Raw genomic sequence first — 288,358 nt, forward strand, 5'->3', positions numbered from 1 at the left:
AGATAAATATAGATATATAAAAAAGGTTTCCACCAAAATATTAAGTATTAATTAATATTGTATTAATTAATATTAATACAAAAAAAACATTAAAGTTGAAAAATCACTATAAAATATTACTATTTTTACTGTATTTTTGATTAAATAAATGCAGCTTTAGAGACTTCTTTTAAAAACATTATAAATCTTAAACACATTTATCTGGAAGCCATCTAGCACACTTCTGCTGAGCGTCCCAGATCCCAGTTTAAAACCCCCAGGACATGCTGACATGATCAAACATTTCAAGTATTCTCTACAGAAGATTTCATTCAAACAGCGTCAAATGTCTAAATTAATCTTCGAAAGCTAAAATCTGAAAGCTAAAATCCATTAGTAGAGGTTATAAACAAGTTAAACCTATATCCATTTCCTTGTATTTTCAAAACAAAGTTAATGAGATTTTCAGTAGAAAAAAATTCAAGGTCTGTGGTTTGTTTTGCTGAATGTATGTGTATGTGAAGCAAACAGGAAGAGAAATGAAAAATGACACCTGGGACACACACTGCAGCTGAGTTGCAGCTCTCATCAATAATTATATGTGATCTCCAGAGGAAAAGAGTGTGTTGCAGGTGTCTTACAGTAAAGTGAAGAAACTATTTCATATTTCTCAGATGACTCTTCCTTGTCAAAGACAGACCAGGACTGACAGGTGTTTAATATGTGAAAGGTGTCATCCTGATGCCAACTCTCCATGTGAGCAGTCATGTCACCTGATTCTTTGAGATTAACGTCTCAGGTTACGAATGTAACCATGGTTCCCTGAGAGGGAACGAGACACTGCATCCTCTGAGGGGACACTATAGGGAACACCTCGTTGTGACCCGTGTCTGAAGCATACTTTGAAAAACGGCAACTTGTTGGCCGGCGACAGCCTCTGACGTCACTACCAGCGCTACTATAAATACACGCCCGTAGGACCCGTCACTTATCTTCATCGTGAAGCTTGCGTCCGAAGCATGGCAGGGAGCTAGAGGACGCAGTGTCTTGTTCCCTCACAGGGAACCATGGTTACATTCGTAACCTGAGACGTTCCCTGTCAAGGGAACTTCGAACTGCGTCCTCTGAGGGGACACTATGGGGAACAGTATTCCCACGCCGCCATGCTGAGGGGAGTGCAGGCCAGAATCATGGCAAACACTAAGTACCAACTCTACCATTTCACCGGGAGTCACCCCTGGGACGGTTCGACGGCTGTCTATGACATTAAAAGCGCTATACAAATAAACTTGAATTGAAAAAAACTTGAATTATCCCTAATAGCCAAAGGCCTAAGCTACATACCCAACTTACCTGTAGGGCCTTGGCCCGGGGTAGAGCTGAAGGCTTGGAATCATAAAAGATTCCTTTAAAGGGATACGGCTAAGAACCTAGCACTTTCTTTTACCAAGTCTTGCCTGTCAAACAGGGGCTACTGCTAGCTTTCGCAAAAAACTTGCCGAAAGAGCTGTCCCAACAGTACTCTAGTAGCAACGCCCTGTTCTAGATAGGTATCAGAGGATACCTGGGTGGAGTGGCGCCCAAGATGAACGGGGCTTTAACTGACTTAAGAAAGGGAAAGAAGCAGCAGCGCGAAGCCCTCGCCATATAGGATTTTAGAAAGAACGCAGAGTACTAGTGTGCAAACTTACCACAGTGTGGATTTCAGAAAGTGTGCAAAGACTTCACGTGCACACTTACCATAACATGGATTTACAAATACTGTTCTAAGGAGGGGCTCTCGGGGCACTCTGATAGAGCAGCTCGTAGATGGAATGACCCGGGAGCAGAGCAATTGGAGGAAGGAATGTACAGATGAAGCCTCGGCCACATCTGTACCATGGCGTCCAGCCCCAATGGAGCTGGATGAGTCAGAGGAAGCCAGAGGGGATAGTGCGATGCTCTCTCGAGCCGCAAAACTGATCCACCCAAGTCTGACCAACCTCTCCAACTCAACTTCAACACCTTGGTGCGAAGGCGCCATTCCCCGAGCCTCAGCCCCTGACTCAGCAGAATGTCTGCTCTCACAGTGCGTCTCAAAAACAGTATGTAGTACTGGAGCGCTCTGTTGAAAAAAACGAGAATTCAGTCTCCTATGAGAGGAGGGTTCTGAACTCAGAGTTTGGAAAAAGCTTTGGAAAAGGGGAGCGCTGCTAAACTACCACTATATGTGGGAGTTCACCTACAGAGAGGCCTAGAGAGGCCTACTACCTGTTACCAGATAACCGGCCTTAAGTGGAAACTGAAAGTAATCTGGAACTCAACTTCAGGGAGGCCTGGTGAGGCCTACTACCTGACAACCACAAAACATGGGAGCTCGCTTACAGAGAGGCCTGGAGGGGCCTACTACCTGAAAAACCATGCTATTTAGTGGAAACGCACATTATGTCTGAGCTAAACCTCCAGGGAGGCCTGGTGAGGCCTACTACCTGACAACCACAGTATGTGGGAGCTCACCTTCAGAGAGGCCTGGTGAAGCCTACTACCTGATAACCACAATATGTGGGAGTTCACCTACAGAGAGGCCTGGAGAGGCCTACTAACTGTTACCAGATAACCACCTTAAGTGGAAACTGAAAGTAATTTGGAACTCAACTCCAGGGAGGCCTGGTGAGGCCTACTAGCTGAAAACCACAGTACGTCCACACAACCCCTCATGTTGAGGGAAGAGATGCTTGAGGTGTATAACAAATACACACTGGTTGAATGAAGCCCATGGAACCCAGGGCTAATCATCTTAAGAAAGGGAACAAAGCGGAGCACGTAACCCCTACCGTACAGGATTTCAGAAAGTTTGCAAAATCTTGCGTGCACACCTACCACTTACGTGGATTTCAGAAAGTGCGCAGAGTCTTGCATGCACACTTACCACTTACGTGGATTTCAGACAGTGCGCAAAGTGTTCACGTGCACACTGACCACCATGTGGTTATGAGAAAGTACACAGGCTTAGCGTGTGTACAGAAAGGTTCCTAAGCATCACAGAGCCGCTGGATCGCACGGGAGAGGCAGGCTCCAACCTTCAAGCGAGGGGAGCATCACCTGAGGCAGTACATACAGAAGACTTCCGTAACTACCACCTCCCCGGATGCACCAAGCGGCCAGAAGGCCCCTCAGGGTGACCTGGCCGGACATCCATGAAATTCACTGCAGTGCTGTGCCAGTTCTGACGATCAGCCAGGCTCCTCGGGAGGGGGTGTGGGATGGACAACCGCAGAGCGCTTGCTTCCCATGCGCGGGTCTCACTCCACGGTGGGTGTCGCGCCCCGGGGGGGCGGAACCCACGCGGCGCAGCCGCCTGCCGAAAGCCTGTGACCTTGGCCACCTAATACCAGAGCACTGTAAAGGAAACTCACAGAGTTTGTTAGTAGACATATAACCACCAGCAACATAACACCCATAAGCAGATAAAGAAGGCCTACATACTCACCCACCCTCCTGTACTGGAGTCCCGCTTACGGGGCGCCCCCTTTTGGTCCGGACCGTCAGTAAGATGATTACTATGAATATAGAACCACCAAAAATACCATAGGTCCAGGATAGGAGACTGGAGACTAATACAGATGTCTCTCCGTTACCACCATGGCCGCCATAGACCTACCCATGGCGGAGGCGGCCTGCTTGGTAGCCCGGAGAGAGAGGTCTGTGGTGCGGCGCAGCTCGGCTACCTGGTCAGCTGAAAGGCCCTCGCCTGTATCCAGGTCCTTCAGCAGGTCAGCCTGGTAAGCCTGAAGCACTGCCATTGTATGCAACGAGGCCACAGCCTGACCTGCTGCTGCGTATGAATTACCATTTAAGCTGGCAAAGAGGGAGATTTAAGAGAGGATGTTTCCCCCACAGAGAGATAGCCAGCCAGCGTATCTTCTACAGGGGGCATCCTCTCTTAGCCGTTTTCGTGCATGCCCTCGATATTAGCATAATTTGTATGCTGAAACCGTTGAATGCGAGAGGAAAACGGCCTCTTCCATTCCTTTTCGACTTCAGCATGTAAGTCAGGCAAGAATGGAAGGCTCACCTGGGCTGGAGGGCTATGGTCAGACAAATAACGCTCATCGAGGCGACCTCGCGACGTTACCTTTCTGGCACGCTTCCATGGCAAGTCTAATTTTGCCATGGCGCAATCCATAACCTCTAACAGCTCCTCATACGCAGGGCAGGAGGATTGAGAAGGCTCAGCCTCAGCTTCTTCGCCACTCTCAGACATCTCCTGCTCTTTCTGGGTAGAACCCAGCAGAGCACTAACTTCAGTATCAGAATGGGTTAATGACAACGCATCTTCCTCCTGAAGTTCACTCTCGTTTGCCGCCGGAGAGTGTGAAAGGAAAAGTCCCTCTCTACACTCCTCCTCCGTGCCTCGGCAACGGCGGGTCCTGAGCCGCGGGAACCAGATGGCTGTCCCTCTTTCCTCGAAAAGAGAGACAAACGAGAGCGGAGCTTTTTCACAGAAAAAACGCTCGCAGTGCACGCAGATTGCCCCCTCAAGGACATCGCCCGCTTGCTCTTCACCCAAACAAGAGACGCAAAGAGTGTGTGTGTCCTCAGGTGTCAAATAACGCTGACATGGATGCACACACTGTTTAAATGCCTTGCTAGTGGATGCCATGATAACAATAATAAATCGCTCTTACCATTTCGGTCGTTTCTCAGTTGCATGCTTCAAACAAAACGGTCAATGAAGACGAAGAAGATAAGTGACGGGTCCTACGGGCGCGTATTTATAGTCACACTGGTAGTGACGTCTGAGGCTGTCGCCGGCCAATACGTTGGCGTTTTTCAAAGTATGCTTCAGACACGGGTCACGACGAGGTGTTCCCCATAGTGTCCCCTCAGAGGATGCAGTTTGAAGTTCCCTTGACAGGGAACTGGTTTAATGAGAGTTGGCTACACATTTAATTCATGACTGATTGAAACACAGGTGTTTATTTGCACCACCAATGGAGTAAGACCTCTTAAACTCAAAAAGTTTTCCCTAAAACTTTCCTCAGCTTCATATAGTGCCACCGACTTCAAACCTGTTCCACCATTTCAGATGTTACTTCTCAGCAGGGTCTCTTTAACATATTGCTTTTTTTTTCGTAAGGATTTCAGATAAACATGGGATTTGACAAAACTGTGTTAGACCAGAGCCTCAGATCTCTAATGCAGAATGTATTCTCAGAATATAACTGCTGACAAGTCCGTCAGGAATCAAAAGCCAGATACAGCTTAGCTGCCATGGTTCAAATGTATAGGCAGGGGATTCACCAAGGTTAAGAATAGACAGTGTTTATTTATTTATTTATTTATTTTTTGTAGCAGCACACATCTTGGTGTTCCTCTCTTTACATCTGCAGAATCTGTTCAGAATCTGTTCACGGGAATGAGAAACTATGCTGGATTTGCAGGATATCATGATAGATAGATGTAGCTATTGCGCCTCTATGTATTTTAGGACTATGTATTTTGCGTCTAACTTACAAGGATGAAAATTCCCATGAGAGTTATGAATTCAACACGAGAATCCAACAGGACCATTACACCTTCTGCATGAATAAATAAATAAATATATTTAATATCCTAATGTACAGGAAATGGAAGTCTGTTTTATTATCTGGAATTTTGAATGACATTTCAAGATAAAGATAAAAATATAAAGATAAAGATATCTTTTTAAAATATTATTTATTATTTATTTAGATTATTCTAAAGATAGCTTATTTTTATGAACAGCAAAAACCACTAAAACTGAAAACTATCTAATAGTATCAAGAACAATGCCACATTTCAGAATAGGATCTAATTTGTTCAGAATATCTCTATGCTCTTCCAGCATTTTCTGTTAATTATATTTCAGCATGTGAAGACTGCACCTCTGGGGCTGATTTCTGTTGATGCACAACTCCAACACTTCAGGGCATTAACGGGAAATTATCATTTGTGTTAAGAGTTTACTGAATGCTCCATTTGATCTGAGGCTGTAAAAAGCTGTTATATTATCATAAGAGCAATAATAATCTACAAACCCGATTCCAAAAAAGTTGGGACACTGTGCAAATTGTGATTAAAAAAGGAATGGAATAATTTACAAATCTCATAAACTTATATTTTATTCACAATAGAATATAGATTACATTTCAAATGTTGAAAGTGAGACATTTTGAAATGTCATGCCAATTATCGGCTCATTTTGGATTTCATGAGAGCTACACATTCCAAAATAGTTGGGACAGGTAGTAATAAGAGGCTGGAAAAGTTAAATGGTCAATTTACAACATGATTGGGTATAAAAAGAGCCTCTCAGAGTGGCAGTGTCTCTCAGAAGTCAAGATGGGCAGAGGATCACCAATTCCCCCAATGCTGTGGTGAAAAATAATGGAGCAATATCAGAAAGGAGTTTCTCAGAGAAAAATTGCAAAGAGTTTGAAGTTATCATCATCTACAGTGCATTATATCATCCAAAGATTCAGAGAATCTGGAACAATCTCTGTTCGTAAGGGTCAAGGCCAGAAAACCATACTGGATGCCCATACTGGATTTTCGGGCCCTTAGACGGCACTGCATCACATACAGGAATGCTACTGTAATGGAAATCACAACATGGGCTCAGGAATAATTCCAGAAAACATTGTCGGTGAACACAATCCACCGTGCCATTTGCTGTTTTAAAAAAAGAAGCCATATCTTAACATGATCCAGAAGCGCAGGCATTTTCTCTGGGCCAAGGCTCATTTAAAATGGACTGTGGCAAAGTGGAAAACTGTTCTGTGGTCAGATGAATCAAAACGTTAAGTTCTTTTTGAAAAACTGGGACGCCATGTCATCTGGACTAAAGAGGACAAGGACAACCCAAGTTGTTATCAGCACTCAGTTCAGAAGCCTGCATCTCTGATGCTATGCGGTTGCATGAGTGCATGTGGCATGGGCAACTTACACATCTGGAAAGGCACCATCAATGCTGAAAGGTATATCCAAGCTCTAGAACAACATAGGCTCCCATCCAGATGTCGTCTCTTTCAGGGAAGACCTTGCATTTTCAAACATGACAATGCCAGACCACATACTGTAACAATTACAACATCATGGCTACATAGAAGAAGTGTCCGGGTACTGAAATGGCTAGCCTGCAGTTCAGATCTTTTACCCATAAAAAACATTTGGCACATCATAAAGAGGAAGATGTGACAAAGAAAACCTAAGACAGTTGAGCAACTAGAAGCCTGTATTAGACAAGAATGGGACAACATTCCTATTCCTAAACTTGAGCAACTTGTCTCCTCAGTCCCCAGACGTTTGCAGACTATTATAAAAAGAAGAGGGGATGCCACACAGTGGTAAATATGGCCTTGTCCCAACTTTTTTTTTGAGATGTGTTGATGCCATGAAATTTAAAATCAACTTATTTTTTCCCTTAAAATGATACATTTTCTCAGTTTAAACATTTGATATGTCATCTATGTTGTATTCTGAATAAAACATTGAAATGTGAAACTTCCACATCATTCCATTCCGTTTTTATTCACAATTTGTACAGTGTCTCAACTTTTTTGGAATCGTGTTGTACTGTTGTATTAGTATTACTGTTTTAATCCAAGGGTCCCCAAAGTTCAGAACTGTGGTGTCTTTATTTATGATAACATGTTTTTACAAGCTGAAAATATGAAAAATGTATCCCTAATTTACAACAACAACAAAAAGAATTACATTAATTATATGATATGCAACTATTTACTGTAGATGACCATTTAAATTTTTTTATAAAGAATTTTGAGTTTTTTGAGATTTACTAAAGCTGCATTTATGTAATCAAAATACTGTAACAACTGCAATATATTTCAGAATTATTATGGTGTAATTGTTTTGTATTTTAATTTATTACTTCAGTCTTCAGTGTCACATAATCCTTCAGAAATCATTCTAATATCCTAATTTGGTGTTTACGAAAACATTTCTTATTATTATCATTGTTAAAAACAGTTTTGCTTAATCTTTCGCTTAATATGTTTCACGTAAACATTGAAAGTTGAATTGTTGCTTAAGATTGATTGAAATCAATCACATTTTAAAGTGCCTGACAAGGTAGGCCTAAACATCTGCAAAATTACAGCTTGCTATTTACTGTTCAGTTTCATCTGAGAGAAAACATTTTACAAAAATAAAATGCTTTTTATGCTTGAAGCACAAAATGTACGAGATGGTAATGAAAATAATTTGTATTTTATCAAGTCGGGCTAAACAAAACTGTTACAGCAAAAGCAAAATAAATAAATGAATAAATAAAAAATGTGTCCGCTTTGAACTAAAAATATTTAATTGCAGACAGAGATGTGGGATCTTTGGTGCTAAAAAAGAATAGGCCTAATTATTTTTCAGTGGACATTGCCTAAGGGCAACCATATCACATCTGGATGTTACTCAGACAGCCATAATTACATACGACATCATCAAAGAACGTTTTTCACAATATGAAAATGTACAGCGGCTTTGTCACAATTATTTTATCCATACTACTGACTTGTGTGACGTAACGTTACACAAGCTCACGTCACACAGATCGTTCCACGTTGCGTAAAGTGCGTTACACATTACTCAAAATGTGGAGACGGACATAGACATCATATGGAGACGGAAATAAGAACGTAACAAGTAAGTACGTAAGTGGCTTTGAGAATGGCGTTTCCGCAGTGGGCCCGGACTTTTGTGCGGTGCGCAGCGTGATGAGTGTTTTAGTACCGAGCGGAGAGGGGATGCACACGGCACTCGAGTGAGGTAAACTATATAAAACCCGTTTTGTTTTCACACACTCCCACAACATGGACCCGAGCAGCTTCAGATGGTTCAATGAAAGCAGGGATTTACGATATAATCGTGCGATGTTGTGAATTGTTATTGTTTTTATAGCTCTCAGCGCTAGCAGCGTTAGCTGCTGCTGTTTAGATTTATCATCTTTCCGCCGTTTGCGCCTTATTAAAGCTGCTGCTTGACTAGCGGCGTTTCTCTGTTGTAGATGAACGTGTTTATTGCGAATCGTGTTAATAAAATCTAACGTTAGACATTTGTTCACGTAGGCATTGATCAAGATTTAATGCGTCGTGGAAGGGGAAGTTTGGGGTTTAATCGCTTGTTTGGGCTTCAGGATCAGTCATGTGGTGAAGTTAAGGTTGTTGTTAAGTTAGTCTTGAAGATTGTCTCTAGCTCGTTTTTTTAAAACCAATTTGCTGGTGTTCTTTAGACTGCAAGATTAATCTGTTTTATGTCTTTCCTTTTAGGTTTCTCCTATTCACAATTCGCACAATGCATATCTTAATTCCGCAGTTTATCATGTATAATTAAAGTGGCAATTAAACGTGGGTTGTGTTGTTTGAATTTTGTGATAATGCAGTTTATGCTTCATGTCGGTTTTTGTTCCACGGTTTCCGGGCCCAGTTAACATTTGGCAGATCCACATTTTAACTGGTTTAATGGTCTTGCTACCTGGCCAGCTAAAAGGTATCCAAATCTCTTTTAAAACCAGCCTGGCTAAAATGAAAGACAATTTAAAAAAACAGCCTTTCTTCCAAAAAAAAAATCTTTATATTTAAATCAAGTCGAACACTGCTTGTTTTGCAATAAGACATCATACGGTCATTGCTTTAATAAACGCATCTGGTAATTTGACTCTAGTTTGATGTAGTATAAGCATGGGTAAGATACTAGTCTTTACTATTTAATTCCGAAAGTGTGCCAATAACTGGACAAATAATGGTTCTTCTGTAGTGTGATGCTGTTTTCCTGTTAAGCCGTTGCACACCTGCAGAAGCCTTCCTCTGTTAACCGTGTGTCTAACCACAGCTACTGGTGTTCATGGACCTGCAGAGCCTCTACCTATGAGGGTGTTTATGTGAAAAAGGGAAATCTAAGACCTTTAAATCCAAGCTACTTTATTAAATGTGTTCATTTGTCAGGGACACTCTGTATTCACCTCCATTGCAATCTCCAAACATGTCGTGTCATGCAGTATGTTGAAATGGATGCATCAGAACCCTGGTGCAAGGCCACTATAGCAACGAAAATAGAGGCAGATTGTGGAGAATTTTTTTTTTCTCAAATATATTATAGCTTTTTGATCACGCAAAAAACAAATACCATTCATAAATTGTAGTTATTTTCTGTTATTTTTTTCTTACATAAAACTAGTGTCTATTCTAAGTGGAGATTCTGATGATAAAATGTATCCTACAAGGTAGTTACAGTATCTTTCTCGATTAATGGTCATTCAAAAAGTTACAAGTAAAATATAAAAAAAAAATATATATCCGTAAAAGTATTTTTAAATTTGAAATTTAATAATAGATGTTGTGGATTACTTATAACATCTTAAACATCAGTATTTCAGTATTTCAAATCCACTCAGTCCACTTTACCATGGCTTACAATGGCACAGTGTGAGAAGTAGGTGTTGTCTGATTTGACTGCTCCTTTTTTCACTCCACCCTTGACTGCTAGTACTGACTTTGGTCTACTTTCGAGGTGAGGTGTTTGGCATTTCAGATGAGCTTAAAGGCTTGGGACTGTGAGCATTCTTGAGGTGTCAATTAATGTTGCCATGATGGCTGTAGAGTCATTAATAATATTAAGGTGCGCAAACCAATCTTGCAGCAGAAATAAGCACTCATTAGCCAAAATGGCAGATTGCGTCCTCTCACTGTGTCAGCTGAGTAACTGCCATTGAGGTGAGTAGGCATTTGCTACAACAATATTATTATTGATGATAATTAAAGAACATTTACTGTACAATAGAGGATAAACTGGTGACCATGTAAGTGGGGATGCTGGTCAGAATGTGTCTGTTGCTGTCAGGCTTAACCAGAAAAGGCTGCATTTCTAGTTTTGTCCTCATATGATAGACTGATAGCAACTGAGAGACATTCCTAAACACTGATACTTTGTGGTACAAGTCAACCCAGATGTCCCATAAGATAATAGTGATTCATGCTAACACAGTTTTCTTTCATCTTCAAAGGAATAGTTCTCAAACATTATTTCATTTTCTCACCCTCGTGGTTCCACACCTGTATGGGTTTATTTATTTTGTTTAACATAAAAGATTATATATTTTAACTGATGGTAAGCTATATCCTTTTAAGTTGTGAAATTGTCAACTTGATTTATGAAAGTTGAATATTTCCTTTTCTATGAAAGGTCTTTGCCCAGCATTAAACAAGAATTTGTCAAATATGGGTTGGCGTTTCATCATGTGACTTGCCTAGTCTTAATCATACAAGAGTTGAGACTTCACATTTGGTAATAACAGCCCAAAAGATTTTTCACATGATCTTCTATAGGTGCCTGCTCATACTGGGCTGAGTCTTGAACAGAGAGATTAAATGAACATGAGCTCTGTGGGTGAGGTCTCGTTAAGCATAAGACATTTATTTACAGTCTTTTCTTGTGAGTTTAGGGGCCTTAGCAGGTACCTTAAATCTGTGTTTTATAATTTCTCATTAAACACTCTGAGTTGATTGGTTTTACGGCACAATCTGTGGTGGTTTATGCAGAAAAACTGCCTGAGGTCTATTCCAGATGACTCTTAAGTGACTATTCCCATGGTCAAGACCAAAAAAATCAGGTCAGGTATGTAGGGTTTATATAACCAGCTTTGAGCATTCAGAGGACATGTGTATTCAATATAGAGTCTCTATAGCATAGTCAGGAATAAGATTGTTTTACAACACTCACACACACACAGCACAAAGCCTCGAGTCTCAAATGAACTTCCTTAATTTTGGAGAGAATTGTTAAAGCTTCTTTTTAGTCATACTAGACTTTCAGGGATTAGACTAACAATCAAAAAAAAAAAACCGTATGCGGAGTTTGCTTATATATTGTCTTCTAAGTCTTGAACATCTGCATTATTGGTATGCATATTCATCTTGAACCAGGCACTTGCACTTAACAGTACATGGCCTCCTAATTCCCCAATTAATGTAATGTCCTGTTCTTAAGGAATATGCTATTCTTAAGCCATGGCCGTAGGAATTTGGTGTGATGATTTGCAACAGGAAAGTCTCTGAATGTTTCTGGGATTCTCAGTGCAATCAAGAGATGAACTATATATTGGCAGCTATATTAGTTTTGCCAGATATATTTAAGATGTTAAATCACATCTATATGACTAACATAATTTGGAGGTTTTAAAGACAAAGTGAAATGTTTACTAAATGCTTGTAATATTTTTTTTCCCCATTCTTGACACACAGGCATTTATTCATTTATTTTTTGTTATAACTGAAAGTAGGGCTGGCCTAAAGTCAAAACCTCGATCAATTTAACATTTTGCATAGATTACGATTAATGAACGATTATTTTGTTTCTGTTTCTGTTTTGTTTTTTTGCCCTCATAGTTCACTTACAAGGTTTGTAAGGTAAACAGGGCCATAGTTGGGGTTTGCGGGGCCCCGGTTCAGGTTGTACCAGTGGGCCCTGTTTGAAAGTGTTTAATTTGTATGTTCGTTCTGTTTATTTGTTCATCAACATGCCCACCACGTCCCAGAATGCAACGCGGCGCCCAAGCCCTATAAGGCGCGGTCACTTTAAGAGGCAATGAATGCATCCAATATAATACACATACGATTTTTTTCTCAACTGTTTACTTTAACTTAAGAAATAACAGACAGTTTTTTCGAACATACTATCAAAGACGGGTATTTTCACATATTTTTTATGTATTTATTGGTACAAGAGCAAAAACAGACAAATTCGGTGTTCAAGTGTTTTGAGATGCCTCTCTCTACGTGAGCCCTGAACACCTGAACACCGTGGTGCTGAAGTGGGCTCTTACACATCCTTTTCTGTTTGTTTAAATTGCGAGTTGTTTTTGTTCGTTGAGGTGCAGGAGGAACTTAAAGGAGAACTTTGCAAATGAGAGCTCTGTTCAGTGTTGCTGTCTATGAGACTGCGTGCGCACAGAGCACAGTGCGCGAGTAACCAGCTAACGTTACTCAGTTCATCTTTTCCGCGTCTTGTGTTTGAATGCTTTAAAGTCTTTTGAATGGTTACATTTGCAAGTGGCAAGGCTTAATAACACGTGAAAATGATAGACTTTGGTGTCGACACGCAGCAGCGTTCTGTCAACTGTCCTGAGCATCTTTTTAGACTGGCCTCAGCCAGACGGGTGAGATCGACTATTAAAGGTGGGATATTTTTTCCTATTGAAAGAACGTTATTTTAGTTATTTTATCTATGTTCGTAACATTTCTTACATATTATTGCTTGGTGTAAGAAATAAATAAAGGTTAAAGGTAAACAGTACGTAAACAGTGTGAAGCTGGGGGTTGTAAATAGCCTAGTCCTTCAAACGTAGAAAAATATGCTATAATAAGTTTTGAGATTCTAAGATACTTTAGTGATAAATCACAGGACAGCATTGTCAACTGCGTTCCTGTACGCGCGATCTTCACAGCTATGAGTTTTCATGCCACAATGAAGCTGCGCGAACATGGTAGCTTGATATAATAATACACATCAGATCGTCCAAACCATAAAACAAATACAACTGACAGTTTAGTGAAGACTCAAGGCTCACCGGTCACGCGCCATTACTAGGTGTTGAACTGGCGTTCACCTCCGTTTTTTGCTTTTATGCCACTGATTGGCAGAATCATGTGGCTACACATGCTTTTAAGGGGGAAGTATTAACAGGAAATAACCGACATGGGAAAATTATGTCGGTTAGAGGTTCTAAATTTTGATTTCGATTACTTTTCGATTAATCGTCCAGCCCTAACTGAAAGTTATATTTTCTATTTTACAAAAGAGTTGGCAATTGGCACATAGGATTTCTTCATTCCAATGGTTCATATTAGGCCCGAATTTGTTAAAATGTGTGAAATTAATTAATGTATTTATTATTATTATTATTTACATGTACATGAATTTTTTTTTTTTTTTTTGGTGCAACTTGAAGCATATAAAGAATCATCATAGCAGTCAAAGTTTCTGACTCGCTACATTCCTATAAAGTATCCTACTATCAGTAGTTCCTTGCCAACGAGTCTGCCCTATAGCCCCTCACACCATTGTTAAAATTGACCTGACAAGCGTTAAAAACCCCTTCTGATTAGTATCTGGCCTTCTCTTTGATAATCACCTCTCTCCTTTTCAAATGGTCTGGATAATACCCCTCTGGTGTCTGATGGACTTTACAGACTGAAGTCTCACAGGCAAAAACTACAGCCATCAAAGTATTCTCTCCTACATTGTCCATTAAAACGCTGGACTTATGGTTACTTATGGTGCTGGCTTCTTCCTTTTGATATTTAAGCTCTGCTGCTGACCTTTGAAGCCAATTTACAGAAGCTGTTGTGCTGAATCACACAAAGTTGGCTGTAATTTGTCTCTGTGTCAACCGAAGGCCTTGAGAACATATTGCATGTATTTAGTGCATCTTGTGAAATATGGAGTTCCGATAGACTTGTTGTCTTGATGTTTGTTGGTTGATTCTTTGTTGGAATATTTGATTAACGTAACCAGAAATACCTCATAAGTGGTGCGTTTTCCTGGACATATGGACTTCAGGATGCTCATTCTGTAAAATTATTTATTTATTGGATTTGATGGCTACTTAAGGCCTGATTAGCTCAAATCTCTCCCTCCACCCACTCCTACACACCCACCTACCAACACTTACAAACACACATGTCCAGTACACCCTCCCCTCTTCATTAAATCACCACACTTGAAGAGTTCAAAACATCAGATCTTGTTCCATATTGCTGTAGACGAGAGTTCCCTGCAAAGTTGAGAGTGTATGACCTGTTCCTCCACCTCCTGTTGAGACCGAAAGAGGTAAGCTGTCGGATGCACCTGCTGGCAGATCTGAAGATCCTACGCTGGTCTGTTTGGCACATTTTCACTCGGTTGTGTAAAGTTGTGTGAGGATCAGCAGTTGAACAAGGCGACAGCAACACTTGAAGGTGACTAGCTTGGTGGTTTTGAAAGTTGCCACCTGTTTTGCTTACAGTATTTTGGATTGATTGCTCAGCAAGTATATGACTTGATAACATTGTTAAAATTAGCCTAACCCCCACTCTACATATTTTTAGGTTTATCTAGGTTACTTGGCTGATAGTGTGCTGTTTTGTTTGCTCTCTTCATGTGATCAGACCAGTTCTGAATGTTTTTATGAGGTGTTAACCAGTTTATGATCAAAATAAGCAGGTTTATTGCCTAGTTGCAGTTTAAGTTCTTGCAATTAGGCTGAAAATATTTCTGTTTGTTCCTAGTATAATTAGGTAATGTTACATTTGGTCTCAACAAACATTTACCATGTTGCTACTGTGCATTGGAGTGCAGGTCCTCCACCCCCTCTGATCCTTCTGAGTGTGTTTATTTTAGAGGTGTGTGTGTGTGTTTGGAGTCAAGAGGTCTTGCTTTTCGAAGTCTTTGATTCTTGACTCCACCCAGACACATACTCAGGCCCGTTTATCCAGTGCTGGACTGTCTTATTTGGACTAGATTCTTCTTGAAATACCTTTTTACATGTCTTTAAGTAATTTACCTCCACTGAACTGAGATTGGTGCTTGTGCAGCTATACATTTCTGTCATTTCCCAGAATTCCTTGTGCTGGCAAACATGTAGTTCCCATCTGTTATGTGGCATCTGCTCATCTCTCAAGCCTTGAGGCTTCTTCTGACATACAAATGTTCCTTTTTTCTGTGTTGCATGTAAAATATGACTGATTTAATGCGTAGATGCACCAAGGACAGATCATATATCTAGAGTTATTGGTTGAAGAGATGTGCTTCCATCTTGCTTGGCTAAACTGCATATAGAATTATTCTGTAGCCTGCTAAAATTACATTGACCACAATATGAGTTGGCTCAGCCGTGAATCGGAGAGGATTATTAGCTGAGTCGCCACAAATTTGTTTGCTGTGTTGTAATAGCTGGTTTATTTGATCCAAACAAGTCCCACTATAACCCTGTTTAGCTCAGCATCTGATTGGAATAATCTAGATTGTAAACTGGAATTCACCGGAGGTGGGCTCACACGTGACTTGTGAGAGATGCTCAGTCTAGGCAGAAGCCTTGTGAGAGTCATATGAGGCATCTTAAGGGCTCTCTCTCTCCCTCTCTCTCTAATAACAGTTCTTTGGCTAAACCGTCAGCTCGTTCCAGGAATGGATTCTGTGGGGGATGATACTAGGGATGCACAATCATGATTTTTCATGGCCAATTCCGATACTGATATTTTTTTTTTTTTTTTTTTTTACAAGCAAACTGGCCGATTCCGATACCGATTTCCTTTTTTTTTTTTTTTTTTTAAGCAGCAAACAAGAAAGAAGGAAAGTATGCATAAACAAGATGTTTATTTGGTATTTAATAGGCAAAACTGGCTTTTGGCTATTGAAAACAATAACCGTAACAATCTGAAATTAACGGCAGTAACTGCACATTAAGTAGCCTACATTTATACAAACATAGTTGGTACATACAACAGCCTTTAGCTTCTGTTTTTGAATTGGGTTGAAACTACATAGAACTGGCCTTAAATGAAAAGATTAACTGTAACAAGGGCTGTGCGATATGGGGAAAATATCTAATTGCGATTTCTTTTTTTTTTTTTTTCTTTTTTTATTTGCAAAGTCAAGCTTCAGCTTAATATTGTCAATAATGTGCAGCACAGTATGATTACACAGTATGATTATTATTACCCTGCTGAAAAAAAAAAAAAAAAAAAAATTCTTAGTTTCCATGAAACCATTACAAAATTAGGAATCCAATAGGAATTTCTGTTGTTCTATCCAATACAATATATTATGTATTAGGGATGCACGATCATGATTTTTCATGGCCGATTCCGATACCAATTTTTTTACAAGCAAACTGGTCGATTCCGATACTGATTTCCGATTTTTGTTATTTATCTTTAAGCAACTAACAAGAAAGAAGGGCATCGTTTCTCATCCAACATGCGAGAAGTTGAGCTGAACATCACTTCACTGTCTACACGTGTGCAGGGCGCGGACAGGTACAGTACGCTCGCGCAGCTTCAGTGAGCACCGGAAAGGGACTCTTATTTTGTGCAGTCGGCTGTTCGCTTCCTGCTATCTGTGCCTCAGACGTGTAGCTCTGCACTTCCAGTAATGAACGGATGCCCGTGTCCTGCGGACAGATTTCGAAATACTTCCACAAAAATGGCATAGCGAATGATTACAATGTAGTCTGTGCACGTGGGCACACTTCGGGAAAAATCGGCTGAAAAAAAAAGACCAAAAACCTCAGTATTTTAAGCAAAAACCGTCCGGTTCTGATTTATGGCTGGTCAACCGATGCATCCCTATTAATGTGTATTATGCAATTTTTTTTTATATATAAATGGATGGATTATGAAAACTTAAATACAGTGAGATCTAAAAGATGTTTGCTTTTGCTGTAGACCATCTACAAATGTTAAATCTTAAAATAAAATGTTTGTGAAAAAGGCACTAATTGATTTTATAGTTATTTTCAAAGCTTTCTATGTACTCTCATTGTAAAAGAACATACTTGTTGTTTATTTAATTCTAACAAGTAAGTTTTTGTTGAAAACTAGCGAAAATTAAAAATTATTTGTTTATCTCTGCACAGGAGAGACTTGGTGTTGTTTTCAAACAAAAGGAAATATGTCGGCATTGGCTATCGGCCAAAATGAGTTGAAAAACATTGGATATTGCAAAAATCCAATATTGTGTATCCTTAAAAAATAAAAATAAAATACTAGTAAATATTATTTGGTAGAATAACCCCTAATTTGCCATCTTTGGAAGGTTTTTAGTTAAGGTCATTACAGACACACAGTTATAACAGGAATCTCAGAGACGCACTCTCCGAGGCTGTGCTGATCATAGCCTCTGTGTGTGAGGACACTATATAAACACACCTCAGTAAATCGCACACTGCTCTTCTCATTCATAGCTGAGTGGAACAGGAGACCATGGAAATATGAGCATTCAGTTTATCCTTCCCTGTTACTGTTCAAACAGAACACCGTATGCAGAAAGCGTGGCTCTCCGTCCAGACAGCTCTGCAGACAAGAACAGATGACGTCTAGAGTATCATCTGTTGTGACGCACCATGCATTTGTTCTGAACTGCATTTAAATTTGCTGCAAAGATTGGTGGTTCAACACTAAACGGTTCTTAAATTTCCTATATTTTCTATCTCAATGCAGATTTACTAGTACATTTTAAAGACATCATATAAGGGTTAGGGTTAACTCCTTTTTTAACTCATTTCATTAACTCGTTTGATTATTTCAAACAATCTGGAAATTTGGATTCATCACTTGACCACTTCAACAAAAATATGAGAACATTTCTTTACCACTCCTTATTATGATGTATGAGGATACTACAGAATGTAATAGGCATATTTCAAACAAAAATTAATTTGTCAGCAGTGGAGTCAATTAAATGATCAATTGAAGAGCCCCTCTGCCTTTTATTCGCTGGAACACAAATGTTTTCCAGCTCTAGTATTTGTCTCATGATATCTCTGCAGCACATGACTGCTGGTGTTTAGGTTTGTTTGTTTTTTTTGTTGTTGTTGTTTTGTTTTTTAATACAAACTGTTCAGCCATTTTTGGGATGACATATAACCAACAAAGAGCATATTGAGCCAGCACAGCGAGGCAGGATCATCAGCACTCTTGCCCCATCCTATCTCCTGAAGGGTTCAGAGGTCACTCCACTCATGTTTATAAACACTGTGCTGTCGAGAGGAACGATCATAGTTATACTATATTTTAACCATCTTCATGCTTCTGGTTCACACTTTAACAGGTTGGAGTGCAGGCTATTGTAAGTACTGCTTTCATGATGTTTTGACTTAAAGAGCCATTTAATAAATTAGATTATTTTGTATGATATGCATGGCTCATTTTTGTCTATAGGTTGTGGTTGATTTACACTTGTTCAAATGCAGTTGGTTTTTTATTTGTATTTATTTATTTATTTTCCTGTAAATTAAGTGCAAGCTTTAAAAGATAACAAATCTGTGAGAGCTAATTGTTTTTGCAAATATAAAATTTTTTGATCCAATGTAACCCACCACCAGTGCTGCGATCTTCATGTACTTTCAACCTTGCATTGAATTTGGCTGACTCACGAGTCCTTCCAATAGGGAAGTTATGTTTGATAAATGATTATCTGACTGCAATATATTCATTATGTTTTACACTCTGTGGCATATAAATGTATTTTATTGTGAGTGTAGGTATTTTTTTCCATAAACATAATTTGTAGATGTCGTATTTCCTTAACATGATAAACCCAGGAAAAAAGGTTATAAGTGAAAGAAACTAGACCGCTGCAAAAGCTGAAGCATGTTGTTGTGTTTGCATATTTTTAATATACCAGATTTTTAGAAAATGGAATCTTAGCTTAATCTGCTATAACTTGAATATAGTACACAGTACAGGTTACAGAGAAAATGGCAATGCTTTTGGAATAAAACTTTTGGTAACACTCACACCCAGATCCATTTCACATACATGTTTCTTATTTGTGGCTCTAGTGTGCAGATTGAAGAAAAAGTCTCCTTCTCATGCTGAGATCTCTGATTGGTTTAGTAGCAGATTGACACACTTTCCCCTCCAGGCTCACTGTAGTTGCTGTAGGTGGACCATTAATGCTCTTTAGTACTTTTCCAGCTAGGAATATATCAGCCCCCTGAAATAAGGAATAGATCTAAATTTTTCCCCCTATAATAGCATTGCTCTTAAGATAAAAACCCATACATTTGTTTTATTAATCAAATAAGGGATTAATGCAGGTTTTGTGAAACCAACTGCTGTATTCCGTAAAACAGGTTATGGTTCAGTTCTGTTGTACATGCTACATAAAATATTGGACTGTTTTACTCTAGATGCATTCAGAGGAGTTACTAAAGATGAGCATATTTGAAGTCACCAATGAAATCTGACAATAATTGTCATAAATGCTGTTTCTTTTGCTCAAATAGCATTAAAAAAAGCCTATTTTTCAGACTAGACCAGCAAGTGCGTATGCACAGTCCTGAGTGCACGTCTCAGAATGCTGACTGTTTTGTATAGCAACTAGGACTTCTAACAAGAGCTGCAGTGACACGCTGACTTTACCGATTAGTGATTGGCTATTTTACTCAGAAGGCGGGGCTTCGCTCTATACAGCTGCCATATTGAGCGTTGCACCCCCCCCCCCCCCATTCAAAACTATACGATGTTTTGGGTATTCTATAGTCTTTGGCATAATTGATGTTCATCTCATTTGCAGGTTTTTTTTTTTTTTTACCATTATTTGGGTATAAAAATCAAATAAAATCCCAACAATAAAACCGCTACGTTAGCTGATTACCCTAAAAGTCCATAGCTATCACTATTAGTTCATACTGCTGTTGAAACTTTTCTCACTAGCGGATAAGATGAGACCAATTCGTCTGTTCATTGTGAATTTCTGTTTCTTCACAGAGGTTTCTGAGTGAGGAGATAATGAGAGTTCACACACATACCAGATTCTGCTTCCTCTGCGTGCTGACCCTCCTGTACCATCAGTGCAGTCACTGCCACGAAGGAGGGTCTGACCATCACCATGGGCACAGCCATGGTGACCATGACCATGTCCACAGTGACCTGCAGATTTCAGAATTGTCCTGCGATGGTTTATCTGACCAGTTTGTGCACAGCAGCCATGGTGAACCTGCAGAGAGCGAGCAAAGTTTCTACATCCAACAATTGTTCTGTCGGTACGGCCAAAAGGATCTTCTGGATTTTAAAGGCTTCCAGAGTCTGCTGTTGAATTTAGGGCTGGGCGAGGTGCGTGTGGTTGGGCTGGAGCATGAAGATCTGGGCCATGATCATGTGGCACACTTAGATATTCTCGAGGTTCAGGAAGGTCGGCACTCGCATTCAGCTGGCCATCCAAATCTTCATCAGAATCCCCACATCTCACACGAGACCAATAAACATTCCCACAACGAGAATGAACAACACAATCCTGCCGAGGAGCTACCGTGCAGCAGAACACTAGGCACAGGAGCTGAGAGCACCACTCACAGTGGGTCTGAAGGACACGATCATGACCATGACCATGAACATGAACATGAGAAAGACACTGATCATAAACACATCCATAGACATGTCACAGACAGTCCTCACACTCAAGATGACCACGATCACCAAAGGAGTAGTGAACGTGCACAAGAAAATAATGATCTCAGTGACCAAAACCACCATCATCATGACCACCATCACCACAAGCATCCCCACCCTCATCTCCATGTTTCAGACAGTGTGGAGCACAACACAGCATCCCCTCATCTCACACCCAGAATACAGCCTTCTGCCACAACTGAGCTACCCACCACACAACCCAGAAGAAACAGAAGACCACCTAAAGCCAGAACTCATCGAGGCCAAAACAAGACCAGCATCACTGTTACTCAGGCTGTTGAGCTGGAGACAAGCGGAGATGACCATGAGCATAACAGCCAGGTTCAGAGCCCTATTCCACCACAGAGGAGCAGGAGAGAGGTGCCAGGAGAAGATCTGTCTTTGAAATTGCATGAACATGTTCCTCACCAACATGAGGAGGTACATCTCACTGTCTGTACTATGTGGTTGATTATAAATGGTAGTGCTCTTCAGATGTGACTCAAGAGTTATTTGAAATGGTTTATCTTATTTGGTCTATTTAGGGATGAGTAAAAAATACTAAAGTGGTGTCAAAGCACTTCCTTCGTAACAAACAAAATAGTTGTTAGACTTCAGGTGACTTGCTTCAAGCAAGGTGTCTACAGTGGGTATAGTCAAGAATCACCCCCTTTAAAATAATCTTTTTTTTTTTTTTTTGCTTTGCTTTGCATCCTGAAATTGTTTTATCCAGCTGGATTTTCAGTGCAACTCATAACATCCAAGTGAAAGATATAAAACCAACCAACATGTCAAAAAATATATATAAATAAATAAAATAAACAATCACGGAGTTGGAAAAAGGTTCACCCCCTTGTCAGCCTTTTAGTCTTTTGGGATATATCTCTACTAACTTTGCACATCTAGATTTTGTAATATTTGCCTACTATTCTTTGCAGAACTACTCAAGTTCAGTTCAATTTGGTTAAATGGTGAGCATTTGTGGAATGCATTCTTCAAGTCATTGCACAGATTGTCTGGCCTCTGACTAGGCCATGCAAGGACATTCACCTTTTTCTCCTTCAAACACAGTGTGCTCAGTTTTGCTGTGTGCTTTTGGTCATTGTCCTGTTAGAAGGTAAACCTTCTTCCCATGGACAACTTTCTGGCAGATGGCGGCATATTTTCTTAAATTTGACGCTATTTTGCCCCATCCATTTTTCCTTCTATCATGACATGTGCTCCAGTCCCTGCTGCAGAGAAACGCCCCATAACAGGACATTACAACCTCCATGCTTTACTGGAGGAATGCTGTTATTTGGATGGTGAGCTGTACTGGGTTTCTGCCAGAGATATCATTTGATGTTGAAGCCAAATAATTAATTCTCATCTGCCTCAGAATCTTGACTTCGTGAACTGAATGTGGCCTTTCTTGAGCAGTGGCTTTTTTCTTACAACCCTCCCATACAAGCCACATCTGTGGAGAATTTGTGATAGTTGTCACATGCACACAATGACTGCTCCTTGTCATAAATTCCTGCATCTGCTTCAGAGTTGCTGAAGATCTCTTGGTTGCCTCTCTGACCAGTTTTCTTCTGGCTCTTTCATCCAGTTTGAAGCAAGGTCAGGGGTGGTCTGTGTTGTAACAAATACCTTCCACTTGTTACTAATAGACTTCACTGTGCTTTTAAGCATTGTTAAAGCCTTTGACATTTTTTTTGTATCCATCTCCTGACGTGTACCTGTCCACAGCTTTTTCCTGGAGCTCTTTTGACTGTGCCTTGCCTCCCATAGTTGACTGTATGCTTCAGTTACTCTACCAAGGACTGGAATGCTCCAGTAAAGCTCTTATCATGCTGAGATGATCAAAATGACCACAGCAGATCACAGTTGAAAGTCAAATGGCTTGGTGTGTCAGAGAAGGTGATTAGCTACAACTGATTGAGTTTACAAGTCATCTTTAGGAGGGGGTGATCCTTTTTCCAACTCTGTGATTCTTTTTTTTTTTTTTCATCATCATCATTATTATTATTATTATTATTATTTTGACATGTTGGACATGTTATATATTTCAGTAAATAGAATTGGATTAAATGAAAACTGTGTCGGTCTTCATTTCAGGCTGCAAAGCAACAAAATATTAGTAGCTTAAACTGAAATTTTAGTACATTGAAGTTTAATATTTTGATATGCAGGATTTCTGTATGTATAATTATTGAAATGCATGTTTTGGTTATTATTTTTTTATTTTTGTTTGCAGATCAATGCATTTAATTTTTCCATTCATCTTATTGTAGGATGAAGTATATTTAAATAAAATATACTTAAGAATTGTTCATCGAACAGTACATTTTAATATTTAAATACTTTTAATACTTCAGTTCATTAATCCAATATTTTTGTACCTTCCCTTAAGTAAAATTGAAAATGAGTACTTATGTTTAATATTTGATTAAGATGTCTGTACATTTACTCAAATGCTTGCTTTGTGTACTTCCATCCACCACTGGGAATTAAAGGTTATTTGGTTAATTAGCATAATTAGGAGTTGACCTTAAACCAGCCACCACACTTCCTTTATACAGATTAGACTTTCAGACAGCCATTAACTAGTGGATTTCACACATCCCTGGTACTAACATTATATATATTTAATAAGTGATTATATTCCTTGTATTGTTCAGAAATGAATAAAGGAGAATCAAGGAGGGAATCCAAGTAAAACTGCCCATCTTTCTCTCCCTCAGTGTCTGAATTTAACGCAGCTGCTACACCAATACGGACTGAGCTCGGATTCTCTCATATCTCCAGAGCAGTTCACCTATTTATGTCCTGCACTGCTCTACCAGATAGATAGACGCTTCTGCATCCTTCATTATCACCACGTTGATACTGAAGTACAAGATGCAGCATCATCAGGTACAAGTGAACCTGTAGTATAATTTTGTTTGGACAAAGTATATTCACTACAATTCTCTCTGCCTGTGTCATTTGCTAGCTAATAAAGAGGCTAAACAGACATAGTAAATTGTTTAGTTGTAACAGCCAGTTAATAATCATGTTTAAACCATTTTGAAATGAGAGCCCCGGTCTAATCCACTGCTGCTGGTTGTGTTGCAGCAGTGTGGGTCTGGATGTGGGGCTTTGTGTCGATCACCATCATCAGCCTGCTGTCTCTGCTGGGCGTTGTTCTGGTGCCCATCCTCAACCAGTCCTGCTTCAAGTTTCTCTTGACCTTCCTGGTGGCGCTGGCAGTGGGAACCCTCAGCGGCGATGCCTTACTGCATCTACTCCCTCATGTGAGTTCACTTTTTGTGGGCAAATAAAATTTACCAATTGCAAAAGTCCAAACTACATAGCGCAATAAATCAAACCTTTCTTATACCTTACAGTCTCAGAGTGACCATGATCACAGCCATGAAGGACATGCTGAGGAAAAACCTGAAGAGGCTTTTCTGACCAAGTTTGATGGAGTTTGGAAAGGACTGACTGCATTAGCAGGAATCTACCTCCTCTTCATCATTGAACATTGCATTGGCATGTTCAAACACTACAGCAACCAAAGGGTAAGAGGCACCACAATACCTTTATCACAGGAAAGAGGTGTTAAAAAAAATATTGCAAAGTGGCAAGTAAGCTGCTTCTTACTTCGCACATGCATTTTCAGGACCGACAGAGCTGAGAGCTATGGAAGACTAAAATATCCATAATTGCTGCAGATTTTAGTGCACAGCAAAGCAACCTTGAATTTTATTCTCAGAACCTAGTGCTTAACACTTGTCTGTTCATGCTTTCCACAGGGAAACATCTGCCAGAAGAAGAAGAAAGGAGAGCAGGCAAAGATTGGGAGGAAATTGTCAGACCACAAACTCAACAGGCGTTCCGATGCAGAGTGGCTCCATCTGAAGCCTCTAACAGAGGGTGGGTCCTTCATTCTGTCTTAAAATCCCAGCACAGTTTATTTGGCTTTTAAATGGGACATCGGATGCAAAATTAATTTTTTACATGGTGTTTGCATATAAATGTGTCTCAGCAATGTGTGGACACAACCACCCTGCAATGATAAAAATCCATTCATCCCATTCAATGGGAATTAATTTAAAGAGGAGCGGGGTGAGCAGTAGCTCATTACAATTTCAAGAGACATTCACTGAAACAGGTCGCTGTGAACAGAGTTGATTTTGACAAGGTCAAAAGGGTGTTGTTTTACACAACCATTGAGCAATTTTTACCAAAGTTTGTCGCAGACATTTCAAGAAGACCCTAAAGAATCATTCCAACTTGTGTCCCCTTTAAGTAAAGTTGTGAGTGTTGATATTGTGGAGATGCTTCAGTCTCTTCCAATATACTGAACCCTTGTAAGGATATTATAAGAAAAAACTCAAGCCGGTTGCAGTAATGTTTAGAAGTAACTTGTGTTGTAGTCAAGACCAGCTCATTTGAGTCCAAGTCCATGGATAGGTTTAGTCCGTTAAGACGGAGACCAAAAGGTGCAGAGTCAGAATCTGAACAATTCAGACCGTATTCTACAACACTGAAGTAACGCCTTCCCTTCTCCTTTTTCATGCAGGAGAAGGTAAAACGTGTGAAGCCGGACACAATGACACTCAGATGACGGAGTTGCAGCCTCTGGATTCACCCAGCAAGATGCCACTGGCCATCTCCGATTCGGATCACCCTCTCAAGGGTGCTGAAAAAACAGAGGAGGACAGCGGGCCAAAAGAAAAGTCAAAAAAGCATCGACATGGGCACGGACACGGCCATGGTCACTCCCATCATGGGCACTGTCACTCTGACCAGGAAATGAAGGATGCCGGGATTGCCAGTATAGCATGGATGGTCATCATGGGAGATGGCATGCATAACTTTAGTGATGGACTTGCTATAGGTCAGTTTGTGTACACTGAAACCATTAGCAGATTAGTTTGTCTTCAAAAGGGTTTCTATATCTGAGGAACTTCGTTTGTCACCTACAGGTGCTGCTTTCAGTGCTAATATTCCAGGTGGCATTAGTACTTCAGTCGCTGTGTTCTGTCACGAACTGCCCCATGAACTAGGTAAGTGGCTAACTATTTGCGGTTTGTCAAAAAAATGTGGGAATAGCAGATCCACTTTCTTACAGTTGCTTATCCAGTAAAAGTTAAAAACAGGGTTCCTACAAATTTTCTATTTAATAATTCCATACTTTTCCAGACTCATCTGTAGATTTTTCAGACCATATTTAATAGTGTAAAAAAAAAACTGATTTTTGGGTGTAATAATTAAAGGTTCAAATTCACAATTTGATGCTCTCACAATACTACAGATATTGTTGTAACAATACAAAATTTCAGTTGTCTGTACCAATAACAGTAAAATTTCATGGTTCTTGATATCATAGCAAAAACTAGATTAACCCAAGCCCGATAGGGGCCCGACTTATTTATGGGCCTATGGCCGGTCATCGGGCCTGTTTTAGACTTCTCCTTATTTTAATATTTTAGACTTTCATCAGTTAAGGAGATTGAAAAGTACTGCGCTGATGTAAATAACACAATACCACCAGGGAGCTACACTGCAACCAAAATTTTTATGGGGTCGCAAATGTATCACTGATTATTTTTGTACCTATTTATGTGTTATGCTATGATTTAATATGATCGTTTATTACAACAGAAATGTGTATTTTAAGAATACGTTTTATAACGTGCTCCGAGCATTCAACACATCAAGTTGGCTTCAGCCCCGCGATGCGGGAAAGCTCCACTGAGCAGCTGGTTACTCGCGCGCTGTGTTCGGTGCGCACGAGAGAGACGCTTCTCACAGACAGCAACTCTGAACCGAGCTCTCCTTCAGGACGTTCGCATCATCCTGCACCTGAACGAACAAATACAAATAGCAGTTTAAATAAACAGAAAATAAAGAGCGAAAAGCGAAAGGGCTCAATTCAGCACCGCGGTGTTCTGGTGTTCAAGGCGCAAGCAGAGACGCGTCTCAAAGTCTTCTTGCTTTTGTACCGACAACAAATTCATACAAAATATGTCAAAATACCCGTCTTGGAAAGTGTGTTTGAAAAAGTCTGTGGCTATGTCTTAAGTGAAAGTAAAGAGTTGAGAAAGAAATCGGATGTGTATCATTATAATGGATGCGTTTGTCTCTTAAAGTGATCGCGCCTAATTTACTAGCTCTGCTGTCGGTGTCTTTAATGTATGAAAATGAAAGTAAATCACTCACTGCTCTTGATTGAATTACATTGTAGTTTTAACAAGAATTTCAATCCAAAGTCAATCCAAAAAACTGATAGAATTGATTATATTGTTTTACTGGTGGGTGCAGGACACTAGAGCTGCAATTAACGATTATTTTTTCGATTAGTCGACTACTCTAACGATTATTTTTATTACCATAAATAATTAATCTAATGTTCTTTTTTGATTAGCTAATGAATCCTTTGGATAACTTTACAAAAAAATATAAGTATAACTTCTAATATAATATTTCAACCTTTATTCATTTTCAACCAATGTGATTGAAGTTTTTCAGTATACAAAAATAAAGAGGCAAAGAAAATTATTTTACTATGGTAAATATGAGTTTACGATAGCGTTTATAATTAAACCACTGTAGCAACAAATTTACAGTTGTCTGAGACGTCATGAAATGTTCTTTAGCATCACAAACCATAAAATGTAGTCAGGGTTCTGCTATGGTTTAGCATGGTTTCCAGAGATCTGGAGCTGATTCGGGGTAGCTCAGTGGTCTGTGACTGTTGTCTCGCGGCGCGCTGTCTTTTAAGGGGCCGTTCACATATTCACAAGTTCGTTATTTCCAATGTTGGCACGTGGTATGCGTGCTCATAATGGAAGCGATGCGGTCACGACGCGCACACGAAAACAGCCGCGTCCGCACTGCATCGAGTTAAAAACATTTCTTTTCTTTTCAGAATGCCGCAAGTGCACCGCGTGTCATGTGTAAGAACTAACTAATCAGTTTCATCCTTTCCCGTAACAACGTTGAAAGCTCAGCTAAGATGAGGGAACAGCTGATCATAGCTGTATATGGATTGCCATTTTGAGATAAATTTAGTAGCAGAGCTACTACAAGCGATTTTCAGTGCTGCAAATCCATTTATACTTTGCTGGAATTTCCGCATCTTCATTGAGAGAGCACGTCATGGTAGCTTAGCAACGACAGACGCCCCAGGCGCGCAACTGCCCGAGCGCTTTGGAAAGGAGAAAGCGGTGCGACTAGCGTTTTCCACGCATTTTTAGGCGCAATATGTGAACGGCCCCTAACGCGTGTTCGAAACCCGCGCCAACACAGACTTACTTTATTTTTTATTTTATCCTTACTTCAGCCGCTAAGGGTGATCATACCAATAACTTTTAATCTTTACAAGAATATCATAATCATGCAATGAGCAAGTCTGCGTTTATTAGACACTCAATAATATCACTTCAGTTTGTGCTTTTAGAATCGCCGAATCTGCTGCGGTCGTTCCATCACATCTGCAGCAGAGATCTGAACCAGGAAGTTGGTCACCAGATCACACGGTAACCAGTTAAACCCTAACACTGGAGAGCGCCAGGATGTTTTCCTCTGAGGTGCTCGTGCATCGCAGTTGTGCTGCCGTGGTACACCGTATCGGTTTTGCAAAGGGAACAAAGGGCCATTTTATTTGGCCTCTGTTTAAAGTATTCCCATACTTTTGATAACAGTGGTCTCTGTTTTTGTGATAGAATGCAACTTTCTCCATTCCCAGTATGCCATTACACGAGATGTAAACAGTATGACGCGTCAACGCATTTCACGCACGTCAACGTATTTTTGTAGTCGACGTAATCGATGACGTCGATGCGTCGTTGCAGCACTACAGGACACTAGTTCATTTATGTAAGGGAGTATGGCAAAATAGTGATCTGTGAAATATTATACCCAAAAATTATTCATACTGTAGGCTACCAGTGAAATTGATTTAAACAATAATAAAAAATAGGGACCTGGCCATGTTTTGCTTAAGTGTTTCTTTCTTTAATTGCTAATGCAACCTTTTCACACCACAGACTGAACCAAATTAAGCATTGCTTACTTGGTAACTGTTCAACAAAGTATTGATAGTTGTGTAAATATTGTCATACTGACAGTTGTCTGAAATTTTGGTTGATTCCATTACATATCTTTTTATCAAAATTATCCGACATTATCAAGATGAATTTGTTCTGAGTTATTGTCATATTTTATTACCAATTTCTAAACTACAGCAAATAAACTGTGATAATGTGAGAAATGTTGAAAGTGTCTGAATACATTTTGGTTTGATTGTGTATTTTATTTTACAGTGAAGACTATGCAGTGCTATTTTAAATTAACAAAAACAAACTTAAAAAAAATTTAAACATTATGTAAATATCACAAATAAATAAATAGAATGAAAATACAAATTAAACAATTTTAAACAGGGCCCACTGTACAACCACTGGCCCCTCTAACCCCAGCTACAAGACGGAGCAATGCACTGTGTGTACTGTAAGAAATAGAACAAGGCATGTGGTTTAAAAGATGGCAAGTAAAATAAAAAGCACATCTGTATGCAATACAGTTTCATTATTGTTCATTATTATCCAGTAATTACTATACTATAAATAATTTGTGCGACCAAATCATGTTTTGCGCCAGTAACTGAAAAAGTTAGTAGCGCAAGTGCCACCAGTGGAAAAAGTTAGTGTAGTTCCCTGACCATGCTACCATCTGTGACTGTCAAGACCGGATCGCACAGTGTTTTGTGACCTGCCAGCAGCAGCGAGAGAAAAAAAGGAGGACTGGATTAAAACCAAAGATGTTTCTAGTCAACTAGTGGTAGTAATTACTAAACCATAATGTGCTTTTTTTAATAATAATATGCCTTTGATATTTATGTGATATTTAACATATGATATTTTTTATATGATATTTAAACAAATTAAGATATTTTTTATGAAATTCGAGAGCTTTCTGACCCTGCATAGACTGCAACAGAACTACCACGTTCAGGGACATCGTTAAAACAGTCCATGTGACATCAGAGGTTCAACCGTAATTTTATGAAGCTATGAAAATACTATTTGTGCGCCAAGAAAACAAAAATCATGACTTTATTCTGACATAGAACCTGGATCCGCTGTGCCTTGTTTTCAAGCAATGCATGCGTCTGTGGTACTGTCGTGAACGTATGTCGAAGACTGACATAGAAGAGTAGAAGTTGTTGTGTTTTCTTTGCACACAAACCGTATTCTCATAGCTTTATAAAATAAAGGTTAAACCAATGATGTCACATGGAATATTTTAATGATTGACATCAACATCAAGGTGAAGAATTCCAGCTGTTTTTCTCTGCTCTTCTTTTCATGTTTGAATGAGTAAAAAACAAATACAACTCCGCTGAACATACAGCTTTTAAAAGACAGCAAAGCTTTTATGAAGTTTTGAGTTTGCTGTCTAGAGGGCCGCTAGTTTTTGAATTCCCCTTTTTGTTTAAACAAAAAAAAACAGACAAAACAATACCAGAGAAGAAGGAACAAACAGAGTATGCCTTTGATGTAACAACAATATTTTGCATTTGATGTTGTTTACCTTTACTGTCTGCCATCCAGTGGAGGTGATGGGACTTGAGACACTAATAATGTTTGATAGAGCAGCTCTCTTGTTTTGTCTAATGATCTATATGCCCATGTTGTGGCTGGGGAAAGACAGCTACAATAAAGAGTTTTACTACCCTGCAGTGCTGTTAATTGCCTTTGACAAGTGATTTGATTGGGCCAGGTGACAAAGAGCAAAGGTCCAGAGTGCGGTTTAGAGAGGACCAATGGCCGTGAAGGCTCCTCACATATATATTCAGTAATTAGGAACAAAGGAGCAGCAGCAAAGAATTGTTAAAACACACACACACACACACACAAACAGTTTTATTGAGAAGGACAACCTGATCTCACTGCAGTTAATGTCAGGTTTAGCATAGCCAAAACTAACCCTTCTCACATTTGTATTTGCCTCCAGGTGACTTTGCTGTTTTATTGAAGGCTGGGATGTCAGTGAAGCAAGCCATTGCATATAACGTCCTCTCTGCCCTTATGGCTTATGCTGGCATGGTGATCGGCACGGCTGTGGGACAGTACACGCACAACTTCACCAGCTGGATCTTTGCCGTTACTGCTGGCATGTTTCTCTACGTGGCATTAGTGGATATGGTAAGAGAACCGGAGTGTGGATTTATTTGCTTGCCAGTTGGGCTGCATAAATATGTTATAATTATTGATTACTTGAAGTGATTTATTACATGCCATCTTAAGGACCATTCACACAGAACATTCCACTGTGCTGCTCGTCCATTGTTCTTCTATGTTAACATGTTCTCAATGGATGTTTGAGCATTATGCTCACATCTCATGTCTTTTGTAGTGTCTCATACATGCCACAGTGTTTAAATTAAAGTAGTAGAACTTTAAACTTCTAAAAACATCTCTAGACATTGCTTTTTATTTTTCTTTCTTTTTGTTTTTCTTGTGAATAAATAGTTAAGTAAATGGCCTCTCATACATTCAAAATAAGGTGACTACTATTGGTAAAAGCACAACTTTTCTAATTTCAAATAAATGACACACAATATTATTGACAATATTAGACTGCTCCCATCATAATCACCAAAGCGGTCTGCGTATTCACGATGTCTGAACCCTGCAATTCAGCACAAGCTCACTGAGTTCTGCACTCCTGTGAACAATTAAATGATTGCAATCAACAAAGCGGTCTACACTGCACAATAAATTTCTTATTTACACTGTTGTCGACTTGCTGGTTATAATAGGAGCGTTTTATTTTTGTCCCACTCCCAACACTTGCATGTGTGTATTGGGATGAGAACATTGTGAACCAGCGGGATTCCAGAAGATGCACAAATGTTTATGCTTTTGGTTCTAACCTTTTTTTTTAATGATGTTATACACTGCAATACACATTTTAATGTCCCATTGCTAACAGGTGTAAAAAATGAAACCAAATCCGTAAGTTGAATTCTCCAATCGAGATATGTTTAAGCAAACCTTGTTTTTTGTGTTTGCTTATTGTTTGTTGTGAGCTTTTGATGTTTAACAATATGAAACTCCTCTTCCTGTTTATTCAGTTGCCAGAGATGCTTCATGGAGACAGCGAGGAGCACAAGCGCTGTGACATGGGTCACTTTGTCCTGCAGAACTTGGGTATGCTCACGGGGTTTGGAATCATGTTGCTGATCGCCATCTTCGAGGAACACATTGTGCTTGACTTTGGCTTCTAGCCGGAGCCCGAGACCAGGGGTGGCATCATTCATCAGCTACATTCACACGCGTGCTTTGCCTTAAAGTGGCTTTGTTTTGTGTTGGTACAGTCGTGCAGGCATGTCTCAAAAGACCGCATCAGTAGTTTACAGTGGACATGGACATGAAAACAAATATGTTTACATTTCATCATCTCTTCCTCTCTAGGCTACTCAGACCGGTTGCTTGTTGTCTTCAAGGTATTTTGTAGATCTAGCTCCCTAGACATTTCTCCCCTGTTTTATTCATTTCTTTTTTAATTTTTTTTTTCTTTTTTTATTTGAGTATGTGTGTCCAATCAGACATATCCACAGCACGAGATGCGCTACCCAGCTATTTGGGTTATCCCTTTAATATTGTAGTATTTTTGTGTTCTAAAAAGAGAAGCAGCTATTCATTAGTCACTCATTCAGTGTCTTGTTTAGCTCTTTCATTCATCTGTATGGTAACTCACAGTCCATTCATTCGTAACTGGTGTGTTGTGCTGTGTATGTGTAATGTGTCACAACATCTCATTTTCAGGTACAGAACTGTGCTAGAATGTTGCAACAAAGTCCAACTGGCATCAAGGTTTTTTGTTTTTTTTGTAGAAGTTCTGGTCAGTATTGTTTTGCCAGGATCGTGGAAAACAACACACTTTTATTGACTGGTTTGCGCTTTGCTGTCAGCATTGACTACTTGTTTGTTTCTTACACTATATTGAATGTTCATAGTGATGGGAGCCTGTCCTCTGCCTTAGAATTTAATGTGTTTTTTTTTTCTGTTATTATTGGCTAAGATTGTACTAGTGGTATGACCAACTCTGAGTATTGAAGAAATAGGTATGCAACTGTGTTTTGAATAACCGCTGACACGGTGATGCCAAAAGACCGATTGCATTCATGAGGTCAGCTGAAAAGTGACTGAACAAGTCCAGGATCAAAGCTAATGAAAAAACACTGTGATGTTAAATGAAGAACACCTGGCTACGCATATCTGTCCATCAAGGAATACAACAGTTTTCTTTGGGAAGTCTATTTGTTCATTGATAAAATAGTAATTATCATGAACTAGACTACTTTTTGAATATAATTACAAGTTGATTTTTGATATCCAAGGAGTTGTTGTAAATAATGATCTTGTCACAGATGAAGAAGTTCATGAAATAATTATGTTCCCCAAAGGAGATTTGCTAATGAAGACTATTTTTATTGAACAAGTTGGCATTTTGAAACGCATTACTTTATTTTAATTATTTGATGTTCGGTATTACTGGATAATTTTTGAAAAATTCATAATGTTATTTTGTGAGACATCAGCACCTTTTATACACTGATCATCTAAAAACCTTTCCAGACAAAAGTTTGGGAGAAACATTCCTTTTCTTTTCTTTGTTTTACCTAAAAATTGAGTTCGCCATTATGAAATGTTCTTTTGACAATCTTAAATGCTCTCATTGTTGACACCCTCCCATTATTAAAGTTAATGCACACATTTCAATTATTGGCCTTTTGTGCACTTGTATGAAAGTCTGACTACAATCAAATCTGTAGAACATCTGTTAATCTGTCCCTGTTGATGTGATTCTTGTTAATGAGTGTGAAACATTTTGATTGTGCCAAATACGGTGCACTGATCGTGCGTGCAGTCGTCTCAACACATTCCACTGGCTGTTTGCTGCTTGAATCCTCTACCGTCATGAGTTGGTGAGGCATGTTATGTGATTCATGCTTATCCTGTCACCATGTGACATCCATTTATTCATTCTTGTGGATGTGAATCATTATTAATTGCATTCATCAAATGTACTTGATTGGATGGAAACATGCATGAGACAAGTCAAAGTAAATAGTTTTTATTTCTGTTATGAAATGGCTAGATGAGAACACTTACTGTTGATTTCCCCTTTCCCTCAAGGAAGGACTTAATTTTCACAACTTGAATGTAAAGTCAATGAGTTCGGGGGTCATGTGAGAGCAAACCTAATCAGGGTCTTCAGAGATTAGGTCTAAATCCTGTGTATGTGAAATGAAGTTGTCCATTTTGTTAAAACAAAAATTTGAGTAAAAGAGCTCTAGAGCATTGGTTAAGTGGTGCAAAGAAATAAACTTGATATTAAATAAAAATGACGCACACCAATATCTTTTTTTTTTTTTTTTTTTTTTTTCCTCCATGCTTTACTGTGTATTCCAATAATAGACCATCCAGATATTTACTTATATTTTAGTATTGCCAGTTTTGGGGAACACATTTATTTTTTAGTCCTCTTGTTTACTCAGCTTTTGAATGTTAAAGTGTCTTCAGTACATTCGGCATTCTTGCTGATTGTGCATTTCTTTGTCAGAAGTGAAAAATAAAGTTTGCAAAGTCTACTTGGAGAGTTTCAGCTTAATAATTCTATACATCTATTAATTTTATATATTAATTATGGCTATTAATATATATATATATACATTTCAGAAGATAGGAAGCCTTTTATTAATGTGTTTATTAAATGGTATCATTTTTAGACAGATGCTATTGTGATGGTATTTCTAAATCAAAAAATGTAGTCACTGATACTTTACTAAAAATCAAGTGAAGGATACTACAGGCAGAGAAGCGCATCTATAAGGTGACACAGTAAGGCCATGCCACAGCGGATTCAGTTCTCCAGAGGCACGTCTGAATTCAGGTTAATTGCATTGATGCAGTTGGTGGAGTTTCCAGTGGTCTCTCGCTGGTTTCGTAGTCAGGAGAAAAGTAGCACTGACGCTCAGAATGTCCTGCTTCTTCATGGGCTTCAGCCAGATCTGCAGACAGTATGATTTGTAGATGAGAATATTATTACACAAATATGAATAGGATGCAGTTAGTTGTTTCAACATTTCTAACAGAATGAGAGAAGCAGAAGTTTTGTTAAGATCTAAAAAACAAAGTTGCAGAGTCACCAAGAATATGTTGCTTAATCAACATTCAGTTTGCCCTCGTTGATAAACTAACCCATTTTCCTTGACTTGGTATTCAAGATAACTTTAAAACAAAGAAGACCGACCAAAAAAGCCCCCGAACACCTTTATCAGAAGCACTTAATATACCTCCTCCAAAACAAACAGGTACATTAAAAGTTGGTGGTTTTAATAAGACTTATGCATGCTTTTATTTTCAGTGTTTTAGATGAAATACTTTAAGATGAAATTATAAATGGCCTTCGAAAGAAATTTGCATTTCAAAGTTTTACCGTAAGTACTGAATGCATGTTTAATTAAGTTCAGCTCTTGTCAAAAAGTTATTGTGGTAATGCGTTGTCCTGAAATGTCTGAATATTAAACTGCAGTGAATGCATTATTTATTGTGGCAATGTGCCCTGTGAGGGCAGAGTTGATATAAATCGTCTCAGGTTACGAATGTAACCATGGTTCCCTGAGAGGGAACGAGACACTGCGTCCTCTGAGGGGACACTATGGGGAACACCTCGTCGTGACCCGTGTCTGAAGCATACTTTGAAAAACGCCAACGTGTTGGCCGGCGACAGCCTCTGACGTCACTACCAGCGCGACTATAAATACGCGCCCGTAGGACCCGTCAATATCTTCTTCGTGAAGCTTGCGTCCCGAAGCATGGCAGGGAGCTAGAGGACACAGTGTCTCGTTCCCTCTCAGGGAACCATGGTTACATTCGTAACCTGAGACGTTCCCTTTCAAGGGAACTTCTAACTGCGTCCTCTGAGGGGACACTATGGGGAACAGTATACCCACGCCGCCATGCTGAGGGGAGTGCAGACCAGAATCATGGCAAACACTAAGTACCAACTCTACCGCTTTTCTCTTCACCGGGAGTCGCCCCTGGGACGGTCTGACGGCTGCCTTATGACATTATCCCTTACGGCCAAAGGCCTAAGCTACATACCCAACTTATCCTGTAGGGCCCTGGCCCGGGGTAGAGCTAAAGGCTTGGAATCACAGAGATTCCTTTAAAGGGATACGGCTAAAAGCCTGGCACTTTCCTCTACCAAGTCTTTGCCTGTCACACAGGGGCTACTGCTAGCTTTCACAAAACCTGCCGAAAGGGCTGTCCCCACAGCACTCTAGTAGCGGCGCCCTGTTCTAGATAGGTATCTGAGGATACCTAGGTGGAGTGGTGCCCAAGATGAACGGGGCTTAAACCAACTCAAGAAAGGGCACGAAGCAGCAGCGCGAAGCCCTTACCATCTAGGGATTTTAGAAAGAACGCAGAGTACTAGCGTGCGAACTTACCACAATGTGGATTTCAGAAAGTGCGCAAAGACTCCCGTGCACACTTACCATAACATGGATTTACAAATACTGTTCTAAGAAGGGGCTCTCGTGGAACTCTGTCAGAGCAGCTCGCAGAAGAGTGGCCCGGGAGCAGAGCAATTGGAGGCCTCAGCCCCTGCCTCAGCAGGATGCCTGCTCTCACAGAGCGTCTCAAACAGTATGTGGTACTGGAGCGCTCTGAAGAACCGGGAATCAGTCTCCCAAGAGAGGAAGACTCCGAGCTCCGAGCAGCATGCTCATAGGTGACCCTTTCAGAAAAGGGGAGCGCTGCTGAACTACCCGAGAATTGCCCACACAGCCCCCCCCCTTTCAAGTTGAGGGGGCTTGGGGTGTACAATAAGTACACTCCGGTTGGATGAAGCCCAAGGAACACCGGGGCGAATCATCCCAAGAAAGGGAACGAAGCGGAGCGCGTAACCCTTACCATACAGGATTTTAGAAAGTGCGCAGAGTCTTGCGTGCACACTTACCACTTTACGTGGATTTCAGAAAGTGCGCAAAGACTTGCGTGCACACTTACCACTTTACGTGGATTTCAGACAGTGCGCAAAGCGTTAACGTGCACACTGACCACCATGTGGATTTGAGAAAGTACACAGGCAAGCGTGTTTACTGAAAGGTTACCTGACAACCACAGTATGTGGGAGCTCACATTCAGAAAGGCCTGTGAAGCCTGCTACCTGATAACCACAATATGTGGGAGTTCACCTACAGAGAGGCCTACTATCTGTTACCAGATAACCACCTCAGTGGAAACTGAAAGCAATATGGAACTCGACTCCAGGGAGGCCTGGTGAGGCCTACTACCTGACAACCACAAATCGTGGGAGCTCGTTTTTTTTTTGAAGCGCACAGTATGTGGGAGCTAAATCTCCAGGGAGGCCTGGTGAGGCCTACTACCTGGCAACCACAGTATGTGGGAGCTCTTCTTCAGAGAGACCTGATGAAGCCTACTATCTGAAAACCACAATGTGCTATTTAGTGGAACGCACAATATGTGGGAGCTAAATCTCCAGGGAGGTCTGGTGAGGCCTACTACCTGGCAACCACAGTATGTGGGAGCTCGTCTTCAGAGAGACCTGATGAAGCCTACTATCTGAAAACCACAATGTGCTATTCCGTAGAAACGCATAGTATGTGGGAGCTAAATCTCCAGGGAGGCCTGGTGAGGCCTACTACCTGGCAACCACAGTATGTGGGCGCTAGTCTTCAGAGAGACCTGGTGAAGCCTACTATCTGAAAAAGCCACAATATGCTATCCCGTGGAAACGCATAGCCTGTGGGAGCTAAATCTCCAGGGAGGCCTGGTGAGGCCTACTACCTGGCAACCACAGTATGTGGGAGCTCGTCTTCAGAGAGACCTGGTGAAGCCTACTATCTGAAAAAGCCACAACATGCTATTCCGTGGAAACGCATAGTATGTGGGAGCTAAATCTCCAGGGAGGCCTGGTGAGGCCTACTACCTGGCGACCACCGAACGTGGGAGCTCACCTTCAGAGAGACCTGGTGAAGCCTACTATCTGAAAACCACAATATGCTATATAGAGGAGACGCACAGTATGTGGGAGCTAAATCTCCAGGGAGGCCTGGTGAGGCCTACTACCTGGCAACCACAGTAAGTGGGAGCTCGTCTTCAGAGAGACCTGATGAAGCCTACTATCCGAAAAAAACCACAATATGCTACCCCGTGGAAACGCATAGTATGTGGGAGCTAAATCTCCAGGGAGGCCTGGTGAGGCCTACTACCTGGCGACCACAGAACGTGGGAGCTCACCTTCAGAGAGACCTGGTGAAGCCTACTATCTGAAAGGACCACAATATGCTATTTAGTGGAGACGCACAGTATGTGGGATGGGAGTCCACCCAGCCCCTCATGTTGAGGGAAGCGATGCTTGAGGTGCATAACAAATACACACTGGTTGGATGAAGCCCAAGGAACACCGGGGCGAATCATCCCAAGAAAGGGAACGAAGCGGAGCGCGTAACCCTTACCATACAGGATTTTAGAAAGTGCGCAGAGTCTTGCGTGCACACTTACCACTTTACGTGGATTTCAGAAAGTGCGCAGAGTCTTGTGTGCACACTTACCACTTTACGTGGATTTCAGACAGTGCGCAAAGCATTAACATGCACACTGACCACTATGTGGCTTTGAAAAAGTACACAGGCAAGCGTGTGTACAGAGAGGTTCCCAAGCATCGCAGAGGCGCTGGATCGCACGGGAGCGGTGAGCTCCAACCCTCTTTCCTAGGCGAGGGGAGCATCACCTGAGGCAGTAAATACAGAGCTTCTTGCCGTAACCACCACCTCCCCGGATGCGCCAGGCGGCCCCTCAGGGTGACCTGGCCGGACATCTATGGAATTCCCTGCAGTGCTGTGCCAATTCGTTGGCCACCTAGCTACTGTAAAGGAAACTCACAGAGATTGTTAGTAGACATATAACCACCAGCAACATAACGTCCATAAACAGGTAGAGCAAGGGTTACGTACTCACCCACCCTCCTGTACTGGAGTCCCGCTGCGGGGCGCCCCCTTCTGGCCCGGACCGTCAGTAAGGCGGTTGCTATGAGCATAGAACCAACCAAAACATCATAGGTCCAGAAGGAGACTGTTATGTGAGAGACTGTCCACCTAACCTCGATCAGGTGGAAAGCTGGTGGCTACAGGGGAATTAGGCAGGGGAGGACAAAAAACAGAGGTTAAAAACATCCGGAGCTACTAGGTCATCCTACCGCTCTGACCCGGGCGAGGACGCTGCCTCGTCCGAATCACGTCCCTCAGACCCTGCTTACCGCTCCGTGACCCGCGGTTCCTCTTGCCCCTGCCCTTAGGCGGGGGAGGAGCGCGAGCCACAACACTAGCCTTCTGCGCCCCTCTACGACCCTCAGATCGAGATGGGCCAGGACCCCTGAGTTGCTCGGGCTCGGACCTGGACCTTCGTGGAATGAAGGATTTAAAGGCCGCTGAGCGCGCCCTTGCCTCCCTGAACTTCCCGACCACCATCTCGACGGAGGTACCAAAAAGCTCAGAAGGCGAGACCGGAGCATCGAGAAGAAACCCCCTTTCTTCCTTCCCGATGTCAGCCAGGTTCACCCACAGATGTCTCTCCGTCACCACCATGGCCGCCATAGACCTGCCCATGGCGGAGGCGGCCTGCTTGGTAGCTCGGAGAGAGAGGTCTGTGGTGCGGCGCAGCTTGGCTACCTGGTCAGGTGAAAGGCCCTCACCTGTATCCAGGTCCTTCAGCAGGTCAGCCTGGTAGGCCTGGAGCACCGCCATCGTGTGCAGTGAAGCCACAGCCTGACCAGCTGCCGCGTATGAACTGCCATTTAAGCGGGATGTATCTTGGAGGGGCTTAGATGGCAAAGCGGGAGATTTAAGAGAGGACGTTTGCCCCACAGAGAGATAGCAAGCCAGCGTCTCTTCTACAGGGGGCATCCTCTCATAGCCGTTTTCATGCAAGCCCTCGATATTAGCATAGCTCGTATGCTGAAACCGGTGGATGCGAGAGGAAAACGGCCTCTTCCATTCCTTTTCGACTTCTGCATGTAAGTCAGGCAAGAATGGAAGGCTCACCTGGGCTGGAGGGCTATGGTCAGACAAGTACCGCTCAGCGAGGCGACCTCGTGGCGCCACCTTGCTGGCACGCTTCCATGGCAAATCTAATTTTGCCATGGCGCGATCCATAACCTCTAACAGCTCCTCATACGCGGGACAGGAGGATCGAGAAGGCTCAGCCTCAGCTTCTTCACCACTCTCAGACATCTCCTGCTCTTCCTGGGTAGAACCCAGCAGAGCACTAACTTCAGTGTCAGAATGGGTTAATGATACCACATCTGCCTCCCGAAGTTCGCTCTCGTTCGCCGCCGGAGAGTGTGAAAAGGAAGGTCCCTCTCTACACTCCTCAGCGAGATCCATTTGTGATCCCCACGAGCTCATTCTCCAGTTCGAAGTTCCCTTGAAAGGGAACTTTATTTTCTCTTTCTGTTCTTTTAAGAATATTTAACAATCTATTTGAATATCTCACCTGTTATGATATTCATGTTGTACATAGACATAACTAGAATTCCATCCCAATACTGTTTTAAATATATATATATATATATATATATATATATATATATATATATATATATATATATATATATATTTACTTTTATTTAGAGGGGGTTTTTTTTGTTTGTTTTTTTTTCTCTCCAACTTTCTTCAAGTGCCCCCAATACTTGATTGGAGTACGTGGTGATGAAAATAAAATAAAAAGGAAATCTGAAAAATGGGGTGTCAGCACAGACCCCTGAAGTTCAGATTTCCCTTCAAATGTATTATGTATGTATTATTATTTGTTACTGAAGAGAGAATAAAACAACAAAGCTGCACTGGAATCAAAATCAAATCAACATAATCAGTTTCTTAATACATGATCATTACAAAGGTTTTTTTTTTTTTTGACATCCGGTTTCACACCGAAATGTTACATTTTGAGTTGGAAATACTGTTCATGTTGACTTTAAATGCTTCCAGTTGATCCATCAGAATTTTATTCTGAGATGTCTTTTAGCACCTGATGACAAACAAGCATCTCATGCTTTAATAGCTTGACTAATCTGAAGACTTAAGAGAGGAACCAGAAAGTTTTCTCATTTGAATTAATACTTTTTTTATTTTCTTTTTTTAGCATTATCATCCCTTTTTGCACGCTGCTGTAAAATGAGAAAAAAATACTTCTTGTATAAAAAATACTTTAGGCCAAACACTGTGTTGTGGTGTCTGGTGTGATGTCTGTTCGCAAGGACACAGGTTTAAATGAATGTCGCTGGTTAAAGTTTAGCTGGGAGTTTAAAAATTTAAGACATGATGATCTGCAAAACAAATTTACTTCAAGTATAACTATAAAAATGAAGTAGACACAACAAAGTGTCTGTTAATGTCAAAGACACACATAAACAGCCTCTTGGAGTGTGTGATGGCCTCAGAGAGATGGGTTTCCTCTGGAGAGATGCTCATACTGATGGAAGAACAGCAGGGGTCTGATGTCAGAGCACTGTAATGTTGACTCTGATTGATGGCACTCAGCCGCGGCGAGGGGTTAATGAAACTGTGAGTGTTACCCATTTCCTTCCCATATATTCTACAATCCATGCTTGTCAAGACTCCCTCTTTGTCTTTCTCAACATCCTTTTTTGTATTCCTTGTCCTCCATGACTTCAGTCAAAGCTGAGCAGGTCATTGGGCATGGTGTATTTTGGGGCTTCCAGAGAGGAAGACCTGAGTGAAAAAGAAACCGGACATCCAAAACACTGCAGGCATGCCATCCACGTGCCAACCCTGTGTGGCTGGCACAGATGATACTGATATTAAAGACCAAAAACAAAAAACATAACATCAGTGGTCACAACTAATTCTAAAGGCATAACTTGAAGGCCAAATAGAAGCTAAAAGTTTCTTTTTTTTATTATTGAAAAGAAGAGTACAGAAGCAGTGTTGTAATCTTAGCTCACTCAATGAGACAGTAAGTCAGTTGCATTTCATGTGATTTTCCCATGGCCCACAGTGCACTATAGAATGCTTTCTACTTCAACTGCTTTATGTATGAATGTGCATTTGAGTATCCCAACAACTCACTGGAAAACGATTGATTTGAAGACTTTGAATTAATCAGTATAAATTATCATGTATTGTGGTTACATAATTATTATTACAGACCTGTGTTTGTGGAATCCAAATATTTATTTACATTATCACTCAAAATCAACTTGATTTAAAAAAAAATGCTTTTGTGCATTACTCATAGTGGCCACATTTACAGTACATTGAAATTTTCTCTTCTAGAGAAAAGCTACGTCATCCCTTTCTTTATGTTTTTCTAAGGGCTGGTTTCAAAGGTTTGTATTTGTTGTGGTACAGAGATCTATGATCATAAATGACAATGAAAGGGTAAAGGAGAGAGGTTCATCAGAACAGAAATCAAGCTGTAGTCAGAAAAGATAAAGGGATTTTTTTAGGGTTCGATAGGATAATGGTTCACAATGTGTAAATGAAAGCCAGGGTTGTGATCAGATCTATATGCATCCACCTCACCCTGCAGGACAGTAATGCTAACTGGGATTAGGGCTGTCAATCAAACTAAAAGACAAGGAGCCTCAGCTGGAGTGCACCGCATAAGAACATGTTCTGGGGCACAATGAATTTTCCTCGTATCTTTCAGCAGGGAGTGAATGTCCAAAAACTTGTTTTTTTTTCTACTTAAAGGTTTGTGAGGAAAGAGTATGATAAAAAAAATTGTGCAAACTGATCAGTGCAAATTTAAACGTTAGACCTTTTAGAATAACCATTTTAAAATGCAGCTTTCCGAAAGAAAAACAGATATATATTATAAAAATTATATATTATTATAACACCACAATTTTGTAATTTTTTTAAATTAGAAATACGTTAATATACGGATGTCTACATTTTGTCAAATCGCTTGCCTTAAATCAAAATTATGTTATTGTTCAACCTCATTCAATTACCTTTTTTGAGCCATTTGTATTTGTGAAAAAATTAATTATTTAGAAAATAATTAATACTCTGTGCATTAGCGTCACATGAAATTACATTTACATTTATACATTTAGCTAATGCTTTTATCCAAAGCAACTTACAATTGCCACATGTGTCAGAGGTCACACACCTCTGGAGCAACTAGGGGTTAAGTGTCTTGCTCAGGGACACATTGGTGTCTCACAGTGGATTCGAACCCGGGTCTCTCACACCAAAGACATGTGTCTTATCCACTGCGCTAGCACCACCCCATACATTTTAAGACACACTGCCACAGAGAAAGTTGTGACATACCCCAAAGCTCCTCCTTGCCAAGCACAGCCAGACAGACTCTTGAAGGTTCCACCGAGATGCAACCATATACTCCTGAAAGCTAAATGAATGTGGCTATCTGACCATACTAATGCAAATGCAAATGGAGAGGGAAAATCCTCTAGCTAACAGCTGAGCAACAATGCTTCCAATAGCCTGCAAATTCCCATTGGAGGTCAATGTTTATGCACATGAGTGAGAAGAATGCTGTCAAACAGCAGTTGCATTTCCACTTGGTCCTTAGTAATATCAGTATTGGCATTCATTGCCAAAGACTTCAGGTGAGGGAATTTAGAGGAAGTGCCTTGGTGAACTCAGTGGAGCTGTTATACTGAAAAGGAAACAATCAGCATCTTAATGCAACACTGAATTCCAGGAAGGCGATGCTAAATAATGGCATGCACTTAAAACAGGCTACCTTTGAGATCGCTGACATTTATAATAATGGCTATGCAAACATTCATGAATAAAAGATTTTGAGAGAAAATGCCAAATAAAATTGGGTATAGATTATACATGTGCTCGCGAATAAATAACCACTGGCAGCAACCTGCTGTGTTTAGTTATTGAACTTATAGCTCATAATTCCTTTTCAGAACTTTCATAAAGAGGTGAACCGATGTCTCTCCAAAAGATGCGTGTTTTTTGTTTACCAAAGTCAATTATATCTGTAGGCATTTTAAACACAGCTGTATAATGTGGGAGGAATTCTGAGCCAGGAGCTGACAAACACCTCGACTGAGCTAGCACAAAGACCAGAATTGTTGTTTTCTCTTATAATTGCTTTCTCTTAGGCTTTTGAATGAGAAAACTTGGCTTGCAGAGTTGCATACGGTTTTCCTTTAAAGGAAATATGATGAAGGAAGGGAAATAAAGACTTAGTTTGGTTTCCAGCCCTATCTCTGTAGAGTTTAAATATAACATTCTCTTTGAATTTTATATGACAGAAACATTGAACTAGCTTTAATGTCATTGTCACAGTGTCTGGGTTGTGTTCCCTGGGTTTCCACTAGGTGTCCTCCTTTCTCATGGTGTCTGTCTCCTTATCACTCGAGTCAGGTGCCAGTGGACCCTCCAGAGTCGAGTTAGGTGCCAGTGGACCCTCCAGAGTCGAGTCAGGTGCCAGTGGACCCTCCAGAGTTGAGTCAGGTGCCAGTGGACCCTCCAGAGTCAATCAGGTGCCAGTGAACTCTCCAGAGTCGAGTCAGGTGCCAGTGAACTCTCCAGAGTCGAGTCAGGTGCCAGTGAACTCTCCAGAGTCAGGGCTAGTCACCGCTGATCCTCCAAAGTCAGGGCTAGTCACCGCTGATCCTCCAGAGTCAGGGCTAGTCACCGCTGATCCTCCAGAGTCAGGGCTAGTCACCGCGGATCCTCCAGAGACTAGGCTGGTCACCGTTGACCTTTCAGAGTCAAGTCAAGTCACCGGTGATCTTCAAGTACTGAGTCAAGTCACCGGTGATCTTCAAGGACTGAGTCAAGTCACCGGTGATTTTCAAGGACTGAGTCAAGTCACCGGTGATCTTCAAGGACTGAGTCAAGTCACCGGTGATCTTCATGAACAAAGGCAAGTCACCTCTGATCTTCATGAACAAAGGCAAGTCACCATTGATCTTCATGAGCAAATACAAGTCACCAATGATCTTCATGAGCAGTGTCAGGCCAGCACCAATCTTCTGAGAGTTTCGTCGTCCCGTTGATCCAGCCGCACGGAGGTCTGCTCCGCCTTGGTGGGCTCTGGTCCTGACCACATGGCTGTGGTGGTCTTCTGCTCCGCCCTGGGGGCCTTCCGCCCTGACCACACGGTTGTGGGGTTCTTCCGCTCCGCCCTGGAGGACTCTGGCTTCGTCCACAAGGACGTGGTGGTCTTCTGCTCCGCCCTGGGGGGCTTCCGTCCTGACCACACGGTTGTGGTGGTCTTCTGCTCCGCCCTGGGGGGCTTCCGTCCTGACCACACGGTTGTGGTGGTCTTCTGCTCTGCCCTGGGGGGCTTCCGCCTTGACCACACGGCTGTGGTGGTCTTCTGCTCCACCCTGGGGGGCACCACATGATGTCCTTCATGGATTTCTGTTTTGTGTTTCTTGGTTTCTGTTATGTTTCTGTCTGTTCCCCTCAGTGAGTCTGGCCCTCCGTCCCTCCCCCTGAGCCTCCACCTGTCCGCCTCCCTCCTGGTCTGTGTCGTGTCTTGTCGTGGAGCGTCTGGGAGCTGCTCCGTAGAGGGGGGGGGGTCCTGTCACAGTGTCTGGGTTGTGTTCCCTGGGTTTCCACTAGGTGTCCTCCTTTCTCACGGTGTCTGTCTTCTTATCACTTCCTGTTCCCTTATTTGGTCACCTTCCTCCTGTTGAGTAATTGATTGTTCCCCACCTGTCTCCTGTTCCCTCATTATCCTTCTGTGTATTTATACCCGGTCTGTCTGAGTCTGTGTTACGGAGTCCTTGTTTAATGTTGATCGTTATTCATGTCCGTCGCTTCTTGCCTTGCCTTGCCTTGCCTTACCTTGTCTTCGTGTCTTGTTTATGTTATGTTTGGATATTCTGGTTTTGACCCTGCCTGGACTGTTTACCCCTTTGGATTACCCTTTAAATAAATGACTTACCTGCAATTGGTTCCCTCTCCCTTGTTTCTTGTATCAGCATACGTGACAGTCATGCTGTGGAAAATTTGTCTTACATAACCCCTGTAGAACTAGGCAAGCTTTTTGGACTAATGTGTTTTTAAAACATATTAAGTGTACAGATATTTTATAAACGTTTACTGAGACATGAGTGGCAGTTTATGTTGATTTAACTGTTTGTACACTGGATTTTGTGGAGACTACTTATCATGTACAGGAATGTAGGCTACGTGGATTTACCGGTGACTGAGTAAACATTTCCATCAATGTCTAGGAGTTTATCACGTTAGTTAGCGGACTGAAAAACTGCCGCACACAGTCCGGAAATGCACCTTTTCATTCAGTGGTTTCTTAAGAGCACGGCCACTCAACAAAGGCTCTTTTTTTAATTAAATGAAGGTGCATGTCAGGCTGGTGGGTTCCATATAAGGATCTTCAGGTGGGATATGAAAAGATGGACAGAGGGGTGAATTGATTGTGACATTTCCTGTTGGAATTTCCCTGGCTAATGTGGTGGGTGGCACTCGGTAGCACTGGAGAAATGTCAGAGCATTCACATAGGCGCTTGATCAGTTTGTGAAATCTGCTTGTTTTGAAAAGAGGAAGGGAATTATGAGGAGTGCTTCTCTGAATTTGGGAAAATGTCAAGAACACTCTTTTTTTGGAGTGGATTAAGGGGCGCGCTGGCAAGCATGAAAAGAAAGAGGGTGACGTGAAGACTGTGTGTGTTTCATGAACAGTAAAAGAACATTTGGTTTTGTGTGTATACAAAGACGAGACAGGTACACATGCGATCACACCTCGTACTGTCCCAAGATCATGTGTACCCTTACGAAAAATAATTTTATTCAAGTGTGCTATTAGTATACTTATTTTAAACTAAAAAATAGGAAAGTATGCTTTTAGTTTACTTTTTATGTACTTCTCAGAAATGGGCTTTGTGTACTCAGAAATATACTTAAAATGACATTTAAGTATACTTGACTTATACTTACAAAAATTCTAAATGTATTTGAGCTATACTCAAGAATCTGTGTTTTCATTATTATATGGTAGAGGATTCTGCACAGAATGACATGAAACAGCATCAAAACTGTAACGTTATGGAATAAAATGCAGACCAATGAAGAGGTAATAATTACAGTCAAGTTTTGGGATGTTGATCGACTCCATCTACGTTTTGATTATCATTCTGAATCCAATTCCGAATTTTTTTCAGATTTTTTTTCATACACAGACCATACAATTAAAAGTCTGGTGTTCCTTTCATACTTCACCTGTCCATTTCACACCGCTGAGCAGGAAAGAAATAGTGTGTGCTTAATATCAATGGCACCTTGCAATCGTAAACCTCTTTCCAGACCTCTCGGTATCAAGCCAGGTCTTTCCGCAGGCCTTAAATCGCTCCATCTCATCCAATCGACAGATCTCATCCTAAAATGTCTTAGGCAATCAGGTGCAGGGGTTCGAATGAGGGTTATCCAGATCCACACTGCCTGTCAGGAGAAAACTTTATTCAGTTATATCTGCAATGAAAATTTTCCTTCACTGAGTTTTGTCACAGTTTGTTCTTCAGCAGCTGTGCTTGATTAAATATCCAACTCAAAAGAACAGAGCAATGGTGAATGAGTCTTAAAGTTGCCACCAGAAAAGTCCCAGTCTATGAAAATAAATTTACTGGTGCATCGCCCCCCACACCACTGGATTCAGTAGCTGACAAACTACTGACAGCACAATAAATGGATGATAGACACTTGCAGCTTGAGTAACAGCTCAGGCATGGAGAATCAGCATAAAGAACAGATTATAAATCAATTAAACTTTGATTATATTGGTTAAACTTGTGTTTATGCGGACAAATGTTGCAGGATCATTTGAAACAGGGATGATATAAACATTGTCAGACTGATGCATGCAAGTAATTAGCCTTAAGAAACCTTGTGTAAGAGTAACCTCTTAATTTTTACTATTATTTATCAGATGAATTACTGTCTTGCCATAGCTTATTAATTCAATAAATCACAGCAGTGTGCAAGTGAAGGCAGTTACTCACAAGCTTGTTGAGTTTGAGCAGGTTGACACTGAGGCAGAAGGAGTTTGTCCTTCTCAAACAAAGAGCGACATACATTGACGTAAACAGTGTTGTATGCGTTTGGATGTCCGTGTTTTCCCCGGAACCTCATCCACTCTCCGCACTTTCACTCAGTAACAAAGACTTACCTTCGCCTCTATTCCCCGCAGTTCCTGTGTCATCCTCTCCTGCTGCCTTCTCACCGTCATCACCCGGATTCCTCATCACCTCACCGCCATCTTGGATTGTCGTCTTCTCAGCATCGTCTTTGTACTCCTGTTTGTTTATTTACTTTCATTAAATTGTTAAACTCGCTATTGTTTCCAGTCCTTCATTCACCCAGTCGTCACGGAACGTTCTCACCCACCATGGAAGCAGCGAGCACCAACACCCTCACGGACTTTATGCACCACAGTGTGAAACGCATGGTCTAGCAGCAGGAGAGTATCTCGAACACCGGACGCACTGTCCAAGCGCTGGTTGCACAGGTGTCCGAGGATGCCGCTCACCAGCTCTCTGACCTTCGTCAAGGTAGATCTTCAGTCACGGACTACTCCATCGAATTCCGTACCCTGGCGGCCGCGTGCCAGTAGAACAAGGCAGCGCAGTGGGATCAATTCCTGCATGGGTTATCCGACCGTGTTCAAAAGGAGATCTACCTCCTCGAGCTGCCCCCCCACACTTAATGGATTAATAGACTTGGCCTTATGAGTTGATGCACGGATTAATTGCCCGGGTCGCCAGCCCAGTCCTATGCGCCATACCATCTCTCCAGTTAGGGGGCGCTCGAGTCGAGAGAACGCGGTTGGTCCCGTCGACGACCACGAGCCCATGCAGGTGGGTAGAGCTCAGCTGTCCCGGAGGGAGAGGGAACGGCGGAGGTCCCAAGCACTATGTTTATACTGTGGAGGCTCGGAACACAACATCTCCTCATGCCCGGTAAAAGAGTCAGCCCGGTAGTAAACTTGAGGCTACTATCGGGTGGGATCTCCGCTGGGAAGTCCTCATCAACATCATCGACCCTCCTTCCGGTGAAACTGCGGTGGAAGAATCACTCTCACGACTGTCACGCCCTTCTGGACTCCGGAGCCGAAGGTAACTTCATCGATTCATTCCTCGCACATCACCTGAACATTCCTGTCCTGTCTGTGTCTCTCCCCATCCAGGTCACCGCACTCAACGGCCAGGAACTGCCTCACATCACACACCACACAGAACCCATCACACTACTCACTTCTGGCAATCATCGTGAAACTATACTTTTTTCTCATGGACTCTCCTGTTGCTCCCATTGTGTTAGGTCACCCTTGGTTAACTAAACATAATCCACAAGTGGAGTGGGGTTCCAACACAGTCACATTGTGGAGTGAAAGTTGTCAGGAGTCTTGTCTGGTTTCTGCTTGTCCTGTTGTCCCTGTTTCTGTCTTTCAGAAGGAGAACATGGTATTGCCAAACGTGCCCGCAGAGTATCTGGACCTGAAGGAAGTGTTCAGTAAGTCCCATGCTGCTTCTCTTCCTCCGCATCATCCCTACGACTGTGCCATAGATTTAGTGCCAGGTAAGTCTCCGCCTAAGGGCAAGTTATACTCTCTTTCTATTCCTGAGAGGGAGGCCATGGAGAAATACATTTCTGATTCCTTAGCATCTGGGTTCATCCGTCCTTCCTCTTCTCCAGCGGGGGCGGGATTCTTTTTTGTGGGTAAGAAGGATGGTTCTCTGTGACCTTGCATTTATTACCGAGAGCTGAATAACATCACGATAAAGAACACCTATCCATTACCACTCACGTCTTCATCTTCCGAGAGGTTGCAGGGAGCATCTGTATCCACAAAATTGGATTTACGTAATGTTTATCATTTGGTCCGCATCAGGAAGGGGGATGAATGAAAAACCGCCTTTAATACCCCCAGGGGGCACTTTGAATACTTGGTGATGCCGTTCGGGCTCTCCAACTCGCCCGGGGTTTTCCAAGCACTCGTTAATGACGTGTTGAGAGATATGGTAGATCGGTTTATATATGTTTACCTGGATGACATACAGATTTTTTCTTCATCTCTCCAGGAACACGTTCAACACGTCAGACGAGTGCTCCAGAGGTTACTTGAGAATGGGCTTTTTGTCAAGGCGGAGAAATGTGTATTCCATGCAGTCTGTAACCTTCCTAGGGTATATCGTCTCGTCCGAGGGAATACGTATGGACCCTGACAAGATTCCCGTAAGGTCCTACAGCGGTTTCTGGGGTTCGCCAATTTCTTTTGGCATTTCATTCGCAATTTCAGCCAACTAGCCTTGACCTCTCCCAGTACTCCGTTCAGGTGGTCGGACGCAGCTGAGGCTTCGTTCACTAACCTCAAGAGTCGCTTCGTTTCGGCTCCCATCCTTGTGGCCCCTGATCCCACACGGCAGTTCGTGGTGGAGGTCGACGCGTCAGAGGTGGGGGTAGGAGCAGTGTTGTCCCAACGTGCAGTTTCGGATGATAAAGTACATCCTTGCGCGTTTTTTTCTCATCGATTATCTCCTGCTGAACGTAATTATGACATTGGTATCAGAGAGTTGTTGGCGGTCAAATTAGCGTTAGAGGAGTGGCGTCACTGGCTGGAGGCCTCAGGGGTACCTTTCATTGTTTGGACCGATCATAAGTATTTAGAGTACATTAGAACTGCCAAAAGACTCAATTCCAGGCAGGCTCGGTGGGCACTTTTTTTCGGTGATTTTGAGTTTACTTTATCGTACCGCCCGGTTACCAAAAATGTCAAACCCGATTCTTTATCACGTCTTTTTGATACCTCCGCCCGCCCGGTGACTCCCGAGTGTATTTTACCTGAGAAATTAGTGGTCTCAGCACACGTATGGGAGGTTGAGTCGAAGGTCAAGATGGCCTTACAAGGGGTAACGCCTCCGTCCGGTTGTCCACCGAACCGTTTATTTGTGCCGGAGGAGTTAAGGTCCGAGGTTGTCCAGTGGGGTCATTGTTCTAATGTGGCTTGTCACCCAGGGATAAGTCGAACTAATGGGTTGGTTAAACAACGATTCTGGTGGCCACATATGGCTCGTGACGTCCGCGATTTTGTTTTGGCCTGCTCAGTTTGCGCCAGTGGTAAGTCATCTAACCGACCTCCTGATGAGCTTCTTCAACCGCTGTCTGTCCCTTCGAGACCCTGGTCCCACATCGCTCTAGATTTTGTTACCGCCCTCCCGCCCTCTAATGGCATGACAGTCGTTTTGCCTGTAGTGGACCGATTCTTGAAGGCAGCACATTTCATTCCCTTGCCCAAATCACCGACAGCCAAGGAGACAGCGGTCACTGTCCTAGATCACGTCTTTTGACTTCGTGGCATCCCGGTAGACGTGGTTTCTGACAGGGGATCTCAATTTATATCCAAATTTTGGAAAGAGTTTTGTAAATTGCTAGGAGCATCAGTTAGCTTGTCTTCGGGTTATCATCCCCAAAGTAACGGACAATCTGAGCGTGCCAACCAAGATTTAGAGAGGACGTTGCGATGTTTGGTCTCCAAGAATCCTTCTTCCTGGAGTCAACAACTCTCTATGGTGGAGTACGCCCACAATTCGTTGCCAGTATCAGCTACGGGCCTTTCTCCGTTTCAGTGTAGTTTAGGTTACCAGCCACCAGTCTTTCCCAGTCTGGAATCTGAAGTCGCGGTTCCCTTCCGCTCACGCGTTTGTCCAGAGGTGCCACCGCACCTGGACCAGAGCCCGCGAGACTCTGCTCCGGATGAGGGAGCGCACTAAGGCTAAGGCTGATCGCCACCGGTCAAAGCCTTCCGTTTATGTCGTGGGTCAAAAGGTGTGGCTTTCCACTAGTAACATTCCTCTATGTTCCGTTTCTAATAAATTAGCTCCCAAATTTATTGGCCCGTTTACTATCACCAAAATCATTAGTCCTGTGACAGTCCGCCTCTAACTCCAGCGTACAGGAGAATACACCCCGCCTTTCATGTGTCCAAAATTAAACCCGTGTTTTATGCACATATTAATCCACCTACTCCGGTTCCCCCGCCGCCGTGTCTCGTAGATGGGGAACCGACTTATTCGGTAAATCGTATTCTGGACTCCAGACGGAGGGGACGAGGATTCCAGTACCTGGTGGACTGGGAAGGTTACGGTCCGGAGGAGAGGAGTTGGGTACCTGCTAGGGACATATTGGATCACTCCCTTATTGATGACTACAATCAGCAGGTAGGCCCTTAGTTCTTAGGGGGGGGGGGGTACTGTCACGGTTGGTAAACCGTGATCTCTGGGTTTTTGCACTTTGTGGTTAAGTCTGTGTGTTTCGCGTCGGCACTGATTAGTTTGTGGGCATCTCCGTTAATTGTCTTGGATTGTCGTCTTCTCAGTATCGTCTTTGTACTCCTGTTTGTTTATTTACTTTTATTAAATTGTTTAACTCGCTATTGTTTCCAGTCCTTCATTCACCCAGTCGTCACATCTACATACACAGAGAAAACATTGTGGCAGAAATCAGTTCATTGAGAAGCATTTAAAGCATCTAAAGAAAACTTTAAAGAAAAAATAGTTTGAGTAATCTGATGTACACTGAACCTGTAATACACATATGTCTAAAAAGTTACTTTAGCCTTGTTTTTAAGACAACCTCAAGTGGTATGTTCATGCCTGCTATAAAAGTTTTCCTATTGCTTTATATGGGTCCTTTGAATATTACTGTGGACAGTGGGGTGTCCTGGAGTCAAAAAGGAACCACTTCCCCAGTGGGTCCCAGCCACCAAGTGAAAGTCGTGACATTTGCCAAGTATGGTTACCCATAATCAGAATTGGTGCTCTGCATTTAACCCATCCAAGTGCACACACACACACACACAACAGTGAGAAGTGAACACACACCCGGAGCAGTGGGCAGCTATAGATCCAGCACCCAGGGAGCAACTGGTGGTTCAGTGCCTTGCTCAAGGGCACTTCAGCCATGGTTATTGAGGGTGGAAGAGAGCGCTGTTCATTCACTCCTTCCCACTTACAACTCCTGCCAGCACCAAGACTCAAACCGGCAACCTTCTGGTAACTAGTCCAGCTCTCTAACCATTAGGCCACAGCTGCCCCTGTGACAATCACTAAACTAGACATGTTTTGTAAATATCACTTTAAATACACACATTTATTTAATACTTTAACACAGTAAAGTATTAAATAAACACTTGCTGCTACTGTAGAAGCATTTTAAAAGGCACTCTATTAAAGTTTTGAGATCTGGTTTTGTGTCTCTGTCCTCTAGAGAATTGGCACTATTCTTTTAACCAGCAGATTCTGCCCTGGGCTGATGTGTCGCAGTATTCCCACAGCTCTCAGCTATCAAAATAACATCATATCTATCAAAAGAACACCATACTGCCCTAGTAAGACAGTGCTGATGGTAAATAGTCATTCAGGGAAACAATGTCTTCACATTCTTTTGAAAAAAAAAAAAAGCTTCCCCAAACTAGATATCCTGAATACCATAGAACCCATGTCTCTGTAGAAAATGTGGTGCCTTTAAATGGATATTTCACTTAAATTAATGGTCTGTCATCATTTGCTTAGGTTCATATCATTCCAAAACCTGTATGACCTTGTTTTTTTCACAAGAGAAGATAGTTTGAAGAATGTTTCAACTGTTTTTTGTTCATTCAATGAAAGTCAGTGGCATCCAAAACAACATTAGACCCCCTCTGAATGTTACGGACAAAAAACAAAACAAAAATGCATTCTGTGTACCACAAAAGAGAAAAAATGTCACAGAAGTTTGGAATGGCATAAGAGTGTGTAAATTATGATAGACATTTAATTTAAGTGAACTATCCTTTTTTAAGCCTAACGGTTAGCGACTTGGACTCGCAATCGAAAGGTTGTGAGTTTGAGTCTCGGGCCGGCAGGAATTGTAGGTGGGGGGAGTGCATGTACAGTTCTCTCTCCACCTTCAATACCATGACTTAGGTGCACTTGAGCAAGGCATCAAACCCTCAACTGCTCCCCGGGTGTCGCAGCATAAATGGCTGCCCACTGCTCCGGGTGTGTGTTATCAGTGTGTGTGTGTGTTCACTGCTCTGTGTGTGTGCACTTCGGATGGGTTAAATGCAGAGCACGAATTCTGAGTATGGGTCACCATACTTGGCTGATTGTCATGTCACTTTTTTCACTTTATATTTAAAGTGCCTTATAGCTGCAACTTTGACTTTTTAAAGCATAACATAATTGCAGTGAAATGACCAATTATATTACAGACACAATTTAAATATAATATCTGTAGTGTCCTGTAGTACCTTTGTTTGAGAATCACTTTTTTGGTGGGGAACTAAAAATGGAAAGGATGAAGAGGTTGATGAACCAGGTTAGCAAGAACTGATACATGGGCTCGATGTTGGCCAGGTCAGAGTGGACAGCAGTGGGGGTGTAGCCCAAGCGTGTCTGATCAATCTTCAGCTCAGTAACCTCGGCAATGGCCTGTTTCTCTGAGATCTCATTGGGCAGAACCTTAGAAGATGAGAGGATCTGAACAGCAGTCTCATCTTCTAAAATGTTCCCCTCTGAGGCACAGAGCACTTCTAAGATTTTATCCTCTATTTCTTTCAGTTGTCTACACAGAAAAGAGAGTGTGAAAGTACATGGTTAAACACACACAGATGCATGATACCTTTTCAGTTTTTTTTTTTTACATGACTGAACCAGGAGAGTGTGCTGCTCTTTGCCCTCACTTTATAAGGGGATAATTCTTTACTGAATGATTCAACTTGTCTTGCTTTCAGAGACAATATTTTAAGTGAGCAACCCGTAGAACTAAACTGTCAGGTTAATTGTGTTTCTGGGTGGCACCTCTTGTTCTCAGCCCCCTGTACGATGAGGGCTTGTTTCTCCTCCTCGAGGTCAGGTCTCTCTCTGGCCACCATGATGCCCAGCAGCTGGTCTTGCATCCCTTCTGGGGTGATCGTGAAGTTCAGCAGGGTCACATGAACAGAACAGGAGCAAAACTATGACAGTGCTGGCGGCAGCTGTTCTTAGAATCCTATTTTTAATAAGAAAGGACCCTTCTGTTTATTATTTGCAGGAGCATCAAAGGGCTCTTTGTGGATATGGCATAACCAACCACAGAACTAACTTAAATGATATCCTCCAAGATTTTGTGACTGCTTGCTAATATTAGACCTAATATTTATTTGATTACTGACTGAGACATGTGAGTCTTTGGCAACATATTTTGTGGTATGAAGAATGCTAAAACTGATCTTTCACAACAGTATAATTTTTTATTGTTTTGTGGAAACCGCATGCTCATCCTAAGAGGGAAATTATATTTCAGGCTCATTAAGGAGGTATCAAGGTAGTTGTGAAGGAACATTGACTAATGTGTGCAGGACAGAACTTTGTGTTGGTCCTACCAATGTCAGATTACAGGCGCATTCAGGAAACCTCTTTGAAATCCTTTGCAATTCCTTTTGGTGGCCCTAGTAGGAAATAAATAACACACCTCCCCTTTAATTTTAACCACTGGTCATGTAGACTGCCTGTAACACTTTAATACAAAGTTCAACTTGTTTTCTATTCTTTTTTTAAGTGTAATGAAAAAACTACATAAAGCACATTTTATGTAAAAGATTGCTTTACTCTTAGCTTTTTTGAAATAGACTATCAGCCCTGTTATTTAAATACTTTTAAAGGGTGAAAGATTCACAAAATACTTTTTTAATTTCAGCAGCAGGGGCTCAAAAATGGGGTCCAGTTCTTCCACAACATTCTCCAGCCACATAATACACAAGGGATGAATGATTACAGTTAAACCAAACCAATGAAATAAAATAAAATACATGCAGCTGCAGAAGCTTTTATTTGAACTATTCACTAAAAAAGTCAGGTAGTTGAAGTGAGGATTTGAAGGAGTACTTCAGAAAAACATCAACAAATAAATTAATAAATAAACAGAATGCAACCCCTAGAGGAGAATGCTAACAAAACAATCCACATAAAACAGCTAAGCACTGGCCTGACTACACAAGCTGCCTTTCATCCCAGAGCAACACTGATGAGGAGGAGCCGAGGATGGAAGACACAGGCACCTAAGGCCAGATTACTCGGCTCATTTTGGGTCCATCCCTGGGCCTTCTTTTGAATGTGTAAAATTAGACGGAAGTTGTGCTTTCAGGCTTAATGTGTAATTTACAAGAGGCAACTATGCTGCTCCAGGGGAAGAGAGACAATGTGTGCATTTATCAACAGGTAACATTTACTAGTTTGGATCTGTGCGGTGTTCTTGTTTTTCATGGTGGAGGGGGACCCCTGGGGAGAAATACTGGTATTGCACTTTGAAGAAATTTTTGTTGTTGTTGGTTCTTCCTTCTTGTATATCCAAATACTTCTGTCGTCACAAGTTTAAAATTCAAATTCAAAATCGATTATTAGGGGCCACCTCCTCGCATTACTGCAGACAACAAGAATCCTTCACAAACAAGATATTCCTGGCCATGGCAAATCATCTACATCATTCAAAATTTCTAATAATTCAGGTCATGTTTTCAAGAATATCACAATACGTTTCAGTTTCGGCTTTTATAGTATTCTTATACCTTGTAAATAATCCAAAAATGAACACTTCTGTTAAATAGTATTATTTGAATAACAGTGTGTCTTAAACTTGTATTTTCTGTATTAATTTGTTACAGCAATATAGCTGTGCTAATTGTTAATTCTAATACACAATACAAAAGAAAAAAAAAAAAACAAGAAGAAGAACCTTGCATTGAACATTGCTACGGAGTGCAAATCTATGTCTTCAGCTAATCTAGCATGTACTCTCTTTCAGATTTAATTAAATAAATGCAATCCAGTGTAAAAGAGAGTAAACGTTTACTTTACAGTGTCTGACTAGTGAAAATAGAGAGAAGTTTGCTGCTGTGTCTCATCAAAACTGCATTTAGATACTGCTGGACGAAATCTCATAAAATATTAACATGGTTTTGGAATTTTATGGTTTCTAAATTCCTAAAATTAAAGCAACAAAAAAAAGTATTTCAAAATCTGCTTTATAATATTATATCTAATACAAACCAAAGTCTAAAATGGTCAGACTTGAAGTAAAAAATATTGGCAAAAAACTCTCACAAGATGATGCTTGCGTTGTCAATGGAGAAACTGTCTGAAGGGAGGCCAGCAATGATCCAGCTGCAGATTATCACCGGCTCACCCAGGGAGTCCATCAGTGATATGTTTTTGGAGCTGGGAATTCCTCTTGTCTCACACATGTCAATCCATTCCTGTGTAGCTCGCTGTAGAGGTCAGACACAGAAACCCACACGGCTCAAAAAAGACAGTATGATCACAGCTGCTTTAGATAGTTTGATCTAGAAACAACCACTGATGGGCCTACAGAGAAATGTAAGAAATTTTAATCCTATTCATCCTCATCTGTTAGTTTCAATTTAGTACTGGTATCTTTGTTTTCAGTTTAAATCTAATAAAGACTTACAGCACACAAAGGTAATAATCTGTGTTTCATGTACCTTAAATAAAAAGAATCTCTTCTGGGAGAAAAGATATTGCTTTCACAGAGGGGAGAAATATTAAAGTTAAACTACTCCCTGTTCCCTGAGTGCTATTTCAAACTAACCATAGCAATACCTGGTATTGTACAAAGTGTTTTCACTGAGTTCACTCAATTTTATTTTTTTATTTTTTTTATGGACCCTGCTCTGTTGTTAAGAGTAACCAGCTGACAGGGGCAAATGTGTACAAATAATGGCTATAGAAGAATATCAAAAACAATGTAATATTGATCCATCTGAGACTCATAAACTGTACTGCATATAAATATGAATTTCACTCATGTTACAGTGCTTAGACTCAAATGTAATGTAGCCAGACAAATCCTCTCACAGATATATTTCAATGTTAAGTATAGACTTTCTTCTATGTACACTGTAAAATACTGCCAGGATTTTGCAACATTTGCTATATCTTTGGACATTATTTTTGTACACTGTATTTAAAATTTTACTATGAAATCAATGAGAAATCATTTTTATCGCTTACAATGCACCATGTTTTGCATTGTGCAATCTCACAAATGGAAAATCCCTAAGTCTTTGAAAAATATAATAAAAATAAATAAATAAATAATTGGGTACTTAGGGATATGTAGATACTGTTAATAGTGTCACCATTATGGTGAATAGTAATTAGTTTGCTCACTTGAACTGTTTCTTGAGCAGTAAATCAGCATATTAAACATATTCCCTGATGTGTGCAGTATTGGCTAATGACCAGTTCTAATTATATGACCATTTACTGAGATAAAACAGCATCAGCACATTTAACATAATTTAAAAACATACTGAAACAGATACTGGCATCAAAGATACAGCAGGTTAAGTGTGGCTGTCATCTTCATTCAGAGATAATCAGCTATTCACACGGTTTAGAAAAGGATGATCAGATATGACTGCATTTATATAAAACATTTGTGGCCATAAATGAATGTTTACCACGCAAACATCCTTCTATATAAAGAATCTAACTGAATGTCTGATCCACTACTGCAGGCCCTCTTTCATCATCACTGAAAGATATATCCTTTAAACCCCAGTTTGGCACCAGAGGAACGTAGTTTTTGTTTGAAATGACAGAGTGAGCCTGCAGAGCTACTGCAGAGAGTGATGGGAGCTCAGCGCTTGGACTCGAAGCTGACAGCACAATCACTGAACAATCCAAACATCTTACTCACTCCCTGTGATGGTACTTCAGTAATTCTTTGTGACACTGGTGCATCTGGCATCATGACACTTTATGCCCTCTGAGATGAATTCCTCCATAATTTCTGTGCTTTTTAACTCACATCCCAAAGTGAGAAAACAATTTAAAAGAGACCATTCCAGTGAAGCTTCAGGGACCGCATAACAGATTTGCCTTAGTGAATTCAAGTGCCTTGATTCTGGCCATGCTTGAGAGAGCATGGCATAAACAATTTCTGCCCTCCAATAGGGAAAACAGACAACCTGAATTACAAACACGGGGTGGGGGGGGGGGGGGTGTTGGGTGGAGAGTAGAAGGAACATGAAAGCAAGTGAAATAGGGCAGAAAATGGCAGAAGGGCCTTGGTGATGCTTGGTTTACCCAAACACTAACACAAACACACGCTAAACTGACAGGCAGTATCTACAGACAAATGAGAACATTGTGTGGGTGTGTGTGTGTTTGTGTGTGTGTGTGTGCCGCTGTGAGTTTTCTGTGTGGGTTTAGAAACAAATCACTCTTACAACTTCAAAGTTCGAACATAAGAAATGATCTGAAGGAAAGGAAACAAAGAAGAAAAGGAAAACATTCCCTCAACTCCTCTTGATGTAAAAACACAAACTAAATTCCTACAAAAACTAACTTCCAGCAAAGAACGGACATTTTAACAGAGTTGGGCTGCACTGGATGAGGTTACAAAGAATGTCAACAAAAAATAGTTGAGCATAGTGTAATATGCAAGCTTTCAGGAAAAGTAGTGAAGCGTTTGTTGAATGTCAGAATCTTACATAGCCTCTTTTTGACTACTGTCTCTGCTTACCTGACTTTCAAGGTCAGCCTTTTTGTTCTTGTTGGCTTCCAGGGTCTCCTGTAGTTTGGCCAATTTTGTCCTGGACCTCCTTCAACGCAGCCTGTTTCTTCTGGAGTCTCTCCATGGCTACCTTCAGCTTCTCTTCTGCATGTGCCAACTTTTCCTTTTTAAGGGCCACTACCTTTGCTACACCTTTAGTTTGTTCAGCTATAACTCACTTATTGTAGGAGTCCATGGCACAAACCCATTTACGGAGCCCTTCAGCCACAGTGGAAGCTGTGCGGATCTTCTCCAGCACAAAGTCTGGGTTGGTGATGTATTTGTTGCGGATGACGCTCATACAGTAGGCTGGAATATTGTCTGTGTTGTACTCATGAAGAGAAATTTCATATCTCCTAGCAGTTTTTTGCCGGGCCCCAGAAGTCTTCCACCATCTTGCCAGAGCCTGAGAGGTCTGGGATACGGTTTGGTTTTATGCCTTTCAGGATGCAGATGGCTTCCATCACCAGCTTGACACCAGCTGGAGGATTTTTTGTGGATTTTTGTGGAGTTATATCCTACAGATGGTGACAGATTAATTTATTGGATATTGGTGGTATGCAATAGCTTAAAAAGTACATATTTAGAATTTTCATCAAGTCACCAAGAGACACATTTCTTTTGTGAAACACAAATGAAGATATTCTGAATTATTATTATTTTTTACATATTTTTATTTATTTATTTTTTGTACATCCAGTGGTCAGTGGTCACAAAACATATTATTTTGTCTTCCACAGCAAGAATAAAGTCATACAAGTTTTTGAATTACATGAGACTGAGTAAATGATGGCAGAATTTAAATCTTTAACTCATGCTAGAATGTGTTTCTTTGGCCAAAAACAATCTGAGAGCTCTTTGTTGCTATAAATATTTTGTATGCAACATAAATAATAATTAGTCAATTATAGTTTCCTTCGACCTGTGGGGTGAGCATGTCCAAAGCAGCCAATGCAATGGCCAGATCGGTATCACATTCATCTTTAATGGCTTTGGCAGCCATTGCCTGCTCATAGCCTCCGCTTCACCTTCTCTGTCTTGGACACCTCCACAGACTCTGGCTGGATGACCACCATCATCTCTGCTACCTCTTTACTGGCAACACACAGCCTCCAGCTCTTCCTGCAATGTGGACACCTGAGTGGCAGCCGATTTCAACTTCTGACTCTTTAGCTTCATGACCTCACACTGCTACCACTAACAACATCACTGGCAAAAATAAGGCTTATTATACAAAGACTTCACATCCCAAAATGTGAACACAACCTAATTATTCAAACCTAATCAGTCAGTGATTCTAATGCAAAGCCTCTAAGAGCAGGATGACTTCTGTTCTTTATCCCTGGAGTAGATGCTTAAACTTAGAGATGAACTGAGATGAGACATAGTTACAACATTGCAGCTCCAAAGGAAACATGCAGAGAGATTGATGGTGGATATGTGTAAGCTCTTGCATGCTAATGCAGCCTTCACGAGCAATGTCTGTCATTTCAAAGAAACAAGACACCACGGCATGCAGCGCATCTCCTGGCCAGCTCTTTTGGAACATAATGATTTATTATGCTTTTAATCTTTGACTGTAACAATGCAAAATTAAACATTAAATCATTCTTGAATCCTTCAAAACAATTATTAGTTCATTTATTTAACATTTATATTATGCTCTTAAGAGGTAAAATAAACAAAAAAACAGCTGTTAACTGAAACTAAAACCATAAAAAAAATGTTTACTCAAAATAAATGTTATCTGATATAATATAATATAATATAATATAATATAATATAATATAATATAATATAATATAATATAATATAATATAATATAATATAAAAACATGAATTTAACTTATTTCTTATTTTATTTCACATTTCTCATTAAAGAAAAAAGTGAAGTCAGTCAGTCAGTCAGTTTTTATTTATCCCCTTGGGGAAATTAATTTGCAGCATACTCCCACAGATATCACAATCATACATATAAAGCATATACAAGTTAACAATCACTGATTTTAAAATTCAATCTAATTTAAGCTGGTCAGACCAGCTGACCATCAATCAAGGCTAAAAGAAGAATTTAAACATCTAATTGCTTGGGGGATGAAGGATTGTTCGGACCTGTTTTTAGTGCATCGAGGAACACAATATCTTCTGCCAGATGGTAATAATTCAAATGCGTCCGAAAGGGGATTGCCTCTTATCATTCACAATGATGTTAGCTTTACTCAGCACACTCTTTTTATATATACTCTCTATACTTGGTAACTTAGTTCCCAACATTTTACTTATCATTGTTATTACATTCCTCAATGATTTCTTCTGAGCCTCTGAAGCATTTCCATACCAGCAGCTCACACAGAAAGTCATAGTGTTTTCTATAAAAGCCCCATAAAACATCAAAAGCAATCTGCTATGGAGTTAAAAGAGATCAATTTCTTAAAGAAATACAACCTTTGTTGTATCTTCTTACTTAAAAAGTCAGTCCATACATCCCATTTAAGCTTATGATCTAAGACTATACCGAGATATTTATAATGTGTTACTACTTGAATTTGTTCCCCATTAATAAGTGTAGAGTGGGTTGTATCCTTTTCTTTCATTCTAAAATCAATAACCATCTCCTTAGTATTTGGAGGCATTTAAGAGGAGATTCGATTTCTCACACCAGTTCAAAAAGAAATTCAGAACAGGGCCACGCTCTTCCTCTCCATCATGTAAAAGGCTCACAATGGCAGTATCATCTGCATACTTAATAATGAATCTGTTTTTAAAAGCACTAGCACAAGAGTTTGTGTATAAAATAAATAATAATGGAGATAAGACACTTCCCTGAGGTGATCCGATCGAAGTAATCATTTTGTCCGAGATAGACCCTCCTAGCTTAACCTGCTGGCTTCTACAACTAAGTAAATCAGTCACCCAAATAAGCATCCTATTATCTAATGAGAATTCTTTTGCCAGTGTGTCTATTAATGTTCTTGGAGAGATACAGTTAAAAGCTGATGACAAATCCACAAATAGAATTTTAGCATGATTTTTTGGTTGCAACAGATGTAGTACAGTTAAGATTGCATCCTCTACTCCCCTAGAGGCTTGATATGCAAATTGCAGAGGATCTATAAGATGCTTTGTTTCAGATACAATGTGCTTTTTTACTAAACGCTCAAAAGATTTCATCACTAGAGATGTGAGTGCTGAAAATCATTTAATATTAAGGGTCTAGAAACTTTTGGCACTGGTACTATTGTAGATGTTTTCCATATAACAGGGACAATTCCAGTATTATATGAAGCTCTAAAGATATCAGTGAAAACTGGTGCTAACTGGGCCGCACAATGTTTTAAAACATTACCACATATCTTATCTGGACCTGGGCTTTTCCGAGGATTACATTTCTTAAAAATTTGACTAACCTCTATTTCATTGATATAAAAACCAGAAAGAGATTTAGTCAAAGATGGTGGTAGAAACACTGGAATAGCATTACTTTCTCCCTTATCAAAACGACAGAAATGTAAGTTAAGCTGATTAGCCATCTCTAGCTCCTCACATTTTCCTAACAGAGGCTGTTTGCCTCTTCCCTTATGAGGGACGTTTGTCATATTCTTAATCCCCTGCCAGGCATGTCGTGAGTTACCACATGTCAGGGACGCTTCTATTTTTTGTCCATAGGTATTCTTATCTATTTGTATTTGTCTTTTAATCTGCTTCTGTATTTGTCTCTGAGTTAACACATCCTGATTTTTATATGCCTTCCTTTTCTTATTAATAAGGATCTTTAATTCTTTAGACACCCAAGGTTTATCATTGGGGTAGACCATAAAAGTCTTAGTGGGTATAATAGTATCTACACAGTAGTTTATGTACCCATTAACTGTTTCAACATACTCATTGATGTCACCACTTTCAAACACCTCCCACTGGGTACATTCAAAGCACCCCTGTAATGCCATTGTACTATCATTATCCCACACATCCCACATATTTTTTCTGGGGTTTCTCCTTTCCAAGTAACCTCTGATAAACAGGTTGAAGATATACAATACTATGGTCAGAGGCCCCAAGTGGTGGGAGGACAGATGATGTATAAGCATCTTTAACAGTTCCATAACACATATCTAAAGTCTTGTTTTTCCTTGTCGGACAATCAACATATTGATAGTATGTGCGCAGAATCTTCTTAATGTTGCAATTATTAAAATCACCCAAAATAAACTTAGGAGCATCAGGAGAAATTGAATCAAGTCTGTGAGATAGGTTGTAAACAATCTCTTGAGCTTTGTTAAAGTTTGCTTTGGGGTGAATATATGCTACAGTAATAAAAATTTGGGGAAACTCCTGGGTAAATAGTACGGACGAAGAGAAACGCACAACAATTTGATGTCCGCAGTGCACATGCTTTCTCTGACCTTTATTGCACGACACCATTCCTCTCGAACAAGAAGACATACGCCTCCTCCACGAATCTTTCCGGTGATGTTAGAATCTCGGTCGGTCCTGAACGAAGCGAAGCCTTCGGGTTCAACCTCGCTGGGCGAGACGTTGCTGTCCAGCCACGTCTCGGTAATAGCCAGGACACAGGAGTTCCGGAACTCATGAAGGTAGCGGATATTAGCTGTTAATTCATCCATTTTTGCTCGCAAGGATTGCGCGTTAATGAGAAGGGTAGTAGGCAGGCAAATTTAGTTTTTTTCTTTAATCCGTCTCAATCGGCGACGAAGGCCTCCTCTACATCTCCGTTTCCGCTTAGTATGAACTTTGATGCTTTTCATATTGGTTTTAAGGTGATTTGGAATTGTATCCACTACTGTAGAATGTTCTGATGCGACTGAGTTGCGAAGCAATAGTAGGAACTCTCGTTCATATCGAATTTCATTAAGAGCAACGCGGCCAGCAGGGTGGCCCAAGTTTAGTCCATAGGAGAGATAAATATTTAAGAACGCCACCAACAGTCCAAACATGCTCCACACTACAGTATCCATGATTAATATCCCCCAAAAAATATAAAAAAAAAAAATCAAATATTAAAATATCATCCACAAACTTAAGGAGGCTCCTTGCACTAAAAGAGTCTTAGATTAAGAAATTATCTATCAGCGTAATGTCATGGGAAACACAGACACAGAGCAGTGCCACACACAAAAGTTTGTAGCCTACTAAAATATCTACATTACTAAAAATGTAAACTAAAATGTAAAAATGTAAACTAAAATTAACTGAAAAAAGGGTAACACTTTACAATAAGGTTCAATAGTTAATATTACTTAACTACTTTAGTTAGCATGAACCAAGCATTAACAATACTTCTACAGCATTTATTAATCTTTGTTCATGTTAATTTCAACATTTACTTATGCATTATTAAAATCAAAAGTTGTGCTCGGTAACAGTAGTTAATGTGATGTAAATTTAACGACTGTTTTTTCATTAATTACATTTACAAAAATGTATAAATATTGTAATAAATGTATTGTTCATTGTTTGTTCATGTTGGTTAATACATTAACTAACATTTACTAATGGAACCTTATTGTAAAGTGTTACCGAAAATCTTTAATACAAACCAAAATAGTATATCAATGATACTAAAACCGTTCACATTGACACAAACCTGAAACCAGTCAATAGTGCAGCAGTTAATGAGAGCAGAGAAATGTCTCAGGTGGCTTCTGAATGTGAGGCCAATATGAATCATGGCCAGTACCACATACTCTAAAAACATGTTAACCCATAAATGCATACCTCGGGTCTTTAGCGACCCGGGGCATCATTCTCTACCCTCTCCCCCCTTCATTTTTGTAAAAATTAGACATAAACTTTCTTAGTATTCCTCAATCTGTTCATTATAAACAATACAAGAATAAGAAAAATATAAAAGAATGCCTGATTTCTGATTATTTAAAAAAAATTGTAAAAAGTGTACAGGGTTGGCTAGAGACCCGAGGTATGTAAATGTGTAAGTATTTTTTTCTGTACTCTTCAAGATGGGTCTTCACCACCCTTGGGGTCATGGAAATCACAGAACATGAGGCTTACATCTTCAGTTACATGGCCATCTGCGTCACTGTCCAGATGCTTGAAAAACTGATAGAAGTCTTCTTTCAGGTGAGATTTGGAAACTTCCTGCAGGAAGTCCGATGCATAATCAGACGGGTGCACTAAGCACTCATAATAAACCCTCAGGACCTGCATGAGAGGTGTGTTCTACATTAGTTTTTCGTTCTTACTTATGATATGACCTATAAAACTATGCTTGCAGTTACCTCATGCACCCATAGGTGTTTTATGGCTGTAGGGTCGTCTGCAATCTCTAGTTGTGATAAGCAGATTCCCTGGATGACACTGGAAAAATCCTGATGTTTGAAGAGGTAGTGGGACTTGGTTGGGGTTGGTAGGAGGTTCTTGCCTGGTACACAGACGTGGCAATAATGATCTGAGAGGTGATGCTGGGGAACGGTTTGGGAAATGGAAATCTGCAAGCAGTTAAAAATGTGACATATATTTAAAAATGAGTTTATTTATTAACCACACTGGTATGGAGCGCTCTTACCTTATGGTCAAGTGCCAGTCCAGAATTCTTGAGAAGATGTTGAACATGGTTTTGTCATCAAATTCATTAATGGTCACTGTTTTGAAATTATGTAAAAATTGAGGAGTCATGGGGTTCCTACCTCCAAAACAATTTTGGCTTGCAATATGGAAATAAACTCTGCTCTCAAAACAATTTCCTCTGAATAAAACTGTATTAGCATTAAAGCATTTAGGTATATAAATGACATGAATTTTTTTTTTTTTTTTTACACTAATGTTCATGTAATTTGATGTTGTAATTTTGAATGTTGGAAAATAATGTGCTGCTGAATGGTGATTAAATACAGGTGAACTTATGAATCAGGAACACATTTTGGTCTCGTTAAGGCAATTAAAAACACCTTTTCACTTTGCATTTAGACTTTTAGGCACAAGTTATGGTCAAAAATGGATTTTGAAATTCTCTGAAGAATTGTTTACTAAAGATTTACTCCAATAACAAAAAGGTTAATAAAAAGATGCTTAAAGTATACAATTTCTTTAACAGAGGAGGACCATATACCCCTTTCCTTTTCTTAACAAGTTTAGACATAATAATGTTTTGGGTCTGTGCTGCTGTTGTTTGACTGTACACATCCTTCTCCAGATGATTCTGAAAAAAAAAAAAAAGTTCTGTGGGGGATTTAGAGACACTTAATTAGCTCTGGTCAGCACAGATGTTGCATCAAAATTCTTTTTTTTTTTTTTTATCAACACTTCCAACTGTGTTGAGTGTTGACAAAACTGTTTCTACTCTGAGCCTGGCACTGCCATTATAAAGGATGCTATAAATAGTACATAGTCTATAAAACGGTTTATTTAACCCTTTGCACCTGACATAATCCCAGCCAACATTTCCATGTAGGCCCCATGTGGGTTTTTGGTGGGCTGTCAGTTGGGCCCTGGATGGGCAACCCAAATGGGACCCGTACATTTTTGTCCATCGGCTCCACTTGGGCCCCGTGTGTGTTCACCCATAGGGGCCCATGATGGTTCCATAGTGGGCTCCAAGTGGGGCCCATGTGGGTGTTCATTAGAGGGTTCCACATGGGTTCTAATAACTGGGGCCAAGGTGGGCCACATACAAAACCCTTATGGAGCCCAGATGGGTGATTACACTAGACCCACAAATGGCCCTTAAATGGGGTTTTAGTGGGACCACAGTGGGTCAGAACTGGGCCCCATTTATATTTCTTTATTAATTCCTCTGAATAAATTTAATGTGCTAATATGCAATAAAACTCTAAATTAAAATGTTTTATTTACCTAAAAAATTGGTGCTTAATACATGTTAAATTACATGTTAAAATATTTCAAATGTGAAGAAAATGACTTCAACTTAGAATCTCTAAATCACATTTTTATTGGGTAAAACAAAATAAAACAAACCAGGATAAAAACTGGATAAAAATACGGTAACACTTTCTATGAAGCCCATATTTATAATACATTATAAGGGTACTCTTAAGGCATTATAATGAATGCATAATGCATTATAAAAAAACGTATTAGGGTATTAATATGCTCAAGAATGGTAGAATCTAGTATGGTAGAATAAATTGACGTACTTGCAAAGACACCTATGTCAGTTTATCTGTTGGTTGACCATCAAAATAAAGTGTTAGCATATATTTACAGTAGCAGACGTAGTAATACTCTAATGACCGCTAGTTGATATAGTTGCAGAGTCACTCAACAGCTGTCTAAGGGGTACCATTACAATAATCAAACTGACTTTATTACAATAAAAATTGTTCAAAAGCAAATGTGTCATATTACAAATTCATCTGATCTGATATCTAATCTTATGGCTGTTTGAGTGATTTTTTTTTTATTTTTATTATAATTATTATTATTACTACTACTACTTATAAGTGGTCTTTGACCGCTTTAAGTAAAGTAGCATCAGAAAAATGGCAAGATATGAGACTTATAATACATTATAACTATGAGAAATATAATCCATTGTAAAAGTGGATGCAACGTGTTCATTGTGTTATAAATAATCATACTCTTAAAAGCTATAACCACAAATAAATAAATATATTAAACCTGTTCTTATGAATATTCATGAGATGATCCAACATATTATAAGTTGTATTATAATGCATTCCTTATAATGCTTTAAGAATACCCTTATTATGTATAATATGGGCTTCATAGAAAGTTTTAATACAAAAATACTTGAACAGTGGTATTATTCCTGGGCCTGTGCAGACTTCTCAGCTTCATACCTAAAAAAACAGTAAAGAAAGAAAAACAGAAAAGGCAATTATTTTAAAATACTACTAAAACATTTACAAAGGCATTAAAAAGCATGCATGGTTATAATTAAGTTGTGCCAGTACTTCATATTTTTGCCCAAGTTATACTACTAAAGGTAATGTGAACAAGTCAAAAGTGGCACAGTTCAGTTTAGAAATGTAATTTTAAAAGTACTATTATTTTATTATTTTGTTATATATTCAGTAACACAAGTTATTGCATCACACCAACAGATTTATTCATTATTCATCTTTTATTTTTCAGAGCTGAACTTTAACAACACCGAATTACCAGAATATTAACCATATTTCAACAATGAACATACATATAGCCTACAAGTAAAATCATAGATAACACATTTTGCCAGTGGAAAATAAATGGTGTAAATATAAAAGTAAAAGTTTGAAGAGTTAATGTACTTAATTAGTAAGACTATACAACAATATTCAGAGAACACATATCATCACAAAACATATAAAATGGTCTTCTTTATGGAGACGACTCTTCCCGTCTGCCTCTCGATGGTCCAGCTGGTCAGTCAGCACCACTGCGGGAGGGAAATGATAGTTAGGACGGCTTAATTGATAAAACAAACAAGACGACTTAAAGTGTTTTAAAGTTCACCTACCTGTACCTATTTAATGTACTTGTACGACTTTTAGGTCTTCACGGGTCTCCCTATTGGTCTGCTGGTGTCACTGTGGGAGGAAAATACTAGTTTACTGGGAAAGTAAACAAGTAAAAGGACTATACGACGAGTCTCGCCTCTGGTCTGACAGCCGCACTGCGGGAGGAAAAAAAGACCAGTTAGCACAGCTTGACAGAGTTCACTCACACTATATTTTTATAAAAAATGTAGCTTTATATCTAGCAAACATCATCAGAATAAGAGGTATAAAGTTAACTTACCACACTCTTGTGGGCTTTCATCTTCACAATAAATCTGTCATGGTGTCATGCCATCGCACGAGGAGATGTTTGTGAAGACCTAAAAATTACTAACACCTAAAATGTAACTCATTACACTCTCTGTGCTGTCTGTTTTGGGGGGATGGACGTTAATAAATCAGACATTATTTAAGTTTATCCCAATTTGATACTTTACTACATGTTAGGTGTGGATAAATTTATTATTCATGCAACAATGCTTATTACTGTAATAACGTTCATTAAAAAGCATTGCTATATGGATGATAAGAACTTGCTCTCATGAATGTTTTTATCAGGATTTTTGTAAAAGGTTAACTACCAAACAGAATGAAATAGCATAGCATTCTTCGTGAATATCTGGATCTGGCAACACGGCGGAGATGCAGCTCTCTATCAAGGCCCGTTCGGTGACCAAATAAAGTAACTGTCGTTAAAACAACTGGAGTCATCTCGTTTGTTTTATCAATTAAGCCGTGCTAACCAGCATTTCCCTCCCGCAGTGGAGCTGACTGACCGGCTGGACCATCGTGAGGCAGACGGGAAATGTTTTGTGATGATCTCCGGAGGACGCATCCTTGTAAATGAGACACAGCTGATAATGTGTTCTCTAATTAAGCACATCAACTCTTCAAACTTTTATATTTACACCATTTATTTTCCACTGGCACATCCGACACGTTTGCCCACAAAGATATCATTTTTAATCTATTATGAAGCAGACGTGCCTGTATGCGCTCACATTAAAAGCGTTTTTATGGAAGTAAAAACGTTATATGGGCGTTTGCGTTACACGCAGAAACATTCAGAAGCATTGAAACTTGTTTTAAGCCTCTGCCCAATGAATGTATAAATAAAACATTCTACGTTTGCTAAGTAAACTGCCAACATTTTATTTTTTTTTATACAACGTTAACGTTAACCCTTCAGCTACGACAGTTCAATCCCGACTGGCTTCGTCAAATTTCATTAGTGACTCTGCCATTACTGTATTTTCAAATATTTTTAAAAAATATTTACATCCAATTATATAAAAGCAGCAGTAATTCGGCTAATATAAAGTTAAATATAATTATCTTGCCTTGATAGTTTAGAGAGTTTGTCCATTGACACCCAGGCGCAGACCGTGTTGAAGTGGAGAGTAGCAACCGTTTTTTTTTTAATGAGAAGGGGCGGGAAGACAGCCACGCCAATCATCGCATGACTCAATGACCGCATAACACAAGTGCTTTTAGATTATAAGAAGAAAAACCCTTTGAGATACTTATAATTATAAATAATAAAATAGGATTATTCATAAAATAAATAATCTTGCTTTGTTATATTATGATATAACCCTAAATTATATAAAACATGAAATGCATACAATTAAATCTATTTAATTGTTATGATTATGTATACATCATGTATATTGCTATAGCTACCCATAACTGCATAGAAATAAATAATCTGCAAAAAAAACATTTTTTTAAAAAACAATATTTATGTATATAACTATAAATATATCCTAATATAGCCCAAATGTGGCCCATCTGGGACCCACAAATAAACAATAATGGGCAGCCTAACTGGGGCCCATAACTGTATCCAAGCTGGGGCCCACATTCAGCCCATCAAAGTGCCCACTCTGAGCCCATGCCCAGTTGACACCCACATAGCCCAGATAAATCCCATGTGGGGCCCACATGGACATGTTGGCTGGGATTATGCTTGCATTTCAAATAACTGCTGGGCAGCAAGCAAACTGAATATGTGGTAAAAAAAAAAAAAATAATAATAATAATAAAACCTCTGCAATATGGATGAATTATCTCTCTTTATAGTTTAACAGTTTACCTTAAGGATGAAAATCACCAACATGGATAACCAACATAAAAGCTCTTATTAGGAAGCAGCCATGTGTCAACTAATTAATGTAAATATATGCACATTTCAGAGAGGCCTCGTTTATTATAGTTTGAGTGAGTTGCTCCACTTAAGCCTGACACATACAATACAATCTCTTTCATTCATTAAAACTCTCTAAAAGAGCCATGTGTCAGAATGTGAAAAACGATGATTTAATATTCATGTTCTAAATGAGAGTGATGAAGTCATCAGCACCTGCAGACATTTCACACTCGCTACATGTAGACTCCTTTAAAGATGTAGAGCCCTTTAAAAATTTTGCCAAAGAATCAAAAGTGGGAAATTGTGAAGAAATGAAATGGAAAGAGGATGCAGAGGGACCTACGGAGTGAGTAGAAAGATTTTTGAACATTCCTCTCTTCAGTCTTTTCAAATCACAAGAGCTGATGTCTAAACTCCAAACTATATGGTCTGGCACACATCACCATTGTGACACATAAGATTTTGAGATTTTTGTGTCGCACGTGTATTTAAAACCAAAGCGTAATGATTCCAGTGATAGGTGAAGCTGTTTGACTGATGGATCTCCAGTCGAGTGACATTCTAACCATTTCATTAACCCAAACAAGAGCACTGTGTTCATCTTTTGTGGAAAGTGTGCAGGGATGTGCAGTGGGCCACAGTTGGTCTCGAACCATTGACTAATTTATCATGATCTGATGACATGTCATCCTTCAATGCATACACGTATACGATCATGTAAGAGGATTCATGCTCAGCTGGACAATGTGGTGTGGAAGTAGACACAGTTGCATCATGCACCAATTTAATTTTGAACAGGGGCACCTGTGGCAGTCCTGTTTCATTTGGTGCCATAGGTGAGTTTATACAAGATTGTAACATTTATTCTGAGTCCCTAAGTGGCCTTACAAGTAGTAATTCCCTACTTGTGGTAGCTGTGTGACATCATAGGGGATTCCTGATAAATAGGTGTCATTCCCATTGTTTCTCATAGTCACCCCTCTCTTTTCTTCCCTGGTGCGATTCAGTTTATTTTATTATAGTTTGATTTGTGTTTTCGTGCATTTGTTGATTTTTTTGTGTAATCTGGTATTTAGTGTTCTTTGCTGTTAGTTAGTTTTTTTTCCCTAATCAATAGCAGGTAGAGGGTTTATTTATTAGCTCAAGCTTTGGTTATTTAGTATGCATAGTGAGGGAAGCAGAGGCCCAGAGGAGTTTACTGTTATTGTAGATATTTATTTGCATTTATTCGTTAAAGGGTTCATATGATGCTTTTTTTAAAGATCATTATTTTGTGTATTTGGTGTAACAGAATATGTTGACATGCTTTAATGTTCAAAAAACACATTATTTTTCAAATACTGTACATTATTATAGATCCTCTATGCCCCACCTCTCTCAAATGCATAATTTTCTAAAAAGTTCCTCCTTCCAACAAGTGCAGTCTGCTCTGATTGGCCAACTGACCTAGTGCATTGTGATTGGCCGATCACTGCAACCACTTGTAGGAAATGTAACACCCCTTTCCATAATTGTGAGCTCTGATCTGGATACAGACTGGATCTGGTGGCTACAGTGACCTCAGAATAAGAGAGAAACAGACTAATATTAGTGTAGATGCCATTCTTCTAATGATGTAGCAAGTACATCGGGTGGTATGGGAAGTGTTCCCGGTTCCGGTTTAGCTAATTAATGCAGCCTAAAAAATCCTTTAACGGATTTGGATATTAAAAGCATATTAGAATGTTATGTGTAAGCCAGGTTAAAGAGATGGGTCTTTAATCTAGATTTAAACTGCAAGAGTGTGTCTGCCTCCCGAACAATGTTAGGTAGGTTATTCCAGAGCTTAGGCGCCAAATAGGAAAAGGATCTGCAGCCCGCAGTTGATTTTGATATTCTAGGTATTATCAAATTGAGAACGTAGCAGACGTAGAGGATTATAATGTAAAAGGAGCTCATTCAAATACTGAGGTGCTAAACCCTTCAGGGCTTTATAAGTAATAAGCAATATTTTAAAATCTATACAATGTTTCATAGGGAGCCAGTGCAGTGTTGACAGGACCGGGCTAATATGGTCATACTTCCTGGTTATAGTAAGAACTCTTGCTGCTGCATTTTGGACTAGCTGTAGTTTGTTTACTAAGCGTGCAGAACAACCACCCAATAAAGCATTACAATAATCTAACCTTGAGGTCATAAATGCATGGATTAACATTCCTGCATTTGACATTGAGAGCATAGGCCGTTATTTAGATGGAAAAATGCAGTTTTACAAATGCTAGAAACATGGCTTTCTAAGGAAAGATTGCGATCAAATAGCACACCTAGGTTCCTAACTGATGACAAAGAATTGACAGAGCAGCCATCAAGTCTTAGACAGTGTTCTAGGTTATTACATGCAGAGTTTTTAGGTCCTATAATTAACACCTCTGTTTTTTCAGAATTTAGCAGTAAGAAATTATCCAGTCATCCAGTTTTTTTATATCGACTATGCATTCCATTAGTTTTTCAAATTGGTGTGTTTCACCGGGCCGCGAAGAAATATAGAGCTGAGTATCATCAGCATAACAGTGAAAGCTAACATGATGATATCTCCCAAGGGTAACATATAAAGCATGAAGAGTAGCGGCCCTAGTACTGAGCCTTGAGGTACTCCATACTGCACTTGTGATCGATATGATACATCTTCATTCACTGCTACGAACTGATGGCGGTCATATAAGTACAATTTAAACCATGCTAATGCACTTCCATTAATGCCAACAAAGTGTTCAAGTCTATGCAAAAGAATGTTGTGGTCAATTGTGTCAAACGCAGCACTAAGATCCAATAAAACTAATAGAGAGATACAACCACAGTCAGATGATAAGAGCAGGTCATTTGTAACTCTAAGGAGAGCAGTCTCAGTACTATGATACGGTCTAAATCCTGACTGGAAATCCTCACATATACCATTTTTCTCTAAGAAGAAATATAATTGTGAGGATACCACCTTTTCTAGTATCTTGGACAGAAAAGGTAGATTCAAGATTGCTCTATAATTAACTAGTTCTTTGGGGTCAAGTTGTGATTTTTTGATGAGGCTTAATAACAGCCAGTTTGAAGGTTTTGGGGACATATCCTAATGACAACGAGGAATTAATAATAGTCAGAAGAGGATCTATGACTTCTGGAAACACCTCTTTTAGGAGCTTAGATGGTATATGGTCTAACATACATGTTGTTGGTTTAGATGATTTAACAAGTTTATACAATTCTTCCTCTCCTATAGTAGAGAATGAGTGGAACTGTTCCTCAGGGGGTCTATAGTGCACTGTCTGACGCGATACTGTAGCTGACGGCTGAATGGTTAAAATTTTATCTCTAATAGTATTGATTTTAGAAGTAAAGTAGTTTATAAAGTCATTACTGATGTGATGTTGGGAAATGTCAACACTTGTTGAGGCTTTATTTTTCGTTAATTTAGCCACTGTATTGAATAAATACCTGGGGTTATGTTTGTTTTCTTCTAAAAGAAAAGAAAAGTAATCGGATCTAGCAGTTTTTAATGCTTTTCTGTAGGATAGGTTACTGTATTGCCAAGCAATACGAAATACCTCTAGTTTTGTTTTCCTCCAGCTGCACTCCATTTTTCGGGCTGCTCTCTTTAGGGTGCGAGTATGCTCACTATACCATGGTGTCATACTGGTTTCCTTAACCTTCCTTAAGCGTAAAGGAGCAACTGTATTTAAAGTGCTAGAAAAGAGAGAGTCCATAGTTTCTGTTACATCATCAAGTTGTTCTGAGGTTTTGGATATGCTAAGGAATTTGGATACATCAGGAAGATAACTTAAAAAGCAGTCTTTTGTGGTAGAAGTGATGATTCTTCCATACTTGTAATAAGAAGTAGAATTTACAATTTTGGCTATATGAAGTTTGCACAAAACTAAATAATGATCTGAGATATCATCACTTGGCTGTGTAATTTCAACACTATCAACATCAATTCCATGTGACAGTATTAAATATAGAGTATGATTTCAACAATGAGTAGGTCCTGAAACATGTTGTCTAAACCAAATAGAGTTCAGAATGTCTATAAATGCTGATCGCAATGCATCTTTTTCATTATCAACATGGATATTAAAATCCCCAACTATTAAAACTTTATCTGCAGCCAGAACTATCTCGGATGTAAAATCACCAAACTCTTTAATAAAGTCTGTATGGTGCCCTGGTGGCCTGTATACAGTAGCCAGTACAAACATAACAGGGGATTTATCATTAACATTTGTTTCTCTGGATAATGTTATATGAAGCACCATTACTTCAAACGAGTTATACTTGAAACCTACCCTCTGAGAAATTCTGAAAACATTGTTATGAATTGAAGCAACACCTCCCCCTTTGCCTTTTAGACGCGGCTCATGTTTATAACAGTAATCTTGGGGGGTGGACTCATTTAAAATAATGTAATCATGATGTTTTAGCCAGGTTTCTGTCAAACAGAGCACATCTAGATTATGATCAGTGATCATATTATTTACAAAAAGTGTTTTCGTAGAAAGGTATCTGATATTAAATAAGCCAAGCTTTATCATTTGTTTATCCGTATTGCATCTGTTTTTTATTTGTTGAACCTCAATTAAATTGTTAATCTTAACTTGGTTTGGACGTTTTTTGTATTTTCTAGTTCGGGGAACAGACACAGTCTCTAGTGTGATATCTAGGTGAAAGACTCTCTATGTGCTGAGAATTAACTGACCTCTGTGACGTGAGGCAGCTGGATAACTTAACCAGCCCACCAATCTCATCTCACACCATCTTAGATGCTATTTTATTAATTGTGAAATGTCTTAGTCAAAGTCCATCATCAAAATAATTTGGTATAATCACCTTACATAATTTTAACACATGACTGCATTCCCAAACCTCAGGCATCCGAAAGCAAGGTGACATGATTCCATTTGCTATTGTGTTTTGCCTGGCAAAATTATTTATGAAAAAGAGACATAGAGTAATTTTGTGGATATGTTGATGATTAATACTAAACTGAGTTTTAATAATTACATTGCTCTGAATTGCAGTAAACTCTCCTCATGCTACAATCAGAATTATGCAGGAACTACAAAATATATCACAGAATGCACAAAATATTCTAAACTAGGAGAGTCAAGTTAATGTGTTAATTTTTATACAACAATTTATTATAAAGCTCATGCCCCTTACTCAAACACTACTACATTCACACCTCGTCTATTCAGTGTCATTCTTGCCTATAACAATAATGTGGCATCTTTTTTAGCAAAATTGCTGTATTTTATTCCCATTATTTTGATTAACTAATGAGCATATCACGTAATTATTTCCCTTAAAATGTTAATTGATTGACATCCGTATTCTAAATATATTCCTGACTGGAGAGTCATTGAGACTGATATTCATTCTAAAAATAAAAATAAAATAAAAACTCTTGCCACTCCATGTGTGGCCGACAAAGACAATGCGTTTCTGATAAGTGATGAGCAGCTTCATGAGAGCAGTGTAGCGCACAGTGTTCTCTGTAGGTAAAATTATTATGTTGAACGTCTCAAGGTTACGTATGTAACCCTAGTTCCTTGAAGGAACGAGACGCTGCGTCGAAACGCTTTTGGGGAACGTCCCTGACGAGACCGACTCTGAATATCGTGTGCAATCAGTCCATCGGAAAGGCGTGACGTCAGGGGCGGGGTGACGTAGCGACCAGGAAGCTATAAAAGCACGTGCCGTGCAGCTGGCTTCAGCTTCGAGTAGGGAAGCAAGCGCCGGCAGGGGTGCCGGGAGTATGGCTCTGCGACGCAGCGTCTCGTTCCTTCAAGGAACTAGGGTTACATACGTAACCTTGAGACGTTCCTTTTCAGGAACTCGAGCTGCGTCGAAACGCTTTTGGGGAACGATGTGCCCACGCTGCCAGACTTCCAAATCCCTGCCTAGTGTGTAGTCAAAAGAGCACAGCTAAGACGAGAGAACAGAAGAGCCCAGCGTGGCTCGCATGTCAAGATCGTAAAATCGGACAAATGTGGAGGGCGTGGACCACCCCGCAGCGTTGCAGATGTCCAAGAGGGACACACCTGCTGTGAAGCCCTTGGAGGCCGCCATACTCCGAGTAGAGTGAGCCTTGGCCCCCAAAGGAGGAGGAAGACCAGAGGACTCATAGGAGACGTTGATAGCCTCGACTATCCAACAACTAAGGGTCTGCTTGGTGGCAGGAGAACCCTTGTTAGAAGGACCGTAGCAAACAAGCAATTGGTCTGATTTTCTCCACAGGGCAGCTCTGTGGACGTATGCGTTCAGTGCTCGCACTGGACACATACAGTTTAGCTTCTCTTGGTCTGGCTCCCGAAAGGGAGGAGGACAGAAGGCCTGCAGTACGATAGGTTGTGGTGTAACAGAGGGAACCTTCGGAACGTAACCCGCTCGAGAGTATAAGAATGCTTTGGCCATACCAGGGGCAAAGTCTAAGTAGGTAGGGGCCACCGAAAGGGCCTGAAGATCTCCAACTCTCTTTAGTGAGGTGATTGCCAGTAACAGGGCAGTTTTAAGTGTCAGATGTCTATCTGAGATATCTTGTATTGGCTCGAATGGAGCTTTACAAAGAGCCTCTAGAACCACAACCAAATCCCAGGGGGGAACACGGGATCGTACTGGAGGTCTCAGCCTCAGCGCACCGCGGAGGAAACGTGTAACTAGGGGGTGTCTACCCACTGACTGACCATTGAAAGGGACATGGAAAGCAGCTATGGCCGCCACGTAAACCTTTAAGGTGGAGTGGGATAACCCCGCAGAGAGCCTGGCTTGTAAAAACTCCAGAACTGTACCAACTGGGCAGTCTGCTGGGTCAAGCTGGCGGTCTCTGCACCATGAAGTGAAGAGCTTCCACTTCAGGGCGTACAGTTTCCTCGTAGAGGGAGCTCTGGATTGGAGTAGGGTCTCAACAACCTCGGTTGAGAGACCAGCTGCTAACAGCTGTGCCCCCTCAGGGGCCACACCCACAGCTTCCACAACTCCGGGCGAGGGTGAATTATCGTGCCCTGCGCCTGTGAGAGTAGGTCTGTCCTGATCGGTATCTCCCACGGAGAGCCGTCGAGGAGCGAGACTAGATCTGAGAACCATACTCGGCCCGGCCAGAACTGGGCTACTAGTAGTAGACGGGCCCCGTCCCGGCGTACTCTCGCCAGAACTCCCGGGAGCAGAGCGATAGGGGGAAAAGCGTACAGACGAAGCCTCGGCCAGGTCTGTACCATAGCGTCCAGTCCCAGAGGAGCTGGATGAACTAGAGAGAACCAGAGGGGACATTGCGATGTCTCCTGAGTTGCAAAGAGGTCCACCTGGGCTGTACCAAATACTCTCCATATCTGCTTCACCACCTCGGGGTGAAGCATCCATTCCCCGGGCCTCGGCCCCTGTCTCGACAGTATGTCTGCTCCCACATTCAATCTCCCAGGAATATACGCTGCTCTGATCGAGAGGAGTTTGCCCTGGGACCACAGAAGGATCTGGTGTGCCAGCTTGTACAAGGGGCGCGAACGCAGACCCCCCTGGTGATTGATATAAGACCACTGATGTGTTGTCGGTGCGCACCAACACATGGTGACCTCTCAGGTCTGGGAGGAAATATTTCAATGCTCGATAGACCGCTAGTATCTCTAGGCAATTGATGTGCCATGTTAGATGGCGACCACTCCACAGACCGCGGGCAGGGTGGCCGCTCATGACCGCACCCCAACCGGTGAGGGACGCATCTGTCGCTAGCGTTACACGGCGACAAGGAACTCCCAGCACCGGGCCCTGATTCAAGAACCAAGGTTTCCTCCACATGTCTAAGGCACGAAGGCACCGCCGCGTGACCTTGATAACTCGACGTGGATTTCCCCTCGGGGAAAAGCCCTTGGACTTGAGCCACCACTGTAGGGGTCTCATGTACAGCAGGCCAAAAGGTATCACGTTGGACGCAGCTGCCATCAGCCCTAACAATCTCTGGAATTGTTTGACAGTGAGTGACTGGCCTTCTTTGACTCTCTTGACTGATGTGAGGATCGACTCGATCCGAGCAGGAGACAAGCGTGCCTGCATCGTGGTCGAATTCCACACTACGCCTAGATAGGTGGTTCTCTGAACTGGAGAAAGTACACTCTTCTTGGCGTTTAGTCTCAAACCCAGCTCCCCCATGTGTGCGAGAACGACATCTCGATGTCGAGCCGCCATCTGCTCTGATTGAGCTAGGATCAACCAATCGTCGATATAATTTAAAATGCGGATGCCCTGCATACGGAGGGATACCAGAGCCGCATCCATACATTTTGTGAACGTGCGGGGTGAGAGTGCGAGGCCAAAGGGAAGTACTCGATATTGATAAGCTTTGCCCCCGAAAGCGAACCTCAGAAACTTCCTGTAATGTGGAAGGATGGATATGTGGAAGTATGCGTCTTTGAGATCTATTGTGACAAACCAGTCCTCGGATCTGATTTGAGCTACAACCTGGTTGACAGTGAGCATCTTGAACTTCAGTGACATAACTGAGCGGTTCAGGAGACGCAAGTCTAAGATCGGACGCAACCCCCCATCCTTCTTTGGAACTATGAAATACCGGCTGTAAAATCCGGATTCCCTGTCTAGAGGAGGGACCACCTCGATGGCCTCCTTCCTTAATAGGGTATTCACTTCTTGTTTCATAACCAGAGCCTCCTGGGGGCCGACCACAGTCGGTGTAACCCCGTTGAACTTCGGTGGTGGATGACCGAACTGAATGCAATAGCCTCTTTCTATTGTACGCAGGACCCATTGAGATACATTTGGCAGTAGCTTCCACGCTGCTAAATAATCTACTAAGGGAATCAGTCTCTCGAGACTGACCTCTGGTGTAAGAGGCCCCCGAAGGGGCGACGAGCATCCCAGCTCCGCTACGCTCACGGGCGGAAGTAACTGGGGGTGGCGCTCGCTGGAGGCCGCTGCGCCCTGAAGCTCTGGCAGGGTTGGCAGACCGATCTCCTGAGGGTACTGAGGTGAGACGGGCACCGTGTAATGAGGTGAACCGCGCTCTACCCCAGCAGGGGCTACCCTCTGGATCCTGGCGTCAGGATCTTTTCGTCGAGGACTTCCGGGCTTCGATGACAGATCTTAAATCGGTTTTCGCCCTAGAAGCCCCCGACTCAGAGCGTCGTTGCCCTCGGTCCCGACGTGGGGGAGCACGAGTGGCGACGCTCTGCTTTTGCGCTTCCCGGTGTGAGGAGCCGGTATGTGGCGTGGTCATCTCCCGCCCAGATGCACCACGAGAGCGACGAGGGAGGAAACTCTGGAACGCCGCCGCCTGCTTGTGCGCCTCCTGGAACCTGTCGACGACAGTATTAACTGTGTCGCCGAACAGGCCCGAGGCTTGAAGCGGGGCGTCCAGGAGGCAGACCCTGTCTCGTTCTTTAATTTCTGACAGGGTCAGCCACAAATGCCTCTCCGCGGCCACTAAGGCTGCCATAGACCGCCCAATTGCGCGAGCGGTCTCCTTAGTGGCGCGGAGGGAGAGATCAGCGGTCTTTCTGAGTTCTTCAATATCTTCAGACTTAATCCCCTCCCCCTCATCGACATCTCTCAGCAGGTCAGCCTGATAAGCTTGCAGGACTGCCATAGTATGAAGGCACGCCCCAGCCTGACCTGCTGCCACATAACCTTTGCCCACTAGCGATGATGTAACTCTAAGCGGCTTAGTGGGCAATGTCGGAGCCTTTAGAGACGAGGCCGAACCGGGTGACAGATAGCCCGCGAGCGTCTGTTCAACCCGTGGCATCGCTCTATAACCACGCTCTCCCAGCCCCATCACGTTGCCATAATATAGTGAATCAGGGCCAAAGAGGCGGGTCGAATACGGGGGATTCCACGATCTCGATAACTCTTCATGGAGATCGGGAAAATACGGAAGGCTCCGACGTGGAGGTGGTTGCAGAAAGCGTTCGTCTAATTTGCTTCTCTGCGGCTCAGTCTGTTTTTCAGCAGGCCAGTCGATTTTTAATTTATCTACTGCACGCGTGACCACCTCCAAAAGCTCCTCATACTGGGGCGACAGGGGTGGCGAATCCCCAGCAACAGTCTCCACATCGACCTCCTCGGAGGACGAGAGGTGAAGAGCTGATCCCTCACCCTGGGGGGAAGAAACCGACGAGCGTGCTTCCGAACCCAGGGCTTGGGCGCCGGATCTGGCAGATGAGGAAGGAGATAAGGACTGGCCCGTCTCCATTCCTTCTGACAGATCCACCTGCGAACCCCACGAGTGCAGCAGCCGCTCTGCCTCGGCAGAAGCGGGGCCAGCACCGCGAGGAACGCTGGTGAAGGCTCCCTCCTCGAAGAGAGCCCTCCGGGATCGAAGCGTCCGCATTGGCAAACGTTCGTGACGTCACGCCTTTCCGATGGACTGATTGCACACGATATTCAGAGTCGGTCTCGTCAGGGACGTTCCCCAAAAGCGTTTCGACGCAGCTCGAGTTCCTGAAAATGAACCTCATATTTTTGGGGATTGGGGGCAAAGCCTTCAGCTCCTCAGTCCACAACTCCCATCTGCCTGGACCCTGTTAATGTCATCATCATTTGTTCATTCTAAACCATTTTATTTTTTTATTTTTTTTTACAGTGTTTTGTTTCGCTGTCCTTCTGTGTGTCTTAAACTGCAGAGTATATTAACTCTGCATTGTTTTCAACTCCACCATCATGACACCCTGTGATATTTCTTCAACGGTGCTCTCTTTGTAGAAGCTCTATATACACCACAAAATAATTATGGGCTTGTTCATGGTCCTGTCTATTCAGAAAAAGGCTTTTATCTAAAGCAGAAAAATGTAAGCAAGGGGTAATCCATTTATTCTCTATTAAATTACATTTTCAGCATTTAATGAGGCATGAAATTGGCAAATTAGACCAGGTTAAACCAGGCTGGATATCAGAATTGCACATTAGCTTTCTAGAACGCTAGACTGGGAAGCATTTGTTTGAGAAGAAATGAGAAGTTGCAGGAAAGTGGAGATACACTGGGCATAGAAAGGATCACCCCCTTTAAAATAATTGTGTTGCTTTGCAGACACAGTTTTTGTTTTATCCAGCTGTATTTACTTATTACACAGATTTACACTGTGTACAGCTGGATAAAACAAAAACTGTCAGTCTTCCTTTAAGGCTGCAAAGCAACAAAATGTGATTCTTTAAAGGGGGGTAATTCTTTACTATACACACTGCAATTGTACTCAATATGGATAATATAGATACAATATTTAATAATGATTTAAATTGTGTTAATTTTGGAATCTATTATTAGATGGTTTATTATGAATTCTTTCAAATGATTTCAATTTGCCCATTTTTCATTACACAGAACAAATATGTAAATCTGCACCTTTACTCTTCATCAAATGGATATGTGATATTAAATGTAAATTAGTAAATTAGACTTTAGTTTAAAATGTATGTGAACTAGGGGAAGTGTATATATTAGGTCCTGTAACCGGTAACTATATTCTGACTATTTATATATAGCAATTAACCATGCTTTATTTTAAATGGTAAAATGACTAATAATACATATACTGAAATCATATAAGGACTTAGAAGATGAATGTATGGTAATTATTAAAGAACTATCAGAATGATGTGTAGACGCATGCATAAATAGATTTAGATGGAGTACATCATTTCACATCACAGGACATCAACTTTCAACTTTTTACCTAATTTCCCCCCCAAAAAAATTAGGACAAGAAAAAAAAATTCCCACCCTGACTGACCACACGAGGCAAAAAACAAAGATGTCCTATATGAAGTAGGAGAGGTCAAAGCTAGCAGTACTTTTTTGACTAACAAACAGCTCAGTAAGATCTTGTTGACCTCTGAAAAGCACATTTCTAGGTATTATATAATGGGGTTTTAATACATTTTCAAAACCATTACTTCCTCCATTGCTGTTTAATCAATACAACACATTCCCAGAACTACTAATCCAATCAATTATTCATAATTATTCCTTTATAAACTTAATTGCACCTTTAGATCAATCTGCTGCAGCAATGACAATCTATACAAACACTGCTGCCATTGATTTGAGACAAAATGGTGTGTGCTCTTTCGGCATAAAATATATATATATATATATATATATATATATATATATATATATATATATATATATATATATATATATATATATATATATATATATATATATATATAAACCTTTAAGTGCAATACCCTGATGACAAACTAGGAGGAAGCAAATAAAATCATTCCTATCTGGGAGGAGGGAGATTTAAGCATTGATCCTGCACCAGCAACAGTAATCAATGAATCAATGAGACTCGCCATCTGTTGACACTTTTTGATCTTCTTATATGATCTCTGTCTCAAAGGAGCAGGTGGAAAAAGATTATAACCTTTAAAGGAGAAATGTAGACAGTATTGATAGGCTTTAGACAGCACAACAATTGCAAATGTTGCCTTAAGTTTGGCCTTTCAGGGCACTAAAGCAAGTAACAATTTAAAAGACAAATTTGCAGTGGACATCACAAACTAAACTGCTTGTGAGGACTAAGTAAAGCTAAACAAGATACATTTTAATTCATTAGATCAAAATGAAAGCTTATGTGTTGTGGGTGGTTGCTAGGACATTGCTATGTGTTTGCTAAGACATTTTGTTTGGTTGTTAGTGAACTGCCTCTGTGTGTTCTCAGCAGAAGTGTGGATCAATTTCTGCTACATAGTGAAAGCTGAAAACCTTAAGTATGCAACATTTCACAATTCAACATTTTTACTTTTTATCTGCTCACCTCAAGCCAGGAGAAGACAGCTCTCTTGTTCCCCTTCATCTGGCTCTCCTCTCTAAACTCTTCCATCATGCAGTCCATCCGATTCATCAGAGACCTCACCAGGCTCGTGTTGGATGTAGGAGATAATTCCTGAATGCCCACACAAAACACACTCCATTAATCCAGACCAAAAACCCAAGGCTAGATGATTAGTGATATGCCATTATACTGGGCAAAGCTATCTTAAAGGTACGCAATACATGCTTTGATATTGGTTTTCAATGTGAAATAATAAATAACAGCATAACAATGGCTAGACAGAAAATGACAAACAAGGTTGTGAAGAAATGTGTCAGTAAATGAGCGAAAGAAAATGCTAGTCTGTCTGACAAAAACTGTATTAACCAAAGTGCACTAAGAGACAAAACAAGACTGCCAGGAAAAGTAATATTTAAAAAAAGAAAGCACATAATTAGTGCTTTATCCCATTCTGAGCATAATGCATGCATGCAAGCACAAAAGAACCTCTAATTGCAGAAGCCTGTGGTTATTGGGAAAGAAAATGATGTCTGTAATGTCTGTAGTTAATTGAGACTATGCAACATTTTCCTATTCCTTCCAGACTCTTAGAGTGAAATGTATGTCATATAAAAACTAATGGGTCTTTTCTGGTATCAGTGCATTTTAAGTCTCAAGTTAGTTTTTAGAAATATGTTTCACATTTCAGTAAGACCAGGAAAAATACAGAGAAACAAGAAATACTCAATTTGAAGAAAATATAACATTAGTGAAGGGATGATCTACAGTCAGTCGGTTAATCATCATAAAATAAACCTCCGGTAATTAGGACCTGACACAAATTTGAAGGGTATTGTATCATCCTACATGGGTTTATTTTGAGCTTTAAAGAATACGGAACTTGTTTGAAATTATTTGTTCAGTGCGCTTTACATGAGACTAAAATCATCTAAAATAAGTGAATGCTCTTTTAATCCATATTGCTGTGTATGTTGCCTGGTGGTTAACATCGTATTGCATCGGTTGCAGGAACAAATATTAAGCATATTTGCAGCAGCATTTATACATCTGTGTTCATACACCTGGAGCAATACGCAGCTACAGCATGCAATCTCTCGAAGGACACGCCAATAAGGCCGTGAGAACAGGGTTAAACGAGACCAGCATTCTCGTGTAAGCGTTTCAACGAGGGTTCGCTGTATTTAGCGGCAAATATCAATGTCACTGGTGTTTATTTCTAAGGTTGATGTCACATTAACTGTGTGTTTCAGATGCACGCAGCTTCAAAAGCAGCCATTTATCGCTCTATGGCTTCTATACATCGTGACAAGAACGTGACAAAAATAGCCATGTTTACATGTATTTTATTTCTACATCCAGATTTAAAGATTCGGTGGACCACATGAGACGTTATCTAATCTGATGTGGTGTTTTCATGTGCTCGTGCTTCGATTTTGGGGCATAAGTGGCTACGATGACATGCAAATTGCCAATAGCTGCTCGCACTTGCTTGGAATTAACAGACAAATATTGAACATCTAGTGTTCATTAGTGTGCTCAGTCATGTGGCCTGAACACGATCACATACACACTTAGGCCGTCTTCTATCGTACCACTGGTGTGGTCGGGACCATTAAAGAGTAACTAAACCCTAAACCAACTTTTTTTAGTTAATGATCTATAAGAATGGGGCTTTATTAGTGCTGTTCATTGATTCGAGTAACTTTTTTGACATTTGAGTATAAAGTGTTTTAATTCTACAATATATGGTGTAAAAACATGTGAGTGCTGCCCTCTTCAGGTTGAACGGTGGCTACTGCAGTTGATTTTTCCTATTGGATGTTGCGGTGGCAAATGACGTAAGCGATGGCAGGTGACGTAAGCAGTTTCCAGCTCACCACGCCCCATGGTACGAGCTACCACGCCCTTGGCAGTATAAAACCATCAAAATCACTGTAGTGAGTCAGGACCTGGAATTGCGAGTATTGGTAACGACCAGGATATACTATTATAGCATCTCTTTAGCATAGCAATTATATAGCTATTTAGATCTTCAAGTTAGCGTAGATTTATCTGTATTTAGTACAGTGGTCAGGATGGTACGGAGGTGTGTTGCTAGTTGCGACAGCACTGCTGGACTGCATAGTTTACCAGCAGACTTTAAAATTAGGCGCCAGTGGTTGCATGCACTTGGCCTGGAAGACTGCAAGTTCCCGCCTAGAGCTCGAGTGTGCAAACTGCATTTTACACGGGATTGCTTCTCCAACGCAATGGAGGTGGAAATGGGCTTCTCCACACAGCTCGCGCTGAAAAGCGACGCGGTGCAGGAGTTAATACCGCAGTTTGAGCCAGCGGCTCGAATTGATATGAACAGACACCTCGACACCCTCCACTTCAGGTGAATGTGGGGGAGAAAAGTCCTCTACTTCAAATGATCGCTCTGTTGCAAAGCTACTTGCGTCACTACAGTCACTCTCCATTTTAGCGTCTCTGACAGCAGCTGTCAATCAATCTGTCACTGCGGGTCTCAGGATCACGCCGTACTCACTCAGCCCCGCCCTAGGTTCGTCCCCCATCTCCGCTGTGATCTGCCCACTTTTCAGCATTTTTCAAATATTGTCAGTGGGTGGAGTCAGGCTCTGAGCAAGGGTTTAGTTACACTTTAAGTATACCCAGGGTTCGAAATGAGGGGGGTCTGGGGGGGTCCCGGACCCTCCATAAGTCATTAGGAACCCCCCACAAGAATTCATATTTTAACATTAAAAATTATAACATAAAAATTATAAAATTTTAACATTATAAATTATATTTTAACATTAAAAATGATTGCGAAAATTATAGGTTTTAGTGACGTTTTGTATTTATAACGGTAATTAATTGATTTCCTAGCGCGAGGCAGCAATCAGTGCAGCTATTAGCCGAGTGAGTTTCTATACAGCGTCACAGATTGTTGTGGTGCTCCCGCAGACACGTACTAGATGAACGCGGCAAAAAGAGACATCATAAAGAGTGAAATCCTGAATGAAAATCCTGTAAGTACTTCGATTGTGTTTATATCTCCATAATTGCTTATAGTAAAATATTATGAGTTCGAGTTCCTAAATCAAAAGTTGCATTAACTAGAGATACCCAGTGTAATGTAGAAGAGTACGTTTGTCAACATTTCTTGCTAGCTGTAACTTATGTGTATGAAGCTAAATGATCTGCCAGCTAACAGCAGACCTAGCAGCTAGACTAGTTATTCAAAGCTAGCTTAACAACCTAACGTTACTTGTCCAGTCAGTGATTACGAAATATAACCAGGACTTAATTCAAGTCTGTGAGTTGATTAAAGTGAATGTGATTTGAGCATGACTGCACATGAGAGCTTGGTAAGCAATCTAGGAAGCTAATATTATTTTTCTTAATTTAGCATCCTGCACATGGAGCGAAAAAGAGTAAAAGGAAAGATCACCGACTTTTTTCAAGTGTAAATTGTGCTTATGTGATAACATGGCTGTTGTTGGGGGAAATTGTAGATATCAGGGACGCAAAAATGGCGGGCTTTTTGGCGCCTCCCGCCTAGTTTTTCTTTTACTCTCTATGGTATCTGTAACTGCATCAAATTCTCATCAAATTCTGCTTTAAAAAGCCTGCTGTAGCCTATTTTGCCGTCAATACTGCCGACGTTGTCTTTGGTGTATCTGTAGGCTATATATTTATGTTAAACATCCAAATGTAGACTGGTCTGTCGGTGTACAGAGCCACACAGTCGCAGACAGAAGTTTGTGAACACCAAATTCCCTTGTCTTTCTTATCGGTGTTTGAATAAAAAAAATAAAAAAAAGAACGATATGTGTTCGAAAAAAGAAGTCAAAGTGCCCGTCTCAACGAATTTCCCCGTAAACGCAGTTAGAGAAAGAAAACGGATGCGTGTAATTACCGGTATTAGATGCACGCATTCATCTTAAAGGGACAGCAACCCAATATACCTGCAGCTGTTTGTGTCACCAAAGTTAATCAAACAACAAAAGAGAAAATACACTTTTGTAGCTAAAGATGAACTGTATTAATTATATGAATCATATTTAATGTTTCATACATTAAATACATTGAATGCAGTGTTATTTTACATTTGATTATTCGATTTCTGTAACTTAATACAGTTAATTTACCTGAAAAACCAAAAGCCCTGCTATATTTCACATGTATTTTTGTTCTATTGCATTTATATATGCTTGTACTTTGTTTATTATTTTCTATGCAGAGGCACTAGGCCTACCCTACAAAATTACCCCAATCATCCTAGAACTTTACAAAAAGAGCTACTCAAATCATCAGGTGAAATTGTTTTCGGGAAGTATTGGTAAAATAAAGTAGTAGAGTAGTAAACCAAGAAGAAGTGATATATATTTTTTCAGAATTTCATTTTACTCTGTGTCTATATGGGTGGGCCGGGGATGTAAGTATCTAGATATTTGCAGCGGGGCGAGGGCTTCGATTACCTCTCTCTTTTTTGATCATACATTTGTTTGCTAATTATTACAAATTTTAGGGGACCCCCCAAGAGTCCCAAGTCATTTCGAACCCTGAGTATACCCACTTGTTTTGTTGCTTCGCAAAATCTGTAATTTACTATCATGAATCGTTCCCTTTAATGGTGTACCATACAGTTGTGAAACTAGTGATTCTTTGTTGTAATTGGTGCATTATCAGTTCTGTCATCTCATATTTCCCCGCCCATCATCTACTGAGTGCGCGTGTCCGCTGCAGCGAGAGAACTCCACTCAAATGCCATCGGGAGCACCGGGACATTTCTGGTCCGGTTGAGTGAGAGCTGATCGCCGAAGCGAGGGAATTCTCCCCCACTTTAGGCACCGTTTCTAAATTACACCAAACTGCAAAAAAGTGTGAGGCGGCGCTACGCACTGCATCCGCCAGCTGCATTCAAGAGCAGAGTCTCCTGCACAGCGCTGCGTTTGCGCTATGTAAAGTGATAAACCGCTTCATCCATTCAGATGTTACACAGAATTATTGATACTGTCGTTTCGTGTGACACATGAGAACATTAAAGGTTCTGTAATGTTGCTGGCTGAAAACACCCAGAATAATGTTAATGGCATGAAGAGGAAAACGTACTCGGTTACTAACGTAACCTCAGTTCTCTCTAGAAGAGGGAACGAGTACTGCGTCTTAGCTAAGACGCTACGGAAAAGTCTCTTTTCACGAAATACTGAAGCAAAAAATTATCCTTAATTTTGAATTTTTGTAAAGCGCATTTGCAGCAGTACACAGCCATAGGCGAGACGGCTCGCTCGCTCATTGGCTGTTCTGCAGCAAGTGCACAGCCTATCGAGCGCAGGCTGATGCAATATAAGACCAATTAGGACGCTTCGCGCCCATCATGCCACTTCCCGCCGAAACGGGTGTGGCCCAACCCTATAAAAGGAGCTCGAAAAGGCTGACTCACCTGATTTATTTTATCGCCGAAGCGAACCAGAGTGAATCGTACGCATGGCAGAGAACGCAGTACTCGTTCCCTCTTCTAGAGAGAACCGAGGTTACGTTAGTAACCGAGTACGTTCTCTTACGAGAGTTCTCTCGTACTGCGTCTTAGCTAAGACGCTACGGGAACCCTTCAGAAGGGGGACCCTTCATGGCCTCCAAAACCGCCGCGAGGTCCCATATAGGGACTGACAGAGGTCTGGGAGGATTCAGCCTCCTAGCTCCTCTAAGGAAGCGGATGACCAAATCGTTCCTTCCTATTGACTGACCGAGCGCTGTTCAGAAAACGCTGCGATGGCCGCCACATAAACTTTGAGCGTGGATGGGGCTCTGCCTTTATCCAACAGCTCCTGTAGGAAGGAGAGAACCTCCGGTTGAGGGTGCCAAATCAAGCCCCTGGCCTGCGAGAGGAGGTCCCTCCTCAACGGCACTGGCCATGGGGCGATGTCTGCTAACTGCATCAAATCTGGGAACCATGGTTGGTCCTTCCAAAAAGGTGCTACAAGCAGTATTGAACATCTCGTTTCTCTCACCCGTTCTATCACCTGCGGAAGGAGGGAGACGGGAGGGAAAGCATAAAGCGGGCAGCACGGCCATCTCCGCGACAGCACGCTTTCGTCCTTGGAAAAGAACGCGGGGCAGTGAGCGTTTTCGTGGGACGCGAAGAGGTCCACCTCCGCCCTGCCAAATCTCTCCCACAACAGCTGGACTGTTTTCGAGTGTAGAGACCATTTGCCCGTGGGAATGTTGCTTCTGGACAGCCTGTCTGGACCCAGATTCTGTAGCCCAGGCACATGAACTGCCCTCAGCGAGCGCAAGTTGCGCTGAACCCTAACCAGGAGGCGTTCTGCCAACCTGTACAGGTTTCGGGACCCGAGACTGCCCTGGCGATTTCTGTAGGACACCACAGACATGTCGTCCGAACGGACCAAGACGTGGTGTCCCTTGATTTGGGGACAAAAGCGCGTCAGCGTGTTCTCCACTGCCAGCATTTCTTGACAGTTGATATGTTGGAGCCTTTCCCGTTCTGACCACAGGCCAAAGGACGGTCTGCCCTCGAGCAGCGCTCCCCATCCCGAAGTGGAGGCGTCCGTCGACACCATCTCCACTTTCGAGGAAGTCCCCAGGCTTACACCTGATTGGTACCAGTCACTAGCTGTCCAGGGTTTCAGGGCTGTAACACAGCCCTGATTGACCTTGAGACGCAGTCGACCAGATACCCACGCTCCGCGCGGTACCCGCGCTTTCAGCCAGAACTGCAGGGGGCGCATGCGGAGCAGGCACAACTGCAGAACCGGAGATGCTGAGGCCATGAGACCCAGCATCCTCTGACATTCTCTGAGCGAAACGGTCACGCCACAGCGGAGAGAACTCACCGCGCGCTGTGGTGACAGCCGCGCCGTCATGGAACGTGAGTCCAGAACTAAACCCAAAACAGTATCGTCTGACTGGGGTTCAGCGACTCTTCGTCCAGTTCACACTGAGACCGAGTTTCTCGAGGTGATCGAGTAAAACGGCCCTGTGCTCCACGAGCTCCGCTCGTGATTGAGCCAGAATCAGCCAGTCGTCCAAGTAGTTCAGCACTCGCATGCCTCTGAGTCTGAGAGGAGCGAGCGCTGCGTCCATGCACCTCGTAAATGCACGAGGAGCTACAGACAAGCCGAACGGCAGGACTGCAAACTGGTATGCCTGGCCCTCGAAGGCGAATCTCAAATATCGCCTGTGACTTGACACCATCTATATTTGAAAATACGCGTCCTTCAGATCTATTGACATGAACCAGTCTCCTCTGCGAATATGCGCGAGGAGCTTCCTGGTCGTAAGCATTCTGAAACTGCGTTTCACCAATGCCTTGTTCAGCTGTCTTAGATCCAGTATGGGCCTGAGACCCCCGTCTCTCTTGGGCACTAGAAAGTATCTGCTGTACAGCCCCCCCTCGCTTTGAGCTTGAGACACAGGCTCTACAGCCCCTCTGCTCAACAGTTTTGACATTTCGGCCCGAAGTATGTGTGTTTTGACCGTGGTTTCGACGCGCGCTAAAAGCGCGGAGGGCGTCGAAAAAACTGTAGCGAGTAGCCTCTCCTTATAATGCCTAGCACCCAATCCGAAACCCCTGGAAGCGCTGAACATGCATCTGCATGAATGGCTAAGGGCTGGATGCGAAGCGCGCTCTGCTGACTGAGCAACAGCGGCGCTTCGGTGTGCTGTAACATGGGCTTTACGCCTGTGGCATTTGAGGCGGGGAGCGCGCTGATCACAGCGGGCAGATCGCTCCTCCTCGACCCCGTCCCGGCGCTTAACCGATTGAGGGAGGGCTGAGCGGGTCCCGTGGGACTCGTGATGTCTGCGAGTAACTGTGGGCTGCAAGTGTGCACATTTACTGCTTTCGACTCACTGTCTGCCTGGGCAGAGCGTACGTGCAAGGGTTTCGTTTTTACAGAAACCACGCGCCGTGTGTGACATAGTGTTTGTGGGCACTGAGGAGTGGGCACGTTTACTATGTGGAGTGCGTGACCGATCTGAGTCGATCTTATAGGCGCGAGCCCTGTGTGCAGGGCTGTGCTTATATGTGGAGATGGGCACTGAGCAGTGGGCATCGTCACTACATTTATAGCACCATCGGCCGTGGCCGGACGAACGTGCACGGGTTTCGTTTTTACAGAAACCACATGACGCGTGTGACATAGTAATTGTGGGCACTGAGGAGTGGGCACGCTTACTATGCAGTGCGCGCGATCGACTTGAGTCGCTTTCATGGGCGCGAGCCCTGTGTGAAGGGCTGTGCTTATATGTGGAGATGGGCACTGAGCAGTGGGCATCGTCCCTACATTTATAGCACCATCGGCCGTGGCCGGGACACCAGAAATTACACCTTTTTCGGGAAATATCTGTTTTTTTTTTTGTTTTTTTTCGTTTTGGCACAAGCGGGCCACCATACAGGCTTGCGCATTGCAAAAGACGCTGAAACAGTCACAAACCCTGGAACTGAAACAGCGGCGCGCTTAGGCGACTCGTACACCGGCGCTTTCCTAGGATGGCTTCGGGGCTCCCGGCCTCACCTTAATCCTCTGCCACGGTCCCCGCGGCACGGGCGACGGCCGGTAGAGCGAGAACGGGGCTCTCGAGCTGCGTTGCTGAAGCTGTTGTGATAACGGCTTTTGTGTGCAGGCAAGCGGGCAACTGTGCAGGCTTGCGCGTTGCAGAAAATGCTGAGACAGTCACAATTTCTGGAACTGAAACAGCGGCGCGCTTGGGTGAGAGCTCGTCCACAGCGGAACTTGTACACCGGCGCTTCGATGAAGTAGCCATCGTGTGCAGTGCAGACGCAGCCTGCTCAGCAGCAGAAGATTTGTGCGAGCAGAGGTGACGTCATGCAGCAGGCTTTAGATGGCAACACCGCTTTCGTCCGCCGTCCAGCAGAGGGCGGACAAAGGTGCGTCGCTATCGCCTGTTCCACCGGCGGAAGTGACTGGTAGTTCCTGTTTTTAGCATCATCCAGTGTGGAGAATTCTAGTGAGACAGACGAACGAGTTCGCGCTGAATATGGAGCGTTCCAAGCCTTTGCCACCTCTTCGTGAAGCTCAGGAAGAAATGAGGCGGGCTTTGAGAAGTACGCTCATCCGAGAGGAAACTACCATCCAGCCGGGAACGAGAGGGGGGGCGCTGGTGCAGACCACTCGAGGCCGAGACTCGACGCGGCGAGCGTGAGCACTCGCCTCGGCTCCTTCTCGATATCAGCTCGTTTGCTGGGCTTCTGAGCAGAAGGTGCGAGATCCTCGGAGCTCGCCCAGCCCTCACTGCCCGAAGCTAGCAGAGTGCGGTGCCTCAGCGCAGCGGAGAATGCAGGCTCAGAGAAAAGGCCAAGCGAGTCCTCAGAGTCACCATGGCAACAGCTCACAGTGAGGGCATCCGCCGTCAGCGAGCGCGAGAGCTGCATGATCTTCACCCAGGCAGGAGACACAGATGACGTACCGGTCTCCCTCGCTGAGTGGGGCTCTGACGAGCCTCAGGAAGGCATCTTAAAAAAGACGCAGGCTCTTTTATGAGTGTGTTTCGCAGGGCGAACACACACACACGCATAAAGAACAGCTGGATATAACAGAATTGAAAGGATATGTGCGCCGGACCGCACAGCAGGAACGGCAGTAGAAGGCGGCGAAGGCCAGCAGCTTCAGAATGGCTCGTCCCGCTGAGATGCTTCTCAGACGGCGCTTGCTTCCTCCATGATCCAGCGATGCGTGAGCTTCGCTGAAGAGATAAATCAGGTGAGTCAGCCTTTTCGAGCTCCTTTTATAGGGTTGGGCCACACCCGTTTCGGCGGGAAGTGGCGTGATGGGCGCGAAGCGTCCTAATTGGTCTGATATTGCATCAGCCTGCGCTTGATAGGCTGTGCACTTGCTGCAGAACAGCCAATGAGCGAGCGAGCCGTCTCGCCTATGGCTGTGTACTGCTGCAAATGCGCTTTACAAAAATTCAAAATTAAGGATAATTTTTTGCTTCAGTATTTCGTGAAAAGAGACTTTTCCATAGCGTCTTAGCTAAGATGCAGTACGAGAGAACTCTCGTAAAAGAACTGGAAAACATCAAGGCATGTCAATTCAGCAAGGGGAAATAACTGTAGCCTAAGACCTTCTTTAATGCAGCTCTGAAATTAATTGTATTATGATATATATATATAAAAAAGGTAAATTTAAATGGTAAAATACATGATTCTCACCAAACATGAATCAGGAGGGGGCAGCTTATGAATGCAGATAGTGCTTGTAACATTTACAAATGGGTTTATGAATCTGTAATAATTCATACAATAGATGGACATAGATGTATCCTTCGCTGCCTTTGATATCCCACAATCCCGTGTGTTACATCCTGTGACATTTAAGCCAAAAAATAAAGATGGCATCTAAAAAGTTGCGCTCTGTGGTCAGTTTGTGTGTAAATGTATGTTTCTGAACAACGTTTTCCACTTATGTAATTTCTAGCGAGAAATGAATATTGCAGTAATGAAATATCCACTTAGTTATAACCAAAGCTCTCTATATTTTGCTGTAGATCATTAAACCATTACTCCGCCTCAGAAGCCTGTCCGAAATCCGTTTCATGAGGTGCCTTTGGGAAAAAATGCTGCTAGGGGTGTATGCTTCCCCAATACAGTTCTCTCAAATATTTTGCATAAGCAGCTAAGCAACATGCTTGTTGTATGCTTCTCTCCGAGTTTGGGTGATGCTTCCCCCATAAATATAGTATCAAGCAACATTTCTCATAGCTGGCCATTCAAATTGTATCAGTTGTGTTGGGGAGTTTTGGCATATGGTTGTTTTGGGGGTTTGTCTTGCTGCTCTCCCCGCTCTGTCCAAGCATGGCTGCATGGACAGGCGTGTGGAGTGTTGCCCAGAACATAACCATACCGCCAACACTAACTGTATGCAATTATAATTGTCATAAATATACTTGACGGAAGTGGTCCTGATTGAAATCGAGCATCGTGTTAGTTCAGTCAGGCCATGTTAGTCACACTTGCATCAGCTGACAGTCAGCTGTTCCTGACGTGTACCAATCCAGTCTTGACACCTATCACCTGCGGTCTATTTAAATTCCCATTATTCAGTGTCTCTTCCATCGCATTGCTGCTTGCAATTAACTCCCTCCTCCAACCCCAGCTCCACCAACTGAACCTGTAATCCGATCTAACTTGTTCTTTCTTTACAGTGTCTTCATTGGAAGCAGTCTCTATGACATTTTGTTTACAACTCATGTAATTGTGAATTGTAATTATATATGCTTATAATGGTTCTGTTCTGTACCCCAGGGGAGTTTGTCTTGCTGCTCTCCCCGCTCTGTCCAAGCATGGCTGCATGGACAGGCGTGTGGAGTGTTGCCCAGAACATAACCATACCGCCAACACTAACTGTATGCAATTATAATTATAATGCAATTATAATTGTCATAAATATACTTGATAAGAAGTGGTCATGATTGAAGTGCAATTTAATATCAGTTCAATGAATGTGCAGCTCTTAATATTAAAGATGCCTTTTAATTCTGTGGGAAATAACTCCCTTATTATCTGCAGCACGGTTACAGTTGTACCTTAGTGCCTTCGCAGATGAGCTGAAGACACAATGGCAGCATGTGGTCGAAGTGGCCAGTGATAAGGTCTTTGTGCATGGAGCTCAGAGTAGAGGGCAAAGTGTTGAGCCAAGACAGCATCAAAGGCCGCCCTCCCAACATGTGAGGCTCAATGTAGATCAAACCACAGTGAGATACCTGCACAGAAAGCAGTAATATCCCAGCTTGATAAAAGAACTGATACACTATTGGGTCAGCAAAAGAAGTCTCTTATGACTACCAAGACTGAATTCATTTGATTAGAAATTAATGGTCTTCAGTGTCACATGATCCTTCAGAAATGCTTTGGTGCCCAGGAAACATTTCTTATTATGATAAATGTTGAAAAAAGTTGCGCTGCTTAATATTTTTGTGAAAAACGTTATACATTTTTGTTTTCCAGGCTTATTTGATGAATAGAAAGTTAAAAAGAAAGTTATTTTTGGAAACAGACATTTTTGTAATAATGTAAAAGCCTATAAAAAAACAGCTGACTAGATAATGTGACTTTCGTGAATATATATATATATATATATAAAGCTCTATCAAAAAGATGCAAACAAACAGCACTCATTGCCACAGTCCTTTCTAAAGGATGTGGACATTCAAACTTTTTATATATTACTTAGCCATCTGGAATGGTGCAAAGTTCAAACAAATTGCATTTTATTCATCTGTATGGCAGCTGCACTGGGTTACTAAAAAGATAAAGGTCTTCTGTGCTTAATGGTTTGATGAATTGCGCATCATCAAGGTTACGTGACGGAAACAGCTGTCGGCTCCAACAGTAGGCCCATGTGAATGGTAGAGGTGTAAGTGAATTGCAAACTTGGTGCTTATGCACAGGTGTTAAGCCGGAGGACAGATCTGGAACAAGCATGACCTCAAGAGCATGTTAGCTTGTTCAACTGGATTCTCATTGAACTTTGGTCTAGTTTGCAGCAGGCCACGAGTCAAGCATTAATATAGAAAATGGAGGAGAACAAGGCAGAAATTGCGAGAGACATATATAAGCCAAAGGAAAATTTATGCTAGAGCCAGACCTTTTTTGTTTTGTGTCAAAGCAAGACAAGATATTCACACAAATGTGATCTCTGCCTCCCTCTGTCCCTCTGGCTCTGTTGTCTACTTTGATCTGATCTGGTGATGGTCGACAACAACACAAAAACACACAACATTTTCACACTCTTTCGTTCTCCATAAGATGCTTGTTTAATCTCTGTCATCATCACCCATTCCTTTGAAACTGAGCCTTCTGCCCACACTGGGCCAGAAAAAGCTGGGATCCACAACTATAAGAGGTTTTCCTCAGGCTGGGATGTGTGAAGCAGAAGCTATGTCAGATACAAAGCCATCTTAGGAGAAGACGCTGAGATAAATAAGGGGAGGAAATCGTGTTGGTGTTTCTGAAAATGGTGTTATGCCATTCTTGAGTAGGCTGAGAGGGGGGAAGCGTGGTGTGGTTGTGTTATTGCCAGTGAATTGGAAAGTCCCTTTTGACAAGTTTGTTAAATGACAACAACAATCCCATTTGATGGTCTAATTTTTTTTTTTTTTGCAACCCAAAACATCAAAGGCAGCCTCAGAGATGTCTAGTCTGATAAACATACAACAAAATGTGCTGGGAAATGTGAGGATATATTTTCATGATATATACATGTCATGGAGCGACCTCTTAGCTAAATTAAAAGAACACAAACTTTTTAAGCCACAAGTTTGCTCCATTGTGAGGAAATGCAGCAGACTGTATATTTTTATATTTTGTATTTATTATTATTTGTCATATTTTTCTTTGTTTTTTAAAAAAGATGCCCGCAGATTATGATGTATCATATCTCGACTGCTGCAGTATCTGAAATTCTGCACACTCAGTGGTCATCTTACCGTGGCTGGCGAAGACACCTGCAGGTCCATGGGTTTAAAGATAAGGCTCATCTTTGAAGACATCTGGATAATCTTGGATGTTTGAAGAGAAAAATTAGGTTAACTAACATTTCCCTAGTCAGAGAAAAAACTATTATACAAAAATGTCAACACTGTGACATTAGTTTACACTTAAAATGCTTGCAATGTTTTAAACTAGTTCTTTCCGCTGAAAGTTTTTTCCCTCTATAACAACCCCAATTTTGTAACATGCCTTCATAGCCTCGAGCAAAAACAGCAGCTATCAAATATGAAACTAAGTGTGAAGCAAACATTTGACACCCATCTGCAATTATTATTTTCCTTTTTATTCCTCAATTACACCTTTTAGAAGATCTAGGTTTGTTCCCCAATTTCTTGCTGTGTCAAAGACTATTCTCTACGGTGTCTTCTGCCAACAATTGTTTTAACATAAACATTTCTATTATAAGCCAGTGAAACAAAGCTTCAAACTGTAATCCTTTGGGAAAGCGGGTATGACTGCATTTTGAACAACATCAAAGTAAAAGATGGCAAAGATTTAGGCTTAGTGTTACTATGGTGAAAGAAATATAAGAGCTGCATATTTCAAGCAGATAGCACAGTTGATGTTATTTTTTTTTTAGATGGCTTTAAATTGATGGCAGTGAATTTGATGTTCATTGTTATTTATCTAGTAGTGACTGGAATAATTTTTTCTGTACATGGAGAGACATTATAACTTTTTTACTAACTCAGAATGTGCACATGCTGAGAAGCAATAAATGTTATGGAGCGAGGGATGTTGGATGGATAGATAAACAGATGGTTATAGAGAATTAAACAATATAACTGATGCATAGAAGGAGGGAGGGATGAATGGAGGGATAAATGTATGGGTGGCTAAAAATGAAAGGAAGGGAGAGATTAAAGTAATGTAGAAACAGATTTAAAGAGAAATGGATGAATGTAGGGATGGATGTATGAAGGGACAGAGGTATAGATGGATGAAGGGAGGGAGGGAGAGATGAATCAATGAATGGATGGATGGATGGATGGATAGAGGTATAGATGCATAGATAAATGGATGAATGGATGGACAAATATATGCCTGGAATGGTAAATGCACCTGGGAAGTGGCAAAGTGCAGTGATTTATAGCAATACCATCACTAAATGTGTTGACTGTTCTCTGAAAACACAATAAATCACATTTCCTTTAAAGCGTTGAAGTGAAGCTATTATGCAAAAATAACAGTTTGTATTGTGGTATTGTGATACAAATTCACACCCAGTTGGAACTGCTTGAGAAATGTGGGGGTCTTTGAGACTTTGGGAGTTCACATCCTGGGTACAAGAAAAAAGCACTCAAAAACTGTCAATAAGTAGGATAAAAGAAGAAAAGTTTGAATCTTATGTAACAGACATGCTTAAAGTTCTTCTCCCATTGTGAATATTTGAGCAGCACTAGTTTTTAGTTGTCCATTTACAGCACCTTCTCACAGATGTCATGCAGAGCTGCGGTCAGCATGCAGCAGGCAGATGTCTTCCCACCAACATGAAGCTGGGACGCACAATCATCATTTCACAGATTTGCATGATCTTCTTAGCAAAGAAGTCACTGACCTGCAGGTTCATCTTAGAGTTGTTTTCCCTAATAGCCTCAAGCAACACACTGTAGTCTGGTTTTTGGAAGCTTGAATCCAGGGAATAGATCAGAAGTGATGCCCTGGACAGATTCACAATGACTGACAAGTTACAGAATATTAATTGGAGAACTACACATAAATTTTATGACTGAACTATTTGTGGTATATGTAGAAAATACTGATACAGATGTTTTCCTCAAATAATGGAAGGTCATGAGCCAGAAATTCTGTGAGGTTAACATCAATAATAGATCCCAGCAACAGAATATCTTCATTCTACTCTGGAAACTTTAACTGTGACATTTTAAACACAGGGAGAGAAACAGCCTTGACACTCAATAAAAGATTTGCTTGTGCTGTCACTTTTCCAGGGTCTCCAGGGGGAGAGTGGCATTCAGCCCATTGTCTTTGCTCATTCTTTACCATCACAGTCATTTGCAACTCAGACCTCAGGGGTTTAGAGCATGGCTTTGTCTCCAAAAGTAATTTCAAGATGGCAAAAGAGTGCACTCTCGGGTGTGATGGTGCAAAGATTGCTGTGAAAATGACACAGGCGTATTAATTTCTGAGAACAGTAGAGATGACACAAGCATGCACTATTCAAATTTGACACACCGAGAAAAGCGAGTGAGAGCTGCAAGGTCAGGTTTCTCCTCTGTCTATTTCAGATCTGTGAGATTTGTTTTTGTGGCTTTAATATTTCAGCTTCCTTATTGTCACACTATAAACACATTCAGAAGAGTAAAAGTCATCATGCATTCGAGTAAAATACAAGTTGTCACTCCTTTCTTGCTTGTCCTATTCTATACACACAATATTTAGTTATTTAGGCCAGTGAGTAATCCCTGTTATTTATTAGCCTCTTTTCATTAGTGTTCATATAGATTTTAATATATATGTTGAAGTGTACATTTTTGCACATTTGGACATATGCTGTTGTTCCAATCGCCTACTGTGCAGGAGCGAGGAACGATAAGACGAGGAGTTAACACCAAAAAACAGTCTTTAATATTCCAAGAAGGGGAACACAGGGTAGTCAGGAGACACACACGTAGCATGGAGTTGAAGTTTAATACTGGACAATGGAGAATGGAACAGGCTAGAACTCAAATAGGGCAGATAATGAGGTGCAGACAGGTGAGGAGGATAAACTAATTAGTCACACCTGGAAACAATGAACACACAATGGTTACAGGAACCGGTAAAAACAAATATGGACATGTTACAAACAAGGGAAAACATGCACAGACAGTCCATATTCGTGACATATCACCCCCGTCCCAAAACAACATGGGGAGGGACAGGTGGGGACTTGGGAGGAGGCTCAGGAGGAAGATGGACACCCGGAAGGGGACAGGCAGACAGAGTCGAGGGAGGCGACAACAGAGGGTGGAGCAAAGAAGGAAACAGGAAGAGCCATGGCGGATCAGAGGGAGGGAGGAGCCATGGAGGAGGACAGGCTGACGACTCCAGAGGGCCAACCAAATGCGGCAGAGCAGATGGCGGAGGAGCCCAAGACAGAGAGGGACAAGGAGGCCCAGTGGAGCCAGTGGACTGATGGATCACGGCGGAAAGGAAGGAGCTAGGAGCCATGTTGGAGCCTCTGGGTCAACGGGCCGAGGCAAAGTCCGGGGCTTAGAGGCTGGAGCCATGGTGACGATGGAAGATGGCAGACCTGCAGAGCTCTCACCATAACGATGGTGGGCTAAAAGTGAGCAGAGGGGCTGCCAGATGACAGCAGAAGAGGAGGCAGCAGGGGGTGGGAGGGCGGGTTGATATTTGTGAGCCTCCAGGCTTTCATGGTTTAACTCATAAACGGGAGTCCTCTCTCCTTCGGAGTTACATAATCCCAGATCCGTAAATAGCTTGCCCTCAGCCTTGGTGTAGGTGGAGGAGCTCCTCTCCATGCTTTAACTGTTTATGCTTTCTCCCTCGCAGCAGGCATAGTAGCGGCTCTCACACCTGGTCTGATGATCCGAGAGGCTCTGGCTCTGTGGCGATCCTCAGCTCTGTCGCACTCCTTGGTGATGGCTCGTCTGTCAAGACAGGCTCTGGCTCTCCATCATTGGTGGGCTTGGGCTTGCACTCCATGCAGCGAGGAGATGGTGGGCTTGACTCTGGGTCTGGCTGTGCTCTGGTTCAGGGATAGATGCTCTCCAGACTCCAGATAATAGCTTCCCTCCAGCTCAGTCCAGAGGTGTCTGGGAGGTCGACGGGATGATAGTAATTTTTCCCTCGATCCAGAACAGTGAGTTCAGCACAGCATCGTTAAATGCCGTGAAAACGGCGAGCTGGCTGAACTCAACCGCATACTCCAATAGGGAAAGGTCTTTGTGGGTGAGAGGGCTAGACAGGCTAGAACTCAAATAGGGCAGATAACAAGGGGCAAATAGGTGAGGAGGATGAACTAATAAGACACACCTGGAAACAAAAAACAGGTTTTTTACAGTCAATATTTGTGACATCTGTCAAGTAAAATATGGAATTATTGACACATCCAAAATCTAAAACTATGAACATAGACATAGCTTTAGAAATATTAAGTCAACAAGAATCCTATATGTCATGATTCTGTCACCACTTCCTGTTAGTCTTTTATTTTGTCAACTAGCATTCCAGCTTCCTGTTCCTGGCCTCGTAACTCAAACTCAAAGACTCCTCTTTAATTTCCCACATTGGTTTCACCTGTCTCCCTAACTATATAAGCCAGTCTTACTCTTACCTCCTTGCCAGATTGTCTCATCAGCTCATTGGTGAACATTCCAGCCAGTTCCTGAATCAGATCCTTGAAGCCTGTGTGAACTCTACCCTCTGAACTCCATTTTCTCTCTCTGCCTGAACCTTTATCAAGAGGTAACAAGTTTGACTGACTAGTAAATTTGCTGTTCTGGATTTGGATTGTGGAATTGTTTTGGACATGGGATTGGAAGAGGATAAAGGAAACTGGATTGTGTTGTCTCTGTTTGTTCTCTACTCTATTACTTCTCAGAATGCCTTCTAGAACACACTGGTAGACTCTCCTGTGTGGTACAGTGGACTATGTCTCTGCCTGTCACTTGGTAGACTAGGGTTTGATTCCCAAGCAGATCACCCCATCGATCTCCGAAGACCAACTAAATCCTGTCAGCTATACTGATCCAGGCTATATCTTTAAGCCGATTCACTCAGTTCCTGCTTGGAATCATTCAAATAGCTTGCTAACCTCCAGACCTTCCTCTGATTTTATACTCCCATTGCTTACTTCACTGTAGCCACCTCCTGGCCTGGAGAGGACCTGCCAGCATCCTGAGAACTTTGATATTAAAGAAACTAAAAATAAACTTTCAAGGCTTGCGTATGTCTGTAATTTTGGGTCCAGTATTAATTCTCTCACACTATATGTATTATATTTTTTATTATAAATATATTTGTATAGTTCAGTTTTACTAATGCATAGATATGTTTGAGAAGGCAACACTGGAAAAATTAATTATAATAAAAAAAATATTTAATAAGATATGTTTTTGTGTAAATGTTGACATTTTGAATAGAAAGTTCTAAAGAACAGCTTTTATTTGAAAAATAAATCTGTTGTACCATTATAAATGTCTTTATAGTCAGTTTTGATAAATATGTCCTTTCTGAATAAAAGTACAAATTTCTTTCAAAATGGAATTAATTCAGCGACGTGCCTAGAAATACCAGACAGTGCATTTACGGTTCACTGTTTACAAAAAATTTTTGGACATTAAAATGTTTTTTGTTTGGTCACTAGCTGCTAGCATCATTCTTATTTGCAGCCACAAGAAGCCAAACTGCAGCTTCGGTCACTATGTCAACCATTGTGAGCTCAGCAGAAGTGATTATTTTATTCTGCACAAATACAGAACAATGGGATTCACTCCTCCAAATAAATGCAGTTGCCACTCTTAAAACTTTGTAGGGAGTGAGTGGCCTGTGTGACTCTGACAGGTGACATGGCTTTTATTCAGATGTTGAGGTTTATCAAGCATATCTTCTTGCTTGAGGCACATTGTGTATGCACTGCAGATGTTCCTTTGACCTGTCTTCTCTGATGGCCTATGGGATCCTTCAACTCTGTTCTCAATGTCTGAGTTTCAGTAAATAAGATCTGTATGAGGATATTCTCTCTCCATACTAAATGTGGTTTTAGGTAAAATCAGTGCAACATTTATAAATCAGAGATCAAGAAATTAGCTAAGGTAGGGCCACCTATGAAGATGAAATTCACCGCTTCAGGGGATCTGCTCAGTGCTCATGCTGAAATGAGCATTCTCTATGGTGTCTATGGCAAACCTTGACTTTCTGTCTAGCAGTTAAATGAAATTATAGTATAACACATGACAACTGCAGTTTTCTAATGACATTTCAATCTGAAAAGCGTGGTGTTTGAAATCATGCTTTATCGTGTTCTGTTCCTTAGGCAGTAGAGATGAATAGAGAGAGAGAGAGAGAGCTGTACTGATTGGAGCCCAGAATTCTTTAGGGTCACACAGGTTTTAGCAAACTTCTCAGTTTCAATAGTTCAGGATTTTCACAGATCTGCAATTCACCAGGCTGCTGAATTGAGTGTGAACACTATTTATATTCAGTGTCAGATTAATTTGGCTTTGATCCACAGATGAAAAGTGGTGAGAGGGGGAGAGGAGAAGGAACATGCAGGGCCGGCTCTAGGTTATTTGGTGCCCCCCCTGGAAAAGCAGTTATAGTGTTTTCATTTTATTACGTGTTTTCATTTACCCCATCATTTAAAGCGCTAAAACCAGCTGCCAGATGTTTTCGCGCCACTCCCGGTTGCTGAGCAGCTGAGTTTGACAGCTGCCTGTCAGAGTGACTCAGTCGTTTTTTAGGATTGCAAATCTAGTAAAAGAAATGGACAAATACAAGCAGTGTGTGGACAGTGCACAGTAAAAGTGTGTAGCGTGTGCGCAGCTTTCATAATACGATACATACATTTAATTAACTTTTTTTTTTAATTCTGCAATTTTGCGCCCCGTCCAGCAGATGGCGCCCCAGGTCGGCCGCCTGTGTCGCCTGTCTGCAAAGCCGGCCCTGGGAACATGCAATGGGAATTGAGATGGAGTGGAAATGTTTCACTCCTCTGACCCTTGGTAACTCTGTGCTGATAACAATGGCAGGCAAAAAGGAACCGAGATAACTGCAGTTGATAGTCATTCAGAATTGCTTTAACAAAGTTCATGAAGCGCTCAGAAACAGTGGCTCAGCAGAAGCAGCAGGAACCAAAACATCTAGCTAAATGTAATGAGATTTTAAATCAAAACAACAAATGTCTTCACATTCACACAATCAAAGACCAACTGAAATCTGAATCTTCAAATCATGTCACTAAAGATTCAGGCCATGAATGTTGCAAATAAAGGGCACTGATTTAACACCACAGAATAGTTCTCTTGTGACCTTAATAAGTTAGGCTGAATCAAAAATGTTTGCATGCATGTGTGTCACTGCAAAGTTAAAGCATATTATTTTTATCAAAATATTTAAATCATATTGTGATTTTTTTTTTTTTTTTGCAGATACAGGTCCTACCTTCAGGTTCCCTGTGGCAGTCAGAACATATTTGACAGCCCTGTTGCCATAATCATAGTGGTTCTGGGAAGAGAGCTGCTACAATCTTCACAGAGAGCGGTAGTGCTCTGACAAATCCACAGGCATACAGCACAATCTCAGCTATCAGAGCATAGTCTGGCACCATAATAGCTACCGTCCGGAAGAGAGCCTGCAGGAGACAATCACAAAACATTCATAATCACAGAACAAGCACTATATGCTCCAATAAAACAGGGCAGAAACACAGCAAGAAGTGAACAGTGACAGCAAGAAATATATGGAATTACATTTGGTTCAATAAAAATGAAGATAACTTAAAAACTGAACGTAACTTTTTCAGAAACTATCAAAAATATGCCTTTACAAAAGAATAAAAACACAATGAAAATGAAAAAAAAAATTAACTCAGTCGCACAAATTTAACAGGCTCTTCAAATATGCTTCATTCTTTGTTAATGTTTTTCAAAGATTCGTTTTCGCTAATCGTGGATTCTGAATGCATTGCCACAGATTTCACTTGTTTTTCAAAAACTCTTTGAAAAACATGAAAGGTACAGTACAGGTTGTAGGACCTGCCACGAGAGGGCGCACTACCAAAACAATAATGACGACGCTAAGAAGTAGCATGGAATGATGGGATTTGTTGTCTTCTACCCAACCGTTGACGGCCATCAATCAGACGGAAAGATAAATCATGATTTAACGGATGCAAAGACGCGATCAGACTATGGATCAGACGCATCCTCGCGCGGGTCTAGAGACGTGATGCCCCGCATTTGCCGTGTATGCCCCATAATACTAATCTTGTTGATCGTTATAATAGCATACGTTTTCTGTAAAGATACGGATCAAAAAACTCACCTCTAGAGTAAAACACATGCGAGATCGGCATCTCTTTCTAGTTGAAGTTTGTCGCGAAGCTCTCTCCATCTATAAAATGTAAAACCGATATTGATCGTCGCTCTCCTCTTGTCCCAAACTCTTCTCGGGTCTTTGGTTGACCTGTACGTTTACGTTTATGGGAGCTGTCCTTGTTGACAGAACCAGCAGCAGACGGTAAACAGTAATTATGTTGCATAATTAAGTAACACAATCCACCATAAAACGTGCAAGAATAAGTAAATATGGAACTTCTTGAAGCAAGCTAGTGGTTTGCTGGACACTAGGCACTACTTCCGCATTTGTCCAGGACACTGTTGTCATGTGGTTTCCACTGTTGGAAATGTTACTTTTAAAAAAGTAATTAGTTATAGTTTCTCACTACTTGTTCCAAAAAGTAACTGAGTTGGTAACTGAATTACTCTATAATAAAAGGAACTCGTTACCAGGGAAAGTAACTATTTGTGTTACTGTAAAAAAAAAAAAAAGTTGCTATATGTCAAAGAATTTGTATTTTTTTTAGCAGATTTCACAAGTCAGTTGAAATGAGTAGAACAGACAGGTGTTCGTACATAACTTTCGATATTTATTGCACGTCAACAGATGGCAAGAGTATTATCCTGCACTTCAAGTATTATCTTTGTAAGAAAAGTGTTTTTGGCCACTAGCTTTGTATATATGCGTGTGTCACACATTACACGTAGGCTGCACATTACATGCACGTTCTTGCCTTTGACCACAATGAATTTGAAGTAGTGCTTACATCTCCACCCTGAAAATGCCAACTTTTCATCGGATTGCTCCTGACTCGCCATCTCTGCTGCTGCTGATAATCTCTGTTTAGCTGTTGCGTGTGTGTGTGTGTGTGTGTGTGTGTGTGTGTGTGTGTGTTTGGCGCCACTGGCACGTGTGCCGGCATGTGTGTAAAAACACTGACTCTGATTGGCTACCATGAAACACATGACTCTACCTTAGCCAATCATAATCACTTCTCTCGTTATCAAGTAACTCACCTCCTCACTCGCTGTGTGAGCCAGGGGTGCGTTCGGATTATACAGTTTATTAAATTAATGCATAGTAACACACCGCATTTAACGTCCAGTAATGTTAACAGCGTTTTAACGAAGGGAAAAGTAATTAGTTAGATTCCCCCGTTACTGAAAAAATAACGTCGTTATTCCAAACACTGGTGGTTTCTACGTCAGTAAAGGCGGTAACAAAGGGGAACTAACGTCATTGACAGGCGACTGCACTGCCCCGTGTCACTGTTTAGAATGGGAATTTTCTCATAATTTACAAGTAGTTGAAAACATTAGAGATATTGTTAGTAATCAGCTGGACAAAATATATTAACACTAGCCTAGTGGTTTTGGGATATATTACTGCAAATATCTTACAAATTGTACCTTTAACAAAAAATGAAGCATATTTGAAGAGCCTGTTAAATTTTTGCGACTGAGTTAATTTTTTTTATTTTCATTGTGTTTTTCTTCTTTTGTAATGGCATATTTTTGATAGTTTCTGAAAAAGTTACATTAAAATTTATAAAGTTTCGTTAATTTTTATTGAAGCAAATGTAATTCCATTGAAATAAAGAAACGTACTCGGTTACTAAACTTAACCTCGGTTCTCTCTAGAAGAGCGAACGAGTACTGCGTCTTAGCTAAGACGCTACGGGAAAAGTCTATTTTCACGAAATACTGAAGCAAAAAATTATCCTTAATTTTGTATTTTTGTAAAGCGCATTTGCAGCAGTACACAGCCATAGGCGAGACGGCTCGTTCACTCATTGGCTTGTTCTGCGGCAACTGCACAGCCTATCGAGCGCGGGCTGATGCAACATCAGACCAATAAGGGCGCTTTGCGCCCTTCTTGCCACTTCCCGCCGAAACGGGTGTGGCCCAACCTATAAAAGGAGCTCGAAAAGGCTGACTCACCTGATTTATTTCATCGCCGAAGTGAACCAGAGTGAATCATTTAGTAACCGAGTACGTTCTCTTACGAGAGCTCTCTCGTACTGCGTCTTAGCTAAGACGCTACGGGAACCCAATGTAAAACGCCGTGCGCACAGGGATCACACACCAATAAACCTGAAGCAACGCCCAGGATTTACAGTGCACAGTCACCTGAGGGACTCACAGAGAGTCCAGGACAGAAAAGGGAAAAAGCCCTCCGTCCTATATCTAGCAGCATCCGTAGATGCGGCAATATGACATCACACAGCCGAGGCAAGGCCTGACCAATGTGGCAATGCGGGTCTTACGCAATACTGCCCATATAACAGTCAGCAGCGCATAGCGCTCGTGAACTCAGAATTCCCCTCTGGGCCCTGATTCGACTATACCGACAACAGCCTTGCTTGCAAGGCGGGGACCTCCAGGTTATAGAACCTGATAAATGTAGACGGCGAGGCCCAACCTGCCGCCATACATATATCCTGCAAGGAGATCCCAGTAGACCACGCCCACGACGAGGCGACGCCTCTTGTGGAGTGTGCTCTGACGCCCAACGGGCACTGAAGGCCCCTGGAAGAGTAAGCTAACGCTATGGCCTCAACTATCCATCTGGATAGAGTCTCTCTCGAAACAGCCATTCCCTTGGAACGTCCACCGAACGAGACAAACAGCTGCTCTGTCTGCCGAAAGGCAGCAGAGCGAGACACATAAGCTCTTAAAACCCTGACAGGGCAAAGAAGACTTTTGACACCGGCAGGGCAGACAGGGCAATAACCTGAGCCCGAAACGGTGTGTTGAGGGATTTCGGCACATAACTGTGCCTAGGTTTGAGTATGACCCTTGAGTCATTGGGCCCAAACTCCAAGCACGACTGGCTCACCGAGGTGCGTGCAAATCACCCACACGCTTCACAGAAGCGAGAGCCAACAAGAATACTGTCTTGAACGACAGATGCTGAAGGCTAACCGATTGGATAGGCTCAAAAGGGGGACCCTTCGTGGCCTCCAAAACCGCCGCGAGGTCCCACATAGGGACTGACGGAGGTCTGGGAGGATTCAGCCTCCTAGCTCCTCTGAGGAACCGGATGACTAAATCGTTCCTTCCTATTGACGCGATGGCCGCCACATAAACTTTGAGCGTGGATGGGGCTCTGCCCTTATCCAACAGCTCCTGTAGGAAGGAGAGGACCTCCGTCACCTCACAACTAAGGGGTGAATAACCTCGAGCTGTGCACCAGCTGGAGAACACCGACAACTTCGAGGCATACAGATGTCGTGTCGACGGAGCTCTAGCCTGAGTGATGGTATTTAGCACTCCCACTGCGAGATCAGCGGGTAACCGTTGAGCGCCCACACATGGAGGGACCACAACTCCGGTTGAGGGTGCCAAATCGAGCCCCTGGCCTGCGAGAGGAGGTCCCTCCTCAACGGTACCGGCCACAGGGCGACATCTGCTAACTGCATCAAATCTGGGAACCATGGTTGGTTCTTCCAAAGAGGTGCTACAAGCAGTATTGAACATCTCGTTTCTCTCAGCCGTTCTATCACCTGCGGAAGGAGGGAGACGGGAGGGAACGCATAAAGCGGGCAGCACGGCCATCTCCGTGACAGCGCGCTTTCGTTCTTGGAAAAGAACGCGGGGCAGTGAGCGTTTTCGTGGGACGCAAAGAGGTCCACCTCCGCCATGCCAAATCTCTCCCACAACAGCCGGACTGTTTGCGGGTGTAGAGACCATTCGCCCGTAGGAACATTGCCTCTGGACAGCCTGTCTGGACCCAGATTCTGCAGTACAGGCATATGCACTGCTCTCAGCGAGCGCACGTTGCGCTGAGCCCAAACCAGGAGGCGTTCCGTCAGCCTGCACAGGTTTCAGGACCCGAGACCGCCCTGGCGATTTATGTAGGACACCACGGACATGTTGTCCGCACGGACTACGATGTGGTGATCCTTGATATGGGGACAAAAGCGCGTCAGCGCGTTCTCCACTGCCAGTGTTTCCAGGCAGTTGATATGATGGAGCTTTTCCCGTTATGACCATAGGCCAAAGGACGGTCTGTCGACACCATTCTCACACTTGGGGAAGTCCCCAGGCTTACACCTGATCGGTACCAGCCGTTCGCTGTCCAAGGTTCTAGAGCTGCAACACAGCTCTGATCGACCTTGAAATGCAGCCGGCCAGACGCCCACGCTCTGCACGGCACCCGAGCCTTCAGCCAGAACTGCAGGGGGCGCATGCGGAGCAGGCCCAGCCGCAGAACCGGAGACGCTGAGGCCATAAGACCCAGCATCTTTTGACAGTGTTTGGAAAGAGGAAAGAACTCACTGCGCGCTGAATGCCCATCGCGCGCTGTGGTGACAGCCGGGCCGTCATGGAACACGAGTTCAGAACTATACCCAGAAACAGGATCGTCTGACTGGGGTTCAGCAAACTCTTCGGCCAATTGACACTGAGGCCGAGCTTCTCGAGGTGATCGAGTAAAACGGCCCCGTGGTTCACCAGCTCCGCTCGTGATCGGGCCAGAACCAGCCAGTCGTCCAAATAATTCAGCACTCGTATGCCTCTGAGTCTGAGAGGAGCGAGCGCTGCATCCATGCACCTCGTAAACGTAAGAGGAGCCACGGAGGACTGTAAACTGGTATGCCTGGCCCTCGAAGGCGAATCTCAAATATCGCCTGTGGTTTGACGCTATCTGTATTTGAAAATACGCGTCCCTCAGATCTATTGACATGAACCAGTCCCCTCTGCGAATCTGCGCGAGGAGTTTCCTGGTCGTAAGTATTTTGAATCTGCGTTTCATCAATGCCTTGTTCAGCTGTCTTAGATCCAGTATGGGCCTGATACCCCCGTCTCTCTTGGGCACCAGAAAGTATCTGCTGTACAGCCCCCCCTCGCTTTGAGCTTGAGACACAGGCTCTACAGCCCCTTTGCTCAACAGTCTTGATATTTCGGCCCGAAGTATGTGTGCTACTTCTGTTTTGACCGTAGTTTCGACGCGCGCTGAAAAGCGCGGAGGGCGTCGGAAAAAAAACTGTAGCGAGTAGCCTCTCTTTATAATGCCTAGCACCCAATCCGAAACCCCTGGAAGCGCTGACCATGCATCTGCATGAATGGCTAAGGGCTGGATGCGAAGCGCGCTCTGTTGACCGGGCAACGGCGGCGCTCGGGTGTGCTGCGCATTTGAGGCGGGGAGCGCGCTGATCACAGCGGGCAGATCGCTCCTCCTCGACCCCGTCCCGGCGCTTAACCGACTGGGGGAAGGCTGAGCAGGTCCCGTGGGACTCGATATGTCTGCGAGTAACAGTGGGCTGCATATGTGCACATTTACCACTTTCAACTCGCTGTCTGCCTGTGCACGGTGTCTGCCTGTGTACGTGCACAGGCCTCGTTTTTACAGAAGCCACGCGCCGATCTGTGTCGATCTTATGTGTGCGAGCCCTGTGTGCAGGGCTGTGCTTACATGTGGAGATGGGCACTGAGGAGTGGGCATCGTCACTGCATTTATAGCACCATCGGCCGTGGCCAGACGAGCGTGCACGGGTTTTGTTTTTTACAGAAACCACATGACGCGTGTGACATAGTAATTGTGGGCACTGAGGGGTGGGCACGCTTACTATGCAGTGTGCGCGATCGACTTGAGTCGCTTTTATGGGCGCAGGCCCTGTGTGCAGGGCTGTGCTTACATGTGGAGATGGGCACTGAGGAGTGGGCATCGTCACTACATTTATAGCACCATCGCCCATGGCCGGACGAACGTGCACGGGTTTCGTTTTTACAGAAACCACATGACGCGTGTGACATAGTGATTGTGGGCACTGAGGAGTGGGCACGTCTACTATGTAGTGCGCGTGATCGACTTGAGTCACTTTTATGGGCGCGAGCCCTGTGTGAAGGGCTGTGCTAATATGTGGAGATGGGCACTGAGCAGTGGGCATCGTCACTACATTTATAGCACCATCGGCCGTGGCCGGGACACCAGAAATTACACCTTTTTCGGGAAATATCTGGGTAGCCGTGATAACGGTTTTCATGTGCAGGCAAGCGGGCAACCGTAAAGGCTTGCGCATTGCAAAAAACGCTGAAACAGTCACAATCTCTGGAACTGAAACAGCGGCGCGCTTAGGTGAGAGCCCGGCCACAGCGGAACTCGTACACCGGCGCTTCGGTGAAGCAGCCATCGTGTGTAGTGTCGACGCAGCGTCATGCAGCATGCATAGATGGCTTTCCTAGGATGGCTTCGGGACTCCCGGCCTCACCGTAATCCTCTGCCGCGGTCCCCGCGGCGCGGGGCGACGGCCGGTAGAGCGAGAACGGGGGTCTCGAGCTGCGTTGCTGAAGCTGTTGTGATAACGGCTTTTGTGTGCAGGCAAGCGGGCAACTGTGCAGGCTTGCGCATTGCAGAAAACGCTGAGACAGTCACAATTCCTGGAACTGAAACAGCGGCGCGCTTGGGTGAGAGCTCGGCCACAGCGGAACTCGTACACCTGCGCTTCGATGAAGCAGCCATCGTTAGTAGTGCCGACACAGCGTCACACAGCAGGCTTTAGATGGCAACACCGCTTTTGCTGCCGTCCAGCAGAGGGCGGACAAAGGTGCGTCGCTATCGCCTGTTCCACCGGCGGAAATGAGTGGTAGTTCCTGTTTTTAGCATCATCAGTGTGGAGAATGCTAGTGAGACAGACGAACGAGTTCGTGCTGAATATGGAGCGTTCCAAGCCTTCGCCACCTCTTCGTGAAGCTCAGGAAGAAATGAGGCGGGCTTTGAGAAGTACGCTCATCCGAAAGGGAAATACCATCCAGCCGGGAACGAGAGGGGGGCGCTGGTGCAAACCACTCGCGGCCGAGACTCATCGCGGCCAACACGAGCATTCGCCCCGGCTCCTTCTCGATGTCAGCTCGTCTGCTGGGCTTCTGAGTAGAAGGCGCGAGATCCTCGGAGCTCGCCCAGCCCTCACTGCCCGAAGCTAGCAGAGAGCGCGGCCTCATCGCAGCGGAGAATGCAGGCTCAGAGAAAAAGGCCAGGCGAGTCCTCAGAGTCACCATGGCAACAGCTCGCAGTGGGGGCATCCGTCGTCAGCGAGCGCGAGCGCTGCATGATCTTATATAGTTTGCATAATCATCAATAAAATGTATTCTGAGATCTGAGGTCTTAAATCACAGTATTAATTGATTGAGAAACGTTACTCGTCATTGGGGAATCCTGGAGTGTGACGTGAGGGGATCCCCAGTATTACAGCACAGCGACGCACAAGCCATGACACAAAGTTACGGAAACTAAACAACTGAAAGCAATATATGTCTTCCTTAGATGTAATGTTAGTTCTGTAATTCAGCGTTGGGTAAAACACCATTATAATCTCCTTTGAATGCTGCTTACTTGGTAACAGCAAAGATTTTGAAATAAACATACGCACAATCAGCTTTTCCACATGCCCCGATAATCAAAACTTCTGCTTAGCGCTTGCTTAATTTCTGCAGATCAGTTTTTGTGACTGTATTACCAGAGGTGGGTAGTAACGAGTTACATTTACTTCGTTACATTTACTTGAGTAATTTTTTGGGGTAACGAATACTTTTTGGAGTATATTTAAAGATGGGTACTTTATACTCTTACTTGAGTAAATTTTTGGGGAAAAATCTGTACTTTTACTTCGTTACTGTGGGCGACGCTCCTCTCGTTACTTTATCTTAATGCAATAAATGTTATAATGCTTCAGTTTATTCCAAACGCGCCGTCTACTTTTCTCTGGGCAATGAGCGATGCCCATTCGCGAATGATTCATTCTTTTGAGTCAATTCTGTTCAAAGGCTTGATCAAACCAATTGGCAAACGAGTGAATTGGTTCATGAATCAGTTTGAATGAGTCGTTCAGTTCCCTGCCGCACGCGCTGAGCGTCTGAAGTGGTTCACTCGGAGTTGTAATGTTTAAGAACAGAAAGAGCGTTGAAAACGTGGCTGGAACTGCACTGAATTGAAATCTGCAAAGGTTATTATTTGCTAGCGATGGAGATCCTTATTAGATGAACACCGCGTGTGCTGTCTACTGTTTAACAGGTAATAACTTGGGCTACATTCGATTACAGTACACGATACCACTGTGACATTAGTTTGTTGTACGTGTGTGGCTTATAACAGAGGGGAGTCAAGTTGAATGCAGCTTCCAAAAGACAAAACATAGCCGATTAAGATTTTATTAATTTTAATACAATCTCACTGGTGCAAGTACGTTCAGCGAGTCATATTATCAGCTGCTAAATTCAGATCTGTGATTGCTTGCTGGCGCTTAGCCAGAGATAGATGCGTTTATACAGCGCTGCATATTATAACAAATCACACATGATTCTTTTGAGCTTATTAAAGCATTGGCCAATCAGAGGCGTTCAGATGAGTCATCGCTAAAATGCCAGTGCTTCCTTCACTCGCTCACTGACTGAATACCTCTTTCTTGCGAATTCTCTCGCAGGAACAACAAAGTGCAGATGTGTGTACGAATCTTTAATTAAGATATTGATTTCACAGTGTTAACAGTTTCAGTGATTTTAATGGGAGTTTCTGAGAGTGATTGAAATCTAGACTGTCAGTGAAACTGATCTTTAATAATGTAAATGTTATTTGCTCTCTTTCTGAACAATGAAAGATTAGTAGCAATATTTATATCACATTAACTTTCAATGTTAAATTCACATTTAATATAAAGTCAGTCGTATTAAAAATATGTTATGGCATGACACCTATATCTGTTACTTATGTAAACAGACAGGGTTTTATAATAAATTACATAAATTGGAGTAAAGGCTGATGAAATATATACATTTATACACACACACATACATTACATACATTTTATCTATATATCTAAATAAAAATAGGCTCAGTATATATGACCCAAAGTAACTAGTAACTAACTACTTGAGTAGATTTTTTATCCGATACTCTTTTACTCTTACTCAAGTAACTATTCAAGACTAGTACTTTTACTTTTACTTGAGTAAATATTTCTAGAAGTACTTTTACTTTTACTTGAGTACAGTTATTGGGTACTCTACCCACCTCTGTGTATTACTTAATCCACCAGTTGCTTTGGTCTTCATCAGAAGCCGCTTGCACCACCTGCTGGTGAGCGACTGACAGCAGATGGAGATCATGCCTCTGTGCTCTACTGCTATTCCTGCAGCTCCCGGATGTGAAAGGGCGAATTATCTGCCGAATTTTAACCACTGAATTTGTGGAAGCGAATTTGGAAAGTGAAATAAAATGGACCGAAATTTGCTTGTCGAATATTATACATCGTATTTTTAAACCGATTTAATATTTTTAGAAGTGAATTCTGGAACGTGAATATGAGTTATTGATTTTTTATTATGAAAAGGTGTGTGAAATATTTTTAATTGAATTATTCACAGCTTAAACGAACAATTATATTAAATTTCAGGACCTAAAGATGCAAGCCCTGGAAATACAAGGCATTAAAATGCAAGTACTGTTTATGCAATGCATTATTTTTTCAGATAGTGCTATTCAGCATGCTTTTTTGTTTCGAAGACATAAGTCATTATTTTACTTCCATACAGGACCCTCTGGGGCTCCGCCAAGATTTAAGAGTAAAGCTCTGAATAGAGTTCTGGTAAAGAGGTGCAGCCAGGGATTATGTAAAAAAATAATAATAATAAAATAAAAAAACATTTAATGAATTTAATAATATTAACAGATAATTCAGAATGTTTAAGTTTGAGAGATGAAAATAATAGTAACACTTTAGTATAGAGACCAATTCTCACTATTTACTAGTTGCTTATTATTAACATATTGGATGTGAATTACTTATAAAGCACGTATTATGCATTTCTCATATTTTACATCCTTAATCTGTCCCCAATACCTAAACTTAACAACTACCTTACTAACTATTAATAAGCCGGAAATTAGTAGTTTATTGAGGCAAAAGTCATAGTTAATGGTTCCAGTAAACCTGAGACACACAGAGCACTGTCTGACCCGGCAAGACCATTACCCAACTGATACTTAGGTCTCTGGGATATGCTTTAAATGCCTCTCCGATCACTTTACAGTCAGGAGTCAAGGATCAGTTTGCAATATTTGACATTTCTAAGAATGGCAGAGACATGAATATGAAGACTGATATTGAAATGCACACTAAATTTTCCGGTCGTAATCATGATCCCAAATTTAAATTTTACTCCTTAGAGTTCCATAATGTTTAAGGTAAATAAAGTTGAGATATTTATGTTTTTAATTTGACATCTAATTAAAGAATTCTGCGGTGTGAAGAGAAAATTTAAGTTTGTGAAAAGAAGGTTGTAAATACATTTGCATTTCACACTGATATTATAAAGATTTTTTATTTATAAGTAAAAAAATATATATTATATAGCCCTAATGCTTCAAAGTGCTTCCAAAAATATGAAAAAGGCCAAAGTGGGTGAATGCTTTTTAGAGGCACCATACAGTAAATCAAATTATTATTAACTCTCTCAAACCCCCAAACTATCATTATTCAGCCACAAGCAATCACCTGTGTGCATTAATGAACAAGCCAGGCTAAACTACATCAAATACAAGAAAATTGTTTCCATTTCTGCTATTCAGAAATCCACTGACTCAATCCTTTCTGTATTGTGTATGGAGCGGAGCATGCCATTCTCCAGCTCCAGGAGCCATTTCTCCACCTGCCCATGAGCTTTAGATGTACAAATGAAATCTAGCAGCTCCACCACCTCTCTTTCACTGCTTCTCATATGAGTGATGTCCAAAACATCAGTGAACATGATGTCAGCAGTACCCTCAAAACACTTTTTCAGGTTGGGTTGCACCCTGGAACATAAAGCCAGCGGTGAACTGTTGCCCGTTTCCAACGCAAGTTTGATATTTCATTCGAGGTGACATGCAAAACCAGTTACACCAGAATTACATTTCAGGAACACCTTTGTGACACACACTTCTGCAAAACATCTGCTGCAGTTTGGATTTGTTATTTCTGTAAAGTTAGAATTTCCTCTCAGATGTAATAGAAATGCGGGAGACACAAAAGATGAATGAGAATGACACAGGGAGAGCAAGAGAAAGAGAAAGAGAAAGAGAGCAATAGAGAAATGGTCAGAACTGTTAAGAAAAGCAAGGCAAGCCAAGGCAAAGCTTCCTAGTTTAAGAAACCAAAAGCTCTAGTAGTTCAGTTTGAACTTGCATTTGAGGCATCATTATTCATCATAAAACATAAACCTGGGGTGAAATATAACAAGATTCGCTTATACGTGCCTGCACAGGGGAGCCACAGCAGAAAAACTAGGCCAGAGTGTCACAGGAAGAAAAAAAGAGCACTTATAATTAAATTCCCTCAGTAAATACTGAGTTTTAAGGGGTTCAAATTGGGTTTTCTGAGGCTGAGGTGAAGCTAAATTGCTTTTCATTTGTCCTTCCCTGTTCTTTTTGAGGCCTTAAATACTAAATGTTCATGTAGGAAGCAGTGGTTTGGTAGGCGGTATAACATCAGTTGGATGTGCCCTAGGAGACATGCCAAAGTAGGCTATGTGAAAACATAAGATATATTCATAAATATCACAGGCTTGAGATTAAAGCTCTGCAGTGTGAATGCTGTGTTTTTTATTTCATGTTACAGAAAATTACATCCAGCCTACATTCTATACAAGGTGAAAATTCTTGCATATGCTAAACCCTCAGAAATCTTGGGACTTTGCAGCAGTTTGAAGACACTGATATCCAATAAATACTTACTAGTCATTTGTTTCACAGATAGGATATGATAAAAAAGATATTTCAGATGATGAGTTGCAGCGATACAGTTTCACTCTCTGTTATTCTTCATGAAAATTCAGAAAAAGAAATCATAGCATCACATCAAAAACTGACCCAAACTTGCATCATCTTTAGGTTTTTTTAATTATTGATATAGCACAAAATGCTTTATAGTTCTTTCCAACATTCAGTTAAACAGTCTGGCCTATTATAAAGCAATCAATCAACAAAGTGATCCCAGACAGCAAGAATATTGAAGACAGAAATCTTCAAAATCAGATCCCCTTAACGGCTGACAAACAATATTCCTCAAACCTATAAATCATATTGTTTAAGCCTCTTTTCCTTTGAGGATATGAAGAAAGTATGAGATTACTGTAACTCACACCACACTAAAAGTGCAAACCCACAGTAATCCTGACACTTCAGGATTCAGGAACATTAGCTTCAGGAACATTTGTAACTGCACCAGTGGATATGGATCCATCAGAATGATCTCTAGTAGTTCACCAAAATGGGTTTTTCAATGGTCAGTGCCTTTACTTAACAGAAAGCATGTTCACAGATGAAAGTCATAATGCCAATATACTGTATACCGTTCAAAGGTTTAGGGTCTGAAAAACGCTGATGGGCTTTTGTCCCCAAATCAATGGCCACCACGTCTTAGTCCGTTTGGACAACATGTCTGTGGTGTCCTACATAAATCGCCAGGGCGATCTCGGGTCCCGAAACCTGTACAGGCTGGCGGAACGCCTCCTGGTTTGGGCTCAGCGCAACGTGCGTTCGCTGAGGGCAGTGCATGGGCCTGGGCTACAGAATCTGGGTCCAGACAGGCTGTCCAGAAGCAACATTCCCACGGGCAAATGGTCTCTACACCCGCAAACAGTCCGGCTGTTGTGGGAGAGATTTGGCAGGGCGGAGGTGGACCTCTTCGCGTCCCACGAAAACAGTGGCCACTGGGCGTCAGAGCACACTCCACAAGGGGCGTCGCCTCATCGTGGGCGTGGTCTACTGGGATCTCCTTGCAGGATATATGTATGGCGGCAGGTTGGGCCTCGCCGTCTGCATTTATCAGGTTCTATAACCTGGAGGTTCCCGCCTTGCAAGCAAGGCTGCTGTCGGTATAACTGAATCAGGGCCCTGATGGGAATTCTGAGTTCGTGAGCGCTATGCGCTGCCGACTGTTATATGGGCAGTATTGCGTAAGACCCGCATTGCCACATTGGTCAGGCCTTGCCTCGACTGTGTGATGATTGTATTGCCGCATCTACGGGTGCTGCTAGATATGGGACGGAGGGCTCCCCCCCTCTCCTGTCCTGGGCTCTCTGTGAGTCCCTCGGGTGACTGTGCACTGTAAATCCTGGGCGTTGCTTCAGGTTTATTGGTGTGTGATCTCTGCACGCACGGCGTTTTACATGGGGTTCCCGTAGCGTCTTAGCTAAGACGCAGTACGAGAGAACTCTCGTAAGAGAACGTACTCGGTTACTAACGTAACCTCGGTTCTCTCTAGAAGAGGGAACGAGTACTGCGTTCTCTGTCGTGCATACGATTCACTCTGGTTCGCTTCAGCGATGAAATAAATCAGGTAAGTCAGCCTTTTCAAGCTCCTTTTATAAGGTTCGGCCACACCCGTTTCGGCGGGAAGACCATCAGACCCTTGGTGTATACAGATAACACTAATAGTAGAGCATAAAAACATAAAGATATATACACATTAATTATAAAATGGGATATCTATGGGATTCAAACATTTTCAACATTTCTCCTCAACATTCCCCTTAGTATTTTCCCTGTCAGCCAGTGCAAGTTACACCCAGAACTTTAATTCTTAGGGTTTTGTTTGAATCCCTTACCATATGTATGTGAATTATCTTCTATATCAAGCACCACTAATAATTTAGTAGATCATTAAAGTGCATATTAAAGTGCATATTTGACCGTAACAGGACTGATCTCTAAAGGAATCCTCTGGACCGTGTGTGAAGTTTTCAAGTTCGACTGCAGTTGAGAAACTTAAAAAGCACGGAAATCATGAGTAATGAAACACTGTCAGAGGTTGTTCAGACAAATCCAATGATGAAAAGATAATAGCTTTCACAAAAGAGTTAATTTATTAAAAGTGTCTCCCTCTAGGAAAACTCATCCCATCTTTTGCTGTCTGATTTTCAAACGTTTCTCCAAAAGTTGTATGAAGGCCATGTCCTTCATTAAAAAGAGAGGAAACAACTGGATCTCCTGCCCCCCTCCCTTTCCACCTCTCATAGATGCTGCTCACCTGTAAAGAGATAATAATTGCTTTTTCCCCTTTTCGGATTGCTATTGATTTTCTATTACCTACGGTGACTAGACGTCACGTTCACAGAGAGATTGAAGTTTAACGATCACTTTTGGATGACAAAAAGGCCTGAGTTGCTTGACAGGGACTGAGAGGATGTAATGAGGGGTTGTTAATAACCAAAGCCTCCAGAAAATAACCCTTTTAAAACATGAAAAGACATCACTGGATGACTCTAATGAAAGAAGGAGCGGATGTTTTATGCCAATTACTCTTTTAAATACTCTCCCTCCCTCTCCGTCACACTGAATTACATTAGAGTGAGAGGGTGAGTGCTGCCAGAATGCTTCTGAATGAAAGGATGCTGAGAATCATCCACTTCCTTTCACAGGGTGCTGAAACATGCAGGTGGGCTGCTCAGCAGTGCCAGATATTCACAGTTACTGATTGCTTTTTCTTCATGAATGCATTCCCTTTCATCTACAGTAGCATTATGCCTCTGGATTCAGAATAGCTTCATATGTGCCTCATTGTGTCTTTAGCAAAATAAAAACTGGGCTCAGATCTAGATGTAACATGCTGATGTTTCCCCCAAACACCCCACTGATATTATAAGCAAGCCATTCTTTATGTACTGCTGTACTGTTGCATGAAACCAGCTTTCCTGTAAAGCAGCAACAGGCAAAAACACCTGCCTTCCAGCTGAAATAATAAGTGTTTGCTTCTCCAAGAAAAGCCATTTAAGGTTCATAATGTGAAAACCGTGGAGTGTTGTAGGACTTATTCAAAAAGAAAACATCCTTAAAGAAACCCCGAATTTTGAAATCAATTAAAGAATGTTTATTTCTGTTTCTGTCAAATGGGGAAAGTGTGAAACACATTAGACAAGAGTAAATAAAATCTGGAGGTGTTCAACAGCTTTATGGGTACCACAGATGAAGAGAGACACCTAGTGGACATTCTGATATCGCCATCGGTAGTATTCTAAGCTTACAGCTTAAGCACAAAGCTGTTTTTCAACAACATGCTCCCCAACATAATCACTTTAGATACATGTAGAACTAGATATATGACTATAGTAAATTTCCATTACAGAGAATGTTTGTCAACTGTCAGAAAATAGTCTCTAAAGAGTCTGTGATAAATTAATATAGTGCCTTTAGACTCCCATAAAAAGTGCTGAGGTTTTCTGAACCTATGGACACACATTATCTCAAACCTTGTGGAGGGAGGCAGCATGCCTCGTGCTGCTCGAAGACCTTGTTTTCTGCACATTCTCACATTTGAGTCCCTCCAGACAAAATCCATAATTCCTATTTGAAGGCAGAACCAAGCAACTTTTTGTTTTCCTTGTAGAGGAGGACAACAGATATTGATGTATCTCAAAGCACTGTGACTCGGCTTGCCAATTACTTGCTGAAGAGTCTCTAGATGAGTGATTGTGTTTGGGTGTGTGTCTGATAGTCATCTCATTTGTCATGAACACTATATCCTTTCACACAAAATATATGTCAGAAGTTTCTTCAAAGTGATATTCTGATCTAGAAATAAACAAACCCAAATTCATGTTGATATTTTGTTGCATATGTAAGGCTTTCTGTCTCACCAAGCTGACTTGTTTCATAGTGTCCCTCTAGGTTTTATCCAGACCACAGCAGTAAAGCAACATCCCTCTTCAGGCATCTGCCATTATGTCTGGGAGACCGGAGATGGGCTCAAGGTAGAGCCAGGTGCCCTGAATCTTTAATCACTCATCCATAATTTCCTGAAGCAAAAGCAGCTTACTCTCCCAGTCTCTGAAATACAGATATACAGTACAGTGAATACAATCTACACAAATAGTTAAAAACAGCACTTTTCTGTAACAATTTGGGCTCACTCTTATATAATTTTATTTTGTAATTGTTGTGCTGCAAAATCAGGATTAAAAAGTATGTGATAAATTTTAAGCCACTGAAGCTATTAAATCTACATGGTTCATGGACAAATAAGTGCAAGTAAGATTTTGTAATCATGCGATACTAAATCATGTTCTAATGTAAATGCTAATGTCACCTTTACTTTCAGCCCGATTGTTGGAAAAAAATAGTTTGTTTCACATGCAAATTTAGAAGAAGCATGGGCATAGACCCTTTTTAATGAGGTATAAACCCCATTAAGGTTTTGCTGTGCCCAGTAAAATTTTATCTGTAATTAAATTACAGTAGATTTATAAACTTTTTATACCTAAAAAAAAAAAAAGGAGAATTTTAGCTGTGCTGTATACAGTTATTTAATCGGTAAATTTAAATGAAAGAATGAAATTTTAAAATGAAAATTTAAAATGAAATTTTATCTGAAGCTCATACTTGTTCCATAATATGATTTAAATAAATAAGTAAATAAACCTAGAAATGTAGCCCCTCGTGGTCTGGCTCTTGACAATATGGTCATCCAGCAGCATCTGGATCTCATCCAATGAGGGCAGAATAGAGTTACCAGTTTCACGATAGGGCAGGAGGGTGAACTCCATCCCTGCCCATTCACTAGCCATGCACTCCATGGCCTTTTCAGAGAGGTGAGCTTCCAGATGCAGTGGAAAAACCTGGCCAACACAGACATCCTCCTCTGAGGCCTTGAGGAGAACAGGAGACAAGGCCTCCTAATGGCGCTCACGGAGACCGGGATTACAAAGCACCTGCCAAAACAAATCTTCTCCATAATTAATGAACAGCCCATAGAATCTGCACTCTCATAACTCCCCAGAAACACAGCAGATTTCAGCTCACTTCATGTTCTTTATTAAATGAAACAACATGTTTTGGAGATTTGTCAGTGACTCACTTGTTATTGAACTCTTGATGACCCTCTATCGTGTGAGTGACCACTTTCTGCAGGAGACCCTCTGCTAGCTTTACAAGGGCAAGGACCAGATCATGGGAATGCACTTCAAACATGCCCAAAGGCAACACCTAAAACATAAAAAAAAAAAAAAAAATTATTAAGATTGTGGTCATAAGACTGCCAGAATATGAACTGGTTCAAATTATTTAAATAACCATTAACCATCAGGGTATTGTATTGGATTTCCCCTGTCAGCTGCTGTTAGCGTGTCACCTCCATCATCAGCTCCTGGAAGGAGAGCTGCTCCTGCAGGAACTGGGTATCATCCTCCTCAGCTTGCTGGGACACCAGTGGAGCATACTTATCATAGAGACGGACATGCTTCAAAGTCTCAGCACTTTCTGTGTGTATTACACGTCTGACCTTCTCCTGCTGGGTCTCCAGGATCTCTGGCAAGATAATGAATACGGTGTGTTGGAATGGCAACTGTGTTTGGTTAAAGCAGCTGATAATATTTAGATTATGCAACCTAACTAAAGGTAATCTTTGTACAGTGTTAAAGAAGTGATATCACACTTTGTTCTTTCTTTCTCCCTGAAGACAACTTATAATGTAAACTTTTTTTGTGCCCAAAACAAAAAAATATGGAAATATATATACAACCCGAATTCCGGAAAAGTTGGGACGTTTTTTACATTTTAATAAAATGAAAACTAAAAGACTTTCAAATCACATGAGCCAATATTTCATTCACAATAGAACATAGATAACATAGCAAATGTTTAAAATGAGAAAGTTTACAATTTTATGCACAAAATGAGCTCATTTCAATTTTGATTTCTGCTACAGGTCTCAAAATAGTTGGGACGGGGCATGTTTACCATGGTGTAGCATCTCCTTTTCTTTTCAAAACAGTTTGAAGACGTCTGGGCATTGAGGCTATGAGTTGCTGGAGTTTTGCTGTTGGAATTTGGTCCCATTCTTGCCTTATATAGATTTCCAACTGCTGAAGAGTTCGTGGTCGTCTTTGACGTATTTTTCGTTTAATGATGCGCCAAATGTTCTCTATAGGTGAAAGATCTGGACTGCAGGCAGGCCAGGTTAGCACCCGGACTCTTCTACGACGAAGCCATGCTGTTGTTATAGCTGCAGTATGTGGTTTTGCATTGTCCTGCTGAAATAAACAAGGCCTTCCCTGAAATAGACGTTGTTTGGAGGGAAGCATATGTTGCTCTAAAACCTTTATATACCTTTCAGCATTCACAGAGCCTTCCAAAACATGCAAGCTGCCCATACCGTATGCACTTATGCACCCCCATACCATCAGAGATGCTGGCTTTTGAACTGAACGCTGATAACATGCTGGAAGGTCTCCCTCCTCTTTAGCCCGGAGGACACGGCGTCCGTGATTTCCAACAAGAATGTCAAATTTGGACTCGTCTGACCATAAAACACTATTCCACTTTGAAATAGTCCATTTTAAATGAGCCTTGGCCCACAGGACACGACGGCGCTTCTGGACCATGTTCACATATGGCTTCCTTTTTGCATGATAGAGCTTTAGTTGGCATCTGCTGATGGCACGGCGGATTGTGTTTACCGACAGTGGTTTCTGAAAGTATTCCTGGGCCCATTTAGTAATGTCATTGACACAATCATGCCGATGAGCGATGCAGTGTCGTCTGAGAGCCCGAAGACCACGGGCATCCAATAAAGGTCTCCGGCCTTGTCCCTTACGCACAGAGATTTCTCCAGTTTCTCTGAATCTTTTGATGATGTTATGCACTGTAGATGATGAGATTTGCAAAGCCTTTGCAATTTGACGTTGAGGAACATTGTTTTTAAAGTTTTCCACAATTTTTTTACGCAGTCTTTCACAGATTGGAGAGCCTCTGCCCATCTTTACTTCTGAGAGACTCTGCTTATCTAAGACAAAGCTTTTATAGCTAATCATGTTACAGACCTGATATCAATTAACTTAATTAATCACTAGATGTTCTCCCAGCTGAATCTTTTCAAAACTGCTTGCTTTTTTAGCCATTTGTTGCCCCTGTGCCAACTTTTTTGAGACCTGTAGCAGGCATTAAATTTTAAATGAGCTAATTAAGTGGATAAAAGTGTAAAATTTCTCAGTTTAAACATTTGCTACGTTATCTATGTTCTATTGTGAATAAAATATTGGCTCATGTGATTTGAAATTCCTTTAGTTTTCATTTTATTAAAATTTAAAAAACGTCTCAACTTTTCCGGAATTCGGGTTGTAGATGTCAACACAGTTAACCAAGATTTGTTTCAGAATGAACAATCTATGTGATCTATGTGATTCAGCTTCATTAAATGGTCTGTTTTCACTTGGGAAGAAGTTTTGAATTCTGAACATATATTTTGTTTTCAAGTACACTGAGCTCTTTTATCTCAAAAGATCAAGGGAAATTTGATTTCTCATGAAATGTTCCCTTGAATATTAATATAGCTACCAAACAACACAGCACAAGCAAGATGTAACATAAAATTTAAAAAACATATGTTTACCCATTCTGAGTATATCTACGTCTCTACTCGGGGGATCAGACTTAAGGATTTCAGCATCAAGTCATACACATTTAGCAGGGTGACTTAAAGTCTTTGAAATCAGGTTAAAATTTGATATTATTTTGATTCAGCACCAGCTTTAAAACAAACCCTGGATGCTCAAAGGCTCAAAGGCTCATTTCATGGGGATTTATAAAGGTTGTCAAAATGTAAATAATAAAAGATACACCAAAGCAAAAAAAAAAAGGTTCAGAGATTGCAGCGCTACAGATCTTACAGGGTCCTGGGCGATGTGGTGTGTGTAGAGATGAATAGACTCCAGTGCCAGGGTTCAGAGCTGGGAGGTCATGAGCGGGGCCAGACAGTTGTAGAAACTAGTGTTGCTAGGGATCAGCTTGTGCTTGCTACTAAGACAACAGATTTGCTTCACTTCTGGTATCCAACTGATTGAGAAAAGAAAAGAAAAGAAAAGAAAAGAAAAGAAAAGAAAAGAAAAGAAAAGAAAAGAAAAGAAAAGAAAAGAAAAGAAAAGAAAAGAAAAGAAAAGAAAAGAAAAGAAAAAAGAAAAGAAAAGAAAAGAAACAAAGTGTCATTGTTTTTGTAGGGTACACTCTGCTTAGATTAAGGAAATTATTTGCATTTTGTTCAGCTGTCGATAACTTGTATTGCATACTGAAATATTGAGTAGTTAGCAAAATCTTTCATTCTCAAGTTATTGTCCTCATCCATGAAAAATTCAATAGATGGCTGGAATGGATGATCAATCAATGCGGTCGCTGATGAATTGACAAGTACATGGAAACAACTGAGAGTGCTTACTTTTTGAGAAGAGTGCCTTTGGAGCATTTAATGTGTTTGCTGACTAACTGCTGAAAAGGCAGACAACTCCACAGATTCCTGCTCATTGTGGAAGACCTCCACCTCCCTAAGGTGAACTTCCTGCAGAAGTGAACAAGACAATGTAGACATTACGGGAAAGGTCCCTTGTGATAAAGAAGTGTGCTTAATCTACTGAATGTGAACCTGAATGTGCACACTCACACACACACACACACACATATATATATATATATATATATATATATATATATATATACATACATATAAAGTACTTGCAGATAATACAATACTAATGACATAACGGACAGTTAAGTATATTTACAACGAGTACACTTTCATGACTGTTTCGTGATGTTAAGTAAACGTTGTAATGATGTCAAATTAAATGTTTTACTTTAAATTAAATTTGAAACCATTAAATTTTAATAATTGAGTGCAATAAAGTGTCTGTAAAATATTTCATTCAGTTTGCACTTTTAAAGTATATTATTACTGTAACAAAAGCTTTTTTACTAACAATTTACTGACTAAATGTTTTGGAAATTTGTCAGAGACTTGAACTCTTGATGACACTGCAAATTATGAATAACCAGTTTCTGTGTGATGTCAAAGTTTCCGTTCCACAAGGGGCTTATTGCTACAATGCAGTTCAACACATTCAGTGTTCTGAATCTGTCCAGTCCCACAGTGTCTTCATGGTCATCTGACACTAACTTGAAAGACACTTGCCACAGATCTAGTATAGCATAGTGGGATTGACTGAGTGAAGCTGGTTTCACATTCTTTTCTGGGCCTGAAGAAATGATTTGTTTTGTTCTTGTGGACGTTTAGAAAATAACCTTTTCCTAAAATTCACTTTTGAATTTTTTATTCATTGATTGATTGAAAGTCATGAACATTCTCTACCACATTCTCGTCTTTTTAATAGCATTCTCTGATCGAATTTATATATATGTTTTATATTATTTAATATTCAAAAGTTATTATTTTTATTTAATATTTTATTTATTGTTATTTAATAATGATATTTGTTTTAGGATTCAAAACTTGTTTAAGATGTAAATTTTGAGTCAAGGGTAAAACACTAAAATACAGGCATTTTAAAAAAAATAATAATAATAATAATAAAGGTTATATTTAAATTTGATGAAATAGAACCTCTGGAACATAGGAAAGCCCAAACAGAAAGAAAATCCTAATGTTTAAAGCATTATTGGATCGACATAAAATGGTTGTCAGAAGTGGGATTCGAACCCACGCCTCCATTCGGAGACCAGAAACCCCGTTTCATAGGAAGGTTTGAACCTTGAGTCTGGCGCCTTAGACCGCTCGGCCATCCTGACATACGTCACCGATCTCACTAAAGCCTTTCTATCTATTTCTGCTAAATCTTTCTTGGTGTACATGACGTGCATGTATAAATCTAGGTCAAAGCAGCATTGCCTATTTCAAATGTTTTAGCTGTTAAGAAACGAACGAAATACGGTTTTTTTTTTTTTTTACAGTCTATGAGATTAAACAGCAAATACACACAACTCCTCTGTGCGCGTGCATGGGGCGGGCACTTGCATTACGTCAAATGTAGACCAATCAGTATGGAAGCAGATTAGTCTCAAATATAATTCACGCAAAAAACACGATTCACACATGCGTAGACAATTTCTCATGCATGAAACCTAATTCACGTACACACAAAAAAAAATTCACGTGGGTGAAAAAAATATATATTCACAAAAAGCAATTCACAAGCGCAAAATAAAATTATATATTTATAAAATACATTTCACAAATGCAAAAAACTATTTGTAGATATACAACTGTGCACAAAAACCTTTGAATGTTTAAAATGTACGAGTGTCTGAATGTACGAATCGTCATTTACTACGAATCCACTTGGATTTGTGTGTGTGTGTTTTTGAGACTTTCCTGGCAGAGCTCTCTTCCCACGTGGGTCTGTCGTACTCTTTAGCCAATCAGATGCGAGCTTACCATTCAACCAATCATATCATAAGCCACTGAGTGCATTCAAGGAGCACGATTCTGCGCACCTTTAGCGCAATGTGGATTAATTAGAACGGAAATTAAGCCTTTACATCAGTAATCCAGCATGGCGAATGAAGAACGGGAAGCACAGGTAAGAGTTTAGTTTATTTCATAAAAGTCTGAGTTTACACATTTTATCGTTTACACATTCAATCAAGACAGTTTTTCTAGTTAGAAAAAAATACAGTTGTAACAGGACAGTTACAGTAATTATAAATTAAACTGCAATCAGGATAGTAAAAAGAAAGACCTGTAAAGACAAAAGTAACATTTTGAGAGTTGTGAAATTATAATTCTAAATAATCTTGTTTTATAAATTGATGTCTGTTAGATCAGTGTGTACTTTCTTACAGTAATACATTTTAAAACATGTAGCCTAGTCATTGTTACGTTTAAGCAATGTAGTTCGATCAAGATAAACAACATCACATATTTAGAAACGTTGTTTAATTTGTAAATATATTGTCTGTACACTGTACTGTTTTTTTTTTAATGGGATTTTTCCATACAATAAAAAACATGAACAGTAAACATTTCCTTTGTAATCGCTTTTATTTAAAAAAACCTATAATTTATTAGTTTTCGATGGAAACGTAGAAGACAGATGCTGTCTTCAACGCACTGTTCTTCTTTTATGTACTGCAGGCTAATATGCGTGCCAACTCTTTTAATTTATTCCATAATATATATTATAAATATGCTTAGCTGGCTGAAATCAGAGAAACTGTCAGGACATCTTATGATAAAGTTGTTAGTCAGGAGGAGAGGGGCCAAGAGAGAGTGAGGATTTGGAGGCAACAGAGACGAAGAGAATAGAGAAAGAAAATGAGCAAATAAAAAATCTTGAGGAAATCTCTCTCTCGCTGCAGGCTGAGCGACTTCTGCGCTGCACTCGAAAAGTTCCAGATGCATCCTCTTTCATTTTATTTTATTTTTGAGCCTATGCTCTTTGCAACTTAATTATGTTGTGGATCGTGTGTAGGTTATTTATTGTCGCACTTGAAAAGTTTCAGATTGATCCTCGTTTTTATTTATTTTATCTATTTCGGAGCTTATTCTCTTTGTGATGTGGATCGTTTGTAACTTCATTGCAATTTAATTCAATGTACTGTCGTTCTAATTTCCATAACCGTTATGCAGCGGTTCCCAAACTTTTTTTTCCTGTGCTCCCCCTTCTATGTCCCAACCGGGTTGGCGCACCCCCAATCCCCACTTAAAAAAAACGCAACAAAGCTGTCTTTTATCGCCATATTAAGAGTCATGAACAAAGAACATCAACAAAGTTTCAATATAATGCAACAAAGCACAAGCTTCCACTTTTAAGAGGACGAGTGACAGACACAGGCTCAGTAACAGAAAGCACGGTTATTTTCAGCCGCGTAAAAGAAACAATATGCTAGGCCTATTAAATGACCATGGAGCTAGCAGCAGCATCATCTCAACCCGCGGCCCGTCACCAATTCAAATGCGTCCCACCATGCTGAACACAATTAATTTTTTTTTTTCAGTTTTACAATTATTATTATTTTTTACATTAATTTAAACATTTACTTAAGAAATATAAGCTATAGCCTAATGTTTTTTTTATGTTAAATTATTTTGTGTTTCATATATTATTGCAAAATAGTTTTTTGCATTTGTGAAACGTATTTTATAAATATATAATTTTATTTTGCGCATGTGAATTGCTTTTTGTGAATTTTTTTTTTCACGCACGTGAATTTTTTTTGTGTGTACGTGAATTAGGTTTCATGCATGAGAAATTGTCTACGCATGTGTGAATCGTGTTTTTTGCGTGAATTATATTTGAGACTAATCTGCTTCCATAAATCAGAGCCCATTCCGGTGGTCATCGCGCTTCCTTGGTTACCGGGCTAGCAACAACACTTTCACAAGCGGTCACTAAACAAACACAGGTAACAAACTAAACCTTTTCAACTCATCTTAACAATAACTTCCAAACACTAATGATGGCGAGACGAAGCCTCGTGAAGCACTGAAGCTTTTCAGCCAAGTGGTTCACAAAAGGGTTAATTTCTCGAGGCTTCATTTGCTCACACTAACGTTACCACCTGGTTGCCAAAACGTGTAAACTAAGCAGCTGTACTACAGATGACCCGATGTGATCTGTGATACAGTCATGGACAATTGTTTTGGCAGTGACATAAATTTTGTGTTTTGCAAAGTTTGCTGCTTAAGCTTTTGAGGTGTTCATTCACATTGTTTCTAGATTATTGTGTAGAGTGACCAGATGCATTTTAAATAATTGCTAAAAGCTTAACGTTAATTGTAGGAAAAATAAGCTATGAAAAATCACATACACCCCCCGCCATATTCTGTCAATCATTGTGTAATAAATGGCAGTTTTTTTTGTGTGTCTGTGTGTGTGTCTTGCAGAATTAACATTATTCCAAAGCCATGGAACTGCCCATATTTTACAAGCAACCTATTGCAGAATGAAATGTGACAAAACTATCAGCTAAACAGGGTCTTTTGTGAGAACATTTTGTATTGTCAGGGATTTTAATGTTCAAATTTCAGCTGTGTGTTTTCAAGTGTGTGATCACATTTTCTGACACCTGAATTATTCCTGTGTTCAAAATATGAAGATAATAGAGTTTGGCAGGTCTCTGTGTTCTAGCGTTCACACATTGTAATGCATGTTACTTAATGGAAATACAATGTACAGCATCGAACACTATAAAAAACTACATTCATATGCTTTACAAAATTACAGCATGTAAAGCATGTCAGTAAGAATAGTTCAAGAGCTCTGAACACCAGAACGTTTTTATGCCACTTTAAAATGCGGCGAAGGACATGTAGGACATTTCATAAATTAATGTCTTGATGGAGTTTCTTTTTTTTCTCTAGTCTGACACATTTGAGACATGATTCATCATGAAAGCATGAGATGTGAAAACAGGCTCTGCAGTCTAAAAAAACAAAAAAAAAAACAATTTGATTTGAAATTTGGGTGGAGCCCAGATTAATGTTTCTCTCATTCTGGTCTTCTGCACAATCTCTTCAGTTAGACTTATCCTGTTCTCTCCCATAAAAGGGACAGTGTTTTTCATTTATTGGTAGTGATAAAATAAATATTGTAAAAATCAATGCCCTTAAAAATGTTTAATGTGTGTACAGTGTGTCGCAGATAAAAGTGTGCGCTCATTGCATGAATGTGTGTGTATGCATAACCATTCTCACTTCCTGCAGAGCAGAGTTGAGGTTGTCATGGTTTTGCAGTAGCTCAGAGGGGAACCACTGCTTCCTGAACTCTGACACCAAATGGTGGGCTGCATTTTCAGCAGAGCGCTGCATTCTGGAGCTCTACAGACAACTGCAAATAAAACAATACTATCTGGAAATTAGCCTAAAACACAATGACATGACTTCGAAGGTGCAGAATTTACTGCACACCTGAAAAGAAGGCAGGGAGTATCTGTTTGAAGATAGTTTGGGGCTGCTGTCATCCAGCAGAGATAAAAAGAGAAAGAGAAACAAATACACTTCATGTGAACAATACAATTTTTCTTTGAATTTGCTTCAGAATATGAATAGATTTTCTTTTCAATGTGTTAAATCACCAAAAATGGTGGGGTGGTATTATTATGTATTATGACTAAATAAAATGTTTATCATTAGGTAGTTTAGGTATAGCAGCTTAAAATAAGGTTTATACTTTAACATGTTACTAATGTTACTTTCTAAATGCAAGTTTTTGCTAAGAAAAAAAAATAGTACAATGTTCAAAAGAATCAGACTACCAACAGGACTAATAATCCAATAGTATTACAGTAATATTGCTATGTTTGTATTACTATTAAAATGAAGTCTTCTGAGTTAATACATTTGATAATTGAGACATAAGGTGGCACTAGTTGCATTCAGTCATTTGGCAGACACTTTTGTCCAAAGCGACTTATAAATGAGGACAATGGAAGCAATCAAAATCAACAAAAGAGCAATAATATATAAGTGCTATAACAAGTCTCAGTTAGCTTAACGCAGTGAGGGCTTTTTAAATAATATAATAAATGAAAAGAAAACAGATATAATAGAAAAAGAATAGAGCAAGCTAGTGTTAAAGATCTTTTTTTCTTCTTTTTTGCTTTTGTTAATTGTATAATAAATGAAAACAAAACAGATATAATAAAAGATTAGAATGCTAGTTAGTTTTTATTTATTTATTATTATTATTATTATAAATAATAGAATAAGAATAGTGAGTGCTAAAGTTAGAGGGTCAAATGAAGATGGAAGAGATGTGTTTTAAGCCGATTCTTGAAGATGGCTAAGGACTCAGCTCGGATTGAGTTGGGGAGGTCATTCCATTTAAAAGTCCGTAAAAATGACTTTGTGCTTCTTTGGGATGGCACAATCAAGCGACGTTCACTTGCAGAATGCACGCTTCTAGAGGGCACATAAGTCTGAAGTAATGAATTTAGGTAAATGGGTGCAGAGACAGTGATGGTTTTGTAGGCAAACATCAATGCCTTGAATTTTAGGCGAGCAGCTATTGGAAGCCAGTGCAAATTGATAAACAGAGGTGTGACATGTATTCTTTTCAGCTCATTAAAAATTAATCTTGCTGCCGCGTTCTGGATTAATTGTAAAGGTTTGATAGAATTGGCTGGAAGACCTGCCAAGAGAGCATTGCAATAGTCCAGCCTGGACAGAACAAGAGCTTGAACAAAGAGTTGTGCAGCATGTTCTGAAAGAAAGGGCCTGATCTTCTTGATGTTGAATAAAGCAAATCTGCAGGATCGGACAGTTTTAGTTTTTGAGGCACCCCAGTAGTTAGATGTTGCGACTTGGACACCTCACCTGCCCTTTGCCAGTAAGGTTGACAGGAAGATCTGGTGGTTAACCGTGTCAAAAGCAGCGGACAGATCAAGCAAGATAAGTATTGAAGATTTGGATTCTGCTCTTGCCAGTCTTAGGGCTTCAGCAACCTAGTCTCAGTTGAATGTCCACTTCTGAAGCCAGATTGGTTGCTGTCAAGGAGATTGTTCTGTGTGAGAAGAAGAAGGGAAAAGGGAAAAAAGTTGCATTAATTTGAATCAAATGAGAGAAAAACAAGAGTCACAGCGTTGCCATGGATGACACTGAAAATGAGAGAATATCTACTAAATGACCAAATATTATTTAACTATAAACAACAGTATATTTGTAAGATAATTATATGCATTATCTAATGTTAACATTTGAACATTACTGTATTAAAGTGGATTTCAGCAAATACTTGCCAAAAAAAAAAACAGAAAAGAAACTTTTTAGAAAAGTAAAATACTGCAGAAGTTATACTTATTAATGATGACCTGTTAGTTTTAAAGTTTGCAATATCTGATCTCACATCACATGCAGAAGACATAGGACTTTGTTGCAACACAATCCGATTTTGTTTCACATCTTTCTTGATGAGGATGTGTGTTTTTTAAATGCTGCAAACAAACAACCCATTTCATAGCCGCCAGCATTTCTAGCACCATATCCACAACCACAAAATGAGCATTTTCCTGCACATAAACAACAAAAAAATGTTTGCCAAAATTATAATATGAGACATGTAAAACAGAAGCTGGATTTCCCAAATTGTCAACAGAAAAGGGATCCTCTGGAAGGTGTTAATTATCAGTAATTCATACATCTTTACATGTTGTTACCAATACAACTTGTAGTTGTCATTTCTTTTAAGTAATTTTAATTTAAGATTAATTCAGTGTAAAAAGTACATGAACAATGTCTCCCTTTGGAGTGGACTTTGAGATTTGTAACTTTGTAGATCTTTTTTTATTCCCAAAAATACACACTACACTCTGACCAAAATTCCAAAAGTAAAAAAGCATAATAGGACCCATTTAATAAAATAATTTAAAAGATTTAATTCCACAGACACAGTATGTAAACATATACTTTTAGGGTTAAGAAACTTCAGTTTGTTAGTTGACATCAGTAGTAGAATTTTAATAATAATGTTGACAGGGAATCTCAAATGTTTAGGCATGAAAGTGAAAATGAAAGTGATATGACATATAGTGACCCATACTCGGAATTTGTGCTCTGCATTTAACCAATCCAAAGTGCACACACACAACAGTGAACATTTTAACAATTTATTTAAGTCCACTTAAAAGAAGTAACTTACAAGGACATTAATATTATAGATACAGTTAAATACATGTACAAGATCATGGACCAGTGGCGTACAGCAGGTAATTTACAATATTAAGCATAACACTCATGTGTTATGGGTATAAATAACAGCGTCTCCTCCATATGTGTTACGGCTGCCTATGATAGCAGACAGTGCACAATACTTTGCCAAGCGTTTGGCCCTCGTTTTGGGCATCCTGAGTTGTTGAAGCCCTCTTACAACCAACATGTGTGTGTCTTCTAAGCTGCCGAATATAAAAACAAGTAATCGGAGTCGATAACCTATTTCTGAAATGGAATTTAGGAGTGATTGATATTTAATGATTTTAGTCATAAAAGTTTCCACCATAATAGTCAAAGGTGCATGCAACCTCCAAAACAAACACACTTCTCATTAATCTCAACAACATCTGGTGTGTTAGCAGACAGATGAGAAAAGATTTCAGAATTACTGTTAAGATACTGAAACGTATGAATTTACATCCTGATGTCGATCGATCAGAAATCCAGCCCATGGCAAAAGTTAGGAAGAGAGGCAGCAGAGGAGGTGTCTGAGTCAGAAACCGTCGGCGGGGATACAAACCTGTCTTACCCTCGGTTACTATGGGGAATGTCCGCTCTCTCGTCAACAAAGCGGATGAAAACAGCTTGTTTGAAGTTCGATCACACATTTCGGCAGACCAGTTTACTCTGTCTTTCTGAGACGTGGCTGTCTGATAGGATACCCGATTCTCATGTGGAGATGGAAGGCTTTACACTTCACATGATGGACAGAGATCAAGCAAGTACGGGTAAGAAGCAAGGTGGAGGTGTCTGTCTGTATGTGAACAAACGCTGGTGTCATACTCAACATGTTACGGTAAAAGAAAGAGTCTGTGACCCGAATATTGAGCTCACTGCAGTGAGTTGTAGACCTTACTACCTACCCAGGGAGTTCTCCCATGTCATTGTCATAGTGGTGTATGTCCCACCATCAGGAAATGGGAAGTGTGCCATTGAGACAATTTCGAGAATCACGCATGATTTACAGCGCTCTTCTCCAGATGCGCTGGTTATTGTGAATGGGGATTTTAATCACTGCACTCTCTCCACCACCTTACCATCTTTTAAACAAATTGTGACGTGTCCTACGAGGGGTGATAATACTATTGACTTGTTTTATACAAATGTTGAGGATGGCTATGTTGCTAAATTGCTTCCTCCGCTGGGTAAATCAGACCATAATTTGATAAACATGACTTGATACGTAAACAGCCGATTACGTCAAAGACTGTGCGCGTCTGGTCAGATGATGCTTGTGAAGCACTAAAGGGGTGTTTTGAATGCACCGACTGGTCTGTGTTTTTTGATGGAGACAGTGATTTGGACAGTATCTCTGACAAAGTGACTTGTTATATTAATGATTGTGTGTTGTAATTCCGTGTAAACAAATCAAAATCTTTCCCAATAATAAACCATGGGTCACCAGAGAAGTTAAAGCTGCTATAAGAAAGCAGCCTTTTATAGTGGTGATAAAGAAAGAATTAAAGTTGCCCAAAGAGAGTTGAAAGTCATCATCAGACAGGGCAAACGAAAATATAAGGAAAGTGTTGAAGGTAAAATGTCCATTAGCAACACCCGAGGTATGTGGAATGGTATGAAGTGTATTACTGGATATGGGACTAGTAATCCCAGTTTATGTAAATTGGGTATACAGGCTAATGATGCCAATACTTTTTTTTGCCAGGTTTGATGAATGCGATTTCTCTTCTGTACATGAGAATGTCCTCTCTAATCTAAGGCAGAGCAGTTCTGAAGACTGTAGTTCAGCTATTAATCTAATATGGAAGAGGTTCGTCAGCAGTTAAGGCGTATTAAACCAAGTAAGGCAGAAGGCCCCGATGGTGTACATCCACGTACTTTAAAAGTGTGTGCTGATCAGCTATGTTCTGTCCTTCATTCACTGTCTTCTTTGTCTCTGTCCTCTGCTAATATACCGGTTATGTGGAAAACATCTTGCCTTATTCCTATTCCTAAAAAAGCCAAGGTGTAAAATAGTCTTGCTAATCTGAGGCCTATAGCTCTGACATCACACATTATGAAATGTTTTGAGAGGGCTGTACTTGATCATCTGACTAGGCAGGTGTCTGTTTTTCAGGATCCCTTGCAATTTGCATATATGAAGGATGTGGGGGTAGATGATGCACTATTATTTATGTTACATAATATTTACAGTCATCTCAAAACTACTGCTAGTTCTGTTAGAATCATGTTTTTTGATTTTTCGAGTGCTTTTAATACTATACAGCCACATATTTTAGCTAACAAATTAATTAATTTTAAATTGCATAATACAACTATTGCCTGAATTTTAGATTATCTGTTATTACGACCACAGTTTGTTAGGTTTTGTAACAAACAGTCTGACATAATTTTAACCAATACTGGAGCACCTCAGGGCACAGTTCTATCTCCCTTTTTATTTACACTTTACACTGCGGACTATAGGCATAGTCAGTCATCCTGTCTGGTACAAAAATTCTCTGACGACACTGCCTTAGTAGGTCTTACTTAATCAGGGTGATGACCTTGCTTATAGAAGGGAGGTTCAGTCTTTTTCTAGCTGGTGTGAGTCAAACTTTCTAAAACTAAATATAGAGAAGACTAAAGAACTTGTGATTGATTTTAGAAAGAAAAAGGAGAAGGTCCTCCCAGTCACAATTAATGGTCAGCCGATTGAAATTGTTCAGTCATAAAAATTTCTAGGTGTCCATTTGGATGAAAAATTAAATTGGAAAGAGAATACTAATGTTTTAATAAAGAAGGCTCAATCAAGACTTTTTTACAAAGCTTTTAGATGTTTTCTATCAGGGGATCTTGGCTAGAGTTCTATTTTATGCTGTTCTTTGCTGGGGGGGGGGGGGGGGGGGCAGCTTATTAGGTGATGATAAAAATAGGATAAATAAGCTGATCAAGAGAGCTGGTTCAGTTATTGGTCTTATCCCAGACTCACTTGAGGTCATTGTGGAGAAGAGGATGAGGTTGAAATTAAAAATTGTTATGTTTTTTGAAGGCCATCCACTATATAGTGTTTTTAATGGACTCAGAAGCTCTTTCAGCGAGCGTTTAACTATGCCTCGGTGCTCCAGTGAGCGATTGAGAAGTACTTTTGTTCCTGCAGCGGTCAGATATTTTAATGAACACTGTTGACTGTCAAACTGTTGAACTGTCTGTTCTTTGCCCTGCATTTCTGAATTGTGCTACTGTATCTTGTTATAATCATGTCTCATTGGTCTCTTAATCATGTTTTTCATAGTTCTTAAATGTTGAATTATTTATTTATGTGTGTTAGCTATGTGGTGTGCTTGTTGGCTGTATGTTTTAAGTTGGTGGCAAACCAGTTTCCCTTTCGGGATTAATAAAGTTTTCTCTCTCTCTCTCTCTCTCTCTCTCTCAAAGGGCACACACAAAGCAGTGAACACACACACACACACACTGTGAACACGCACACACCTGGAACAGTGGGCAGCCATTTATGCTGTGGCACCCAGGGAGTAGTTGGGGGTTCAGTGCCTTGCTCAAGGGCACCTCAGTCATGGTGTTAAAGGTGGAGAGAGCGCTGTACATCCACTCCCCCCACCTCCTAGCGGAGTGATCAACACATGACCCACACTTCTGAGCTTGGTCTGAGCTCCTCTGACCAGTTGCCGGTGGGATGTCAGAGCAGGCTCTTCTTTTAGACTTTGACTGAAAACCCTCATGTAACCATCCAGAAACAAAAGAGTGGCTGTGAGTTTCCTGAGAGACAGGTGAAATTCCTGTGCCATGCTTATCTGTGAGAAACTCTGCCTGTCCTGAAGAGCCTTTGGGTGAATCACAGTGATCAATGTTTCTCTCTTATTCTGAGCAACTGAACTCTGCCAGTCTATGCGGACTTGAATAGTTGGATTTAACAGTTGGAGAGATAGATAGTTCCCATATTGGAGGTGTCAAAAACTGACCAGACTGTTTCTCTGTCTCTTTGAGTCTCTTTCTCTTGCGGGATATGACAGGGCTGCTCCGGGGTAGATGGTACTCTTCCACAGACTCGAACAGGCCTGAATCCCATTCAGCAACTGGGAAATTATATTTGCACGTGTTCATTCCACTTTCATCAATGCCATCATCATCATCATCATCATCATCATCAGTGCCGTCAAAGTGATTATCAATTAACTTAGAATTCACTAACCAGCTAACAAAGCTAGAGCTATTACTTGTAGTCTGGAGGATGAGAGAGGACAGAACAGTCTAGTTTATTTTTATTTTTTTGACCATCATCCTAAGTACAGTCACTGAGAGAAACGACAAATCCCTAAAAGTAATAGTTCAACCAGAAATTATCATATACTTGTTGTTCTAAACCTGTATTGCTTTCTTAAACCCAAAACAACACTGAACCTTTGACTTTCACTGTATGGAGAGAAGAAGAAAAAAACTCACCATATTCCGTTTGAGAAACTAGAAGAAAAGTTGAAGCTTTCATCTATGATATGATTTGATAAGTCTCCAGCAGTTTCACTTACTTAAATATTAGCCAATGTAAGATTAGAGAAGCAGAACGATGTCTAACTTGCTTGCTTAGATGACCAATATAAAAGTTATTGAAGTCATTACACACAATTACTGTAATTACACAAAGTCAGACACATATTTTAAACCTTGATCATAATCAATTATTATTTTTAACAAACACTTTCAGAATGTTCAGAATGGTACAAACACTTTCAGAATGGCATTGGTCTGTCCAATTCATATAAACGTTAATTAATTTAAATGTACGAGTAACATTTATGACTAAAATTTAGTTTGGAATCTGAAGTTGTCAAAAAAGAAAGATTAATATGCACAATTAACTATTACTTTATTGTAGCACAGCACACAGTACAGCAGGTGGCGCCACGGTAACGGCCACAAGCCCCGGCACGAGCTCAGGTTCATAAAATAATATGCGCAGACGCAGACGCGTTATGGACAGTCAGATAGTGCACTAGGAGGAAATTCACCCACCGCTATTGAGACCAGCATATTTTCTTTGGGATATACTGATCGCAGAGCCTTTCGACAGGCTTTTTTTTTCCCCGACGGGGCAAAAATGGCGACGCTGGGACCGGAGCCCCGTCCTCATTCCCAGCTGCCGTCTGCCGCAGTACAGACGAACCTGAGCGGACTGGGCTCCAGCACGAACCTGCCTTTCAACCGGGGCTTGGAGAGAGCTCTGGAGGATGCGGCGACCTCCGGATTTCTGAACCTCAGCACAAGAAAACTGAAAGAATTCCCTCGGACTGCATCTAATTATGACCTAACGGATACGGTTGAAGCAGGTACGTTAAAGTGAAGTGATTCTGTGTTTATGTTTAGCACGTTGTTTGTGTGTCTGTGTGCGTGCGCGCACCTGATCGGTAGGATTGCGCTTAGAAGAGTTTCAAACGGCAGTGCTGCTTAAAACCTGTTTTGTCGCATTTTAACCACTTAAAGATGTTTAGGCTTTTTAAGACTTTTACTGTAGACCTCTAACTCAACAGAAAGCAGATGAAACGTCTGCGCCAGCATTTCCATGAATGTTACAGTACATGTTATTGCAGACGGGACAGTGTCCTGGGCCGGGATAAAGAGATGTGGGCTACTTCAGTTGTCTCCAGAAGCAATACAAACGCCCAGCAAGGAGCTTCGAGGATGAGTAGGAAGAAAGTAACGTTAGTGGATACTGTTATTTTAGCGCGGGACTGTCCATATAAGACTTCCTATGTGAGAAGCTTGTCCACATACTGAGTACTGGAAATCCCCTTACACTTTTGACAGGGGATTTCATTTCCATCTTTGGAGATCAACAGAACACACCAATGCCTATGAAACGAAAATGAATGCACTTGTGGGTTATGTTTTGAAACCAGAACTCTGAGGGCTGATGATCATGGGATCTGCAATTAAACCCTGAATAGAATGATTTGTTGCTTTTATGTGCACTGCTTGTTATGATAATGACAACTTGAGACGTGTATTTCTGCGAGGCGTGTGACGTCAGTATGGTAGGGATCTCAGTGAGTCAAAATGACTAATTCAGTATATTTTTCTGTACATTCACCAGTGACCCTGATAGCACATGTACATCACAGAGCTGTCTATATGACATCTGCAAGAAATATCTTTCAAAGTGTTTGCTCTTCTGCAATACGTCTATAGGACGTTTCCTATATCAGATGTCAAACAGACATTTAGAAAATGTCTTTAAGATGTGTATGATTTAGAATTTATATATAATTGACATCTTACCGACATCTATCAGATGTTTGTACACAGCAGATGCTTTCCAGAGGAAGAGATCTTTTTTGTTAAATTTTTGGCCTTGATTTTTAATGGATGATCTGTGAAAATGAGTCCAAACTTTTTGGTGGACTTGCAGTCCACATGTTTCAAAAGAAACCGTTAACGATTCAGTGGATTGCAATGAACAAGAATGATTCACTCACTGAAAAGATTCAGTCCAGTAGTCGTCAAAATGAACGGCTGCGGGAAAAGCCAAGATGACAGTTGGCAAATGTTCATTTGGCGGTAGATCTGCTTCCGTTCCCCGTGAATTCCTCCACACTCCCCTCAGCTCAGAGGCAGGAGAGCAGCTAAAAAAGGAAACAGGAAAGGGCAGACCATGGAAATGGTAAATTCCTAGCTTAAATGGTCTTCTGAAGTACTTTAATGCAGAAAATGACACATCCAGTCCATTGTGATATTTGGAATGTAAGTGTTATTAAGTGACTAAAGAGTAACTATTTTAGCTGCTCATGGTGTCACAGCTGACACAGATGAAGTCATCCTTACCATGAATAAAGTTACCACAAGATATATGTTCTCATCTCCGCATTGTTAACATTATGGTTATTTTAGATGTAATTCTAAGGGCCCTAAGAAGACTTGAGACTTCAGTAGGAGTTGTTTTCGACTTGTTCAGGTGTTCTGTGCCTGTTCCACAGCTTATTTCAGCTCCTATTTCTCCCCACAGTAGCCGTGGATTCCTCAGAAGTTGTCAGTGTTTTTTTGTTTTTTTTCTACCGACTTGATATTTCAAGCTGGGACATGTTGTCCTCACAAACACACTGTCTTTGTTGCACTCTCTACCATTTTCACAAGAAGAAAATGTAACAGAGTTTCACAGCTGGTGTTAGGTATTTTTCAATGCTAATAAACCCAGTATGTAGTGTATTTTTCATGGCCTTGAGCTCTGTCCTTTGGGTAGAAATGTCTTTTTTTGTTTTTTTTGCTTCAAGGATGTAATTACCATATACATCAACACTGTTATAATAAAGAGTCATAATTAGAAGATATGTCTTACATGTAGCAAAACTGTACTAGGGAACTAGGGCGTTTTTGATTTTCAGGAATTTCTATAAAATTCCAACACAACTGGAAGTGAAAGCACCAAGTTTAATAGCTGTTTTAATGACACAGTTCTGTGGTAGTATGTTTAATTGTGCATGTTCATTTTCCCTATTCTTAAGTTCATCTTTAGAACACTAATAATTTAATAACACCATAATTAACATAATATTTAGCAAATCTCAAAATAAATATCCATTGTCACAATGTACTTTATAATGTTGTGGTACCTGTACTTTTAGCTTTAGTTATACTTATACGACAGATTTTAGTTTTTGTGTTATTTTTAATTTGGACAAACTCTGATACATACATGTGTGTATATATATATATATATATATATATATATATATATATATATATATATATATTCACACACTACCTTTAAAGGGTACATAACATACACAGTTTCACTTAATCTCATGTTAATCTTGAGTACCTATAGGATAGTACTGCATCCTTCATATATCCAAAAAGTCTTCAGATTCTCTCCGGAAAAAGTCGAGCTCCTGGAGGCGTGCGGTGGGCAGAGCTATAATACGTGTTGTTACCATTAACGATAAAGCATGTTGATGGGTACAGTCTCACTCTCCTCAGGTCGACGTGTGAAAATGTTGGGGAGAAATGCTCATATAAGGAGTTCCGCTCTCATCTACGTCATTAGTTCCACGATCGAAAAAAAACAGCCGAAACCAACCAGGAAGTAAGATCTTTAGCACAGAAATTCTCTGTCATTCTTCTAAATTATTTTTTTTAAACTTTTGCCATGTTTAGCATGAGAATCCATGTCTTTAACACTGTGAGCAACTCTGAATACAACAAACCCCCCCAAAGTTTGGGATCAGTAAGATTTGTACGATTTTTGGAAGAAATTAATTATTTTATTAAGCAAGGGTGCAGTAAATTGACCATAAGTGACAGTAAAGTCATGCTGTTCAGTGGAATCTACTGTACTTACTACATTTCCACTTATAGCAAGGCACAAAATAGTTTAAACCACATGCATCAGTTTGAACATATATGGTCAATGGGTCACACAAGCAAACAGATCCATTCTGTGTTCTGGGTTTTAGGCAGCAAAGGCCTGCTCGCAACATGATGAATATTGGTCTGTTTTTGTTGGTTTTTAGAGCCATGCATCATGTGTGATCCACACACACTTCACATGCTTACACTCTCATGTATTACTTGTGACCTGTGCTCAACTCTGACATAGATGCGAGATGATCATGTTATGATGAAGTATCCTCTCTCTCACCTCCTACTTCTGTCTGCTGTCAACCCACACAAGCACGTTGCACATGAGCTCACACGCCATGCACACAAAACGTGTTACACAATGTACACAGTATGGTTTCCAGTCTTTGAATTAGGACACACATAAAAACACAAATTGTACACACACACTGCTCACGACAGAAACCCTCATCCACATGATAGCATTTTCATAAATATGGGCATGCAAGCACAAATCCTCTCTATGATAAGCTCCCTGAGCCAGGTTTTGTTTTTGTGGATGGTCAGGGTTTAATTTCAGTGCAACAACTGCTAATAGGATCGTAGAGTGTTAAGTAGTCTTTTGGCATTCTTGCAAATAATCTAACGTCCAACTTTATTCCTTTATGGTTTCAGTGCTTGGGTGGGTGGATACAGGGGTGTTTAATGCATAGTTAAAAGAATTATGGGATAACACCAACACACATGTACGTACACACAAATACTCCAACCTCCAAATACTGGGTATGTGTAGGAGTGCGTCTTATCGCTGGGCAACACTACTTTGGATAAACATTATGCATTAAAGATGCATCACATCAACACCTTTCAGAGTGTTTGCTAATGCACCATGGCAACAACCTTCCACCATTTACAAAGCCCAGGCATACACTGACAGAACCTGAAAACAAGGCAAGGAAGAAATAAGAAATGCATTTATTTTGCTGTTTATATTAATGTTACATTAACATTATTACATATAAGAATCTATAGTAATTTGTTACAAAAGGTATTATTTCGTTTTTCCCCTCACTTGTTTTTTTTTATAAAAAAAACATACAGAATGAGAATGGATTAACAGAATTTGTTTCTGTCAATAAAAAGTTCTGGTGTGTGTGTGTGTGTGTGTGTGTGTGTGTGTGTGTGTGTGTGTGTGTGTGTGTGTGTGTGTGTGTGACTTAATGGGGGCATCTGTATCCTGAAGGGTTTTGGCTCAGTAACCTTGAAGGGATTTCCAACCTACGCCTTGTTTCTGTGGGTTTGTAAGAGTGTCACAGCATTGCATGATGATTCTGAATGGATTTGATTGCTGTAAAATCTGGTGCCGTGTGACAGTCCTTAAACGAACTGTTGGGAAACACGTATTGTCAGAAAAGTATAGAAGGAAAGGGATAGATATCAAAAGTATTGGCCTTCATTAGACCTCTAGTGTTTATAAATTAATTTGCATTTGCATTGGTACTAGGGCTGCACGATTATGACAAAAAGCACAATTGAAGCAATTGCATGCCATATTTTTATATGAAAATAAACAAACTGAAAAACTTTCATTGCTTTTTTTTATTAAGCCTCAAGTGTCAGTCAGATTGGTTTCTTCTTAAAAAAATATTGCATGGTATTATAATATCTAAATTAATTGAGAATTGATAATCTGGTATAGGCTGTAGTAGGCTGTCCTGTAGCTCTACTGGAAGTGACTGAAGTGCAGGTCAAGTCATGAAATGACACTTTGTGTGCATCTTTATCAACCTGCTTAAGTTATTGCTACAAATGTGTCTAGACTCTCCATGTACTTCTTAGTTATAATGCATTTTAAATCAAAGAATATTAGGATAAATTAAAAGTCCAAATAAAGTTTTGTGAGATTAGGCAGGCAATGCCCAAACAGGTTTTCATGTGTTTCTGGAACTGGTGTGTAAATGTGTGTGTGTGTGTTTCCCATGTTTCTCCAGGAGGAAATGGCCTTTTCTGCACATGTTATCATACAATGAACCAAGGAGGAGACAACATCCTGTCTCTGTCTTACAGAACAAACCTGTGTGTTTTATGCTGGTATACAGTTAGAAAGATATACAAATGAAATCAGGGACATCTGACCAGAGAGAAAATCAACACCATCATCAATCATTGTGGTTTTATTTTCATACCCTGGTCTTTTGTTTCAAACCAATATTGTAGACTCAACTCTGTAAGTTATATCAAAATACGTAAAACAGTATATCAGTGTAATACATTGCTCTTTTAATGTTTAAACTGAGCCAGTAAATAACTTCCTACCAACTAAAACTGCATACACTTCTGTTCAAATTTTGAGTTGGTAAGATTTTTACGCTGTATTTTTTTAAATCAAAAATACATTACAAGCAGTAATAATGTGAAATATTATTATAATTTAAAATAACCATGTTTCTAGTTTAACATACTGTATGTATAATTGTATTTTATGTGATGGCAAAGCTGAGTTTAATGTTTATTATTATTGAAAGAGATCATTATCAATCTTGGAAACAGTTGTGCTGCTTAATATTTTTGTGGAAATGAGATGCATTATTTTCAGGATTCTTTGATGAATAGGAAGTTCAAAAGAACAGCATTTATTTGAAATAGTTTTTTTTTTTTTACATTATGAATGTCTTAATACATCCTTGATTAACTTTTTACTATGGGGTCCCTGCGGGTCATTAAAGTCTCAAAAAGTCTTAAATTCAGTTTTATCAAATTTAAAGCCATAAAAAGTTTTAAAATATTTTAAATTGTATAAGAAAAGTCATAATAATCATTTCAAGGCATCTTAAATTGGGGCACAGAAAAACAGGAACCATGATATGGCAATGATTTAATTGAATTAATGTGAGCGCTGCGTGATTACATGGTGCTTCTGTGCGTGCTATTGCAATCAATGAATATCACAGATTTATGCCAAGTGAATGCTAATTGCTAATTTTCTACTGTTTATGAATTTTGACATTTTTTTACCTTATATCACTAGCAAATCCATCGCCTTTCAGATAAATTTGCCATTTTAATAAGCACAACTTATTATGTTTAGATCACACATATATCATGTCACATATAATCATATTTTTTTAAATATAATAAGAATTTGGACTTTAAAAAATGGTTAAAGGTTTAAAATGTGAGCTTTATCATTTTATACATTTTCTTTTCTATTTCTTTTTTTCCAGAACCTGAGTTTGAACTGTAAAGTTGTTTAAATTCTGGTCTGTACAGTAGGGTTGGGATCACGATGTGAGCTTAACATCATGATGTCTCTGTCAGCCATCGGCGATGGACGATGGCATCCTCTATCAGACCAACCATTTTACTGTTTAGGATGTTACCATTTGTGTCCTTGAGACTGATATATTACCCAGATTCATCTGCCCTACATACATTCTGAGAAATGAGCTCCACCCAGACACCAAAAAGAGGGTCAGTGTGTTTTGATGAAGGTGATATGCTTGTAGTATATATTATTAATGGACCATTTCTTGATCTTGGAGTATGTAATTATGGCCTTGCTATACATTTGCTTATATAATTTCTGGTCGTTACATATACATACATATATGTGTGTGTGTGTGTGTGTGTGTGGTGGGGACAGATGGACTGAGCTTGCTAATCAGGTCATAAGTCTTATGGTAGAATAAATCAGACCTCTCTGCTCATTGTATAAAGAGCAGTGATGCACTGATCTGACAGTGAAAATGAAGTGCTTATGGAAGAGTTATGGAAGTTGAATTTTTTAATTATGGAATTTAGAAATCAATGACTATAATAATAGACAATTATGCAATTTCATTCCTAACCCAAAATACTATTTTAACGTGCACAAATCTGTTTAAAATTTTCTCAGCAGTTGCAATTTTGTCTCCATCATATATTGTTTTTTTTTTAATTGTATGAGCAAATCGAATCAAACCAAAATGTGAGGGAAACAAATCAAACAGAAATGAAACATTTCTTAATGCATCGTAAAGAATTATAAACAAGTTAAATCACTATCAGAGCAAATGTGGCTCACCAGCAGTGCTCTGCCATGAGACTCACAATTGTTTCCAATAAAATTTTATGTTAGCATGTTGCTAAGAAATCAATTAGCCTGTCACATGCACAGCATTTAAAAAAAAAAATCCTCTCCTCTCGTCCGGTGTGAATCGGTGTGCCACTGTCTGTCAGAGAGAAACAGTTTGCTTATTCAACAGAACTCAAAGAGCACACTTACGCACTCAGCATCACACTGCGAGTGGACACACAGAGGAATGCTGAGTGGCAGAAACACACGAGCACAAATTCAGCACTCCACTTGCATGTGCATTTAACTGTTTTTTTCACACTTGGTATAAATCTAAATCAGAACCATCTGTTTTATTATAAACTGTAAGTAAGTGCACGCACACACACACACACACACACACAAACACTCAGCTGATTATTCCAGCTATAAGCCACAAGATGAGGCCGCACCCAGAGCAACATAATGACAGACTGTGTTTCTATGGCCTTTTCCCACTTCAGAGACACTGTAAAGAGAGGACAAGAGTGTTTGAGTGGAAGAATGAACAATTAGAGCTCAAATAAAGGAATGAGAGATGTAATTAACTTAAACTTCAAACTGAAAACTTCACTCACCCAGTCAGAAGTGTGTCTGTGTATCAAATTCTGCTGTCCTTTTGCGGCTCTTCATTCTGCTATGCTGTTTATATTGCACTATATCCACAAGACAGAACACTTTCGATAACTCTGATTCATCATGTGGCCTTGTTTTACCACCTGTATTATTATGGAGGTTATCAGTACATTTTAAGGTAAAGATCTGATTTTGGTTGTTAAAGTAGATTGTTAAATTAACATTTTATCATTTCACGAGTTTGCTCCCCTGACAGCCCATGTGTTGTCAGACCTCACATTCAACTTCAATCTCTTCTATCCTTCTCTCCTGTTCTATCTCTCATGTGTCTATAATAAGGATGTAACGATTCATTCACTCACTCAACAATTCGATTCAATTAGATTCATGATTCCATTCCCATGTTTTTTTTTTTTTTTTTTTACAAAAAATTATATTTAAGACAAATTAAGAATTAAATGTGTCCTTTTATTATTTCTTGGCCGAAATCATGCATGTTTCTTTGTGAAATTGAAATATAACACTATAATAATATGCTAAAATTGCACTTGCATATTGTTGATCTTTTGTTGCTTTTATTTGCTTCTGTTGTCCTCTTTTTTAAGTGGCTTTGGATAAAAGCATCTGCAAAATTTAGATAGAATGTAAATGTAAATAACAAAACTAAAATTACATTTTAAAACATGCCCCAAATCAAATAAATCTCTTCATATAAACAAAATAAAGCTTTTTCTGTGCTATTTCCATTTAAAATTAGTGGCAGCCACTCTATTTAAATTAAATTAAATTAAATTAAATTTATGCATTTAGCAGACGCTTTTATCCAAAGCGACTTACAGTACATTCAGGCTATCAATTTTTACCTATCATGTGTTCCCCGGGAATCGAACCCATAACCTTGCACAATGCTCTACCAATTGAGCTACAGGTAAACTGTAACATTTTAATCATGATCCAAACAAAGATGCTGCATACACGCAACATGAGCGGTTTTTAATTGAAATTAGATTGTATACTTTCTGAATTTTGAAGCAAAAACAGAATGGTTTGATTTCAGTTTTTTAGAAACTAATCATAAATATATCTGCATGAAACAGCAGACAAACTAAATGAGACACAGATTAACTCTCTGCCAGTAGGTGGAGCTTAAAAGCTTAAAGCATAAAGCGTTTCCTTGGTTTTTGCTGTAAACGAAGCAGCGCTGCACTTATGAACTTTAATATGCATTATTTAGGGGCAAGATGAAAAGAAAAAATATCACCTTAACTTTTCTGAAGACAGTAAAGTTCCCCTCAGACGTTCATTTATATAAGCTCCTACACCTAAATGAATCGCGATTTGTTAAGCATCTCAACCAATTTGAATCGTCACATATAACTCGCGGTTAAACGTTACATCCCTAATCTACAACCATTTTATCCTTAAACCTACAGTATGTACACACACACTCTTACAGAAAGAGGTGTTTTCATAGGGATGTATGTGTGTGTGCGTGCTTTTCATCAGGGGCTAGTCTGATAATCCATGCCATCTGTGCCATCTCGATGCCCATTGTGTACTCTGAACAGAACAAACAGCCTCAACACAGACCGCTGTTAAAGCTCAGCAAGACGAGAGACGTTATAGCGACGTCTGTACGATTAAGATCATCAGGAGTCTATGGAGAGGTTCTAACTGTTGTACACTAGAAAAAAGATCAGGCATCAGAACAGTTTTTATTCGGCCTCCGTCCTGCAGCACATCATGCGGGCATGTTTTCTTGAGTTTCTGGGTCTGTGTTTTATCTGCTGTCTCTCTCTTTCTTGGCTGTAGCTGACTTTGTTCATATTGGTGGGACACTATTGTCTGCAGTATGTGTGTTTAATATAATGTCGTTCAGTAAAACAATGTTACGTGATGACCATTTACAAACATCATTTTGTTATTTTGCTGGTCATATCTGTACAAGCTGTAGACTTGATCTACGGGCCTAAAGACATTAAATAATTATTCATCCCTTTGTGTTTTGATCTTTCCCCATATAGCTGAGATGGGGTGAGCCAACGGAGCAGTGTGATAGCAAACAAAGCTTTATAAGCTGTCCATTCATATATTCCTTATATTAAAGTAATACTCTATTTAATATTAATATGCACTGGTGGTTGCCCATCACATGAGCTGTTCGTTTAGACACACCGAAGACACATCTAGGTTATCTGCCATGTTTACTCCGGTTTTGAGGTGAAGAGCTTTTTCTGTTTTAACAGCACTTGAAATGAAATTGCTAACACATGCACATCTTTGGTTGGCCAAATATTTTTAGACCTTTGTGATCTGTCAGTATCCACACATCCTGACATAAGAAAATTCTGAATCTAGTCAACATTACTCTATATATTAGAGTATAGATTAGGCATACATTATGTATCTGTGAAATTTTGTTGTATCAAAAATAAATATTTATTAATCTTTCCTGCTTTACAGTATAATGTTATAAATTCATTGTTGTATAGAGTTAGGTCTTTGTAAAAAGAAGTGTGCTAATTTTATTGAATCCTAAAAGTAAAAAAAGAAAATAATAATAATAATATTAATGAAATAATACTTGAAGAGAGTACACCTTTTTTTAACACACATAAAAAGCGTTTTTGAAAGTGCGCTTTATAATAATGCCAATAATGCATTTTAAATCAATGTTTTACTACATTTTTGTTGTGCTTTAAAGAAGTAAACATATATTATCATAATACAATAACATGATTTTGTGCAATAATAATTATCAGCTTATCAGTATCAGACAGAATTTCATCATCATTGCATCTCTGGTTTCAGAGTTTCAGAGTTTCAAATTTAGTGATCTCCAGTTGTTATTTCTGTTTTTTATGGTTTATGGTTTGGGTATCATGCTTTTTGAACCTTTGAACTTATTAGGGTTAATGGTTTGTAGGACTATATATCTAGGTCTTGTCTCAGTAAACTGGATGGATGTATTTTGAATGCATGTATACTGTAGAGTATTATGGGTGCCTCGTTTTTTGCAAGCTTGTCTAATTCATGAAAACATCTGTGTTTGTGCGTGTGTGTGTCTTTTGGACTGTCCTGTGCTATTAGCACTCATGCAGTCTCTCATAGGGCTGTGTGTATGGTTTCCATGGAAACACTGATGCGTAGTAGGGATTGTTATATGCACTTGTGAATGCACCTCCCTGTGTCTAGCTGTGGTACTACAACAACAAATGTAGCATTGAGTGTAACATAAAGTCATGCTGGTTGCATAATAAAGGCTCTAACTTCTTTTTTAAAGCATTCGTGTTAACTGAACTCTTTCTCTCTTAGATCTGTCAAAGAATCGCTTGATTGACATCCCATCAGAGGTGTGTCATCTGGTCTCCCTGGAAACGCTGAACCTTTATCACAACTGCATCAGAAGCATTCCTGATTCCATCATCAGCCTTCAATCCCTGACCTGCTTAAACATCAGGTGAGCGTCACACTAAAGCCTGGAATACACCACACAATTTTTGCCTTGATTTTCTGCTGATTTACAGTCAGGAGAAGTTGACGCTAGTTGCAGAATGTCCGAGCCAGACTGCAGATTTGAGTTGACAGATTCCATAGAAAATCATATAGTGTATGCTGGTCACAGACTCCATCCAGTTGGAGGATTTCAACCATGTTTGATATTTTCAGTTTAATATTTTCAGGTGCACCTGCAAAGTTGGGTAGTGTATGATCCTTAGTCGTGTAGTGTATGATGGTCACTTTTCTTTATTCACTATTTACAATGTCGCTAAGTGTATGATGCCTATTGTTTTAAAAATTATTACAGATTTTAAAAGTCATGTAGTGTAGCTATTCCAATCTTATCACCTACACATCCACAAAGAGATAAATGACATTGTGTTATGTCTCTGTTTTCTTAACTCAAAACTGTATGATTAATTTGAGCTTTGATTTCCAGTTTGATTAATGAACTGTGATTAATCCTCTGCAATGTTTACAATCTCCCTGACAAACTGACAAAAATGAAGACATGTTTCACAAATTGGATTAAAAAATGCTAAATAACCCCATATATCATATATATAAGGTGAAAATTTGAAAAAGTTTAACACCACTCTCTCAATTGGGCTTAATACAAAATAAAAAAAATTTCATTAAACACAAAGGTTGTGTGTCACAAGTTATGTGGTATACAACAGTTCAAAAAATGTCAGTCATATGCTTTTTTAAAGATATGAATTAAACTGATCAAGAGTGAAAACTTACATGTGTAATTCTAAAAAATATTTGTAGTCCAAATAGATGCTGTTCTCTCTTGACCTTTCTATTATTGAAGAACTCTGAAAAATATCAAGCAGCACAACTGTTTGAAACATTGATAATAATCAAATATTTAAACCAAATAAATGCTTCTTTAATGAGCATAAGATACTTCTTCCAGAAACATAAAAAAAAATGTTACTGTCCCCAAAGTTGTGAACGGTACTGTTATTATTATGCTAGTATTCTTTTCCAAACATAACATATGTGATTGCATGTTTGTGCATCAGCAGACCAAACCTAATGTAGTATTACAATATTTTATTTGAATATGTTTTTTGAATTATTTTTTTATTTGGAGCCCCAAATAACTAGAGTCCCAATAATGTGGTCTTTAGGTTGTTTCTAAAGATGTGTGGTTTAATATTTATGGTCATTAAAATACCTTAATGGTATTGTTATAATTAGGTTTTAGATACATAATACAGCCCAAAGAGTAAAATCAAAGTGCACAACATAACACACAACAGTGAAGTAAACCAAATAAACATACTTTTCCCTCTGGTTGTCCTTCCTGCTTCTGTTGAATGTAAATAGATCCACACACACACACAGACTCTCCCTCTGGTTTTCTCTCTCCAGCCAAACGTCTCCTGCAGAAGGCCTGATATTCACACTGAGTTCATTAGCAATGGAATTTGTTTTGTAAGAAGCTAATGAAGCACTAAACTCTTAATGGTTGAGAAGAGTGAACATAAACTGGAGATGGAAAATCAAGCAGAAAAACCAAGTGAGATCATGAAAAATGCATGAAAGTTTATAAGAATATGGAATCGCCAAAAGAAAACAAAAAGAGACTTGCACACAGATTTCTATGTTTTTCCTCTAGTTCTGCACACACATGCACAGAGTTGAACAATTGTATATTTGTCTGTCATCCTCTAGTCATAACAGGCAAAGTTTGTCTAGCTATTACTTCCCTTGAACTCATGAACAGTTCCGTGAAGTCAGTCTTTTTCCTGTTTATTATCATACAGACAGAAATGATGAAGTGTTACAGGAAGGCTACGGCACACACATGACCAAGAAAAACAGAATGATGTATTATTTATATTTGAACATCAGTCTTTTATGAGTTAATAATGCACATTCTCCTCTCTTCAGTGCCACAGTTGAACTGTTGTGTAACAAGTTCATTCTTGTAATTTTATATATATATATATAAATATATATATATATATATATATATATATAAAAATAGGTGTACGTGTGATAATGCTTTGTTTTTATTTTGTATATTTTTTTGTTCCATATTTTATTGATATAACTAAAAGTTGGAAATTGCAATCATTTAGATAATTAAATGCACTTCAACCCACATGAGTTGCAAACAAAAAGAAAGTACAGTACATGTACAGTACAGAAATGTCAGACAAATGTCCCTCATAAAGGACATCATAAAACTTCGAAGACAAAGCAAAATATCACATCGGTTACAGCACAGATGCATTAAAAGAGAAAAACAAGTCACAAATATATAGAAAAGAAAAATTATCATGAATTTAAAATGTATTTAGTATGTCCCTATATTTTCTTATTTATTTAACATCTTTGATGTTTATTGTGCCCCCCACAATCCTAAAACCTTTTTATTTCTAGGTTCAAATTATATTTTGTTTCCTACATTTTCCCCACTTATTAAATCAAATAAATGAATGCTGTGATTGAAGTTTTCCATATAAATGATTCTGCTTGAGTAGCATTAAGGAAGGTGCTGTAACATGTTGTGTTTGAATGTTGCGGTGCTGTAGCCGGAACCAGCTGTCGGTGCTGCCAGCGTGTGTGTGTGGTCTTCCTCTGCGAGTGCTCAACGCCAGCAATAACAAACTCAACGCACTTCCAGAAAGCATTGGCCAGCTCACCAATCTCATGGAGCTGGTAAGTGTGAGCATGTGTGCTGTACCTCTGATGTCTGCGTATAAATGAGATGTTTGTGATATTTGCTCTGTGTTTTATGACTATATTGCCACGCTGACTCGCCCTCAATTCTCAATTTGGCTCATATCTGCTTGTAGTGAATATACTGCATTTCCCTCTTTCCAGTTTTTTTTCTGGTAGTTCTTCTCCCAATCTTTTTTTCTCCTGCTCTGTTTTGTAACCATAGATAGAACATACACAGACCAGGTTTTGTAGGTTGATGCCAGATGGGATCTCATATAATATAGTATAACAGGCACTTAGTTAGCGTGAGTGTAATGAAAGGTTTTTGCAGAAGCTTGTGTTTGAGAAGAAGGTAAATATGTAACTCTAAACTCTTCCTCTATCTTTTTTCCCATCAGGATGTAAGCTGTAATGAAATCACAGCTCTTCCACGTCACATTGGCCAACTCAGAGCTCTGAGGGAACTCAATGTGCACCGAAACCTTCTCTGTGTCCTGCCAGAGGGTGAGTCTGCAATCAGTGTGTGTGTGTTTGAATCCTTTCTACTTCCTTCTTATCTCTGCAGAATGGTTTCAGCTTCTCTGACAACTTCCTTTATAACAACCTTTATAACTACTCATCACATTACCAATAAAAACTTCCTCCTGTTGCTCCAGAGCTACAGGAAATCTAGCCTTTGTTTGACCCCTGCTCCACCAACCTTCTTATTCGGGTCCTCTCTGTCATCATTTACTCTCATGTCATTTTAAACCCATAAGAGTTCATCCATCTTTGAAACACAAATGAAGACACTTTTAATGAAACCTGTCCACCAATAAGCTTTGTTCTTGCTTGTCACGCAAGCATGTTTGAACTTCCACAAGAAAAAATTAGGTTTGTTTTCACTTCATATGGATTACTTTTACCGTGTATTTTTGTAGTTTTTAATGCATGGGAGTTTTGGTGGAGACACAGAAACCTAATTTTTCAATAAAAAATATCTTCATTTGTGTTTGGAAGATGAAAGAAAGTTATACATGTTTGGAATGACATTAGGTTGAGTAGTTGTTAGAACTATCCTTTTAATTAATGCAGATAGCTGTTATGACACCCATTGAGCACTATCAAAATTCAAGAAACTGAACATCTAATCCTTTTGCTATAAGTAGTATCAAACTCTATTGCTAAATCTATTGCTCAGTCAGGCCACTACATATTTGTACAAAGCCAAATAAAACCCTCAGCCTCATGTTGTACTTGTATAAACATATAAACTAACATTAACACAACACTCTTGTAAGTTGTTCCGAGTAAAAGCTGACTGCCGAGGACAGTAAGTGTGAGTGTTTCTTTAGATAACAGTGAGAGAGCGTTTAGTGATGATAGAGTGAAATGATTGTGTGAGCCAAGCATTATCTGAAACATTCTGTAACTGAGATTTTGCAGCTCAGCTAATATTCAGGTTATAAATAAAAATAGGATTTGTAATGGTCTCTTCAAGCACACTGTGCCAAAATGACCTCATGGAGCTAAAGCATTAATTTTGATTGCCTGAGAGATCAGCTGATAATTTAGTTTTTTAACATTGATTCATTGCTGTGTTTAAGTTACCAGGACCAGTAAATAACATGCATAAATACCAGCAAGTACCATATTTGAAATAATTATTTATTTATTTATATTTATTTATTTTATTTTTTTGTAGCTGATATGTTTTTTCTGGATTTAAGATGAGGTAGACTGATGTAAGATTTTTATTATCGACCTTCCAAATGATGAATGTCTCCCATTAGCATTTCAAGAGCTGTCGTGTGCATGTTTTATTGTTTCCCTGTTGTTGTTGGTTTTTGTTTTACATTTTGGCAGTCCCCTCTGCCCCCTTATTGCTAAATATATTCACTTCTAATGTGACTTAATAATTCTCTGTATGTGTGTTTCAGATTTGGCAGAATTACCCCTGGTCAAGTTTGATTTCTCCTGTAATAAGGTTTCTACTATTCCTGTCTGCTATCGAAAAATGGCCCAGCTCCAATCACTACAGCTGGAGAACAATCCACTTCAGAGTCCTCCTGCGCAGGTAACACACACACACACACATGCACTCACGCAATTCATTCTTCAGTTCTCTCACAGTTGCCATTATAATTGACATTATTTTCACTGCTTTCAGATCTGCATGAAGGGCATGATTCATATATTTAAATACCTCGCCATGGAGGCATGTCGAAGTGACAAGATGGCCGATGCCATGTACCTTCCTGTCTCAGACCGCCTCAGCTTGACACGACCCACGAGTGGGAGGTCAGTCCTCATGATTATAAAAGAGTATATCAAGTAGATTGAATTCGGTGTTTTGACTTTCTCGCTCCGTCACATCATGAAATCGTGATATGGTGAATTTAAATTGCTAAAAGGTGTATATACAGTACAGACCAAAAGTTTGGACACACCTTCTCATTCAAAGAGTTTTCTTTATTTTCATGACTATGAAAATTGTAGAGTCACACTGAAGGCATCAAAACTATGAATTAACACATATGGAATTCTATACATAACAAAAAAGTGTGAAACAACTGAAACTATGTCATATTCTAGGTTCTTCAAAGTAGCCACCTTTTGCTTTGATTACTGCTTTGCACACTCTTGGCATTCTCTTGATGAGCTTCAAGAGGTAGTCACCTGAAATGGTCTTCCAACAGTCTTGAAGGAGTTCCCCGAGAGATGCTTAGCACTTGTTTTGGTCTGTACTGTATATATATATATATATATATATATATATATATATATATATATATATATATATATATATACAGTACAGACCAAAAGTTTGGACACACCTTCTCATTCAAAGAGTTTTCTTTATTTTCATGACTATGAAAATTGTAGAGTCACACTGAAGGCATCAAAGGCTATTTGACCAAGAAGGAGAGTGATGGGGTGCTGCGCCAGATGACCTGGCCTCCACAGTCACCGGACCTGAACCCAATCGAGATGGTTTAGGGGTGAGCTGGACCGCAGACAGAAGGCAAAAGGGCCAACAAGTGCTAAGCATCTCTCGGGGAACTACTTCAAGACTGTTGGAAGACCATTTCAGGTGACTACCTCTTGAAGCTCATCAAGAGAATGCCAAGAGTGTGCAAAGCAGTAATCAAAGCAAAAGGTGGCTACTTTGAAGAACCTAGAATATGACATATTTTCAGTTGTTTCACACTTTTTTGTTATGTATATAATTCCATATGTGTTAATTCATAGTTTTGATGCCTTCAGTGTGACTCTACAATTTTCATAGTCATGAAAATAAAGAAAACTCTTTGAATGAGAAGGTGTGTCCAAACTTTTGGTCTGTACTGTATGTTAATAGTTATAAATTATAAAAGTGAGAAGTGGACTGATTTTTTTTAACCAAGTCGTGCACCTCTAAATGAGTGTATAAAAAGATCTGAATGTAGAATACATTGTAGGATCTAAAACAAATCCAGGTCGCGTGTGTATGTGTGTTGGCTGTCATAATCATCCTTATCTCAGGAGAATCCTTTTAATAGACTGCAGGGGGTCACTCTTCAGAGGGAGCGAGAGAGACTGAAAGATTTCTTTCCCTTTCTCTTCTGAGAGACATAGGCTGCTTCTCTCTTTCTTTCTGTCCTGCACGATGCTTGTTAACTTCTAACCCCTTCTTCTTTCTGTCTCAGCACTGAGGACATCGATCAGCACAAGAAACTTGACAGTGACTCTGGGGTGGGCAGTGACAACGGAGACAAACGCCTTTCTGCTACAGAGGTCAGTCTGTATGTGTGTGAGTGTAAGTGTCTGTCTGAGTATCTGCTAAGGGTTTTTTTTTATCAGTGTTGCAAATTTATAGGATTGCCACTATTAAAGACACATGTTATTGTGTTAGTTTGCTTATGGCTGGGCTGCAATAAAACTCTAGCAGAACTGAGATCATATACTTTGGGGACAAAGGTCTGATTGCTGCTATCTGGATACGGTGTTTCTGTTACGTCTTAACATCGGGAAAGCACAGTATATCAGTGATTTGGTGTCTCTGTAGTGTTATGCTGGGAAGCCCCGCCCATAGTGAATTTGTATTGGTCCAAAATCCCATACAAAATAGCTGTGTTAAACATCAAATAACTCTGATTGGCTGTTATTCCGCCGTTTTGCAGAGCACATTGACTTTCTATGTGAACAGATAAATTACTTCACGTTGGAAATTTATTGTGTTGTGCTTTAAGACACAACAACACTGAAGATAGTAAATTTAAATTAAATTTTTAAAAAAATTAAAATAAAAATGTATGCATTTAGCAGACGCTTTTATCCAAAGTGACTTACAGTGTATTCATGCTAACGGTTTTAACCTAACATGTTCCCTGGGAATCGAACCCACAACCTTGCGCAGTTAACGCAATGCTCTACCACTTGAGCCACAGGATATTATTTATATAATAACTACTAATAATATAAAGCCTAAGGGTTGCTTCTCAACAGTGTCTAGTGTATTTTTAGTGCTTGGTTAGTCTGTGTTTTAGATTGTGAGTTTTTGTGTTCCAGCCATCAGACGAAGACAGCCTCAGCTTGAATGTGCCTATGACCAACATCACAGAGGAGGAGGGCTTGAGCAAAGACGACTCCAGTGAACACATCAGCGCTCTGACAGGTGCTGCTCACACGCACAAACACGCCCTCACATGTGTGGACAGGATATTAAAGGCCTGTGAAGACAAACATCCTCTTACTGGGCTGACACAACATTACAATGATACTGCAGACGGTGTGTTTGAGACCCAGGTTAAGCCCAGGGGAGGGTCCCGGACAGGAAGTGTGGATACTGGCTGGGAAGTCAGTGTCAGCACATGAGGTGAATTAAGGGAGGAGGAGATGAGAACCAAGAACTTTGCAGGAAGAAAGGAAAACTGTTTGTGTGTGTGTTCTGCAAAAGAGTGTGTGACTGCTAAGCTGTTGGGAGGGTCCTTTAGTCTTTAAGCTTTCAATAAGATTTACTGGACACATCAACTTTGTGTCTGCATGGATGAATAAACATGTAAATGTGTGCAAAGAACACTACAGCATTTTAACTTCTTTAGGTTTCTGTTTGTTTTTCATTTAGAGGAAAGTTCCAGGGTTCAAATTAAGTTTTATCTACAGCAGTTATGGCATAATGTCAGTGTATTTTTTTTTTAAGCAAAAAATGCATTAAAGTTAGTCACTTAGTCACAGGTAATTATAATCTGCTTTTATTTACATTTAGTTTCAGTGAAAACACTTTATTTTAGTCAATATAATAATTGAGCCATGTTTATGTGTGTGGTTGTATCCGGTAGCAGACAGAAGTTCATCAGAATCTCTCAAGGACCATCTGGGCTATCAAGACTCTACCCTCAGCTCACCGTTCATCAACTACATCAAAGTGAGTGTTAGAGACTGATTTTTTCATGGTCTGTCAGAAGTGTGTTTGTATTGAAAGCTGGAATTTAAGGATCAGGAGGTTTCACACTGCCCAGACTAGTTTCGATCAGTTTTAAGCAGATTTTCCAGTCTTGCTTTCTTCCTCTCTTTCATTACACTGTTATCCTTTTGCCACTTTAAGCGGTGCTGTGCAGAAGCCAGATTAAGTTGTTGTTGTTGTTTTGAAAACTAAACTGAGCACATTATCCTGCCCTGAACTCTGATGTGAGCAGTTTCTGGTGTAAGACCAGCAGATTTTTGGGTGCCAACTCAATGCAACATTTTCTGCTTAAATTGTGAGAATCAGTCGCAGATTGTGACTTTTCCAGTTGGTTGTGACTTAATGGATAAGGAATAATATAAAAAATATATATAAAATATTTTAGAGCTTGGCATATTAAATATGTGTATTTGTAAATCGTATGAAAGTGCTCATGGAGTTCTATAAATATTTTAATAACTTTTACTTTTCCAGAAAGTCACATAAAATTAAACTGCTTCATATATCCAGGTTTTTCAAGACTGGGGGAATCTTGGTTCTTCAGAGACAAAGCATAGTTGTTGAATTCCATTTTGTTTTTATTTAGCTTCATTTAAATCTTATTTGTGACCCTGGACCATAAACAGTTTTTCGAAATTAAGACCGATACAGATCTGAAAGCTGAATAAATATGCTTCCCATTGATGTATGGTTTAATAGAATAGGACAATATTTGGTTGAGATACAACTATTTGAAAATCTGCAATCTGAGGGTGCAATAAAATCTAAATACTGAGAAAATCGCCTTTGAAGTTGTCCAAATGAGTTCTTAGCAATGCATATTACTAATCAAAAATTACTCACTTAAATTAGTGACTTAAGACCTTTTTGTGTTTTGTGTTTTACTTATTTATTTGTTTGTTTGTTTCTTCATACTGTAATGTTGACAGTTTCTCATTATAATTGTAATGTTCTAGTTCTAGTAGAGCTCCAGCTGGAGTATTTTATATTATATTTTTTGTTCAATACAATGGTCCTCTCTTTCCTGTCTTTAACTACCCTATTCCCTTCATTCCATTCTTTTCTTGTCATATTTTGCATCTGTCTCTCTTGGCACAGTGCTTCATGTTCCAGTAACTGTTAGTTTATCTGATAGCATCTCATTGCATCATTGGATTGGCGCAGACAGTGTTTATTTGTGCAGTAGCAGTTCCCTAGTGAAGTAATCCACGTCTAGAGGGACATTGTGCGTATAAGTGGGGTGTGTGTATTCCCATCTGCGTGTGCGTCATCCTCTCCAACTGGCGGTGGTGTATCTGATTTTTAATTCTAACCAATTAGGCCTCTAAGCTGTAGTCACTTGACATAGTTGCATGTTGATGTGTGTGTGTGTGTGTGTGTGTGTGTGTGTGTTTGAAGGGTCGAGGTGTTGACTTCGATGAGCCCCTCAGGATAGAGGAAGACACCAACTGGGTTTCAGAACAAACGTATGTTTATATAAGGATATTTATCAAGTACTTTTCTTTCTGTTTTTTTGTCTGTGTCTCTCTTTTTCTGTCTTTTCTCACTGACTTTTGCATTCTCTGAATTTGGTCACTAGTTAAACCATATATATTCATATATACCATGCTACTGGGTCCAACAGATCAAAGGTCAATATGATTAATCAGCTAAAGGAAGCTGTGGAGATGCTACAGGATCCTAACAGGTATCTGTTTTTTTCCTCCTTTTACAACTTGCAAATCACTGCTAATATCAGATGCATTTCTTTGAGTTGGTTATTCAGCATTGCTAACAATCCATAACATATGGCCTACCACAACATGGAGATAAAAACAAAGGATTTGAATGTGCTGTTCTTAAACCCAAGCCCATGTTAATGCTGTGTCATCACAAAATGTAAACTATATTATTGTCCAGACCTACTAAATATAATATTAAACATTAACATAAGGGTTTTCTGTAAAGCTGCATTGAAACAATGCTTGTTGTGAAAAGTACTATGCAAATTAAACTGATTTGACTTGTTTTGTGTGTATATATAGGGTTAACATGAACTCTGCTGATCTCTCCAGTATTAAGCTCTACCCTGTGGAAATGGTTACAGTAGATGATTCGCTCAAGTAAGTTAAAACCTCACAGCTTAAATGTTTTACAGTAAATACAAAAAAGTAGTCGTACTAATACATTCAAATGCTGCTTTGCATGTTAAGGTTTTCACCAATACCCCATTCTTGTTTTTGTCTTCCTGTAGTGGCCAAGAGAGTGTCGATTGTCAGGCAACTCCTAAGGTAAACCACAGATGCATGTGTCTAAATTAACATCTGACACATGTACAAAAGGACCTTGCTGGTTCCTCTAAGCATCCTGTTGATTTCCTTCTTTATAGTGCGGTGTTTCTCTAGTGTTCCTCTGAGATCAGTGGGCTATTGTTGAAGGGTAGACCAGTTTCTCAGACTTTCTCACGCCTTTTAGACTGTTTGTGTGATGTCAGTTATGTGACATCATTTTTTACATAAAGTTTATAATTTGAAAAGGTGCTAGTTTTTCATTCAAGAGCAGTCGCAAAAATCCATTCCTTTCACCTAAACTGCTCAAAATTAAAGAAAGTGATGCAGTTCTTCACTCTCAGTAGCCTCTCTGATTACATGCAGTGTTTGGTGTGAAGTACTTACACTACAAAAGTCTGGGGTTGATAAGTTTTTAAAAATCACCAAGGCTGTATTAATTTGATAAAAATAGGGTAAAAACAGTAATATTGTGAAATATTATTACAATTTAAAATCACTCTTTTTATTGTAATATATTCATTATTAAGTCCGTATAAAGCAATATTAAATGTGTTCTGAGTTTGTCACGCCACAGAAAAATTAGTTATTAACCATCCAGGCAATTTGAATGATAAAAACAACGGCAAGTAAATAAAGCTCTTAAAAGCTGGGGGCATGTCTGCTGTCGGTTCTGAAACCATGCCCACTTGCGGGAAAGCTGCCGCTGTTTTGTAAATTATCGCAACCAGGTAATATGCATTTACGTGATGCAGGCATAGCTAGCTAGCAATCTGTAGGCTGTAGTAACTAACGTTAATGACAGTAAAGCCTGGAATACACTACATGATTTTCCACCGATTTACAGTCTGGAGAAGTTGACACTAGTTGCAGAAAGTCAGAGCCAGTTTGTAGATTTGAGTTGACAGATTTAATAGAAAATTGCGTAGTATATGATGGTCACAGACTCAGCTGATTTTAGAGCACATATTGTTTTATTTTGTCATGTGTCTCCTAGCAACAAAGTGCACGTTCTACGGAACGACTTTATAGATTAGTAGTGTGTGATCCGTTTAGTGTATAATGCCCAGTTTATACAAGTCGGTAAATGTATGATGCCTATAGAGTTTTAAAATCTCTCCATATTTTAAAAGTTGTGTAGTATATTCCAGCCTTAACTTGCACTTGAGTTAAAGTATTGATAGTTATTATAGTGTTAGGGGAGGGGCCTTACTCAGTGGCTCCAATGCGTCATCGAGGCCCACCCAAAAAATCCTGAACAAAAAATAGTGAAAAACTCCACAATTCAGTACATAGTTCACAGTTTTTGTAACGTATTTTCAGCAACACATTCCTAACATTTACAGTATAATCTGTTTAGAAACAATTCTCTAAATTGCCTTTACACAGATTTCAATTATTTCGCTGATGGCAAAGTAGAATTTACGTCTTACAAAATGTTACATTAGTCTTCAGTTTCACATGATCCTTCAGAAATTATTCTAATATGCTGATTTGGTGCTCAAAAACATTTCTTCTTATCATCAATGTTGAAAACAGTTGTGCTGCTTAATATTTTGGAAAACATCATGATACAGTTTTCTTCTGGATTCTTTAATGAATAAAGACGGCATTCATTTGAAATAGAAATCTTTTGTAACATTATAAATGTCTTCTAAAATGCATCCTACCTGAATAAAAGTATTAATTTATTTAAAAAAAAACATATCCTATGGACCCCAAACTTTTGATTGGTAGTGTATGTTATACATTGGGTGTGCAGTGCTCTGTTGTGTTGTGTTGTCGTTTGTGTATGTACTATTAGATGTCTTTGCTGTTTTGTGATGTGATTATTTGGATGATAAGAAAGCATTTCCTTTTATTAAAGTTGTTAAAACCGTAATTGACTGTAGCCACACTGTAGTTCTGGTTAGCCTTGCAGCTTGTGTGTTATAGGTACATCTAGTTAAACTCCAGGGCTGTTTTTACCAGCGTGATGTGTGCTGTGGTTAGTGTCGTAGTGTGATGGTCTTAAGAGCAGTTATTATCATTGAAGGCGGCTCCTGGAGAATGCTGGGAGTTCCAGAGGAAGCGACAGTACATTCTAGAACGGGCCCGGCTCGAGGCTCAGCTCGCATGTCAACATTATGCCCTGCACATGGCACAACAGGTAATCTGACAAACTAGTCCTACCATCCAGCCTATAGATGCATCCTGTTTGACCAGTGAACACTTGAGCAACTTGTACAAGTCAAGTGGGGACATTGTTATAAAAAATGCAGCTGGTCTCTCAGAAATGATTCATCATTCAGTGCAAATGTGTTTGTCATTCATGTGCAGTGCACTTTGTACAGAATTACCCAAACAAGTGGTCCAGATGTAGCTGCCACATATGAGCTTTTTGTTTGTGCTGTGGTGAACTCATTCTTGTCGTAGTTGTGCTATTGTAAACGTGCAGCTCATTCCCAGCAGAGCCACGTGGAATCTGTGCGTGCAGAACTCCAAAGAAATTCCACGCAGTTGGAAAGACTGCCAAGTTCTTCAGATCCTCTGCCGCACCCACATTTTTGTTCATTAAAATCAATGTGAATTCTCATGCTCACAACTCATTTTACTTTTGTAATATGATGCATTTCTAAGTGAAACAATATTCAGCAAGAAAAACATGGACTGGGCTTGATTTTATTCATCTGGAAGTGACTGTATCATAAAAAGAGGGTGTTCCATATAATAATGCAAGATAAGTTTGCTGAAACATTTCTGAAATATTTTTTTTTGGTTAGCATTATAGTCTATAGTTGAGAGAGAGTTCTCCAAAATATAATTTTCTTGCCCCTCGTGGCATTCCAAAACTGTATGGCTTGCTTTATTCTGTGGGACATAAAATAAAATATTTAGAAAATTGTATTTGGCTAGCAATTTTTTTTTTTTTATATCTTGTTATATATTTTACAGAAGAAATCAAATCATACATTTTTGAAATGAGATGAAAGTGAGAGAATGATGACAATGTAAATGATCCCTTTAATGTTGTTTTAATTTAAATTTAATTACATTTTGATTAAAGATAACAAAGACAAAAATATCATTTATTTGGAATAATGTGCACTGGTGAATCACACAATAACAATAGAATTTGATTGTGCTGTCATCTACCACAAAGACTGAAGGACTGTTAAGCATTTTACCAATCCATTTAAATTCATTCTGCAAAATTCTGCAAATTTCCCTCCAGTTTTTCATCTGGGCCATTGCCTCAGCATACAGTATTTGAAATGTGTGTGGTGCTGGATGTATTTGTGTGTGTGTGTGTGTGTGTGTGTGTTTATTAACATTGCACTCCATGTACTTTTAGTCCATGATGTAACCTGCATGACTTCATAAATTATCATTATAGATTGAATAGAAATTATATGTTTAAAGTAAATGTACTCACATCACATGGGGATTGAGAATCATGTAATTGTCTTTCTAATCTAATGAAAGGGGAAAAACAAACAAACCAATTCGAAAGAAAGACAGAGTCATATCGAAGCAGAGAACAGTGATGCATTGTTTGACAGTGTATAAAGAGCTGGTCTGTTAACGTCTTACATCATCTCAAGAATCCTGCATCCTGTTTTTTTCTCACTCTTAGGGTGACGTGATTGGCCAGGAAGGATCAGGTGATAGTTGTGAGAACCAACTTACCAAGGTAAATCTTTTTGCTGACTCAAAAGATTAATATTACTATGGCTTTACACCATGGTAACATTACAGTAACACTTTATGCTTATAAATCAGATTTTTACTTTTAAAAACGATTCAGTGCACTTATGATGAATGTGTTTGTCATATACCAGAGTGAAGACATAACCCCAGTTTCCAGCCCTACATTGAGCTCACCTCCTTTTGGTCTAAAGCCCAGATCAGGTGAGAACAGTGTTGTTATACTAACACACATGTGCTGGTTGGCATTTTGATGGTGAGGTTGGAATGGGTGGCGTTGCACTTTAGAGGATGGTGCACATTCTGGGCTCTCTCGTTATCATCACATTTCAGTAGTAAAAGGGAGGAAGTGTTTGTTTGTAAAGATCCTTTTGCCTGTGTCCAACAGCTGTTATCCTGTCAAGCTCAGAACAGCCGTACAATCAAAGTCAGGCTTTTTATCCCTTCATATTGCTGTTTAACATTAATCCCTTGGCTTCAGGGGTTAAACTGCATCTGGAGAGGTTTAGTTTTTAAAGTACATAGTAACTGAATATGTCCTGTATTTCATTTTCATTTACATAGAGATATTTTCACAAATACCATTCATTATTAATGTATACGGTTCAATAAATACATCAAACCGCGTGCTTCATTCGGATAAAGTTTAATTGATGTAGCTGTTTGTTTAGCTGCATAGAGGTTTCTTCTTGCTTCCCCCTATAACATCTAAGCTAGCATTTGCATTATTGTCTATGATCTGTTATTTATGTCTAACAACGACAGCATTATCATGCCCTGAATCTGACAGTTAACATAAAGAATAGTGATTTGTACTAGGCGCATTAACAGCATGCCAACAAACTGGTACTGAAATGCTGCTTAACATTGAATGTTTTTTTTGTTCTTAATATTTTCTCTTTTGTGTTGTGCTGTATTTCCTTGTCATATTGCTTTGCATATCTTCCCGTTTCCTTCTCTTCCCTTTCATTTATGTTTCCCTAAACCGCTGCTTGCTTGCCTGCTTGCTTATCTGCTTTTATTACACACACTGCTGTTGCTTGGCACCCTCCTGTTTTCCGAAACCTGAAACTTCTGCCTGTTTCCTGTGGTTTTCCACTGAAAATCATTTGCTTGGCTCCTCCTACTGGTACTACACTTTATGTTGATACCTACATCTAGCTTCACCCTCTTTGCCATGCTCAACTCCGCCCTGTCCCCGCCCTCTTACACAGGCCCCACCCACCGATAGAGACACGCCCCCTAGCCCAGCTGAAGGAGACATGCCAAGCAGTGGTAGGTCTGCTCAATGTATCATCCTGTGCAGTCAAATGTGTTTGCAATTAGTGTTTTCTTGTCAGAAGATTCTTCTTTTTTTTTTTTTTTTTTTGCGGTGGTTGCTAAGGTTGTGGTTCACTATCATAGAGATCTAAATAAAGCTTTAATTCTAAAAATTCAATATTAAAATATATAACTCATGTTCCACCATTTTTGCTACCGTAAAAAAAAATTATAACAAAGACTTCTTCGGTTTGGACTCCTTTGACTTGGGCTGGTAAGCAACCATCCAGAACACCCTAGCAACCACTAGCAATGCCTAATAACCCTAGCAACTGCTTTGCAACTCCTTGCTGCATAGCAAAATGTTGGCAATCACCCACAGTACCCAGCATGATGGCTGCAGATTATAGTGTACACATTTTTGTATGTCTGAATGTAAAAAAATGTTTCTGAGGTTAGTGGTACAGCGGTAAAGGGTCGAGTGAGCGAGAGAGAGAGAGAGGATGTGGTTGAGATGAAATTTGGGGTGGCCCAATGGCTTCAAATGGAGCTGTGTGTATTTATAGAGCTGCTATTTTATAGCATTAGATAATGGCCCCAGAGGGAAAATCAGACCTCCATTTAAGAAATGCTTTCAGAGGATGAAAAACTGCCAGGAGACATCTGTACTTACTCATCGTCTTACGAGAAAGAAAGAGGAAGGCGGGAATGATGGAAAGAGAGAAAAGTTTACTAAAGAATAGTTCTGTACTAATGGTAGTATTGAACTTTATATTAAAACTTTATAGAACCCAATGGAATCTGGCACCAAAGAAATACTTAAATACACGAAAGAAATACTATTACAAAACTTGGAGAATTTGTAACTTCCTGTTGGACATCAGAAATTCTTCTCTGTGTGTTTTTTTGTGTCTGTAAAGTGCCTTTAACCACTTCAGCTGTTATTTTGATTTTTTGAGAATTAGGCATATGCAATATTGGACCCACCGGTGGGTCCCCAGAGTTGATGTGGTTAAGTGTCGTTTTTGTCAATAACTTTCTGGTATTCTTACTGTCTCTTGCACACAATATAACAGTACATGTGTTATTGAGTCTCATTTTTTGCCAATACTAAGTTAGATTAGAATGTGTACTGCTCTTAGAGCTAAGAGATGTCGAGACAGAAAGACAATGTGAGAGAAAGACACATAGCTTTAAAGCTAAATTGTTTAATTTGTATCACTGTCTTCAAAAAATTACTGTTTTCAAACAGCTTTCCCCAAACACAACCCTGGTTTGTCATTGGTGAACAAACATATAGCCCCGCTCCTAAATGCAAACCATTGGTTGAGCCAGTGTTGCTATGCTAGGCTGGCAGAAAAAGGAGAAGGTATGTGAACATAAAAATTACACACTTTTAAGTATTCAAATGGACCCTAAAACACACACTTTCCCCGGAATCATGAGTGGTGACTTTTTTTTCAGAGAAATTTTTTACTCCCTGATGCAAACACACACACATTTAGCTATCTAAGCAATGTAAGTTAGTTAATTAGAGTTCTATTGTTTTTACATCACCAAAATGAGGTTTTGTCAGGTTTACCTCACTTTTGGATACAAATTTGTCCCAAAGATATGTTTAAGTTGGTACATAGACACACACACACACACACACACACTTTTGTTTTCCTAATGCTGCCCAGAGACACTGCTTTAGGGCTTTAAACTTTAAGAAAACAAAAAAGGGAGGCATTTTCTGGAATAACATTCTTTTAATGTTCCCTACATTCGGTCCTCTTTCTCTCATTTCTTCATGGCATGAGTAGTTATGTAACAACAGAAAGACGTGTGGAATGAAGCATTGTGCTCTTCTCTTTTTCAATCTGCCTCTTTCTCTCACGTCTAGTGCTCCCCCTTGTGGGAAAATATAATCTAATAAAGGCTGTCAGCTTTCAAATATGGACAGTGTCCAATTCCCTTCAGAATTCAGGATGTTCATTGTGATGTAAATAGGCAATAAAGACAGCTAGTCATTTAAAAAGAAACATTATAGCAACAGTACAGACATTTGATTACCGTTTAATCCTCTTCATGTCAAAACTGACACTGGATATCATGAAGGCTGTGACGTTAAAAGAACGCAATTAAATGAGAGTGAGTGTTTTTGCATGTGATTATGAATGTGCTCTGTGCAGACTAGTGATGTTTCAGTTGTGTGACAGTGTTTTTCAGGACGCACAAGACTCTGGAATCAGTGGATCCTCAGTTCACCATGAGGAGAAAGATGGAGCAGCTCAGAGAGGAGCTGGAGCTCATAGAACAACTGCGAGAGGTATGCAAGCACACTCACACATACGCCAAGTATGTAAATGATCAATATTAGTTGGTATTAAATATTTTATTTATAACCCAATCATGTTGACTTTGTCAGAGTATTGAGAGCAGACTGAAAGTAGTTCTTCCTGAAGATCTGGGCTCTTCTCTCATGGATGGGGTCGTGCTTTGTCATCTAGTCAATCACATTCGGCCGCGTTCAGTGGCCAGTATCCATGTACCATCCCCTGCAGTGGTGAGGCATCTCTGAATTATCCACACATTTACATAAACACTATAAACTACCATTCAATAGTTTGAGGTCAGTACGATTTTTAAATATATTTTTTAAAGAATTCTCTTATCTCACCAAGACTGCATTTATTTGATCAAAAATGTCAAAACCATTACACTGTGACGCGAAGGTCGCAGGTTCGATTCCCAGTACTGGCAGGAATTGTAGTTGGGGAAAGTGAATGATCAGGACTCTCTTCCACCCTCAGTGCCCATGACTGAGGTGCCCTTGAGCACCGTACCCCCAACTGCTCCCTGGGTGCACTGTTTTGGGTGTGTGTGTTCACTACCTGCTGCTGTGTGTGTGCACTTAGATGGGATGAATGCAGAGCACAAATTCTGAGTGTGGGTTACCATGCTTGGCTACAGGTCATGTCACTTTTCACTTTAAAATAATTGTAAATTGTATCATTTAAAACAACTTTTTTTTGTTTTTTTTGGAACATTTTAAAGTGTTTTATTCATACATTGATTAATCCAGTCTTCAGTGTCTCAGGATCTTTCAGAAATCATTCTTATATGCTGATTTGGTGCTCAAGAAATATTTTTTATTGTCATCAATGTTAAAACAATTCGAGGAAATTGTGGTAATTTTTTTCAGGATTCTTTGATAAAAAGAAAATTTAAAAAGAACAAAATTTGAATAAAATGGAAATCTTTTAGTAACATTATAAATATCTTTACTGTGAATTTTGATGTTACTTAATGAATAAATAAGTATTAATTACTTAAACACACACACACACATACTGACCCCAAACGTTTGAATAATAGTGTTTGATAGCCTGAAGTTTGTTAACCTGTGTTTTCTCTCTCTCTCTCTCTCACTCGACATCTGTATGTGGATGCTTTAAACCTTCAGCCCAAGCTTAGCATGGCTAAATGTCGCAGAAATGTTGAAAACTTTTTGGACGCCTGCAGGAAAATGGGAGTCCCTGAGGTGAATAATAATTTTTTTTGTGAATGACATATGAACTAGATCTGTTTCTCAGGGGCCACTGTTTGTACAGGTTTTGTTGTACTTGTCTCTTACGTACAGTCCTAAATTAAAAACATGAATGTACTGGAATCGGTGGTCAACAATTGTCAACAATCATACTACCGTTGTCTGGTTTTATTATTTATTTTAAATATATTTATAAAAATGTAACCTTGACAAACATTGTCTTGACAGTTCAGTCTTTCCCCATATTTCCTACATAGAGCAATATCTGCCTTGGGGTATTACCGCCAACTGAGCTGTTTGCCATTTAAGGGAATTTTGTCTTATTCTTTTCTTGTAAATTATTAACCGTAAAGCCGATTCTATACACTTTGCAGACTATAACTAATCCTTCAGGGTAGTGGACCACTAATGGATTTCCACCGAATCTGAATCTCAGTCTGGGAAACCTGTATGGTTAGTTCAAATGCATTTCTGACAATGAACCTGTACAAACAGGGCTCCTTGAAAACAAATCCTAGTAAAATACATGTTATTACTTGTGTGATTTTGATCATTAGCCACCCCTAATCTGATTGGTTGAAGCAGCTGAGATTGCTTTACACTGGTCTGTGATCAGTCACGCCCTTGAAAACATTTTGGAGTCATTTCTCTCTTGTATTTATCAGCTTAAAGAAAATTCTGGACCTTCTCTGGTCAATAGATGTTGTGGAAAACTGATCATAGAACAGCATTTGAAGCCACTTTCTTAATATTACCCTACTAGAGCTGCAACATGCCGTTGTATTAAGAAGTTATCATCATGGCTTAAGGCTTCATCCATTTCTAGCTCTCCATTCCATCCTGTTAATGGCTCTGACCTGCTCTCTGATAAATGATCATGTTTCCTTGAGCTTTGACAGAGAGAATTGCAGTGAACTGATAAACAGACCATGACACATTAGTGGAACAACTTTTTGTGTCAATTGATTATAAAAGCCTTTTGTTAATCAATTCAGTGTGTCATCAATTCAATTAGCGTAATATGTTGTCCTGATGAAGTTAGTAGCAATTACAGCTATCACTTCCTTGAAAGTCTTTGTTTGTCTTAACTAGCCACAGTGAACACAATGTCCATGTTCCCTTGAAACGTGGACAAAATGTTTGTTGTTGATGTGATGTATCTCTTATTGTGTACAGGAATCAAGTGAGGGTTGTTGGTCAATTTTGGTCTTTTTTATTTTTATTTTTTTGCTCAAACTACATAGAAGTTTCTATTGGTTTTGCCATCCTACCAACCAAAAAATTATTATAATACCCTATCACTAGCCTTTCTAGAAGGAACCCAGATGTTGTCTTCTGCTTCATGGGTTAAGCTTGGTCCAAGACATTCATAACAAGCTGTTCTAAATAGCGTGTCATACAGGAAGCTTTTAGTTGTCAAAGCTTGTGTCTGTAATAGCAGTAGCTACTATGAGTCTGCATGACAGCAAGCTTTGTCACCATGTGTTTTTTGTGTTTGCTATCCTGATAGCTGATGTTTATCAAGCTAGTTTATTCTATTAGCGTGTTTAGAGCTAATGTGGCAGGCATTGTTTGTTCGGTAACGTCTGGTCATGGTAAAGTTTATATATCATTGCCTTGTTTATCAGCTTAGTCGAGTTGTTGAGTTATGCAACAGTGTAGCTTGACCTGCTCTGCTCTTGACTGGCTTTTGCAGTTCTCTTGCTTTGTGTTATTTTTTTAACACTGTAGTTTGACTTGTGCCTGGCATACGCTCATTACTGCACATGCTCCGCTAACCACCATGTTCCCTGTGCGCCTGCTAACAGCATCTGCCCCAGCACACCTCACAGCAGCCACAGCTGCCTCCTGAAAGAGAGACACTGACTGACAACGTTCAACCTCACTGTCAGAAAACCCTTTTTCAGAAGGCAGTAAGAGGGTCATTCTGGAGAAATGGTGCCATTTGTGCTTGACCATTTTACAAGGTTTAAAAAAAAAAGATTATTTGAGGGGGTTTAAACTAAAAAAAACTTAAAAAATAAGTCATACCTTATTTTCACAAAATATTTGTCATGTCTATTATGATTAAACAACCATATTCATCATTCAATTAATTAAAAGTGTCAGTAAACACTTATAATGTTGCTGTTGTTTTGAACTTAATATTTATCAAAGAATCCTGAGGGAAAATGTTTCATGAGCACCAAATCAACATATTAGAGTGATTTCTGAAGCAAAACAAAAGTATTTGCACCACATTACATTATTTAGACAATATTATTAACCTTTGTGCCAAAAAAAATATTTTTTGTTTTATATCACAATTTTTGTTTCAATAAAATTACTGAACTATTGAGATGACAATATCAATATGTGTGAGCAAACTTAAATAACTGTAGAGCTAGTAAACACTTACACCTGGTTGAACGACTTCGTCAACTAAGACACTGCTATTAGGATTAATTTTTTTTTAAATGTGTCAGAAAAATGAAATTATTTATAAAGAGGGAAAATTTACTGGCAGCTGGTTGACCAGAATGCTATATAACTCATGTATTAGTAATGAATGAAGACATTCAGATTGAATGATATTTTGATGAAAATATTTTTTTTTTATTGTTGCAGTACACACTAAACTGAGTAAAACATTAAACAATTTGATTAAGTTAAGTGTCTTATTAACTACATTATCAGTAAAGTAATCATGGGAGCACATTTATTATTCTCCTGGAACCGTTTCCTGAGAATGATCCAGAATTCTTGCCATTTTTGGAGCTCAAAGCATTTTACCTTTGACCTTTATCACTGTCTAATCACCTTCCTTATCTTTCTCTGTTGCCGGACGGATGATCTCTCTTTTTTCTCATTTGCTTTTATTCTCCCTTTGTTTCTCTCTCCATCCATTCTTCATCATTACTCTGTTCTATTCTCTTCTCCTCTTCTTCTTCCTGGTTCTCTTTGTCATCCTCTCCATGTTTTTAATCTCTCTCAGTCCTCTCTCTGTTCGGCTTATGATGTTCTGCAGTTTAACCTGCGTCCGCTCTGGGCCGTGGTTGCGGCCTTGCTCATGGTGGAGAGCACAGGAACAAGGCAGAAGGAAGGAAAGGTGGAGTGTGGCAGGGAGAAAGAGACAGAGGTCAAGAAGCTTATCCCAGAGTCCACTCAGACTCCACCCCCTTCCTGGCAAATATGGGATCTGATTGGCTCAAGTCTACTACACGTTTTCTGTCTGGTGATGCTGTTTGTGGCCTACAGCTGGAGTGAATTTAAATAATGCACAAATAACACATTATAGTATTTACTGGTTCTTGAAAGCACATTGAACAGTTTGTGATGGCCTCACTTAAAGGGAAACTCCACCCAACAAATTTAAATTCTGTCATCATTTACTCACCCTTAGGTTGTTCCAAAACTGCATGAGTTTTGTCTTCTGTGGAACATAAAAGAAGATATTTTGAAGAATGGGGTAACCAAACAATTGCTGGTACCCCTATTGTTTCCCATACTATGGAAGTCAATGGGGACCAACAACTCTAAGTAAAGGATGACAGAAATTTCATTTTTGTTATCTATTTCTTAAAATGAGCACAGCCTGTTTAAAAAAAATATGTCTCTGTCTCTGTTTTATTTTTATTTTATTATTTTTTGATGGATAGTTTCATATGTTTGACCAACCTTTACATCTTGAGTCGGCTATAATACATACATTACACAAAACATGCAACATTTTTATTACAACAACATGTGATCCATGAAGAGATTTAGATGTTTTCATGTTTGATATGTGTTTATTATGTATTTATTAGTTGGGTCATTCTTCAATTGGGGTGGCAAATGAGAGGCAGAAATTTTTAAAATGCTTGTTTGTTTTCTTTTAATAAAATGTATTGCTATGCATTTAAAATTAGTTTAATATTATATATCCATTAAAATTGAAGCTTAATAAAATTTAGATTTTTAAATAATTTGAATCAAACACTGGTGAAACAACCACTTATGTCTATGGTGTTACCAATATTTGAAGTAAAATTTTGGTTTGTTCTAAAATGAGCAGGGATATGCAACTTTAGGTAATAATTAATAAATACATAAATTACTGTAAGGACTCAGTTGCATTGATCATTTAAATTTAATTTTTCAAAAAAATGTTTGATTGTTCATCTTGGCCCCTATTTTTGCCAAAGAAGAATTGTTACGTTTTTTTTAAATGTGTATATACATAAAAAAGGCAGGAAAAATGGTCTGTGCTACTTTTATAGTCTTTATTCTAAAATATTAAAACCACCTTACAGTCTAAAAACATTAAATTATATGATCAAATGGCTCTGAAGGAAAGAAATTTCAGATACTTTTTGAAGTAACACCACAGACATAATATAACACCACAGACATAATATTGCATAAAAGGTTTAACAATTTAAAGTTTATTGAGCAAAATACTGAAATTCATCATGAGTAAGATTACAAGAACTATCTTCTCTGATAAAAGAACATTTAGAGAAAAACTGAATAAAAAAATTATTAAAACACTACATAAACACTGTTTCTCACAGTGAGTGTTTCTCACTCTCTCAAAAAATTGTCTGCACAATGGATTGTGCTGCAATCACAATGTGTGATATGTTTCAATAGAGAATACAAAAAAACTGTCCACAGACTTGACACAAAACATTCAAAAAAATAAATAAAATAATTTAAAAAATCTGAACATCTTCAGTGAATAAATCATGTATCCACAAACTCATTTAACACAAAACATAAAAAATGCTAACATCTTCAGTGAATAAATCATGTATCCACAAACTTATTTAACACAATATATGTATATATATATATATATGAAAATTAACCATGGTTTTACTACAAATAAAACCAAAAAACCATGGTTACTATAGTTAAACCATGGTAACCACAAATTAACCATGGTTTTGCTAAATTAACCATAGTTTAACCATGGTATTTGTAATAAATCTGTGGTTATACACATGGTAGTCAACACGCCAAAATACCATGGGTTACTACAGTTTTACTATAATAAAACCATGGTTATTTTTCGTAAGGGATATATATATATATATATACAAAGTTTATTGAGCAAAATACTGAAATTCATCATGAGTAAGATTACAAGAACTATCTTCTCTGATAAAAGAACATTTAGAGAAAAACTGAATAAAAAAATTATTAAAACACTACATAAACACTGTTTCTCACAGTGAGTGTTTCTCACTCTCTCAAAAAGTTGTCTGCACAATGGATTGTGCTGCAATCAAAGTAGAACATCTTCAGTTTATAAATAATGTATCCACAAACTTATTTAACACAAAACATTCAGAACAGTTCAAGGCTGTTATTAAAAATACAACATTGCTGGTTGTATATTGTCTGTGGAGTTACTATAGAGTCTGTGGTGTTACCAGGATAGGCAGTAACACCACAGACAGTAACACCACAGACAAATTAGCCTAAATCCAGACTTTTCTAAAATGGAGGCTGCCATCATGATGATTGAAAGATCAGGGCATATTTTGGAGATATGAATAAACATGCAATTATCAAAATTTTGATTAAAATTTGTAAAATCTGCAAGTTATCAACATAACACCACAGACACTAATAAAGTGCGACACATGACATTTTCAGGAATTTAGCTAACTTTAAGAAAATTAATAAGAAAGAATGTACTCACCATGCACCCCTCAGATCAACCAGCACCTGCAATGGCCTTTACACACAGGAAGTAGTCCAAATAGATTTCCCCCTTTTCTTAAAGGGACGACGTCCATTGATGTAACACCACAGACATGAATTTGGGGGACACTACTTTTTTCTTAAATATTACAAAATATGTATTTTTAAAAACAATTTAATAGAATTGTACATGTTGAATTAAATCTATATTCACAATATAACCACTTTATTTGTGTTAAAAATTTTATATTGTTGCCATTACATTCTATGAAACCTCTCTGAGGTATGGCGGGAACATGCATATTTTGTTACAAAAGTAATCTCTCAAACTCAATAAAATATGTATTTTAATACAAAAATGTAATTATTAATAGTGCAAAAAATGTTGTTATCCTACAGAATACAAAAATGCAACAACACATTTTTTTAATGGTATTTAAAGTTTATTTAAACTGTTTTAAAGTAGAGGGACACCACTTGCCACCACAAATGAAGAATGACCCAGTTGGCAAAAAACAAAAAACATATGTATTTGTCCTTGCAGAATGCTAAGAAAACCTTTAAACAACACTTTAATAAGGAATGGCAAAGGGCCAGGGTCTCACTCACTTCCACCTCTGTATAAAACTTGTTTCAGAAAGTTACATTTCAGCAGTCATAACACCGATTTTGTTTTAAAAAATGCACATATTAAACAATATAAGTTGTATATTTATTAGCATCTGCATGATAAAACATAAATAATACAAACGGATATGGAGGTCTTGCCTCATCAGCAATATATCTACAGAAAACAAGCGCACATTTGATCTGCTTCACAGAAACAATCTGCGGATAACAATATCAGGATGCTCGAGTAAGTGAAGGCTCAGATGCCATCAAAGCAAAATGATAGCTTTGCTTTGCACAGACGTCTTGTATGGTGAGATCAAATCTATGATTAAAAACATTTAATCATTTGTGTAAGGGCTAATTTATCTGTTGGATTTAAAAAATAAATTAAAAGAATAGCTACTTTTGGTTAAGAGTGTTTTTAAGAGCCTGATATATTATTGTTTCGATGACCATTATTTAATATCCTGCACAGTCTTTGTAAATTATTACATTGCTATTTAATCCAAAACGCCATCCATTGGATGAAAGAGGTCAGAATATGACAAGAGTGAACCAAATGTATTTTTTTTTAATCCATTTAATAAGCATCATTCCACAATGATATGACTAATCCGAATTAAACAATGAGGAATAACAGGGTTTGAGAATAAGATTTAATTCATATACTCTATCTTTGATCTGTAATAGAGGCCAAGGTGGGATTTTGTATTATGAAATATTAGATTAACACAGTTTTAATAATTGACTAATCAGTGTAGTGGCTGTATGTGATTTACTCTGGAATGGAGGGTCTCTTCTAATTGGATCCTCTGATTCTATTTTAGGTTCTGATCTTTATCTCACATAATAGAATGACCTTGTTTATCTCATCTCGGATATAAAAAGAAATCCTTTTGTAAATGAGCAGACAGTGATGTCACTGAGGCCTCATGACATCACATCCTCAAACTACAGAATGCTTTGAACCTTATCTGCGTGATCAAAGTTATACAGTTATAACTGGCATTGCTTTCATCATTCAGTTTGACAAACAATATTGACTGTTCAGGACCTTTTGTTCGGTATAATTTCCCAGTTATTTCCTCATTTGTAAAAAAGCTACAAGATGCAAAAAGTGTTTGAATTGCTTAAAATGCTTAAATTAGATTGCGTGGGTTCCTCTGAAGGTTCATCTGCTTCTGTTTGTCCGGCTGTAGACTTCTTGACTCCTGTCAGTGTTGAATCGTGTTCAGTGCTGCTGCTGCTAATGGACTTTGTAAGGCTTCGTGGTTTTTATGACCCTGTAAATGAAAGGAATAAATGTACAGTTTGGGCTGTTTTTCTCACCTGTGTGTGGTTCTGTTTCTTTAAGACAGTTTTTGTTTTACTGTTTAGTTCATTTATTTTGTTTTTTTATACACCGTTGAATGTTCACATTTCTGGGGTCAGCAAGATTCTGCTAATTGTTTGCATAACTGATATTGTATTTGGCATCACTGCTAAACGAGGTGAGTCTCTATTGGTTTCATTAACTGTATTCAGTAACGAGTGCATTCAGTTTAATAAATTGTATATAATGAAAAATTCTGTTTTCCATGACTGTCTCTTTCCTCTCTGACATGACACTTCGCTTGTCCTCTCTCGCCAGGATAAGTTATGTCTGCCGCATCATATTTTGGAGGAGAAGGGCCTGATCAAAGTTGGCATCACTGTGCAAGCTCTGCTGGATGAGACTTCGGCCAACGAGACACTCCTCACTTGAGTCACACAAACACAAGCCAGTCTCACTGACACTAATTCCTGTGGATGGACATGCACCTTTTGCTGCCCTCCAGCGCCAGACGATCTTTGAGAAATTCCCTGGACAGAGTCCATTTATTTCTATTAGAACAGGTGATCCTCAGCCTGCAGGTATATGCTCATGTTTTCCTCACTCTCTCTTTACTTCATTATTTAGTACTGTTATTTGATCACTGTTGCCCGGGCCATAGTCGTGTAAAGCCGAGTTCAGACTGCACGATTTTCAAAGTAGTCGGGTCACTGTTCTTTTCACACTGCATGACTATCTTGGCCAGTATTCAGTCACTACTGTGTTCACACTGCACGATGGATCGGCAACAGAAAGTTTCACACTGCATGACTTTACAATAGGAAGACTCGCCGGCAACTCTGTCTGGCACGCAAACTACGTTTCACAACCAAACACACGCGAGATGTGACAAGAAAACAACGCGATATCACGTGTGCAATACTGGAGTTCTCTAGTGAGACTGGGATTATTATTAAAAATGGTAGCCCGCAAGAAGCTTGCAGTAAGAATTGCCTGTGCGCTGATTTTCCGCGAAAACAAGAAAAAGAAAAGAAGATTATGGAGGAGGAAATGGTTGGGGAGACGCGAGGAAGAAGGAATGTGTGTTCTTATATCATGCTTGCTGGTCTGTAACTCCTCCCCGAACTCCCCGCTGCTCTGTATCTTGCTCTCTCATTGGCTGTCGGTCATCGCATATGTAGTTTTCAGTCAGAACACTTTTCACACAGCATGATTTTGAATCGCCGACAGGTCCAGATATTTAGCATGCCAAATATCTCACTGGCATCGGCTACTTGTCGGCGATTCTCTCAGAATGCATCTCTGTTCATTCACACTGCGTGATTGTCACGCGCGTGAACGAGCACCAATTTACCTGTGATTTCGGGCATTTGTCTGCGATTTCTTAAAACCTGTCGGCGAGCCAAAAACTGGGCTAAAATCGTGCAGTCTGAACATGGTTTAAGCAAAATCAGCTCAAAACTAGCTTGAGATATGAAATTCCTTTTATTTAATATATGTTTATTTATTAAACCGTTAGTTAAGGATATATATATAATTGTGCACAATTTTATATATACATCTACCTATGTTTAGCTTAGATGATATTTGTGCTTGGCCTTTGGTGATCTAGATTGAAATCACTTGTCCTCCCAGAGTCCTATGTTTTTTTGTAACCACATTTGTACTTGTTTTTGGGAGACGTTGATGTTTTGTCTCAGGGGAGGTGTGGCCTCACTTTAGCTTCCTACAGTCTCCGCTCTGCTCACCTGTCAGGTATGATTTCACTAAAAGAGTATGTTTGAGTGTGTGGACAGTAGAAAACATGCCTGACATTTGTTTTCATTTGTGTATGTGTGATAGATATCTTGAGGAGAGTATTTCTTTTGTGAGAGTGAGAGAACGAGAGCAAATGTTGGCACTTTTGTATGTAAGTTTTTGTGTCAAAGAACATTTTTATTTTATTTTTTTCTGTTATTTTACTTGCATGCGTGTTTGCTTGTGGAAGGTCTGACGTCCAAAGCTTCAGCTCCTCACAGAAACAGACCAAAACATTTGAAGCTGGTATCTCACTGGGGATTATTTGACAGTTGCCAAAATTATTTTCTGATAGCAAACTGATTTACAAACATAATCATTTTATACTGTTTTTACAATGATTTCAGTGTGTTCTTAAAATAAGAGTTTTGTATTTGTAGAAGGATTTGTAAAGTGATATTGGTATGTGAATGTGTAAAATGTACAGAACATTTATATCTGATGTGCTTATTTTAATATGGTGATTTTAATTAAAGCACAATTTATGAGTGTGAATTAACGGGGGGCGGGGGGAAGAACTATGTATTATCTTCTAGGTTCTTATATGAAAGCAGTTATAACACTTCCATATGTAATTTCAGAGAGAAAGGCTGTAATTATTTATTCATGACAATAATTTCCATGCATTCAGTACAAATACATTAACGATTAACTCTGTACTGTAATTGCCTACAAAAAACATTAGCTGCTCTCAGGGGCGTAGCACCAAATTCTGGGCCCTGTATACTCTCAGTGTCAGTGGGCCCCCTACACATGCCATTGTACGATGCGGGTTAGCAAAATGAAAATTCAATTTTGAGTGAAATTTTTTTTTTTTATTATTTAAATATAAACAAGTATAAATAGTGTTTAAATCTATAATCAAATCAGATTATAGTAATGACTGGTTCTTTCATTCACCACCTGAATTGATGTATTTGGCCTACTTGTGCTCAAATACCTTTAAACCTTAGGCTACATCGGGTTCGTTTGTGTACTAACATTTTGATCCATGATACTGATGCATGTTTTCAATTAAAAACATTTATTTTTGAACAGGAGAACACGAGACAACTGTACCCTCAGAAACCAATCAAATAAGCTAAGCCTGCCATAATGAAAAAAAAAAAGTCAACTATAAAGGAATAACCTTTCAGTTTTGTAAATTCCCATTAATTCCCTTATATTCCTGGTAACTCCCATGGAAATTTTCCAACTTTGAAAATTCCCAGAATTTTGCAACCCTATTCATTGGCTTTGATAACATCATGAATTTATTGAGCATTGACTATAGCTTTTAAGCACCGCACTGTTTGTTTCTGAAACTGGTTAATGTTGGCAACCTGACGTTAGGCCTGGCCCATAATTTACTTACAGCAACAAGCAGTTTGGTTGACAAACTAAGCTAAAGATTTAACATTAGCATACATACATTGGACTGCGTAACAAGCAAACTCAGTTCACCTTTTGGAAAGAAAGCAGTCATCAGCTGCTTCCCCTCATTCTGCCTCCTTTCTTTTTCCTTCCTGTCTTTCTTTTTTTTGAAAGCCCGATTTGGGCTTTTTTTTGCGCAGCATGATCAGGCTCCCAGGCTCTAGACCGCTCAAGACTCACTGCGTTACTTGTTTGCCGCCGGCTGCCGTCTATGGGCGGACTAAACCATTTTCTCTCAGTTGGTGTTATCAATATATTTTGAAATGAATAATGACATCAATTGGAGGGCCCAATTAATTCGAATTAGGCTACAAAAAAAATAAAAAAATGTACAAAAAAAAATTTTTTTTATGGGATTTCAAAGGGCCCTCTCCCTAGATGGGGCCCTGGGTAGTCAGGTCCACTTTTCCCCCCACTACCACGCCCATGGCTGCTCTTAAAATTTGATGCACATTATTATACTGTAGCAAATATTAGGGGCAAAAATCTGCTCAGAAGCTTTAAGTGTGAACTCCAAAAACATGGTGCATCATGGGTAAAAACTCTATCCTAATCATATTCATACTAATTCCTAGATTTTTTTACACCATAAACCTGTCATAATTGATTAAAACAAATAGGAAAAAAATGAAAGTGTTGATTAGAAAGTAATTTTAGAGACATTTGAACGGATAGCACTTAGATTTTGGTCTTTTGGTGGTAGATTTACATGGTATTTTACAAGCCTTTAATGTTGCATTTTATTATTATAAATAACTGCCTAGTTTAGACAGTACTCACTTCATAAATTCACTGCTGTATCTTTTAAGAAATTCTGTTCTTAGGGTTGTCCTCAGACATTAAAAACACTGATTTGAGGTTTATTGTTTATATTCATTCAAGTACATTAAAATCTCTGCTAGTGTGGGCTGGTTGTGCATCTTTACTGTACTGTCAACATTCCCCACCACTTCACAGAAAAAGTAGTGACACTGTTTCACACAAACTAGATAGAGGTTTAAATGCAGTTTTGATTTGAAATGAGTTTTTTGCACTTTACGTATTTGGGACTGTCTTTTTGGCAACTGGCAAATAGTTTTTATGCATGGTATTATATTACAGTATTTGGAGAAAATATCAGCTGATCAGATCACTAATGTTTTTGATAACTCACTTTAAAATGGGATACAAATCTTTAACTGCTGAATGTCATGTGGCTATTTTATCTACTTTGATGTATAAAGGAGAAAAGGCTTGTACTTAACATTTTTGTACTTTAATTTTATAAATAGGAATTATTTTTCCATGTCTTTTCAGTGTTCGGGATTTTACACCTTTGTAATTCTGTGAACTTTAAATGCATGTACAGTAATGTTTTTTTGGAGGGGGGGGCATGCATGTCACTCCACCTTTTGCCTTAACCTCTGCAAAAAAAAAAAGTTTATTTTTACCAACTTCTACCAGTAAATACATTCACCTTCAGAGACTAGTTTGTTTCTTAAGCATTCAAGGTATTGACAATAATCACATGACAATAACTGTGCTATTGTTTGCCCAACTACATTGATCCAGAAATTTAGCCTGCTTTATTTAACGTGAAATGAGGGCTTGTTAATAGCACGCTGAATTATTGTGTGCAAAGGAGTCATTCACAAAATGAACTGACACAAATCCAAAAGGTACTGCAGAACAAAAAATACAAAATCAAAACCAAATGCCTTTATTTAAAGAAATGTAATGTCTATAGCCAAACATCACCCTATGAAATTTTCCATGAGGAAAATACAGAGTTGGACTGCAGTTTGAGGGATAGTGACTAGTCAAGTCATTTCCAGCTGTGTAGATACTGTAGGTGTTGTTATGATCTGAAAGGCACAAGGGATGTTTCCATACTCATGATGACGCACAGTTTCAGGCATTCAGATATTTGGCATGGTGCTTGATGTGGTCGTTGATGAAGGAGAAGATGAAATAGTAGCTGTGATCATAACCCTGTTAGAGCAAATGAAACAAAAAGAGTGCTGATTTTGTCTTAAAATATATACACCATTGTAAAGGATTTAACAAATTCATGTAATCATGAGCCCGGAATTGGTCTAGTAAGATTTGTTGCATTAATGGAAACTAGACTTCCCTACATGTAGGTTCAGTACTGACCTGCTGAAGGCGGAAAACCACAGGAATTTTCTTCTTGGAACAGGCAGCGATCAGATTGTCAGGAAGCAGCTGACTGGCAGATAAGAACTGATCATCACGGCCTTGATCAATCAGAATATCAAGCTCAGGCCCAGAATATGATTCAGCCAATACAGTAGCATCATACGACTGGGGAGATGACGGAGGAAGACAGTTAAGATAAAGCGATTTCTGATGTTGGACAATGTGTTTTTTATGTTAAATCAATGATTAAGAAACAGAATATTGCACACTGCTATATACACTTTCAAATGTTTTTGAAAGAAGTCTCTTTTGCTCACTAAGACTGCAGTTATTTAATCAAAACGCAGTAATATTGCGAGATATTTAAAAACATAAAATAAATAACTGCTTTCTATTTGAATACACTGTAAAATGTCATTTATTTATTCTTGTAATGCCAAAACTGAATGCTAGCATACATTACTCCAGTCTTCAGTATGACTTGATCCTTCAGAAATCATCCTAATATACTGATTTGCTCAAAAAATGTCTTACCAATGTTGAAAACATTTTTGTGGAAAGCATAATACTTTTTCAGGATTCTTTGATGAACAAAATCCAAAAGAACAACATTTATTAGAAAGAGAATTTTTTTATGTACCATAAAACTTTTTTTTTACTTTACGGTCACTTTTGATGATTTCAGTGCATCCTTGATGATAAAAATATAAAGTTCATTCAAAACAAAAAATAACCGTTCATACATGACCAGAAAATTACGAACGGTCGTGTTTACACATATAACCATCTCTCACCTCCCAGATGGACTTGTCCGGTCCAAGATATCCAGAAAAAGCTTTCTGTCCCCATGCACATTGTATAGGGTTACAGATGGGTGCAAACACTGACACTGACTGAAACAGGCACATGTATAAAAAATTAAATAAAAAAATCAAACTGAATATTTAAATATCAATCAACTAAATTATGAAGCAGTATATGGGATGTGAAAAGTGGCATGCCTTATATTTCCCAGGATTCTTAAGTGCACAAATGAGAGCACCGTGGCCCCCCATGGAGTGACCAGAGATGGACATCTTCTCTGGATCAGCAGGGAAGTTAGAATTAATCAGTCGTGGGAGCTGGGAACAAGAGAAAGGTGATGAAGCCATTGAGTGCAAAAGCCAGTGTTTAATATTTAACTGCAAAACTCTTCATTAAATTGCTTACTAGAGTATCACTTTGTTATCCTAGTGACTAACAAGTCTTTGGAACATATAAAGTACACACACCTCTTCGGTGACATACGAGTACATGCGGTAATTGGTCTTCCAAGGCTCCTGGGTGGCATTGACGTAGAATCCTGCACCTGTCCCGAAGTCCCAGCTCTCATCCTCTCCTTCAATGTTACCGCCACCTGACCAGAACAGAATCATCATTTTCTGAGCGTGTGCTTAAGTGTTAATGAGGCTAAATATTAGCATTGGTTGGCTAAAATATTTCTGATCACAAGATAACAACAACCAGAGGTTATTACTTTCTTACCTCAACAGTACAGACTTCTATAATAATAATTAACATTTGATTTATGCTTTAATTGGCATTTTTCCAAGCAGTGGGATGACTGCCTGGTGGGAAACTCTAGCCCCTGACCTGAACTGGGAAGTCCCAGTGCTATCTGATCCTTAGAGGAAACTTGTTTATCTTTATGTTGCAGTAATGCACTGACCTCCCAAGGGACCTCAGTTTCCATAATTATTCTATTTTGGCCTATGCATCTCTAGGATTAGGGATGAGCAGAAGTCAGTTATAGGGTTTAATCCCTCTAGAGATGGACCAGCAAGACTGTAAACTGTAAATGTTCAGATATTTACGTGGACTGGTGTCTGAAGCTACGATGATGATCCCATGTTCAGAAGCTGCCTGCTGGCTCCCTGCCTTAGTGATGAAGTTTTGCTCTGTGCACGTCAAACCTACAAAAAAAAAAAAAACAGTGGATGGTTAAATACATTTTTATGGACATTATTGGCTGTGTATATAATGCATATTGTTTGCTATTTTTGACAAATTGGTTTTATTTCTCTGAATAAAAGTGTCAGTTAAATGCTTAAATGTAAACAGCCATAGACCATAACATTTGTCCAATTTATAACCACCTAAACGTCAGTATGCAGTATAAAGAAATCGTAGCCAGCCAGACTCATTCACTCAAACAGGCCTAGAGAAGAGAAATGAAATGAAATCAAGCACCTGAAAGCCAATACAACACTGGGCATTTGGAGCTCTCAGCCTTGGGAGGAAGGTAAATGGCGAACTTCATTTTGCATTTTAACTCGGAGCTGAAAAATGAGAGTTTACGCAAAGAGCAGTAAGGTGAAATGTTTATTCAGGCGTTTAAATAAAACGCCCAGTCTCTCACCTGTCATGCTCGAACACTTTCTGATATCCATCGCAGCACTTATTAGAAGAAACTTGCGTTAATGCCATTGCACTGTTAACTGTGCTGAGAAAAATAAAAGTTCCGAGTTATGAGATCACATTTCATACATATGCACAAACATAACTTCATGATCTGACATACATGCATAAAGAGTGACATTTTAGTTCACTGTTCATGTTTCTTAACACCATTTGAGACTTGTCAAATAATTTTATTAAACGATTCATATTTAACACTCTGGACTCATGGAGTCTGCGCATGCGCACTGCAGTAACTGGCCTGCCAAACTCACAGCAGGATCTGCAGAAAACGCCCCAAAGAAGCGCCTCGCGACGATTGAAGTAATGCCAAACCTTGCGCTAAATAAAGTTACGTTTTATTTGGCCCCGTGTAACACTCCTCATCATGCAAGATAATGGCCTGGATAGGCTATTATTTTGTAGCACTTACCGTTGCAGCTAAATGATCCAGAGTTCAGTGTGACGTCAAGGTCAGCATAAGACGTAAAGTCACGCCCCCTTACGTTTTTCTCGTACAGTCTGCGCTTCTACGTTTTGTCCAAATAGAGGCGCTCGAGAGATATGTTTGTTTTAATATATTCTTATTTATTTATTTAATTTTATTTTATTTTTTCCGAAAGTGTGTTGTCTGAAACAGTGTGCGCCAATATGAAATTACATTTCAAAACTTATACTTGCAATTCATGAACTATATAACTGTGATAATGAAATTAGCCGTTTTGTTTTAATCAGTTTTAATTCATTCATTAAATGTAAAGGTCAAATTTATTGGACAGTGATTCAGAATTTTTTTTAAAGTAACATATTTTTCAATATATAGAAATATATAACACTGGCCTTCGAGATGCATATAAACACCCTGTGACTATATGAACTATTTTAAATCTGAGGATGAAAGCTCTAAAACACATCTCACATCTAAACAAAGGCTACTTACTTCTCTACAAGTACCATATATAGTATTTAAAAACCAGTATGTCAGTTGAGTAGGATGTCTGAATGCACCCAATTCAGTAAGTGAACAGTGCATCTGCTAAGGTTTTGAAGTGTGCAGCAGTCAGTGGACACTTCTTAAACCCATCACATCTGAAAAGTTGATGAAAAGAAAGTCAGAGCACAGTGAGCCAAATTATCATTTTTAAGTTGGTAGAGAGAAAGTTCTTCCTCAGGGTTGCATTTACTGTAATAATACAATTTTTTTTTTTTTTTTTGCAGCACATCTGCTCCTTAGATCACATAATTTAGTTGGAAAAATGGATATGAATAATAATTCTCTCTCTCTCTCTCTCTCTCTCTCTCTCTCTCTCTCTCTCTCTCTCTCTCTCTCTCTCTCTCTCTCTTTCTTTATGTACACTTGCCATTAAAAATGTATCTTGCATGATTAAACATGCCTGTACTTCGTTAATTATGACATAACACAAGGATGAACTTTGTGAATGAGATTATCAACAGAGGTCAAAACAAGCAGTCTTGGTTATTTCTAATGATGTATAGTTAGTCAATATTAAATTATAACTTGATGGTTATGTTGTACCCTGGCGTATACTAACAAAGTCAATATTAAGAGTCAATATTACTCTTTAATTTATAGAGCAGGATGTGTGAAGATAATATGTCAGTGCCCTGTCTAACAGTGTATTTTTTGGCTTTACTAAAATCTTTCATATGACACCATTAAATTTCTTCTGTTTCAGTCACCTTAAGTACTGCCATCATTTATAACCCACTCCGTGTGATTCAGAACCTACTTCCACTGCACTGCATGCTAAATGTGATCAGGGTGAATCACAAACTCCATGGAAACATGTCACGATGAGCAGCGCAAACCATTAAGCATGTCCTTTCTAAAAACTAAATAAACAGTAATGGCCACATACGGCAGAAAATATATTAGTGGCCCGGCTGACCCCTTGTTAAAGACGAATCACAGGCTGTCCAGACAATTACTCGAGCACAGAGCGGAATGCTTACTTAATTTTACTGCAAAAACACAGCGTACTGAAGAACACAATCTCTCTCCATCAGCTATCTGTAAAGGCATTTTACCTTCAACATTTTTTATTGTTTCCTTAACAAAGACCTCTAAATATTTAAGAGAGAAGTAAGTTGCCTTATATGGTAGCAACTAGAGTAATCATTTGAAAATGATTACATGTCCATCACAGTTTTGGTCAAATTCCAAAAAGACAAAGTGCACTTCAAATACTCATACGATTCACTTATTTAACCAAAATGTAATTCATGCACTTCACTGTCAAGCTTTCCTGTAGACTCCAATGCTCAGTAACAAAAGAAGCTTATACAATTCATACACTAAAGAGTGGAGTACATAGTTAGCAAGTAATTTAGGACACAACTATATTTTAAGTGGTACCACACTATAATACTCTTTATCTGGACACTCTATAACACCCTTTAAGGGCCGTTATCTATAGTAAAACTTGCATGTTGTTAATTGGCTTCACACATGCAGCATCAGTCAAGAGCCACAGTCTTTGGTTTCCAAAGGAACTTAGTCTGTCGAATGACTCACACATAATATATGAACACCAAATCTGTCTAGCTGAAAGGGAACTTGATCACACGTCCACCGTTATGAATAATCACTAAGGTCTGAATGGCTTACTGATTTGAAAGGCTTAATAATACTCTCAACAAAAGGCTAACCTCCAATATTAAGATGAAGTGAGCTGTAGTGAGCAATCACCCTTTGATACGAAATTACTTTTTTTTAACCAAGTAATTTGAACTCAATTGTTACAAATTTAGCAAGCACATACCAATGAAGCATGAAAATAGTGAGATTTACAGCCAAGGTGACACACACTTGCAAGCTGATTTGATTTACAGTTACACATCAAGAACAAGGTTTGTGATTTGTATAGAGTGCAGAAGAATATAGTTTAACCTTGTGATGGTTAAGGTGGATGCCCTTGTCCTGCCTAAGACTATATCATGTCTGACGCTTTCTTTCACTGTTGCTAAATGGATCTCCTTCTCTCTTTTTTTTTTACATTAAATATTATTAGATTTATTGTTTTTATTGAACATTATTTATTTTCATTTATTTTATTGCATTTTATTTTTCATTAAGATTAGATTAAAAAATTTTTTTATTGAATTATATTTCAGATAGTTTATAGAATTTTGCAGATTTAGGATTTAGGATACAATCATACTGTGATAAATTAAATCATTTTGACAGTTTTATTTATTTTTAATTGTATAGTTCTTGTATTTATTGCTTCCATTTAAATCTGTAGTTAGGATTTAGGATTTATAACTACACTCATACTGTTACATCATTTTAGCAGATGTATTTATTTTTTATGTTTTATAAAATTATTTATTGAAATTCATTTTTGATAAAATTGCGTTTTTATTTTTTTATGTATCGATTATTTTATTTATTATTTTTATTTATTTTAACATATCACAACTTTTTTATTTTTTATGAATTTAAAAATATCGTTTATTATAAATTTTAGAACATTAATTTCAATTATGTGACCCTGGACCACAAAACCAGTCTTAAGTCGCTGGGATATATTTTTAGCAATAGCCAATTTAATTCAAGTTTATTTTTATAGCACTTTTTATTATACAAATCATTGCAAAGCAACTTTACAGAGAATTAAGTTTCTACAATATTTAGTAGTAGCTTATAAGTGGTGACTGTCAGTTTATGTGCATATGACAGAAATTTTCAGAAAAATTAATACAAGACGTAGTCAACCAGACGATGAACACTTTTACACACAATTATGATGCAATCACACTTGTAGCAATATTTGTTAGTTCTGTAAGTTGTTTCAGGGTTAGCATCATCTGAGGTCCTCTGAGGGGTTGGCATCATCTCTTCTTAGGTGTTCAGGTTTCCAGACTGGAGCTTGTGTAAATCCTAGTTACCATGGAATATAAAACAGAGAAACAAATAGAGACATAATTAGCGTAGCTGCTGTTCCAACAAAGTAAAATTAATTAGTTTAACCCAAGCTAAAGAGTAATAATGTGCATTTGATCAGATACAACTGCAGTCACAAATTATGAGATGCATTATTTGAATGCTTGGCGAAAAGATGAGTTTTTTATCTAGATTTAAACAGAAAGAGTCTGTTTGAACCCCGAACATTATCAGGAAGGCTGTTCCAGAGTTTGGGAGCTAAATGTGAAAAAGCTCTACCTCCTTTAGTGGACTTTGCTATCCTAGGAACTACCAAAAGTCCAGTGTTTTGTGACCTTAGGGAGCGTGATGGATTGTCACGTGGTAGAAGGCTAGTTAGGTACGCAGGAGCTAAACCATTTAGGGCCTTATAGGTAAGTAATGATAATTTGTAACTGATACGGAACTTAATAGGTAGCCAGTGCAGAGACTGTAAAATTGGGGTAATATGATCATATTTTCTTGACCTGGTAAGGACTCTAGCTGCTGCATTTTGGACTACCTGTAGCTTGTTTGACGAAGCAGGACAACCACCTAGAAGTGCATTACAATAGTCCCGTCTAGAGGTCATGAATGCATGAACTAGCTTTTCTGCATCAGAAACAGATAACATGTTTCGTAGCTTGGCAATGTTTCTAAGATGGAAGAATGCAGTTTTTGAAAATATGATTTTCAAAAGACATGTTGCTGTGTCATATAACACCCAGATTTTTGACTGTGAGGAAGTAACAGTACATCAGTCAGTACAGCCAAATATATATATATATATATATATATATATATATATATATATATATATATATAGTATGGGTCAAAATTAGCGATTCTTCTTTTATGTATAGAAAAGATCATGTAATATTATATATTAAGATATTTACATTTTATAAGTATCAAAACTTAATTTTTGATTAGTAATATGCATTGCTAAGAATTCTTTTGGTGATTTCGAACTTCAAAGGTAATTTTTTTTTGCACCCTCAGATTTCAGATTTTAAAATAGTTGTATCCTAATAAACCTAATAAACCGATCCTAATAAATCAATGGAAAGCTTATAGCTTTTAGATGATGTATAAACCTCAATTTCGAAAAACTGACACTTAAGACTGGTTTTGTGGTCCAGGGTCACATATATAAACATTTAAACTATCAATAAGATGTGAAATACCTGAAATAATACCACCATCCTCTTGTCTTTCTCTGCCCTGAGTCTTTACTGATCACCTGAGGATAAGAGCACAACCGAAAAAAGGAAATGACATGGTCACATGATTCACCGTTCTTGCCGAAACTGTGAAGATCAGAACCGGCAAGGGACTTTTCCAATGATAAACCATTTCAATAGATTTATTTCACACTGAGCGATTGTCTGCACTCCAGCAATTTCCAAATGATCTGTTTTTGAAACTGAAAGCATGTTATTTTCTTGGCACTCTCCAAAGAAAGAAACTAGCCAACTGGCCTTGACTGCACATTAATCTTCCACAGATCTTTGATTTTAAGAACATGCTCTAGAATTATGATGCTTTTATGTTGCGGTTTAGATTACAGCTGTAAAAACCAATAAAGTACTTAGAAACAGTACCCTTAGCAGGAAAAAGGCAGAAGGGCAGAAAAGCTCTGTGGGTGCCTACATTCACCCTGAGAGAGTATATATCTCACACGTCGTGTGCTATGAAAAAAATTATAATAATTTACCTAGTATGAGAAACACATAATACATTTCTTTGAATGTTCTTATGACATCTTTAAGTGGTGAGAACTGCTTTAGATCAGTCCTGTGTCACAATAGCTTTAACATGCTGAGTGTCTTCAGCTATTATAACCAATATATTTATGTGCCTGCAGACCGTATTACTCAAATTAAATGTCACACGTGCTTATTAGTGAAAAATACACGTGCACTGATAGTCCATTAGCCAGCTGACTAGATAATCATCCCATCAGAGAGATGAAGCTATAACAGCTTAAAAAAATCTACGTGGTCAGGCATTCATAGTCAACAGCAAGCTGACGTGGCAAATGCTTCATCACGGCTGTGGTCAGTGAAAAGCTCAGCTGATTTTATTGTTCAGTTTCTGGCTGGATCAGAGGCATGCGAGAACATTTCATCTACTACCTGTCAGTATAAGAGCAATTTAACATGGTAAGAAAGGGAAAGGGTGGAGAAAAGGAAGGTAGAAGATAAAAAAGAGGGAATTTGTTGGTATATGCTTATTTTGGACTTTTAATTGGAATAATCTTTTTCGCCTTTGTTCCTAGACTCGGTCCTGCCCTTTTTTTAAAGAGCTTCCAATTGTATCTCGGAGGTGATTCGTTAATTAGGATTACAGGGTACGATGTGACACATGTGAATAATTTAGCATCAGCTCAGACGAGGGTTTAGGAGAACCCCAGAAAATACATGAAAGGAGTGTCAAACAGGGTTCATTCTTTACGCATGCCTCTTTTATGCCAGCTTTCTCTCTCTTTCTCCCTCCTTCTCTTTTTCACACACTCTCATTTTTCAGCAGCTGTGACAGTTGGCATTTCATACTTAAAGTTCAAAGAACTTTGCATTGAGCCTGACTTTCCCATCTATCTTTTTCTCTCTCACACATATAACTCTAGCCCTGGAGAATTGGTACTCACAATTGTCTAGGTGGGCGTATTAGTTAGTTCTGGGTTAGATGAAGCCCTCCAGCAAGAAGACTAAACTGTTTACAAAGCGGTCTTTAATTGATTTAAATCACTCTGTGTGTGTGTGTGTGTGTGTGTGTGTGTGTGTGTGTGTGTGTGTGTGTGTGTGTGTGTGTGTGTGTGAGATTCCATGTGTAGGTGTGTTTTGGTACGAGTGCATATTTTTGCAGTAAAGCAGTGTCAGTAAATGAAAAAATATATATATATATATCATCTTAAGGTTATTTAATTTTGACGAAAATGCCACCCACACGTCTTCTGATTCCCAGCAGCCACGGCTGCACCGTGCTGATTAGGAATCGCGCAGGTGCCAGTCATATCACAAATGCCATTTTGACACAACCCACACACAGATTAAGACACACTCCAGATGCACACAAACACTCAACTTGACATTATATATTTATATATAGGCCTATATATGAGGTTGCATTGAGTGTTTGATATATATTTATATATATATTCATATGTGATATTAATATATACATGGCTCTTCTGAGCCGTTTTACGTAAAAAAAAAAAAAAAAAAAATTATATATATATATATATATATATATATATATATATATATATATATATATATATGATAACTTAATAAAAATGCTTAAAAAAAAGGAAAATATTAATTAAATATTTTCTGGTAATGAAAAAGCTTAAAAAAAAGCAATGGTGTGATAATTATAAAAATGAGGTGAGGCCTCACATTAAATTATTTTTTGAGAATGATATATATATATATATATATATATATATACATACAAACACATACTGTGTGCTTAGCTAATAGTATAATTTATTTCAAATTTTACTCAAGCATTATTCAGTTAATATTTGTATGGTCCAGGAAGCATTCTACAATACTGAACAAATCAGTATTGTAGAAATATTCCATCTAATTTTTTTTTTATGAACCATTTTTTTTCCTTACAGTTTTCTCATGCAACTGCAAACACATTGTGATGATTCAGGCAGCTACTCTGAGCCTGCGGGTAATTTCAAATGACCCTGTGGCTGATGGAACATGACTTTTTCTCACAACTGATTGTTTTACAGTTTACAAAATTATTCATTCATATTCATGACGACTTCTAGTGACTCAGGGGAGACCCGGCATAATGGAAATACGTTCTGTGTCCACTTCTGGCCACTCAATGGAATGTCCAAAACCTTGTGTAGAACAGTGATGATAGAGTCTGTGATCTTCAATTTGATGTTGTGACGTTTAATGGAATCTCTGGCATATATTCAGCTCTTCCTATTTTGTTTTCACCATCAGAAGTACGGGATAGTTATGTTGAAAGGACAGTACACTTTGTTTTACTCTGTCTAGGTGAAGGCTAATTTACAATGTGTTCTCTCAGGATTTTTCATTTGGGGTTTTAGAATAGCATTTTTGTTTTCGAGTCATGGTTATCTACAATGGTTTTATGAAAATGCAAATTCCTGCATTTTAGGACAACAAAATGAACTTGCAACATTCATTATCGGTGCCTTGCTCAAGAACACCTCAGTCGTGGTATTGCCGGCCCGAGACCTGAACCCACAACCTTAGTGTTAGGAGTCAAACTCTCTAACTACAAGGCCATGACTTCCCCCAAAATGCACAGCTTTACATTCTTTCATTCAGTCACTTTGAGTTATTTGTGTGCAGTGTGGCTTAATGTATCTTCATGCTCTTACTGTCATGGCCACCCATAACAGTGGTAAATTATGAACATTTTGGTCAAGCAGCGGACTTGATATATATACAGGCTGGCAGAAAACCCAAGAAAAACAATGTTCTCAGGAACATTGAGTTACGAATGTTTATCTAAAGCTCTAGCTGTCAGGTTGCTTAATATATCTTTGATATACTGGAATGAGGGTGGCTAATACTACGCATATACATATACCTGGCATAATTATCCACTCAGAAAGATGAAACAGAGATGACTCATTGAATGTCTGCAAACAATTTTATGACAGTCACCATGACAACAACAACAACACCGCTGACAATTCAGACACACTGGAAATAGAATCAGAAAGGTTTTCACAAGTTGCTGAGATCTGAACCCGTCGCTCTCTCGGCCAATCCCAGAACGGTCCTGAGATCGCTGTCTGTGTTGCCATGGATCCCTGAATCCAGAGGTACATTTTCAAAACCAAAAACTTACAGGTGTTCTTAAAAGCATGTTTTCAAAGAACTTCAAATATGACAAAGGTAAGTGTTGGGTTTGAATACTGCCACTATCTGAACAATGTGTGCAACTCCAAAATGTCTCAGAAATTGTTTTTGATAGGTCCAAATGACAAGGTGATAAGTGGATACCTAGTTCCCTTTTAAAAAGAACATGTTAGACTTTTCATCCTGTGCCAGGCTAGTTTATGCTGGTTTCCTCTATGGGGCTGGTCCAGCTGGTCAACCAAAATAGCTATGATGTTTACCACCAGGAAAGTACTGGTCAAACAGCATGCTTTCTGAGCGGGATTGTAGTCTTTTCAAAAGAGATATCTGAGAAGGTTTCTATGAAAGCAGATTACCACCTCATAGTAAAATAAGAAAGTAATTGTGACTATTTCTCAAAAGGTGATTTTGCAACAACTTTGGAACGTATTCAGCAAGCAAGGTTTCCACAGCAATATTATGCCGTTTCAACTGTTTTAACATTGATAACAACAAAAATTATTTCTTGATCACCAAATCCGCATATTAGAACAATTTCTGAAAGATCATGTGACACTGAAGGCTAAAGTAATGTCCAGCTCTGCCACCACAGGAATAAATTACATTTTAAGATACATTACAATAGACACAGTTACTTTAAACTGTAATAATATTTGATAATATTTCTATTTTATACTGTATTTGTTGATCAAATAAATGCAGCCTTGGTGATCATAAGATAATTCTCTTAAATTCTCTTAAATATATGAGTCATCTCAAAATAACCACTTTTATTTATTTATTTATTTATTTATTTATTATCTTCTGAAGTGGAAACAGGCTTCTATAAGGTTCTTTTAGGTCGTGAAAAATGCCATCATTGAAAAATGCCTCTTCTTATAATCAAATAAAAGTGGTCCTTATTTTTTGACCATAGACACTTCAGTTTGTTCCATACTTTTAAAGGTAAAGTGCTGGTCCAAAAACCAAAACGGTATTTTGTCCTTCAAGAGAACTAAAATGTCTGCTAAAATGACAAACCAGCAGCACAAACATCAGCTTATACGAACTGTTTGATGCAGTATAAAAACTCTAGTCACATCACAACTTTAATCCACACCTGTTTTCAAAAATCAGACACTGGAAACAAAACACTGCTGATCTCCCATGAATTTAGACTTCACTCTCTGTCATATAAAATGCTACATAAAAAACAAAGTCTTGACATGAAACGGAAACTCTGACTTAACACTTATATACAGTTTTTATAACCAGAGAAGATTTACCCCAGTGATTCAACTGACATTTATTGTCAGGACACATCTTGATTAGACGAAGGTCTTTTGATGTACCAGTACCCTGTGATAAAGTCATTACTGTGAAGCCGTTCATCCATAGATGCAGCTGGGCTTTGAAAACTAGTACTTTAGACCAATTGGAGCTGATTTCTGTAGAGGTAAGACGGAGAGAATGCCAAACATGAAACCCAGAAGAAAATCCAGGGTTACACTTGGCATTTTTCTGAGTTCATGTAGTGAATTTACAAGCAGCTGACACTCTCATTTTTGCTGCTTTTGGACAGATGGTGTTTTTTATTGGGAAGGGGCAGAGAGAAATCCCCATTGCCTATTGATCCAGTGAGCGGCATGTGTGTGGACTGATAGGCCAGCGGTGGAATGGTGTTGACCAGAATAAGTTGTAACGGTTTCTTCTCCTCATGAAACTGGCATCGGATGTATCTAGTGAAGGCAGAGCGGTAAGTCTTGTTGAAGAGCGTGTAAACCAGCGGGTTAACAGCGGATGAAAGGTAACCGACCCACACAAACACATTCAACAGTCTGTTCATCACATCGGCGTCACATACTGCTGGCTCGCAAACCACCGCTAAAACGTTGGTGATGAAAAATGGACACCACATGACCACGAACAGGAAGAAGACAATGCCCAGAACTTTGGAGGCTTTTTGCTCATTGCTAATGGACTGCACTGTATGCCGTCCGAAAGGTGGCGTCACAACCCCCGATTCTGGCCCTGCCTCGCGGCTCAACGAGCGCCGCAAGAATAGTTTTTTCTCTGAGGGTAAGAATGAGGGTCCGGGAAGGAAGTTGAGCGTGAATCCTGTGCTCCATTTGGGCCTGGGCACCAGTTGGTCAAGGCAGAGCGTGGCCTCACTCTGCAGAGCGCTGATAGTCAGGAAGTAGGTCACCACCATAATGGTCAATGGTACAAAGAAGGCCACAAAGGACCCAACCAACACAAAAGAGTTGTCAGTCAATAGGCAGCTGCCATCCTTGAAAACTTTGGTGTGATCGCGCAGACCCAGCACTGGGATAGGCATGGAGATGCCTGCAGAAAGACAGAGGAAGAAAGTGCATTTGTAGTTTAGTTAAGTCTGCAGAAATTGTGAAAAGGTGGCAAAGCAACCAAACAACAGAGAAGAAATGATGACAGTTGCTTATTTCACACAAAACACAAAAGCAGCAAAGTTGTGTGACCTGCAGTTTGTCTATGACATGTTCTATTTATGTCCTCTTCACAGTCCATTTGTACAAGCAAACATAAATAAATAATAGTTTATATAGTGCTAGAAATAACACTGCTTTCATAGATAACACATTAACATCAAATTCATTACTCTTTTTAATGGTGTTAATACAATTAGAAAATTGGACCGTTTCATTCTGGTCTGTGATTTTTTTTTTATCAGTAAATGATGAAAAGGAAGACCCTCTTAATAGAGAATTTGTTCACAATCAAAATGAGGTTCACTGTGATAATAATAATAATAATAAACCAATATAAAAATTTATTAACAGCCCTAATAGATAAATAATACAGTTGTTTTAATAACATATAGTAATAAAGAATATGGGTTTATAATTTTGTTATATATAATATTGCTTGCATAGATAACATTTTAACATGCAATTCATCCATTTTTATTTTTAATGGCTGCAATGCATTTAGAAAATCTGACATTTTTTATTTTGTTCTGTTATACTTTTATGTCAGTTATGAAAATAGATCATTGTAATTTAGATTTGTTTGTAAAAATCAAACACAAGAAAGAACTTTACCACAAAACTACAATCAAATGGGATTTATTGTCATTAACAATCATCATCATTACCAATATTGTCCTTTATTAACAGCCTAGTAAATAATATAATTGCTGTAATAATGTTTTCATAGATGACATATCTCCTTGCAATTCATTTGTTTGTTTTTAATTCTGTTAATGTATTTTGAAAGTTTGGCATTTAATCCTAATCTGTGACTTTTTTTATTTTAAAAGATGGAAAAGTGTGGGTTACATATCAATTTGAAGATAACAAGCCCTACAATTCATTTGGACTCGAAAAAGTTTGCTCTTATAAAGGAATATCACTTAAGCAGCTGACTAATGCTGAAAAGAAATGTATTAGTCTATAAACCATCTTACATCTCTAAGGAAACACACACAGCTGTTCACAAACATCAGTTCAAGAGCACACATTCTGTCTGAAATCACATCTTGCTTTAATGATAATGATATTCTTTAAATAGCTCCTGGCTCGTTATCATGTGTAAACACTTTCCTTTAATTGTTTCAAACACTGATCCATCATTTATTTACAAATCATTAAACTGTTTCAAACTGAGAGCACAGGTGGCGTATATTTGTGAAAAACATGCTGGGCAGCTCAATGGGATCGCTGTGATTGATGGATCTCTTGTTCGAGGACAGGTTCATATTAGTCCACTTACTTAGACACATTGCTTATGCTTAGGCAGCAAAAATATCCGTCTTTGTCACATGCCTTTGGGTTACTTCACAGTAATTGATGGGACTTTTTTTCTTTAGAGGCATAACCCCAATAACACAGCTATTTACGACCATTAGCATTCAGTTCAGCCTGTATAATGTTGTATATGATATACTTCTCATTTCCACTAGCATCTTGCAAATGGAAATCTTGTATCACTCAAGGACAAACTTTCAGTGAAACTGGCATGGTGATAAAAGATCTCCATGGCAACAGTAAATCTCTGCAAATCGTGACTGATCTCTGGGGTTTGTTGGGGGGAAACCGAGCTGGTAATGGGGGTGATGGCATTAGCTCTGCATCTACAGATAACTGCAGGCCTTGGATGACTATGATAAGAACCACAGACTGTAAAAAAAAATGGGTGTCGCCGTGTGTCAAATTCTGAGAGGAAGATGGTGAGATTAAAAATATATATCAGTAAGGTTTTTCCTTCAAAACTAAGTGGGGTTACTTTATCTTGCTCACCTCAACCTCCTTTTGCATCACTTTGGCATCAGAGTAAACAGAGTTTAAAGTTTGAAAAGCAGCATTATAATGTAAGATTTTACAGTGCTTTGCTCAAATACACTGACAGCTCTCAACCTCTAAGGGCCGCATCTTCACAATGGATTTGTTCATAATCATCTCAGTTATAGACATTAGGTGCTGTCTGGCATTTAAGAAAGGGTACAGATTTGGACAAATCTCACCATAATTCTTAGTCGGTTAATCACAGTACATTAAGACAACTGATACGCATTACAATTTTTCTGAAATGTTATTTTTAAAGATGTAGATAATGCATAATTGTATTAAATTAGCACTAATTTGCATATATTTCCAAAACGGGAATCTGAACATTGAATTAACCCAGGATGAAAATACTTGTTTTATGCTGTTGACATATATGGTATGGAAGCATAACTGCCTGAAATCTTTAAAATTGACCAGTGCTTGAAAAAACAATGGTTTTGTCTGAAGTGTCTTGCCTTAAAACAGACTGAAAGCTTTTAAGCATCAAGAGGGAGGGGAACAAATAATAATCCAGTACAAAAACTCATTCTATATGTTTACTATCTTGGTGCTAAGAGGCTTTTCAACTGATAATTACAAAACCACTTTTTTGTCTCAACAACCAGACTTGCTGTCTTTTAAAAAGCATCTGAATCATGCTCAGAAAGCCCTAATCTCTGAAATGTTAGCAGATCTACAGTACTTTGATCCCCAAACAACACATAATTGCCATCAGAAAGTCTTCTTCACTTTAAAGCAGCACTAGCTCTCAGCTCTTTGACCACTCTGAAGCTCACTGTAGTACTGGGAGCTGACGCTGGATCCAAAAGTGTTCCCTGCACAGTTTACCACTTTATAGTGCAGATATTTTAGTTCTAGATCGATCTCTATTGACTTAAGTTATATTTCTTTGCATTATAAATGTATTTTATTAGACTGTTTTGTTTTTCTTTTTGCATTACTGTGATGTAAATGGCATTGTGGCATTCACATGACATGACGTGTGGCTAAGTATGGTGTCCCAAACTTGGAATTTGTGCTCTGTATTTAACCCATCCAAGTGCACACACAGCAGTGAGTAGTGAACAAACACACACACTGTGAACACACACTTAAATTACAGGTTGATTATTTATTTATTAAAACTAATAGATTTATTTTTCTTCTTTTATATGAAGGTCACACGAAAAATATCTTGGAAACAATTTTTCAATGCCTTTGTTATTTTTTATTGCTTTTAATTTTTTATTTATTTATTTATTTATTTTACTTTAGATGATTATACTTTCAAAAGTAAATAAAATGTTTGTTTGTTTTTATTTTACTTTTATCAAAATTGAGTATACTTGTTTAACAAAGCAACAAGATCGTTAGTGAAGAGCATGCTCAAGATTAAATGTGACATTTCAGTAAATATCACAGAAGAATATTTTTATGAAGAGTAATTTCCGAGAAAGATTGAGCAATTTTATTTCACAAATGTTTAAAATGTTATTTCCACCAGAGTATGCCATTAAACAAACATGATTTGAGATATGGTGGAAATAACACTGTGCATGCAGGAAATATTCATGACTTCAGCATTCAATGACCCGGGCCTGTAAAATTCATTACTTTTTAGCTTTCCATTATGCTATTTTTTTCTCTTCTCAGTTATTTCTTCCTTGTGGTTCTCCATAGATATGATCAGCAGGATACTGATGAAGCTGCAGACATCTACTGCAGGTCTCATTGTTGCCTTTCAGCTCCAATCTATAAAATAACTGAATATTGCTCCAATTTTACTTATCATTTACTGATACCCAACTCTCTCCGCCACTTATGTGTACAATAGCCTCTCCTCTAGTGAATGACAAAATAGGTTTATTAGGAGGTTTATTAGCCACTGATTTCTCTAGTCCCAAAAGCAATTTAAGTACACATAAAAATAAAGGTTTAAAGACCCTCTTTGGAATGCTTTTTGTTATAGTAGCAGGTCTAAACAGCCAAGGTCATATTAAAACAAATAAGGAATATTTTCTAGGATTTTCTGAAAGCAGAGTCAGTGGTTAATACTGTTATTATGTATATACATTAGATCAGAGTCATGACTCATCAAGACAGAATGTCATCCTGTTTACAACAGTCTCAAAATAATGGCTTCACATCACACTACAGCACAGTGTCATGTGTGCATCTTGATGGCTTCAGGTGTACCTGCTGAGATGGTCCAGACGGCCGTGATCTTGGCCCAGGCACGGGAGCGTGAGTTTGACCGATTGTGTCGGATGGGGTTACGGATGGCCACATAACGGTCCAGGGAAATAGCGCACAGATGCATGATGGAGGCGGTGGAAAAGAGAACATCCAGATAGATCCACATGGGACACAGTGATGCAGGGAGGGGCCAGGAGTAACCTGAAGAAGACACAGACATTCAGAGAATCAGGCCCGAGGAATAAAACTGACAACAAAAGGCTTTGAAATATTGACTTTCCTTTAACATGCTAATTGACCCTGTGAGATAATTTAATGGGCTTTGTCTACTTAGCTCAACTAAGTGATTTTACTGGAAGGCATGAGTGTGATGAGCTCTTGAGAACAGCAAAAGAGCTTAATGATCACTGACAGGGTTTTCAGTTGACACCCTAATGAAAAGCAGTTTATTTTCTACAACACTACATCTATCTATCTATCTATCTATCTATCTATCTATCTATCTATCTATCTATCTATCTATCTATCTATCTATCTATCTATCTATCTATCTATCTATATATCTATCTATCTATCAGTGAGGAAAAAAAACAGTTCTTGTGTGGTATTGTTGTAAGAGTGTAGTACTCTTTCTATCCATCCATCATACCTGTCAACACTCTTGTTATTGCCTGGAGTCTTTCACATCCATATCCTACCCCATCCCCTTTTGTTATTTCTCCTGGTAAACTCCCATAATTTAAATGGTCCAAACCTTGTTATATGAATAATCACATCAAAATATTATTTCAAGGATGTCCAGTTGCCAGATCTTGTATGAAACACATCTTACTTACACAATCGACACATCATAATTTTTTTTTTACCCATTTGGGATCTCAACCTGGCAACCTACAACCCAGTTGTGCTGTTAATATCTGTGCAGGTAGTAGATGCGAGAAGTTTATTCAAGCATTATTGGTAGAAATAGGAGGAGAAGACTCATGTGGTGCAAAATATACATGTAAGTTTAACAACAGCTGGATTGAAGAATTTAATTACATATCTCAAAACCATTTCGACAATGTCCCTGCCTTTTGCAAAGTGTCGCACTGATTTTAATACCAGACACAGTGCAAAAAAAGGGCATTACTGCAAATTAAATGTAATGTTTCTGTTTATGTAATAAAATTTGCAAAAGTCAGTGAATGTAGTTAAAAAGTCTGCATGCTCTGCGTGTCTGTTAGTGACTTGCATGGTTTCATCTGATACACAAACTCAAAAGAAAGCATGAGCAGGTACTCATATATTTGTGTTGCACCAAATTCAAAACATTTTTAAATACGTTGCAAAAAAAAAAAAGAATACAGGGCAGGGCAGGGCTGTCATTAATAATAATTGCTATAGACTTACAGTCAATAGTCAAAGGAAATGTTGCAGTGATGATGCCATTTTCTAATAAGCGAACACAATATTCTTTAAATGGAAAGTTAACCAAAAAAAGTTAATTCTGTCATCAGTTACTCACCCACATACCCTTATTCGCCTTTGGAACACAAATGAAGATAATTTTTTATGAAACTCGAGTGCTTTCTGTTTCTCAATTGACAGCCTATGCAACTACCACTTTCAGGGTCCAGAAAGGTATAAAGACATCATTAAAGTATGTGACTCCAGTGTCAAAACAGCAATTTTATGAAGTGACAAGAATGCTTTGTTCCATACACTGTAAACTGTAACAACCAATCAGAGCGAATCAAAGATGAATGCACTTTTGGAAGTTGAATGTAAGGGAAATGTCATTTTGGAATTTCTGTGTCTATTGTGACTGTGATATTGTTCTTGTTCATGATGAAATTTTATTTTATTGCTGTAATTAATTTATAGCATTAACAAGATGACCCGCGGAATTCATTTTGGAAGCGTTGACTGATGAATGTGTTTTTTTAATAAGATTAGTATTAGTACCAAGTTTAGAGGCTGTCATATGTGGATCAACTTACTATGTTGTGTATTTTCATCAGTTTCAATATGAAAAAAAACATTCATATTGATTTAATTGATTTACTGCATTTTGAGAAAGAAAAAAAGTATCATGGATTAATTGCATTTTGGGAAAAAATAATACAATTTTATAATAAATCTTTGAAAATCAAAACCTGGATTTAAATTTTTAATTTTATTATAACCTAAAAATTTGAAACAGATTATAGTGGTTTTCATCTTGCCACTTTCTTGTTAAAGAAAACATATTTTTAATCTAATTAATCAAAATGGATATATTGCGTTTTGGAACCAAACTCTTCATATGTTCATGAGTGCACCACAACACACACTGTACATGTTGTGTTGACATGAGAGCAGACATTCTCAAAATACAACCCATCCAAAAAGCACTGCACAGTTTACAAGTAGAGGGAATGATACACCATCTTCTCTAATTTATATATGCATTGATTTATTTGATTGTCTATATCTATCTGTCTGTCTGTATACCCACAGTGTCAGCCTGTCTGTCTATCCATCCAAGCACACTGAAGCTACTAGTGAAAAGTTTGTTCAGTTTTGTGAGTGTAATAGCATTAGCTTACTACACTCTGGGCAGTCAGGCAGAAAATGATCATCCACCAAAGACTCATCAGTGAAACTGTAAATTTCAGCCTTAACACATCCTGCCATTTTGTACAGAACACACACAGACACAAACTTTGAAGGGGAGAAATGCTCAATTAATAATACATTTACAGGAATTTTCAGTTATTGCCAGGTACTTTCTTGTGAAAGGAGCTCTTTCACTAGATTTTTTTTCTTCTTTTTTTACTGAAAAAAGATTGAAATGAAGCACAAAGGCTAAGCCAAAAGAGCCAACACAAATAAGGCGCCACTTTGAAAATAGTCTTTCAAGGGAAGTGGAAATGAGGTAGAAAAATATAGAAAAAGAAATGGTTGAGAGCATAACAGGAGGAGGAGCTGTAGGAAATTGGTTACATGCAGAGAGGAAGTGAAGAGAAGAATGGTCATATGTGGATGGATGACTGTGCAGAGCTTGTGTGCAAAAATATGACAAAGACCATCAATCACCAAAACAAAGATCACACAATCTCACACCAGAGTTTAAGAAACATCATTCCTCATCGGGAATTCCCTCAGGTTTGCTATTGGATTTTTACCTCAGCACAGTATTATTTTAGTTTCCCTGTGTGTGTTGTGTTTACTGTGTTCTTTCAGAGAACATGTTGCTTCCATACATTTGAATTAAATGATCAAAAACAGATGCTGTGCATTTCTCTGCAGAAGAAAATCAGTTTGGGCTTCAGCTAAAATTCAGTTTGTGGTTTGATAAATGCATGCAGCAGCACAGGAGATAAACTGTGAGAAAATATCATTATGTGGCGTAGTCGGCAGGATTAGCATTGGTGTGGGACAGAGATGTGAATTATATATTCATTTTGTGTTGTTGTTTTGTTTCATTTTACTTTGTTGAACAGGAATAGGACAACGGCGACCCTGTGCGGCCAGTAGTGCTCGGGTGGTGTAGCCATTATTTTTTGGGGGGATTTAGTCCCAGCCCATTCAGGTAACCCGGTGGTATGGAGGAAGAATTGCAGGAGCTGCGGGCATTGGTGGCCCAGCTGCGGACTGATAATGAGCAGTTGCGCCAGGGGACATCAGCAGTGCTCCCAGCCCCTAATGCTTCAGCTAGTAATCCATCTATTGCGGCACCGACTTCAGCAGGTAGTTCTTCACTTCCTGATATTGGCCCACTCGAGCGATTTGTGTTTATTCCGAGGGATCATAAGTGCCCAAAATTTAATGGTAGGACCGGCATTGATATTAATGAATGGTTAGAGGAGGCACGCGCTTGTATGAGGGCACGTCATATGGCTACTGTTGACCAAGCCTTCTTTTTGATCGATCATTTGGAGGGCGAGGCACGTGAAGAGCTTCGTTATCGTTCGGGGGTAGAGCGGCGAGATCCAGACCAAATCATCGCAGCATTGCGCGAATTGTATGGTTGTACGCGATCATATGTAGCGTTACAGGAACTGTTTTTCTCTAGGCGACAGCAGGAAGGGGAGACCCTTGTGGAATTCTCCCTGGCCCTGATGAGCTTATGGGAGAAGGTTAAGGAACAGGCGCCACATGAAATGCCCAATACTGGGGCCTTATTACGAGATCAGTTCGTTGAAAATGTTAGCGATAATACACTTAGACGTGAGTTAAAACAGTTAGTTCGACGTAGCCCCGATAGTACGTTGCTTGAAGTGCGTAGTGAGGCAATTCGTTGGGAGCGAGAGGGGACCCCCGGGGGCGCAAGGGGACGTAGCTATTCTGTTCCAACGGCACACTGTATACAATATGGGGTGCATGGACAGTCGCAGCCTGGCGGTAATATTCCAGGGGGGTCATCTGAGTTGCGTGAATTAAAGGAGATGATGAAAATGCAACAACAACAATTAAATCAACTTACTCAAAGTTTAGCCCACATTCAGAGAACTCAACAGGGGGGTGGAGTACAGCGATTCAGTCATATCATTTGTAGGCGGTGTAATCAACCGGGACATTTCGCAAGGGAGTGCGAGGGGGAGCGTAGAGCTGCCCGGTTTCAGCCTACCATGCCGGCAGGTCCACCCCGGGGAGGGGGACCAGCTCCATCCGGCCAGCCGCCGGAAAACTAATACCCACCGAGCGGTTGAGCCACCGCTCGGTCGGGGAAGGGAGGGGCTCAAGTCACCTGATTAGCCCAGACTCACTTGCTCGTCTGGTGTCGTCTTGTCCGCAGCTCGTCGTCCACATGGGAGGGGTTCCTGTGTCTTGTCTAGTGGACACTGGCTCTATGGTGACGACTGTCACAGAAAGTTGTTTTACTACTTATTTTAAACCTTGGGGACCAGAACGACTCCTTTCATGCCAGTGGTTGCAATTGCGAGCAGCGAACGGTTTGTCGATTCCATATATAGGGTACCTGGAGTTAGATATCGAACTTTGTGGTCGGTCGCTCTCGGGGTGTGGGGTTTTGGTGGTCCGGGACCCTCCTGGTGGTTTGGCCGGCCGAGTCCCTGGGGTCTTGGGGATGAATGTTTTGGGCCGTTGCTACCAGGAGCTCTTTGGCCAGCATGGCTCTGCTCTCTTCGAGCTACCGGCTGTGTCACAGGCTCCTTCATTTATTTCACAGGCACTGCAACACTGTCATCAGGCAGACATTAAGCCTGTCATAACTGTCAGGGGTCAAGTCAGGGTACGAGGTCGCCAGGTGAATCGTATTCCCGGGGGGACATTAAAGCTAGTAGCTGCTACCTGTTCAACCCAGTATTCCAATGGGACAGTCTTATTTGAACCTCCAGAGGTAGGTCTCCCAGCAGGTTTGTTAGCATCCCCTGCTTTGGTGAGAGTGGTCCGAGGAACAGTATATATACCGGTAGTAAATGTCGGTACAACGGATATCGTTCTGTATCCACGAGTTACTATTGGTGCGTTAAGATATGTGGATGTGGTGAGTTTGCCTTCTGAGATTAGCGAAGTTCAGCCAGTGGCAGTGTCAGCAAGCGTACAGGCGGCCCGAGTTACTCCGGTGCGGGATCAGATTGATTCCCTTGATCTGTCTGTACTGCCAATGGCAGACCAGGCGAAAGTTCGGGCCTTGCTGTTGAATTATGAGTCTGTGTTTTCCACCTATGAGGGGGATCTTGGGTGCACAGGTCTCATTTCTCATGACATACCCCTTGTAGATCATACTCCCATTAGGCAGCGACATCGGCGGATACCTCCGTCCGAGTATGAGGTAGTGAAAGCACACATAAACCAGCTTCTTGAGGCACAAATAATTAGGGAGAGTAGTAGTCCCTATGCATCACCTATCGTGCTCGTGAGAAAGAAGGATGGTAGTCTGCGCTTGTGCGTAGACTACCGCCGTCTGAATGCGAGCACCAGGAAGGATGCTTTTCCGTTACCTCGTATCGAGGAGACCTTGGACTCACTGACGGGTGCCCAATGGTTTTCTACCATGGACCTCGCCAGTGGGTACAACCAGGTGCCTGTTACGGAGGGGGATAGATACAAAACGGCCTTCTGTACTCCATTTGGCTTGTTTGAATGGAACAGGATGCCCTTTGGGCTGTGTAACGCTCCTAGCACCTTCCAGCGTTTGATGCAAAGACTGTTTGGTGATCAACAGGGACAGTCTCTCCTTTTGTACCTCGATGATATAGTTGTGTTTTCGGCCTCAGTAGATCAACATCTCTCTCGAATGGAGGTGGTCCTGAATCGTCTGCAGAGGGAGGGATTAAAAGCTAAATTGGGAAAATGTTCATTCTTCCAGAGGAAGGTAAAGTATTTGGGTCACGTGGTCTCGTCTGAAGGGGTCGCTACAGACCCAAGTAAGATTGAGGCAGTGACCCAGTGGCGTTGTCCCACTACTGCAGGTGAGGTGCGTTCCTTCCTGGGATTTGCCAGTTACTACCGTCGGTTCGTGGAGGGGTTTGCAAAAGTAGCTGCCCCGTTACATGGGCTAGTAGCAAGGCTGACAAATCCAAAACGTCGGAGGTGTTCAGAGCAGGACTTTGCCGATGCCTGGTCTATACAGTGTCAACGGAGCTTTGAGGAGTTGAAGCAGCGACTGTCTATGGCCCCGGTGCTGGCCTATGCCGATTTCTCCTTGCCTTTCGTCCTGGAGGTTGATGCCAGCTATGGGGGTTTGGGGGCAGTATTGTCCCAGGAGCAGGGAGGGAAGGTACGACCGATAGCATATGCTAGTCGTGGGCTTCGGCCCACTGAGCGCCATATGGACAATTATAGCTCTATGAAGCTGGAGTTTCTGGCGCTCAAGTGGGCCATGGCGGAGAAATTTAGGGAGTACCTGTTAGGCCATAGATGTGTGGTATTCACCGACAACAACCCTCTCAGCTACGTTCTTACAGCCAAGCTGGGGGCCACCGAACAGCGCTGGGCAGCCCAGTTGGCTGTTTTCGATTTTGAGATCAGGTATAGGTCGGGTCGCTGCAATAGGAATGCAGATGCTTTGTCTAGACAGAATCCACCCACTAGGGAGGACATTCAAAGTCTAGTTCCGGGGCTGGCTATCCCAGAAGAGATAGCTCAAGCACCCCAGGCAGGACCGGTGGCCCAGGTGAGCCAGGTAACAGTGTTCCCAGGCCCATCTCTGGGAGATATGCGTTCCAGTCAGAGGGCTGACCCCCATATTGGAGAACTTTTACGGTTCTGGCGACGGCAAGCGCCCCCGACATCGGGGGAACGCAGGCAGTTAGTAAAACCAGTGGTCACCATGCTTCGGCAATGGGACCGCTTGGTGGAGCAGGATGGGGTAATGTATCGTCGGGTGAGACGCTCAGACGGTGGGGAAGAATCCTTGCAGGTCATATTGCCAATGGCTATGAAGGACAAGTTTCTGATGCATTTACATCAGCAGCATGGGCACCAGGGTGTGGAACGGACTACCCAGCTGGTTCGACAACGGTGTTATTGGCCGGATATGGCCTCTGAGATTGCCCGTTGGTGCCAGCATTGTGAGAGGTGCCAGCATGCAAAGGGCCTCCCCTCAGCACACAGTAGTTTTATGGGACACCTGTTGGCTTCCCGGCCAAACGAAGTCCTGGCCATCGATTTTACAGTTCTGGAACCCTCCCGGTCTGGCATAGAGAACATTATGGTCATGACGGATGTATTTTCTAAATACACGTGGGGGGTGGCTACCAGAGATCAGCGGGCTGAAACGGTGGCACAGGTTCTGGTATCTGAATGGTTTTGTCGACTCGGTGTTCCGAGTCGTATTCATTCAGACCAGGGTCGGAACTTTGAGGCCGTTCTCATCCAACAGCTTTGCCACTTGTATGGTGTCGAGAAGTCTCGCACTACTCCGTACCACCCGGCTGGTAACGGACAGTGCGAGCGGTTTAATAGGACCTTACACGATTTGTTGCGATCTCTGCCCGACTCTCAGAAGGGTGACTGGCCGTCGTGCCTTCCTCAGGTGCTATTTTCATATAATAGTACCCCTCACCAGAGTACGGGGGAATCCCCGCATTTTTTGATGTTTGGTCAGGAGCCACGCCTACCAGTTGATTTTCTGCTTGGGAGAGTCCAGGAACCAGAGGCTGGCTGTGTGCAGAGGTGGGTCCTGGAACATCAGAATAGGCTCAAAGTAGCTTTTGAGGGGGCGAGAGAGCAGCTAAGAACGGCGGCGGAACGTCGCAAGGTCCGGCATGACGGGCATGTCCGGGAGGAACCTTTGCGGGAGGGTCAGTTGGTGCTTCTTCGGGCTTTTAATGTGAGGGGTAGACATAAAATACACGATCTCTGGGGCCCGGTAGTATACCAGATCGTGAAGGCGGGTGAACAGGTATATTCTATTGCTCCAGTGGACAATCTGGGTAAGGTGAGGCGAGTACATCGCTCGGCAATAAAACCTTGGGTGGGTGTGAGTCCTTTGCTTAACGCTCCTGAATGTAACTTGGGGGGACCAATAGCATCTACGGAGGAAGAAGAGGAGATCGGAGACTGGTTTGTAGTGGTACCCGACGCTCCTCAAGGGGGGCAGAGGTCAGTGCCACTGGTCGAGGCCCCAGTAGGGGGTTCCGGAGGGGACCACACGGTTACAGACAATCTCCCCGAGGAGGAAGAGAATGCAGAGGTTATAGCACCCACCACAGGTGAGGTGGTGGCCAGAGTGCGGTCCCCAGAGCCTACTCCTCTTGAGCAGGATACGGGGGTAAGGCGCACAAGAAGGCTGATGGCAGGACACCATCCTAATCCCCACCGCCTCCCCCGAGCTGTAGGAAGACCATGGCACGAGGGAGGGGCAGGCGATAGTCCGATATCCAGTGCGGTGGTTGCCTTGTTCCGACCTTGGCATTAAAAATCCTGGGTGAATAAAGTATCCATCGTCGGGTCGACGATGAAAATGTCGGGGGTAGATGTGACCAAATGCTCTTTTTTTTATGTTGCCCACTTATGCAAATTAAGCTAGAGGTTCTCGCCGTCAATTTCCCACTTATGCAAATTAAGCTAGAGGTTCTCGCCGTCAATTTCCCTTTTAAGTATTGGGACACGTCATTTCCGATTGGCTATAAATAGCCTCTTTCAGTCGGTTAGGATACGCTGCTTCCTGTTGACTCGGTGGTTCCCTTTTCATTCCCACGTGCGGGCATTTCGAGTGTGGTGTTACGCTAGCCATTGCGTGCTTTTTACAATGGCGATTGTCTACGCTTGTTGCAGGCATGTGTGAACTCATTTATACGACACTGCGGAATCAAAGTGAGATCAAATAACCTGGTGGGCGGTTTAGTGCTTGACTGATTTCATCAGCGGCTTGTTTCAGAGATATCCAGGCCAGTTTACGTGACAGGATCAAAGCGAAACCAAACCATCTAAAAGTGGCTCGTTATGAGCGATTGACTGACGTCATTGTCTGGTAAGCTTTTCCCTGATTGGGTCGAGACATTAAGCACTTTCGTGGGTATTAACCATTGTGTTCCCCTTTTTAGGTGTTTGAGATCTGTTGTACTCGATTCAGAAGGCCTATTTAATGCGAGGAATCGCCGTTGTCCTACAGTCTATTTCTCCCTTGCCTGTTCACCTTGATTGATAGTTATGGTTTGTGTTTTATGATTGGAATGATGATGTTATAAATTTTTTTTGTTTCGTTTCTTTCTTTATTTTGGAAATTATTTGTTAATGGGAGCTATCGTCCCAGGCGAGTGTTTGGGTTTATTAGTACAGTAATTTATTGTCTATCTTAATTCTGAAATTATTTCTTTACTGTGGCAGTGTGTGTGTTTTGAGTGTGTTTCTTTTGATGCTGGGGGCTCCAGCCAGGAATCCCCCTTCTCCTTTTCTGTGGATTGGTGATGGTTTGAACACAGGGTGTGGTGTGCAGTGAGACGCACGGATTTTGTGTGCAGTGGTGTGAGTTGCCCTAAAGTGTGTGTGTGAAGCCAGGTATTACCTGTTCTTGAGTCCTCAGCTAAAGCTCCTGAGTGCAGTATTACTGTATGTCCTTGTGAGTGTTTGTTAAAACGATCATGTCTCCTTCTCTGATCACATAAATGATCAGTTGTGGTGGCATGCTCTGTCTGGCACGTCCAGTTGATTTTAAACGAGATTTTTATTGCTAATAAAGAATTATTGTGCCTGATATTCACGTCTCTGCTCCTTCCTAATGCAACTAACTTGCGTGCCTTAAGATAAGGTGTATCAATTATTCTCTGAGCGATGTCAGAGTGGCGTAGTCGGTTTTCTTAAAAGCTGCCTGTCATTCCATTATAAGAAAAAACTGCAGCCTAACTCATGCCACAATTATCTTAGCTTAGAAAAGCTCCCACGCTGTCCTGCCTTCACTGTAAGCTGAGGTGTAAAAAGAATTCTGTCTGTGTGGCACACTTGTTAAAGATAGATGCATTTTACTATGACCATGAGATGCAGACTGCCATCATCACGGCTCAAACATAAACATATTTGGTGTTAGCCATATGACAGTACACACACTGAAACTACTGGCACTCTGTGGAAATGGTATGCGTTTTTAGTACATTTTAATATTAATAATAATAATACATTTTATTTATAGGCACATTTCTCAACACTCAAGAAGTCTGGATTTAAAAAGAGATAGAGAGTTAATATTTCTGATGTCGGGTGGTAGTGAATTCCAGAACCGGGGAGCAGAGCATCAAAATGCCCTGCTCCCCATCGTGGAGAGGCAAGCAAAAGGAACAGTAAGGTGAACAGAAGAAGCAGATCAAAGTGAGCGAGATGAAGTATGGATATGGAGGAGGTCGGACAGATATGAAGGGGCGAGATTATGGATGACCTTAAAGGTGAAGCCAGTGAAGCTGTTGTAAATCAGGGGTGATGTGGTAAAAGGAGGGAGATTCTGGTGATAATATGGGCTGCTGAGTTTTGAACCAACTGAAGCTTATCCTGAAGAGAAGGGAAGACCGAGGAATTATACATTTACATTTAATCATTTAGCAGATGCTTTTATCCAAAACAATTTACAAATGTGAACAATAGAAGCAATCAGACCAAAGAAAGGACCATAACAGTATATAGTATAAGTGCCATGACAAGTCTAGTGCAGTACACATAGCTATGTTTTTGTTGTTGTTTTAAAGAAAAGAAAAGAAAAGAAAAGTAAAGGTAAGTGCTAGTATTACTTGGTCAAGTGCTGGTTAAAAAGTGTCTTTAGATGTTTTTTGAATTATCAATTGAAAGAGAAAAATTATTCCTTTTGGATAAAGTTGATTTAGTGCCGATTAAAAGAAATTCCGTTTTGTCACTGTTTAGTTTGAGAAAATTTGAAGAAATCAGGATTTTAGATTGTTGAGACAGTCAGTGAGAGTGGAATTAGGTTTGCTGGAGAGATCGAGTTGGGTGTCATCCGTATAACAGTGGAATAGGATGTTGTATTCCCGGAAGATATTGCCAAGAGGAAGAAGATAAATCATGAAAAGAAGGGGTCCCAGGACAGAACCCTGAGGCACACCAGTGTTAAGATTGTAGCTGGACTAACTGAGTGCGCCCTGAAAGATAAAATTTAAACCAATCCAGAGGGGTGTGAGTGATGCCAATGGAGATTATTCTATTGAGAAGGATGGTGTGAGAAATGGTGTCAAAGACTGCACTTATCAAGGAGGACAAGAATAGTGACTAAACCAGAATCAGCTGCCATAAGAATGTCATTAAGTCAAGTGTAATTTGTGTGCTATGAAAAGGGTGGAAACCACACGTAATTGTTCATATAGATTATTACAAGTTAAATAAAAGTGAAGTTGAGAAGTAACTATTTTTTTGTTGAGGATTTTGGAAAGAAAGACATATTTTTATTTAATATTTTAATTAATATAAAATGCAATTCATTTTGGCATATTTAAATTACCAAAATGTAAAACAACACAAATCAAAGTTTTAAACTGTATTAAAACAGTATTAAACTGTATTTATGTGATTTATGATATTACATCAAAGCACACCGAAAATAAACAGTAAAAAAAAACTAAAAAAAAAAAAAACAATATAATATTTAGGTTGGTCTTCTCAGCCCGTTGATTAACATATTGACTCATTTAAATTACTATTTACTGAAATATAAACAAGAATTTCAGGCCTAATTTATACCCCATTTCGTGGAAACTGCCTACAGCATGAGTTGAAAGAGAAAGAGGATCAGGGCTTATGATGAAGGTCTTTTTAGAAAATATTAAGATGGGGGGACTGTTTGATGTAGCGGTATGCATTATGGGACAAATAAAAATCAAAGTCTTGATGAAAGAAGCACAAACAGGATAACAGAAGTTAAAAAAAAGAAAGAAAGGTCAATCACTGGCAGAAGAGATGCTTATGAATAGACTATGAGAGATGAAGGACATCATCCATTTCTCAGCTCTGAGGATTCTGCCAGCTGTGGCTTTATTCAATAAAACTCAAACAAGAGATGCCGCATCAAAACCAGAGGCTAATTAATAATCCATTAAAACAAAATGCCATACATTTATGTGTGTTTGTGCTTGTGACTGAAAGGGTATAGGAAACAAATACAGGGCTAAGACTCATTTTAAAACCCCTTCAGACAGTTTGTCTAATTGGAGTTGCTCATCAGTACAGGCTCAGGGGACACCCTAATTACTGAAGGGATAATCACCCCTCATTTAATACTCAGACCCAACAACAACCTGACAAATTCCCTCAAATCTGTAGAGTCTTTGTGTCTGTGCCTCAGAGGAAAGTCAACTGCTATCTGGCCAAGCAGGATAATAGCCTGATTTTGTTGAAGGACACCTTAAAAAGCAGTAGTGTGTACTATATGTGTGAGTATACCATATTTTGGGGACAAATTTATACCCAGAAATCTTTTTTTTTGTCCTCATTTGTTAATTAAAATGTATTAAAAGATAAAAGGTAATTAAAATGTAGTAAATTAAAGGGAGAGTCATTCATCCTCAAATCATTCAAAACCTGTATGACTTTCGTTATTTTGTGGATCACAAAAGATTATATTTTGTAGAATGTTGATAACTAAACTGTTTCTGTTCCCACTGAGAAAAAAATATAATGGAATTTAATGGAAGCAAAAACAATCAGTCTATGGAAAGTACCCATTTGCAGTGTTTTTATGCAATTACATTGAATTTAACCATTCAGCCTCTCTGGAAACATTAATACACACACACATACGCACTGCCGCCTTAAAAGCTTTGCCTGTCCACAAGCCCAAGATTTCAACAAGCTGAATCAGTATATATATATATTTGCCTAAAACAGGAAGATATCTCACTGTAATGTCATGAGGAGTGTGTCTGTGTGCATTTGTGTCGGTGGAAGGATAATTACAATACCGCTGGCTCACCCCCTTTTCTCCGACCCTTCCTGAACTCATCCTCTGCCTCGTTAAGCAACCCCGAATCTATCAGACTAATTAATCACCCCTTCCTGTCCACACACCCACACACCTTTCTCACCACTTCACTCTGTCTCTTTACCTCTTGTTTGTCCTGAAAATAACTTAAAATGATGATGAGTTCATACACAAATATAATTCTTTCCTAATCATCTTTCTTCCAAACCCTTCTAAATGGACGCATGTTTTAAAGAGTCTTCCCCATAAATCAGTGAAATGACCTGTACATAATTTTTTTTCAGACTTTTTTTTTTTTTAAGAAAATATGTCCTTTTAAATCTCTTATTATGTCTTTTGAAGCAAAGTGTAATTTGTACTTGCACATATTCAAACACGGTGAGTCACAATGGGATACAGGACAGATGAGAACCAATGGTAAACATGATTAAATTTTAATTTTTGAAAATGTATTTTATTTACTAGTTTTGATCAATTTATTATTCAACCTAAGCTTAGATGAAAAAAGTCCCTTTGGCGACATTTCTGCAAAATTACATTCTGCTGCTTCTTGTGCATTTTACTGGCAGGCAACTTTACTGAAAAGGCATACATATGGAGCTGGTTATGTGATGCATACATGAAAATGTATTAGTTTACAAATCGTGCATAATGTTATAACACTTTTGAGGTCTTGACGTATAGTATTAAGCAAGGAACCATGTGAAAGTAACTCTTTATTATTTGATATCTGTCGCTGTAATTATAATTTATATTAAAAGGAATAACATGGTTTTACTGGCACTAGCATATGCACGTTTTTGGAGTTTTACAAAAATGTTGGTAGAGGCACATTTTTCCAATCAATCTGCTTTTATTATTATTTCCTTGAATCATTTAGGGGTGAATGAATTACGCATACTGATAGCAATTTTTATTTGCACATGCTGTTTGTGCTGGTTTAGTTCCACTCTTATTTACTCATTTACTATCTTTAAAATGAGAAAATGTCAACAACACCTCACATCTGGATATATTTCTGGTTATAATGCCATTGAATGTTCTTCATTTAATGAATAACTGCTTCCATGATCTATAGAAAATCTTTTTCTTTGGCAACGCTACCAGCGGTAGGCAAATAGAGGTGAGTTATATTTAATAAAGTGCAATCTGTAATCCTAATTTACATAGAAAGTAGGTGTGTTTGTTTTGAAAAGAATGCCAATGACTTAATTTAAATACACATTTGAATTTGAATGCAATTTGAATGTGCTGTTCCAGCATAGTTAGCACCTGATTATACAACTGCTGGTGGTTAGTGAATAAGACACAGACTGTTTGTATGCTGTAACAGCATTTAGGAACGTAATGATGGCTATCCATATACATCCAGAAGAGATAACAACCCACCCCAGATCTATAATGCAGGTGTATGTTCAAAAGAGAATAGTTAAACAGCCATTACTGATGTGTCACAGGTGTCAAGTGCTTAAAGCGGCCATGACCCTAATGAGAAAGAAAGATATATTTTAGTGTCTACGCAGATGCTCGTCATTAGCCCTTCAGGCTGCTCATTAAGTCACTCCTCTCTTTTTAGTCGGTGAGTGCCGTGGCAACCTAGAGACCACCTGTGCCAGAGAACCATCAATGCTGCATTAACAGCAGCTATTGAGCTTTGAGTGTTGTTCTGGAACACTCTATCGTCATGGTGACATGACGTTGCAGGGGATTATGCCAGAGCTCTTCTATGGATCCGTTTGGGAGATTGAGAGGTTTTAGAGAATCTGGGGGAAATTAGTGTCTTGTGTGCATTCTGATCCCATATATTTTGGCTTCCGTAACTGTCACTCCATCCGGATCTATGGAAAACAAACACAAACAAACGAGGAACAGCGAAGACCAAAAATATACCAGCATACAAGAAAGACTATATCTGAAATTCTGACACAGCTAAGGCACATTTATTACAGGATATTCTATAATAACATAAATTGCTTGGTAACTTGGCAACAGCCTACAGTCAGACTTATAAATTATATAATAAATGTAGTTATTAATTATACACTAGTGTCTTTATCACTTTTAATTATCACTAACCATGGGAAAGTCACTAGTGCATGGCCTCTCATGGCTTATTGCTTTATTCCTTTCATTCACATACATTGGAACCAAGTCACATCAAGTTTATGCAGTTTTAACTTTATTCAGTTGCTTAAATAAAAACTACAATAATATAATATAATGTAATGTAATTGTCACGGCTTACGCTGCTGGAAGGAACACAGAACCGGAGGATAAACGAAACAAGGCTTTATTAAATCCAACATAGGCATTATCCAAACATGGATCTCAGAGGAAGACACAGGTAAGTCGCAAGTAACTGGTAACTGGTGGCAAGTAACAAGTAGACCCGACAAAACAGAACTGAAAGGACAAGGCTTTTATACAAGGGATAATGGGGAAACACAGGTGGATGGAATCACAAAATTAACCGGGAAATAGAACACATGTTGAAATGAATAGACACACCTGGGAACTAATCAAACCACACACGGAAGACAGAAACTGGAACACAGGGGCAAAAACACACAAAATGAGTCCAGGTATGTGACAGTACTCCCCCCTCCCGGTAGGTGCGTCCTCGCACCGTAGAAACAACAAAGGGAGGCGTGGGTGGGAACTTGGGAGGAGCTTCCGGTGGAGGACAGCCTCCCAGGAGGGGGCCAGCAGACAGGGACCACAGAGGAAGGAGCCAGGGAGGAGACGACGGAGGGAGCCATAACGGCCCAAGGTGGGGCCGACGGTGGAAGGAGCCATGGAGGAGGAATGGTCGCCGACTCCAGGGACTCGACCCACGGCAACGGAGCAAGTGGAGGAGGAGCCCGAGGTGGAGACGGAGAGCCGAAGAGCCAGGCTGACGGGGAGGAGCCGGAGGTCCTAGGCGGAACTGATGGCTCTGGTGACTGACGCGGCGATGTGGATCCAGAAGGCCGCGGTGAGGCCAGAGTGACAGAGGACTGAGGTGTAGCCGAGGGGATGAAGGAGCCTGACGGAGCCGGAGGGACGGAGGGATGAGGCGAAGCCGGAGGAGTGGAGTCCCGAGGCATAGGATGGACGACGCCAGACCAAGGCGGAGCCGGAGGGACGAGGGAGCCAGGCAGAGCATGTGGACTGCCGGGCCACGGCGGAGAGAAAGGAGCTAGGAGCCATGGTGGAGCCGACGGGTCAACGGGCCGAGGCGGAGTCCAGGCCTCAGAGGCTGGAGGCGGAGGTGAGGGAGATGCCGACCAAGGTGGCGCTAGAGGATGGCGGTCCCGCTGAGCTCGCACCACAATGATGGTAGGCTGAGGGCGAGCAGAGGGGCAGCCAGATGACAGCGGAGGAGGAGGCAGGAGTGGGTGGGAATTCCGGAGGAGCAGGCACTGGAGTGAGCTCTGGGGCTGGAGCCCTTCCTGGGCTTAACTTGGGTTCAGGAGCCCGTCCTGGGCTTAACGGGGGATCAGGAGCCCGTCCTGGGCTTAACAGGGGATCAGGAGCCCGTCCTGGGCTTAACGGGGGATCCGGAGCCCGTCCTGGGCTTAACGGGGGATCCGGAGCCCGTCCTGGGCTTAACGGGGGATCCTGAGCCCGTCCTGGGCTTAATGGGGGATCCGGAGCCCGTCCTGGGCTCAACGGAGGGTCAGGAGCCCGTCCTGGGCTCAACGGAGGATCAGGAGCCCGTCCTGGGCTCAACGGAGGATCAGGAGCCCGTCCTGGGCTTAACGGGGGATCTGGCATAGGTGAATTGAAAACCCCCTCATTTTGACCCATTTGGCGCTCCACATTTTGCTCCCCCGTGGTGGGCAGTGTCGCCGGCTCTCGCACCTGGTCTGACGGGTTTCTCTCTGGCTCTCCGTCATCGGTGGGCTCGGGCTTATACCTCGTACCGTGGGGAGATTGTAGGCTGGGCTCTGGGTCCAGAGTGGACCTGGCGAGATCCTCCATTGGGCAGACCGTGAGAGGTGACCCATTTCTCACCAGATTCCACTCTATGAACGCGGCGAAGTCCTCCCGAGGACCATCTTCGTTCGACAACGCTCTGCACTTGGAGTTCAGGCTGGCGTGATAGAAGCAGCAGAGCGCGTCGTCCGGGTAGCTGGTGGCATTAGCTAACAGTAGAAACCGTCTGGTATGGTCCTCGAGAGAAAGTTCCTCCTGCTTCAGCAGGAGAAGGAGGAATTCGGGGCGATAGAGGGGATCCATGACACTACGGAAAGAAAAAAAACTGTGGAAAAAACGGAAAACAAAACGGAGGGGAAAACACGCAGTTTTAAACTTTTTGGTCGGGTCTTCTGTCACGGCTTACGCTGCTGGAAGGAACACGGAGCCGAAGGATAAACTAAACAAGGCTTTATTAAATCCAACATAGGCATCTCAGAGGAAGACACAGGTAAGTCGCAAGTAACTGGTGGCAAGTAACAAGTAGACCCGACAAAACAGAACTGAAAGGACAAGGCTTTTATACAAGGGATAATGGGGAAACACAGGTGGATGGAATCACTAAATTAACCGGGAAATAGAACACATGGAGAAATGAATAGACACACCTGGGAACTAATCAAACCACACACGGAAGACAGAAACTGGAACACAGGGGCAAAAACACACAATGAGTCCAGGTATGTGACAGTAATAGAATAGAATAGAATAGAATAGAATAGAATAGAATAGAATTAACTTTTGGTTGGATATTAATAGGCAACTTCTTATAGGAAAATTCATCCAAAATTTTATTTTATTTTATGACTCCCTTGCTTCCTATGAGATAATGGACACACACACACAGGGCTATTCTTACCTGTTTGGATAATAGGTTAGAAACATACGCTGCTATTTATAAAACGCCTCCATTTACCATTGGATTACTCAGTGTGGGCTTCGTCACTGCTCTAGTACGTCATCGCTAAAACTCAATGGGAGTTCCTCTCTGATTTTATCACCCCTGCTGCTTCAGATGCGATCCCTCTCTCATGGACTTTATAAAGATCTCTCTCCGATGTGTCTGTTTCTCAGTCTCTCTGTCATCTCCACTCTTCTGAGAGCATTTCAGCCTCTCTGCTCTCCTCTAAGACGAGTGGAATCTGTCTGTGTTTACAAGTGATTCAGTGGAAGTTTCAGGGGTGTTTCGCTGATCCTCATAACTGGTTCTCAGAAATGTTTATAAGAAGACATTCCCTCAAATGATAATGTGAAGGTGGCTTAAATATTTGTATACGTTTCTATTAAACATCATTATAAAATTATGATCAAGTGAGGATAACCAATCATACATGTAGACCTGTTGCATTTTAAAGAGCCAATTCAGGTAGCTGGATTACAGTGTTGGAGAGATATTTTACAGTGCCAGGATGAGAAAATGTGGTATGCAAATTGCATTCAGAGCTAATTTTGTGGGTCTATTTTTTTTCCCTGTAAAAACAAAAAACATACATGTATTTTTAATATTGTACATTATAAAGTTGTGATATCTATATTGACTATTTTTTAAGGGATCATTAAATGCAATTTTCTCAAGTTTGCAAAGTTTTTAAAACCAACTGCTGTGTTTTGTTGAGAAAGCGCAGCTACTGTGTTTGGTCTTCCAAAAAAGAACACAACTAGAAATCAGTGGATAAGTATTTACAACACTGTTCCGGAACAGTTCAACCCAAATATTTAGATGTGTGCAATGCATTTTGCGGAGGACAAGGACTGTCAATGCCAGTGTCTGTTTCTATAAAGTGTGGCAATTCCAACTTTGCAAGGACAGTCTGGCGCTTCTGACTCACAGTTTGTAAGTACATTTCCATATTTAAAGGCTATGTCACTGATGATTCAAACATGAGTTCTGAGCAGTGTAAAGTAGCAAAGTAGTGAGGCATTCAGCTAATCACAACGCAATGGATAGCTGGCCAATCAGCGTACACCTCGTTTTTCAGAACGATAAGCTTTGTAAAAAATAATCAACTTGTTTCAGAAAGGAGGGACATAGAGGAGAAACAATAATGTACAGTATGTGGAAAATAATGTGTTTTTTGAACCTTAAACCACATAAACACATTTTATTACACCAAATAATGTTCTTTTTAGTAACGTCATATGACCCCTTTAAAAAACAAAAGCACAGACTAATTGCATTTTATTTTGATTACCCCATTACAACAGTCACTTACAGTTACTGCTATCATAAATATACACACACACATATGGCACAATTATTTTTACTTAATGTTGATTAATATAACAGCCTGTCACACAGCAGAAATAAAAGCAACAACAGCCAGTCACTGTATGTCTGGATGTTCTGCACGTCTCGAATGAATGGCGCGGTTTTGTCCAATACACAAACTCAAACACACATGACACTCACAGTGTTTTCAGCACACACGCTCACTGCCAGCTCAATATCTGAGGACATTCCACTTCATCTCCAGAATGGCTCTAGGAGTCACAAACATGAGTTGTTCAGAACAAACCTCCTTGATATGAATATGACTCATGTTAAGGGGCATGACAAGGATAATTGTGACGTAACTATTCTCCTAATTTTAAATCCTGTCACTTCAGAAGGGTAGAAAATAGTAATTCATATTGGAAACTGGGGAGTTCTGAAACTTTCAGTATGATTTATTTTTATTTTTATCACAATTAACCTCTTATACTGTATGTGTAAAAATCAAGAGCATTTTGATTCTCCATTTCACCCCCCCCCCCCTTTATTTACTTAGATAAAACATATATTTTCATATGAAAATATTACAATTGAAAAATTGAAATAAATGTAATATCAAAATATGTATATATTATATTAAATTATTATGGGCTTATTGGTATCAGCCATAATTGTAATATCGGTGCATCTCTACTGCCATGGGTTACACACCAAAGCTTAAGCTGTTAAACAAGATTATTCCTCTAAATATGAGCTGCATTCATGATAATTGCCATTCAGTTTATTATTAAAAGAAAATAAAAACCCATATACTCACGGTCCAAATGTCATGCTTTAGAAAGAATGAATGAATTTATCATTTTTACAGCAACATTCTCTGGAATCCCTGTGTTTGTGTATTCACATGCATGCTTGTAGGACAGTAAGAGAGAAAATGAGAGAATGGAACAGACTGAATGAGACCCAACCATCAAACACAAGGACAAAATAGTTTAATCAAGCCAATTAATTAGGAAGAATAAAGGTGCAAAAAGTGCTCAAGAAAATGCTCAACAAAAGTGTAGTTTACTGGGTTCTCTTGTGTCTGACCGTTTAACAGACAGATTTAGTAAGCAGCAGAGGTCATTCCACTCACACACACCTTGAAATGTTAACAAGGTTTTAGCTGTAACATGTGACTCTGTTCAGAAACAGTGACATGACATTTATTCACATCCACAGTCTGACTAATGGTACTTATACTTCCCACAGCAAATACAGAGGGGACAGATGAACAGAAGAGAGACACAGAGAGGGATGGAAATGGTGAAGAGGGTGGCATGTTTCTCTCATGCACACTCTTGTGCAATCTTAACCTTTCTGTCTCTGAGTTCTTCAAAGCCGCAGCCTCGTCACACAGACAACAGCCTAAAATACAGCATGACAATGACACTATCAAGCTCCATCAGAAAAACACATTTCTTATTCCTACTCGAATTGTAAAAAGTCTTCAAACTACAAATAAAATCTGTTGTGCTAAATCATGCATTTTTAATTTGTTTGGACTTATTATAAAATATAGAGGCAAATAAAATAATCCACAATATCATCCAGCAAACAGTTTGCATGAAAATACCCTCGTCAGTGTATACAAGACCACTAATGATCAATTAACATATCCACTTTAAGTACACAAATAACAAATTACACAGAAATTAACATTTCCCTGATGAAACATGACAGATAATGAATGAAAACTAAATTAACAACACAATGAATGATAATTAAACTTGGCCATGTATATTAAAAACTTGAAAATTAAATAGAACAGTGAAAACAGTGAACAAACATTTTAAATGCAGTCAGAAATGTGCCAGGTTAGAAAATTACCATGAAATACCACAAATACTGTATGCTGCAGAAGTCACTTCAAACAATGTGTAAGCTAATACACTCACTTTACGCAAGCTGTTTTTCAGGAATAAAATGGGTATATTATTGGTTTAGATATTAAATGCCTCAAGAAATATAATTCAAAAAATTTGCATAATTTTACAAACTTAGTTTTTATTAACATATTATACAGTATATCATAATTTAAAGTGTCACTGAAGTGTATAAGTTGTCTAGGCCAATCACATCTGTCTCAAGGTTGTGACATCACCAGGGATGTGTGCTAGGAGTAATTCAATGGAAATTATGTAACCCATTAGTCGATTACTATTTGCTTTATATGCAATCCATTTGATATAATCCATCTGAATCAAAGTTTTACAACAGCTGTTGTAAAAAACCCACAAGTAATCATCATTAACACGAGCAAAAATATAGGTTCTCCGAAAAAAATACTCCCACAACTTGCTCATCTGCCAAGTGGAAATTTCTCTGAGCCTATTGCAATATCCAGTTTTGAAACTAATATTTTATTTTTAAAATGTAAAATTAATATGGCATGAGTTTGAATATAGCCTTTGTAATAATAATAATAATAATAATAATAATTATGAATAAAAAAATTAAAACATATGGAAAATTTGAAAAATAAAAAAATTATATATATTTTTCTTCATATATATATATATTACAAGTGTAGTTGACTAATCTCTCACATACCTAGACATCGCACCTTCACTGCTGCAATCATGTTGATTTTGTTGGGAGTTTGAATGGGGAATACCAGAATACAACACAAGATGGTGCCACATAACATAGCGTAATGTAACGTAACGTAATATTTTAATGCCAATTATGGCAAAAACAAAAGTGAAATGCTCACATTCGCTTTAAAAACAGCAGACCAAAAAAAGAAAATTATCATATATATTTATATCGTAATATTACATTATAAATGTAATGTTGTGCCATGATTGTCAGTCGCCGCCATCTTTGAAACTATATCAAATGATGCTCCTTGTTGAGGTCAAGGTTGATCAATCTAATCTAATACATGTCCGATTTAAAGCACCATTCCAGTCATTTTTTTCAATTAGGGAGTGGGAAAATCCCAAAGTTTGTGGTGGGAAAATTATGTCTTCCTCCTATCAAAATCAACCACATCTGTGCTTCAAACTTTTCCAGGTTGAAATCTACTTCAACCTGACAGATATACACACCATGTCTTTTGACGGTAACATTACTACAAGCGTATGACACATTACTGTTATTCAGCATCAATATTCAACACTGAAATCTTACATACAAACATCACTGTCTACATAATCAATTACTGCTGTCAAAATCGAAGCAGACTCACCATACACAATGGTCACCATGGAGACAGGCATGACCAGAAGTCCCAGAAGCATATCTGCCACTGCCAATGACATGAGAAAGTAATTGGTGGCATTTTGCAGTTTTCGTTCCAGATTGACAGCCAAGATCACTAAAATGTTCCCCGTAACCGTAATAATGACCACAACCAAAATCAGTAGCGCAGCCCAGTTTTTCCGAACTAACTCCTCTGTACTCATCTCACCGTTGCACCTTTGCCATGACAGCAGTTCTGTTTTTTCACTGGAAGTACCACTTATGGATAAATTGGGAAAGAGAGTTGCATCAGCCCAACTTTTGTTACAGCCAAACGAAATGTTGCGCACCACATTGCCCAGCATGATGTCCGGACTCTGTGTCCATGTATCAGGGTCAAAGGGCATCAGGTTTGAAGAGGGGAAGATGCTTTTAGGTGCAGGTTTTGAAATGTTGGCATGCAAGTTCATAATGCCCCTCATTAATGTTGACAGACTCTCAAAGACAAAAGTTTGTTACCTCCCAGGTTCGGTTAAAGGTCATGTATCCTTCTTTGTTTCATTGCATCCTTCATCCAGCCATTCAGTCCAGAGGTTTGCTTCATTTTGTCCTCTTTGAAAACACTCCTGAAGTCTTCCTGCTACTCTTTTACTGTCACCAAAAAGCCTGACAAATTGAAAATGTAAGGTGTAAACACGCAATGTTGTTCCCATAATCCATGCATTTCTGAAAGCGCAGTGTGTGTTGCATCTGTTAAATTAAGTCTTCTTGCTCCTCTCTGTTCTCAATGTTAGAACACTACAGATTTTACGAGCTGGGTGACCTGATAGTTGAGCGTGCGCTCTCTCGCACCCCCTCTCTCTGCTCTCTCTGACAGTGTGCGGAGCTAGCAGATTCTGGTCCTCCTCAAGCCAGTAATCATTCTGTTCAATCCAGCTGTGCTGAGAGAGAGGGGAGAGAGAGAGACTGAAGTGTGAGTCAGGGGTTTAGTGAAAGTTCCTTAGGTGTATCTCTTTCTTCGGCACCTGTGTCTGCAACTACCAAGACAAATCAGGGAGCTTATTTAATGTGACAGGTGGCACACATACACACACTCCACTTGCTTGAGGTCCAAAGAAAATGTAATTGATAAAAATAGCCAATAATAGGAAAGCATTTAGACAAAAACATGAACACACAAACTTACTATTTGAAGTAAATCCTTCTATCCATCCATATATATCTATCTATATATGTAAAGGTCTTAACTATCCCTCTATCAGTCCATCCATCTGTCCTATACATAAGCACATCATTCATGCTATGTATTTCACTGAGATCTCTCTCTCTCCTCCCACTTTTCCATTTACATTTGAACTGTCTCATTACCCCCAGCACTGTACCACTTATCTTCCTTTTCATTGTACATCTAACCTGGCAGTTATGTCTTGTAGAATAAATGTTTACATGCGAATGTGTGCATGTGGTGTTAAATAGAACTGAACTGTGCCGGGCATGTAGAGATGTTTGTATTGACTATAGACATGAGACTGGTAATAAATTAGCTTGTCAGATGTTGAGTATCAAAAGTTCACTGCCAATTAGATGTCACCTTCTAATGAACACTGCTCAGAGATTTATAAATTTAATCTTTACAGAAGACACACAAACAAAAAGATTTAATAGACAAATTGAATTATTCATATAGAAGAGGGATGCTCGCATGCAAAACAAATAAATACATCAAACAGCTACTTAGATTCACTTAGATGTGGAGGCAGAAAGTGACTGTAACGTCTTAATTACATAACGTATGTAACCGAGACACTGCAAAGCTCTGGGAACACCTTTGGTGTGACGAATGTCTGAAGCCCTTATACTATCGTGCCATTTTGGCCAGTAGTGCCTAGCACTGCACAGAGAATACATCACATATGGTCATATCAGCATGCTACATGCAATTTCATAAAATTTCCAAATATGAAGGAAGCACTTATCGAAGGTATGGGAAAGTCCAGGGAATTAAGGTTACATACATAAATTAGACATTTTCTTTAATAGGTTCACTTCTACGCTGCAAAGCGGTTGCTATGAGAATAATATACCATAAAACCCAGAGGTGGGTAGTAACGAGTTACATTTACTTCGTTACATTTACTTGAGTAATTTTTTGGGGTAACGAATACTTTTCGGAGTATATTTAAAGATGGGTACTTTATACTCTTACTTGAGTAAATGTTTGGGGAAAAATCTGTACTTTTACTTCGTTACTGTGGGCGACGCTCCTCTCGTTACTTTATCTTAATGCAATAAATGTTATAATGCTTCAGTTTATGCCAAACGCGCCGTCTACTTTTCTCTGGGCAATGAGCGATGCCCATTCGCGAATGATTCATTCTTTTGAGTCAATTCTGTTCAAAGGCTTGATCAAACCAATTGGCAAACGAGTGAATTGGTTCATGAATCAGTTTGAATGAGTCGTTCAGTTCCCTGCCGCAGGCGCTGAGCGTCTGAAGTGGTTCACTCGGAGTTGTAACGTTTAAGAACAGAAAGAGCGTTGAAAACGTGGCTGGAACTGCACTGAATTGAAATCTGCAAAGGTTATTATTTGCTAGCGATGGAGATCCTTATTAGATGAACACCGCGTGTGCTGTCTACTGTTTAACAGGTAATAACTTGGGCTACATTCGATTACAGTACACGATACCACTGTGACATTAGTTTGTTGTACGTGTGTGGCTTATAACAGAGGGGAGTCAAGTTGAATGCAGCTTCCAAAAGACAAAACATAGCCGATTAAGATTTTATTAATTTTAATACAATCTCACTGGTGCGAGTACGTTCAGCGAGTCATATTATCAGCTGCTAAATTCAGATCTGTGATTGCTTGCTGGCACTGAGCCAGAGATAGATGCGTATATACAGCGCTGCGCATTATAACAAATCACACATGATTCTTTTGAGCTTATTAAAGCATTGGCCAATCAGAGGCGTTCAGATGAGTCATCGCTAAAATGCCGGTGCTTCCTTCACTCGCTCACTGACTGAATAGGCCTACCTCTTTCTGGCGAATTCTCTCGCAGGAACAACAAAGTGCAGATGTGTGTACGAATCTTTAATTAAGATATTGATTTCACAGTGTTAACAGTTTCAGTGATTTTAATGGGAGTTTCTGAGAGTGATTGAAATCTAGACTGTCAGTGAAAATTATCTTTAATAATGTAAATGTTATTTGCTCTCTTTCTGAACAATGAAAGATAAGTAGCAATATTTATATCACATTAACTTTCAATGTTAAATTCACATTTAATATAAAGTCAGTCGTATTAAAAATATGTTATGGCATGACACCTATATCTGTTACTTAAGTAAACAGACAGGGTTTTATAATAAATTACATAAATTGGAGTAAAGGCTGATGAAATATATACATTTATACACGCACACATACATTACATACATTTTATCTATATATCTAAATAAAAATAGGCTCAGTATATATGACCCAAAGTAACTAGTAACTAACTACTTGAGTAGATTTTTTATCCGATACTCTTTTACTCTTTTACTCTTACTCAAGTAACTATTCAAGACTAGTACTTTTACTTTTACTTGAGTAAATATTTCTAGAAGTACTTTTACTTTTACTTGAGTACAGTTATTGGGTACTCAAGTAAAAGTAAAGTCGTGGCCTAATGGTTAGAGAGTCGGACTCCCAATCAAAAGGTTGTGAGTTCGAGTCCCGGGCCGGCAGGAATTGTGGGTGGGGGGAGTGCATGTACAGTTCTCTCTCCACCTTCAATACCACGACTTAGGTGCCCTTGAGCAAGGCATTAAACCCCCAACTGCTCCCCAGGCGCCGCAGCATAAATGGCTGCCCACTGCTCCGGGTGTGTGTTCACAGTGTGTGTGTGTGTTCACTGCTCTGTGTGTGTGCACTTCGGATGGGTTAAATGCAGAGCACAAATTCTGAGTATGGGTCACCATACTTGGCTGAATGTCACTTCACTCACTCACTTTACTCTACCCACCTCTGATAACACCTTCCCAAACCTTAGGATAGCTGGAGGACAGAGGAAAGCATCTGATCAAATGGGTGAAACCTGGGATCCAAGAGCCATCCTCACGTCCAGACTGTAGAAATTGATAAATGTACTTGAAGAGGACCAACCTGCCGTAGCTTAAATATCTTCCAATGAAAAGCCCACAAAAAGAGCCTGAGAAGAAGCCACTCCTCTTGTTGAGTGAGCCGCACACCCAGAGGCGAAGCTAATCCACGTGCCTCGTAGGCCACTGAAAAAGCATCAACTACCCAATGAGACATTCTCTGTTTGGTGACGGCAGCTCTCTTGTTTTTACCATTCAAACAGTTGGTCATATCCATGCCACTGGATGTGTGGTTAACATAGATCCTCAATGCCCTCACTAGGAAAAGATTAAGAAGTCACACATCACTATCAGACCCCGCATCAGCCTGAGAAAAAGCCTTCAAGACCACTGGTTGGAAGCAAATCAGAGTCAAAGCAACCTCCGGAATGTACTCAAGCCTAGGTCACAGTAAGACTTTAACCAGCCCTGGGGCAAAGTCCATATAAAAAGGGCTGAAAAGAGCCTGGAGAAAGAAAGAGCTTGCAGATCCCCAATTCTCTTAGGAGAGCATAGAGCCAGCAAAAGGACCATATTAATGGTCAAAAACTTCTCTGACACAGACTCCAATAGCTCAGATGGATTGCCTGCCAGACCTTCCAACACTATAGATAAATCCCATTAAGGATTTTTTGCTGAGCAGAAAAGCCTAAGCAGTCTTGACCCCTGAATGAAAGTGGAAACTAGAGGGTGATATCCAACAGTAACACCTCCCAAAGTGCACATTTCCAGCCGATATGGCTGCCACATAAAGGGTGGCAGGGGTAAACCCCTTTGAAAATTGACTCTGCAGAAACTTAGTATTGAACATAGAGGGCAGTGAACTGGATCTAGGTTGCACTGCCTACACCAAGAGGCAAAAAGCTTTCACTTAGGGGCATACAGACAGCTCATGGAGGGAGCCCTAGAGTTAAGAATAATGTTGTAATCTCAAGAGACCAAAACACATTAATGCACTCTGCTCAGCAGCCACTCCCATAATCTCCATAAATCCAGATGAGGATGCCAAATCATACCCTAAACCTGAGTCAGCAGGTCATGTATAAGGGGAACCTCCCAAGGAGGGCTGGCTAGCAAGTGATAAGTCCAAGAACCAAATCTGAGTGATCTTGAATGGATCAGCAGGAGGGCATAAAGTCTGGTTCTGTGCCATTTCTGGGCCAGAGCGTCCACACCCAAAGGCAATGGAGGAGACAGGAACAACCAGAGAGGACAATGCGTAGTCATGCTCGAAGCAAACAAGTCTCCTTTGCCAAATCTCTTCCATAGGAAGCTCACCACAATGAGTAACCTCCATTCTCTGGCTTCCAAGCCCTGCATTGAGAGTAGGTCTGCTTCTAAGTTCAGATGACCTGGGACATGGGCTGCTCTGACAGACAGAAACTTGGTCTGTGCCCAAAGAAGAACATGTCTTGTCAACATGCACAGGGGGCAAGAATGAATTCCTCCTTGGCGATTCAGGCATGAGACCAGAGTCATGTCGTCCTTCCTGACCAAAATGTGACAACCCCTCAGATAGGGTAAGAACTGTTTGATTGCCATAAACACTGTCAGCATCTCCAAAGGATTTATGTGCCAGCCACGATGCACCTCTGTCCAAACTCCACAAACTGGGTATCCTTGATAGATTTACCCCCAGCCCATGAGAGATGCATCTGTTGTGATTGTCTTGCGATGAGGAAATGTCCCAGCTGGACTCCCTTCCAGAGGAAATGGAGCTTCATTCACAGTCACAGAGCACGAAAGTCTCTGCACATCATCATAACTCTGCGGAACGGGTGGCAGTGAGGTGAAATGTTTTGGCTTTTGATCCACTACTGCAATGGCCTCATGTGGAGCAGGCCAAACTGAATCACATGGGACACTGCTGCCATAAGACCCATCAGTCTGTGGCATAAACCTACATGGGCTAGACTCTCTGTTCTGAACTGACTCAGACAGGTTCACAATAACTGAACACATGCAGGAGATAGATGTGCCCGCATTGTTCGAGAATTCAAGTCCACGCCCAGAAAAGTTGTTTGAAGTGGCTACATCTTTTGCAGGTTTAAGCGCAATCCTATGCACCTCAAATGTTCGAGCACTAAGTCACTATGCGCTATCGCCAGATCCTGTGATTGAGCTAATATCAGCAAATCATTCAGGTAGTTCAAAATCTGGACACCCTGGAGCTGCAACGGGCACAGATCCATGTCCATACACTTTGTGAACATTCAGAGCCAGAGCCAGTTCAAAGGGAAGAACACCGTATTGGTAAGCTTTGCCTCAAAAGTGTACCTGAAGCACTTTCTTTGTTTCTTGATGATCTGGATGTAAAAGTATGCATCCATTAGTCACAAACCAATTTCCAGTTCGGATATGAGACTAAATGGATTTTAACATCAGCATCTTGAATTTGCTCACTATGAGTGCAAGATTTACTGTAGGCGACGAAAGTCCAAAATCGGATGTAAACCCCCATACTTCTTGGGCACAACAAAATCGTAGAACGTCTGTAGAAGCCTGACTTCATCTGAGTGGGGGTATTTCTTCTATAGCCCCTTTCTCTAGGATTGACAAAATCTTCTGACTCAAAGCTGAGACCTCCCAAGCATGCACCGTCATGGGAAGAATCCCTTTTCGGAGATAGTGGGGACTTTGAATGCCTTCATAAATGAGCCATGTGCCCATTACCCAAGGGCTTTTTCTCAATGCATTTTCTGTAGATCATCTTGTCCGTTTGAGAGGAGTGAAACTGCTCTAAAAAAAATGCTTTCATACAGGCAACAGATAATTTATGAAATTGCGTATGGTATGCTGAAATGAGCATAAGTGACATGTTCTCAGGGCCAGGCTAGGTGCTCCTGGCCAATAAAATGGCGTGGTGATATAAGGGCTTCAGTTCCCATAGCGACCGCATAGAAGCATAGATGTGAACCAATGAAAGGGAACTAGAAATATTTTGTTACAAATATTTTGCTCTAATGCACTAAAGAGTCTATTGGTGGTCATCCATGATGACTCCTTGGGTTCAGTTCTGTACTTGAACATTTAATTGATGGAAATATTTGAATATAATTATCTCAGCACTATAGCAGAACACCTCCAGTATTCATTCTACTCGGTTCATTAGCAGCACAAATGAAAGTTGCCGAGGTGCAGTAATGAATAAGTTGTGCAAATATTAACATCATATTTTCAGCCTCATGCTTTTCTTGCCTCATTTCTCAGCTATAACTATATATCTGCTCGAGCGGATAAGAACAAACAGACTGCAAAGGCCAATAGGCTATCGACACAAACAGAAGAACAAGAGAAAGAAAAAGAAAGAACACAAACTGAAAAAGTAAATATTTGATTAACATATAAATATGTTTTCCATGCTCTATATAAATTGCTTGATCAGACTGGCCACTCTGAGACAAGTATAAAAATTATTTAGAAATTATGTATGACTGAAGCATAAATAATCCTTTGTTGCCCTTGGCTTGAAGACTAATGCTGCAGTCCCACACCACTTTCCAAAAACACAATCCAATTTGAATAATGGTTCAAAATACATTATAAAGGCAACTTTTAAAGCTGCTCATAGCAGCACAGATTTCCTGTAATTTGTTTGGTCTATCAATAACACAGATAAATTCAATGTCTTTAACGTCCAGGTCGACTCAAACATGAGATTATCAAGTTTGATATAGACAGTGCAGCGAATAAAATAGAATAATAAAATTCTGTTTATTTCTGGTTCTTAGCCCTTTAGAGCCAAGATGTCCCGTCCCTGCATGAAAAAATCAATAATCAAATTACTAATGGTACTGATTGGAATAACTCATTAGATAAAATTAGATAAAATAGATATAATTTTAAAGGGGTCATATGAGGCTTTTTTAAAAGATCATTGTGACGAGTGGGGCAGGGCCGAGGGACGTGGGAGCGAGGCCGGTGGAGTGATTGGAGATGAGCTACACCTGTTCGACCCACCGGTCTCGAGGCCCACGGAGGAGATGGAAGGATATAAAACTGGAGCGACGACAGTGAAGGACGAGAGAGGACCAGGCCTGGGCTTTATTTTAGGTTTTGGTTTTATTTTGTGCGCATCAGTCGTCCGTGAGGGGCTAGTGCACTGTTTTGTGTTTATTTTGAATTATTAAAGTATCATTTGATTGTCCGCCGGCTCCCGCCTCCTTCTTCCCGTTGATTAGGAAGTTTTATCATTACAGTGGTGCCGAAGCCCGGGAGAAGGAGGGACGCGCTGCTGAAGTGCTGGGGTGAAGCAGTTTTGGCTGCTGTCTGGGGTTGCCTCTGTGGCGCCGTGTGGCGCCGGCGGACAATCAAATGAGACTTTAATAATTCAAAATAAACATAAAACAGCGCACCAGCCCCTCACGGACGACTGATGCGCACAAAATAAAACCAAAACCTAAAATAAAGCCCAGGCCTGGTCCTCTCTCGTCCTTCACTGTCGTCGCTCCAGTTTTATATCCTTCCATCTCCTCCGTGGGCCTCGAGACCGGTGGGTCGAACAGGTGTAGCTCATCTCCAATCACTCCACCGACCTCGCTCCCACGTCCCTCGGCCCCGCCCCACTCGTCACAATCATTATTTTGTGTATTTGGTGTAACAGAATATGTTGACATGCTTTAATGTTTAAAAAACATTATTTTTCAAAACTGTACATTATTGTAGGTCCTCTATGCCCCACCTCTCTCAAACGCGGCGTTCCTCCTTCCGACATGCGCAGTCTGCTCTGATTAGCCAACTGACCCAGTGCATTGTGATTGGCCGAACACCGCAAACAATCATCGGAAATGTAACGCCCGTTTCCATAATCCATCTTTCAAAATAAATGTAAAGCCAGTTAATAATGTCCTTAAATTTACCATCAGCTCAAGCCTGAAAGGGGAATAGAGTCGCATGACAGACACAGTGATGAAGCTCCTATGTGTTTGCAGTACACAAGCCACGGATGGTTAAGACAGCTGACTCCACTGTGATGTGACCGTCTCTCTCAGGCACGTGCAGAGGTAGGGCTCAACCATAGACGTCACCTTGCGACTCTCCTGTACAATCGAAAATGGGCAAAAGGGCGGGAGCTAGTTGCTGAAGCCATGCCCACCTAGCTTGATGGCATTGTCAACAGCGGCAATCTACCTGTCACTCAAGTGGCCATGCTCTTAATTATGCAGAACTTTAAGACTTAATATAATTTAAATGGATGAGTTATTAAAAAATTCACTCCCTTACAATTGTTATGAAGTAATAAAAAAATAAAAAAAATAATTTTTACTAACTAACTAAAACAAAATGAACTGAAGTTCCACAGCAGCAGTGTTGCCAAGTACGCGGATTGAAGTGACCTCAGCAATGTTATGTTTAACTCCTGGAATGCGAATTAACCATGGGAACCCCGCCAAAAAAACATGTTTTTTTTACCACCTGGAACGCAATTTATAATGGGGGACTCCCCTCGAAACGCGATTGGGTTAGTTTTTTTGTGTAGCAACTGGGTAAATTTTTGTTGTGAAAACCTGGCAACCCTGGCCTGCACAGCAGCTGAACAAAGTCTTGCAATGGTAAAGATCTTGTTGTTTGAATAAGTTCAGCGTTTTCTTTATGCAAGAAACAGTATGTCTATAAAGGCTCATATTTTAGGTATTTGAGGTAGGAGACAGGTGGGATGGAGAGAGGGGGATAACATTTAATCATATCATATGGTTGCATGGTCAATTCATGTTTACGCTGTTAATATGCACATATTTGCTAGCTAGAATGTTTTTAAATCTAGATTGTCTTCCTGTATAAACGCAGTAAAATATGTTTTTACTACAGTAATGTTATAGTTACTAAAAAACTAAAAAAAAAACAAAAAAACAATCAGATTACTGTGGAATCTTTATATATATATGATTAGGAGGGGAGCGCTCTGGAAAAATTCAAACTTTTCACTGCAACTCTACTTTTCACAATATTTGATTATTATTTTTATTTATTTTTTTACTGCTGGCTTATTTTAGGGAAAGTTTAGTGAATAAGAGACCTTCAAGAGACCAACATCCCTGGTCCTCCACAGTATCAAGTTTTGTCAGGTATGCAGATACATGTTGATGCTATAGTAACAGCATGGCTATAGTTTCTTATAATCTCCTATTTTGACTGAAATTGTGTTAGAAATAATTATTTAAATTATATTTCAAAATATGCACAAATACTTGACTTATTGCTTTACCTTCCCCTCTTCTCAATGACACTTATAAACATGTTAACCAAATACAAATGAGCAGAATTTGACAAAATAGGTAAAAAAAAAAGAAATCCTTAAACATATTTTTATTGAACTTTATGTGTAGAGGGACATCCCAGTGGATCACAGTGAAGCCATAAACATCTTCAAGCACATGGCTCACAGAGTATTTATGTTGTAATTAGGTATAACGAAGCCCTGAAACCCTGTATATCTATATTATCTATATTATTTTAGTATTATGATTGTAATTAATAGGAAATCTAAAGTTACGCAAGTTTGTAAATCGGGAAGAAAGAGGCAGGAACCGGCGAACATTTAAATCAAACTTTAATAACAAAATAAACACAAAACGGCGCAACAGCCCCTCGCAGACGACTGCCGTGCACAAACAAAAACAAAACACAAAATAAAACCCAGGCCAGGTCCTCTCTTGTCCTTCACTGTCGTAACTCCTCCCTTTATATACCATACCCCCCATATTTACATACCCCCATCGCCCTCGCAGGCCGGGGGTACTGCACTCTACCCGGGGGAACTGAACACGGTGGTCGTGGGTACCTGGGGGTATGGACAGACAGACAAGACGAGAGAAAAGGAGATGGAAGGGGAGAGAGGGGAGAGAAAAAAAAAAATTCTTGTTCTGGTTCCCAGACACACCGCCGCTCAGCCCTCCACCAGCTGGGTAAACTCATCCGCGGTGCCTGGCGGTGGCACTGGATAACCCTCGGTGAACGTCATGACACTCGGTGGATGGCAATGGCTCCTCCGGATTCGGCAGCTGACAGGAGTCCCACGTTCCCTGCTCCTGCCCATCACGGCGAATGGCTGCAGGCTCCGGCCCCAGGCGAACGGCAGTGACTCCTCCGCTCCCTCACAGGTGGCAGCCGTCCCTCCACATCCCAGGCGGCCGGTAGAGTCTGTCCCCTCGGCAACTCACTCCAGCCCACTGCCTCGAGCGTCAACGGCGGCAGACTGCTCCGCCATGCTCAATGGCACTGCGGATTCAGCACAGCAGCGAGGGTTCTTTGACAGCATGTCCCTCCTCCCTCCCGGGTTTCGGCACCAGTGTAATACAGTTCGTAAGTTGGCAAGAAGGAGGCGGGAACCTGTTGCTGTTCTGTTGTAAGTAATCTTAAAGATTCCTAAATGCATCTACTTTCGGAAGGCCACATAAAGTGCTTTTGGTTTCGCCTAGATACACACAGCATCTCCCTGACATGGCTGCTTCAACACTAACTGCGTTTACTGAAACCATGCCTTCTTTCTTTACGTGAAATTTGGGTGGCGTAACGCTAATATTTCCACATAGTGACCTAGATGTGGGGGTGTGTTTGAATGAGCCATTTTAGGGGGGAGTGGCAGAGTCTTAACTTTGATAAAGAATATCTCTTTGGGTTTGAGACTTTAGTCTTTGCAACTTAAGGGATCTTATCTATGCACAAACAGCTTGTAACACTCCAAAGAGAACGGAAAACTTGAAATCGCATCATATGATCCCTTTAAAGCTTAGAATCTCAGATTTTTAATGAATGTAATTATTTTGATCAACTGTTAAAGAGCGCTGAGCAGTCCCTCTAAACCGGAGTGTACTGTGGAGGATGCCCCCTCCGCAAAAATATTACTAATCATATTTTTCAAACCACTTCATTGATCAACAAAAAATGAATATACAGAGTCTAAGCTTTACAATGCATGTAGCCACTTTGATTAACTCGTAAGTAGTGCTTGAGTTATTTGTCATTTGAAAGGTCTAATCGAGTAGAATAAAACAAGTATAATTGTTTGGGGCTTTGACTAAACTTGAATGAGGCATTACTTCAAATTTAAAACAAACTAAACTTAATTTGTGTGTGTGACTTGAGTCATTTAGTCTCCATTTCCCCCTCAGGTTAGAAAAGTAAAGGGAAATCATCTTAAAACTTCCTTCTAAGTAAACTGCTCAACTAAATCAGACAGGCTCTTCACTCAGCTGACATAAATGTCAGTTTCTCCTTTTCAATTTTTGCTCCAAAAATATAATCACAGTCACCACAATCGAGATTACATGAACAGTTTGGCTTTTACATAATGCTCATTTTCTCTGTTTGCCACTCATTTCCATCATCATCATCATCTGTGAGTGTTTTTATGATTGTGGATAAATATAAACACCCAATCTCAGTCAACACCTCTTGTTTCAGCAATCTGTTCCTTTCCAGCCTGTGAATCATCAGAAGATTTGAAATCTTAGGCGCAAATTCACTACTACTTTAAGTTTAAATGTGTATGGCTAAAGGAAAGGTTCTAGCTGCAAGTGACAAAAGCAGTTATGATTTCTTCAAAAACCAACTTCAATACCTCTCAGTAAATTAGTTAATCCCATGTCAGTTTATTCAGTGATATCCCCAGCGAATCTCTTCTTTTGTGTCATGCATTATCTTTTCTGTCACATCATAGATTTTTTTTCCATCTGAAATATACTTCCGACTGATACAAAAAAAAAATTACAAATACAATCTATGAAAACAAGACAGCCAGGCTGTGACAGTGTCCGCATTCAATATGCTAATGTTTAGGTGCCTTTTGTCTGTTATTAATATGTAAAAATGGGGTGCTCTAAGACTTGAAGATGCACTGATTGTCTCCTCTTTGAAAAATGTACAATACGCACCTTATATAGTGAATAATACTAATTATTTTGCAATATTCCTGTTTTTCATCATGATTATAATTGCTTCATCTATGACAACTGAACTATGCAATTAAAAAAGCCTGTCACAGCTGCGGTTCTGTGATTCTGAGCCATGCTTAAGGGTGTCTGTGGGGCCTGTCTGTTGTCCTTTCTCTTTCCCTTACTTGTAACTCTATCACAAGATGTTAATCAAACATTTTTGCCATTTCATTTTTTAATGAATTAACTAATATTTCAAGATCTTAGCCAGTTTGCAAACCCCTTCTGTGATCACACCATCCCAGCTGGCACCCATTCCTCTGATGGCAGTCAACAAACCTTCTCAATAAATGCCAAATAATAAATAAGAGTCTATTTCTGTGAAACTAGCAGCCAGAATCATAAGTGGAGAACTGGCGGAAATTGCCAAGACATTTCTATAAAGATAAACATGTCATCCAACAAGTATTGATTAAACTTTATTGCAGCCAATCAATCAACTGATAAAGAAAGAAAAAATAACAACCAAAAAAAATAAATAAATAAAAAAAAACCTTAACAACCAAAGTGGATACAGGTGGAGAACTTTGATAATAATCACACAAAAAAATCCTACATAGGCCAGTTTGAAATACCGTATAAAATAAGAATAATAACAAACATAATAACACATTTCACTTCATTTATTCTAAGACATAACACCTAGAAACACATATCATGTGTAAAACATTTTTAGGTTGTTCAACTGCCTCATGAGATCTTTTTTGATATTTGAATTTCGGTAATATTCCGTCATCAAAGAAAATACTAAATTGTTTTCTTTTCACAGACAGCCCTCCACCTTTCTCTGTCTGATTAAAAAATAAAGAAATAACTTCTCTACAGTTTTTGATTTTCACTTGTTTTTTTGTTGAGCTGTTCCATCTCACCAGTCTCCAGTGATGGATGACCACTCTTTCATTCCTTCATGAATTTTCCACCTTAAAGCAGACACAGATGCCAAGCCGCGACTTGCATCTCACAGTTATGAGTAGAAGTCTTTCTAGAGACACTGAAACAGGTGAACATGTACTATTCTATTCAGAACATTATTAATGACATATATCCAGTTGTAATTTGTGAGAAATTAAAATAAGCATTGTCTATATTCTATTTTCTCTATTCTAAGAAATGTAAGCTCAGTGTACAGTGATAATATGATTTTTTGCATAGATTTTTCACAGGTATTTTACCCATATTTTGAATTACACACGTGTATAAGGTTGAAGGAAATTTTCATAAACTTAATGAAAAATTTACTTCTATGATCTGTTTTAATTACAGATGTTCTTCTCACAGTGTATGTACACACAACAACTTTATTTAATTAAACTAAAACCATATTGTTGGTATATTTGAACACATGCCAATGACAAAAAAATTATGCACAGGATCTCTGCAGGGAGCTTGATCGATTTTACATTAAAAAATTGGTTTGAAGAAGAACTGAATTTACAGACACTTCTCTGACATTTACCTTCATTTGAAAGCCTGTAAGAGATTTTAAGAAGTGAGAGCGCTGTAAAACATCACATAAAGTGTTTTTGGAAGCACTTTCTTTCAGTCCATCTCCAGGGCTATATGTGCTTTTACTAAAAAGTCTGTAAACACAACCCCATTGATTTCTCTTTAAGAAACATAAAAACCTATTCTGTAGCACATGTCCCTCAAATGTGCATTGCATGCAGTATATGCAAATACCTTCCATACACATACAGCTGTAAACACAATACATAAATGCAATGCATTCTGCAGAAAGTTTTCCTTTCATTTACATATCCATATTATTAACACGTGGTGAGTCATAACTCTCCTAGAATGCATTTCCCTTCTTTGTTCTTTGACTGCCTGTGGTTAATTCTTCAAGGCTCTGCTCATATCCTGTTGTTGAGTGAGACTGCCAGAAGCTGTGTGCTCATTGATCTGAAGCCTCTGGGTCTTGGCAGCAGGTTCCTCAGCTCTCCTCTGAAGCTTTTCTGCCCTTTGAGCAAGTAGTGCTCCCCGCACAAAAACAGACAGGAGTGCGTAGACACGACATGTTAACTCGCTAACTCAATCCCCTGCTTCCCTCTCTTTCTTTATTGAGCTCCTTCACCTGCAGCACTTCACATCACCAAATGGTCTTCTGCTGGCCCCCAGGAGGATGCAGCCTTTTTGTTCTTTGTTTCTCTCATCTAAGTAAGGTAAGATAAAAGCAAGAGCAAGAGGAGAGGAATCATACCCATTTAAGGTTAGGGTGCACATAACAAGTTGATTTTGAAAGCATCTTCCTAAATATCTTTACGTCTAAAGTGTTTTAATAAAAATTTTCAGTAACACTTTAGGGAACATCTATTCATTAAGAGTTTTCCCTGCACAAAGCCCTAACTTGCTGCTTATTAGTTAGTAAGGTAGTTGTTAAGTGTAGGCATGGGGTAGGATTAAGAGATCTAAAATATGGTCATGCAGAATAAGGCATTAATATGTGCTTTATAAGTACTAACAAACAGCCAATATGCTAATCATGTGCATGATAATAAGCAACTACCCAATAGTGAGAACTGGTCCTTAAAATAAAGTGTTACCAATATTTCATAGCTATTTTAAATATATATGAGAGAAAATATTATATATAATAATAGAAAAGATTCTCCACCATTTCAAAATGGGACTTGCTTCTATTTCCCTTCTGCTAATGCACTAACCTCAGGTCAATGACAGGAGAAAAAGCAAAATGGAAAAATAGGGAGTCACCTCATGAAACGTGTTATGCAATAATCCTCCAGCATTGAGTCTCAAGAACAAACTTGTCCTCTGAATATCCTGTGGTACACATCTGTAAATTTTTCTGACATGTGAAAATGGAAAAACCAAGAATCTATTTTTGTAGTTTAAACTTATTGATTTGGTTTGCTCTAAAGCACTGTGGTAAGTTGTCTTTGAAATATTCTCCAGCTATAAACAAAAACCCTTTTATAAAAGCACACTGATCCAGAGGCTGAGACATTGGTGACCCAGCAGGGTGATAAACACATCCATCAAATAAAGTCACCCAAGTGACCTGAGATCCACGACCAGTTGACATGTACCTGTTCTATTGTTCATTTTCATGCAGGGGAAGAGGACGAAACAAAACTGTCTGAAAGTCAATGAATACTTAAAAGTATTATATAATGAATAAAAATGCATTGTTTGGTTGGTATTAAAACCTGTGTTGAAAGTCCTGTTTTCAGAAGAAGTTAATAAGAACACAAAAAAAAACAATAAAAATAAGTCTAGGGAGCAGATGTTAAAGAGATTTCCTGATCCATGTGAATCTCTCATTTATATAAGACCATGCACATTAACCTACCGAATGCAAATTAAAATTCAGACCTCATCAGAGAAGGTGAGCAATGAATGACTAACCACTGACAGTAATGAGTCCTCTTCGAATATTCTCCAATAGGATTGCTGAGGAAACACTTTGACAAGCTTTTGACTTCACGTGAATTTCTACCGTTACGGTCGCTTTCATGAATTATTCATTTTCTTTGATGGTTGACTGCAGTACACAGAGGATGATTGGAAGTGTGTCAATCTATAAAAGGCCTCATGTGGTAATGTAGGAATATGCATTAGGAATATACTTAAATCATTGTGGCTTTCCCGCAGCTCTGAATTTCCCCTTGATGAAACGTGAGGTTTTCCTGCAGGGGTGAATACAACTTGAGTACTGTTTGTGTGTTGGTAGCTACACACCAGTTTTCATTAGGTAAAATAGAAATCTGTCAAGAAGTGCCATGTACATGTTTGCCATATATAATAGCTCTGCTCGACAGAGGTTTTTGTTTTTGTTTGCACATGGGGTCCAAGACACTTGAAGAAACCTACCTGCAAAGCTACCTGAAAAACAATGTCCAAGTGCACCTAGGACTAAAGCTTTTTTAACGCATAGTGTGGTCACACCCAGTGTTGATTTAATTTAGTTAAACTAATAAACTAATTTTGACAGCATCCTCACTTTAAAGCATTTTGACACAAATCCCAAAAATTTGCACAGTACTGTAGCTTTGCAGGTTCTTGAAGTGTCTTGGAGCATTGTCACAGTTCTTCTGGATTTAGTCTGTCTCAGTTTGTTCTGTTTCTTCATGCCATTCCAGACAGACTGGATGATTGTCAGACTCCTTGTGCGAACAAAAATCACTAGATTATTACATTTAATGGCAAAAATGTAAATTGATATTTCCTACTGACACACTACAGCAAAACATAGAAATAACTGACTTAAAACCATTTTTTTTTGTGAAAATACTAGTGGCCTAAGACATTTGCACAGTACTGTAAATGTATGTGTGTGTGTGATTTGGAAAAATGTAAGCAGGAGGCTTTCTCATCCCACTACACTTGAAGTCGCTACATACTCACTTAAAAGATGTTCAGCTATTAAAATGCAAGAGAACAGAAGGGCTATGTATGTAGATCACGAGTTCACACTTACATATAATTAGCTGAAGTATTATAATGCATATTTGGCGTGCTGTCGAGGGAAGGGGCTCCGAGCTCGGGAATAGCCTGAACCTAGAGTACCCCCCCGTATATAAAAGTGTAAAATAAACTCTAATGGAGGAGATGGGTGGAGGGGGGATGCTGATAAACCGTCAATGGAGACAGGTAGGCTAATTCAGCTGTATTTATACCCTAAGGTTGATTATCTTAAGTGGCTCCACCTGTGCTAATTAGGCTAAGTATCTGACGTGCTCCTCCCGAACCTTGTTATGAAACTACATGTCTAGCTTATTTTGCAGTCCACTCATGTCACTTTATATAAAAAGGTTTGCTAAACCAATACATGTAATGCAAAGTCAGTGGCCATCATTACTAAACCGCATTCATTTCTGTTCAGAGCCCTTCCTGCGTTTTATTGAAATCTTGTAAGTTATTGCTATTTAGCTGTGCACATGATTTGCTTACAACAATGAATAATGTCTGGCAGCACAAACTAGACACGTGTCGAGTCACTGCGGTTATTTTAGAAAGGGCATCTGTAATTTTATCCTTGATTACTGTGCATTCAAATAGTGACTAATGCATTAACAATCTGACAACAATTATGGATGAGTGCATTGTTAGAGTGAGCCTTTATGTGATTTACTGACCTGCGTATTCAACAACAATACAGCAGCATGCTATTATTATTATTATTAGTGATTTTTCATTTCATCTGAAACCTTTTACAGTACAGTAATAGCAGGTCTCTCCAGGCTAAGCAAGGTTTAGGTGTTCTGCTCTAAGACAAAGATTTCTGAAACTGTACACTTATGTGAGCGAGGCTCAGACTCAAATGACATTATTCTAAAAAAAATAAAACAAATCTTCTCTAGAAAATATTGCTTGGCATAAATAACTGTGTTTGTGTTCTACAAAAAAAAGTTCAGAAAGACATGAGCAAACTTCTGTTTTTGGGTGAACTATTCATTTAATTTTGTTAAAGCTCTCAAATTGTCATCTAATAAGTTTTCGTCTGAGGCTTACAGTATAACTGCACATCACATCAGATAAAATAATTAAAAAAAAACATATTGGATAAACATCAATAAAACCAACATTGAGTTATAATGAATCATTCTCTACTGTAGTTCATGCCTCAGAAATAAACTATTTATTTATATATGTTTACTGATCCCTTTATCTGAATCAAGCTTCCAGTGTCCCTCCATCTGAACAGTACTGTAAATAAACTGAGCAAATAATCACATACAGGCAATGTTTGTACAGAAGATTTTTAATTTAGTCACTTTTGAAACACATACCATGGACTAATGAACCAGTTGTTTGTGCTGTCAGAGTAATTATGTCTGCTTGAGTGAAAGTCACACAATGCTGCTCTAAAAAGTATTCAGTGAAACTGCTTAGGGGAAACTCAGATGAGATGAAAGTGACAGTCACAGTGGATGTATTCTCACAAGTTTTCACCGTAGATGATCAGATCATGTCAGCTCCCAGTCTAGCAATCAAAGTAGCATACTTTAGACCTTCTATTTAGCACATCAATTTATTTTTTGAGATTTATCTTCCACTACAGAAGAGAAGAACTGTAAAAGCTGTTACCCAGGTTATGAATCACCCTTATGCTTGTAATATCTGTTTTTGTCTAACACACTATTCTTCCTAACACACATGCAAGCCATAAAGAAAGATTTCATTAAATGAAAATTGCCCTCATTTTTCCCTACTTGTATTATAATTTTGTCGGGATCTCCATTCTGTACAAATGTCAGCTACAACATTTGGCTTCTAAATGATCTTGCAAAGGTTATTTTCCTGGATGACATTCATTATTCTAACACACGCTCACCACAAAGAGACGACAGAGAAGACTACCAAGTCTCAGCCTCAGACATCATGCCTACACTCTTAGAAGAGATTGAACCTTTAGGGTTCAAAAAAGAACCTTTAAGTGTAAAAATTAACTTCTAGCTATCAAAAAGGTTCAAAGTTTAACTTAAAGGTTCTATAATGATCCACTGGTTATTTGGCAGTTATTTTAAGAACCTTTGTTGTGGTAAAAGGTTCATATTAGAACCTAGCATATGTAACTGTTACATTAGTAAATTATTAATTTACACACTCAGTATCATTTACTCTTATTCATTTACTAATTGTGATGTCAGATTCAGTTGTGGCTACATTGTTGATACAATGTGTTTTGTCTGTACTCATGACCACCTCACATATCTCTAAATTGCACAATTATCTTTAGTGCACCATGTTGTTGTAAATTTTTAGAACACAAATTAAAAATCACAAAAAAACTAAGTTCAGTTTTATGTTCATAAATGAACCAGAAGCTATTCTGTGCTAAATGGAAAGAGTGAAGTGAAATTCTTACCCCTAAAAATAAACTTTATGTTCAATAGGCTATCTTCATATTTTACAGCCGTACATCCTTTCAATTTTCCCCATACCACATTCAACCTTCAAATCTCAGATAGCCTATTAATTCAGCTCAGAACATGACAAGTGACAAAAGCAAATTATTTTAAATGAATCTGGTAGCAAAACACCTTTTTAGACATGTTTATTGAGGAACACCGTTATGTCATTTTGTAACACTCCTTCACATGTGAAGCATATCTATATTTGCTGTGTAAGGTTTCGTCAGCAAGATTATTTTTCTTCAGATTTTTCTTTCTTTCTTTCTTTCTTTCTTTCTTTCTTTCTTTCTTTCTTATTAGTAATTGTTTTTTATTATCATCATCATCATTATTATTACTTTTATTATTACGATATTGTTTTGATTTTGAGAATAAAAACAATCAAAACTTATGCATTTAAACCAGGGCGAAGGTTTCTGGGCTTAATACGCAAGTTGCGTAACGCAACGCAAAGCACTGAATCTGTTACGCGCAAGATCAGAGATCGCGCGGAAAAACCGTTATAAACATTCAATAATAATAATAACAACGACAACAACAATGTTATTGCTATCTAGAAAAGGGTTCATAAAGGAACTGATGAGGGTCATTAATGCACCTTTAAGTGAAGGTTCCAATTAGAACCTTTTCAAAAAGGTTCAAAAATGAACCTTTAAGGTTCCCCCACAGTTGCAATCTCCAGGAACCTCAAAAGGTTCATTTTTGAAAAAAAAATTCTAAGAGTGTATACGGATCGTTGGCTAAACATCTTATGCATATGGGAAACAAAAGTGGAAACACTTCAGGAGTGTCAAAGTCGTCATCGGATTGGTTGAATTCTACAAGATTTCTGGGAGACGTGTGTGTCGCCTTCTTTAACATTCTGCCTGGAAACAAAGATGCTGTGCCACCAAACCCACTCATGAAGGAAGAAAGCCGCTGTGTTTACAACTGTGATGATGAGCGCTTATCAGGATTAACTAAATGCTGGAGTTTCAAAAGTATGTGAAATATTTAAAGTTTGCTGTATAGAATCTTTAACATACTTCTGAGAGTTTTACACACTGGTCTGTTATTGTGGAGACATTTCCACGCCTCGAAACGTGATGCTGAACGAAACAAATTCTGATTGGTTGTTTGACATGTCGGTCAAATGGCCTCATGGGTGGGCTTTGGCCAGTGAAAGCTGCCATGAATTCCAGACCTTCAGCTGTCAGTCAGAAGATCTGGCTACATGAGACTAAAGACTACCTGAAACCTGCTAAAGCTCCCACACTAACCAGAGTGTGCATTAACTTGCTCATTATTGGGGGGCAGCGCTGAGCTAAATTGTGTTTTTTCTAAACTTAAAAGGCATCTAAGTTGTGTTTTTATTAACTAACAATAACACTGCTAGATCATGTTAATTAACACAGAAGCTAATGTTAACAAATGTAACATAAAAACATTGAATTTTCAGAAGATATCAACTTAATTCTCCATACAAATTAAAAAAGGGTAAGATATATCTGTATTGTTTAAAATGTTGTCTCCGAGGTTTCAGATATTAAAGGGTTTGAAAATAGGTCACTGGTGATATAAGTATGTGTGTAAGAGCTAAAGGGAAATGAAACATGAAAGTGAGTATTAGAGAAAGTTTGGCTTAGAGAATGTGTGGACAAAGGTGTCTGAATTGGTAAATGTTGGTAATTGGGGTGTGTGTGTGTGTGTGTGTGTGTGTGTGTGCATGCATGTGTGTGTGTATAAAGGTCCCACTGCTTGCAATAATCCCTTAAGAAATTTGTTGGTTGAAGAGGAATGGTAGTAGTTAGTTTTATAAAAGCTTTAAATTAGAACACAGTTCACAGTGACCTTTCCTTGAAGTATGAGGTTATCATTTTTCATTTCCTCCTGTACAGTGACTCAACTGGGTGACTCACATGTGATGGTGTCTCAGTGGGTAAGGTCTTTACATTGGTTACCACAGTTTGACCATCCTCTGACCACTGCTGTTGTGCCGAGACACCGTACTCGAATCTACCTCTGTGGTTCTCAAACTTCTCTTTCCCCTAAGACCGTGGGTAGAGCAGTGCTTTCAATGACATAATTTTCGCTAGACCCTTTTTACTGAGGCACAAGCTCCAGTGAAATACAGCTGTGACATGTTAGGCTACTGAAAAATCTTTGTCTGGTAATGGAGAACATTGTACACCAACCCTTAAGATCACTTTTCCTGACAATATGTTAGGAATCATGCCCTGTGTTTTTTATTAGTTGTTTAGAATCAGGACTGCCAATGCCACATTTGCAAATGAAACACTAATCGGTTCAATGAAAGATCTAAAATTATTTTTGGTTTAGTTTGATTCACAGATTAAATCATTTACAGTGATATCTCACACTGTAGTGGGATACTTTATAAGCATGAAGCAAAAGGAGTGCTGGATGGATATTTATTTACAATCCATTGTAGGAAATAAATCCTACAAATGACTTCTGTAAATGCAGCTTGTGTTTTTGTAACCCTGTATAATTTAAAATTATTATAAAATAAGGGATAAATTAAAGAGTGTTAAAAGAATAAACTAACCAGAAATAATACTAAGAATTAAAGTGTAAGAAATTATAAAATCAAAGTGAAAAGTAAGTTAGTGTGATGATTGACATTTTAATGACTGTCCATTTAAGTGAGGTTTATGTTGAAGTCCCGCCCCACCATGTTAGTTGCAGTTTGCGAGAAGCCATTTTCTTTTCTCTATGAGACTAATGATTAGCAGCAGAATAACTTGGAGCAAGAGCTAAAAAGAGGAGTCAAAGAAGATAAAAATACATCTATGCTTTTATTTCTTTGAATTTTGGTGAGTACACATTTTGCACTGTGTAAACAGTCATATGCAATCAGATATGTGCAACGATGTATTTGAGTGAGAGATAATGTGATACTGATGAATTCTGGTTATTACAAGTTGGAAGGGGTTTGTTGGCTAAGCAGTAACGTGTATGAGTTGCAAGTGTTCATATTGTATGATGATGATGATATTCATTGTTTAATAAGATGGCGTAATGTCGACTGAGTTGTTGAATTACGTTGAAAGTGTTACTGTTAAATGTTTAGCAGGCCAAATGCTTAATGTTGCCTGTATATATATATATATATATATATATATATATATACAGATCAGGTTTTTTTTATGCTGGAGCTCCGATCATTTCAATTTGAGGACGATGTGACGAGTCAACCCACATGAGACGAACGCTGAACAGTTGAATCTAACCATCTAACCCAGGAACCGGGTAGGAAAATTCCGGTTAACGTTACCTGCTAGTTCACACAAATGGAGCCACATTTTTTTTGTTTTTCTTTCGAGAGATCGCTCAAAGGAGTGTCTTTGTGAAGACGGAACTTTTTTTCTTTTTGTTACTCATTTTTTTCTTACCACACTTGATTTTTTGCAGAACCGGAGAATCAAATCTTTTTTCTTTTGACTGAACCATTTGAACCGAGTCCCTGGAACTGAATCTTTTTGAACTGAGATTACTGAATCGAATCAAATTGAATCTTTGCACAGAAATCTTTTGAATTGAATTTATTGAACCAAACCTTTTTGAATTTTATTTACCAAATTGGATGTACTTTACAGAGTTATTGAACAGAATCCATTGAATCAAATTTTCCTGAATTGCTCTTGTAACATTTTGATTTTCAGTCTCCAGAGAACAAAAACATACAAAGGTATAAACATACATCACATAATATCCACCACAAAAAAAAAAAAAAAAAAAAAAAAAAAAAAAAAAACCAAACATAAAGATTAAAAAGAGGGCCAAAATCTAAACAAAATTAATCAAGGAGATCAAAGGCAGAGCAAATCTAACAGTCCTTATAGCTTTCTTATTAGACACTGAGATTACATTCAAATAGTTTTTCATTTCTTTTAGGAAAACAGAGAAGACAGGTTTACAGGTTTTTTTTTATTAATAACAAAACTGTTAGTTTCGTTTGTGGGGTCAGAGTCATAATACCCAAATATAATGTTTTTCATATGTACTGAGAAGCCTGGCAAAATCTTACACTTGACAAACACACCAGACCAGATTTAATCACCGCGAGAGCTTTCCAATATACGCGCCACTGGGTGGCGTCTGTACTTCCCGGTCAGAGAGCACCTTTCCATCAAAAGCTCACTATCCAATCAGAGTAGATCACTGTTAAGCACGCCCCCACCAGAGGTTTGTGTCAAAACACCAAACGAAAAACTGCGAAACGTAAGCGAAATCTGTGGCAATGAATTTAGAATCCATCATTAGCGAAAACGCAACTTTGAAAAACATTAACAAAGAATGAAGCCCATTTGAAGAGCATGTTAAATTTAAAAGTTAATTTTTTTCATTTTCATAGTGTTTTTCTTCTTTTGTAATGGCATATTTTTGATAGTTTCTAAAAAAGTTACATTCAGTTTTATAAAGTTTCGTTCATTATTATTGAAACAAATGTAATTCCATACTAGAGTCCTTACAAGGTCAAGAAAATATAATCATATTACCCCAATTTTACAGTCTCTGCACTGGCTACCTATTAAGTTCTGTATCAGTTACAAATTATCATTACTTACCTATAAGGCCCTAAATGGTTTAGCTCCTGCGTACCTAACTAGCCTTAATACCACGTGACAATCCATCACGCTCCCTAAGGTCTCAAAACACTGGACTTTTGGTTGTTCCTAGGATAGCAAAGTCCACTAAAGGAGGTAGAGCTTTTTCACATTTGGCTCCCAAACTCTGGAATAGCCTTCCTGATAATGTTCGGGGTTCAAACAGACTCTTTCTGTTTAAATCTAGATTAAAAATGCATCTCTTTCGCCAAGCATTCACATAATGCATCTCTTAAATTGTGACTGCAGTTGCATCTGATCAAATGCACATTTTTATTCTTTAGCTTGGGTTAAACTAATTAATTTTACTTTGTTGGAACAGCTACGCTAATTATGTCTCTATTTGTTTTTCTGTTTTGCCACGGGATTTACATCCCTAGGATATACACAAGCTCCAGTCTGGATCCAGAACACCTGAGAAGAGATTATGCTGACCCCTCAGAGGACCCCAGATGATGCTAACCCTGAATCAACAAACAGAACTAACAAATATTGCTACAAGTGTGATTGCATCATATAATAATTGCTGTTAATAATGTTCATCGTCTGGCTGACTACGTCTTGTATAAATTTGTCATACATATTCACACAAACTGACAGTCACCCCTTATAAGCTACTACTAAATATTGTAGAAATTGTAAAGTTGCTTTGTAATTTGTATCGTAAAAAGCGCTATACAAATAAACTTGAATTGAATTAATTAATAAACATTCTACTTAGTGCAGGGAAAAAAGAAAGGGAAATGCAGACCGAAAAACTTCAGTTTAATTAAGCTTATTTAACATGGATAAAAGACCTCTTAAATTAAAGATGACATCTCAATTGTCCATCACTTAATCTTATTTTAAATAATTTCCATCTCTCCAAAATATTATTTGTATTTGGCTCTCAAGTTTACCAACTACAATATCATTTAAGTACTCATAAAAGACCTGTAAAATGTTTGAAAATTAATAGCTGCTTTACCTAATGAGGAACTATAATTTCAATGGAGAGATAAATGAGTTGTAGAGAGCACCGCAATTAGAAGTCAGCGTTCAGGATCTTGTATCAAGCAAGAATAATGCTGAGCAGGTTCCAGGGACCTATGAGAGGCAGTGCGTGTGTGCGGTACTTGTCTACCTATCCAACAGGGGACCTCAGTGCCAAGAGGGGACATTTTCCTGGTCCCCTGTTGGTCATGCCTTAAATCATACTAAAATTAATGAAAATGCCTTTGGTGAAGGTGTTTTTTTTTTTTTTTTTTTTGACCAAGTGGGGACCTGAACCTGTCTGTGTGTCTGTGCTCATTCTCCGCAGTGCCCCTGTAGGCCGTAGCAAGAACTGTAAGGACCAATTCACAGATGTCGTTCACACTCCTCTTTCATGTCTTGTCTGAATGCCTGCTGTTCAAGAGAGGATCTGAGGCTCTAGAGGAGATTGAACAGTAACCAGTCTTTTAATAATTTACATATATAATGTATATATACAGGTCAGACTGTGGCTTTATTATACACGATGGTGGTGCTTCAAGCATATCAAACTGATCTGCTAAGAGACTTGGATAGAGGCGAGGGCCTTTCTGCTGATCAGGTAGCCGAGCTGCGCCGCACCACGGATCTCTCTCCATGCTACCAAGCAGGCTGCCTCCACCATGGGCAGGACTATGGTGGCCATAGTGGTAGTGGAGAGACATCTGTGGATGAACCTGGCAGACATCGGGAAGAAAGAAAAGGCTTTCTTCTTGATGCTCAGGTTTCGCCTCTGAACTTTTCGGTATTTCCGTTGAGATGGTGATCGAGAAGTTCAGGGAGACGAAGGAGCGCTCCACTGCTTTCAGGTCCTTCATTCCATGAAGGTCCAGGTCTGAGCCCAAACAACATAGGAGTCCTGGCCTGTCTCAATCTGAGGATCAAAGACTGGCACAGAAGGCTAGTGTCACGAATCACGCTCCTCCCCCAACAGCGGGCAGGGGTAAGAGGAATCGCCACGAGGAGGTAAGCGGATGTGATCCAGACAAGGCAGTGTTCTTGTCTGAATCTGCTCGATACCTAGGTATCTACTAGTTCCCTTTGGGGATTTTTTACTCCTGCACTGCAGGGAATTCCATGGATGTCCGGCCAGGTCACCCTGAGGGGTCTCCTGGCCACTTAGTTGTTCTGTCGCATCCAGCGGGAAGTGGAGGTGGCAGTTACAGAAGTCTTCTTGTATATGTTGCCTCAGGTGATGCTCCCCGTGCCAGAGGTTTGTTAAATTTGAGCTTCCCTCTCCCATGTGGTTCAGCACCTCTGCAATGCTTAGAAGCCTTTAGGTACACACGCTAAGTTCTGTGTACTTTCTGAAAACCACATGGTGGTTAGTGTGCATGTGAACACTTTGCACACTTTATAAAATCCACGTAAGTGGCAAGTGTGCACGCAAGACTCTGAGCCCTTTATGAAATCCTATACGGTAAGGGTTACGCGCTCTGCCTCGTTCCCTTTCTTGAGATCATTAGATCTTGGTTCCTTGGGCTTCATTCAGGCAGTGTGTATTTGTTTTTACACTTTAAGCATCACTTCCCTCAACATGAGGGGCTATTTTGGTGAATCTCATGGTAGTTTAGCAGTGCTTACCTTTTCCAAGAAGGGTCGTCTATGAGTGCGCTACTCTGAATTCGGAGTTCTTGTCTCATAGGAGACTGAGTTCTTAGTTTTTTTTTCCTCAGAGCGCTCCAGTATTATTTCCACAGATCGAGTTGATGACTCTCAAACATACTGTTTTGAGATGCACCATTCCATCTATGAGCTGCTCTATCAGAGTGCCACGAGAGCCCCTCCTTAGAACCGTATTTGAAAATTCATACTTTGGTAAGTGTGCACGTGAAGTCTTTGCACACTTTCTGAAATGCACACCGTGGTAAGTTTGCACGCTAGTATCCTGCGTTCTTTCTAAAATCCTATATGGTGAGGGCTTCGCTTGGTTGCTTCGTGCTCTTTCTTGAGTTGGTAAAAGCCCCGTTCATCTTGGGTGCCACTCCACCTATGTATCCTTGGATACCCATCTAAACAGGGTGTTGCTACTAGGGATCTGTTGAGACAGCTCCTTCAGCAAGCTTATGAGAAAGCAAGCGGTAGCCCCTGTGTGACAGGCAAGACTTGGTATAAAATACTAGGTTCTTAGCCGTATCCCTTTAAAGGAATCTTTCCTGATTCCCGGCCTTCAGCTCTACCCCGGGCAGAGGCCCTAATGATTAAGTTGGGTATGTAGCTTAGGTCTTTGGCCGTAAGGGGTACTGTCACAGACAGCCATCTAAACGTCCTAGGAGCAACTCCCATGGAAATAGTATAGTTGGTACTTATTGTTCACCATGATTCTGACCTACACTCCCCTCAGCATGGCGGCATGGGTATATTGTTCCCACACACAAAATTACATATTTTCAATTTAAAAAGCGATTGTGGACTGGATATTTTTTTACCTTTTATCACAGTCTTGGGCAGGTCAAAGATTAGTAACAAGATTGGCTTTGATGCATTATTAGTTTTTGTGCAGCTTTAGATTTTAATTTTTTCTCCCTTATTTGTTGTTGGTGGCTGTTTTTGCCCCATTGACTTCCATTATAACAACTTTTTTTGATTGCAAAGCCATGACACCATATAATCATGCTTTCTTGATTGTTTGTGGTTTTCCCTCTTGGGAAGAGGTAAAATTTGTTATTTTTACAGTTGATCACTAGGTGGGACCATTAACCTTTAGATAGGCCTGTGCAAAAAAAGCTTAGTTTCTGACTTGTATATGAAGCTATATGGTGTATAACAGCAAATTATAATTGTGTGTGTGAGAAAGAGAGAGAGAGAGCGTGTGTGAAAGAGACCTTTGCACAGGTGTTGACAAAGAAACTCTATATCTCAGCGGCAATGAAGTTTGAAGTTAAACTCCAGAGTAGCATCATATTTCTGTTTGGAATTAAACAAATTAAACTCACATGCATTCAGGCAAAGACATCTATTACAATCTTTGTTGACCAAAAGAATGGTTTGATATTTTGTATGTTACTTGTTGTTTCATAATTTTTTTCCTTTTCAAATTAGTTTAATGTTTAATGAAATATTTTCACAACATGTCCCAAAATTTTTTTTAGGATTTCCAAGGATTTTCCAGCAATAATTGTAAAAAATTTAGTAAAAAATAGGCAACCAGATGTTACCAAATGTAACATATAGAATCTATACAGATAGGGAAAATCAATTAAACTGACCCCAGATTTAGAAGAAATGTAAAAAGTAATTTACATAAAAAGTTGACTAAATATATATATTTATTTGTCCTGATTAAAGTACTTACCTGTGACGTGTTTTTATATCTTGTAATCATGCTGTTTTCTTGAAAAGTGTGTTCCTTCTTGCAAGGAATTTCAACCAATGATTCATTCAATTTGGTTGCAATACAAACATAAAGGTCTCCATCTAAAAGGACAAATCCCCACCAGAACAGACAGATTCCAAATAACTGGAAACATTGAGGACAAAGACCGCCACAACTGACAGCACAAACCTTTGTTGTGGTTTGTCTAACTATTTTTAAAATAAAGAACAATATCAGAGGAATGACAAAAATGTAAATGTATCCAATTGAATGAAACCCAATTGTGCAGGAGCATGAAAACTCAGAATTAAAGATGTACTGAATAATGTAAATCAGAACGACAGCTAGAAATATATTTGCAGCCTGTGACAGTATCACACGCAGTTTGTCTGGAATATCAGAGAAAAGATGCGGCATGGTTGATCAGCTGAAGCTCAGACGCGAAACAAATAGCTGCAGTCAGTCCAGAAAAATAATTTTCTCATGCTGGTTTTACACAGTCTAGCCTCACCACAAAAAGAAGTGTCATCATTTTATTCCAAAAAAGGCAGTGTGCTAAGGTTTCAGAATGAGAGTTAGAAGGATCTTATGTATCACTCATGGCATGCTTATATTAGGCAACTCTAACAACTGTCTTTACATTATTATTATTATTATTTAATAGTATATTCCATGTCTTTGGTCCACACACACCACCATCTATATGATAAAAAAAAATATTCTAGTTATTCATTCACAACAGGATTGACACTTCATCATAATAACCATAACTCTTGGTAAAAACCATTTACCACATGCCAGCCACTAGTTTCAGGTTTCTCTGTATATTTTCTATGAAAAGTGAACTAAGACAGTAAAACATCACCTGATGCCTCTGTCCAAGACCACAATAGAAGAACCTGTGTTTTTCCAAGTTGCCTACATTCTGGCAGTTTTGTGTATCTATATGATTTCAATATGTGTATATCTCACAACACCATACCAATTTCAAAACTGTGGTCAGTATATATAAACCCCAATGTAAAAAACCCTTTCTTAAACTCTTAAACACACAAACAATACATGAAGTACAGTGAAACTGAAAATCTACATTTTGAAGGAAATTCTCCACATCAAATGAACAACATTATACAATGTGAACATTGTACACATACATACAAGAAAATATAACAAATATTATTTTATCGAGTATTGATAAGGTCATAGACGGTCACACTGAACTACTTTTTAATTGTTTTCCTATGGAAACATGCAGATGTCTTTGACCATGCCACTTTTCGCTGCTTTTTAAGCATCCGCCTATCACACTTCACTGTGGGAGGAACGAGAGAGAAATGTGGAGTAAAAGAAAAAGTATTTATTCCAGGAATCATAGGGATAATCCACAACAGTAACACAGAACATCCAACAAGTATGGACGAAGTCCTACAGAGGTGAGACACAAAGACAGGAACATTAAAGACTAAGGATAATTACTAAACACAGGTGTGTGGAATGAGACAATCAACATGGGACACATGGACAACATAATGAGTCCAGAAGCGTGACATTACTGAGGCGTGGGGTGTAACCATGGAGGAAGTTCCGGTGGAGGATGGACACTCAGGAGGGGCCAGCAGACAGAGTTCACGGAGGAGACGATAAAGGGAGGAGACAGGAGGGACCCGGAGCACAAGGAGTCCAGCTGGAACCAGGCCATAGCATTAATAGTGGCCCACGGTGGAGCAATGGAGGAGGAGTGGCAGCCGACTCCAGGGAGCCAACCTACGACGGCGGAGCAGGTGGTGGAGGAGCCCGAGGCAGAGACGGAGAACCGAAGAGCCAGGGCGACGGGGAGGATCCGGAGGTATCTTAGCCGATGGTACTTCAACCGATGTGGAGATCTGGGTTCAGGAGGCGGCGGTGGAGCCTGGAGGGACAGAGGGATGAAGGTGGGCTGGATGGGACCAGCGGTGACAACAGAGAGAGTAGAGGGGGCAGTTCGATCTCCAGATCAGATTCCCAGCCAGTGATATCCTCCTCCTCATTTTGGTCCTTTTGCAGTGACATAGTCAGCTCACCCTCAGCCATGATGCAGGGGGTGGAGCTCCTCTCCGGGCTCACACTGTCTGAGGCTTTGTCCCTCGTGGTGGGCTCTGTAGCCTGCTCTCGCACTTGGGCACTCCATCCAGGGCGATCCTCCATTCAGTCGATAGGTATTGCACTGACTCGCAGATCACAGCGGGAATTGTCTCTCTGTCATCGATAGGCTTCGGCTTAAGCTCCGCACATCAGGGAGATGGTGGGCTGGGTTGGGAGTGGCACTGGCGATAAGCTTCTGGGAACCGGCATGGAATGAAGTTCATTTGGATTTCAGCTGACACCTTCAAAAAAAATGCAAAAGATGATATCAGTTTTTATTTGGCAATGAAAAAAGCCCAGAATAAAATTATCACAACTGACTAGTAGTGAAGTTCAAGGTGGTCTTAAACCCCCTAATTTGAAACTTTATTACTGGGCAGCACAATTACATGGGGCAGTGGTTAAGAAATAGTGAAGAAACAATTTGGAGCAAAGTTCATGCAATGGGGTGTCGCTTCAGCCATTGTTATTTTGCTTTAGACAAACTTGGAATAAGCTGAAAATTGGAAATATCTGGATGAGGTGCAACCAGAGGGTTTTGCGTGGGAAAAGAAAAAGTATAAACACCCCCAAATCTATATCCAGAGCAACTAGGGAAATTAGGGATTAAATCTAGGATTTAAAGAATGGGCAAGTAAAGACCAAATTTTTATAGATGATATGTTTGAAGGGGAGTATCTGATGTCATATACACAGTTACACGATAAATATGGGTTAGCCTCAAAAGACTTTTACAAATTCCTAGATTTAACAAGTTACTTGATGTCTCACAAAGAATTGTCACTTCTTAAAAGGCAACCTACTGACCTATAAGCTTTCTTTATCAATGCAAGCAAAACATCCAAATGTGATAAAATAGTGTGTAACAATGTAACAACCTTCATAGTCATGGGAAGAAGGAGGTGGAAACCTGCGGACATTCAAATAAAACTTCAATAATAAAATAAACACAAAACAGCATGACAGCCCCTCACGGAAGACTGCTGCACACAAACAAAAACCAAACACAAAATAAAATGCACTGTCGTAGCTCCTCTTTTATATCCCTCCGATCTCCTCCATGGGACTCGAGACCGGTGAGTGGCGCAGGTGTCGCTCATTTCCAAATCACTCCACTGGCCTCGCTCCGTTCCCACGGCTCTTGCCCCCCCCCCCCCCCCCCACTCGTCACATAGTGTCACAGTTATAAGTGTCTGCAACCAATTATGCCTGGGATTACTCTTGAAGTAAAGGAGAAGTGGAAATTGGAAATGAATACAATTATTGAGGATAACACCTGGAAACAAGTATGCAAAGTTAACCAGAGGTCCATTATGGAAAGAATTTAATTGGAAAGTGAACATTAGATTCTTTCATTATTTCAAAATTTGATAAGACTAAAACAAATTTACGTTGGAGAGGATGTGGACAAATTGGAGATCACACACATATTTTTTGGGATTGCCCTAAACTTAAATCATACTTGGAGGGAATCCAGGAGGAACTGTCTAACATTTTGCAAACTTAAATAATATTGGATCAACTGATCTTTATCTTCAGATTGCTCCCTCCAAATATTTTGACAAAAAAAAAAGTTATCTTCTAAGGGTACTTGTATTAGTAAACCGTTGCTTGTCGTCCACTGTCAGTAAATGGAAAAAGAAAATTTCAGGGGTGCATACAATGGAAAAAATTACATCTTAGCTTAATCCAAATACTAATCTATTCAAAAAAAGGTAGAGACCTTTGATTAACTACTTGGATTTGACATGGTAAGCTAGTATATGTGACAAGAATTGGTGTATAAAGGTGTATTATTATTATTATTATTATCACCCTTCCCTCTATTTAATTATTTATTCATATCAATATCTGGTAACTAATGTGGAAAGCTTTAAATGTAATGTTTACATGGAGATGTTATACTATATATTGTATATGGCAAGTATTCTGGTAAACAAAATCGGTTATGTCTTAAGTGAACCAAAACAGCTGAGAAAGAATGCAGATGTGTGTTAGTGTATTAAGTATGTGCATTGTAGTCATTGTAGCCTACTGTTTTATTGTTCTTGTGCTTTTTAATTAAGAATAACAACTAATCTTTAAGTTGTATCAAGTTTCAAGTTTGTTTTATCTATATAGAACATTTAAAACAGCAAGCACAGCTGACCAAAGTGCTGAACAAACAAATACATAGAACACGATAACCCACAGATTAATATAATAAACTCATAATATGTAAAACCCAAAGAAAAGACTGTGCCGATCTGATATAGGCTTTGCAATTATCTGTATTGTAAAAAGTTATATACAAATAAACTTTAATTTAATTTAATTTAAATTTAAATTAATTTAATTTAATGATCTTTACTTGAAAAACATGACACCAAGATCATGAATCCGAAAGAAAAAGCATGGCTAACACCATAGAAAAAGAGGAACTCCCATTCACAAGCTTCAATTCACAAATAATACTGTCTGACTGGTCATGGGGGAGGTGTTACCCAGAAAACATGATACAGGTTTAAATCATTCAAAATACTTCTGCATAATGTTACACTGTCAGATATGCAAAATATATCTATTGTATCTCTTGCTTTGGCTACTGTTTATAGACCACCTGGGCCGTATACAGAATAACTAAAATAATTTGCAGATTTCCTCTCAGACCTTCTGGTTACAGTTGATAAGGCGCTAATCATGGGAGATTTTAATATACACGTTGATAATACAAATGATGCATTAGGACTTGCGTTTGCTGACCTAATAAAATCTTTTGGAGTCAAGAAAAATGTCACCGGGCCCACTCATCTTTTTAACCATACACTAGATTTAATTATATCGCATGGAATCGATCTTACTGCTATAGATATCGTACCTCAAAGCGATGATGTTAAAGACCATTTCCTTGTATCGTGCATGCTGCGTATCACTGATATTAACTATATGTCTCAGTGTTACCGTCTGGGTAGAATTATTGTTCCAGCCACCAAAGACAGATTCGCAAAGATCCTGCCTGATTTTTCTCAATTGCTATGTGTAAAAATACACATGAACCACATGAAATGACTGGCAACATGGGCACCATTTTCTCTAATACATTAGAAGCTGTTGCCCCCATCAAATTGAAAAAGGTTAGAGAAAAACGTACTGTGCCATGGTATAACAGTTATACCCACTCTCTCAAGAAATAAACTCTTGAGGGCAAATGGAGAAAAATTTGGAAGTTTTTAGAATTGAGTGGAAAAACAATATATCCAGCTATAGAATGGCCTTAAAAACTGCCAGGGCCAAGCATATCCACAAACTCATTGAAAATAACCAAAACAATCCAAGGTTTTTATTTAGCACCGTGGCTAGATTAACAAATAACAACAACAATTTTATAGTTTCTGTACAATGTTTACTAAGCGGTTTAATTCTATATAGAAAAATGCAGGAGTAGTTAAATGACCAAACTCCATTCAAATTTAATGGCAGGTACTCTACGCTACAACCCATCACGTTCCCTAAGGTAGTACCTAGGATAACAAAGTCCACTAAAGGAGGTAGAGCTTTTTCACATTTGGCTCCCAAACTCTGGAATAGCCTACCTGATAATGTTCAGGGTTCAGACACACTCTGTCTGTTTAAATCTAGATTAAAAACACATCTCTTTTGCCAAGCATTTGAATAATGCATCTCATAATTTAGTTTGGGTTAAACTAATTAATTTTACTTTGTTGGAACAGCAGCTACGCTAATGATGTCTCTTTTTGTTTCTCTGTTTTACCACAGGATTTACACAGAACTAACAAATATTGCTATTTACTATGCAATCCATTATAATTGCTGTTAATAGTGTTTATCGTCTGGTTGACAATGTCTTGTATAGATTTTTCTGAAAATTCCTGTCATTTGCACATAAACTAATCACCACTTATAAGCTACTACTAAATATTGTAGAAACTTAATTTTCTGTAAAGTTGCTTTGCAATGATTTGTATCATAAAAAGCGCTGTACAAATAAACTTGAATTAAAAATAATAGGTTAAATGGGTTGATAGTTAACCACATTTGTTACAATATAACTATAAACTAAGATAAAAAAAAATAATCAGCATGCATTGACCAATTCCATGTTGTAGCAAAAAATAAAATAAAAAGTGTAACCAAATCATGTGCTTGTGTGACCAACTGAGAAAGTTACAGTAGTTGCAAAAGAGCAACCAGTGGGAAGAATGAGTCTAGAGTTATGTAAAACCAAATCTGCAGAGCCTCAGAGTAAAATGACTAACTTTTACTTCCTTCTACTGTCAGTTGACGTTCAAGTCAAGTCAAGTCACCTTTATAGCGATATAGCCCCAAAAACATTATAGAATTTTCATATCAGTCGATATTGATAAATGCCATGATAAATGTCAAATCTTTTGACATTTATCATGAACGCACATTCAGAATTTTTCATCCCTACTGGCTGAGATAACTATTTTCTCGAAAGTGGAGCTTATTTGAGGTTACCATCAGGTGCCAGTCTTCAAAGGGGACATCCCAGGGAAGATGTGGCCTAATGGTTAGAGAGTCGGACTTGCAATCGAAGGGTTGTGAGTTCGGGCCTCGGGCTGGCAGGAATTGTAGGTGGGGGGAGTGGATGTACAGCGCTCTCTCCACCTTCAATACCGTGACTGAGGTGCCCTTGAGCAAGGCATCGAACCCCCAACTGCTCCCCGGGCGCCGCAGCATAAATGGCTGCCCACTGCTCTGGGTGTGTGTTCACGGTGTGTGTGTGTTCACTGCTGTGTGTGTTGTACCCCAAAGTGATGATATTACAGACCATTTCCTTGTATCGTGCATGCTGCGTATAACTGATATTAAATATATGCTTACCGTCTGGGCAGAACTATTGTTCCAGCCACCAAAGACAGATTCGCAAATAACCTGCCTGATCTATCTCAACTGCTATTTGTTCCCAAAAATACACATGAATTAGACGAAATTACTGACAACATGGGCACTATTTTCTCTAATACATTAGAAGCTGTTGCCCACATCAAATTGAAAAAGGTTAGAGAAAAACGTACTGTGCCATGGTATAACAGTAATACTCACTCTCTCAAGAAAGTAACTCGTAGTCTTGAACGCAAATGGAGAAAAACTAACTTGGAAGTTTTTAGAATTGCATGGAAAAACAGTATGTCCAGCTATAGACAGGCTCTAAAAACTGCTAGGGCAGAGCATATCCACAAACTCATTGAAAATAACCAAAACAATCCAAGGTTTTTATTTAGCACAGTGGCTAAATTAACAAATTACCAGACGCCACCTGATTCAAATATTTCAACAACGTTAAATAGTAATGACTTTATGAATTTCTTCACTGATAAAATAGATAACATTAGAAATACAATAGCGAATGTAGATTCTACAGCGTCTAACACTTCAGTTTCATCCATCGCACCCAAAGATAAACTGCAGTGCTTTACAAATATAGGACAGGAAGAGCTAAATAAACTTATCACTGTATCTAAACCAACAACATGTTTATTAGATCCTGTACCCACTAAATTACTAAAAGAGCTGTTACCTGTAGCCGAAGAACCGCTTCTCAATATCATTAACTCGTCGTTATCTTTAGGTCACGTCCCAAAACCATTCAAGCTGGCGGTTATCAAGCCTCTTATTAAGAAACCAAAACTAGATCCTAGTGTACTGGCAAATTATAGGCCTATTTCAAATCTTCCATTTATGTCTAAAATTTTAGAAAAAGTTGTGTCTGCTCAATTGAGCACCTTCCTGCATAAAAATGATCTGTATGAAGAATTTCAGTCAGGTTTTAGGCCCCACCATAGCACAGAAACTGCACTTGTTAAAATTACAAATGACCTGCTTCTTGCGTCAGATCAAGGCTGCATCTCATTTCTAGTCTTACTTGATCTTAGTGCTGCGTTCGACACCATAGATCATGACATACTCATAGATCAATTACAAAACTATACAGGTATTCAAGGGCAGGCTCTAAGATGGTTTAGATCCTACCTGTCCGATCGCTACCATTTTGTTTACTTAAATGGGGTGTCATCTCATTTATCATCATTAAAATATGGAGTGCCACAAGGATCCGTCCTAGGTCCCCTTCTATTTTCAATATACATGTTGCCCCTTGGTAATATTATTAGAAAATACGGAATTAGCTTCCACTGTTATGCTGATGATACTCAGCTATATATCTCAACGAGACCAGATGAAACTTCCCAATTATCTAAGCTAACAGTGTGTTAAAAATGTAAAAGATTGGATGACAAATAATTTTCTCCAATTAAATTCGGATAAGACAGAGATATTAATTATTGGACCAAAAAACACCACACAGAATCTTGTAGATTACAATCTGCAACTAGACGGATGTACTGTTACTTCCTCTACAGTCAGAAATCTGGGTGTTATATTGGACAGCAATTTGTCTTTTGAAAATCATATTTCCAATGTTACAAAAACTGCATTCTTCCATCTTAGAAACATTGCCAAGCTACGAAACATGTTATCTGTTTCTGATGCAGAAAAGCTAGTTCATGCATTCATGACCTCTAGACTGGACTATTGTAATGCACTTCTAGGTGGTTGTCCTGCTTCGTCAATAAACAAGCTACAGGTAGTCCAAAATGCAGCAGCTAGAGTCCTTACCAGGTCAAGAAAATATGATCATATTACCCCAATTTTACAGTCTCTGCACTGGCTACCTATTAAGTTCCGTATCAGTTACAAATTATCATTACTTACCTATAAGGCCCTAAATGGTTTAGCTCCTGCGTACCTAACTAGCCTTCTACCACGCTACAACCCATCACGCACCCTAAGGTCACAAAACGCTGGACTTTTGGTAGTTCCTAGGATAGCAAAGTCTACTAAAGGAGGTAGAGCTTTTTCACATTTGGCTCCCAAACTCTGGAATAGCCTTCCTGATAATGTTCGGGGTTCAGACACACTCTCTCTGTTTAAATCTAGATTAAAAACGCATCTCTTTCGCCAAGCATTCGAATAATGTATCTCTTAAATTGTGAGTGTAGTTGCATCTGCATTTTTATTCTTTAGCTTGTTTTAAACTAATTTTACTTTGTTGGATCAGCAGCTATGCTAATGATGTCTCTATTTTGTTTCTATGTTTTGCTAGGATTTACACAAGCTCCAGTCTGGATCCAGAACATCTGAGAAGAGATGATGCTGACCCTCAGAGGACCCCAGATGATCCTAACCTTGAATCAACAAACAGAACTCACAATTATTGCTACATGTGTGACTGCATTATATAATTACTATTAATTAATAATATTGATAGTTCATCATCTAGCTGACTACGTCTTGTATTATTATTATTTTTATGTTTCTAAAGTCCTGTCAAACGTGCACAAACTACTAGCTACTACTAAATATTGTGGAAACATAATTTTCTGTAAAGTTGCTTTGTAACGATTTGTATTGTAAAAAGCGCTATACAAATAAACTTGAATTGAATTGAATTGAATTGAATTGAATTGTGTGCACTTCGGATGGGTTAAACGCAGAGCATGAATTCTGAGTATGGGTTACCATACTTGGCCGTATGTCATGTCACTTTATTAAATGAATTACTCCAGGATATTGGTTTATTTTAACTCCGGGGGAGTGTTAGCCAGGCTAAAAAAAGTTAACAGCTTAAGTCATTTGTGGATTAATGCTTACTGGAGACGCGAACCGTTTCAAACGATTCAGTTCGATTTGGTGAACTGGTTAAAAAAGATCCGGTTACATCGAATGATTCATTCGTGAACCGGACATCACTAAACTGCTTTGTTTTGAACTCTCTCACAACAGACCCGGAAGAGAAGACAATGCTGAATAAAGTCATAGTTTTTGTTATTTTTGGACCAAAATGTATTTTCGATGCTTCAAATAATTCTAACTGACCCTCTGATGTCACATGGGCTACTTTGATGATGTTTTTCTTACCTTTCTGGACATGGACAGTATACCGTACACACAGCTTCAATGGAGGGAATGAGAGCTCTCGGACTAAATCTAAAATATCTTAAACTGTGTTCCAAAGATAAACGGAGGTCTCACGGTTTTTGAACGACGAGTTATTAATAACATAATTTTTGGGTGAACTAACCCTTTAATAACTGTACACTGTCTATTTTATTACACCTTTAATACATTTATAGCCTACACATTCAGAATTTAATCAAATTATTTTTTTTTTATATTAATTTGAGCATCCTACATTTCTGCCAAAATAACATGGTTACAGACCGTTAGTGTTACAGTAAATCTCACCGCCTCTCCACTAATCTGCGTGTTTATCAAGGCAGAATTTCAAACTGCAAAATTTTATAGTGTGTAATTTAAATAAATTGACATTTTTAGTTCATAACACTTTAAATCTTAATTCAAAACAAAGATAAATGAGCTAATTAAACGTACCGGTTTAATTTTTGACACCAAAACTTGCCATTTTAAGTAATGTTAAGTTATGATAACTTGATTTCTTTATTAATGACAACATTGGGGTTTACAGTCACATTCATAGATCATCTGGTTTGAGGTGTAAGCACTGCATAATTGCTACTATCTATATTCAATATGTGACTGTCATGAAGGTTAATCGTATTGCTTTTTAGGTTAATTAAGATAAATTATAGGATAAGCTCAATGCTATTGTGTTAATGGGTGATTTAATTCTTGAATATAGTGTACACTGCTTTGCCTTTTTTCAGAATTTTCAAAATGAATTAAAAGCTTTATTTTGTCCACTTTTGTCTAAGAAAACAAGGAGAAAAAAAACTTTTAACTTGCATGTTGTAGGCTACTTAATGAACATTTTTACTTAGATAACAATACTTTTGGGAAATGTGGATTTATATGATATACTAACATTCTACTTAGTGCAGGGCATAACCCAGTACTTCTGGCTAGGACAATCCAGGACTCTCAAACAGCAGGATATTTACACTTATTTTGATGTATCATTGCCATCTTAGAACTCCTTCAGAATCAGCACTGACCTCTCATAACGTAGCTTTAAAACTTTTGGAAGTGCTGCTGTTTAGAAAAGAGATGTGTGTAATGAGGCTTGAAGTATATCAGAGGATGCAAATCTGAACAGAACAGCACAAACACAATGTAGCTACTAGCTGTCATTTAATACTGCAAGCTGAAGCTGAAACTAAGATTTGAATGGAGAAATGTTAATGTCAGGGTGACAAATGAGAATCTGTGCATTTAAACTTATAGTTATATCCACTATTAATAAGCAGAGCAATTAAAGATGTGTCCAGAATCTTCAGCATTATTATAAAAATGCAAAAAAAAAAAAAATTGTACTGGGCATATAAAATGACACAAAGTTAGGCTGGACAAAGTACAGACTTCACAAAGTGACTGGTAATTTCCAAGGCAGTCAATTGAACACTATAACAGGATAACAAGGGAAAATGCCCAAATTCTAGTGTAGTATGCTTGCTTATTTATTTATTTATTGCTGCAAGGGATGTGAAACTTGATAATACTTTCAAACCTTCAAAGAGGTTTAACAGGCAAAAGGGGAATTGAAAGCAAATATAAATAAGCAGTAATTGATAACTTGCTCATCTAACATGGATAAAAGACCTCTTAAATTAAAGATGACATCTTAATTGTCCATCACTTAATAATCTTATTTTAAATAATTTCCATCTCATTGTCTGATTACAGTGTGCAGAATTCAGTCTCTTTCATTGTCTTTTTTTTACCTCTCATATTTCCTCTCTCCCGGCCATGTGTGATAGACTTCATCATGTTACCCTTAATAAACCCAAGTCACTGCCATCTCTCTCTTTTTAGCTGTGCATTAGAGATGACTCATCCACTGCTCAGTCTGTGCAGATAAGAACACTTGCTTTTCATTCATGATCTTGACAAAAGGAGAAAACATGCTTGAAAACAACCACTGCCTTTACACACTCACTACAGTGTTATAAACAGACCAAAAAATTTCAGAAAGACAGAACAGATTTAATTAGCCGTGGTGATAAAAGAAGAATGAGAGAATAGCCCTTCTTTCTGTCCATATGTTATGTATCCTATTGAGTAAGCTTGTCACTGGCATTATTGTCAGAATGGTGCACATCATTAAGATATTTCTGTACATTTAATGGTCAATCCAGACACTATCTGTGGTCATTTATGAAATATCTGTGTGGAAATTAAAGTAAAGAACAGCTGGCGCTCCTAGTGCTCTTCAGAGCTTTGTCCAAGCAGCGTGAAGCCACTGACACACACACACGGACACCTACAGGGTAAATACCTTCGTCTAGATATTAATATTTTCTGACACTGTGCGGTGGACACAAATGTTCCTGCTTGAACAAGAGTGCATTAATAATTACTGTCCGTGGAACACAGTCCAGCGTCATCACTGCTGCACAATGTACTCAAAATGACACGTTCTTCAAAAATATAACTGAGGAATAATGTTCAGCCAGCATTAGGATAAGACGGTGACTGCAGACAGAAAGAATGAGTCCTTGCTGGAGATCAATGTTTGATGATCAACAATCGCTGCCCCAAATGGCATAAACGCACACGCTTGCACACAAACAGCATGAGTAACTTAATTCAGTGTGGCTTTGTCTTGTCAGATCGTTTTATTTGCAGTTGAATGTATCTTCTCTCTCTGTGAATGTTGCAGGAAAGGACACCTTTTTGAAATTGAGAAATAAGCTGAAGCTGATGGCAACTTTGAATAAACACTTCTTCCTGTGCAAAAATTTGCTTACTGCCTTCATTATATTCACTGCAAAGAGAATTTCCCTCACCTGGTTGACTGTAAGAGTTCATTACAAGAAAAATGTCCCTACATTATCTATCCAAGAAAAAGAAGCCGCATAAATCGAGCCAGTGTTCGTGCAATGTATCTTCAATGGCAGAATAAATTTTTGATTATAAATAGATAAAAGCATTCTAAATTCATCACAGTTATCAAAGCATCGCAATGAACCTCTTTCAGCAGGATTCATTGTTGTTCTCACTCTTACAAGATGTGCTCAAATTGACTGAGACTAGAACACACCTGTGTAATACACATACCGTTTATATATTTGAAGCCAGAAATACTTTTTTTTTGAAAGAAGTGTCTTATCCACAAGGCCGCATTTATTTGATCAAAAATACAGTAGGCTACAACTATCAATTTAAAATAACTAATTTCAATTTTAATACATTTTGAAATGTAAATGATTCCTGTGATGGCAAAACAGAATTTTATTACAGTCATAACTCCGGTCTTCAGTGTCACATGATCTTTCAGAAATCATTCTTATATGCACATTTTTCGCTCATGAAACATGTATTATTGTATTATTATATATGGAAACGGTTGCTTAATGCTTTTGTGGAAACCATAAAACATGTTTTCTTGAATATGTCTAAGTATTTATCAGAAATAGAAATCTTTTACAACATTATAAATGTCTTTACTTTCACTTTTGATAAATATAATGCGTCCTTACTGAATAAAAGTATTAATTCCTGTAATACAATTAAATCTTGCTGACCACAAACTTTATAATAGTAGTGTATTTAAAATGCAACATGTTAAAGGGGCAATTTTGGCATAATTAAACCTGTTGATGAAGATTTGATCTGAGTTTGGACTGCAGTAGCACATGGGAACTAGAACTGGGGTAGAGGCAGAATTCAAATTAATTTAAATTAATACGAAATCCTTATGGTAAACACTGAAAGTCTAAACATTTGAAGATTGTATAGTCCTTATGGACAAACAAATTATTGACCAGGATGAAAAAACATTCCCAGAATGCCATTAACTGTGAAACTTCTCACAGTGAGTCAGAAAACTCTACTTCTTTCTATTCCAAAAAAATAATAACAATAATATATATAAGTGAAGAAAGTCATGACTTTTGACCCATACTCTGAATTGGTGATCTGCATTTAACCCATCCAAGTGCACACACACAGCAATGAGAAGTGAACACACACCCGGAGCAGTGGACAGCTATAGATCCAGTGCCCGGGGAGCAATTTGGGGTTCTGTGCCTTGCTCAAGGGCACTTCAGCCATGGGTATTGAGGGTGGAAGAAAGCGCTGTTTATTCACTCCCCCCCCACCTACAACTCCTGCCAGCACCGAGACTCAAACCAGCGACCTTCTGGTAACTAGTCCGGCTCTCTAACCATTAGGCCACAGCTGCCCAGTATATATAAAGAATATATATACTTCCTGCGTGTTGTGGCTAATTCAAATCCACACTCTTGAAGTGGAATATTGTAATTCTGTACTGCAGTTTTGTGTATTTTCTGAATTGTGCCCAAACCTGATATTTGCATGTTTTTGTGAGCCAAAAAACAGGAAAGAAAGCAAAGACAGCCATTCTCCAAAATATTTAACAGTTTGTTACAGAGTGGACAGATCCTCCTTTGTTATATCAGGAAAAAAAATATAATGACACATTCAGACAGATTGCATGGTCAGGGGAAAAGAGCCATAGCTGCTCTCAGTGGACAAAACAAACACTCACACCTCTGTACAAATCTGACAGGAGTAAATCAATTTTTCTAAACCCTTTTCTCCAGCTTCCTTATTTCAGCTGTTATTATCTGAGGTAAAACAATTATTTGTCAGTGTAAAATTGTAAAGTCTATATTTGAGGACAGGATTAGTGACAGGGATAAAAAGAACTTGGTTAATTAGACTTTGACATTTCAGTATCAAAATGCTTCATCAAACATTCAATGATAATTAATACACATTTTACATAGTCTAGACACATTCATATCTAGATGTAAATATGGAGAAAGTTCTGTCAATGTAAGTTAAAATGAGTATCATTAATATAATATTCTCAGTGTTTAACTCACCTTAAAATGCAGTGACATCATGGTCTCTAAAAACTTGTAGGAACTTGTGGAAGAATTTCCAGATGATAGATGTTAACTTACTGCCGCTATTTCCTGTCAGTACAGAAGTTAATTTTCCATCATTGTTGACACTGAAGTTGGGCTGTGCAGAAACTGTGTGAACCTGCTCCTAGCATCACACAGTGTCAAACGGGTAAAAAAACAGATAAGAGGAGCACATGTAGTGTAGATAGACTACATTTGAACAGTTACTGAGTTTTATTTACTTTAAATGCTCCTTTATTGCGATTATACTGGATTCTGGTTGGCCAATTGTGACATTTAGATCATGATGTCATGTGACACACAGCAGCCACAACAGAACTTGTTTTTAGGGGTGCATGATAATGATCTGCCACTGTTAGCTGACAAGTTGTGCATACTCTGTGCATGTTCATTGTCAGAGTGGAATTGCGCAGCTTGACAGTCAACAACGGCTCTGTGAAGTAACAGCTGCTCTATGTGAAATCAGGCACCTGATGGAATTTACTGCTAATTAGAGAACTGGCTTTACTGACGAGATGTGCATTAATTATCGGCCGACATTTATCATGCACCCCTATCTGTTTACTTAATTAACAGATGGTGTCATGCTATAACATTTTTATTACAACTGACTTTATATTTAATGTGAATTTGCAAGTTAGGCTACTAATCATAACACTTTCATTGTCCAGAAAGAGAGCAAAGATCATTTACAGTTTCAATGAAATTTTCACTGACAGTCTAGTTCAAACACTCTTAAAAACTCCCATTAAAATTGAAGCTGTTTACACTATGAAATTAATATCTTGCAGATTAGTACACACATTTGCACAGTTGTTTCATGATGAGAGAATTCGCCAGAAATAAGTATTTAATCAGCGAGCGAGTGAAACTTCTAATCGCGGTGTGGTTTAATTAAATATAGAAAATATTAATTGGCTATTTTTTGGCTTTTAGAAGCCGCATTCAAAATTCCATTGGCTCAAAAATCTTCGAGGGCATGTGCCCTCTAATGTCATCAATGAGGCATGACGCCTCTGATGTCATCAATAAGTGAAAACGATGTGGGGGTTGGTAGTGTTTCCACATGACCGCTGGAAAGTTGTTCAATTATTTACACATCCTACTTCTTGCCTGATCGTAACCCTTCTTTTTATTGCTCGTTCCTCCGAAATATTTCTCCTTTTTTTACCTGCAATTTCTCACCATGGTCGACATTCTAATATCTGTCCTGTGCACTGAGCGCTCTCTTCTAGCATTACTATATATGCCCCTTACTGCTGATTGGCAGTGAGTGTGTTTTGGGACTTGGTCTTACACTGCGGTCATAAGCTTTTTTCAAATACTGCTTAGAGCACCTTTAACTTCTGACCACTCCATAAGAACTATATCATCTGACGCGGTAGCTTTGCTACCCATGGTACCGAATTTCCACGAAATGTCAAACAGAACACAATGACTCTGTTACGATCGGAACCCAGGGAAACACAGGAGACGAGAGATCCAAACGCAGTGTGGTATTTATTGGGTAATCCAAATCAGAATCCAACAAGCAGGGGTCAAAACCAGAAATCAATCCAAACAAACAAAAAATAGGAATTGGAACAGGAAACTCGGAAGACGAGGAAACTCGGAAGGCGAGGAAACTGGGTGACGGAATGAAAGGACTCCATGACGACAAACAGAAAAAGACCGGTTAATATAGGCAGGGTAATGACTATCAAGTGAAGACACCTGAGTGAAATTAACAGGAGTGCAATTGCTGTGATGAAGGGACAAGGCTTTGTGGGAATTGTAGTGCCTACGGTGAGGTGAATATGGGGAAGTGAGACCACTAGTGGAGACTCAGGGAAACAGAGACCAGACAGCGTGACATTACCCCCTCCTCCACGGAGCAGCTACCAGATGCTCCACCCGAACACCAGAAGAGACCAAGGAACACAGAGACCAGGAGGGAGGTGGAGCGGCGGAGGACCAGGGGGAGGGACGGAGGGCCAGGTCCATAGAGGGAAACAGAGAGAAGAAGAGCAAAAAAAACAAAAAACAAAACAACAACAAAAACACAAGTCCAGGAGGAACATAACGTTCAGTGGTCCAGGGCCGAACCGACAGGGTAGGAATCCATAGAGGAGCAAGGTGGAATTGGAGCCATGCGGTCAAGACAGAAGCCCACCAGGGCGGCGCAGAAGACCACAGCACCCGTGCGGTCGAGACAGAAGCCCACCAGGGCGGCGCAGAAGACCACCACATCCGTGCGGTCGAGACAGAAGCCCACCCAGGCGGCACAGAAGACCACCACATCCGTGCGGTCAAGACAGAAGCCCACCAGGGTGGCGCAGAAGACCACCACATCCGTGCGGTCGAGACAGAAGCCCACCCAGGCGGCACAGAAGACCACCACATCCGTGCGGTCAAGACAGAAGCCCACCAGGGCGGCGCAGAAGACCAACACATCCGTGCGGTCGAGACAGAAGCCCACCCAGGCGGCACAGAAGACCACCATATCCATGCGGTTGAGGCAGAGGGCCACCCGGGCGGGATCAGTCGAGCGCTCAGAGAGTTGGGCTGAGACGTGACGAGGCTCTGGAGGTTCAGCAGAGACGAGGAGAGACCTTGGTAGTTCAGCAGAGACGTGGAGAGACTCTAGGTAATTCCGCTGTGTTTAAACTGGATTCATGAAGATCAATGATGACTTGCCTTTGCCCATGAAGATCACTGGTGACTTGACTTTGCCCATGAAGATCAATGGTGACTTGACTTGACTCCGGAGTGTCAACGGTGACTTGCCCTGACTCCGGAGGGTCAACGGGAACCTGACTCGACTCTGGAGGGTCAACGGGAACCTGACTCGACTCTGGAGGGTCAACGGGAACCTGACTCGACTCTGGAGGGTCAACGGGAACCTGACTCGACTCTGGAGGGTCAACTGTGGCTGTCTTCTTGGGGAGACCACTAGTGGAGACTCAGGGAAACAGAGACCAGACAGCGTGACACTCTGCCTTACATAAGTTTGCCAGGGGAAGACACCTGCAGGAGTCATCCTGATCCTCAGGTGTGTCCCTGAGTCAGAAGCCCAGCGGTCTGGGACATTCCACCCTCTGATCATGCGAGAAACAATCCTCACTCTTATGGAGATAACAGCTCTGTGTTATTCCATCCTGCCGACTGTGCCAAAATGTTAGATCATCCACACCAGATAATTAAGATCCATTCCCGGATGCCAGATCCTGTCAGAAAATATCTGTTTTTTCTGGTAAAAGAACAACTAGTCAGCAAGTAGATTATAATTGAATAAGAAATTGATTATAAAAAAGTAACAGGGTTTATTGAATAATCTTAGTTGAGTATGTTTCAATGCGCAGACTTCGTCTGACCAGCACAAATCCAACAAGTGTTACACCAAACTTATTCACAACAATATCCCACAAACCTTGAGTTTCCATAAACATTCCCTCCCTTATTCATGAAGACAAACAGTGCTTGAAACACACAGTCATAAGATTAAACAATAGTGGAAAAAAAGATCATATATGTATATATGTATATATATATATATATATATATGTGTGTATGTATATGTTAGGCCTAATTAATGAATTAAATATGTATATAAATGTTTAAAGATTATTATAAAAAATGATATAATTAAATGGAATAATAAAATTATTATAAATGAATGAATGAATTAAGATTAAATGAAATTAAAAGGAAGAATGTAAAACAACAAAAATGTATGGTTGCTCTTTTGAAGCAAACATAGTTTTCATTTGAGGATCCTCAGATCCTTCACAACACTAAATTAGTCTAAATTAGACTACTAATTATTTATGGTAATTATCTAACGGTTTCTGTTACTATTTTATAATTCAGTACTTTAATGACGGAACTAACAAAGACTATTAAAGATGCAGTAAAGATAAATAAGATAGACAGAAACACATGTGGTGAGCAGGTGAGAAGTCCCAGAGATTAAGTTATCACTAATAGCACATTTTCTCCAGAGAGCAGGTACATGTCCCCAGCTCATCCATGTGATCAAAGACACCCTAAAAGTAGCTCATCATTTGCAACTAGAACAAACGATGAAGGTGAATCTTTAATGTGTAGTCGTTTTGTCTTACAAATTATTTAACATGAACAGACTAGCTTTTCATCACTGGTAATTCTGCAGAAGAGCATTATATGTCATGTAAAAGTGGGAACACAGGGCGCAAAGACCCCATGCATATATACATAACACATATAATAGGCTACATTCTGTAGTGAAGCAGTGGGATCATCACTTCATTTACACTCCTGTTGTGGGGTGGTGTTGGCGCAGTGGATAAGACACATGCGTTTGGCGTGAGAGACCCGGGTTCGAATCCACTGTGTGACACCAATGTGTCCCTGAGCAAGACACTTAACCCCAAGTTGCTCCAGAGGCGTGTGACCTCTGACATATATAGCAATTGTAAGTCGCTTTGGATAAAAGCGTCAGCTAAATGAATAAATGTAAATGTAAATGTGTTGCATTATGAGAACATGCTGTCTCATGAGTCAGACATTGCAATAGAGACACTGGCCACCATGTCATGACTTACTAAGCCATTAGTATGACCAAGATTTGAGCATCTAAGACTAATCAAAGTTGAGGACAGAAAGAGAAAGAGAAACAGAAAGAGACATAAAAGGAGTGTGTGCTTGATTTAATTGAGTTTGTAATTTAAAGGGAATGTTGAATGTGAGTGTGATATGAAAATAGTTAGCATTGATTTTGGTTTGTTTTGATCATGTGAAAAACATTAAACTTAACAGTTGAGCAAGGTTTACAGACAAGAGCTTGTGTCTGCAGCGTTTTTCTTTGTTAAATCTGTGAGCAATTAAGATGCAAAACAGACAAACATCTGAACTGTGTGTATTATAGTTCACCTCTGAGAGCCTCTGAGTCATTCTTCCCTTCGGCTCCCTTTTTGTCCTTTCCCGTTCACCCCACAGCTTGCCGAGAGCATAGACAGGAGAAAATACTAAAAAAAGAAATGAAGTGACAGAGGTAGAGAACACAGAGACACAGGGGGAAGAGTTTGTTCTCTTCTCTATGTGTAGGTAGAAGGAAAATGATGAATTAGTGTGTGATTCACTAGCAGCTAATTCAATCTTAATTACAAGCAAGGACAGCTCTAAAATGTCCTGACACATGATCTCACCTAGTAGTACACATAACAGTAGCACACATAGTGTTTCAAATAGTCATGCACTGAATCACTATAAGCAATATTAAAGCTGGACACCAACTGTGAAAAGAATTTTTATACAAGATCAGAACATAACATCTGAAAAGATTAGGACAGCTGACTTATCTGACATCTCCAAATCTGCCATTAATTAACCACTATCGAGTAGATAGGAATGGTTATGTATTATTTATAATTATTCGTAATAGCCTATTGCCATATATTCGCCTGATTCTTCATTTATTTGAACAAACTACAGCATTTTGTGCATACTATATAAATAAGCTTTTAAATCAAATGTGACTGGTATCTTTTCTTTTGGGAACATATGACATGGGTTATTTATTAATGCCAGTCTAAAATGATTAAAGATGCTGTGCTGGCTAATTACTAGTGTTAACGCGCCACCTGGTGGCCAATGTTTAACTACCTGAACTTACACTTGTCTGCGCCCGACCGGAAATGTATTCATAGAATGATTAATGTAAAAATAAACCCAATATCCTACATAATTTCCTGAAGGAAATACCTGTGCTCACAGAGAAAAAAAAAAGTGCATTAAAACCATGTAAAATATTAGACTAGAAAATCGTATATAAATGAATAAGTAAGGAGAAAGTGACTGAGATTGATGGTAATTCACTTAATAGATGCATAAATTAATAAATCATCTTCTGTGCTGAGTGTGCTCCAATCTCAAGACATCTTAACCAAATAACCGATATGCAAATAAGTGTACTTGAAATTTTGATGGTTACATTTTGAATACTCCCTCTCAGTAAGATATTCTGGAGAATTTGAAATTAATTTATGAGGTTTAAACTAAACAAAAATACCCAAGTCTAAAAAAAAATATCTTTAAAACAGAGTTTCGGTGTCATATGTTAATATAAAAAAGTTATATATAAAGTGCTGGAGTTTCAAATAAACCCTAACCAGAATGTTAGAGCAATATCAAAACTGATATGCTTTGCAATTACTGTAATACATTTAAGTCGACAGTCTATAAGCTGTGCTCATGCACAGAGTATAGGATCTGTGCAAGCATTTACAGAGGTCAATGTATATACATGTATTGGAAAACTGGACCTGAAGAGTAATTTAAAGATCCATTCCTCTAATACGGTTCAACTTCAGTATATACAAACAGACAAGTAAAAAATAAAATTAAAACAGTATTATATAAAACAAAAAGTTTTATTTACAGAGTCTGAAAGTTCTGAGGTATTTACATTGCTATTTATATTTCAGCTGTAAACCAGAAACTGTAACGCTTCACTAGATAACAAATAATTGCCAATGAGCCGGTCACTCTTCACACAATGAAAATAATGCATTGGTGACATTTGAGGCCAGTGGGAGGAATCTATACAAACAAATGATGACTGCAGGCATCTGGAGAGTGAAAAAACAAGCATATTTGTAAAACACATCCAGCCAAATGAGGATTTGCTGAAAAGAGGACCTGTATAGGTTTGGTCCTCCTGAAAGCAGTATATGTTGCCACCTGAAAGTCCACAATCACAGAAACAAGATGCACACAATACACTTTCAGGCTGTTCAGTTAGACCAGGGGTAGGCAAGTTCGTTTCTAGAGAGCCGCAGTCCTGCAGAGTTCAGCTCCAACCCTAAAAAAAACCCTCACCTCCCTATAGACTTATTAATCCTGAAGACATTGATGAGCTTGTTCAGGTGTATTTGATTAGGGTTGAAGCTAAACTCTGCAGGACTGCGGCTCTCTAGGACCGAACTTGCCTACCCCTGAGTTAGACAAACTCAAGTTACTGTGGTCACACACACACACACACACACACACGCACACACGCACTCAGTCTGAGTCACTGCTGCTGCTGGAGGAATCTGTTGACATGGCCTCAACATCATCTTCATTTTCCTTGTTATGACCAGGTGGCTCCAGGCCAAAATCGTTGCCATGGTGAGGAGGCAGAATCCCCATGGAAACATCAGCGGACTGCCAAGGATACTGTGGGGTTAGAATATCTAAAAGTGAAGGGGGGGGGGTGAACAAAAAATTAGCAAAAAATTAACATCAAGGAAGTACATAGCCCAGGGCTCTACAGTACAACCATTTAAGTTGCATTTGGGACTGAAAACTACTGCGTGCAACTATGAAAAAATATTTATGAGCACCAGTGTGACTGGGTAGCATTAAAGGTTTCTTCTTACAACATGTATTTGCAGCATTGAGTAATTCAGCACAGATATTTATGACCCTGGACAACAAAACCCATTGTATGGGTCAAAATGACTGATTTATTTTTTATGCCAAAAATCATTAGGATATTAAGTAAAAATCATGTTCCATGAAGATATTTAGCAAATTTCCTACCATAAATTTAAAAATTAATTTTTTGATTAGTAATGTACATTGCTAAGAACTTCATTTGGACAACTTTCAAGGTGATTTTCTCAGTATTTGGACTTTTTTTGATTTTCAAATCGTTGTATCATAAACCACACATCAATGGGAAGCTTAGCTCAGCTGTCGGATGATGTATAAATCAAGTTTTGAAAAATTGACACTTAAGACTGGTTTTGTGGTCCAGGGTCACAAATATGTTGATTTCTTAACTACACTGTTAAATCAAAATCACTCAAAACACCGGCGTCTTGTTTCTTTCATTATAACAACCAAAGTGTAGACACAATAAAAATAAGAGATTCATTGTGTAGTGTAGGGATCTTCGTTTATTATTATGGAACTTTGTGAGAAGAACTAATGAGAGTGACAGCTTTAAGTGATTTAGGGAGTTTGCAAATGTGATATTGATTTAATACATGAGTTCAATAAACAAGAAGTTAGTATTAAGTGACTTACATTGACTCCCACACTATTGCCTGATTTTGCTCTATTTCGCCAACCAAAATAGCTTCAAACAAAGTCAGAGCTGAGTCACTGCATATCTCCAAAACAACACAGTGCTGTTTCATTTGCAACCTGTGTTTTTAAACTAATCTAATGAGTCAATGATTCACTTAAACAGCCATTCACACAATGAATGATTCAGTGATGAAATCAGTTACTTGCCGCCACCTACTGGCAGTTTTAGTCTCATTTTTAAAGTATAATTTCAGTTAAATCATTTAACTGAAATATTTATTTGAAACATCTCAACATACATTTATGAACTTAACTGCACTCATGCCACCTCTGAGCCTCATTAAATATCTGAAAATATACCTACAAACTAGGGCTGGACGATTATGGCCTAAAATCAAAACCTCGGTTAATTTAACATTTTACCTCGATTACGATTAATGAACGATTATTTTGTTTCTGTTTTGTTTTTTTGCCCTCATAGTTCCCTGACAAGGTTTGTACTGTAAACAGGGCCGTAGCTGGGGTCAGCGGGGCCCCGGTTCAGGTTGTACCAGTGGGCCCTGTTTGAAAGTGTTTAATTTGTATGTTCATTGTTTATTTGTTTGTGCTATTTACACAGTGTTTAATTTTTTTTCAAGTTTGTAAGTGTCCAGGTACAGAAACCGAATAATTAAATGTAAAATAGCACTGTAAAAATTAAACATACAGTCAAACCAAAATTTATTTAGACACCTTCAACATTTCTCACATTATCAGTTTATTTGCTACAGTTTAGAAAATGGTAATAAAATATGACAAGAACTCAGAGCTAAACTGTCAGAACAAATTCTTCTTGATAATTTCAGATAACTTTGATTGTAATCCATTACATATCTTTCTATCAAACAAAACTTCATACAACAGTCAATACTTTGTTGGCCAATTACCAAGCAATGATTAATTGTGTTCAGTCTGTGGCGTGAAACGGTTGCATTAGCAATTCCGCAAACGAGAGCTCGGTGCAGCGTTACCGTCTGTGAGACGCGGCTCTCTCTCTGCGTGCGCACCGAGCACAGCGCGCGAGTAACCAGCTGCTCAGTTCAGCTTTCCGCGTCTTGTTTTAAAGTTTTTTGAATGGTTAAATTGGCAAGTGGCAAGGCTTAATAACACGTGAAAATGATACGCTTTCGTGGCGACACGGAGCAGTGTTCTGTCAACTGTCCTGAGCGTATTTTTAGACTGGCCTCAGCCAGACGGTTGAGATCGACTAGTAAAGGTGGGATATTTTTTCCTATTGAAAGCGCGATCTGACATCATAGCTCACTATCAGCAGTTATTTTATCTATGTTCTTAACATTTCTTATAGATTATTGCTTGGTGTAAGAGAAATAAAGATCAGATAAAGACAAATTGGCACCAGTATGAGTGATTGCGTGTGTGAATTAGTCATACCGTCTCTATATTTTTGTGAAGCTGTGGGTTGTAAATAGCCTTCAAAAAGTAGAAAAATATGCTATAATATGTTTTGAGATTCTAAGCTACTTTAGTAATAAATCACAGGACAGCGCTGACAACTAGTTTCTGCGTTCCTCTGTGTGCGCGATCTTCACAGCTGTTTATATGAGTGTTCATGCCACAATGCAGCTGCGCGAACATGGGAGCTCGAAATAATAATACACATCCGATCGTCTAATCGCTTGAATGTCCAAACCATAAAACAAATACAACTGACAAGGCTTAGTGAAGACGCAAGGCTCACCGCTCACGCGCCATCATGATGTGTTGAACCGGCGTTCACCTCCGTGTTTTGCTTTTATGCCACTGGCTGGACGGGGCAGAGTCATGTGGCTACACACACGCGGTAGTATGTTTTTTAGGGGGAAGTATTAACAGGATTAAAAAAACGAAATAACCGACATGGGAAAATTAAGTCGGTTAGAGGTTCTGAATTTCGGTTTCGATTACTTTTCGATTAATCATCCAGCCCTACTACAAACCACTACTGTGTTCCTCTGTTCCACTTTTGTAGCACAAATTAGTTAATACTGATTTCATTTGATTTCTAACTTATTCAACTTGTCCTTATTCTACTGTTTAAATAAAAAAAAATCAAACTTAATTTGACAAAATAAAATACTTTTAATAACGCTAGAAAAATCAAATATCACCTTGTAATAGGAAAGCAAATTTTTGATCAGAATTTTTGATTATCGATCTGAAGGTGCTCCTGAATTTTTTGACTGTGCTCCGATTATTATTTTTTTTAATAAGGAGCACAAGTGCTCCTACTTCAGTGTGGACAAATGAAACGAACATCTGAACAGAAGAGTGAACCTACCTGGTAATCTCCCAGCAGCCAATGCGTCTCCAGGCAGGTGCCCGTTCACTCCGTTGGTGGACATGTTGCTCATGTTACCCAGTATTCCACTGCGCATCTCCAGATCAGTGGGGTACGGCCTGCGGGGATCACCTACACATACACGCACATCATTAGAACTTACAAATACAATCGAAAATGATTCTGAGGAAATAAAATGTTTGAAAGAGTTGAATAAGATACATGGACACAGAAAAAAAAAAACTGTGTATTTACCTGGAAGCCAGTTGAGAGGAGCACACACTGCATTACTGGCACTGATCCTGTGAGCGTATTTGATGATCTCCTCTGAAGAGATACTCCCTAGTGAAATCAAACAAAAAAAATAGTGAGACACCACTAAAACAGAATCTATTTGATACTATGTTACATCAATACATTTAATCAAATAAATAAAATACAATTATCTGCATCTCTGTCTTGTGAGTGAATCAATTCTACTGAGAACTCATATTTTCCACAATATAAGTCACATATTAAATTATCTGAAACCTGCTGTGACTTCAAATACAAAGAGGCTTATATAATGAAATTCATGTCAAGCAAACGTGAATCCATGTTTGTGTAAAGTGCCTTTGCCACATGACAGTAGTTTCACTGTCACTTTGAATTAATTCCTTTAAAAATGAATGCCACTATAATTAATGTTTGCTTTATATTTTACCCTCCTGTTCAGTTATGAATACCATTAAATTTATAGGATTAGTTGTGGTGTGAGGGAAACTAAAATCCATCTTTACAGTGTGTATGTTTCTGAATGCAATAATAAAATGTCTTGTACACTGATGCTTCCTCTTAACTTTGAGCTGGTGCGACTTAAAGTCAGGTGTGACTTATTTTACAGAAAATATGGTCATCATTTTAAAACCACCATAATACCTTTTCTGGCCTTTTCAATAGACTTCAGTTTTTCTTTGGCTTGGTAGACAGCAGTGGCCTGATGATTAATGAGAAACAGTTATTTCCAGTTTAAAGAACTGATTCATAAATATTGTGTCAAACACAGTTTGTATAGAAAGACTGAGTGGGTTGCACTTTATTATAAAGTGTCCTTGTTACAATTTAAATACACAAATACATATTGGTTAATATTAGTTAACAACATAATATAGGTTTAAGGTTTAAGTCTAGGGTTAAGTGTTTGCAATTATACATCATTTACTGTATAACTCCTGTATAACTGTATTACTGTATAACTCCTGCATAAAAGTACATATAAGAATATTAGACACATTAAAAGTGTTTTTTTAAGTGTCCTCATTGTGATTTCAAATTTATCAAAATACATTTGTCAATGTATTGACAATGGGGTGGTGCTAGCGCAGTGGATAAGACGCATGTCTTTGGTGTGAGAGACCCGGGTTCGAATCCACTGTGAGACACCAATGTGTCCCTGAGCAAGACACTTAACCCCTAGTTGCTCCAGAGGTGTGTGACCTCTGACACATGTGGCAATTGTAAGTCGCTTTGGATAAAAGCGTCAGCTAAGTGAATAAATGTAAATGTAATGTAAATGTCAAGTCATTTGTCAACCATGTAATTTCAAATGGCCAATTCATCTCTCAAAGCACCTCACCAAAACAAACTCACAAGAAGATAATAAGCAGTTGTTATTGTTAAAAAATAAAATATTGACAAAGTCACAAAATAGAAGTCATAAAAATCGCTCATTATTAACAACATCGAGATAAAAAGCCTACATTATTCTTTACCATTTTTAAAGTTACACAAGAAGTGATAGTCTGTAAATTGATTAAGCATGCTGGTGTGTAGCTGAATGTTACTGCAATAAATGTGCATTGGCTCATGTCAGTTACCAGTATATGCTCAGCCTCTTTGAGCTGTTTCTGGAGCTGCTGGATATCGCTGTCTCTCTACTCAACTTCCTTCTCCAGTGCCTGCATCTCCTGGTGCACTTTGCCCTGCTCCACCGCCGTCTGCATCAGCTCCTGGAACTCTCTATCTCTCTGCACCAGCAGCTCCAGTATCTGCAAACAGTCAAACCCAATTAAACAGTAATTAAACAGCTAACCCAAATGTCAAGGATTTCTCAGGATTTTTTAATTTTGCCCTGGCCAAATCTGAATTTCGAAACCTGTAAATATCAGATATCTACCAATAATTGAGTATGGTCTGTACTTGTGTGTATAGTGTCTGTCACCTCTGTGTCCTCTCCAGGCTGGGGCAGTTTCTGTGTCCTGGCCAGCGCCAGCATCTCTATCAGCTCTCTGCAACACAAACAACAAAATAAAATAACCAAAGAGGAGCTGTGTGTGAATAGTAACGTAGTAGTGTACAAGTACAAAGAATTGACTCGAGTGGACAATGGAGACTGTGACTTATTTATTCGATTATTATCTAATCCAGCACACAACAATTTATTTACAAACGCGCAGAATATATGAAGACAAACCTGGATAAAACTTCAATATCATCCAGAGTGGATAAAAGCTTCTCTTTCGTGGATTTCTCCGCCGCCGCCATGACTGTTTGTCCTCTCTTGCGCGTGCGTGAGAAGTAAAACGCATGCGCGTGAGACAGACAGTGACGCCTGCTGGCAGAAGGACCGCAATCGCTCTCGATGAAATATTATCTGTGGTGTTCATTTAACTGTAAAAGTGCGGGGTAACAGAGCAAACGACTGGGAATACTACAAGTATGACAGCAATATCTGACATGCCTTTGGTGTTTACTAGTTCATCTTCTCAGCGCTGGTGAGGATCAGACAGTATTTACCGATTAAGAATATTTATTTAGATTACCATTTATGTTATTTAAGAGTCACTGAAATTAGCATATTTTACTCTGTACGTTATTATTATTATTATTATTATTATTATTATATTTGGATAGAGATTAAAGAAGATACAAATGTTTGAATTCGCCACAGAATGTTATTACATTATTCATTTCAAGGTTTGTACAACCTTTTGAAAGAGAAATTCAATGACTTTCAAGTATTTCACACAACTATTTCCAGCACTTTAAAGATCTGAAAATGATCCAATTTATTTTTTAATGGGATGACCAAAATATACTTTGTGGTAAACAAATAGGCCTACTTAAAATACGTCAAATGGTATTCATTTATTTCCACATTTGTGCTTTATATTTTGATGTTAAAACTCTATTATAAAATGTCAAATCATTAAAAAAAATTATTTTTTCTGTGTATGAAGTACGCTAATATAAATCCCTTGAAAAACAAACTTTAATTTGCGACAGAACATAAGAGTAAAGAGCCTTTTATCACTTTTAATCACTGAACTTGTCTGTCAGTTAAGTATAATACTATAGAAGAATAATGGTAGTCAACATTTAATAATAGAAGAATTTAAAAACATAGAGAGAGAGAGAGAGAGAGAGAGAGAGAGAGAGAGAGAGAGACATAGAGAGAGAGAGAGAGATTTTGCACATTATTGTAAATAAATTTTGTATGCTTTCCAAATCAAACTTGGTGCTTTACTGTCAAATGTATATTACCAAGAAATGCATGTGTGAATGTTTTAGTAACTGCTCTGCTAATGTAAAACAATAGTCATTTTTTATTTATCCACCATCATCTGTAGAAAATTAGTGGCGTCATGGGCCACTGCTCTCAAATATTTGGAGCCATGTAACTGTTTGTCAGTAAGTAAAAACCCACTTGTCATTTTGTAAACATTACTGTTAAGAATTTAATTGAAACCTATCCATGCAAACCTGTTATTAAATCATCTAAACAGTTACAAATAAAAATTAGTAGGCCTACTGTTAACAACAACATCATTTTTTTTTTTTTTTGCAGTTTATACCCTGTGGTTCTCAGCCTTCTAAGTCCAAGGCCCCACACTGTCTGACAATATTTAAAGCTTATTGTTTTGGCTTCTTTCAAAGCTTTTTTCGTCTTCTTTTAAATGATCTCAAGGCCCACCCGGAAGTCTGCTGACTGAGGCCTTCTAGACCCAGATGAGAACCATGGCTTTTTGGTTGGTTCTCAATAATAATTTCAGATATTACTAGTTGTTCTAGAATTGTTTCCTTAGAAATTCTGCATTTAACTGTAATTAAAAGAAGGCCTATGGCTACTGGTAATTCTAACAATGTATTGAGAAACATGTTAAAAGTGATTGCCATAGTGCTGGTGTAGCAGGTTGATTTTCTGGTAGTTGTCACTAGAGGCAGTGAGCTGTTGATGTGATCTGTTAATGTGCGTCACACACCCACACCCAACACACATACACACACACACACGCGCGAACGCACGCACTCACAGACTTCGCCGCTGATCAGGAAACTCAACGCTTTCATTTTGCTCTGTATTTATATTCTTCCTCGGTCTCGCGGAAATATCCATTTACAGAAACTTTTCAGCATGGTTAAAGTTTCTTTTAACAACGCTCTCGCCTTCAAGGATCCAAAGAAGGAAAGCCTCATTCCTGATGGAGAGGTAAGTTACTGTAGTTACTAATACATCTTTATGTAAATTTATTTCTATTCAATTGCGCGAGCGCATTTTAAAAAATGTTGCGTTCAATATTATCTCGTTATTAAGCCTTTTTAATTGACAACGTATATGTGCACATTGATGTTATATTATCTTAAGAGAAGTATATAGAGAGTGTCGCAAAGTGCCACAAGTGTCCTAAATGCAGAAGTAAATGTGTTTCTTTGTTCAGGTTTGCGCATCAAACTTTGATCAGGTTCAGTGAAAGGGTTATAGCCATTATATAATGGATGACAAAATTTTTGTCAAAGACGCATAATCACTAATACCATGGTAAAATGTTACCTAAGTTTTTTTTCACCTCTATTAAATTAATGATGAATTGAACAACATGCCCTTTTATATAAAGAGTTGCCTTAATTAGTACACAAAGGAAACAATATATTATTCAGTATGTCTTTTTTTTCTGATACAAAGTTTACATTAAGTAAGGTTAAATTAATTGTAATTAATTTCTATGAAATTTTGACATAAACATTTTACCATGGAACGATTGTGCATAATAATGCATTATTTCCTGGTAATGTTGGATGTAAAACTGCCTGAACAGGTTATACTGAGCTGCTCTCACTCTCTCTCTCTCTCTCTCTCTCTCTCTCTCTCTCTCTCTCTCTCTCTCTCTCTCTCTGTGTGTGTGTGTGTGTTTGTGTGTTTGTGTTTGTTGCCAACTTACACAGCCTGTTGTTACTTCACTTTTTCTACAAGGTTTATATATGTACACTGATAAAAAAGCTATTTGATACTTTTTTATTGAAAAAATATTTAATATTAAATATTATGACAACTGAAACATGTCATATATTACAAATACATAATAAATATGATTGTTGTTGTTGTTATTAGTAAAAAAGAATAGTAAAGAACAGAATATGATAGAATAGAAAATGGACAACAGGTACAGAAGGTTTTCCTGTGTGTACTGTAAGGCCAAATATTGGAACATTTACTCACAAGTATGAATGATTTCAAATAACTTAATGTGGGTTAAAAATGATCAAATCAATGTTAGACTATGGGCCAGTGGTGCTGGTAACTCTGAATACTAGGGGGCCATTTGTAAATGTAAAACTGAAATTGTAATGCAGTAGGTGCATTGAATTTGACGAAGGTCCCTGCAAAGTGGACTTAACCATTTAGCTTTTTTCACAACACACTTTAGAAATGCTCACTTAACAGGAGACTTAACTGTTACATATGTGAGTGCTTTTCATGGGTTGTGAAAGAATGACGTGTTGAGGCATGTTTAGTTTTTTGCACTCCCAAGCATGTTTGATACACGCAACTTTAAAGAAAAATTTGTGTATTGCATAAGCAGTCCGAAGTGCTAGCCAAGAATACAAAAGTTTGACTAAGTGTAGAACTAAAAACTATTCTGCTGCTTGTCTATACCATTTGCTTGTGGTTTTGATTTGATTTCCCGGCTGTATCTCAACTGTAGTGTCCTTGAGCTGTGGAAAGGTTCTATATGAATGAAACTAAATTATTAAAAATTGAAAAATAAAGAAAGAAACCAAAATGCAAAATGCAAGCATAAACCATATGTACTGTAAATATAGTGCAATTTTATCTGATTTAACTGTGGAACCAGTGCATTGAGTTATCTCTTTTTATCATTCTTATAGTAACTTAAATTCCCCTTCTGCTAGTCAAATAGAAACTGTTTGGTTAACCTTCTCTTTCACTGCATGCTTGTGCTTGTGTGCAGTTAATGTTTGAGTGAAGAAGCATTTAAGTAGAGTTCGACAATTTTTCCTCCTCATGACTTTTTGCAGAATTTGCTGACTGTTTTAATGCCTCTTGACTTGAAACCAGAGATGCATTGTGAATCTCACTTCTTTTTTTCTTTTGTTCCGTTTGTCTCAAAACTCCCATTTGTCCTCATTTCTGTGTAAATAGGCTGAGTAGACTTTTTCTGGGTTCATTTGTGGTGTATCACATGGCAGATAATATCTGCTGTGTGTGAATGTCTACTGGGACAAGACTGAAATTTTAGGGTGCAGGTCAGATGGGGAGAGTCAGGCCCTATTGCATACTGTATTATATATATTGTACATAGTGACTAAAATCAGGCATTCATTTGAACCAAGAAAAATGAATCTCTATACATTAATTTTCATATTTTGTTCTTTAGTACTTTGTCTATAAACTCTAGTCTATTTTAGACTACTTTAATTCTTTAAAACTTTGATTCATTTTAAAACTGAATATACCTCTTGGATGACGACAGCTGATTTTTTTCAGCAGCCTTTCTTCCAGTCTTCATGTCATGTGAACCTTCAGAAATTACCATTTTTATCTTCAAGAAACACTTATTATCAATCTATCTATCCAAATAATAGTTTGAATGTAATGTTGTAACTCTCATTTGTTTGCAGGATCCCGAGGCAGCGGTGTTGGTGCGTCCTCGGTCTAAGGTGTTGTGGTGCTGCTTTTATCTAGGATTGGCTCTCATCGTCTCTGGTGTAGTGGTGGGAGCAGCCCTCCTGTATAAATACCAAAGCATCTTTATGGCAAGTCATGTAAGTCGGCGGTCATCTTTGAAACGCCTCTCGGGCATCCAAGTGCAGCTCTTATTTCTTTGAACGGGGAAACATAAAATTCTCCAAAACTGTTCTCTAAGTTTAGGATTAAATTTTGTATCTGTAGAAAGTCTTTGTAGATACTATGTGCTTATGGTGAGATAATTCATGTTACTATAGTGATATCAAAATCAAAACATCGGAACATCTAACTTGTCATCTTGCATTGATGTTTATCTTCACTTTAATTCATTTCTATAACATTTAATTCATAATCAGTCTAAGCCTTGAAGCAGTGTTTTTAGGAGCAGGGATTTTCAGCTGGGGGTTTTGACCCAGAAATGGGTCACAGATTCACAAACTAAGCATAAATCAAGCACAGCCAGCAAATGTCTGGTATGGGAAGTGAAACTGCTCATGGGCTGACGGCAAGCCAAGGCACTGCATAGGGTGGTGAAAACTGCCCAATGCATCACAGGGACGCCACTTCCTGCTATTGCCACTTCCTGCTATTGAGGACATCCAGAGAAAACGCTGTCTACGACGAGCTCGCAGCATTCTCAAGGACTCCTCTCACCCCTGTCACAGACTGTTTAACCTCCTGCCCTCCAGGAGGTGCTTCAGGAGCCTCCAGACAAGGACCACAAGATACAGGAGCAGCTTTTTCCATACAGCTGTCTCCGTACTGAACTCTGCCCTCTGACACCCCTCAACACCCCCCACCCCCACACCATACACACAGACCCCCCCCTTCTCATTACTAGATCTGACTGATTTATTTATTTATTTACAACAGGCAAAAAAACAGTAAACTTCAAACTTATTACTTGCACTACTGTCAATTCATCCAGAAACTGAGTAATCCATTTGCATACTGAAATATTTTCTGTGCTCTTTACTGTCAATTGCAATAGTGTAAATGATGTTCATATGTTCATAGTTCTGCCTACAGTGTACATACACTTACATAATCCACCTGTATAGGTTCAGGGGATCATGGATGGCAGAGTGGCTGAGAGGGAGGATGACTACATCCGTTTCCCAGAGGTGAGTATAAAGGTAATGCCTTTACACAAGTTTCTAGACAGAGAACACTGGAGACATTTAGGAAGGGAAGACACACTGGAGACAGTTACTAGAAGTCATTGATAGAGTTTAGTTCTAGTAAGTAGACCACGTCATACATATGAGACCAGACAATGAGTGAGCTGAACGAGTAGCAAGTATGTGTGATCAGAATTCTGATAAGGGTGAGCACTGTGATTGGCTGATGTTGGAGGTTGGCAATTCTGTGGCAGTACCCCACCCCTCTCCACGGCCTGCTCCCAGTGGCGTAGGACCTGGATGTTGTGGTGGTCGACCTCTTCCTCTTGGCCAAGGAAGATTAGGGTGAGGGTCATCGAAGGCTGTGAGCAGGGCTGGATAGAGGATTTAGTCTCCGGGGACCCATGAGCGTTCCGTTGGGCCATAGCCTTCCCAGCTGACCAGCTGTGCAGTTGATAAGTGACCGGGTTGATGTGTCAGGTGATGGTGAAGGGGCCAGTGTATCCACAACTAAGCTTCTTGCATGGCAGGCACATCCTGATGTCTCTGGTGGATAGCCAATCTTTTTGTCCAGACTACGTTTTTGCGGCCATGGCAGAAGGTTCATAGGAAAGGTCCAAATTCCTGGATCTTTATCTTTATCTGCCCATTCGACTGGGGATGGTATCAGGATGAGAGACTCACAGTCACACACACAGTAGGGTCAAGAATGTTTTCCATACCTTTGACATAAACATGGGACCCCGATCTGATACTATGTGCTCAGGAATCCCTGAAGACATGATTGAAGAGGAGTTCTGCAGTTTCTATTGCCATAGAAACCCCTTTAAAAAGAAGCAGACGATGGAAAATCGATAAAAGACAACAAGAATACATGCATTACCATCAGAGGGGGGCAGGTCCGTGATGAAGTCCACTCATAGGTGTGACCATGGGACGAGTGGGAATTGGCAGCAGATGAAGTTTGCAATTATGTGTCCACAAATACTTTATGGCATATTAATGCAACAAAAAAAAGTCATCTGCCATTTGGTAGAAGTGAGCAAAATTAGGCACACGTCAATATGAAAAGGTCATGACTTGCCTTTATCCTAAAAGATTAAAAGATTTTTTCAAACGGCAAGCCATCTATGGATCTGTAATTGTAATTCAATTCTGTATCAAGCTTTTTTTTTTTTTTTACTATTATATTGTTTCACTTGTGACATGCACCTTCCACAACAAACAAATTGATTTGCCTTTTAAAAAAAGTGAACAATTTGCTGCCATTTTATGTGACTGCTGTATGTATTTCTTACATTAGTATGAGCAGTGGGAGTGCAGATTACCATACAATTATGAAGACTATGAGACTGATGAGGAGCAGGAGGATAAGACGCCGCTGATGCTTGAAGAGAATGTGAGATTTTTCGAAGACGACGAGGTGGAGCTCATCAACGTACCAGTACCTGAGTTCAGAGATGGTGATTCCGCTGGCATCATGCATGACTTCACCATGGTATAAAAATGCACACTCAAACACACGTTTAGTGTTTAGTCATAACCACCTTTGACATATTATCAGCCACACTGCTGGATTCATATCCATTATAAATTTAGCAGGGATGGACTGGTTTTCTGAAATGTTCAGTTTCTGAGATTATAGGTTGAAAAAAAGAATATTTGTGATGTATCATATTTGAAATATTATCATATGCGATTGATATGTAAGTTTTTTTTTTTTTTTTATTATTATTACTTTATTAGTATTCCTCAAGGCTGCATTGAATTTATCAAAGTTGACAGTAAAGACATTGAATGTAACATAACAGGAATAAATAACATTTTAAAATGTATTAAAATGGAAAACAGCTTTACTATTTTACTGTATTTTTGGTTAAATAAATGCACAAGAGACTTCTTTTGAAAACATCTTACCAGCCCCAAACTTTTGTACGGTTGTACGGTTATTGTACGTTTAATGTCACAAATACTAATTACATAAATAGATAATAATGATTGGTTGTTTTTCACTGTGAAACAACTTAAAATTTTTACAAACATCACAAAATTAAAAAAAGGCCCTCAAAACTCTTAATAGGCTGACATTTAGATTACAGAACAATCAGTATTGGTGTGTCAATGACTAATTCTTTAATTTTTAGTTAAAAAACTATTTTAGTCTTGAATATTTAGTTTCTGCTTTCATTATTATACTAATACTATAATTTTCTCAGTTTTAAACAATCTGTCCGTTTCTGTGTCAGTAACCTTGTGTGTCATTCTCTGCTGTCAGAAACTGACTGCTTATCTCGACCTGAATCTGAACAAATGCTTCATCATCACCCTGAACACCTCTATCGTCATGCCGCCCAGAGATTTCCAAGAGTTCCTGGTCAACATCAAGGTAACCAGCCACATTCAATAACGGGAGATGCTGTGAATCTGTAACAATAAGTGCTTCTTGTGTTGGATTGGATGTATTTTTCACACAAATGCATTTCAGATGTTAGGTTTACGTTCTCTGTGTGTGTTTTGCAGGCAGGAATGTATCTTCCTCAGACGTACGTTATTCGAGAGGAGATGATGGTTACAGAGAGGCTGGACAGCACCAGTGATCTGGGCTATTACATCAATGACCTGTGCAAAGACAAAGACACGTACAGACTCCAGCACCGAGACATGACACTGGGTAAGTGGACACAAACAGACCACTAGATAAGACTTTGTTTACTGTAACTGGTGGTTACGTCTTTCCACTTTCGCAGCGGATCCTATTTTCAAGTTTTAAGCACAGATATGTGCATAAGTGAAGGAGGTGCACAGTATTTCCTCTCATGTTAACCGTTCATTTGAGGTTTTATATACTTTCAAACTTCTGAAAGCTGAATGCTCCACTGCAGGTATGCAGAAACGTGAAGCCCTGAACTGCCACAAGATCCGCCACTTTGAAAACAAGTTTGTTGTGGAGACGTTGATCTGTGAGCCATGAAGATCATGAGCCATGAAGAACAAGAACAGCAGATCTTCAGCTCTTACATTAATTCAGTGAAAACCTTTTCTATCGTAGGCCTTTTTTTCACATATATATATTTTTTTT

The 288,358-nt window shown here is 39.5% G+C and overlaps 6 protein-coding genes, 1 non-coding gene and 1 pseudogene across 20 annotated transcripts in view; 3 read left to right on the plus strand and 5 right to left on the minus strand.

The window, feature by feature from the left end:
- The first annotated feature begins 8,617 nt into the window (after window positions 1–8,617).
- LOC132152935 (zinc transporter ZIP10-like) lies at window positions 8,618–34,779 on the plus strand. Of its 2 annotated transcripts, none has more exons than XM_059561936.1 (10): window positions 8,618–8,763; window positions 20,463–21,584; window positions 23,870–24,041; window positions 24,246–24,421; window positions 24,515–24,688; window positions 24,923–25,043; window positions 25,693–26,010; window positions 26,099–26,179; window positions 31,134–31,324; window positions 32,257–34,779. In XM_059561936.1, the coding sequence occupies exons 2-10, from the start codon at window positions 20,484–20,486 to the stop codon at window positions 32,407–32,409; spliced, it is 2,487 nt and encodes an 828-aa protein (XP_059417919.1). In that variant the 5' UTR covers window positions 8,618–8,763; window positions 20,463–20,483; the 3' UTR covers window positions 32,410–34,779. The 2 variants fall into 2 exon arrangements, with proteins under 2 accessions (XP_059417919.1, XP_059417920.1); XM_059561937.1 differs by lacking the exon at window positions 8,618–8,763 and adding an exon at window positions 14,679–14,820.
- A 9,037-nt stretch (window positions 34,780–43,816) lies between these two features.
- LOC132152601 (dynein axonemal heavy chain 7-like) lies at window positions 43,817–126,124 on the minus strand (annotated as a pseudogene).
- Window positions 126,125–127,228: 1,104 nt separating this feature from the next.
- Window positions 127,229–127,338, minus strand: trnal-caa (transfer RNA leucine (anticodon CAA)). Its single transcript has 2 exons — window positions 127,301–127,338; window positions 127,229–127,274 (listed from the first exon to the last, which is right to left on the minus strand). It is a non-coding gene; the product is annotated as a tRNA-Leu (tRNA).
- An 11,875-nt stretch (window positions 127,339–139,213) lies between these two features.
- Window positions 139,214–178,589, plus strand: LOC132152936 (leucine-rich repeat and calponin homology domain-containing protein 1-like). Of its 8 annotated transcripts, none has more exons than XM_059561944.1 (21): window positions 139,214–139,536; window positions 150,525–150,669; window positions 153,263–153,389; window positions 153,791–153,896; window positions 155,312–155,448; window positions 155,542–155,672; window positions 157,061–157,148; window positions 157,923–158,028; window positions 158,693–158,778; window positions 160,216–160,283; window positions 160,442–160,504; window positions 160,842–160,919; window positions 161,051–161,087; window positions 163,120–163,233; window positions 164,701–164,757; window positions 164,906–164,975; window positions 165,933–166,046; window positions 168,233–168,342; window positions 168,442–168,579; window positions 169,480–169,557; window positions 177,479–178,589. In XM_059561944.1, exons 1-21 carry the CDS (start codon window positions 139,308–139,310, stop codon window positions 177,590–177,592), a joined length of 2,196 nt encoding a protein of 731 aa, XP_059417927.1. In that variant the 5' UTR covers window positions 139,214–139,307; the 3' UTR covers window positions 177,593–178,589. The 8 variants fall into 8 exon arrangements, with proteins under 8 accessions (XP_059417927.1, XP_059417921.1, XP_059417923.1 ...); XM_059561938.1 differs by lacking the exon at window positions 177,479–178,589 and adding an exon at window positions 172,538–173,144; XM_059561940.1 differs by lacking the exon at window positions 177,479–178,589 and adding an exon at window positions 172,538–173,144 and having other exon boundaries at window positions 160,872–160,919.
- Window positions 178,590–182,046: 3,457 nt separating this feature from the next.
- On the minus strand, window positions 182,047–185,450 carry LOC132152937 (S-formylglutathione hydrolase-like). Of its 6 annotated transcripts, none has more exons than XM_059561948.1 (9): window positions 185,379–185,450; window positions 184,908–184,986; window positions 184,739–184,827; window positions 184,363–184,461; window positions 183,781–183,905; window positions 183,511–183,630; window positions 183,304–183,402; window positions 182,507–182,674; window positions 182,047–182,341 (listed from the first exon to the last, which is right to left on the minus strand). In XM_059561948.1, exons 2-9 carry the CDS (start codon window positions 184,973–184,975, stop codon window positions 182,261–182,263), a joined length of 849 nt encoding a protein of 282 aa, XP_059417931.1. In that variant the 5' UTR covers window positions 184,976–184,986; window positions 185,379–185,450; the 3' UTR covers window positions 182,047–182,260. The 6 variants fall into 6 exon arrangements, with proteins under 6 accessions (XP_059417931.1, XP_059417930.1, XP_059417932.1 ...); XM_059561947.1 differs by having other exon boundaries at window positions 184,908–184,991; window positions 185,379–185,448; XM_059561949.1 differs by lacking the exon at window positions 185,379–185,450 and adding an exon at window positions 185,221–185,343.
- A 9,101-nt stretch (window positions 185,451–194,551) lies between these two features.
- LOC132152448 (5-hydroxytryptamine receptor 2A-like) lies at window positions 194,552–223,844 on the minus strand. The gene is made up of 3 exons (XM_059561207.1): window positions 222,961–223,844; window positions 200,212–200,412; window positions 194,552–196,060 (listed from the first exon to the last, which is right to left on the minus strand). The coding sequence occupies exons 1-3, from the start codon at window positions 223,433–223,435 to the stop codon at window positions 195,255–195,257; spliced, it is 1,482 nt and encodes a 493-aa protein (XP_059417190.1). The 5' UTR covers window positions 223,436–223,844; the 3' UTR covers window positions 194,552–195,254.
- A 49,996-nt stretch (window positions 223,845–273,840) lies between these two features.
- LOC132152449 (mediator of RNA polymerase II transcription subunit 4-like) lies at window positions 273,841–279,802 on the minus strand. Its single transcript, XM_059561208.1, is given in 7 exon segments — window positions 273,841–274,033; window positions 277,192–277,323; window positions 277,447–277,533; window positions 278,110–278,167; window positions 279,048–279,218; window positions 279,392–279,458; window positions 279,644–279,802. Coding segments are annotated over 7 exon segments (759 nt in total). The 5' UTR covers window positions 279,715–279,802; the 3' UTR covers window positions 273,841–273,860.
- A 1,644-nt stretch (window positions 279,803–281,446) lies between these two features.
- LOC132152939 (integral membrane protein 2B-like) overlaps window positions 281,447–288,358 on the plus strand; it is a 7,442-nt gene continuing 530 nt past the window's right edge. The window contains exons 1-7 of the mRNA XM_059561952.1: window positions 281,447–281,659; window positions 284,092–284,235; window positions 285,220–285,282; window positions 286,583–286,777; window positions 287,555–287,665; window positions 287,800–287,950; window positions 288,162–288,358. The exon at window positions 288,162–288,358 is cut by the window's right edge and continues 530 nt beyond it. Of these exons, the coding sequence (XP_059417935.1) occupies window positions 281,585–281,659; window positions 284,092–284,235; window positions 285,220–285,282; window positions 286,583–286,777; window positions 287,555–287,665; window positions 287,800–287,950; window positions 288,162–288,250 (828 nt within the window). The 5' untranslated portion in view covers window positions 281,447–281,584 and the 3' untranslated portion in view covers window positions 288,251–288,358. The remainder of the gene's footprint in view (window positions 281,660–284,091; window positions 284,236–285,219; window positions 285,283–286,582; window positions 286,778–287,554; window positions 287,666–287,799; window positions 287,951–288,161) is intronic.

Source organism: Carassius carassius, chromosome 11, assembly GCF_963082965.1.
Source record: "Carassius carassius chromosome 11, fCarCar2.1, whole genome shotgun sequence".
In the NCBI taxonomy this organism is placed as follows: domain Eukaryota; kingdom Metazoa; phylum Chordata; class Actinopteri; order Cypriniformes; family Cyprinidae; genus Carassius; species Carassius carassius.

Excerpts from the sequence above, each read along its gene's own strand:
- LOC132152935 (XM_059561936.1), top strand. The coding sequence starts at position 20,484 with ATGAGAGTTCACACACATACCAGATTCTGCTTCCTCTGCGTGCTGACC. Across the intron at positions 24,042-24,245 it reads ACAAGATGCAGCATCATCAG|TGTGGGTCTGGATGTGGGGC; the intron begins GTACAAGTGAAC and ends GTGTTGCAGCAG. Across the intron at positions 26,180-31,133 it reads CGAACTGCCCCATGAACTAG|GTGACTTTGCTGTTTTATTG; the intron begins GTAAGTGGCTAA and ends ATTTGCCTCCAG.
- LOC132152936 (XM_059561938.1), top strand. The coding sequence starts at position 139,308 with ATGGCGACGCTGGGACCGGAGCCCCGTCCTCATTCCCAGCTGCCGTCT. Across the intron at positions 150,670-153,262 it reads CTGACCTGCTTAAACATCAG|CCGGAACCAGCTGTCGGTGC; the intron begins GTGAGCGTCACA and ends GCGGTGCTGTAG. Across the intron at positions 161,088-163,119 it reads ATTGTCAGGCAACTCCTAAG|GCGGCTCCTGGAGAATGCTG; the intron begins GTAAACCACAGA and ends TTATCATTGAAG.
- LOC132152937 (XM_059561946.1), bottom strand. The coding sequence starts at position 185,188 with ATGCGCAGACTCCATGAGTCCAGAGTGTTAAATATGAATCGTTTAATA. Across the intron at positions 184,992-185,069 it reads AAATGTCACTCTTTATGCAT|CACAGTTAACAGTGCAATGG; the intron begins GTATGTCAGATC and ends TATTTTTCTCAG. Across the intron at positions 184,828-184,907 it reads AAAGTGTTCGAGCATGACAG|CTCCGAGTTAAAATGCAAAA; the intron begins GTGAGAGACTGG and ends CTCATTTTTCAG.
- LOC132152448 (XM_059561207.1), bottom strand. The coding sequence starts at position 223,435 with ATGAGGGGCATTATGAACTTGCATGCCAACATTTCAAAACCTGCACCT. Across the intron at positions 200,413-222,960 it reads CATGGTGACCATTGTGTATG|GTTACTCCTGGCCCCTCCCT; the intron begins GTGAGTCTGCTT and ends TGTCTTCTTCAG. Across the intron at positions 196,061-200,211 it reads CGTCTGGACCATCTCAGCAG|GCATCTCCATGCCTATCCCA; the intron begins GTACACCTGAAG and ends GTCTTTCTGCAG.